General features: G+C 27.8%; 3 protein-coding genes across 3 annotated transcripts; 2 read left to right on the forward strand and 1 right to left on the reverse strand.

Annotated features, from left to right (window-relative positions):
• Positions 1 to 1,642: 1,642 nt before the first annotated feature.
• LOC123296519 (rhoGEF domain-containing protein gxcJ) lies at positions 1,643 to 210,948 on the reverse strand. The gene is made up of 7 exons (XM_044878020.1): positions 210,627 to 210,948; positions 26,377 to 27,808; positions 15,790 to 15,921; positions 11,281 to 11,468; positions 6,285 to 6,428; positions 5,519 to 5,643; positions 1,643 to 1,951 (listed from the first exon to the last, which is right to left on the reverse strand). Exons 1-7 carry the CDS (start codon positions 210,944 to 210,946, stop codon positions 1,860 to 1,862), a joined length of 2,433 nt encoding a protein of 810 aa, XP_044733955.1. The 5' UTR covers positions 210,947 to 210,948; the 3' UTR covers positions 1,643 to 1,859.
• LOC123296525 (4-coumarate--CoA ligase 2-like) lies at positions 100,235 to 103,890 on the forward strand. The gene is made up of 7 exons (XM_044878035.1): positions 100,235 to 100,412; positions 100,895 to 101,102; positions 101,511 to 101,811; positions 101,874 to 102,036; positions 102,578 to 102,865; positions 102,923 to 103,150; positions 103,488 to 103,890. Exons 1-7 carry the CDS (start codon positions 100,290 to 100,292, stop codon positions 103,668 to 103,670), a joined length of 1,494 nt encoding a protein of 497 aa, XP_044733970.1. The 5' UTR covers positions 100,235 to 100,289; the 3' UTR covers positions 103,671 to 103,890.
• Positions 140,365 to 141,864, forward strand: LOC123296528. The gene has a single exon (XM_044878039.1). The coding sequence runs from the start codon at positions 140,375 to 140,377 to the stop codon at positions 141,524 to 141,526; it is 1,152 nt and encodes a 383-aa protein (XP_044733974.1). The 5' UTR covers positions 140,365 to 140,374; the 3' UTR covers positions 141,527 to 141,864.
• Positions 210,949 to 288,358: the final 77,410 nt, after the last annotated feature.

Below are 288,358 nucleotides of genomic sequence, written 5' to 3' on the forward strand. Positions count from 1 at the left end.
AAAAAAAATTAAAATTAGGTTTTTTTTTAGGTTAATAAATTAATTTTCCATTTTAATAATAATAATTTATAAAAAATAAATTTTCGAATTAAATTTTTTTATTTTTTATTTTTTCAAAGTATTTTTATTATTATTTTTTATTAATATTTTAATACTCAGTCATTGTAATAAACTTCTTATTGTATAGAAAAAATAAAGCCAAAAAAATAGTTAATTCCGTTTTTTTTGAATTTTTATGAAGTATTTTCTTTATGAAGAGCGAAAAGGTTTTTAAATTTTGATTTACTTACATAAAACCTAGCTCGATTTCAGATTTGATGACGCAAATAAATCACTCTAACAGCGGGTAATTTTTAAATTATAAATGGTTCGGAACAACAAAATTGAATGAAAAAACTAAAACAAGGCACTCGGAAAATCTAACTAAATTTTTGTAAAATTTTCTGATTGTCGTTTAACAGCTTACGTAGGACTTTGTTACTCCGAGCACGTCCAATAATTTATGGTTTTACTGTAGAGATGACAAAATTTAAAAACCCTTTGATAAAGAAAATCCAGTTACATCCCTCTGTTGTTAAAGCCAATAATTTTTCTTTTTTACTTAAATGAAAATTGTTGTGCATACATTCAATGGACATTTTGAATTCCAGTATAGATTTTTGATACATTTAACTTCAAAAAGAATAATCTTAAAGATACACCGTGTTCTGTTATTGACTGCAGACCAGCTTACTAAAATAAGCTCATCAAGAGTAGCAAAAAAACTTTTCCAAATTTGGATCTGAGTCCTAATGTGCGAGACCTGGGTATGAACAAAATTGATAAATTTGTTCATTCACTGACTATCATTCGATAACCAGTAGCCAATGATAATCATTAGATATTAGTAAAAAGTGGGATAATTTGACCAAATCCAATTACTGCTTACTGGTTTTCGAATGATAGTCAGTGAATGAACAAATTTATCAATTTTTGCCATAAGCGTTTCTCTCAAATTAGGCCTCATATCCAAATTTGGAAACAAGTTTTTTTGTTGCTCTTGATGAGCTTATTTTGGTAAGCTGGATTTTTGCAGTCAATAACAGAACACGATTATATTTAAATTCTAAAAGGTTAAAAAAATCAAAAGCAGTTGGCATTATGACGAATAATCGTATTATTCAATTTTTTTTAGACGAAATTTATAGCAGGGATAGACTTTAACGTAGTTTTCGTATTATTATTACTTTCTCATATTATTATTCAGAGATTTTAGCACCTAAGGGTTATATTTTCATTCATAAAAACTTAATAAGATACATATTTTACTTCAATGACCCAGTTAATATAGGGTGAATCGTAATGACCGCATTCAAAAAATACTTTGATAAAAATTCTTTTCGGTAGTAAAGCCTTTAATTTTTTTTGCCGATTAGCAAGACAATTTTTGTTATTTTCTAGTTCGAGTCTAAATATTGTCCGAATGCGGTCATTACGAGACATCTTATATAATATAATTTTTATGTATGTACATTATATGTATATATATATGAAAATATGAAAATGCGATTGGAATACATAAAACGCCCATCAATATAACAACACTTTTTTTTTATCTAAATTTATCACACTTAATACTTTTAATTAACGTGGGATGAATAATTAGTACAGTCTTGATATAAAAAAAAATTACATTATTATTATATAACATTCACTGAAATGGGGGTAAGTTCACTCACAATAACGGGAAGTATCTTGATTGCAGTACCATATTTATGGTAACAATCTGTCGGTGAACAAATCCACTTTTTTCACACATCCATCATCTCTATATCTTACAGTTTTTTTTGTAGTATTTTTTGTTTAATGTTAATAATATTTTACATATTCGCTAAAGGACCTTTTGGTTTGATCATCATCATTGCTTTTTTCAATGTGTAATCCCATCCTCTCCATCTGAACCATACGATACCTGTAAAAATAATAAAATTAATGCATACGCACATTTTAATTTTTAGAGTTGGTTTTGTTATAAAAAATATCATATCTCGAAATTTAGTTATTGTGGAAGTATTTGGATAGTTTTTGTTCTTGGTACATTTCTAAGATCAAGTATTTAAAAGTTAAGTTATAATTAAAATGTAAAGGAGCATGAAATTGGTTTTTGGAAAATTTTGATAAAAAATTATCTCAAAACTTAAAACGACTTGAAAGCATTATTTTTAAGATTATTATTATATATTAAGAAAATAAAAAGCTTTGCTTAAAGAAAATAAGGAGCTAAGCTAATACATTAAAATTATTATTGTTTGATGGTACTGCATCGAGGTTTTCTACCAAATATAGCCTAGAGATTTTAAGTAATTAATTATGGCATAAATCTTGTAATAATTATCAGAAAATTATCAAAAAGGGCTGGAATATAATCATTCAATTATTTATTTTCAATTATTTTTTATTTGTAGCGGATTTTTGCCTAGAGATAAATATTTAAATCTATAAAGATAAATATTTCTAATTATAAATGTTGGTAAATTATCACTATATAAACACTTATGTAGGTAGATTACGTAAATTATATTAAAGAGAATTAATCGTCTAATATCGCCGGCACCCACACGACACCTAATTTAAATGTATTATACTGTAAATTGATTTTGATTTAGTAGGTAAATCTAGCACTTTTTAGATCATAAAACGAAGCAGTTTTAACACTAAGTTGTTAAAACGTTATGTTACCATCGCTTTTGTCAATCAATTTTTATAAAGTGATAAATAGGTGCTTCATCCTAAGTTTTCATTCAGTTAAAAATTGCAATTTACGAGTCTGGAGTTTGGGTAAATTTTTCGCAATTCATTGACAAAGACAGAAAGAGAGATTGTTGTCAAAATTGCTTCTACCAAAATAATATTCTCAAAAATTTTCAATGTATAATGTATATAAAATGATTTTTTTATTTGTTTCTTAATTTTATATTTTTAATTAAATATCGGTTCTCAATGACAATCACCACTTTTAAGGTTGTGGAGAATTATAACTTTTCTGAACTTCTTGAATAAGAATTTTCCGGCTGTAATGGTTTCCCCAAAGGAAAAATTATAAGCCATGATCTGAACAACTTAAGTTTCTGTTCTTGTTCAAATAAATTACCTACATTTACTGTGGCTCTAGACTTATGACATTATATGAAATGAATGATTAAGCTAGACTAAACCTGGCCGAAACAATTTTCAAGACAAAATTTAAAATATGTAAATAAAGACAAAAATAAAAATATACCTAGCAGAAAAATATGATAGCAAAAAAAAGGTTTTCAAGGCACGACCTCTAAGTGAGGAAGAAAGCTAATGAAATCGATTAAAAAGAATAATAATTTAAATGAAAAATAATCGAATAATAAAGGTAAAATGTTGGAAGTGTCGAATTTAATTAAATATGAGAAATTAAGGTATTAAGTGCAAAGTTTACTTGTTACTGCTTTAACACCATAAATAACAAAAATCAGATTAGTTTCAATGTTTTGTTATATGTCTATTTATATATAGTAATAATTCATTTATCTAAATAAGTTTTTAAAATTTCTAAAAGTTGCATTTGTAATTATTAATAAATAATTGCCACATACTTTAAAAAACTAACTATGATAATACGAGTATTATACTTCCTATTGTAATTGCTAATTGTGTTCATGGTTGAAATATTTTTGTTTTTATAAACACTGTAAATGATATTCTATTTTATTTTACTAACCCTTTAACGTAAACAAGTATTTAGTTGACATGCCTTCACCTAACACAAACTATAGTCTTACAACAAAGATTCTGTATGGATAAAATCGGGCCTGATATGAGCACTTTTTTCAACAACCATATACCGTAAAATCAAACTGCGTATAATTTTTGACAAGAGACAAGACCGAAAACCTTTAATGCTCAAAGCACTACTGGGGTGAGCAATGGTCACTAACTGTATATAAAACTCAAAGGGAAGAGGTATTCCTGCACAACAAATGCTTTATTTGATATTTTGTCTCTTCCGTATTTATTGATCTTTAGAAAGTTGACTTCATATTTAGATTCTAGAAAAAATATATTTAAAAGTGAAAAAATATATTTTTTTTATCGTATTCAGAATTGTTTTATATGTATGTGAAATTCACACGTTTTCGATTTTAGATTAGAAGTATAATTATGTAGTACCTAATTCAAAATCCAAGAAATTGAGACCACTTAAATTAAAATTGTACAGACCAATTTCGAAGAACTTAGGTTCACGAACCACATTATTTGCTAGAGTATGAAGATCATGGAATTTGATATGGCAAAATTAATGTTTGTATTATAGCCGGTAGACAAGGGTGAAAATTATGTTTCAGGTGGAAATTATGTATTCCAGAAAATGACAGGAGCTTATAGAATGACTGCATTTTCGGTCTTCATTGTAGATAGACGAATTTTGGGTTCTGGAACGAACCAATGACCACAAACCGCCAATAGTAGATTGTCTACCAGCTGCTTACACGTCTCAATTATCTAACTGCCGTAGACAACTACATTGAAGGTGTATTAAGCAGTTCTAAATCTTAATAATTCGATAATTCGAAGTATAGATTTAAAGAAAATTCGTTATTAAAGGGTAAAATAAAATGACAAGCAATTATTTATGTTTGTTTGATTCAATAAAAAATTAAAATTATAGATCTATGATGAAAAAATATGAAATAATATGCAAATTATTATTATTTTTAAAAATTTGAAACATTAAAAGATGAACAACATTTATAAATTTGATTTATTACTTGTTATAAACAAAGATACCATTATTATTAAATTACAAATATAAAAATATTAATAATAGTATTAGGTATTTATTATAATAATCAAATATGATTTTTACTTTTATTTACAAATAACAATAGATTGATAGCCTATGGTTGTCTAATTTCATTCCATTTTTTAAGATTGTCTTGCGTAATGTCTATAAATTGTTATATTTTTAAGTAAACGAACAATAATAGACCGGGAGATGGTGACAGAAAACGTTTTCCCTTTTTCTATTGCATGACTTTTTAAGAATTAATATTTAACCCTTAAATATGAAAGATCGAGAAGCTATTGGTAGCTACACGCTTGCATCATAAGGAAATTGGCTTTTCTTTTTGTCAAGAAATTTAGAGGTTTTTCGTGATATTATATTGCCTGCCTTTGTAACATAAGGTAGTGCAAACAAGTCAAGCTATAATAAATGATGGCATGCAATTCACAACGATTGAATGGTATCAAACGGTTACGTAAAAATGAGAAAAAAAATAGGACTTTTCCGTGTTTTCAAAATGCATGCCGATGTAAAACATTAAAGGTTCTATCCTAAAAACACATTGGCATGCATTCCTCGTATGATCAAGGGTGGAAAATTTTGGATAAATGTTGAATTATCACAACATTTTCCCAAAATTTTCCACCCTTGGCCATACGAGGGTCGCATGCCAATTTTTAATACACAATTGTAAATATAAAGATATTAAATATTTAATGTTACCTTGTCGTGCTGTAAGATCTTGTGGATCATTTAAATATAAACCATTTAGCCCTCGTCCACATGACTTCCACCACCAACCTCCTTTCAACATTGATGCACAATTTAGACTTGATCTGTCATTATCCCTAAAAATTCAAGATAAATAAATCAAAATAAATAATTTCATTGTGATGTAGATATTTTATTAGTATTATATTCAATTTCTAATTCTTGCTTTTGCGAGCATTAGTAGATTTTATTGAAATAAAAATAAAAAAAATTTTATTTCATGTTGTAAAAAGTCTAATTGTAACAGAACATTGATGCTATTTTGAAAAACATTTATTTTTGGTTATTTCGCCAACATCGAGTGGATTTTATACAAAATCTTTTAATCACTTGAGAATGAACGAAAGTTCGAAAAATATTGAGATAAAATAAAAAAACTTGTAGTTATACGCCAATAATAGAATATTTTTTTTATTATTTTAATAATTTTTTGTAATATAGTATGTACTACCAAAAACCTAATAAAAATTCAAATTATAAAAAATTTAAGATTAAAACACCCCGTAGATGATTAGAGGCTAGTATTAAAGACTTAAACTGATGTATTTTAAAAAAATCTTTCAAGATTTAGACAAAAACTTTACCTATAGATAATAAATAGCCTTTGATGTATAAATGCCTTATTTTATAACGTAAAAAGATGTACGTTGATATTCGGCTTTTTCTTCAATTTTTTAAATTAGAGTACTGAGAATCTGTGAAAAACACAATATCTTACCTATTATATGTTGAGAATGGACTATTATTACTTCCATACCAAGGATCATTTAGAGAATCACCAGCATTACCTTCGTAACCATCGATCTCTAGCTTATAATATTCACCTTCACTATATATTTTGAAATGTGAATATTGTGCGTATCTAAAAAAAAATGTAAATAATATGAATACAAATATTACAATGTCAGATTTTTTGGGTTCCAAATTTTTTTAAATTTTTTTTAGTTTCCTTTTACAGCTAATAGGGGGAGTTTCCTTTCTCATATTTGTTATACTTAAATCGAGCAACTCCTAGATTTTCCTGTGTATGCTTTAGTGGTGCCATTTGTCCAGTAGGAGACAACTATCCGTAGTTTTGAATTGGTATGTGCCAAAAATTGCATACAAGAGTGAAAAAAGTAGTTTTTGTTGAAGTTTTTATGTTGTTTTCTAAAACTCATGAGTTAAACTTTTGCAATATGCGGTATTTAAATACCAAACTAACCCCCCCCCCCCAGGCCAAATGGCGGCTAGTCAGCGTAATTCCTGTAACAAATTCTATGAAGGTGGTACTTGGTTTGCTCTGGAACAAGTTTTTTTGGTAGTTTTGTGTGTCCTTTCTTTATGTCTTCGTAAATCTACCTGGGGCTCTTGGACCAAATATTTCTCTTCCACTTCTCTTCTGTTTGTCACGCCTTTTTTTCTTGTGTTCGTAAATTTACCCAGTCTCACAGAAGCCCTTTGACTAAAACTTTCTCTTTTATACAAATAATAAGTTTTTTATTATTATCTGCCAGTGAAGAATGCACAGAGCTTGTAGCATTTGCTACTCGTGCTACATGAGTAATCCGTTCCTGAATAGGAGTGCGCTTTTTAAGTGTATTTATATTTATTTATTTTTCCATAAAAAAATTACGATTTTAATAATATAATCTCCTTGCCTAATACTTCTTATCAAATCTTATTTCTAAATTGCATGTCTCCAACAAATCTGATTTGATATTCGCTATCGTTTCAAGTGTTTTAATTATAATTACATAAAATGTAAAGGAAAAAAAACCACATTATAAAATTGATCTGAATGTCCGATAAAATGATTTCATGTTTTCTTAGAACACAATTTCTTAGAAATTATTTAGAATATATAATCAAATCTTTCAAGATATCACTTAAGTATGTGAATGAATTGGAATATAAACTACTTAATGATTATTTAAATCAGCATTGAAAAAAAAACTGATTCAAACAATAATAAACTAAATCACAGCATGAGATAAATTAATTTTAACTATATAACGCTTATAATGCAATAAATATTTTACAAATAAACACGCAAAATATGTACGATCTTCTCTATAACTATAACTACTTATCTGTAAATATCGAACGGGATAAACTGTAAAATTAAAACTAAAAGGTTGTTAAAAGAATCTTTTTCAATTAAATTGTATCCTCAAAGGCTATTCAAGTATACTGTATTAGTGAAAAAAGGCTTGTTATTGCTTAATAAGACTTCATGAAGTGGTACATAAGGATAAAAAAAGTGTCAATTTTTCAATACATTTAGAGCCGAAAAAGCGCACTTTTGCGGAGAAAAGATGTTGCCAAAACAGCTACTTAGAATATTTGGAAAATTTGGGCCATTGCAGAATATTATTAACTTCCCAGAAGAAATTAGTGTAGTGGGGCCGATTTTGAAAATCTCCAGTTTTACATATTTCCGCGGTTTCAAGGCCGCAATATCCAAATCAAACCTGTTCAAAGTGATGCCTGTGTGTGTGTGTGTGTGTGTGTACGTATGTGCGTATGTTCGTTTGGATTCTTTCGCCTTGATTATCTCGCGAACCAATTATGACATTAACACGTGACTGGGCTTATTCGACGCATAATCTTGTATTTAAGAACTGAAAGAGTTTACAGCAGAATTAGTTGAGCCATTTTTTAATGGTAATAAAAAAACTGGAAAAAACTGAATAAAAGGAATCTAAAAAGTGGATAAAACACATCATTTATCGATGGAGATAATGATCGTTCCAACATAAGCTGCAGTACATGTTCAAAGAATAATCTATGAAGGCTATCAAGACCTTTTTTTTTAATGTTTTTTCCCCCTCTGGGAAGTTAGTCGTGTGGACCACTGGGGTCGCACCCACACGACTTTAGTACCACACCGACCATGTACTGCCAATTTATTGTATTTGTAATAAAGTCAGTAAGACTAGAGAATTTTCTCGGAACGGGAAGATGACACACCTATAACTCTACTTGGTTTTAAATCATGGTGTATCCTAAACTCATTCTGAGTAATTTCCAATTTTTCTAAGCAGAAATTGGATCAATAATCACAAAAATGTCCTTTTCTTTCCAAAATAAACATCTTTAATCTAGAATAGTAATTAATTTAATATTATCTATACCATTTGGTTTCATTTGAATTGTTATAATTTGAACCACATGCTTAAATTTATCTGCGCCTGAATTCAATTTAAAAAAAATGGTGGAAGCACTCCTTGCACTTTCCTTGACTTATTTTCTTTCTGTCTTAAGCAAAAAACTTCACATTCAACGCTCGAAATTTTGATTTCAAGTGCCTGTTTTTTTAACGTTTTGATTGTATCCAATAATTTATTGACCATGATTAACAACCTTAACGTTATAAAACAAATATGTATGTTAATATTCATCTCTACACAAATAACAAAGATAAATATATGTGTGAGATTCCTGGCGAAATGTTTTTACGACTACGAATGTAGTAAGTTATATGCATACATACAAAGTATTTGCAGAGATATCATTTAAAACACAGCAAGTTATTAGTTAATGTGATATCATAACTTGTATTACGTGCTACTCACCTGTGTGCTCAACATTTTATTTTATTTAGTTAAAGATATATAGGGTGCTGGAATTATTGGCACAAAATTTTTGCTGTTAAAAGATCCAGCAAATAAAAAAAAAATAAATATTTCTTATATTATATAGCCAGGAACCTAGTAGCTCAGTTGGTTAAAACGTAACCAATTTCGTACATGGTATGCCTAAAGTAGAGAGTTCGATTCTCGTCGTCATAAAAAAAATTATTTAATTTCTGGATGTGATAGTGTGGTTTAGTGAGCTGGTATATGCATGAAAGAGATGCACTCAGCCTCTATAAATAATTGATATGCTAAAAAATGAAATTATCAGCGGAAAGAGTGGTGAAAAACATGAACGGATCATTTAGCCTATAACCTCAGTTGTTTAAGGCACTGTGATGGGCTGGTAGTGCATGGTATATGCATGAAGGAGGTACACTCAGCCTCTGAAATTGAGGAGCTGATAAACAATATTATCAGCGGAAAGGTGGTAAAACACATACATGATATCACAATGGGCTCTATAGCCTAAGTGTGGCCTTCGTGGACAGCCAATATAAAATAACCTAACCTAGCCTATAGCCTAAGTGCCTCTCTCGTGGCCAGCAAATACAACCTAACCTAATATTATATAAACTTTTCGTCAAATAACAGTTAAATAAATAATATTTCACGACGCTTCCACCAATTATTTATTTTTAAATTATTCAGGCATGGAGATATATATTTCACAACAAGCGAAAATTTCAAAATAGACACGTTGAAAGATTTAAAAATCTTTTTTCTAGACTATGTAATAGATTTTGGGGCTTCAAATATTCCCATATAGACATTCGGCAAATGAATTTTGAAAGACTTAATAGTTTTGAGGATAGACTCTGTACGGAAATAATATTAAAACAGCATTCTAGACTAAACAAGCTCAATATAAGACTTTGCCCCGTTAACAGAAATTCATACAGTACAATGTGTGAGTATTTCATCGATTTTTGCCTGAAAAATTTTGATACAGGTAACAAATGATGGGGATACAAATTACAGAAAATAATACCGATTTGGTATTAAAGTTGGAACTGTTTACATGGGTTTAATATACCTGATGACTACAAGTGGCACATTTTCCATCATAACTTACAAGTTTTATCGAACAGAATATGTAAAAAAGAAATAACTTTTTGGTAGAAAGTAAAAAAGATAAACAAAAAAAAATTTATAAATGTGTGTGTACATGTATACATACGATGTATAAGTATTATGTTTTGTTACACACCTGTTATCACAAATATTTTTATGAATTTGACCATAACGGACATACTTTAAGAAGTGAATAACTGTTTGGATAAAAGTATTGAGATCGTGGATTCATGAAATATTTACTAGCTATAAAAATTTAATTAAGCTCGTTTTGTTTTACCCAGTCATTTTTTTTTGCTGTTTACGTATTAAACATACCATCTATTTCATCGATCGATAAACTAAAGTTCAGTATATGATAAAAATTTGGCAGATAAGATACTTGGTTAATATAGATAAATGATTTCAATTTAATTGAAGCATCTTGTATATAATATTTATACTATATTATATTCATATTAAAAATATATTATGATAATTATATAATTGATATCTTTTATATAAATTCTTCTACTTTGAAATTTATTAATTTATTTCATATCTTAAAGAAGATTATATTTAAATTATAATCTTGTATCAAGTTATTTGTATCGCAGCAATGTAGATGAGTTTTAATTTGTTTCTAAAAGGCCATTTAGGGCTGTAGAAAGTTTGGATAGGGTTTTATAGTTAAATTATAAATTTCCACAGAATGCACTGCTTGAATAAGTGCTTTATAATGAGTTGAACTTTTGAATATCGTCAACAGCTAAAAATGCATTTGAATTGAAAATTCACAACATTACTTAGAATCGTAGTGAGAAGCAAAAGGAAGTTACTTTAAAGTTTTATTTTAAGCATTATTGGGTTAAGTTAAATTTTTGTCTCGTTTTTTAACCACCATTATGAGAAAATAAAAGAGGAAGGAATAGTTTTTCGTAGTAATGCCACGAAGTTTCTTAACGCAGCTTGCCATGGAATTTCGTTCCTAACGGAGGTTCAACGACCGCACAATTTTGACCTTGTAAAAATAAAATAATTTACCTTTTATTCCCTTCAAAATCTTCAAGCTCTACTCGTAAAATGTAATCTTCGTTATTCGTCAACATGTAAATATTTTCATTTCCAAGCCAAAACTCTTTAGCAGGATCTCCAAAACCATTTTTATAATCGGCCCAATCTCTGTTGAAATTTTCCCGTGGTTCGCCAAAATCGTCTCGTCTTTGAATTACCTAAAAATCATAGCATTTGTATATAAGTAAGAGATAAAAAACAGACAAAAACACTAAACAGACAAAATATTGATCTGGTTCTTTATTCCATATGTTAATTGTTTGTCATGATGAGTATTGATTTTCAGAAATGATATTTATACCAGGAAATAAAATAGCCTGAGACCCACCCATTATGTAAGCAGAATTATTATATTCGGAAGAACTGTCTTATATGGTTTGTATTACATTCGATACTGTCTAAATAGGGGAAAAGTATAACTTAAATGTTTTCATTATTTAAAAAGCAACTTAATGAATATCAAGAATCGTGATCAATGATCAATGGTTGCTAGATAAATAAATTAAACGTTGAACACTCAAATATTAAAAATATTTTTCAATTTTACAACATTTACAATTAAATAGAAAAAAAACGGGCAAAATTTATTTCGTTTTTTATCTTTAATCTTTTTGAATTCTATTAAAACCATTTTTGAAAGAAAAACAACTGTTGAACAGACAGACAAACAGACATATATTATATTTACCAAAATTTTGTTCGCAGCGTCAATATTTAAAAGCGTTTCAAATTTGGGACTAAACTTAGTATACCTTGATACATTTCATGTAAATGGTACAAAAAGAAACAAGTGACTATGAGAGAGACCGGGGATTAAAAAAATAAATTAATAAGAAGTTCAATCAAAATAAAAAATAAAATTTGATAGAATAAAAGCGGATAGATCTTGTTGAATTTCATTTCGCTTAGACCCGATTCATTTCTCTCTAGCTAGAGAAAAATTATTTGCATTTACATGTACTTTTCTACCAATATACCCTACATAAGGTATTACAAGAAATATTACTTTTAATAAATATAAATGTAAAGAAATATAATATTCCACAACAATTATTATTTTCTTTTTAACTTATAAACCAATTTACATTTCATATATTTATATATACCTAGATATGTATAATGTGAAATGAAATAAATGAATGTAGTTTATAGTATTTAGATGTAAGTAAGTATTTACAAATTTAAAATCATGATAATTACAAATATTATTATATAATATGGTATAATATTAAATGTAATACCCATATTAATTGTGCACTTTTAATAATAATAATAATAATAAGTCACCGACATATTTTTATACTTTCTAGTAAAGTAAGTTAAAAAAAAAATGACAGCAGCAAGTAAATTACTCTGTCTTTATCTATATTCGAGTTCTTTAAATGTAAATATTTTCTGTATATCGTAAATCTTTGAGAATTTTATAAAAACTCTAGTATGAGTAGTTTCTTGCTGTCTTGGTATTATGACATACTAGCTGTGAACTACCCGCTTTGCTGGGCAACATTCCCACTTTCACCCCTCCCCCATTCCATATCCTTTTCTAGGTTACTATCTATCACCTAACTAAATTTCATCAAAATCCGTTCAGCCGTTTAGGCATGATAGAGCAAAACTTCCAGCAAAAACCATAAGAAAATCACTAACTCAATTCAGTTTTCTGCCTACTTCCTACCCCCTAAGTACGATGACGTGATCATTTTGATCTTATATCTGTTTTTAGGGAACCATCTATTACCTTACTAAATTTCATCAAAATCTGTTCAGCCGTTTAGACGTGAAAGAGCAGAAGTTCCAACAAAAACGACTAAAAATCACTAACTCAATTTAGTTATCTGCCTACTGCCTACCCCCTAAGAACGATGGCGTGATTATTTATAGCCTATGACCATTTCTAGGTTATCATCTATCACCATACCAAATTTCATCAAAATCCGTTCAGCCGTTTAGGCGTGAAAGAGTAACAGACAGACAGACAGACAGAGTTACTTTCGCATTTATAATATTAGTATGGATATTAGTATGGATGTATAATTCATAACTTGTCCAAATTGAAAGAAATCGTTAATTCATAGTTTTATTGTCGATCAATTATCTACAAAACAAAATGAATTTCGAGTAAAGTCAGTTTTCTTTGCATTGGGTAACAATTTGTGTCGAAAAAATATTGCGTTAATTAATAATCATCTCTTATTAAATTTTGAATAAATTTGTCTAAAAAATGAAACCATTCCCTATCGCAAAGTGTATATGTTTACTTGCAATTGACTGATTTTTAACTCCTAAACTAAACCCTCCAAGGGGTGTTACAAGTTCGACCACTATATGTGTGTGTCTGTGTGTTTGTCTCTCTGTGCCATCGTAGCCCCTAAACGGATGAAACGATTTTAATTTTTTTGATTTCATTTGGAAAGTAATTTAATTCAGAGTGTTCCTAAATATGTTTCAATGCGAGTTTAGGGTTCTGTACCTGAAAAATTCGTCGGTTTTTTTTTAAAATTTTGTAAATTTCACTTGTAAAACACATATTTTAATTGAAATTGAAATATTTGAGTTGAATTTCTTCTTTGGAATTGTTGTTTTGAATTACCAAATTATTTTACCAATTCACTTTTCGAAATAAATTGAGCCATGTTTATTGACCATTCATTTCCATAGTAATTATTTATAAACTAAATTATATGTCATGCCTCTTCCAAACTGAATCGAATTTGAAGATCATCGCCAATTTTTTAGTTTTTTCAACTACAAAAACCTTAGCTCGCATAGTTTTACCACTCTCCGTTAAATTATCTTTCAAATGACACCAAAAAAATTAAAATCGGTTCATTCGTGTAGGCGCTAGGATGCCACAGACAGGCAAACATACACATAGCGTTCACTTATAACACCTTTTTTTTAGTTCGGGGATTAAAAATAAATAATAGTCCGCGAAAATAAGTATACGAAAATGAAGTTTATGTTAATTTACACTATTTGGGTAATCTTTTAATTCTGCTTTTACTATATAATTCGCGCAATTTATCAACGATCAAATAATATAATTATTTTATTTTGTATGTATAGTTTACTAATTATTGTCATTTAATTGCAATTACAAGACACGCTAAAACTGTTACAAACAACAATAAATTTACATGGTAATATGTTCAGTAAGCTACTAAGCTATAAACGTATACATGTTGACTTTACTTGAAAATTAATTTAATTGATTGTAGATAATGCTTAAAATTACTGCTAAGTAATTAAGATAAACTAAAATGTATTATTTAAAAATAACTCAAATGTTGTACTCTATCTTATTGTATGTATCTAAGAATTGGTGTGCTAGAAATGAATTAATTATATCACTAATATTTTAACTTAATTATTATATTTTTAATGTTTCCATTTTTTAGTAGCTGTTGCAATTAAGTGTCTTAGAGATATCCACTAAATTCTCAGCAAGGGCTAAGCCAATATTAAGAAAGTGCCCAAAGAAAACCCGTGCCATAATTGTTTAAATATATTTTATTTTAAACCAATAACTCTTGAATTATGTTACATATAGTAAAAAGCTTTGTCGCTCTAAAGTTAAAAAGATATAATTAAACTGTTAAAATTATTTTGGTTAAGGCTTTTCTTGTTAAGCTCTAGAAAATTATTGATTTGATAGTGTGTCTTCGGTCTAGGGTGGCCAACCGTCTTGAATTTTGTAGAAACCTCCCAAAATTCAGATAATTTTAAGGTATCTAGCGGAAAGGATGTATATAAATCATTTTGTTCCGCTTAGTTACTACTTGTTCCGCATAATTATAGATTTTTTGTCAAATTGTCGCGGAATGACTTTTTTCAAAGTTGGCAGCCATACTTTAATCCGCTAGTACCTATAGTTATTCTTTTGTTTAAACAAAATTTGCCCCAGTAAGAGATATTTCATGAAACAGTACTGATAGAGAAAAATAATTTCTCAATAAAGAAAGATAATTGTAAAAGAAATACCTAGATATTTAATGAAAATATTCCCATCTTATCAAAAGTTTTATGTTGATCAAGGAAATATCAATGAAAAATTATTATATCTTAATTAAAAGAACAAAGAATACCTCTTGAAGTAAGTCTTCCTAGTTCAAAAATTTATTTTTTTAGAGCAAATTCTTTTTTTAAACAATTGAGAGTTCTTCATAGAGTTCAGTAATTTAAAGCAAATAGAATCATTTACAGATTAATTATGATGTAATATCAGTTTCAGAATATAATGATTCCTTCTCTTATTAATTTAAATTTGTTTTCGTTTTTCTAGGAATTTTTAATGCTTATTTTATAAATGATTTCTTTTATAAATTTTTTAAAACAATTTTTGACTATATACACATTTTTAATGCAATTTATTTTCACTTTTATTTATTTATAGCACTTAAATGATGTTGTTTTATAAAATTAACATAATTATATTAAAAATATTAATAAATATATTAATGTTTATATAGGTATACTTACAGTCCAACCGCCTTCAGCAATCTCTTGTTCACAGTAGACTTTAAGGAACCAATAAGTTGTACCACGAATTTGTAAATAATATACACCAGATTGTCGCATTCCAGCATTTAATAAATCTATGCATGAGTAGCCCTGAAATTAAATGAAATTCATTTAAAATTGATATTATTTTATTATGCAATGTTAATAATTTTGGGGAACAAGTAATCTTACAAACTCTGAAAAAACACATATATAGTTTTAAATTTTTTTAAATACATAGAAATATAGAAAATAATAACTAACAGAATCAACTGTTTAAATATTCTACAAAATGATTAAATTTAGATTGAGAAATGCGTAATTTAGCCAAGAGAATTTTAAAGTATTGCATCGAAGTGCTACCTGCCCACATATTCGGCGGTAGTTATGGTTAGTAGTCGCATTTTGCGACTGTTTAAACTATTACCCGGCGAGTGCCTAACAAAGTAAGACAATTTTTAAGGTCATCAACAATTTAAGCTATCTGACTAGGGGGAGGGGTTAATTTAAAAAAGGGTGGTTCATAGACTAGATTTGTGCCACACCCAAAGTAGAAAATAAGAAATTTGGCACTACACGGAAAATTGAGCAGAAAGAGAAAACTAATACCCTATTTGTAAAACAAGTCTGTGGAACTCGTGCGGAAATGGTCTTATAAACGATAGAGCGAGTTAGTAAGCGATTGTAGAGAAGATTGAAACGATTATAAATGTGCCACCGTGAGAAATTGATAATTTTTGCTATAGTTAAATAACATACTGTTCCATAGATAACTGAATTTCGAAGTTTTGATTTCTGTAATTTAATATATATCTAGAAATTCGAGTCTAGTAAAAATTTGACCAGTTTCATTCCTTTTCCTTTTTTAAAGAAATCACTTTCAAAGATACTAATGCCTTGAAAAAACAGTTTTTTTGTTAGTAAATTACATAAAGATATGGGCTCAATCGACATATGTAATAAATACCATCTTATGTAATAAATTCGCGTATTAAGGAAATGTCAGATTCCATCAATATGAAATTTGTTCTGGTCATCTAATTAGAGTTAAAGTTGTGACTGAATTTAGTAGAATTAACAATAAACATACAGTTGGTTGACTTCTTAACATGTCATGTCAGTTTACATGGATATCTCTATATTTTCAATATTATTATTATTAATGTCTATTTGTATGCACTTTCATTGCGTACAACATAGCACTTATACAGATAATTGGTGAAGTGTATGTAATATAAAGGTAATAATAAACAAATAGGTATATAGAGTGTTTAATGTATAAATACCCCTTGACATAATATAATACCTACGTTAAAAAGTAAAAAATAGGAAAAAAGATGATAGCAGGTGTAAAGTATAGAGTATCTAATTTCTGATTTTGATTCTTCATTTTAAGTCAACTTTAACATTGACCGTTTCATTAAATTAATAATTTATTATTTATTAACATGGCTTACTAATGACATTTGACACCTAAAAAACACGCCCAACCAGGTACCAAAAGAAAGGGAGCGATATTACATTTTCTTTAATTAGTCGATTATTGATCTTTTACTATACTACAGGCTCACGCAATTAGAAAGTAATTGAATAAAAAACGATAAGTCAAAGCACAAAGCACGATAACTCAAAAACGAAAAGAGATATTAAGCTGAAGTTTGTAGAGGGTGTTCAAACCGCAAAACGTGAGTTCGTGAATGAGTCTCATACGAAAGAAAACATTTTTTTTGTAAACATCACTGTCTACCCGCTAGGGCGCAAATTAAGACAATACTTTGGTGTCCATTATCTCCAAAACTATAAAAGATAGGGAATTGAAAGAATCATGAAAACACTTAAAACCAAATAAATTGTGTAAGTTTTTTAAACTCCTATAATTTAGAAAAATATAATGCAAGCATTGACATTCAACCCTTTCTATATATGGTATTTCAACAATTTTCACAGCCAATTGCTTGCTTTCACTTGTTTATTATTGCAATTAACAAGAAAAAAGTTAAAATTGAAACATTCGCGTTTCATTTTACTTAGTTACCTTCATCATCTTGAAAAGAGAAAAGAGGCTACTTCAAACGACTGAAAAAAGGCTACAAGAAATTCATTGCCTTGGGACGCCGACGTGGTTAATCCACTCTTGTGTAGGATCTTAATAAAAATGAATTTTGAATATTCTCCAATGCGGATTCTGAACAAACTAATAGGCACTTTTAAATAAAACACCATGTACAACAATAAAAGTATATTATGCATGTACTTCATTACTTGTAGTTCATAATTACCGCCTTTTAGTGTGTAGTACCTACCAGTATATAAACTATATACAATATACCTACATACATGTATAAAAGAATATTGTTCTTGTGTGATTATGTTGTCGATAGCGGTCTCTGTGGTATCCGTCAAGATAATAACTGCTCAGTCATTATCTTTCGTTTGCATATGAAATGAACATAGCACGCACACATTACATTTTTATAAAATATTTTAATATTAAAATGTTCTTTTGTAGTGTAATGATTTGAAATGTTGATTGTTCTGAAAACATCTAATAAACATTTTTTTTTTTTTTGTTGAAAGTCGCGTTTTTTTTATCTTTTCAATGACCTGTATACATTTGAATACTGACTAGGTAGAGTTTTATCAAACCGAAGTGGCACTGAACAAGAGAGAGTGTAGATACGAGTGTACATACATACACATCATACACTCTCTCTTGCTCGGTGCCACTTCGGTTTGATAGAACTCTACATAATATTACTATGATAATTTGAACTTGTTTCATTAGGTGTCGGCCTATTAAATATAAGCTTTTGAAATATAATTTATTCTTATCAAAATAGACTCATCTTCGATTTTTTAACCGACTTCAAACAAAAACGGAGGAGGTTATCAATTCGACAGTATTTTTTTTTTTTATGTTTGTTACCTCAGAACTTTTGACTGGGTGAACCGATTTTGATGATTCTTTATCTGTTTGAAAGCTGATGCTTCCCGTTTCATTTGGGTCATGTTATGACAACGGAATCCATGAGAAAATCTTTAAAGTCTTAAGTTTGCATTAAGTATGCACGACAAGAGGACGAATAACTCAATATCACTTCGATGATTCTTTTTTTTTAGTGACAAATTAGTTTGTGTAGTGTACAAATTAGTTCAGATTCACTAAAAATCACAAAATAAAAAAACTTTTAACAAAAAGAAAACCGACTTCAAAAGAAAAACTTTTCCAAAATAAATTAAATTGCACTAAATAGTAAAAAACTAACGATAATATAATGTAGTTAAAATTATTGTTATTTTTGGAGTCGGTGTCAGCCAAGGAAACAACTCTGACAGAACAGTTTTCTACATTAGCTTGGCTGACACCGACTCCAAAAATAACAATAATTTTAACTACATTATATTATCGTTATTTTTTTACGTTTTAATGCATTTTAATTTATTTTGGAAAAGTTTTTCTTTTGAAGTCGCTTTTCTTTTTGTTAAAAGTTTTTTTTATTTTAAACTAGTTGAACGGACTCTTATTTTATCCCTAGCAAGAAAAATAATACAATTATTTGACATTAGAAATGTTTGAATTCGGAGTTAATTTGAAACAAAATAGGGCGGTATTTTAAATGCTGCAAATAGCACCGAAAGCTATTGATTATAGTCGCTTCCATCAACAATGTTTATCGTAAGACCGATTTTTATCTACTCGTTACTAAATTGACATTATGGATTCGGAACATATTTTTATGTCATGTATCTGAAATATACCAAGGTATACTAAGTTTAATTCCAAGTTTGTAACGGTAAAAAATATTGATACTATGAACAAAATTTTGGTATAGTTGTTCATAAAATCACCTAATTAGTCCATTTCCGGTTGTCTGTCTGTCTGTCCGTCTGTAATCACGATTACTCAAAAACGAAAAGAGATATCAAGCTGAAAATTTTATCGCGTGCACAGGTCAATTGGGTCGTGGGTCCGTAGGACCCATCTTATCACCTGTTAGAGATAGAACAAAAGTTTAAATATAAAAAATGTTCCTTATAAAAAAATAAACAACTTTTGTCTGAAACATTTTTCGTAAACATCACTGTTTACCCGTGAGAGCGCAAATTATGCGCAAATTGTATAGTATGTATTTTATGGCTATATCAGTTATATATGTGTGACATGTATGTATGTGTAATGTGATAGAGTAATCAACACTGTCTATACTTGGTATTTCAACAATTAACTCAGTCAATTGTTTGTGACTATTATTATTATATATTATCGCTCATTTTCCCGTTTTTTAAACTCAATTGATTTGGCTTAATCCAGTAGAAATTACATTAATTTTGAGATTTATTACCTATAAAGCTATTTAAAAATCTAAAGATTAAAAAAATACTCCAAATATTCTCTCCGCATAAAATTTAAAAACAATAAATTGCCATAAATTATTATAATATTGAACACTGACTGTAATTATAGAGATAGTATAAATCGCGTCATTAACTTTAAATAAAAGCGATATGTCAATTTAATTCAAATTAGGTATCAAATAAATAATAATAATAATATTTAATGCACAAATAAACAAGTATTAAATATTCTATTGATAAAATATTTATTAAAATTGAGATTAAAAATTTATATTTATTATTTATACTTGTATTAGACCACAAGCCGATGCTGAAATATTTCGGGTGCACTGGCTCGCCAGGAATCATATTGACAAAAATGTTTCTATATGTAACAGTAAGTTTAAGCTCGACGGCGTTAGTTTTGTTAGAATTTAAAATTAAATTCTTTAAAGAATCAAATAAATATTGTGTAATGTACCGAGGTACGAAAGGAATATAGTTCCTATTGGGTGTCCCACGATATCTCTCGTTCTTTTTCAAGTTTTGAGTGTATTAATATGACAATAATAACAGTTAATCTTGTGTGTTACAAATTTCAATATTTTCTTTACAAAAGAATGACTGAGTATAGCTAATTTATAACATTCAATAAGTAAGCATTTAAAACAAACAAGACAATATATCCACATAACAAACACTAGACCTATAATAATAAAAATAATACTTAGCTAAAAACTGATTTTAAAACTATTATTTATTATTATAAACAATTAATATTTAGAAAGTAGTTAGTTGTTAAATAATTAAAATGAAAAAAAAAATGTATACATTGTAATACTACATATAAAACATTTCTTTTATCAATTTAAGTCTATTAAGTTACTATGGTAAGTTCTTCAATTTGTGTCCGAAAATAGCGTCAAAAAGAATTAACTGAAATATAGTTACTTAAGATGTTTGTTAATGAGAATGTTGACAGATCAGTTCTAAGCAAAAAAGTACTTTTAAGATTTTTTCTTTGGATCCTTAGTTTTTAAAAGTCGCCCTATTAGTGCAGTTGGTTAAGGTGTAACCAATTCCGTCCGCGGTATGCTTAGGGTAGCGGGTTCGATTCCCACCGTTGCAACAAAATTGCATTAATTAATAGTTGTGATGGGCTGGTGTAGTGCATGGTATATGCATGAAGGAGATGCACTCAGCCTCTGAAATTGAGGAGCTGATAAATGAAATTATCAGCGCAAAGGTGGTAAAACACATATATGGTATCACAATGGGCTCTATACCCTAAGTGTGTCCTTCGTGGGCAGCCAATATAACCTAATCTAGTTTTTGAAATAATGGTTTAAAAACAAAAAATGTCAAAATAAATTCGCTTAGCAAATTGCAGAAAAAAAGTAAATATTGAAAACTATCAAATTATCAAGGGTTTCAAAATTTTTTAAAAGAGAAATAATTATTTTAATTTCGAGATTTAAACTTCAATATTTAAAATGACTTAATGTATTATGTCTCACTTTCTGAAGTCAATTTTTCAATTCGATTTCACACAAGTTTCTATTAAATTTACTCAAAAATATTATTAGTTCTGATGATATTTTAGTTCGATATGTCGTTTCTATTTTTAGTTTTCGTGATGACACAGAGGCAGACGGAAGACGATAATGGATTATTTTGGTGATTTATGAACATCTATATCAAAATTTTGTTTGAACATAGCATCAATATTTCTAAACGTTACAAAGTAGGAACTAAACTTGATATCTATACTCGGATATATTTCATAAAATCTCTTAAACTTTATTGGTATTTCCTTAACTGACAATTATTTGCTATAAGCATAAAGACTTAAGGAGAATTATTATATATGCTTAAATGCTGCTATTAATTTATTAAATTACAATATCTTAAAAGTGAGTATGATATAAAAATACTCTCTTTTAAATCAAGAAGTTTAAGTGATTGATCGTGAATCTATCAAACTTTAATTGTTTTGTTTATTTTTAGTTTCAAATTGTGGTATTTTTACCCTTGGGAGCTTCAATACATACATAGAGACCGTGTGCTCATAGTGAAGTGATATCTCGTATAAACCTGCGTTATCCACTTGAATTTAACACTCTTTGTTTTAACTTGGGTTTTTGATACGGAACATTTTAATGTCCTTTATGTTCTTGAGAACTTTTTGCGATGTATGATCCAACGCACTATACAGATTTGTAAGAATTTTACCTATTGAAAATATTATTTTGATCCAGAACGTGTTTTTCATTCTGTTTGTACTAGCATGTTCAATATTCTGTATCGGAAGATACTTTTTTCTGTAAAATAAAAAAACATCCCACACATGGTGTACTCCCAAGACACACCCACCACTATAAACATGGGTAATTAAAATTATTACGAATATTTAATATTGATTTATTTTTAACAATATTTTCTTTTTCTTGTATATTTTATTATCTCCAGCTGTTTAACTCTATAATTGTACAAATGCAATCACTAATTTTATTAAAAAATTATACCTTTTTTACGATTTTGGCATATCTTTGCGTTTAGTAAATAGTCGTTTCAGTTTCCTGATTTTTCATTCAAACGAAAAATTCAAAATGAACAAAGTAAATCGAATAATTTTTTTTGATCCTACAATTCTTGTGTTCCATTCAAATGTTAAAAGAAATTAATCGAATGATTTAAATCTAAAATGTTTTCTAAATTGAAATTTTGAAAAGAATCAAAATTGGAAATAAGATTCAGAAATATTTTTTTGAGACAAAGAGCTGGCAACTTTTAAGAATAAGTTGTTTTTAAGACGTTTTGTAGATATTTCTTTTCTTACGGAATGGGATAGAAGTGAAGTACTGGAATCAGAGAATGGATGTGTTAAATATGTTTACTAGTGCGCATTCGCGAAAAGTTGCGAGAGTAGCAATATAAATTATGTGAAATTTTTATTTGTCAGACAAAAATTAGGTGTCTTTGTCAGCTCTTTTACCAATTCAAATTAAGGCATTTTTTTCCCTTAATAAGCTAAGAAATAAGATGCATCTTTTAAGGAATATTGGATAAAAGGCTTGATTTTTTTAAATATGAATTTGGACTAAGTCTAAATCAATTCTGAAAATTTATGGAGAATGGGTTGTTTGATTATTTAAATAAATAACTGACTTCAAAAGTAGGCATATGTAACATTAGTCTTGTGGGAAAACGTTAAATGGATGATATGTTTTCATAGATTTCTTCAAAACTATTCGGTGGAAATTAAAAAAAACTATTGACCTTAATTAAAGTTAAAACCTTGATAAATTGAAAAAAAAAAAAAAAATCTTGTTGTGCCCGACTAATTAAGGATGTATGAGCACGGTAGTGGGGACACATATTAAAAAATATATTTTCAATTTTGATGGTGAATTATGCTATAACTTGATAATATAGGTGAGACGAAAAGTAAGAATAAAATTTTTCGATAGCTGGAGTAATTTTCAAAATATCGAAAATTGTAAATTTTGTTTGATTATTTAGCTTTTCTATATTTTGAAAACCAAGGCAGATATCGAAAATTTTTATTCTCATTTTTCGTCTACATTCATGAAGTTATAACAAAATTCTACATTAAAGTTAAAAATAAGGTACAAATATTTTCAACCACAAGCCTAAACTTGGCTTGGCGCTCGTGCTACCTTAAGAAACACTATTAAAAGAATGACATATATCCAATGCGCGACTTCAGGAATGAGTATAGTTTTTAAAATTCTTTATCAATTAAAATTTATGCAACATTAATATGTCTAAATAGTATACGCCATTTGTTTCATAAATATGAAAAACCCAAAATAATAAATTACTTTTTACATCTGATTTTACAATTAAAAAAAATTACTCTACATGATTTATATTTCTATCCTACTTTTCAATTTCCATTTAGTTCAATTTTATTCAGGAAGGTCGTGTGAAAAATTTTATATTTATTATTTATTATTAAAAAAAAAAAAATTAATTATCACTATTTATTAATGATACTACTCTAAATAATTTTTTTTTTATATTTTAATTAAAAATGACAATACATAATTAATTAAAATGTAATAATTATTATTATTTAATTATAAATAACTTTTTTTTTGTGTGTGTATAAACTGAGTGTATGCGTGCATTATTAATGAATGCTATAATAATTTATTACGTTTGGAATTTCTCTAACTAATAAGAAAAGACAATACATTTATTTTTTTATACATATGAACGGAGACTAGGTTAACAATTAATAGAATTTACTATTGTTATAAATATTATTGTTATTATTTTTATGTGATGAGATGTAAACCCGTTGATCAATCGTAAATCAACTATGCAGTTTTTTCATATTCGTTGTGTGCGCAGTCATGGTAGGGACAATAAAATCGATGCCAGCGTTATGACTAATTTGCAGTTCTTTACATTTTAATGTTATAGAAAATGTCAAATTAAAATTATTGAAAAACACTAGTTAATTAAAATTAATGCATTAAAAATTGTGAAAATAAGAAATCACATGCACAAATATTATTTTTCAAATATAAATTATCATAATTAATTATTTAAATTTGTGAGACAATAATATTAAATTTTCAATGTACCTAAGTCATAACTGCAATCCATACAATTATATTTGCAGCCATACAATTCTATAATTAAAGTAGTGTATCGTTGTCATGGAAACGAAACTCGCGCACGGTGCGAAAAAATTTGCAGAAATAGTTGAGCCGTTTTTTAATGAGATTAAAAAACTGGAAAAAACTGAATCTGACAAGTGGATAAAACATATCATTTATCTATAGAGATAATGATCGTTCTAGCATAAGCTGCAGTACATGTTCGAAGAATAATCTATGAAGGCTAACAAGACCATTTTTTAAATGTTTTTCTCCCTCTGGGAAGTAAGTCGTGTGGACTACAGGGGTCGCACTCACACGACTTCAGTACCACACCGACTATGTACTGCAAATTTATTAAATTTTTTTTTTGCCAAAAAGATTTTTACAGTTACCGTCTGACAGAGTATATTGAAGGCAATTATGCCATGGAATGTGTATGCGTGTATAAAGTGTATGTGTGAAGAGAATTTAAAAACTTTGTGGGTCATCTTTTTTATTTGATATTTCCACAATGTATGTAAGTTATAGTTGTTGGTTGAATAATAATAATAATAATAATAATAAATATTTTTATTGTCTAACATAATAAATCATTTTTCTTTAATTAAAGTATCCGTAAATCAATTATTATTGTTATTTGAAGTGATCCGAATCTAGTTTCAAATAAACAATGTGTAAGAAAGTGATTTATTTGATTATGAAAAATTATTATACTCATTGAAACATAAACCGCGCAGTTAGCGGACAAGCATATACTGAATGAACGTGCATAACGAAAATTAACTCAAAAAATTTTATACCATGTATATGACTTATGCAAGGTATAAGTTTAATCCCAAGTTAACGCTTAAAACTATTGATACTATGAACAAAATTTTGTTCATAAAATCACCCCACATTAGTCTATTTTCGATTATCTGCCCGTCTGTCTGTCTGTCAACACGATAACTCAAAAACGAAAAATGATATCAAGTTGAAATTTTTATAGCGTGCTTAGGACGTAAAAAGTGAGGTCAAGTTCGTAAATGAGCAACATAGGTCAATTGGGTCTTGTGTTCGTATGACCCATCTTGTAAATCGTTAGAGATAGGTACCTGTAAAATTTTTCCCTTTAAAAAGAAATAATTTTTGTTTTAAAACTTCGTAGACTCGATAGGGTTTAAGGAAAAGTTTTTGTCTAGTTGAAAAACTAAGTGGGGATTGGAAATTGGAAAGTTTGTCGATTACATCTTGCATCAGTTTCATTATACATGAAACGAAATTGACAAGCAATCGCTTCTAAGATTCCAACCTGTATCTTTATATCCTCAACTGATATTTTCAAACATTCCATGTTTTAGCTGGGACTTATACTTGGCTAAACCACGGACTCTTTACATTCCTGTTTTTAAATTAGTACAGTTATTCGATATTTTTTCGAATTTCTCAACGCATTAAAGTTGAAATATGCTTTCGTCTCAGTAGATCCAAATCCATTTTCTATGTATAGCATAGGACGTAGTTGTTAGTGTAAATTTATCTAAAGAGTTTGTACTAGGAGTCGGAAAAATGTTTTATTTTAACTTGAAAAATAGGATAAGTGTAATAAAAAACTTACTTTAACATCCTTGAAATTCACAGCAACATCTGTAGTAAACGTGGTATTCGCAGGTGACGGTTTATTCTTAACACTTGGGAATATAATACCACCTTTTCGTTTTTCAGAGCCACGTGTTGAAGAAGATCCACCTTGTTGTTCCGTTTGTTGTTGTTGACTTTGTGTTACTGCAGCTTTCTGTTGATTTAACGAAGATACAGTTGTAATTGTTGTACCTACTGTTGATGCCGTTGAGCTTGTACTAGTAATCGGTGGTATTGTTGTAAATGATTGTTGAATATTATTCGAATGTATTGGTAATGTGGTATCTGGTTGTACATTAGATGTAATATCTTCGACTAAACCAGTAGCATATCGACTTGGATCATATTCAACAAGACGATCTATGGTTGGATCTAAAAGTAATTCAGCTGGAACTGGTCGTTGGGCCAATGTAGCCACATCGTCTTCTTGTTTTTTCAAACGTTTCTCAACCATTCCAAGATTTTCTATAATTTTGTTGGTTTTTGTGCGTAGCACATCATGGATTTCTCCGATTGCACGTTCTTGTCTTTGAGTTTGGGTTAGTAATTCATCGGATTTAGGTACTAAATCATCCACAGAACTTTTTGTACCAACAACTACATCCCAAACTTCATCCATTTTTTCGGATACATTTATAATTGGTGTCATTTTTTGGACTAATGAATCCAATTTACTACTAACACTTTTGGGTGTAGTAATTGGAGCTGCAGTGGTTGTAGTTTGATTTCGTAAGTAAAATGGACCTGGTTGATCATCCTCAACAATTGCATTATGTACATCTGTCATCATATTTAATACTTTTCCTAAATTTTCCGAAACAATATTTATATGAAATTGTAATTTACGATCAACGCTAGTCGTTGCTGTCCGTAGCTGATCAATTTCCGCTGTGACATGTTTAATAACATCGTTATTTAATGATTTTGCAATATCTAATATGTTCATACTTATAGGTTTCTTTTCACTTGGTTCAGCGTTAAATGAGTCAGACGAATCGGGTGGTAAAAAATTATTATCTAATTGAATTTTTAATCCACTTAATTTTGAATCGATGTCACTGACTTTTTGATCTAAACTGACCAAACGCATATCAATACTATTACTATTATCATCATGAATCGTGTAAGAGGTGGTGCCAGAATGTTGTTGATCCGTGGATGCACCAGCTACAATATTTGCCGCTGGATTATTTTGTATAATTGGAGATGAATTAAATAATTTATTATCTAAGCGACGTAACTTTACAATAACTGATTCGGTTTTATCAATGTTATCGTTGACTCGTGAATCCATTGATTCAACACGACGCATTAAATGTTCAACTGCTTTATCCAAGTTATCGATACGTTGTAATTTTGATTCTAGTGTTGAGACAATCACTTCAAATACGTTGAACAAGTATTGTTCCCTGCAACAAAAACAGAAAAAAAGTTACTAATGTTTTAGGAAAATAATTTTCTAAAAGAGGCAACACAAAATTGCATAGTCCCACAAACGGCTTCACGAAACACCGATCTTCTCGTTTTGCTTTAGGAAGAAAAATTCATTGCTATTGATATAATTATATTTTATACGTTAGAAAATTTAAATTATTTTTGCTGACGTTATATTTGAAAGAAATAGGTTTTCAGTATCATTCAACTCTTTTCCCTATTCAAGAAATAACCGTTTTGAAGTCTCTATTTGATTAGTCTTAACTGTGCTTGATGCAAATTTTATAAGCAAATCGAAGATCAGCAGCTATTGTACTAGCTCTACAAATTGGAAAGCCCTGAAAATTTATATTACTTTAAAATATAATCTGCAGTCACGTAAAAAATTAAATTTTGACTTTAATATAATCGCTTCAGAAACCTAAGTTTTTTAAATTGAGTATTTTTTAAATCTATCTTTCATTTGAGACATGGACACTTTTTCTTTTTCAACTTTTTCAAAGGGATGAGTTTCAAAAAGAAGTTCCTTAGGCGTTGAATATGAGGCTTTTTAGCAGATATTGTTTAGTGAACTATCTTTCACAAATGTGGTCCTTTTCTAGAACATTTTTTGATTAAAATTCTAGTTTTACAATAATAGTAATATAAAATAAATAATCAAAAATTTTCGGTTTTCAAAAAATTGTTGAATGCTAAGAATCGCATTTTTCTAGCCTTTAAATAATGGTAAACAAAAATTGATTGATTATTTCACAAATTCCATGCATTTGAATTTAAAGAATTCTCTTTGAATATGTTGTATAGATTATAAAAATACAATAGATTTATAATTTACATTTTATTTATGCATTGCACTTTAAAAACAAATGAAGCAAATCAATTATTTCTATTTTATTATTATATTATACAATAAACACATTCTTAACAAACGTATAAAATGTATTAAAATAACTATTTGCTCCATTGAAATTAAATACAATCAAATATAAATATAAATACAAAACTATAATAATAAAGTACTTTATTTTATTTATATTTATATTTATTATATAATATTGTAAAATTAAATACTTTATATTATTTTATAAAATGAAATGTATATATAATAAATTTTTAACATATATAAATGATGAAAAGTAATATAATGAAATTATAATTTTAAAGTAATTTTATAAATAAAAATTATTCATAATTATCATAGTTCATTTTTAAATATATAATTATTTATTATTTATATATTAATATGTTTGTATATTTAGTATAGGACAGGGTGTTCAAGAAATAATTGTTTAACCCCTTAACTAAAAAAAAAGGGTGTTATATGTTTGACCGCTATGTGTGTGTCTGTGTGTTTGTTTGTCTGTGGCATCGTAGCGCCTAAACGGATGAATGGTTTCATTTGAAAGGAAATTTTACGAAGAGTGATCTGAGCTATATTTCAAGTGTGAGCTTAGGGTTTCATACCCGAAAAAACTAGGAATTTGGCGATGATCTTCAAAATCAATTCAGTTTGGAAAACCTGGCTCAATTCATTTCGAAAAGTGAAATGGTAAAATAATTAGGTAATTCAAAACAATAATTCAAAAGAACAAAGTCAGTTAAATTAAAATATTTATAAAAATTGGTCCCAAAAAGTGATATCTCTCTAAGTATCCTTTTCATCTCATCTGATGTCCCTGACCATCACTTTGATATTGATTTAAGAAGGAGTGTTATCAGTTTAATGTGTTTATCTGCGCGTCTATGTGTTTCTCAGTGGCATCGTAGCTCCTAAAGGGTAGAACCGATTTGATTGAGAACATTTTAGAACTTTAAGTCAAAAAATCGGTTTACAAGAATTAAATCGCTTTTGTCGGGGGTTTTTTAAATTTTGTAAATTTCACTTGATTTATTTTAAAGAATTCTTATAAAAAATAACACCGATAGCTACCAACTTTATCATAAAGAGCTAAACATTATTTTGTTATACTGTTACACTCTGTATGAAAAAATAATATGCAATAAAAGTGAATTTAATAATAGCGTATAAAACACGGATATAGAATAACTAATATAATAATAATACAAACATTTTTATTCTACAAAATATAAACATATTAAATACATTTTCTAAATATGCATTATTAATTATTTTAAATATGTTATGCTATTTCATGTGAAAAATTTCAGTTGAATATCAGTAGGTTATTTTTTACGATTATATAAAACAAGGGTATTACATATACACTGAAATATTTTTATATTTGTTTTTAGGAATTGATATATGTTTAAAATGCATCAAGAAATTCCAGCACGAATTGCATGTTGCAAATATCTTTTTCTTTTGGATAGTTTGTTTCGATCTATTTGTTGTGTGCGTGGTCATGGTAGGTATAAATTTTGGCGATAATGGAGGCTGTTATGACTAATTTGCAGTTCTTTAAATGTTAATCTTATAGAAAATGTCAAATTAAAATTATTGAAAAACACTTATTAATTAAATTTAATGCATTAAAAATTGTGAAAATAAGAAATTAAATTGCACAAATATTATTTTTAAAATGTAAATTATCATAATTATTTATTAAAATTTTTGAGACAATAATATTAAATTTTCAATGTAACTTTTGTTCTATCTCTAACGGTTTACAAGATGGATACTACGGACCCATATTTCCTGAGGACGCTGTTAAAATTTTAGCTTGATATCTTTTTTCGTTTTTGAGTTATCGTGTCCACAGACGGACGGACAGACGGACGGACAACCGGAAATGGACTAATTAGGTGATTTTATGAACATCTATACCAAAATTTTGTTCGTAGCATCAATATTTTTAAGCGTTACAAACTTGGGACTAAACTTAGTATATCTACCTTTCATATTACATATATGCATGGTATAAAAGTATGAAATTGAAGGGCGCTTCGCAACTAAATTTTGATAATCTTAATATATATATTTCTTGTGAGCGTGTGTATGTAATTGAACTCCTCCTAGACGGCTGGACCGATTTTGATGAAATTTTTTGTGTGTGTTCGTGAAGATTCGAGAATGGTTTAGATTTACAATTTGGTCCAGTACAACTGTTTTTGAGGGCTCCGTACCAAAAAAATGAAATTTCATTAAATGGTGGGAGCGCATATAAATCATATCACATTATGTATACTATGTGTACTATGTATTTTTAATAGTATTCAGGTATTGTCAATAGGCATTTATTAGAGCCATATGCGAGCGCAGCGAGCTCTACTATCAAAGGTCAGGCCAAAGGTCGAAGGTCAGGCCACTCCAATAAATAGGAGTTAAATTGGGGTTTAGCGGGATGGGTTTAGCGGACAGGCTAAACGTAGTATAGGTATTCATGAATTGGAGTTACGTTTTTACGGGACAACGTCCGTCGGGGCCGCTAGTTTATTTATATTTATTAAAATTTATATAATTTTTTGTAAACTTTAAAACGGTATAAGATTCTTGTTTTGCTTTATTATTTAATTTCCAAAAATGACGTAAATAATTTTCGCAATATTCTAATACTTTCTCTTGTACATTTTGAACAAGAAAATAACAGGTAAATAGGTGTAATGTGATACCATTTACAGTAAAAAAGAATTATATTTCCTTAACTTAACGTGTATATATTTATTATATTATATATTATATCGATTTAGTATAAAACGTTGATCTATAAAACTCAATATGGGCAATAAACTAATACATGTTGGTTGGTGTGGTTCTCGTATATTATCTGACAGATTATTATTCTAAATTTGGTATTTCCGTTTTTGATTTAATACTTTCTCATATAATTTTAATTTTATTAATCAGTAAGCCAAATCTCTCCAGAGTATTGAACCAAACAGAAAGAGAAAATTGTTTTTATTTTATTTTTTTATTGTCATTGTGTTTTGTAGGAATTAGAAGTTATTGTTTTTAATTTTCATCTAGATAATGGTCTACATATACGTAGAAAAAAAGAAATTTCTTCAATTGTCTCTTAAAATTTTAATTTCTTTTTCCTGAAAGCTATTATGGCCAAATTTTAAACAATCTTTGATTGGCATGAAACTTTTTAAGAAAAAATTTACAAAAAATAGCGGTTTTCCAGATAAGAATGGTTAAAGTTACAATTGAATTTCAATCATTGCGATTATATGTGTTATTCTATTTGAATATGTTAGGTATTCATATTCTACCTGCCCTAGGTATTTTTATTTTACGAAAATCCTGTTTATTGTCCCAATTTTCATTTTTCACTTAATACAGTGGAAAAAGAAAAATTTCTAAAGTGCCAGGGAAGGTAAACCTTTCCATTAAAATGTTGAAAGAAAAATTACCAAATTTTCCTTCGTTTGAGAGTACTACGCTCAAATGAAAGAAAATTTTGCAATTTTTCGTTCACCATTTTAATGAGACAGTATTTACTGTACGTTTAATTAATTGCGAGACATAAATTTTTTTCGGTGGAGAGTAGAGGAGGGACAATGAATTTTTAATCTTTTTGTGTCCATTTTCCATCAAGACATGCAGTCGCAAGCTCACTCTCGGTGCGCATGTGGCCAAGTGATTATTAGGTGTATTTGAAACTTGATAAAACTTGATAGTTGTGTTAAATATTTGATGTAATTAGAAACTTTTTTTTTTGCCTAGTTAAAAAATCTTATTGCCATACCAAGAATTAAATCATTTTTAACTGCCTGACGCAAAAGTTTGATTTCATTTGTTCCTCTCGAAGCAAAAAATGTTAAAAAGTAACAATATAGGGCTCCCAATTCCCATAATAATAAATATTAATTCAATTATTAGTTCCGGAAATTAAACATATACATATTATCCGATAAGTAATAGAAATACGTTTCCTTATTTAAAATACTATTATCGCGCTATGTTAATGTATGAGCTAGTAATTTACTAAATATCTTTCTCTCTCTATATACAGTGTGTCCCCGAAAAGAGGTAACTATACATGTAAATTTTCTTAATTTGCATTTTAAGAAAAAAAGTAATTCTTTATAAAAAATTTTGCTTATTATGAAAAGTAGGAATATTTAGAACTTCTAAATATTGTGCAGGGTAGCCAAAAATTTTTTATCCCTAATTTTTTTTGGGTAAATTACCCATCCTTTTTATAAGTTGACAAAATGTTACTAAGAAAAGTTACTCGAAATTGCAAATTATGCCTCAAGATTCAAATTCATGACTGAATTTCAAGAAGATCTTTCCAACTTTGACAATTCCATTGTTAGTAAATGTTTAGCCGAGAACATAAGTTTTCTTTTTAATTTTCTAAACTAGTCCACACAAAAATAACTCTCGAATAATACATGTAAATTGATTTATTATTATTTTCTTTGTTACTTTTTTTTGTAATTACAACTTTTGATCAAATAAAAAATGATGCTATAATTAAAGTATACGGATCTTTTTAATATTTTGTATAGAGTTAATAATGTTAATTGCGAGCAACTTTTTTGAATAACATTTTGTCAACTTATAAAAAGGAAGAGTAGTTTACCAAAAAGAAAAATAGTTATTTCAATTTTTTGGTTACTCTGTACATTATTTAGAAGTTTTAAATATACCTACATACTTTTGAGATCAAGCAAAATTTTTTATAAAAAATGAATTTTTTTCATATAATAAAAAATAAGAAAATTTACAAGTATAGTTACCTCTATCCGGGGACACACTATATATATATGTGTGACTAACTAAGTATAAAGAAATAGAATTGACATTAATGGAGAGAAACTTATTAATTGTTAATTACGATGTAATTTCAATCATGTTTGTTGTTAAATATTGATTTTGTATAGACAATAATTTATGTAAAAACGATGGTGATAATGAAAAATGCTTTTTAACTGATTTATAAGTAAAAGTTTTTTTTTTTTAAAGTAAAATGTCTTTAAGATATACATAATAAGAGATTTGTTTCGTGATTATATGTAATTATGATCTAAAGATTATTTAGTTATAAAAATGTGTATCATTGCTTGAATATAAATTTAGAATTTATAATTATGACAATGACCATTAAATGCCAATGGGCTTTTTAATGGATATTAATGATATTTAAATATAAGGAATGTATAAAAGTATCGTTGACACGAGAAAAGCTCATGCTTCTTTATTACTAGGAAGATTTATTGTGACATAATTCATTTTTCCATATTAGATTTACAAAGATTGGTTTTCAAGTTTGATGATATTGCTTTAAGATAAATATATTAGTCAATCGTAGACTTTTAGATTAATATTTCAACAATTTTGATAATATAAAAGTATTATTTGTATAACAACAGTAGCTGTACCCGCCATAATTCGCTCTGGGGCATTATGGTTGCATGGGAATAGATGAGAAGTATCTAGTAAATTTTATGAAATTTGATTAGCTCTCGATTAAAGAGTTCACAACTTTTAAACGACTGAACTGATTTTCATATAGCTTACAGTTGAATGTACACGTCATGCTCTTTTCTTTGCTACCATTTCGAACCACTTGGTATATTCGAGAATATTCGTTCATCCTAAATCGATTAAATCGATCGTTCTTAAAGAAAATACATTTTAGGAGTCATGATGAATTTACAAATGAAGTTTGAATAGTTAAGAAATGTTTTATAAAATTAAGACTTACTTATTCGTAGTATGAATTTATTGTAAAGAAAATTAAAGCAAACGTAGTAAAGAATGTGAAGTATTGAAAATCTAAAAATAAATTAAGAACAGAACATAAAATTCAAGGAAAATATGATTCTGTCTTAATTTTTCTAAATTCAACTCCTATTCGTTGTGTGCGTAGTCATGGTAGGGTCAATAAAATCGATCCCAGCGCTTCCAATGAAAAATTTTGGCGATAAAGGAGGCTGTTATGATCAATTTGCAATTCTTTGCATGTTAATGTTATAGGAAATGTCAAATTAAAATTATTGAAAAACGATAATTAATTAAGCTTAATGCATTGAAAATTGTGAAAATAAGAAATCAAATTTCACAAATATTTAAATTTGTGAGACAATAATATTACATTTTCAATATATGTCATAAATGCAATCCATACAATTATATATGCATCCAAACAATTCTATAATTGAAGCAGTGTATCGCTACCATGGAAACGCCTCCAATAAAACTCACACACGGTGCGAATAGGATGAAAGAAGTTCTTATTATAGTTTTGTTATAGAAATATTTGTCGCGGTGATTGCATAATTTTATCAAAATCATTTCAGTAGTTTTTAAGATAAAACTTAATGCGTGCACAGAAAAAACATCAGCCACGTATCTGGTCGGTGAAAATTTTTTTTCTTAATTTTTGGCTCTTCGTTTAGACCACTGTCCTCAGTTGCTTGGCTGATGTTCCAGCACTTTTTTGAATAACCTTGAATCTTTATTTCTGCAATAAAAAATTAACGAACTTTTCGCGAAAGAAAACTTGCATGTCCCTCTTGGGCCAGTACGAAAGTAGGATACTAAACAGTATAAAATAAATTTTTATAATAAAAAAAGTTATTAATAAACTTTAATAATATTCATTATTTTATTACAGTGAGTCGTCTTATTATGATTATTTCTTATATAAAATAAATCAATCAATATATATTATAACATAATAATATTTGTATTCAATATAAACTGTATTATATATTTTATAAATAATATAATAATATATATAACTAGTTTCAGATAAACAATATAATATCATAACATCAAACTGGTTTTCTTTTGCATCATTCGTATTAATTTAGATGAATGCAATAAAAATTCATTAAACATGTGAATTAACCATAACATTCCGGTTACGTAGAAAATTTTATAAATTTTGTAATAAATTCAGTGTATACTAGTCCGGAATTATCTACAATGTGGGGGCATTTAAGATGAAGACACCCTCATATTATTTTTGTTATTTATAAGTTTATTGACTTAAAATTTTGCACAATCATACGCTGTGATTGGTCACATTTTTAAGATACTTAACCGAAATTAATCATTTTGCCTAAAGTTAAGAGATGATTAGAGATATCGAAAAAAACTATTAGAATCTATAGCACACTAAGCATAAAAGTTTTTTTATAAATTTTGTAACTAGTGTGCTATGGAATGAAAAAACTGGACAAAAATAATAATTTAATAATTTTGTATTCAAATATATCTATTTTATCACGAAAATCGATATATGGGTATACAAAAATATTCTAAACAATTTTGTATAATAGAACACATAGCACATTTGTTATAAAAGTTTCTTTTATAATTTTATAATTAGTGTGCTATGGAATGTATAAACTGGACAAATTGATAATATAATAGTATTTTGTCGTCAAATATTTCAATAAACTTGTAATAATCATTAGAAGTTCTCAAAGCTTTTTTTTCGATATCTCTAACCATCTCTGACGCTAGGCAAAATATTAAGAATCGGCTCTATTTGTCAGTTTAAAGTTCAATCGCATCATCCTGAATGACTGTGCAAAATTTCAAATCGATTTATTCCTATAAATTCCAATAAATAATGAAAATATGAGGGTGTCTTCATCTTAAATGCAATACACTGTAGATAGAAATTTAGCAACTTGGAGTTGCTAACTCGAGTGTTCCTGTAAGAGAAGATGGAGTACTTTTTAAGAGTTCTCATAATAATATTATATATAATTGAATGGGACTTTCGTAAAATAATTTAAAGGTTCTCAAATATTGCCTACAATCTCAACATAATTGAAATTTTGTGTTTCACTTTCTTGATACCCTCCCTGCATTCATTGGTTACACATGTTTTTATTATTATTATCGTTACATTTTTAGCTTACACAATATATTGCGTGTATTTTGGACCCAAGTAATGCAGTGAATAATCATTTAAACACTTCTAAGAATTTGAATTGATTCAATTGAAAATTTTACAATAAATTTTATATTGAATTCTTTCCATTTCCGTTTGGCTTTGTACACGGTTAATGATCCCGGTTCTGACAACATAACTCCATATATTCATTAAGTTTCTTTCGTTTCTGATCTGCTAAAATATGATGCAAAACTACAATTAATAACAAGTGACGAAAATTAGTGTTGCTGAAAGAAAAAAAAGAAAAAAAACTTTTAACAAAAAGAAAACCGACTTCAAAAGAAAAACTTTTCCAAAACAAATTAAAATGCACTAAAAAGTAAAAAAATAACGATAATATAATGTAGTTAAAATTATTGTTACTTTTGGAGTCGGTGTCAGCCATGGAAACAACTCTGACAGAACAGTTTGCTACATTAGCTTGGCTAACACCGACTCCAAAAATAACAATAATTTTAACTATAATATATTATCGTTATTTTTTTACTTTTTAGTGCAATTTAATTTGTTTTGGAAAAGTTTTTCTTTTGAAGTTGGTTTTCTTTTTGTTAAAAGTTTTTTTTATTTTGTGATTTTTAGTGAACTTAAAGTGCACTAACTAATTTATCACTAAAAAAAGAATCATCGAAATCGGTTGGCGTGATTTTGAGTTATTCGTCCTCTTGTCGTGCATACTTAATGCAAAATTAAGACTTTTATGATTTTCTCAGGGATGTCGTTATCAGAACTCAATCAAAATGAAATGGTTCCACACGGGAAGCACTAGCTTTCAAATAAATAAAGAATTATCAAAATCGGTTCACCCAGTCGAAAGTTCTGAGGTAACAAACATAAAAAAAAAAAAAAACACTCGAATTGATAACCTCCTCCTTTTTTGTTTGAAGTCGGTTAAAAAGGCGCAATGTAATTGTTGTGAGTAGACAAAGGAGATTTTTTCAATCGAATACAGTTTAGTTGAGAAGGAATAATCTATAGTCTCGCATTAATAGATAATTATGTTCCAAAATCAGATAATAACATCTGATATTACAATTATATAAACTAAATTTGTCCCTAGATTTCTGCACGAGATGAGATTAAAAATTATAAAATTGAAAGTTGTGATATCTAGACGTCCATAAAACTAACTACTGTTATAAATTTTTTTTAATTTGGCGGATATCTGCTTTAGATGATTGAAAACCAATCTTATTTCTTGTTTTAAGAATGAAAGTTACATAATTAAATGTTAACTGTGTAAAACATAACTAACAACATCAATGCTTCCATTTCCGACGAAAAATATTTCAGGGAAGTAATCAATTATTATCTAAGAACAAGTAACACTTAAATTATATCTACTTATTATAAGTAACAGAAAGTAACAAGGGTAGTTAATGAAATTATTATTTCGTACGACGTATAACATATGCTGTTTTTAAAAAATGCTGGTGGGAATTTTATGAGGAATAGATAAAGGAAGCACTGGTAAATATTATAAGAGTTCTTTCCGCTTGTATTATCCGGATTTTAGAAATGTCAAAATTTCTTTAACATAAGAAAATTGTATGATTGATTGACTCAACATCATCAAATAATTTATAATTTTTACGCCGAATATCATAAATATTTAATATTAGTTTATACAGGCCATAAACTTTTCCAGAAGCTATCTGAAGATATTAGAAATGAAAACAAATTTAATCAATTTAAGATGAAATTGAGAAAGTAATTGGTCCTAAACAAATAAAATTATTATTTTATTATTATTATCGACACGATGTAAAGCAACTTTTTTGAGATGTTATTTGGATCCCTTAAGGAAATGTGCTTTATATTGCCCTCCGGCTGCCATTTGTATTGGGTATGGGGTATGGGTATGGAGGTTAGCGGGCCATGCTCAAGGATCGCGTTTCGAAGCAATGGTTCAGAGCACCAAGCCAAGTAAACCCTTGTACTCTATCCCCGCTACGCTTTTCAGTGGCTATTATAACCAACTGATGTACTGAAACCCAGGATTTGCCTAGCGCTGAGTTTCCTAATTTCTTCTGGTTCGACTATGGCCGGACCAAACCATTTCCTTCGCTGCTGTATGAGCGCCGGGCAGTAACAGAGAAAGTGGATCGATGTTTCTTCTGAGTTTTCTCCGCATCTGTCACACGCGGGAGATTGTCTTTGTCCAATCTGATGTTGGAACTTGTTCAGGTTATCATGCCCTGTGACTAACTATACGATGACTCTAATATCAGGTCTGTTTAGTTTCAAGATCGCCTCGGCTCTGTTACCGAGCGAGTTTCCTTCAAACAACAGGCTCTTGGCGATTCGCCCTCCCTCGTAGCTGGCCCATGCCTTTCATTGTTGGTTTTTCAGATTATCTCCTAATCTGTTAAGACCTTCTTGGTATGGCACCCTCGCAAGCTTTTCTTGAGTGGGAGCCATGGTTGCCATTTGTATTAGTTTTTAAAAATTTTGAAAATTTTCGAGTTATTTTCTAGAAAAGTTTTCTTTTTTTTTTCGTTATGCTTAAATTTTTTTTATATATCTGCCTAGTTGAAGCTACTTAAGTTTTCATCTTTTTGTCTTTTATATTCTTGGAAAAATGAACACCAAAGTGTTTTCGTAATTTTCCCCCTCACGAGAAAACGATGATGTTTACGAAAAATTGTTTCAGAAAACTTTCTTTAACATTTTTGGAAAATGGATGTTTACGAAAAATTGTTTCAAGCCTAAGTTTTACTTTTGTTCTTTCTCTAACGGTTTAACATAAGCCAAAATCAAAATTATAACATTTCTGAATACCATGTAAATTTTTCAAGCAGCTTTATTTCGCGGTTTGCGATTTGAATGTAGAAGTTGACTCATGTATATATTAAAATCGAGAAATAATTTAAAATTATTTAAGCACGAGTTTTTCCGTTTTTTCTGTTTGAACACCTCATTGACATAAAAACTTATCGTTCAATCAGAAACGAGACCAAATAAGAGAGAGTGTAGATGTAGATGTAAATGTTTAAGCATATATACACTCAAATATAGACTTTTTCTTTCCAATAATCTCATTTCAGATTAATCGACCTATACATTCATGTGTGAAATGCAAGTAAAAAATAATGAAGATTACTATGACAAGTCCAGCAAGTCCACAGTTTAGTTAATTAGAAAAGTAAGTTATTAGACATTTAAATAATTATATATTAATAAATAAATTTAAATTAAGTATTCATTATTAGAATATTTATCATCATTCATTAGTTTTACTACACGTACGCGTTGCAAAGCAAACCCGTTGAAAAATCATAAGTTTTTGGTACTTATCTAAATTGATCTAAGTTTTCGTATCGATTGAGATGAAGATAATCTTTATGAATGTAGTTTAAGATACCTAAATAGTGGTTTGACTTGCATGAGAATTGCAAATCGAAGAAACTGAATAAAACAATTACAGGAGAATAAGCACTAAGGACATGCTCGTTGTCACTTTTACTCACTTAAGAGTTCGAGTAAGTTGAGAAACAGGCTCGAATGAAAACCTGAATTGCGTGGGTATGAGGTGGAGATGATGAATATTAAGCACGAAAATTATTAATACCTCGTACCTTCCAAATGGCTCAAAGGATTTTAATATTTAAGGTATCATTATATTTATCTTGAAAACCCAAGTGTTCTGAGATAGGTGTTTGAAAAAACAAAACAAAATGGCGGATTTTTGGAGCGAAATAGTCATACGTTAATTAAAAAAAATAGCAACACCTATCGAGTAGGGTATTAAATTAAAGGAAATTAAGAGGGGACTACAAAATATATATTTAAGTTATGTTTATGTTATGTTTATTATGTTTAAATTTAATTAGGAATAATAAATTGTTTGAAATTTTTTTTATATGGTAGGTTTTTTTAATGCTACTAAGTCTAAAGTAAAATCTATATTCTAAGAAAGAAACAAGTCCAGTATTTTACATAGCAACTTCAACAGCCCTTCTTTAAAATCTAGATCGGCTCAAATCTTCTCAATAATGGGCCCTGACTGTTAAAATCGCTATATAAAATACTGCACCTGTTTCATTCTTTTTACAGTTTTTACAAATAAGTAGGATTCGAGTGAGGACAGTGTCTTTGATGTAAACAATGTCTCATCGTGTTTGATACATTTATGAACAGCGAACATTTAATATAATTAGATATAATAGTGGTTCCCATAATTGGTGACGGTGAATGATAATTGTTTATTATATAACTGCACCTGACCGTTCGAGCTCCAATCTACACACTATTATTGCTTATTACTTTGCACTGTTTGTCTGTCTGTAGTACGATATCGCCATATCAGCTCAGCTCAGCTTAACTCAGCGCACACAAGTTTTTCATCCTACACGCAAATAAATTTGATTTATTCATATTTATATTGTATGTAACTATACATCAGTTATTTCTTATGGTCAATTTGAATTTATTCTTGTATTCAAACAATTATTAACAACAGATCATAAACAACGACAAGAATATTATTGTTGTTGTTTTCATTTATACAATGTAGGTATGAATGTATACTTTATAATAACAGATTTATTTTGGGCTACTTACAGGGTGTCTGCCTGCTGATTGAGGCCGATGTATAATATGAAAAACAGATTGTATTCTTCATTACTTTCTATTAAGATAAAGAAGAATACTTGAAATTACAAAATTGTTTTTCATAACAAATTCTATAGCTTTTGTTTTAAATAAAAAGAACAAGAAAATCTACCCTAAATGCTCCTGAAAGTAACTTTTAATTGAAAAAATACTATGCTGGTGAATGTATCGGTAACAAAAGTCGTTGGCTTGGTGTTTTTTTGTAGTTACTGCTGAATCTCAAGTTATTTGGGACATCTTATATGTTTAAGTTCTCGCTCATTACTTTAAAAAAAATTAATTTAAACAAGTGAAAACAAACAAATGACTGACTTAATTGTTGAAATACCATGCATAGTCAGTGTTGATTTCTTTATCACATTATACATACAAACATGTGACACATACATAACTGATAAGTATAGTACATATTATAATATTTCCGCCTAATTGGCGCCCTCACGGGTAAACAGTGATGTTTACGAAAAAATGTTTCAAACAAAAGTTGTTTAATTTTTGATAAGGAACATTTTTTACATTTAAACTTTTGTTCTATCTCTAACGGCTTACAAGATGGGTTCTACTGACCCAAGACCCAATTGACCTATGATACTCATTTACGAACTTGACCTCACTTTTTACGTCCTGAGCACGCTGTAAAAATTTCAGCTCGATATCTTTTTTCTTTTTTTAGTTATCGTGTCCACAGACGGACGGACGGACGGACAACCGGAAATGGACTAATTAGGTGATTTTATGAACACCTATGACAAAATTTTTTTCCTAGGATCATTATTTTTAAGCGTTACAAACTTGGGACTAAACTTAATATACTATGTATATTTCATATATACATGGTATAAAATGTCAAAAACCGACACAAAAGAGTAAATTCGATTTATTGAAGGGATGTAGTAGGGATGATATTATCAACTAAAATTGAATACATTGGATGAAGCAAGCGACTTAATTGTCAGTTTACCTATTTTGCTGCTCTCCTTATGTTTTCGCTATTCGTCTTCTGTTTCTCGCCTGGGATATAAAAAAAATTTGTTATCTTTAATTTTTCGGGATATAATAAACCGACAGTTTTCTCGAGGAACTTTTCTCTTGAAGCAGCTTCATTGCCATTTCTCGAATTTTCTAGTTTTCAAATGCAAATGCTTTGAATGAAAACCTGACGGAATAGAAGTTCTTTATTATGTTGCTCAGTTTCACTGAGTAAAAATCTGTAAGAAGCCATTGAAAATTTTGTGAATTTTTTTAGTTTTTCTAGAACGGATCTCTGCAATGGATCAAACGTGCACTAATTTCTTTAAAAAAAGTACACTAATCTCCGTTTTTTCCGTTTTCAATAACCTGAATCAAGTTTGTCTTACAAGTGCTATAAGTACGTTCCTTTATTTTAAAATAGGCCATCTAACAGTGTTTCCATCAGGATAAGCTTGAAGCTTATTTTTATATTAACACTCTAAGCTTCTTCCTGCTTCTTGAAATTTCAAGCAAGTATTGGACGATAGATAAACTGTGTGATTTAATTTCATGTGTCTAATAAATTGATCAATTCGGGTATTTAGGAGTTGCCAAATTTTACGATACAAACACTACGCTTATGTTTGGAGATATAAATTATCAGTTTTTTATTTTTATATTTTCAAAATGGTCATTATTAAATTATTACTTACGCAACTGATACAATTTTTTATTTATTTCAATGATTCTAAGAATTTGCAGGCTTGTTGACATTGGTTATTTTTATTGTTTTATATGATATAAGTTTCGTAATTGTTTTTATTAGGGCATATCCATTTAAGTTATTTTATTCTCAAACTTTTGTAAAAAATAATTATTAATTTCTTGATTTATTAATATTACTTAGCCTTAATAACTCAAAACATAGTAATATTTGGTAAATTAGAGTGTAGTCTCATTCCAAGATATTTTTTATCTGAAATTTGGTGGTGAGGCTGATAAATATACTAATTGATTATCAAAAAAGTCAAACCCACTTAACCTTTTTTGACAACGCGTCCTTGGGAATGGGGGGGGGGTGTATGGGTATGGAGGTTAGCGGGCTATGCTCGAGGATCGCGCCTCGAAGCAATGGTTCAGAGCATCTAGCCAAGTAGACCCTTAAACTCTATCCCCGCTACGCTTTTCAGTGGCTATTATAACCAACTGATGTACTGAAACCCAGGATTTGCCTAGCGCTGAGTTTCCTAATTTCTTCTAGTTCGACTATGGCCGGACCAAACCATTTCCTTCGCTGCTGTATGAGCGCCGGGCAGTAACAGAAAAAGTACAACGCGTACTTACGTAGCCAAAAATCGCGTCTCTTTAATCTTTATATCTCGTCGTGTATATGCATTCTATAGAGAAAATTTTAGAGCTGTACTCGTTTTTCCATAAAATACATTCAAAGTAATGAATGCCATTTGTAATAAAAAATTTTGTTCTAGGAGTGATTTTTTTCTAAATCATTAGGCAATCAATATTTCAAAAACTGTGGTATATATCGAAACATTTTACTCTTAATTTTCGTCTAATTTTTTAAGTTCTAACAGTAGTAAAAGTATCCAACCTCTCAAATATTTTCATACAATCATTTTTCTTTGGAAACGTCTTTAATTCGAATATGGTATTATTATGAAGAGTTTGAAACTTTTCTATTCGGGAAGGTTTAAAAATCACTTAATTAAAATTTTTTAATATAGTGCAAAGAATAAATAATATCTAAAAGACAGAGAAAAGTGGTATCAAAATGAGGCACATACAATATTTTAGCAAGGTATTTGGAAATTATTTAATCACATAATACGGATAACAACGAGTGAGCTTCAATAAAAGTTAAAATTTTTTCTAATGGACTCAATGGAAGAACTTAAAACCCCTAAAAAAATTTCCTTTGAATTTATTTATTATAAAATTTTTGTGTTTTATTGTTTAAAACAATTTTTCTTTCTCGTGAAACAAAAAATTCAAATATTCTATAATAATAATTCAAATATTGCCTTTTAATTGATTACCCTGCTAATAGTGATAAATAAATTTTTATGAATAAGTCCATTGAAACGAATTTCTTATAGAAGGTGTAAGTTATCATTCATTTTAAATTGTCAATGAATTTTGTATTTCAACAAAGTGAACATTAAATATTTTTTAGATAATAATTTGTCATGTTAATGGAATATTACTGTTTTTAATAACAAATTTTCTGACAATAAACATCGATCAAAATCATTGTTACAATAATATATAATATTTATGTTTATAATTTAGGTGAACATTACAACAATTTTTATATTTTTTCATTTTATCTTAGATTACATTTTATGTAACATAAATTAACAAATGTTTATTGTATGTAAATATATTTGATTATTAGTTAACATGGTCCATAAGTATTTCAAGGCTAGTGGACTTTCAAGGCTAGTGGATTTTCATTACTTTGAAACCATCAAATAACTGTTATTTTTGTAAAACTTTGTGCTTTTTTATTTAAGTAATTAATTCATGCATTCATGGTTAATTTTCAAAAATTTCTCAAAAGAAGGATCTATCTTCGTCGGCAACTATAATATCATTCTTATGGTAACGTCGGTAAAAACTTGTCGTACAAAAATCCCATTTTTACCTATCTGTTTACCGAATGGAAGTTTTTTGTGAAATGTAAAATGTTTACAAGTATCCCTGTATTGGAATTCCATTTCCTAAAAAAATATGACTAAGAGTACTTTTAACCGACTTAAAAAAATGAGAAGGTTTTCAGCTCTATTTTTTTTAAATGTTGTAACCTCAGAACTTTCGACTTGGTGAACCGATTTTGATGATTCTCTTTCTTTATTTGAAACTTGGTGCTTCCCGTGTGGTCCTATTTCAATTTGGTCCAGTTCTGACAATAGCATCATATATCTTAAGTATGTGCACGACTAATGAACGAATAACTCAATATCACGCCAACCGATTTCGAGGATTAGTTAGTGTCAAATTATTAGTTTTTAGTAACAATTTAGTTAGTGTAGTCACATTCACTAAAAATCACAAAATAAAAAATCTTTTACAAAAAAAAAAAGACTTCAAAAAAAACTATTCCAAAAGAAATTAATATGCACTAAAAAGTAAAAAACGTAAAAAAGTAATAAATGTCACTACATTATGTTATGTAGTGACATTTATTGTCATTTTTGGAGTCGGTGTCAGCCAAGGAAACAATTGGCTGACAACGACTCCTGAAATAACCATAAATGCAACTACATTATATTACTTTTTAGTGTATTAATTTAGGAAACTCATTGCAGAGATATTTTTTAACATTTTATACTTCATAAAATATATTTTTTATTCGGACTATATCTTAGTATCTTGGACTATTGTCACGTGGTTAAAAATTCAACAAAAAAAGCTCTGGGGTTGTTTTTAAAAAATTCAGTTATATGGTTCCCGATGACGAAATCGATAGTCGATACACGCTCGATCTTGTTATTGAAATTATTGAAATGTTAAATATTTACACGTAAAAACCTTATTTGACAAAATATTTTTGCTACATTAGTATGTGTCAGACTATTACTAATCAACAATAATTGTGATAATTGTAACAGAAATAAGAATAGACTTGAGAACGGATAAACTTTTCCCAATAAATCAATCATTGAATTATCATTTACATATATTTCATTAACTTCTTATTATTTTTCAATCATTCGCATGTAATATGTGTACTAACCAAGCCTATATATTATAATAACATAATACATACTTATAACTTTTAAAGATCAACGCACCAGTGAAAGTTTTTTATATATTTAATAAAATAAAAATTTGTCAACCAAGTATATAATAAATCACGACATACACAAGCCCTCGATGTACCTACTGTCGTGAAAAATTATTCAAATTTCGGTGTAGTCAGTCTCAAATCGTTTAAATGGTAAGGAAAAAATAATACCTTAATTGATCAAAGTCAAAAGTCAACCCATGTTATAGGCTATGTTATTGGTAACTTGACATTATCTGTCGAAAAGTAAGAATGAAATTTTTCGATATCTGGAGAAATTTTCTAAATATCGAAAATTAAAAATTTTGTTCAAGTATTTAGTTTTCAATATTTCGAAAAACAAGGCAGATTTCAAAAAATTTTATTCTCATTTTTCATCTACATTCATGAAGTTATAACAAAATTCATCATTAAAGTTGAAAATAAGGTACAAATAAAAAAAATGTAACTTTAATTTGCCAACAACGCAACCGCTCTCAGATTCGAAACGCACTTCACCCCTACGATAGTTCAATAAAGAAAGAAATGTTGGAAATTCAGCTGTCAAAAATAAAGTCTCCAAAACTTTGACAATCCGCGTACAAGAAAACTGAATTCCCTTCTGAATGCGGTTGCGTATCTCTGAAACGAATCTAATAATAAATGAAGCTTCATTTAAAGAAAGAATTAAAATTCTATCACGTAGGTATCAAATGAATATAATTTGTTTTTTTTAATAACTTTACGCTTTAAGAGCAATTATCACTACATACATATAATTATATACCATTTATAAGATACCCACAAGGGGTAGTAAGAATACAATTTGATTTAATATTTAATTATAAGTGGTTTTTAATGATAGGTAAAACCAATTAGATTAGCACCATATCTTTATAGTGAGTGATAAACTAATAATTTAATTAATTGTGAATGTCTAATTTAGGCGGCATTTTATTGTCTATTAATTATGCATTTGATAAGAGAAAATATTCTTTTATCTTCGAATAAGTCAACATTAGTTATTTACGATACTAGTGGGATTCATTATTAACGTTCGCTTGCGAAATTTAAGTACGTTAATAATGCGTTATCACACGTACGTATATCGTACACAACTTTATCTGCGCCTCTGAAATGTGAAAATAAACTATAATTATTATTAAAAATTTGTCATGGCTTATTGAGAAAAATAGAAAATTAAATAAGTTCGCCCTAGTCCGGGAATGAATTCATTATCATACTAGGGCGATATTGAACTATTTTGTCCACGCATACTGAGTGAGAAAAGTACATCGTTTCTCTCGGGTGTAAATAAAAACTATTATTATGGGGGTTTTGATGATTTCAAAAGAATTTTCATTTCATAAGGACCAGGCGTGAAAGATACAATTTCCGATTCAAAAATATTATATTCGATGAAATTCAATTATCAATTTAAATCTGCGTTCAGAATCGGAAAAATGTTTCAAAATTAAAAATGACCTATCTTTAAATTGATATTTTATCAGAAATAAATTAATTTGTTTATTAGTAGAAAATCAATTTTACTTTTAAATTTATTTATTGCTTCTAAAATAAAAAGTTAGTTTAGTTTTTTTCTAAAATAAAAATACTTTTAAATAGTTAGCTCAACGTTAAAATATTTCTATTTCAATATCTACTTTTTAAGAATTACACTTTTTAATTAAAATCTACTAATAAATAATAATACTAACCAAGAAAAAACCTACTTTAATTTTCTACTCCAAAATATTAATACTTTCGAAGATTTAGACTTTGAAATGTATCTAATACTAGCCTGATACCCACCCGTTAAAAGTAAAAAACACCGCTTTATAGCCTCCACCTCTCTTGATGTGCACAGTTTTCAATTTTGTTAAATGTAAAATAGTCATAATTCATTGAGTATATCAGAAAAGTTGGCCATGAATGGTTTGGCATTTACTATTTTAAATTTTTACCGAATACTTTAATTTATGGTTAAGAATGATGATTATAGATCTGCTCCATCTATAGTGATCATTTTGAATCATAAATTATAGATTACTGTAAAAATTTAAAATAGTAAATGTCCGATTAAATTTTATTTTTTTAATTTTTGTTTCATATATCTTTATAAATTAAAGCTACATCTTTATAAATTATAGCTCATGTGTTATTCTAAAGTATGAGCTATTTTGCTGTTCAGTTTCATTAAAAACCATTCGCTAGTTTTATCGTGAAAGCGTAACAAACAAACAAACATCCTTACTTTCACATTTATAATATATAGAGATTAAATAATTACACTTTAAAAGTAATTAATTATTTGATTATCGTCCGTTTGTTTTCCTTTATGTAATTGAATAGCCCATGTTAGATATGGTATGCTTTGGTAAAATTTGCAATCTGAAAGATTATTTGAGATTGCTATCACTTACAAAATGGCAAAAAAAAAAAGAATTCAATCATTCATTTCAACGATCACAAAGGGAACTGGGATCAAAAAAGTACACTTCAAATTTTCCACAATAAGTAGGTACTTCGAATATGTTTAGCTGTTGTATATTGCATATTTTTAATAAAAATCAAACGAATTTAGAATTACGGAACCCTAATAATAATAAATTGAGAGAATATTTAAAATATGGCAGACCACACATATTACAAATCTGGATTTAAATACCCATTGGCAAAATAACTTATAATATTATTATTATCATTATTATTATTATTATGACCATCAGCTGTGAAGCTGAGAACAAAGTTTGTTTGTAACATTTATAATGCGTTGTCTTTTTGTACAAGAAGTCAATCCTCTGTTTTATTCACAATTCAAATTATCTACAGTATGAATAAAAAGTATTACTCAAATAGCCAGGCTGTATAGCAAAAATTTAAAAATAAAAAGCGTGAATGATTTGATGTGAAGAGTTCTTCTAGATACACGGTGACAAGCTCAGTGAGTACAAGTAGATTTCATAGCCCCAGGGATATAATAGGAAATTTGTAACGGTAGTAGTGTGAAAAATACAAAGAGATAATTAAGGATGTACGAGCACCAACACAATTTTAAATAAAAAGCTTGATTTTTTTAAAATATAAAGTTGGACTAAATCAAAATCAATTCTGAAAATTTTTAAATCATTTTTTGTTTTCGAAAAAATGATTCCTACATAAGTGATTGGTTTGATTTTTGTAATTTAGAGTTTTGCTGTATCTCTAACCGTTTAACTACATGAATCAGAAACTTTGCACATCGTTTCATGTTTAAGATCCATCTGTTGGAATTTTGAAATAATATTTCAAGGAGAAGTTGTTGGTATGTTAATGAGAAAAATTGTTGAAATTGAAAGTTTTGCTCTATCTCTAACGGTTTTCGTACATTTTGTCTTACAAAATGGTAGATCTCGAGCAAAAATTCTCTATCTTGAACAAACGATTAAAGATGCAAAAAAACTCTTATTAAATTTACATTTCTTATAAAAATATCAACAACTTTTGTTTGTAACATTTTTTCAAGAACAAAACTGATTGGACACAAATCTTTGAAAAAATAAAGTTTAAGTTCTTAAGGTATCTTCGATGGAGATCGTTTCCGGAAAAAAGTTTTTTATATCTAATTGCTTGTTTTAGCTTGTTTTACCCCATTAATCTTAACAGGACACTGTTGATTGAACTATCACGTTCACAATATGGGGATCTCTAATGATCCCACTTGTAGAGCCTATATGGAGGATGACGAAACTTGGATTCATCTATCCTGGAAGAGAAAACGACGGAGAAGCTGTGGCCTTTCCTTGTGGCGTCTAACCTCGACAGAATCCATTTGCTTCATCTGATTTCAATAGCGCCTCCTAACTGAAGACATTTCGTCTTCGGGTGGCAGGTCGTTCTCCAGGAGGGCACATAGGACTCTTGCTCTACGTGCTAGGGACCCACTTGGGGAACCTCTCTTTTGTTATTATTATTATTATTACCCTATTAATCCCTTGAAAATTGACCATTTGTTCTGATACACTCGGTATATTTTATTTTATATAAAATATTTTTTATTAATCTAAGGTTGCACACACTACATAATAACATTATCTATACATAACTTAGTATTTACAACAACAACAAAAACATTACTTAATTTATTCTGTATCAATTTCTTTGACCAATCTCTCAGACGTACATACATACAAACAAACAAATATGGATGGAGGTATAGATAGACAGACTTACAAATGAACGAACGCAACGATTCAGTCGATCAGCCGGTTTGTTCGTTTTAATATTATGTTGATCATGGTATTGAAATAATAATAACAAATCGATATATCGATACACTTTCACTTGTTTTAATTTTTATTTTTTGCTATCAAACTGTTCATCTGATATTATAAATAATTTTAATTCTTATAAAATGTAAATCGGATATATTTTACCTCCATATCTTATGTTTTTTCTCATCGTAAACGAGGATTATAAAAGATATAAGCTTAGTGGCATATGTGTTTCATGTCAGTTCTGCGACAAAATAAGGAAATTTCTGATTATTTGCTGGGTTTCAAAGGGAATGAAATTTAGGGTATTAAGCTAATTCTCATCTCTCGAAATGAGAATTGAAGTAAGCGAATTAGGGAGAGTGCATTAGTCAAAATAATCACATGAGCAGCAAAGATACTTGAAGACTAACTCACTCATAATTCGCGTGAGTTTATTAATTGTGCGTGAGTTTTTTAGGAGACGTTTCCATGGTAACGATACACTAATTTAATTATAGGATTGTATGGATTCATATATAATTGTATGGATGGCATTTATGACTTACATTGAACATTTAATATTATTGTCTCACAAGTTTAAATAAATAATTATGATAATTTACATTTGAAAAATAATATTTGTGAAATTTGATTTCTTATTTTCACAATTTTTAATGCATTAAGTTTAATTTGTCACTGTTTTTCAATAATTTTAATTTGACATTTTCTATAAGATTAACATGTAAAGAACTGTAAATTAGTCATAACAGTGTCCTTTATCGTCAAAATTTTTCACTGGAAGCGCTGGCATCGATTTTACTGTCCCTACCATGACTACACACACAACGAATACACCACTTTCCGTGGATATTTTGTATATAGAGGTCGTACGATGCTTAAACCTTATTTATTTTAAAACATTTTCAATACATATTTATATTAGTTAATCTTTTAGAGTGGTTTAAAATAGTAATCATGTTTTACAGATTATATTAAACCTATATCAGAGATGGGTCAAACGACTCAAAATCGTTATTTCATTTATTTAAAACTAATAATCAAATATTTCTGTATTTTAATAGGATTAAATATAATATTAGATTGATATACTGAGAAAAATTTTACTTCGAGCTCAAAAATTTAAAAAAGAAACATTTTTGTCTACCTTTAAAAATGAAATAAAAGCAGTTTTTGCCCTACAAATGTTTTCCGGAAAATGTTCAAAATGATATTAAACAGAAAAAAAAGGAAGATGAAACTTCTAAACCAATATAGAGTGTCCAATTAAGTCGACATCATATGGAAAACTTTTTTATTATTTGTTTCATAAAAAAAGTTATTCCTGTTAAAAAAAGTTATGCCTCAAATACAATGAATAAGCCGGAAACAAGTTTTGAAAGTGAAAAAGTGGGAAAACAGCATCGATTTCAATCAAAATTTTGGTAACGTGTTTATAGGACCCCAAAGAATGTTCAGGCAACTTAACCTAATCATGAGGGGGCATCGGTAGCCGAAAATATTGAATCATATTTTACTTAAAATTGTCATAGAGTAGGTATATTTGATCACGTATTCCAAAATTCACGTGCTATTTATGACCCGAAATTCCTTTTAATGGCACAGCAGAATATTAAGTATTTATCACAAGTGCCAGCATATGCTTGTAAATACGATTATGTCTCAATATCAATTTTTTTTTACATAATATTTAATAAATTGATTATCAATCAAACAATAAATTAATCTACATATCATGAAATATAAAAATTAATTGTCAAGATAGTTCACGTATGTAAACATTCAATTATTTCATTCATATGATAAGAAATACATTTGATTGATTATCTTACCCGTAAGCAAGTCCTACAATAATTTGCCGATATCTTAAGCCGGGTGTGCAAGCCACCACACCTGATTTCATTTCGAACAATTATACAACACATTTTCTGAAATATTTTGCTCAAAACGAAAGTTTTTTTAGAAAAACTTTGAAATGAATTGTTAACGGTGTCGTAAGGCCGTGAACATTGGTAACAATTTTTCATTTTTCAATTCATTGAAATTTACTTTTTAACCTCTGAATTATGTAACTGTTTGCAAAAGCCACTTTTGCTAAATTCTAATTGACGACAAGTCCATGCTGGAAGTTTGCCCATGATGAAATGACCCACCAGGAATCATCTTGAAAAAGAAGCTCCTATATGTAAAAGTAAGTTTAAGCACCATGTCACGCCTCTGGATGTCTAACCGCTGCACCATCAAATATGTACGGCGTTGCTGGATACTAACTCTGCATAAAAGCTAGCTTGTGTGAATTTTTTAAATCATAATTAATTATAATTTATTTGACATTGTCTTTGAAGTGATCGCTTCTTATTTAAAAATAACACTTATCAAAATTTTAATTTGTATAGAGGGATCAAACTGAATTTAAACATTCTTAATCTATATAAGTGAAAATGGATCGAAAAAGTGTATGTAAGCGCAAAACTTCCGATCAGCTGCAATAATTGGTCGCCTATATACCTGAAGTACCCTAGATTAATTTTGTCACAATATTCCTGCTCAGCGACCCCAAAAACTTCCGAGTATCGAGTTTGGACCGATTATATAACGAATTTTCCAAAAACTCGAAGAGATTTCTTGCCGCCGTTTACCCTGGGCACCTTGGAGGCCAATTTAGACGCGATATTCGTGTTTAACAACCCCAAAAGCCCTCGTGTACCAAGTTTTTAATCATTTTCATCACTATTAACCGAATAGCGAATTTAGTATATTTATACAGTAAATTTAAAATGCAATAATAAAATGCATATTATTTATGCAATTTGCATTTTTTAAATTTCTTATAAATCAATTTAGGTCACAAAGTTTCCTGACGCTATAAGGAATCGAAAGCCGAAAACCGCATTCAAATCCAACTTACTGTTTAAATTTCTAGAACTTCATTGCTTCGTTTCTGCGAGTCTAAGCCTTATTTACAAATGATTTTATGGCCAAATGGTCAAAATAGGTTGTATTCAGTCATACTACATACGTACATTACCAAATATACCACCACTTTGCCAGATTTTTCAAAACATTTCACAATATTTAAAAATATAATTTTTTTTTATTAACATAGACACTCGTTCGTATTTGTTTGTATTCATATTTACTATATTAACTCTATAAATAAGTATATTCATAATATTCTGAAGAAGATTCATTGACCTTATATGGTATGTTGTCTTATGAGGTAATTGATTACAGGTGATTCCTTCTTATATATAATATACATGTATGTGTTTATCTACTACGTAGGAGTGGAGCTTATATTACTCATAACAAATGTCTAGTATGTACAAAATTGAAAAAATAAGTCTTCAAGACCACAAAATTTTCTCTTATTCACTTACGGTCAACCCAGTCAATGTAGAGGGGCTATTTGCCGTAAGACTGTGAAAGTTTTCATAAAAAGAGCATGACACATTTGAGCACACGTATTTTTCTAGTAGTCAGATTGCTATGGTTACACTTACAGTTATAAAGTATATTAGATTGGCACATCTACAAACTCGCTTCTTTAAAAGTGGAGTTTGTAGTGGAAACAAAAAGTGGAGAGTTTTTCTATTGCCAGGTTTGTTCCATGAAGTAAATTAGCAGTTCATCCAAAATTTATGTATTCATAAGTTTAATTAATATCAGATAGGTAAATTTTCTGTCATTAGTATTATATATGCAGAAATGAATGATGAAATTAGTTTTGCAAAAATTAACATATTCATCAGTGAGGAACATATACAGTGTGCCCAGTAATCATTATTTGTTAAATTTTCATTTATTGAGGAAATAAGCCATACAAACTTTTTAATATAGGTTGTCCAAAATTTTACTGCCTGCATGTGTTTAAATTTTACTTTTATATTAAAAATTGTACACTTTTCAATAATGCGAGTTTTCGTAGTTTTTAGAAACTATAATTTAAATTAAATAATTATAATTGAGTTGTTGAATAAAATTATTTTTTTTTTGACCAAAATATATTATAACGTCGCATATAACTTTTATAAGAAAACTGTTTTTATTTTTTCATAATAAATTGAAAGTTAAAGACATGTTTAAAAAAAAACCTATGTATAATTGGCATTTTAATATTTCTACGTTTCGAATATAGAACACAATGCCTAAATAACGTTTGTAATCTAAAAATTCTTTTGTATATTTGAATTGGCTTATATTTCATTATACAAAGCTTTTAAAAAAATTTTCTGGGTGAAGCTTAATATTATTTATGAAAAATTGAAATAAAATACAGAAATTGAATAATTTTTTATTTAACAACCCAATTCTCCGTTTCAACAAAAAGGGCTTTCTTAGTTTCTCCTAAACTAATACTTTTTTTTCGGTATTTCAGCGTTCACGTTTAATAAATACATCCCTTCCCGTCCCCTCCACCATTAAAATTCCTGATTGATAACGTATTTTTGAGTTCCATTCTAATATATGGCATTTCATGTCATTAGTTCACATTTGCATTTTCTAAAGCCATTTAAAGTGATTTTTAAAAACAATATATAAATTTGTAAAAAGGACACGCTATACTAAAAGCACTTATGCAATTTACCTAGAGGCCCAAAAAAAATTTAACACGTGACTTATTATTAACATTGATATTATAATTACAATAAAAATAATAAATATGTATCTATCTGATAACAAGTACATTAAAGTGAGTTTTTTAACACAATGACTTCCTCAATATTATTAAAAATAAAAATATATTTACATTTTTATTAAAATACAACAGTAATTAGACAGTTATGATAATAATTGTTGGTTTGTTGTTGCATGATAATACAATCAAATTATGCACATTCATGTCTAGATTTTGATTTAAGTATAAAATTATTTAATAAATAAATTCACACTTTCTACCATATTCATACATACAAATATACGGGTTGAGGCATTGATTACTTCTTCATTCTTATGTAAAATAGTATAAAAGTTACGTAAAATTCTATGAATTAAAATTGTAATATAGTAAAGAAGATACAATAAATATTAATACAAATAATCACAATAATCATAGTTTATACGTATAGTTTGAATATTATAACGTAGACAAATTGATAGGAATTTATTCAAATGCAAGCAAGCATATTTGTTGCTAATTCGTGATATAATAGTTAAAAACACACTTTTTTTATACCTGAATATAATTTGATTATATCTCTGATTATTATATTATATATTTTATATATTGATGCTTCTCGAATAAAGAAATATATATTATTTAGTTGATCTTTTCTATTGAGCCAGTATAGATTTTTGGGGAATTGATATTGGACTCTTTCCATTTGGTCTAGATATCAAATTGCACAAACTTCTGAGCAATAAAGGAGAGTAGTGGTTACCGTACTTAAAAAAAGATGTTTCGTGAAATCTCATCCAGTTTTCGAGAGTATGCCAATCGTTTTTCCAGTGGCAATTCTACCCTTGGTACATAAATTCACAATTGCCTTGTAAAATAGACCTGATAAGCTGCATGTTATTCCAACATACTCGTGTTCTTTAACCGATTCAATTTCATGGTCATTACACTTAAAATTTCCGTTAAAACCGAATTGACCTTTATGAAATATTAATATTTTTATCTTATTGGTTTATGATTTGGTTATTTTCATGGCAATAGCTAGAGAGGGTATCAATTTATCTTTGGTTTTGATCGGGGGTGTTTGCTACCAGTACGAGGTCATCGGCGTATAGATGGTCAAGAAAGTCTATGGAACAATTTAAACTAATTACTGTAAGACCGTTATTCCGTAGGAAAGTACAAATGTCACTTTAAAATTCCTCATTCAATCTCTATGTATTATAAATACGAAAGTAAGCATGTTTGTTTGTTTGTTTGTTTGTTTGTTTGTTTGTTTGTTTGTTTGTTTGTTTGTTTGTTTGTTTGTTTGTTTGTTTGTTTATTTGTTTGTTACGCTTTCACGCTTAAATTAGCGAATGGTTTTTAATGAAACTGTACAGCAATATAGCTAATATATCAGAATAACACATGAGATATAATTTATAAAGATATATTAAAAAAAATAAATAAATAAATTTAATTTAATTTCACATTACCACAAATTACAGATTTCTGTAAAAGTAGTCATTTGAAATTACCATAAATTACAGATTTCTGTAAAAATAGTCAATATTAAATATTTAAAGGCCATCTTCTCTGATATACTCAATAAATAATCACTATTATACACTTAAAAAATAATACATTTTACCTGTGTAAAACAATCCCCACCATTATTTCGAGTGTTATCGAAAAGGGATAAGCGCGAGCAATCTTTATCAATCTTTACTTTTAAACTCAGCGAAGCGGGTGGGTATCACTCTAGTAAGATATAATTTAAATAAACAGCATACAAATTGTCCATGTTATATTGTTCTTCCATTTGTAAAGTAATAAATTTTAATAATTTTTAACCGCTTCATAATAATAATTAATAATAGTAATAATTGATATCTAAAAGTAAATATTTATTTATATGTTAATTGATGAATTAATTTTTTTTTTTTGTTAATATTTATAAACTGTTATTAATTATTTATACGTAATATCTAATTGTATAAGAAAATCCCATTATTAATACCATCATTAAATTAAGCAGGCATATATCTGCATGTAAATATTATACGTTTTTAATTAGTACTGGTTTTTAATTTTTTTAAATTAATTATAGATTCATTTTAATACAATTTTTGAATAAACTTTCTTATTAATAAAAATTAAAAGGATTTACAATTTTATTTTGTACGATCGATTAAGTAGGCGATAAAGCCCAACTCTCTCCAACTGTATAGTCATGGTAGGAACAATAAAATCGATGCCAGCGCTTCCATTTTGGCGATAAAGGAGGCTGTTATGACTAATTTGCATCTTTACATGTTAATGTTATAGAAAATGTCCAATTAAAATTATTGAAAAACACTAATTAATTAAAGACTGTTAAATTAAATTTAATGCATTAAAAATTGTGAAAATACGAAATCAAATTGCACAAATAATATTTTTCAAATGTAAATTATTATAATTATTTATTTAAATTTGTGAGACAATAATATTAAATTTTCAATGTAAGTCATAAATGCAATCCATACAATTATATATGCATCCATACAATTTTATAATTAAAGTAGTGTATCGTTACCATAGAAACGCTTCCAATAAAACTCACACACGGTGCGAATACAACAAGTTCCAGATGTCTATGCACCAAGTCAACAGTTTATGTAGGCGTAATTCTTGAGAAATCCAATAAAATTAAATATGTATGCTATTAAGATACCTGTGTTTTGTAAGTCCCGGAAAAAGTGTTAACTACGCCGTGATTTTGAATTTAGCTAGAATATCGCCTTGTTTGTTTATCCGAAAGAAAGTTGAATAAAAAGTGCTAACATTTCTTATTTGTCATCTAACAAAATAGTATTTTCGTTATCCGAAGTCGAAAAATTAGTTACGTATTCAATTCTTTAAAACTGTTAATACAAAAAATCATGTTAATCAATTTCAAGATCGTGAATGTTTTATAAATAGTAAAATAAAATAGATAACATAGTCATAGACTCATGGAGTCTTAGACAGGAGTGTCTTATGATTCCCGTGCTCCAGTACAAAGAAAGTAAATAAAACTTTAAGGAAATAATTTAATAAGTTTGCATTTTATTTAAATGCAAACATCTCTAGACCTTGAAGTTTTATCTTGAGTAAATGCTAAACTGGTACCTATTGAACTGCTACAGTTATCTGTAGTTTATCAATAAAAATGATAATTTTTTTTTATAAGAAATTGAAGGATCACTTCAAGTACATCGTTCTTGAATTGATATTAAATTCTATTCAAAATAACTGCATGCTTTACGTAGCATGGATTCGCCGAATTTATTTATGATATTTATTGTGATAATTTTTTTTTGGAACACAAATATATGATATTTGGTTTGTTTGAGGAGAACTGACATCATTGCAACAATTTTTTGAAAATCAAGTAAAGCCCCCTCCAAACTGAAGCGATTTTCTTGAAAAAGGGCTAAGAACACTCTTCATGATCTTTAAAAAAAAAAAAAAAAAACTCAAAATTGCTTCATCGCTTTAGGAGCTACGAAGCCACAAACAATACAGAATAAGAACGTAACACCTTTATTTATATTTATTCGAACAATGAGTGTTCTATTTGTTCGTTTTTCTACCTGTACTCTATAGAAATTAAATAAAAACAGAACTTCTTCTTGAAATCAAGACTGTGTCATTGTCACAAGAATAATAAATAAGAATTATAATAATAGTATAATAACAGTATTTAATTGTATAGAATTTCATAATTATTTATCTATAAATAATAATTACATTATCTTATGAAGAAAAAAAAAATTAATGCGGTTAAAGTCCTCTATTCTGTGAGTAAATTAAGTCACGCATATTATGATTAATTTTTTAGCGTTCAGTATTCATAAAACCAGGACTCAACACAAATTTAATTCACACAAATTTCACTCAACTTAAAGACGTAACAAATAATCGCTACGTTCTGGAAACTTATCACATTTCTAAACTTTTATACTCATTTTAAAGATTGAAGCCTTTAATTTAAGGACCATTTAGTACTCTTCCTTAAGAATTGAAATATAATTGTCAAAAGGTATATAAAAACAGAGTTGCAAAAACCGGATGGCGCCGGTAATCAACTGTTATTTAATCTTGTTATTTTTATATCGTTGATTTTAACGGCGATCCGGTTCAATTTACGAATAAAATAGTTGTTAAATGGTTTTTTTTCGGTTAAAAATATCCGATTAGACTATCATTGATATTTGTGCCTGAATAAAGACGTATTCTAGAATTGATCAAAGCAAATTATATTTTCCTATCTCGGACATCTATACTAATTATAAAGCTGAAGAGTTTGTTTGTTTGAACGCGCTAATCTCACGAACCGCTGGTCCGATTTGAAAAATTATTTCAGTATTGGATAGTACATTTTTCGAGGAAGGCTATAGTTATATTATATTTAAAAAAAAATTACGGATCATTACTAAAAATCCAATAATGTAACCAAAGGTGTAAAAATATTACCCGAAAAAATCCTTATCCTTACACGGCGTGCGCTGCGATGTTTTACATTTAATAAAAAGAGAGCCAGAAAGGTGAAGGCTAAAACACGGTGGTTTTTATCAGCATTTATTTTTATCAAGCTAGTAAAATAATGAAAGTAGTTTGAACTTCATAATTATGAAATTTTTTTTGTTTCATACTTAACTAATTTTAAAGCATCGATCTTAGCACATTGTTTTAACTTTATATTATTTATTAATTATCAATAAATATTTTTTCAATCAAATAATGCAATGTCCTTCAATTGTAACACAATTATAACAATTAAAAATTGAATTTGAATATCATATTCTTTATACTTAATTCATAAATTTTTTTATTGAAGATGGTTTGTAATATATTTCACAATATTATGTGTTATTTAGAACACAAAATAATAATACTCTTTTACAATTGAATGAATGGAGTTAAAATAGAATCAGTTGTTAATTGTTATTATTAAAAAATAAATAAAAATAATTAAGTAAGTAATAATAATAGTTAATTGTTAATTATAGTGTACTGGTTTTGAATATAATCTTATTGATTAAATCTATCGTCTCATTGTTTCCAATCATTATTTTAATTGGAATAATATAAATAGTTGCATTCAAGTATATCCTATTCAAAAATAACGAGTTTTTATTTTAAATTGCCAAAAATCAATGATTGACTCAAATACAATGCAATCAATGCTTGGTCTATCATAGACTGCTGCTATACAGGGTGTCCCGTAAGTACCGCACGCTTTTGTTGCATCAGGTATAAAATAAGATTCTAAGACGAAAAGTCCTCTTCCATTTTTTGATCCATTGTACGGATAGTTAGCTATTAATTAAAATAGGCAGCCAATCAGACGCATTGTAGCTAAAAATTAAAACCACTCGGCACTGACTGAGACTGACTAATTAATGATTTTTCATAGAAAATTATTAAATAATTAATATTATTGTCAGTTTCAGTCATTAATTAGCCAGTCAGAATCGAGTGGTTTAAATTTTTAGTTACAATGCGATTGATTGGCTGCCTGTTTTAATTTTCATCTTAGAATTTTATTTCTTACCTGATGCGAAAAAAGCGTGCGGTACTTACGGGATATCCTGTACATTCCCTTTTGTTCTAGGATATGTAGCAATCTTAGAAGTATATAAAGCTTTTCGAAATTTTTAACGTTTTTTTTGAGGTTTTTTAGTCATTTCTTTATAAGATTTATTTTGTTATCTCTGTAAGTGATAAAAAAATGAACAGTCAATTTTTATCTAACTTTAATTTTGTTAAGCTGATTTCATAGTAATCTTTCAAGTACATGGTGATCTTGAACCACACGTTTGAAATATCTCTTGCTATACTCTTGAAAATCGAGGGAAAGATAGCAAACTTTTAAGATAAAATTTTTGTTCTCTTTCTATTTACTTTACGCGCTTTTGAAACTCAATGTGCTGCCTGTATTAATCCATTTAATACTTTGGGCACCATGCAATTTTGGTCGGTCTTGATTTCATTTGTAAGACAGTCAGATTTTATAAGAAATTAATGAAAATATGCTGGAAAAAGACTTCAATTACACACAAAACTCTTTTATTTTCGAAGAGACGAAGATTTTGTTCAGCTATAATAAATTCATTTAAATACCACGAAAATCATAAATGAATCTTATCTTTTTATTGTTCATAAATAAGAGCGGACTGACCAGCCCTGTTTTAACGTTTAACTGATTGACTGTCATAACTGTAATCTATATGCAATCTAGAAGCTCTATAACAATTCACAGCTTTAGTAAATTCATTTTAGTACCACGTAAAACTTAATCGTTTCGATAGCATATAGCTGATCCTTGTTTTATCGTTCGCTTGACTGAACGCAGTATGTGTGTGTACACAACTACTATAACTAATCCTCAAATGATCAGTTTTAGTGAATATACAATGAATTTTGTTGAATTTTTTTTGGCCTGAATCTTTATCCATAAGCATATAGAAAGAAGCCTTGAAAGCATAGTAAAAAGTTTCGTTATTGTATAGTTTTAAATATTCAGTTATTCTTTTAATTAATTTTGGAAATTATTTTTAAGAAAAGTAAGTATCGTTTAGCGAAGAAAGTTTTGACAGCTATAGTTTCACCAACATGTATGGCCACGTTTTCCATGTTCGCCATGAATAAAAGACTTTATTAAAATTTCTTTATAAAATCTACATTTTTTACCATGTTTTTAAATGGAAAAAATAATATATTTAATATATTTTGATTACATAAAATAAATAAAATACTTGGCGTAGGTTACCATTAAAAATATAAAATGTATTGATAATCATTTAAAAGTTAAAAAGACATTAAACACTACACCACAGAGAGGTAGGTATTAGTGATGGGACGAATGTTGAATTTTGAACATTCGCAAATGCGAATGCGAATGTTTGTTTTCAATATTCGCGAATGAGAAATGGAAATGCGAACGTTAACTTGCAAAAGGAGCACTCAGAAATTCAAAATGTATTAATTCTCATTTAATCCTTATATATAATTGTTCCAGCATGTTTCATTCTGTCCATATATTATCTTTCTTATTCCTTTATCAAATTCCATGATTCATCTCTCATTTTCAAGCTTATTTTTTTGGCTTCTGACGAAAAATATATTCACGGACTAAAATTGTACTGCTTAGGAAAAAACAGACTAGATAAATAATAATTTTAACGAAAAAATCTATATTTTAAATGAGTTTATAATAAGTGTATCAGGCAAACATGATTCGAACGTCATCATATAAAAATATCTTTAAGAAGTAAATCAGTTACTGTAGAGATATTTCAAATGATACTATTTTTAAAACATATGTTCTCCTAATATTAATTTGATAACTTTTTTACAAAGTTTGTTGTTATTTTTAAGTCACTAGTAGGCATGGAAGCGTAATTCATCACGGGTCTAGCTAGTACATATAATTTCTTCATTGGCGTAAAAGAGTCCGTCGTATAATGTTCATTAAAAACAAACCATATAAGTCTATTAAAAGGAAAATTCCGTTTTTTTTAATTTTAGGTTAGGTTACTATATTTGCCCAACATTCAATTTTAACAGTGTTTAAAAAGTGATCTAAAACAAGTGAAAACAAACAATTGCTGAGTTAATTGTTGAAATACCATGTATAGACAGTGTTGATGAAGCAATCGTTTGTTTTTTGACGTCACGTTAATAAAACAAGATATCCACTTTTAAATAGCTACACACACACTGATATTCCCATATTAATGCATACTATAAAATTTGCACCTAATAAGCGCCCTCGTGGGTCAACAGTGAAGTTTACAAAAAAATTTTTCAAACAAAAGTTGTTTATTTTTTTATAAAGAACATTTTTTACATTTAAACTTTTGTTCTATCTCTAACGGTTTACAAGATGGGTCCTACGGACCCAAGACCCAATTGACCCATATTGCTCATTTACGAACTTGACCTCAGTTTTTAGGTCCTGAGTACGCTATAAAAATTTCATCTAGATATCTCTTTTCGTTTTTGAGTTATCGTGTCCACAGACGGACGGACAACCGGAAATGGACTAATTAGGTGATTTTATGAACACCTATACCAAAATTTTTTTCGTAGCACAAATATTTTTAAGCGTTACAAACTTTGGACTAAACTTAATATACTATGTATATTTCATATATACATGGTATAAATATAAGTACATATTAGTGAACTTTTGGGTTATTTTGCAATTTATTAACAAAATGATGATGTTTTTTTGTCAAAAACATTCGCTTCGTTCTTTGCGAATGCGAATGCGAATATTCGTTCCATCACTAATAGGTATTATTAAAAAGAAAGTACGTATTCGCTTTATCAACCATATTAAATGCCTCAAGTGGAACTTTATTAATTTTAACCTATGAACTTTCATTCAACTATTATTATTGTATGTTTATAAAGTTATTACTTAAATTTAATATATATTTTATTTTACACGCTTAAATAGAGAAATGGTCATAGATTGTTTTTTCATTAATAAAAACTATTTGTGATTTGTAGAAAGTTTATTTTTAGGTGGATAATGGAGGGTAATAGTATTCTTGACAGATATTTGATATCGATTTGTTTGATCAGGAAAGTATTAAAGCCTAAACTGGGTCCTAGGCAAATTATCAAATCAAATGTTTATTTCTTTCTGTATTTTAGGTTCTTTATGACATTTGTTTTTGTGATTATTATATGAAACTAGCAGATACCCGCCTACTTTGCTGGAAAATTCTCCTTTTTAAAACATAGACTATCACGTTATAGCCCTCACTTATCCTACCTTTTGTTCACAATTTTATGGATTTTAATTTTTCGGTGGGGACCTTTAACTTTTTTGAAAATGAAGTTTTCCCCATGATACTCGCTGACATTGTAACTATCTATAGGTCCAATCATTAAATTAATATCATTTTTATACCTTTTGGATCAAAATATACCCCATCCACTGAGTTTCATCAAATTCCAAAACAAAAATTTTTTTGTTTTTATCGAGTTTTTCAAAGGGGTGCGCCTGTTCATAAGATGATAGCACGATGACCTATTTTTAAGAGTTCATTCTTTTTGGTCCTGGCATGAAAGGTTAAAGATTAAATTAGAAGCATATGCCGATAAACTTGAGTATCCATTTTTCTTTAAAAGCTGATTTAATCTTAAAGGTCATTTAGGATTAATGAAAAACGAATCACCTTTAAGATATGGTGGTATATTCTTAATTGCATAGAGACCTAATGATGTGGAAGCGCTGAAAAGAGTAAAAACTTCAATTTCTGTCCTAAACTGAAATATGTGATGTCTTCTTGCATTGTGTTCGGTATTTTTCCCTAGAGGGTTCGTGAAAACCAAAAACTAACTAAAGATTTATTGTTTTCGTTAATTATACCATGCATATATGAAATATACATAGTATATTAAGTTTAGTCCCAAGTTTGTAACGCTTAAAAATAATGATGCTAGGAAAAAAATTTTGTCATAGGTGTTTATAAAATCACCTAATTAGTTCATTTCCGGTTGTCCGTCCGTCTGCCGTCCGTCTGTGGACACGATAACTCAAAAACGCAAAAAGATATGGAGCTGAATGGAAGAATTTTTACAGCGTACTCAGGACGTAAAAAGTGAGGTCAAGTTCGTAAATGAGCATCATAGGTCAATTAGGTCTTGGGTCCGTAGGACCCATCTTGTAAACCGTTAGAGATAGAACAAAAATTTAAATGTAAAAAATGTTCCTTAAGAAAAATTAAACTTTTGTTTGAAACATTTTTTCGTAAACATCACTGTTTACCCGTGAGGGCGCCAATTAGGCGGAAATTTTATAATATGTACTATACTTGATTATCAGTTATGTATATGGCACATGTTTGTATGTGTAATGTGATAAAGAAATAAACACTGACTATGCATGGTATTTCAACAATTAACGCCGTCAATTGTTTGTTTTCACTTGTTTAAACATAAATTTACACCTATTTATCTACTGATTTAAAAAACAAAGGAAGTAATTGAAAATAACATGGTAGAAAATCACCTCAACTATGAAAATTTTCTCTACTCCAAAGTTTTTTTATCTTCCGATTAAAATTCTAGGAAAACAAATTTGATTTGAATTACTCAAATGATGAGTTATGGTAAATATTAATTTTTATAATATTTTTTCTGTTTTCTGAGTTTCAGTTGGAGAAGGTCTCAAATTATTTACGAATAGACGAATAAATTGTACAAACATGGCAGATGGTTTTGGAAAGTTGTGGAAATTATTCATGTAATATCAAGTTCATGCCGGGTACTGTACCTAGTTAAAGTAGTATAATAACATACTGTTCATTATTTGTTACTGGACCATATGTCATCATTTACTTACGAAACCGCTAGAACAAATTTCTGAAAACATCCGTTGAAATATATAATTAATTAAAACCAATAATTTCAATCCATAACCATTAATTGGGAATATTTTTTTACTTTCAAAAATATTGGTTTAATTTAAATGGTAGGTATATAAACAATTTAAAAAAATTATATTAGAATGTTTCAATAAACATTTTTAGTAAATAAATCTATAAAAATTAATTATAATTTTGGTTTATTATAAATTGATAATCACTCATGCAATAAATTAAATTTTATCTTTTTAAGTTATTTAAGATTTATTATAAATACGCGAATCTTATCCAAATTTTAATATATTAAGCGCTCCATAAACGATCACAATTTCACTGATGAGAAGAAATCATGTGCGGCTTAAACAAAAACATCAAACTACATGAGTTTGGAAGCATTTTTGATTGACGGTATGATGACAAGCTTGTTTGATCATTTACACGAAATGTCTGTCGAATAATTGCCAACAAGTGTCAGCTCAGAGATATTCACCGCGTTTCCATTATTATTCTTTATCACAACAAGAGTACCTAATAATGTAAATGAAGTAAATATCTACTGTTTTTCTTCTTCAAATGATTCTACATTAAGTACAAATCGACTAGCTTGGTTTCCACGTTTATCCGTTCATGTGTCCAATCATTTTCAATAAATAAGTCAAGTTTTTCAATTTTTTGAGTCATTTACAGAGCATTTATATTTCTACAAATACTGAAACAAGTGAAATTTACAAAATTTAAAAAAACCCCCACAAATTTTTCGGGTAGGGAACCGTAAACTCGCACTAAAAACATAGCTAAGAACACTCTCCATTAAATTTCAAACGAAACCAAAAAAATCAAAATCGGTTGATTCGTTTAAGCACTACGATGCCTCAGACAGACAGAAACACACCCCATTTTTAGATCGGGGTTAAAAATTAAGACTTTTTGCGATCCAAGGGCAAATTAATAGAAGCAGTCTTATTTTTGAATCATATTAAGTATTTTTCATACTTAGAAGAATATCAAAAACACTGATGTTAAAACAATTAAATTTTATTATGAAAGCACTGGGAAATAAAAATGTTTTACTATTAGTAGAGCTTTGCAAGAAGTGACGGCCCTAAAGTGGTTGATAATGGTCCACAGGACAGCAATCTTTTTGTTAAATAGTTAATACATACTTGAAAATTCGTGATCGGCTTCCTTTTGGCGATTCTACCGAACTTACTATCTAAAATTTTTGTCGAAAGTGCGGTGTTTTCAAATGAGCATGATAACGTCATATTTAAGCTATCGGTCTGAAAAAATGCAGCAGAGAATTTGTCGTAGACTATGGTCACTTAATAACATTAATAATTTTTTTTTATCGTGTTTATTTAAAGTCGCTCTGACAACCCAGGTCCTTGGCGACTGCACTTAAATACAATGTTTGGACCAACTTAGTGGGTCTGTAGGTGTATTTTGGATTCGGATCCAGGGTTGAACTCCTCGGTAATTCTATTTCTTAACTTTATGAATTTGGTTTTGGACCCTCTATTTGGTAAGCATCATTGTTTTATATTGGGTTTTTTTTTTTTTTGGTTAAATGTTTTAATTATTTTTACTTCTTGAAATTAGTAGGTAGATGTGTATGCATATTTATATGAATACCAGGTTTCTTGGTAAACATTTGGTAAATTTGGTAATTTGCAATGCAATTTGCACACACACACAAAAATCATTTGGTCAATCAATTTTATGAATAAAAGAGAAAATATCTATTTTTTCTGTTTAAGTTAAAAATAAATAAAATAAGATCTGCAAATATAACACGGTAAAATTTTTTTTTCGGTTTTTATAATATAATAATATTGAGGCCTTATTAAAAATAAAATGGTTGAATTCAATGAATTACATTATACGTATAATAAATATTGATCTAAATAGTAAACAATTATTATTTTTATAAAAATTTCACAAAAAAAAAAGATAAATTATAACAATTACTTTCACTGTAAGTGCTAGACAGCTGATACAGGATACAAAACCTTTTTCTTATAAAAAAATCGAATAGTTTACATATATTATTTATTAATAGCTCAAGTTTGGCAACAACTTTGCTCTATGGTTTCAGATATTTTATAAAATTTGAAGCTATTTTTGCAGACTTATTTCTCCAGTATTGTAGTTGTTAATGAGACACAATAATAATGTATAAATATTATCAAAGATAATAAATGAGACCTCTAGGGTATTTCGAAATAAATTTTGAATTTTATCCCAATTTCCTAGATCAATTTTTTGTATTTTAAAAAGACGTATTTCGGCTACCAAGAAGACATCAGTATAAACAGTATAAATTAGCTAATCGTAATTACTCTTATTGTGAATGTTACTCGTTGCTAATTTGGTGGCGGACTGCACATTGATATTTTCGTGTACCTACAATTTATGTTTGTAGTTAAGTTTTATTATATTACTCATATTTGATATAAATAAAAAAAATTAAAAATGATATATATATAATAAAATCATATTTAATAATAAATAATTAAATTTATTTACTACATATTATAAATAAACTGTTTTATTTTAGTTTACTAACAAGATAATTTGATAAATAACAATAATAATATAATTATGATAATAAATAATAGGCATTCAATTCTATAACTATAATACTAATATTGAAATACTATGTATCTATTTAAAGGGGAAGGTGTAGTACCTAGAAACAAAATTTAAGTTATATGTTTTTTTAAAACCACGCTTTAAAATATCACAGTAGAAATTTTTTCTATTTATTGCACTGTCATTACTCATAACTATGAATTAAGAGAATTTAAAAATAATAAATCTCATGCATCCCTATAGTAAAACAAAATTTTCTACTTTGAAAAACTAAAAAATGTTATTTTATCTTTACTTAAGGTAGTACTATCGGTAATAGACTTTACATTCAGAATTTAATGAAAGTTGGCATAGTTGTCCATTATTATATCATAATTAACCGGTTAAATTTTTAGCGACCTTCAGAGAACTGAAAAAAAGATATTTTAAAGATATTTTAACATTGATTGGCCCCTAAAAATTTAACTGATTAATTATGATATAATAATGGACAACTATGCCAAGTTTCATTAAATTTTGAATGCAAAGTCTATTACCGCTAATGCTACCTCAAAAACAAAGATACATGAATGTTGTTGCTTTTAAGCTTCTAGTAGCTAAAGTTTGTCTTCATATAATTGCAGTCTCATAGACATCAATATCTATCGAGAAATTAGAGAATTAATCAAGGTATATTGTACTTTTGATAGGTACTATATCTTACCCAAGTAGTAAATAGTAAAAGTAATTGCTGTTAGTAAATTTGTTTATTGTTTTACTATATAATCCCTTAAGCAATATACTTAGTTGCTGCAATTTTTTTTATATTCTTTGCTTATATAAAAGAGTCACACGCAAGGTATGCAAATTAGCCTCTAGATAGTTAGTTAGAGGTTCATGGTTCGATATTTGTTAATTGTATCGACATGTTTTTACATTTTAGATGAATAAATTGGAAAGTCATTTATTTTTCTATAGTTTTTCTAAATTTCCCATTTATAAATAATATAAACAATATGTGTATCGAGTTCTAAAATCTTACTTATTGAAAAATCTTATAATTTATGCAAATCATCTTAACATTTCCATGATACCGCATCTTTGAAGAAAAATTTAAGATTTCATAATTACCTGTAACAAAAAAAAAGTTTACATTAATAAAACGTTAAAATAATGAATTTAACAAAAAGTTTTAATAATAATAGTTCTTATTTGTTAAAAATTGTTCTACTTTTTGAGCACAACGAATAAGCATAAAAAATTAATTACAGAAAATTAATGAAGAACGTGGTAATTTAGAATTTTTCCAATATTTAAATAAAATAAAATAAAAAATGAAAAAAATTGACGATTTTTTGTTTTAAAATTATTATTTTTCATCATTAAAACAGTTTAAAAATAATAAATTGTTACAAAATGTTAATTTTTCACTTTCTTAAAGTCAAAAATAACTTAAGTCGTGATTCGCGTACATTTAAGTATATTGTTTGACTGACTGACTGTCATAGCTGTTATCTATACGCAATAATAAAAGCTGTATAACAATTTTCAGTTTTAATAAATTCATTTAAATACCACGGAAATCATTAATGAATCTTATCTATTTATTGTTCATAAATAAGGGCTGACTGACCAGCCCTGTTCTAATGTTTAACTGACTGATGACTGTCAGAACTTATCTATATGAAATATACAAGCTCTATAACAATTTTTAGCTTTAGTAAATTCATTTAAGTACCACGAAAAACTTAACCGTTTCGATACCATATATCTCACTACTGTTCTATCGTTCGCTTAACTGGTCGCAGTATGTGTTTGTACACAAATACTATAACTAATGCTCAAATTATCAGTTTTAGTAAATTCAACGTAATTTTTTTTGGTCTGGCTCTTAATCTATAATGTTCATATTGTCCTAATGACTAAAAAACAAAAAATAAATCAGTGATTCTTCTTCGAAGGACTACCTTGTGAAATTTATGTTTCTCAAGGAGATGGGTGGCTTTGGGATTCAAATCCTGTATATGCCCCCTCCCTTGGCAAGCATAAATACGTTAACTTTCAAACTTAAATCATAATAATAATAGAATTATTACTAGTATTATTAATATTAATTTAATAATAACCTATTGTCAATAATAATTCACACTTTTTATGGTGTTTATGTTTATGTTTATGTATTATGTTAGTACATACATACATACATACGTACCTACACATGTAAGTAGTTACTGTACTCAAGTATAACAGTTGTCTATTATTATTATAACAGTATATATAAAAAGAGGTGTTTTCTGTCTCAAGGCCGCACAACAACCTCACAATGGTATTACTCATGTTTTTAGCTTTACCTAATATAGTAGTTAATATTCTAGAATATAGTCCAAGGGGATGATTTTTTTATACTAAAATATTATTTCCACTTTTCCAAATGTCCTTTTAGTTGAAGTATACAGTGGCCTTTATTGAAATGAATATGTACTAGCCGTTCTCATAGCTAATTACTGTCAAGTAGCTACCTAGCTATTTTTATACCGTGTATATATGAAATATACATAGTATATTAAGTTTAGTCCCAAGTTTGTAACGCTTAAAAATAATGATGCTAGGAAAAAAATTAACACAGTCTATACATGGTAGTTTAACAATTAACTCACTCAATTGTTTGTTTTCACTTGTTTTCATAAAATTTTACATTCCATTGAAAGCATCACGTATTGGCATTTTTAACATTTTAGACATAAAGTGATTTAAATTTACTAATTTATCAACTCAGAGACCAAAAACGACCCAGCGAAATAAGAGAAAGGGCAAAAGTTATTGAAACGTTAACTCACTGCAAGAAACTTAAATAGAAGTGGGCTGGTCACATCCCACGTCAGGATAAAGAGAGGAAAATTACTACATGGGTTGCCCCCCAGCTCCCGGAAAAAGGAAAATAGGTCGCCCCTTGGAAAGATGGGAAGAAGAACTCATAAAATTCGACGAATTCATAAAAACAATAATTGGATGAGAACAGCGCAAAATAGGAAAAAAGTGAAGTCAGATGTAGAAGGCATATACTCGTTGAGAGGTCTTTAGTTAAAATTATATAAAATATAAATTAAAAAAAAAAATTTATAAGATATTATTATCCACTGCATTGTTACTAATTATTTCTATTATTATTGCTGTATTACTACCAAGGATTTAAATAAATAAATTAATTTATTTTAAATTTATTTATTTAAAGAAAAATTAATTTATCAACAGTAATTTGAATCATATAAACATTTTAATATCCTGGAACCACTGAATATACGCCACAACGTTTTCTTAAGAAACCCAAACTTTAATAATATTTTCCCATCGCCTCCACTATAGATACATTTCTTTTTCTGAAGTATACGTTCGTATTTAACTGTTTCGTAGTGGTTAGGTAATTTTATTTCGATGTAAATGCAAATAATAAATTACTTGTTGATGATAAATCAAATTTTGATTATAAATTAAAAATGGAATGATTAAAAACAATTTAACGTTTATTAATCATTTGTATCTGATCATTATTCAATAAGTAATATCAATTACAATCAATATAAAGTAAATAATTGTACATTTTATTTTATAATAAAAGAAATGAAACTGATTATTAACTCTACTCAACAATAATAATTACAACCAAGTAATATATACCTGTTTATTACTAAATTATTATGAATTATTATCAATAATACAATCATATATACAGGTGATTTAAATATTTGACGTATCTGCAGATAGAAGTGAGGAAATCTCTCATCATGCGACTAAAGATTACCGAATGGTTGACACGCGTGCTTACAGGTTAACGAAGACGAATTTGACGAGTTTCGCCACTGAGCTTGCTACATATTTTTTTCTTAGTTATTAACTTCTTTATCAGTCTTATTTCAAATGGTAAAATGACAATAGTTACATTATTGATAATGAAAATATCGATTCGACCGAAAAAAATGTTTAACCTTTTTTTGAACAATTTAAAGGGACATATCGTAGAAACGATAACGTTTAAAAGAAATAGGAAATTTCCTTGGATAGTTCCAGATACGGGTCCTTAAAACTGTTGGGAATGATAATAAAATCGATTTTTCCATTTTTTACAACCTAAAAAGCCATTTGACTATTCGTTGTGTGCGTCATGGTAGGGACAATAAAATCGATGCTAGCGCTTCCAGTGAAAATTTTTGGCGATAAAGGACGCTGTTATGACTAATTTGCAGTTCTTTACATGTTAATGTTATAGAAAATGTCAAATTAAAATTATTGAAAAATACTTATTAATTAAACTTAATGCATTAAAAATTGTGAAAATAAGAAATCAAATTGCACAAATATTTTTTTAAAAATGTAAATTATCATAATTATTTATTTAAATTTGTGAGACAATAATATTAAATTTTCAATGTAAGTCATAAATGCAATCCATACAATTATATATGCATCCATTCAATTCTATAATTAAAGTAGTGTATCGTTACCATGGAAACGGGTATCATAGGTATCTATACAAAAACAATCAATTAATAAATTTTCTAAATTGTTAAAATCATTTCCATAAATGTTAATGAAATAAATTAAAAGAACACAAAACATATGTAAAATTTAAAAACTACAACATAAATTACTACAACTATTTCCAATTTTAGTGATGTGATAAAAAGAAACGATTGACGATTTATGTTTGATAAACAAATGATGATAATTATTTATGTGGTGAATTATTATTGGAAAAAAATTCACACACAATTGTCACCAAAAAAACAAATAAACAAATAAACAGGTAATCTTTACAATCTACAATTTAAAGTGAAAGTATATTTACCTACCGAAGACACGACGGCGGCTACCTAGCTAATTGTTAAGAACATAAATCACATATACCAAGAGCCAGGCCTACTTTGTTCATGGGTATCACATAGGTCTCTATTGATAAAGCAGAGGCAGGATATACTAACTTCACAGGAAATTACTGATCACAAATAGTGAATTTCCTTAACTTTTCGTTATATAAAAAGTTTCATTATTTCATTATTAAGAATCTATGAGCACGGTAGTGGGAGGCACAAATTAAAAAAAAATATATATTTTCAATTTTGATGATAAATTATATAATAACTTGACGATATAAGATGAAAAGTAAGAATAACATTTTTCGATAGTTTTTCGTAGGTTTTCAAAAGATCAAAAATTGAAAATTTTATTTTATTCTTCAGCTTTCGATATTTCGAAAACCAAGGCACATATCGAAAAATTGTATTGTTATTTTTCGTCTACATTGATGGAGTTATAACAAAATTCAATCATCAAAGTTGAAAATAAGATAAAAATAATTTCAACCTTTAATCTACCCTGCTCATATATCACTTATATGGACAGAGACATTTAGTTTTTTTTTCTTTTCTATGCCATTGTTTATATGTTTACTTTTTATTAAAAAGTTTTTTAAAATTTGTTTTCATTCATTCCAAGTGAAAATTATCAAAAACTTTCAAAATGTAGTTTTTTCAGATTCCTACATAAGAGCCAATATCGTTTTATATCGATTTTCAAACGGAATTGGTTACGCTTTCACCTACTAAGCTACTAGAATTGGCTACCTATTAGAATACGAATACAAGAATCCAGCGTACAACGAAATTTGGTAGGTTTGGCTCTTGTTTTATTATAAAAATATTTGTTTATTCATTAATTTTATGTTTTTGTGTTAAAACTTGTGTTGACTTAATTAACGTTAACGTACCTATATTTATAGTGATGAGCCGAATGCTGTATTAACTCCAACATTCGCCGATGTGGATGCAAAAGTAAATGTTAACTTTGAAATGAAGTGCTCGCAAATAGTTATATATTAACTAAACGCATATATTAAGTGTCCGTCGTATAAGACCTTTAAAAACAATCCGTATCAGTACTTTAAAAAACCCAGTGTATAAGTCAATAAAAGCAAACTTTAGTTTGTTTTGATTTGTCAAAAATATTCGCAAAATATTCTCATCGTTTTTTACGAATGTGAATGTGAATGCAAATGCGAATATTCGTCACATCACTACCTACATCCACTATTAATTTTAATGTAAATGATTAATTAAATTAGGAGTCATCTAGTCATCTTAAAGTTAAAATTAGTTACATATTGTTTATATAAAAAAACTGTTTATAATCGATTTCACTTAAAGTCAATGCGTTATAGTAAGGTATACAAGTTAATTATAAACTACGTTATACAGGGCTCGAGCATACTAGTGTAGGCGCTTAGTGGGTTTCGTGTGCATTAACAGGTCCTACCGAACAAGAAGTGTATTTTGACGTAGTTTGACCCGCTTATTTCGAATTTTCTATTTCACTGAATCCAAATTATTATTTTTTATTTTTTTCGTCCTGATAAGACCAATAGAGCCAGAGATATGGTTAAAACTGTAAACAAAAATGATAATACATAAGGTAGCGTACAGCGCTTGGTTTTAAACGTCCATAAATTGGCCAATAAATAATATTTTTGTACTTAAGATACTCATTTTAAAGGTATGAGTCTATATTTTAATGTTATGCCCATAAAAATATGTTTCATGCAATAATAACGAAGCTAGCATGATTGTAAGTATTAAGTTTTATCATTTTTCTGCCCCGCTTTTAGTTTATAAGTCGAAAGCGAGCTCTTAATGAAAGAAAAGCCAACATTATATAGGAGAAAATTGAAAAATTTGTTCTAGTTTAAGAATCTATTATATTTTTTCAAATATCTCTTTTAATACTTGAGTTATTGAGTTATTGCTTTAAGTTAACCAAAAATGCATGATTTTTCATTAGCTAAAAATTTAGTAGCAAGCAGTATCTGCTTTCAAGATATATTTTAATAGAAACGTTCTTAAAATGTTATCCAATTTTTCCTAAATTTTTTATGATACGTCTGTTTGGTTGTGTACCAGAACAACCACAAGCTTGGACACTTATGCATTAGCTCTTGGACACTTATGATAAAACTAATTAGTCGATTTATGAAAAATTGGATTTACAGTTTTAATCTTACATAGAGAAAATTTGTTAATTTTCGAGAAAATCTTAGGATATACTCTCTAGCTTCAATACCACCTTAATTGTACGTTCTAAATTATTCATTTAATTAAGTTTATAATGAACAAGAACAAGAAATGAAGAAGAAATTCATAAATTTTCAACAAGAAATAAATAATTTATTTTCTAATGTATAAAATCAATGAAATTAACAAAAATTAAGAGACAAAATGACACTTGAAACACAGCGGGAATATTTTTAGGTTTTTTTGTTTTTATATAGAAATTAATGAATGAATAATTTAATTTAACCATAAATAATTATATTTAAAAAAAAAAAAATAAAAAAATTTCACTGTTTGTGGTCACGTTCTGTGGGACATCACCAATAAAAAGGTTACAGACCTAGACCCTAAATTAAATTATTCTTACCAATAGATTATGAAAATTTTCTCTTTAAATATGCATTTACAGGTGCGAATATGACCTAGAGAGCGAAAGTATCATTAAGAGATTTTTTTACCAATATACTAAATGACATGAATAGTTTTTCCATAACGATCGCATCTTTAGTATGGAAATTAGCAATAGATGAAACGGGATTCAATAATCCGGAAATTTAATTAAAATATTATGTATAATTTCTAGTCTTCTATTCTATTTTATTATTCAGATCAAAAGTATTCAACATCTCAAATCTTTAAGATTAACAAAATTAGGAAATTTTAATTGGCTCTTTTTTATACACCAAATTTGAATGCGAGGTGTAACTTTTATGTTTTAAGCTTTTAACGTGCCTTCATGTTTTTATTATGCAAACATTTCAAAGAAAACTTTGTAAAGTTTTGGGAGGTAGTACTGCCGATAGTTCTTTAATTTCTAAAAAGTGCTGTAGGTAATAATTTCGAAAACAATTTTTTTATGGTACCTAAGTATTTTATTATGAATTTACGGGCAAAATTTGATTTAACTTTAGTTTACAGTAACACCAAATCTTTCAAAACATATTATTTGACTTTGGGTACCTAATTTCTTACCTATTATGATTAAAGTGCGTTTGTGTGTTTCTTTCATTAGTGTTGCCTTTGAGGCCTACACACATAAGGGTCAAATTAAGAACCAACTTATTTTTAATATTAGAAAAAAATAACTAGTTATCTTAATTTTTTAAGCAACAACTTATGTAATTCTTTGATTATTACTGATTTTAAATTTATTCTTTTATAAAATTATTGTTATATAAAAATCGTGGGTAGTTGTCTAGCCAATTATCATATGGTCAAACTTTATTGTGATTAATTGTATTGTACTAAAAAAATTTTAAAAAATATTCAGGTGTGTATAGGTCTAATAATGATACTTTTTTACAAATGTAAACAAAATAATTCAATTTAACAAGTTTGATAAAGTTTTTCACAAAAAAATGTTAATTTAAAACTAAAAGTAACATACTTTGGAATCATTTAATTTCCAAGAGTACACGGAGAATTCGTGCCATGAAAAGATCGAAAAGAAACAAATTACTACTCATTTCGGATATTTATGGACAAATTTGGAGATATAATATTTTAAAACTCTTCATTTTCATTCTGCATTTTAAATTTTGGACCAAATGAATTTGTATATTTTAAAGAAATTTCATTATTTCATTAATTAAAAGTACAAAAAAGGTCAGAGTGCTCTTTACTGACACTTTCATCATTAGTCGTCATTAGGATTATTTACAAGCTATATTCTTTTTCTTGGTCCATATATTAGATTGGACTCACGGCCTAAAACGACTTTGAACGCGGCAAACACATTTAATTTTAATTTTATGGAATTTATATCTAACGTTTCCATGAAAAATATGTTCGATTTTTGTTACTTTCATATCTACCTTACTAACCAGAAATGAATGAAATAAAAACTAATGAAATTACCATTATTTTTGGATATTGTTATGTTTGGAAAATGATATGTTAATGGTAATAACGAAATTTGAACTTTTAATCGTGGCTTAACAGTCGAATTTATGAAAATCGATTTTATTCTAAAAGAAAATTATTGGGCACAAGATACATGGGAATAATTGACTTAAAGTTTGGAAAAACTCCTAAATGTTTCTCTACTCTTCATTTTCAATTCTAGCAGGGACATGCAGACTTCCTATCACTTCCAAAATCGAAAAACTAAATTTCAATTTTCTTTAGTATCAAAATTTTTTTTATCAGTGCTCAAAAATTCAGACATAAAAAGAATGGAAATATCGCTTCATCACGGGCTCACAGTATACAAGAATAAAAAGGAATTAACAAAGAATCAATAAAATGTTGACCATCTGCTTAAATATAAAGAAAATATTATCAGCTCACTTTAAAATAAAAAATCAAGAATGGTATTTTTTTGTATAAACGCAGTTATGCGTAACGAATACCATTCAAACAAAATTGGGAAAGTATTTTGTGGGTTCCCTCTTTTTTAATTCCACTACATTCTTTGCAACATTCCAGTAAAAATAACCAAAAAAAAAAACACTAACATTGTATGCAAGCCATTTAAACAATCTGTTATTGTTTAAATTTTATCGACAATCTATTTTATCCAAGTGTCGACCTTTTCACTTTTAAAATGAATTCTTTGCTGTCAATTATATTCGTTTTTTTCCCATTTATACAACAGTGATGAAAGAGAAATGTCTGATGTATTTACTTGTAATAAGGTAGAGATTATTTATGTAAATATGAGAACAAAATTTCATTCAAACTTTTTTGCATGTTTATTGTGTTTTTGTATAATTTATTTTGAAATTTAGTGAATATGTTTTGGATTCTGATTTTGAATTTTAAATCAAGTGGTAATTAAATTTTCTAGATTTTTATAAAATTTGTATGTTATTTCAAATTATCTTTCTCCTTTTCTGAACAAATTCTGCTTCGGGTAAAAAAATTTTAGCTTACAATAACCAAAAAGACTATATTTTTGTGAGTTAATTACGAAAGTGTCAGTAAAGCGCACTCGGACCTTTTTTGTAATTTTACATATTTCATTACAATATACAAATTCAGCTGGTCCAAAATTTAGCAGAATGAAATTGAAGAGTTTGCGAATTATCATATCTCCAAATTTGTTCATAAATAACCGAAATGAGAGGTACTTTTTTTTCGATCTTTTCATGGGACAAATTCTCCGTGTGACTTTGGGAAACTAATTGATTCCAAAGTATGTTACTGTTAATTTTGAATTAACATTTTTTTAACAAAACTGGAACATACTTTTCATGGAAAAGTTAGATATAAATTCCATAAAATTAAAATTAAATGTGCTAGCCGCGTTCAAAGACGTTTCAGGTCGTGAGTCGACAACAATTTTCTTTAACAGTAAAATAAAGTAATTTAATTTTTTCTCAGATAATTGAATGCATTTTAAACTTTCTTTTAGTGTATGCGACGTAAATAGTTTAACGACATTTCAAAGTAAATAAAATGGTTATAAAAACTGTTATCGCTAGATTTATTTCTCCTTTGATTATCAATAAATTATGTTTCTGTTAATAAATACAGATTTAATCTGATTAACATTGTCATTTACATCTCTTTTGATATGTAAAATCGTTAAATTTTAATGTAATATCCGTAAGTAATTGAAAGCAATATAATTAGAAATGTACAGGTGGATTTGTTTTAAAGTTTCAAGCTAATTTTTTTTAATACGGATTGTAATAGCAAAAAAATTATAAAATACGGGTCTATAGGTATGTTTTTTCATCTTCCTGGTCAAACGATGGTTAACTTTGGTTTTTTAATTGTGACTTCCTATTTTTCGTAGCAGATTTTGATTCTTTGGCATAAAAAAATCAACTTTTGTTTGAAACATTGTCTTGTCTTAGACCTCCATTATTGATACAGATTTTACGGTTTTCTTAATTTTGTTTTGGAATTTGATAAAACTCGGTGGATGGGGTAATTTTGATCCAAAAAGTATAAAAATTGGGTTAATTGAATGATTGGATGCAGAGTTTCTAAGATATCGCAATATTTTTATCGATTTTAGTCCGTATCTCAAAAACTATTCGACCAGTCAACAAATGCACCCGATTTTTGTACTTTTTGGACAAAAATTACCTTATATACTGAGTTTTATCGAAATGGGAGATAAAAAAAATTTTCCGATTTTTTGCAATTTTTTTAAGGGGTACCCCTTTTAAAAAATCGAGCAAATCAGGGAAAAATTTTTGTTTTGGAATTTGATGAAACTCAGTGGATGGGGTAATTTTGATCCAAAAAGTATTAAAATCTGGTTAATTTAATGATTGGACCTATAACAAGTTATAATGTCAGTGAGTATCATGGACAAACCTTATTTTCAAAAAAGTTCTTCTCCGAAAAATTAAAATTCATAAAAATGTGAACAAAAGAAAGAAGGATAGTTGAGGGCTATAACGTGATAGTCTTTGTTTTAAAAAGGACTAGGTCCAGCAAAACAGGCGGGTATTTGCTAGTAAGATCCTATAAGAAACTCTACCGATAATAGCTTTTTGCATGTTTCTTCATTCAATTTCAACAAAAATGGTCTTTATAAAAAAGTTTTGTATAGAGTTTAGACATTAAAATAGAAAAAATTCTTTTTAATGGTATATTTAATATCTTTGCTTAGAGAATGTAACCTTATTTGCCCCCATTCAATTCTACGTAAAACAGGTGCCTAATGTATAGACGCATATCTTAATTTTATCTAAATATTTTGTCTGGATTATTGTGCAATCCTTTCACTTTATATTTTCTGCGTATATTTTAATAAAATAAGAACTGCAATTTTTTTGTTTGTTTAATAATATATGAAATGTATTATTAGAATATATGCATATATCAACGAAAAAAAAACTCGTATTTCATTAATTGCAAATTCTCCAGTCTGCACTTTTTGATTGATTACTGTTTGTAAATTCCACTAATACAATTTTTTATTATACTTATATATTCTAATCTGAATAGATTAATTCATTTTAATGCTATTATTATAAGTACTTAGTGTTGAAACCTGTTGAATCATCACTTACAATCTTACCGTTTTAGTTATGTGTACGCTCCTGTTATGATTAAATTCGTGGAGATCATCATGATCAAAACTAATTTTCGCCCTCACGGGTAAATAATGATGTTTTCGAAAAAATGTTTCAAACAAAACTTGTATATTTTTTTATAAGAAACATTTTTTTTATTTAAACTTTTGTTTAACTTTTTCTTTAACGATTTACACGGTGGGTACTACGAACCCAAAACTCAATTGCCCCATTTGCGAACTCGACCACAATTTTTTCGTCCTAAGCACACTATAAAAATTTCAACTTAATATCTCTTTTTGTTTTTGAGTAACCGTGTTTATGGACAGACAGACGGACAGATGGGAAACTAGAAATAGATTACTCGGGTGATTTTATGAACACCTATAACAAAATTTTGTTCGTAGCATCAATATTTTTAAGCGTTACAAACTTGAGACTAAACTTAGTATACCTTCATATATTTCAAATATACAAGGTATAAGAATACGTCATCAATTATATCAAAATCCAGAACCAATCCTTAGGCGGATATGCCAAATCATCTGTTCCATATTTCCATTTAGCAATATGGGTTCGCCCCAAGAGTACTATTTGGTTGATTTGTATTTTTAACCGACTTCAAACAAAAAGGAGGCGGTTCTCAATTAGTCTGTATTTTTTTTAATCTGTGTTCAACTCAACCTTCGACTGGGTGAATCGATTTTGATGATTCTCTCAATTCTATTTGAAAGCTGGTGCTTTGCGTGTAGTCCCATTTCAATTTTATCCATTTCTGACAATGGCATCCATGAGAAAACCATATAAGTCTTAAATTTGCATGAAATATGTGCGCGACAAATGGACGAATAACTCTCGTTGTCAGCCAAGCTAATGTAGCAAACTGTTCTGTCATAGTTGTTTCCTTGACTGACACCGGCTCCATAAATAACAATAATTTTAACTACGTTTTATAATCGTAATTTTTTTTACTTTTTAGTCCGAATTAGTTTGTTTTGGGAAAGTTTTTGCAATATGTTAATTACCTAAATTTAAAAGTTGAGATATTCGGACATACATGCTGATTTTATTCCAAGAATAAATATTACGATTATTATAAAATAGTACATTAACACCTTAATTAAAATAATTGTGTATTTTGTAATTATATTAAAATTTCTAAATAATCATCATAATATAGCCAACAGATATACATATTTCAGCTCATTAATTTTCATTTATACACATAATATTAATAATATATTGATTAGAAACAATTCTCTGAAATTATTATTAATTGAAACGATTTAATTTTTTTTTTTTGAATTTCTTTACTGACTTTTTAATTAATATTAATGGCCATTTAATGCATTAAATTCTCACCACAGGTAGGAGGTTTAAGACACCTACACAGATATACTTAATATTGTGAGAATTATTCGCATACCTTTCACGAAATTCATTTAAATAAATGTATTTCTAAATAAATCTAAAACAGAGCAAAAGAAAATAATGTGATGTGTTTGCTCCAAATTTTTTTACTGAATATTCCTGTATATAATGCTCTATCAGAAATTGTCCAACGATCTAGCCCGGCAAGAACCAGAGAAATGGCAATAGCCCGATATTTACAAAACTGTCTACGTAAGGAAATTAAAGAAACAATTCAATTTTGATACTTTGGAAACAAAAAATAACAAATATTGAAATTTGTTATAATCGAAAAATAATAGAGTTAGTCCATTAGTCATGGTAGGGACAATCAAATGGATAACAGCGCTTCCAATGGATAATTTTTGCGAAAAAGGTGACAGTTATGCCAACTTTTCAATTTTTTACATGTCAATTGTAAAGTTAATTTCAGATTAAAAAGTAAAAATTAATCAAACTTGTTGCATTAGAAATGGTGATAATAAGAATCCAAATTGTAATAAACCGTATATATAAACCATAGAATTATATATCCATTCATACAATTATATTAATAAAATAGTGTATCGTTGCTGTGGAAAACGCAACCAAGAACAACAGCTTGTTTATCGACGAGGTGGATTCTTATTAAAAACGCTAGATAGATTATCTCAGAAAATGCACGATTTAAAATCTATCTATTGACTATTTATAACTTAAATAGGTTTATAATTTTATTTTATTATTTATGTTTTGATATACTGAATTGTGTTCTTTGAAGTTATTAAATACACTGTTCTGTTTTACCTACATAAGTAACAGCGGAACAGATCAGCAATACACAGCATAATAAAAAATATAATATAATATATTTAAATAAAAAATTATAATTTACAAAATAAAAAACCACACACACAAGCCAAGTAGTGACTTGTGTGACTAGTGAGTGTTATATGCATGGTGACAGGTGACATATACTTGATTTGTCGTTACATTTTATTCACACAAAACTATCAAATAAATTGGTTTACTTTTATTAAAAATGATATTTGAGTCTGTTTTATCTTGATTTTTACACATTATGTGTGTAGAAATTTGTCGTCCCTAGTGCTTATATTCTTCACTATTACAAAACTACTTCACTGATTTTGATGAAAGGAGTGTGACATTCTAAAAATAGAGATATACAATTTGTTATTGCGGCAATTATTTCACTCCTACGAGAAGGTATAAAACTTAATATTTGGAGGTAGTAAATAATAGTTTTAGAAAATTTAATCAATAATTATTTTGTAGTAATTAACGGATTTTAAATGCAAGCCCAGGTCACATACAAAACAAGTTTGTGACGGTTAGAATTTTCAAATCCCAAAAACTAATTTTGACTGTGTCAAAACATAGATTAAATGAGACGAAGTCGAGTGAAATCAAAGTCATGCGGTATACATACTCATATAATTAACTTGCTAACCCAAGTTTGATTCTAATAACTAAGTAATTGTAAATTACATGAACATATCGTATCTTATTTCCCAAAACTTCCACCGTAATTTATTTTGTACTATTTGAAAGAAAACTTTTTCTTAGCATGAGACTTTGAAGTTGAAATTATCTATTTGAAATTTGGTCTTGAATATCTGTTTGGTCTTCGAATTTGAAATTTGAATGAAATGAAATCCGAATTCACAAAATTTTATCAAAAAGTATCCAAAAATAAAAGACTGGACAAAAAGGAATGCGCTATAGTTCCTTGAAGATATTTTGAAATTCAATTTACAGAAAATTGATGTACAATTATATATACAATTATACGTTATTGCAGAATTTTAATTTTCCAATTTGCTTTAAAGCTTTTTTCGTGAAACAGTTATTTATACCGTTTTCGACCTGACCTCTCCTCAACCTATGAGAAGAGATCGAGAAAAAGATAACCTAGGCTAGCCCGATAACCTACATTTCTATATGAGACGCTGCATATTACTGAAACTCAATGATAATTATTTATATAGCGATATAAATTAAAATTTTGTGTGTTAAATAAACAAAAAAAACAAAAACAAAAGGTGTCGTGGGACACTCGGTAGGAACTATATTCCTTTCTTACCTTGGTACATTATAAAAGCGCTTACTTTTTTTATTTACAAGATTATGAAAATTTAATGTATTAATCTTAGAAGTTTTAAATAATTTAATTTTATAGCTACTTTGAGTTTTTACTGTATGAAATAAATAATCGTAGTATTAGATTAACAAATACATACTTCTGAATTAGTAGTCAACCCAATATAAGCATACATTACGTTTGGTTTGATCAGGATATTTATTATGGCATAACATAAAAATTTCATTGTTCTTAATTTAAATTATCTCTGTAAGCGTTAACTTTTAAATGATAAAACATAAAAATAAATATTTTTGCATTGTCTCAAAATTCATGGAAAGCTGAATCGATTGAAAAAGCTATAGTTTCCTAGGTAACCTAGATATAAATGGTCGATTTTTTTGTCTTTTTTTTTTGGACTTGCTTTGGTTTTACCTCCCAACCACCAAGAAAATCAGAATGATAACGTGCGATAAGGAACATAGTTCCAAAATGAAGATACAAAGAGAAGATACAACATACAAAGATACAAAGATACAAGATACCACACTTATATTTACGAGAACGTTACAGATTCTGATAAATCTCGCCCCGAATTGCTTCTCGTGAGGCTCATTCCCTTCTCACGGTTATTGTCTCCACGTATGTATAGTAATTCATCAGAATCTGAGTTACTACACAAGAAAACAAACTTATATATATATATATTGCACAAAGATAATATGATAAAACAGATCAAATAATTTAAATTTATAAATTCATTTACAGTTATCGGTAATATAGGTACCTTTACAATAATATTTTAACGTAGATATAGGTACACATAAAATGAACAATATGAAATGCATTTAAATTGTGAAATACCAGAAATGAGAACGAATTTTATTTATAAAATATGTTTTTACTATATTATTATAAGTATTATTGCTATTACTTACTTACTTAGTTACTTATTTATTATTAAAGACATTTTGTGAAATAAAAGATTAATGACATATTGCTTATTTATAAAATATAAGTAACTATTTATATTTATATTTTTTATTTATTATATTTATTTTATTATGTAATTAATATAAAAACAGATCGAATTCTAGTGATATCATAAAAAGCAACATGTCAAATGCTATTTTAAATTGAATATAAGAGTGATACGAAAAAATTTAACTATTTTGATAATTTAAAATGTGCATCTAGCAAGTGTACAAATATAAGCAAGCACTAATTATAATAAATTAGACAATTTCCCTTTTAAAAACAAAGACTATGACGTTATAGCCCTCACTTATCTCCCCTTTTGTTCACAATTTTATGGATTTGAATTTTTTGGTGGAGACCTCTAGCTTTTTTGAAAATGAAGTTTTCCCCATGATACTCGCTGACATTGTAACTTTCTATGGGTCCGATCATTAAATTAACCTGATTTTTATACTTTTTGGATCAAAATTACCCCATCCACCAAGTTTCATCAAATTCCAAAACAACAATTTTTTTTCGAATTTCTCGATTTTTTCAAAAGGGTACTCCTTAAAAAATTTCAAAAAATCAAGAAAGTTTTGTTATCTCCAAATTCAATAAAACTCAGTATACAGTGTATAAGGTAATTTTGACCCAAAAAGTACAAAAATCGGGTGCATTTGATGACTGGTCTAAAAGTTTTTGAAATACGGACTAAAATCGAACCAAATATTGCGATATCTCAGAAAATCTGCACCCAATCATAAAATTAACTTAATTTTTTCACTTTTTGGATCAAAATTACACCATCCACCAAGTTTCATCAAATTCCAAAACAAAATGTTTTTTCGATTTTTTCATATGATTTTGTTAAGTACTCTCAGGCAAACATATTAAACTGGCTTTCATGAAAATGTACTGGTACGAAGTCGATTCCTGGGTCAAATACCTTGTTTCCTCGATTAAGAATATAATTTTAGTTACATGTTTTACATGATAATTAAACCATATAATTGCAAGTACCTACCTAATTATAATTTTATAATGATTAATTCTGAAGTAAAAAAGACAATTATATGTTTTTTTTTTTTTTTTTTTAATGTGGCTCTAATGCTCTTACATAATAATACGTGCTTTGATTTATTATAAAATATACATGTATGAATGCTAGCTGACTGGACTAACTGGCTGACTGGCTACAGACAGTTACAATTATACTATTCTTGTGCGGATAAAAAGATTAAAATAAGTACAAAAAAGAATAAAATATGAATGAAAAAAGTTTATTATTATTATTATTATTTTCTAATTATGGCGTAAACAATAAACATTAATTACTATTTTGTGTGTTAATAAATAATAAATTTAACAAGAAATTAAAATTGTTCTATATTTTTATTGTTTTTGTTTTGTTTTTTATATTATTTTGGATAAATATTTGAATAGAATTTGACCAATTTGTATTTATTGTGTAGTTCTTTTATTATTATGAGATCTTTTAATTGTAATTATTAATGGGTCCGTGGATTCATTCTGTAGTTTAATCAATAGCAGATCTCAAAAATTATGAAATAACTTGATTTTATTTGTGTCGCTGCATTAATTTATACAGGTCATTTATCTTTAGTTTATAAATATTGAAAGTTTCTGAGCGTCTTCGGAGAGACTTTGATTAGAACAAAAGGTTTCAGTTCTTGCTGACAATTAAAATGGGAAATCACAACATTCAATGTTGCCTATACTTGTGTTGAGTAGTAGTCGTTGGAAAGGACATTGACTTGCTGATCATCCTCACTGCGATTTGGAGAAGAGTCAAAGGATCAGATGTCATGTATTCCAACAACGTATCTTTAAAAATTGAAACCAGACCTTTTCCTCTTAGTCCAAAAGCTCTCATTTCGAAAACTATTGGGTCTTCAAAGACAATTCTATTTTCATATTATAGCGAATTTACTCCAATTTAACAACTTCCTAGAAAAGTGCTATAAAAAATTAGTCATTTAGGGTTATAGTAGCCAAAATTTGAAAAAAGCCAAAATTTTCACGTTTTTTTCCATTTCTGACAAAGTGGTGTTCGGCGTTTGAGATCACAAACTTGGATTATTCAATGGTCTAACTTCATATACAAGTATGCAAAAAATCGGAACTGTCGGCTTTGACGCAACCTCTGATGTATAAAGTTACTGAAATATTTTCAATATTCCATTCTGTATTCGATATGTATGGCATATGAAAACACGCCTATAAAGACGGCTTCGAGTACTATTTAATAAGCACTGAGCGTGTGAAAACTATTGAATAGAACTTGATGTTATTTGTTTCTTCTAATAATTATTAAATTATAAAACTTGTGGAAAACAATTAACCTTGATACGATTATCAATCAGGTGATAGAATAATAAATTATTTGGTGTCATTTCATACAAAATATAACAATTTTTTTTTACAATAATAACAGCTGTAATAATACGATGTCAATCTTGTTGTCTAGTTTTCTCTAGAATAAAACAAAGATAAATCAAATAAGACAACTACCAGTTGAAAAACCAACAATCATTCCTTCATGTTTGATCCTAGTCAAAGCTCTATATCGAAAAATGGATCTGTATTCTGACCTGGGTGTTTTTCACATCCAATTGCTAGTAATCATGAAAAATCTTATTTACAGATTAATTTCATTCGCGGTTACTTTGCTTTCCTCAAATGATACTAACGATCCTAAAAATTTCATCTTTCCTAAGTCTAAGGTGACAAAGATCTTGAACTACTAAGTCAAAAAGACCGTTTCGTTCGTGATATCTATGTAATTTTTCAATTAAAAATTTCAATAGGTTTCCATCATCCACCTGAGGTTTTCAATGGGAGGATTTCCTAATGGTTTATATGTCACTTTCCACGATAGCCAAAATCGAGTTTACATGGGCCGATAAAGAAAACTAGTATATCAATAAATATCAATGATATTAATAAAAAGTATAACAAATAAAAATAACCTTGTCCTTTATACAATAAAAATTAACATTTAATAATATTCAGAGTCAGTGCCCACAAAGTGTAGGTCTGTAAATAACATTCATTCTAAATTCAAGCATTTATATGCAATTGGAGTAAGAAGTAATGTAAATTTTATTAAAAACGCCTTATGAATTTTATAACAATACGATATTAAACACTCGTTGAAATTAATAGGTTGCTATATATAACCTGTCTATAATTTCTTTATAAAAAGACCTATTATAAATTTTTTGCCCCGACTATGGGGAGGGTTATGCGTTTGACAACTATGTGAGTATATGGGTATGTATGTGGGTATATATATTCTTATGTTCTCTCATAACTTCTATACTACCTATCGTAATTTGACAAACCAGGTAGAAAATGAAAGACGACAAATCAATGAAATCATAGTAGAATTAGACAAGGTATGCTCTTGCGCAGGTAGAGGCAGGGTGGGGACATTCTCTCACTCTTGATAATGTCTCTTGTGCGGTACCCAATCATCGACATATTGATTATTTGTTTACGTTCGAGCTGTCAAGTTGGTCAATATTTTATTTACATATTTGCAATGTCAAGTTGTCTTATAAAGAATTGAAATAAATTTCGATTTTTGCCCAAATTTCCTAGATCAGTTTTTGTATTTGATAAATACGTATTTCGACTACCAAGTAGTCATCATCAGTAGAAATTAGTTAGTCGTGATTACTCTTATTATGAATATTACTCTTTGCTAATTTAGTGGCGGACCTACAATTTATACTGTTCACAGTATCTGTCAAATTGTAGTATCGATATTCTACATCTATTCTACTATTCTTCTTCTATTCCTTCGATAATATTATAAAGAATTGCAAAAACCAGAGGCGAAAAACCAAAAATCAAGGATTGTTCACACAAACGTGTTCACGCATTTTACAACATATGAATCAGGAAGCGAAAACAAGCTAACTGAATCAAAACTCGTCATCCATCGAACATACCCTGTCTAATTCAACTATGATTGAAATCGTCTTGATCGCACATACCTAACCACAATCAACAATTCCACATACCTTATTTTTGCTCTTTTGAACCGAATGGAAGTATCCCAAAGTAATAAAAAATGTAAGGAATATTATTGATTGCATCTCTCTGGAATAATTGGGCATTGACTTTTGTACACAGAGAAAAAAATGTAACGTAAGAGCTACAAATGTTTTTCTCGAGCAAGGTATTATCTTCTTTGGTTCAAATAATCGGCGTTGTTGAATCTATGATGACTCTTTTTGTTAGCCTTTATTTTTTGATGGGTGATTTTTTACGAGGTTGATGTCGATCGTTGCATAGCGAGCAAAGTTATTATTCAGCAGCAAAATCTGTTTTTTCAAAGTGCATATTTCTTATTGTTTCTGAGAAATAAATAGACATCACACACCGGACAAACAACGAAATTTTATAAGCAATAAAATATCAACAAATTGCAAGAATATTAATAATAATAGTCTCAGTCATTCATCACATGTATAATAAACAAGGGCATCATCTCAACACTTAAATAAAACATTTGCATATAATTATAAGTGTTTTTAATTTATTGATGATGTAGGGGTACCTACTACAATCAGCCATTCACTCACACTTATTTAATAATTAAATTAACAAAATGTGTAACAATAATTGTCTATGAACAATGGAGAATGAAAACAAATTAGTACAGTTAAGTATTTCTTGAAAACAAAGCAAAATTGGTTCACATACATAGAAGCTGTATTTAAAATACTATTTTAATTTCTATTATAACTAAAATATCTTTCTTATAATGTGGATGTCCGCCTGGAGACTTTTCTATCCACCTTTTAATTTCTAATTTCGATAAAACTCAGTATTTAAAGTAATTTTGACCCAAAAAGCACAAAAATCGATCCAAATATTGGGATATCTCAGAAACTCTGCATCCAATCATTAAATTAACCTTATTTTTATACTTTTTGGACCAAAATAACCCCTTTCACCGAGTTTCATCAAATTCCATAACAAAATTTTTTTCCCGATTTTCTCGATTTTTTCAAAGGTCCCCTTAAAAAAATTGCAAAATTTCGAAAAAATTTTTGTATCTTCAATTTCGATAAAACTTAGTATATAAGGTAATTTTGACCCAAAAAGTACAAAAACCGGGTGCATTTGTTGACTGGTCGAATAGTTTTTGAGATACGGACTAAAATCGATCCAAATATTGCGATATCTCAGAAACTCTGCATCCAATCATTAAAATAACCTGATTTTTATTCTTTTTGGACCAAAATAACCCCATTCACCGAGTTTCATCAAATTCCATAACAAAATTTTTTTTCCCGTTTTTTTTTTTAGATACTGACTAAAATCGATCCAAATATCTTATTCAAATATCTATCTTCAGTGGTTTTGCTCTCAACTCTTCTTGCCGGTTTGAACTTTAAGTATATAGCTTCAAATATTTCGGGCAACGATTAAATATAGTTTCAGATTTTCGATTTATAATGAAGCATTCATATCATACCGCTTAGGAGAAGAATGATTATTTTTTTAATATTGTAAATATTGTATATTAAAAAAACCTTGGTAACATTATAACATACGTTGATCTATATTTGTCTATAAAATTATTAACATGCAGTTCCCGTATACAAAAGTCACATCCCTTTTTGAGTCCCTAAGGGAATGAATCTCCAAAAATCTTTTCTTAGTGCCTACTTAAGGAACGTGTGTACAAAATTTCAGGCTTCTAGACCTAGCAGTTTCAGCTGTGGGTTAATCGGTCAGCCAGCTTCCATTCTTATATTTAAAGATATAATATTTCTACGCACTCCTTGACTTCTAGATTACATAATTTCTGATGAATAATAACTGTTGAAATGTATTCTTCCAATTACGTACCTGAAACAAAACAAAATCTTATTATAGAAACTACTTTGTTGGTTTTTTTTATACTTACAAATTACAAGAAAACAACAAAATACAATTGAATTTTTGTGTTTGATTATATTATAAATAAAAAATTAATGTTGAAATAATATGATAATCATACGAAAGATAACTAACTGTATGATTTTAAAGAATATCTTTGTTCTTTTAACAAACAAAAAATACGGTATCTACCTGCACTGTTGTAGTAAACAGGTAAATAATGCAAAAATATGTCAAAGATTTTTAAATAGTGATAAATGCTAATTTTCTAATTGTTCATTGAATGAATTAAACAACAATAAATTACATAATAATATCTTTTTATTTATAAATAAATATTATTTAAAAAAAAAAGTAGTTACTTAGAGGTAGTTAAACAATATACTTATTAAGTAATAGGTTTCTGTGTTATGAATTCAATGTTAAAAAAAGATTTTTAAGAAAAAATATGTTAGACGCCATATTGTGAAAAAGTGTCTTCCTATGTGGCACACTAGAGACCAAACGCGATGACCGATTTTGATTATTCCAGCGTCAATCGATTTTTCTTAATCTTGCGAGTGCTACTGAAGATATGGCAGTAATGAAAATTCTATACGGCGACCACCAGACGCCGTATAGTGAAAAAGAATGTATATGTGTTCCTATGTGGCACACTAGAGACCAAACACGTTGGCCGATTTTGATGATTCTAACGCTAATCGATTGGTCTTAATTTTGAGAGTGCTACGGAAGATATAGCAGTAATGAAAATTCAATACGGCGACCAACAGACGCCATATTGTGAAAATAATGTTTATGTGTTCAAATAGTGCAATAGAGATCAAACGCGTGAGCCAATTTCAATCATTCTTACAGCAATCGATTTGTTTTAACCATGCAAGTGCTACTATACGAACATATGGCAATAATGAAATTCAATATGACGACTACCAGACGCCATATTGTGGAAAGCAAACAATGAAAATTGACTAACTATGTCAAGTGGGATATCAATGAATAGCTTTTAAACAGGCAAATCGATTAACGGTTATAATCATTGAAATCGGTTCACGCCTTTGGTCTCAATTGACCAAACATACATGCAAAGGCTGAAAAGAAAGTACTTTAAACATGGTCACTAGACTGACTTTGGAAGATGGCATTTTTCCAAACTGATACCTTCCTTCTCTCTTCCAAAACCAGTCGGGTGCACAATAGCTTTTAAACAGACAAATCAACTAACGGTTATAATCATTGAAATCGGTTCACGCCTTTGGTCTCAATTGACCAAACATACATACAAAGGCTGAAAAGAAAGTACTTTAAACATGGTCACTAGACTGACTTTGGAAGATGGCATTTTTCCAAAACCAGTCGGGTGCACAAATTTAGTCTTCAATGATAGAAAATTAAAAATTATGTTGGTTTTACCATATAAGTGGTAATATATCCTTTAACGCCCCTGTATTTATGGAATAAATTATATACAGAATGGATCAGTGGTTATTAAAGTTGAAGCGGATTGCTTCTATAAGTTGAATTCCAAATTTTCACCTTCCCGGTTTAAACGGCTCTTTAGAAACTGCCGGTCAGACCAATCTGACTTAAACTTCAAAGCAGTGTAGAATATAATTTTTCCAGACAGAAATTAAATTTACCTACTACTAGATAGAATCTTCTTGATATTTAAAAAAAAAAAAAAACATAATCGTTATAATCAAGATTTCAATCAATGTAAACATTACAAAAATTATATATTTCACATTAAATAATCGTGCTAATACAGTCGGATATTAACAAAGATTAAATACAATTGTTTTATGCTTAATAATTTATTTAAATGCATCTTTGTTATAAATATACGACATGGTACACATAGTATAAATGTTCATTTTAGCTGCAAGTTAAGTTTTGAATACTAGGTACTTTACTTAGGTACAAAAAAAATGTAATTACGATTACAATGCAATATTTTTATTATTTTGGTATTTTGGAATTCTTTCTCATGGTAGATATGTGCATCAGTATGGTAATGATACCTGTTTGGGTTGGTATTCAATAATTATTTTGGTATAAAAATGTTTTCGAAATACCATTATTCTTCAAATAATTGGAATAATTATTATTTGTAAATAATTGCTTTTTTGGTAAAAAAAATATTGTAATAAAATGTACTAAACGATTTCAAAATATGTATAGAAAAATGCAAATAATGATAAATGATGGTTGGGCTTGAGAATCAAATCGACTATTAGTAATCTCTTTTAAGTATAAAAACAAACTATAAAATTTGAATATTGTTCAATAGACTCGTAATCATGCTTTCCGGAGCTTGCCACATGCCATTTGATATGGATTACAACTGATTCGATGTAAATATATTGTACATATTTTTCTTCAAGGTTTAGTTACAGCGAACTCAGGACGTAAAGAGTGAGGTCAAGTTCTTAAATGAGCAACATTAGTCAGTTGGGTCATCTTGTAAACCGTTAGAGATAGAACAAAATTTTAAATGTAAAAAATGTTCCTTAAAAAAAAAAATAAACGGCTTTTGCTTGAAACATTTTTTCGTAAATATCACTGCTTTACCCGTGAGGGCACAAATTAGGCGCAAATTGTATAGTATTATAAGGGAATATCAGTTATATATGTGTAACATGTATGTACGTGTAATGTGATAGAGAAATCAACACTGTCTATACATGGTATTTCAACAATTGACTCAGCCAATTGTTTGTTTTCACTGTTTTGTTTAATATTGTGTGCTATGGCATGTTTCTTAAAAATTAATTTTACAGCAAGGTCACATTAGTTCATTGGTTAGATTGTTGGTAACTCTTAAAACCAATTAAGGAATATATATAATAATTAAATTAAAAATAATAATATAATTGCGAAATATCAATTAAACAGTAGGTACATTCATATTCATGTATAAAATTATGGACAACAACCTGGTATAGCGTTCACTTACAAGGAAATTTAATTAAAACCTTGAAAAGTGAACACAAAATCGTCATATTACAATTTTTGATTATAAAATACTTGCTATATTTTTACTTTGATTTAATTTAATTTTTTTTTTAAATAAATTTTAATTGATATATTATGTACGAAATAATGGATTTGTGTAGCAAAGTGTAAGTAATAAACGGTAATACGCTGCATATAGAGGAAAGGTATACAAAATAATTCATTGGAAGAAAGATGGGCAATAGGCAAATATTAAATTTAAATTTTAAGGGGCAAAGTTTATGTTAAAAACAGGCCTTTTTTCATGGGAAGAAATAAATATTTAAGGTTGCAATATTCAAAATTCTTAAAAATTTAAAGAAATATATGGTCGAATTCAACGAGTAAAAAAAACTGCTTTTCATTGCGATATCAATTCTTAACGAAGAAAAATTTGAAAACATGTTTCAATATCTTAAAAAATGTCTGTGATTGAATAATACTAGGGATTTCAATAAAACTTTATAAATACATTTTTTGATTAACAAAGTTTCCAAAAATCACAACAAATTCCTAGGTTTTTGGGGTTATTATTATTATTTTTTCGTTCAAAGTTGGCTGAAAAAATGATGTTATAAGTTATCCTTTTCAATTGGATATTTCCATATCAAAAAATCTAGAGAGTGTGATAAAGAACTATCTAAAATATTTAGACAATCTTGTAGCTTAGAATAATATCATAAAAATATAAGGTTGTAGATGATATAAAAACAAAATTTTAATTTAATTATGAGTTCATCGAAAATCCATCATTTGATGAACAGAGACGACTATAGTTAGAGTATTGATGATTGAAGAGCGATATCTATATTATCAAATTTATAAAAGCTCACTTGCATACAATATATTATAAATTTTTTTAGTTACGTGGTATTGTAACGCTGAAAATAACTCATTACTTGACTACAAAGCATGTATTTGCTTTATATGTATGTACCGTGTAATAAACTAAAACTTTTTTACAATATTGTATGTTTGCAATCACCTTAAGTATATATATTTGTTTAAAACAAAATTAGTTTAAATAATATCCTATCGGGCTACTCACAGGCAAGCTGCAATTATACGTTCAGAAGCATGTTTTAAATGGGATCCTGTACAAATTTAAAATAATCATGCTCAATGACGGTTTTTTCCGAGACTTATTACTTGAAATATGATGTAGGAATTATTTGACCTGATGGGAATCATTTACCCTACGTATGCTTGCATGTTTGTAAAAATTATTAAATAAATACTGTTATAAAATATTATTAACTGGGTTAATTGTAAATATGGACAAATTTGATTGAAAGTATATATTTATTAATAAATATAATACCACACAATCATATTTTTTAAACATTTAATAACTTGTACTTATCTACCAAACCGGTTAAGCGTTATTTCATGCATCAAGGGTTCTTCATTTATACGGAAACGCATTTTTTTTTATACCTCTACCTATATCAAAGTAATGAATCAAATATTATATGAAATGTTTATAATATTTCTTTTTGTAATATATTTAATTCAGAGTTATTTATTCATTGTCTAACTAATAGCTTTATGTTTCTTTACACAGATCTTAGAGGGATTTAGACGAAGAAATTATACGATTTAGCCTTAAGTAGTTTTTTTATTCTGATTAAATTTCGAATAAAGCATTTGTAGAAATGATCGATTTCATTCTCGAAATGTATTTACATGTTGCACAAAAAATTTGGTATCAAAAACTTTTCATTTTCGTAATGTCAGATGATGGAGTTTATGAAAAAACATTTTTAAAAGTATCTAAATACAAAGAAACTGATTTAAAAAAAATTCATTTATTTAATTCTCCCAGAATCCCATTAAACTTTTTTCACAATATTAAAGATGCACTGTGTATATTAAACTCATAAACACTGAACTATCAATAAAACCTGGTGTCAAAAAGCCACAAAACTTCCATATTCAAAAAAGGTCTCTATATTTTGTTTCCGAGTCAATCACTCTATGATTATTAATTTTTTTTTTTATATTTGTTGAAAACATACTTTTTAAATCCAGTAGAAAAATGAAAAAGGAAAAACAAGATTTTCTTTGTCAATTTTCACACTTTGAAAGAAAAATCTGAAGATTTATTAACAACACAATTTATACTTTAAGAAGGTACATAGAATGTCGTTAGTTCCTGAAGGTTTATAATATACGGAAATGTAGATCTCAAGTGCAAATCAATTGGTATTTTGCTTACATTAGTATTTTGGTAAAAATTGTTTATTTCATTTTGTTACTCCACACTTAAAATATATATACCAATAAAATACCTACACGGTAAGAAATTCATGGCGTTACAATGCGGGTTTAGTATAGAGACAGATACATATAGTATCTATGTTAACATAAGTAATATTGCAGTACTGAATAGGCCTATCTTCCAGAAGTATTGTGGGTATGACGCTCATATCGCATTGACTCGTCCGCCATAATTATTGCTAATGTTACTATTTCCTGAATACAGTATAAAGTATGGAATTCACTCCGATACTGACATAATGACATCAACAAAAAATTTCTTACCGTGTATTTTGTGAGGTATATCTGAAGGGTTGACTAAAATTAAAAAAAAATTGATTAATATCAATCTCCTAAAACCATGCCATCAGCTCCTTATACATTAACTTCATTTAAAGAAATAAAAAATGTTTTAAACGGAAGTAAATATATTAATTTTGTTATGGTACCCTAATTAATATTCTACAGTTACTTACTTAGTTAATATTACTTACCTACCAAGTAATATAAACTGTGTTAATAAGAATTAAGAAGTACTTTCATTTTCAGTAACACACGTTAAGTACTTACGTCATATTGCAGTCATAAAAGTAATATAAATATTATTATTATTATCATTAAATAAATACGTTATTTTGTTTTAATTATACAGAAGCATTATAATAATTTAGAATTTAATTTCTAATTGTTTTTGGGCAAAACATATTGCACAAGTTAACTTGCCAAACATTTAAACAAACTACCAGACCAGTGATGATGGATATTTTTTCATTTGGAGCAAATTCTTTAATTTAATTCTGGAAATTTTGACAAAACAAATTCTGTCCGCCTTCTACGAAGAATTCCCCTAGAGGAGGTTCAAATATTTTAATAGGTTAAGGCTGTATTTATAAGATGCAAGTACAATGCATCCATCCCCTCTTATATTCTAAAATGCATCCCTTTTGAGCTAGACTTATTAAAAAGATTTTCTTAAATTTTTTTAAATCACTTATTGATAATTATAAATATACACATCTAAATCGATGATAAAATATCTTAATAAACAATTTTGTTCGATTTTTATACGAGATATGAAGAAAAATGAAAAAAATTATGTTAAACCACTGCCAAAACATACAATGTGAGATCAAGTTAAAGTAAAAATATCAGATTGATGTTTTCTGGTGAGCTTTCACAATTCATTCTTTTGTTAACAAAAAAAACCGACTCCAAAAAAAAACTATTTCAAAACAAATTAATAGGCACTAAAAAGTAAAAAAATAACGAAAATATAATGTAGTAACAATTATTGTTATTTCACGAGCCGATGTCAGCCAAGTTACTGTAGCAAACTGTTCTGGCACACTTGTTTCCTTGACTGACACCGACTCCAAACATATAACAATAACTGTAACTACATTATATTTTCGTTATTGTTTTACTTTTGGTGCAAATTAATTTGTTTTGGAATAGTTTTTTTGTCGGTTGAATAGTCGGTTTTTTTTTTGTTAAAATTTTTTTTATTTTGTGATTTGTTAGTGTTCTTCAGATTAACTAATTTGTCACTAAAGAGAAGAATAATCGAAACCGGTTGGCGTGATATTGAGTTATTCATTCATTTGTCGTGCATACTTAATGCAAATTGAGGAATTTAAGAGAAATGGGACCACACGAGAAGCACCAGCTTTCAAATAAAAAAGAATCATCAAAATCGGTTCACCTAGTCAAAATTTCTGAAATAACAGAAATTAAAAAAATGCAGTCGAATTGAGAACCTCTTTCTTTTTGAAGCCTGTTAAAAATTAGGTTGAAGAAAATGATACTGAAATAAGCAACGCAACAATTTTTGTTGTAGAGGCTTAATATCCACCGCTTACAAATTTTCTACAATACAAAAATATTTCAAAAAATATTATTAAAATTTATCAAATAGTAACAAAATGAGCACATGTAGTAGTTTTTTTCACGTAACTCTGTTTCTATGAAGGATTTTTAATCTTTATTTACTATCAGAAAGAGTGGATGTTTTTATTGATAATACTAATTGATTTGAAACTATAATAAATAATCGTATGATGTGATTCAATTATTTTGCTGGAAATATACAAGAAAAAATTTAAATAAACAAATAGGTATTTATTCTGACGCACATATAGTTAGTAATTATTTCAAAGGAAGCCGATAAGACAATTTTTTCAAATATTGTTTACAACCAAGGTGGGAAATTGCATTTTATTGTGATAAAAATTGTTTATCTACATGCAAATTAGTGCAAGGTAAAGTTGATTTAACTATATAGCAGAAGTTAAAACAATTAATGTTTTTTATACCATGGATATGAAATATACATAGTATATTAAGTTTAGTCCCAAGTTTGTAACGGTTAAAAATAATGATAGTACGAAAAAATTTTGGTATAAATGTTCATAGAATCCTCTAATTAGTCCATTTCCGGTTGTCTGTCTGTCTGTCGTCTGTCGTCTGTCGTCTGTCTGCCCGTCAAAAACGAAAATAGATATCTAGCTGAAATTTTTATAGCGTGCTGAGGAAGTAAAAAGTGAGGTCGAGTTCGTAAATGAGCACCATAGGTCAATTGGGTCTTGGGTCTGTGGGACCCATCTTGTAAACCATTAGAGATAGAACAAAAGTTTAAATGTAAAAAACGTTCCTTATAAAAAAATAAACAACTTTTTTTTAAAACACTTTTTCGTTAACGTCACTGTTTACCCGTGGGATCGCAAATTATGCGCAAATTGTATACTATTATATGGGTTTATCAATTATATATGTGTAACATGTATGTACGTGTAATATGATAGAGTAATCAACACTGTCTATACATGGTATTTTAACAATTAACTCAATCAATTGTTTGCTTTCACTTGTTTTCTTTTCGATAATAATTAATCATTTATAATCTTCCATTCAATTTTAATTCCTTTGCTAGAAAAAATATTGTCTATTTTGCAAACTTTTTTTTAAATATCGCAGTCAAGTTTTCTGTTTTCAAGAGATTTGTAGTAGAAATTATAAACAGAGGTTGTTTTTAAAAATCGGGTGATCGAAAAAATTCGAAAGAGAAAGAAACGTAGGTGAGCGGAGCTTTTGAGAAAGCAATGATCTTTACGTTAAGCTTCAAATTAAGGCTTATTATATATTTTTTTAAATCTAGTTAGAAGATAAAAAATAATTGCTAAAATTTTTTGCCCTATACTTGATAAAATGACTGAAACTCTCTAAAACAAGGCAAAAGTTTTTTGTTATTTTCTTTTCATTTTTTTTTTACTAAATAGCTCCAAATTGTTACAATAATTCCAAAACTTTCGCTGGATACCTACCAAATAATCCCTAGAAGATTTTCTAGCAAGTTGGCTTTTATTTTCACCCATCTATTTGTTTATTTATGACAACTTAGACTCTTAATAGGAGCACCGATTACAAGTTTCGTTTTGGTATCTTATAAAAAATATATAGGTATAATAGTTTGCTCTAAAAGTTCCAAATGTTTTTCTTGAAAACTTTTTCTCTTTCTCTGTCGTCTAATAGTACCTCACTATTATGAAGTGTTTTTATTTAAATAATAATAATTTTTATTTTGATACTAACCATAAACTTGTCTATATTAAAAACTTTTTGTTGCTAATAGCGAAATTAATAATAAACTTTTTATCATAGTTTTATCTTAATTAATACTTTATATAAGTGATTTACAAACGTATATTACCTATATTTATGTATTATTAAATATCAATTTTAAAAATCATTTTAAACAAATAATAAAAATATTTATTAGTTATCTCTGTACTTTTAATAATATTAAATGTATGTCAAAACATTTAATTAAATTACAAAAATCATAGGGCTGGCGTTAGATCTTAATCAAAAAGGCAAATTATTTAATCAATATAGTATAAAATTAATTATTCATACCAAAAAATAAATAAAATATGGCATAGATATTATTATTTTTTTATAAAGGTTATAATTATATTTTAATATTAAATTAATAATTTGGCAATGAAGGTTATATCTAGCTAAATGAATAGATAACAACTTAGTTCTGAAATTACTGAACTCTTACTTAAAATGAATTAAAATTTTCGACATGTATAATTAAACATCCAGATTAAATAAATAATTGAAATTGAGAACTATTGCAATTGCTTCCCCAAGCATATTATGATAAAAATATTTAGAAAAGAAATGATTAAACTATCTCAGAAAAAATTTTGATAAATCCTTGAAGAAACTATTTTTTTCCTTACAAGGGGGCTCGACAAAAAAAAAAAACGATCGACACCTTTTTATAGTAGAAATGGGTTTCATAAAGCAAGACGTGATCCCACAACCATTTTTTTTTTTTAAATTGTGTAATTAATTTTGTGATTATAGTGTCGAATTCTAATGCTAAATTTTTCCACAGTTTAGGATGTTTTTTATAGATACTTTCGTATTTTAAAATCAATGCAACAATTAATATTCATTCATGCTTTTCCGAGTACGAATTCTCTTATATTTTTATTCCTGCATCATTTGAAAACTTATGACGACAGGAAAAACCTATTATGTCTAATATTCGTCAAATGACGGAGTGGAATTATTATATTTCGCAACATTAATTTGTTATCAATTTTATTTTACAAAAATATTTTGAATATATTATAAATGCAATCGATTTTTGAAATAAATTTTATTCATAAAACTGCGTTATTAAGTACTTAAATAATTGTTTAATAATTAAACACACTTGTTTAATTATATAAAGATAAATTATGTCATCGAGGGAAGATGATTTAATTGTGTACGGTAGTGGTTTGTTATGGGATCCACCGAAAGTTAATATTGCAAAATATATGCTTGATAGTATGAAAAAATATGGACCGCAAATAACACTGGTATGTATTATTTACTTCAATTTTTTTAAATTTTTCTTATGAATCCAGGAATTTGAAAACTTTATAATAAGAAATATCAGTTACATATACCATTTTAATCTATACACCGAAATATCTCGTTTTGTTGTAAACTAAAGATCAAAAATTAAGCTAAAGTTGCAGATTTTGATGGAGGGCATCACGTTCTGACATCAGATTTCACCTAGTTCTGCGGATCTCTTTAATAGCCAATTTAGATCCTAAACGGTAAGAGATAGAATAACACTCACAAAAGGGCTAACAATTTTAGTTTAAAACATTTTTTTGAGTGCGAAGCCGGAGTGCATAACGTAAGCAATTTCGCATGCATACGTTAATAATGCTTTTATCTCACTAGTATCGAAAATGTGTGTTGTGATAGTCTTTTAACGATCATTTAGGTTACCGATTATCTACATTCAGTTAAGGATTTCAAGATATTTGAAAAATTTGGTTTTTTTCAGATTAACGCTGATAATGGGTACAAACAAACTTTTGATGAGTTGCGTTTATTATCAGTACGAACTGCATTAGAATTGCGGACACGTGGTATAACCAAAGGAGATGTTGTAGCAGTTTATAGTAAAAATTACACTATTTCACAGTTACCATTTTTGGCAACATTATATTTAGGTGCCACAAGTCTTCTAATTCACAGTACATACTCCTTAAGTAAGTTATTATTATAAATTTTTGAGTCTACCTGATTTTTAAAAAAAAAACAAACCTGTGCAGTTAACCTGCACATGCTATACCTGTGTAGATTAGCCGGACAGATTCCCAAACACGGTCAGGTCTACTCGCCTATTCAGGGAGTAAGAATCGAAATTCGATTCTTCTCCGGTCGCCTTCTCCGATTGCACAGGTATGCATGCAGCGAATGGCACACACGCACCGAGTACCTTGTACAGGTAAACCTCTCCTGTGTACCGTAACGTGTATTAACGGCCTTATTTTGTTTAAATAGGTATGGTCAATATTCGTTCTTAACTTTTTTTTGATATTTTTTCGATAATGTTTAATCCTGAAACTTATAGTTACGATCGAAACTAAAAAAGTAACGAACGTTTTTGATTACAGATGAATTGAAAATATTTTTAAATAAAGGAACTCCAAAAATAATATTCTGTGATGACGATTTTGAAACAAAAGTAAAAAGTGTTATCAACGAATTAAATATGACAAATCAAATAGAAATTATTAATCTAGATAAAGAATTCCGTACCTTTACCGAAGAAAAATATGGCGAACATGATTTTGAAGTTGTGGATATTTCTGATAACGATATAGCTATTTTGGCTGGCACATCTGGTACTAATGGATTAATAAAAGCTGTACCTTTAACATATCGAACATATTTCATGTCAATTAATACGATGTTGTAAGAATCAGAAAATATATATAGATTTAAGTTCTGTTCGAATGTATTTTAAATAATTTTAGTGAGGAAATGAAAAAGGAAACATGCGAGGAGACACTTTTAAGCTATTCACCACTCTCTTGGAGTTCTGGATTTAAAATATTAGCACAAAGCATAATTTTGGGTGCAAGACGAATTGTAAAACCAAATTCAATTTCTGTAGTTAAAGTAATATCGGAATATAAGGTAGGTTCAAACAATTAAGTTTGTTGGTGATGGGACCATGAGCTGTTTAAAAAAATATTAGCCAAAAATATTGCTTAGAGAAAAAAAATCCTTGAAAAGACTTTTTCGGAATTTGACCGGATTTAACTCATTGGACAAAAAAAAGTTTTTACAAAAGTAATACAGCGAAAATAACAACAAGAGTAACAATTAAAACAATAACTCCAAATAAAATTAACCTAAGCAAAAATGATATCTAATCCAAGAAAAAATGAATATCGACTTTGGTTCAGTTAAGCTTTGTAAGGTAGGCTTTTTTACATTTGTTGTATAAAATGAATTAAAAACGGGCCATTTCCCATGGGATATTCTTTTTTAGATTTTTTTTACTGGGGTATTTTCAACGTTGATTGTTGCTGGCATCATCTGACATCGTATCGCTCTGTCAATTATAATTAAACTGATTAACTAACATTCTTAATATCATAAATAGTTAAACGTTGGCTCTTTATTTAACAGTTAAACGCAGTTTCAAAATATCTAATGATAAAAATTTTTCTAGGTAACCGCAATTTTAGCACCAGCAAGTCAAATTACATCAATGATTGGACATCCAGATTTCAAAAAATACAATATCAGTTCACAAATTAAGAAATTATTTTATAGCGGTTCACCAGCTACCGTCGAACAAGCAAAACTATTCCGTCAAACATTCCCTAATGCATGGTGTTTTAACGCTTATGGTTCAACAGAAATGTGTGCAACAAATGCATTTTTCCATGAGAATGACAAATTAAATGCTGAAAAGCTTAATTCAAATGGAAAATTGGTTAACAATACAAATGGAAAGGTAATAGATTTAAAAAAAGTCGATTGTTAGATTTAGGCTAAAACAAAAATACTTTAGATTATAGATATCGAGAATGGTAATATCTTAGGTCGTAATCAGATTGGTGAAATTTTGATACAAAATCCCTACATGATGAAAGGTTATTGGAAGGATCCGGAATCTACTAGGTATGCATTTGATGCAGATGGATGGTTCCATACGGGGGATCTTGGATATTTTGATGAAGATGATTGCTTGTATTGTACGGGTCGACTGAAGGAAACCTTCAAGTATAATGGTATACAGGTAACCAATGATTTATTACTAAAAGCCTTTTTGTTAATTATTAGCTCGACCTGTTGGTGTAAATTAAAAATTGTAACTCATCTAAGTAATGAAATTTTCTCAATAAATAATCATTTTTGTCTAGTAAATAATATGTAACTAATACATATTACTAGAGTTACTTAGCACACTGTCGTAATAAAGAGTGTTCCAAAATTAACGATAAATCTTATTTTTACGCCAAGTTTGTGGTCAAGTTTGGCATCTACACCACGAAGTTTTTATTCGTAATTTTTTGAAATTTTAATTGGTCAATAATTTTTACTGAAAATAATCTTAACATGTATGTATCGTTTAGGTAAACCCTTTAATAGTTGAGGATATAATTCAAGGATGTCCTGGAGTACAAAGTGTCTGCGTTGTTGGTAAAAAAGACCCTATCTGTAACAATGTCCCAGTTGCATTCATTATTAAAAGAAAAGGTTATGAAAATTTAACGGATAAAGAAGTTTTAAGTTTTACTGAAGGTAATTTTTTTTAACTATTTTTCCATGCAGTTCTACACAAATTTTTACTTCTATTATGAACAGAGATTGTTACAGTTCAGTGTAAGTAGTAGAAAAAGAGTACAATAAATGTATATAACTGATGATGTCCTATGCACGGGTATGCTATTAAAGAGTTACAAACAAACAAACATACATACAAGTGAAGTTATTATAAGCGTATTAAAAACCCCGCGCATTTCACATTGGATTTGACTTTAGATTTCAATTTATTGAGAATCTGGCTACAGGACAATATTGCCATTCTGATCAAAAGTGTAAAAAACTGCCTAAAACAATTTGTTTCCGAATTACAGGTCCTACAATATACCAAACCGGGTTTCGCATTTCTATATAGATTAATCATAATAGATTATTGTACTTCAATAAATGCAACTTCAGGCATTATGTTCAATAATAATGTATGTAAGAGCAAGAACCTTCTCAAACCATTGAATTATTTTCTGTTCTATAAATAATAAGTTTCATTTTCGAATTTTACTGTGTGGAACTACAAAATGGAATGTGGAATTTAGAAATGCATTCACTGAAATCTTTTTTTTTTTAAATTTATTTTCATTTTTAGATAAATTAGTTGATTCCCAAAAACTTCGAGGTGGTATCCGATTTGTAACATCATTTCCAATGACAGCTTCAGGAAAAGTTAAAAGATTTGAATTGCGGAAAGTTTTAGAAAATGAACAATAAAATAAAGTATTAATTTAATTAAGTCATTGTAGTAAGCGTATCTGTAAAATTAACGATAAATAAAAACAAACAAAATAGCAGTAAAATCTTTTTATAACAAGAGTAAACCTTTTTTTTTACCTACTTTTTTTTTTTTTTCAATATGGAAACTAGCTAACGTACTTGGTAACAAAAACAGAATTTGAAAGTTTTGAGCTATTTATTAAATTTGGTATTCTGAATTTCGTACTCGTAATAACGAGTGAAAAAAGAACGTGCAGCTTCTTAGGAATTTAAAGGTATTAAAATTAAAACAATTTGATCCACGAAGAAAAATAATAATTTATAAAAATTGTAAAAATATTATGAATGCTGAAATAAAAGATTGAGTTGCCATTACAAGCTTTCTTCATTGTCTTTTCTTCACTTCAGAATGTCTGAATATTTGAAAGACTTTTGACAAGGTCTTGCATGGATTTCCATATTGCGTGGAAAGACTAATGTTGACGAATTTTCATTGAAGGCGATACTTGAATGTTATTGGAAGTAATTGAATAAAACCACAAAAATTTATTTTGGCCGACTCTTAACAAAGCAGAAATTTTCTTATTTGATAAAGCTATTAGATACGACCTTGATAACAGTCTCTCAAACTGCCCTTATCCCTTAACTCTACAAACTTAACATTAATCCGTCTAAGTATAGCTATAAGTTTCAGTAAGTAAATAAAATTTTGATCACAAAAATATATCTGAAAATAATTACAATATTTAAAAATTTGGATAATCCCCATGTTGTTTTAATAAAGTTCGTTTACCTTCATTGATAATTTTTTTTTTTTTAAACAACAAAATACTTAAAATATTATAATCGATTAAATCCTGTAAATTACAATATTTTTAACCAACGTTTTTTTTGATTTCCTGATTTTTAAGTGACCTTGAATTATTATTTCATAAAACAAAAATGTAATAATTGTTAAATATGATCATGATAATTATTTTACTATCATTAAAGAAAGGAATGTATTAACCAGCATCAACGCTTTAAATTTTTGAAACATAGATTACCTGCTAATTCTTCAACCGGTGTGCTGTTGTATTTTCTTTTTTAGTCTTCGTAAATCTACCTGGAGCCCGTAACATTTGCTGCTCTTGTTACATGACTAATCCGTCACAGGCCAAAAAGCTATCAGAAATGATTTAAATGTAATTGTATAAAAATATGGAAAATACCTGATAATCAAAAACCTAATTTAAATGGATTAAAAAAAATTTCCAAAAACTTTGAAGTGTTTACACCTGCTATTTATATCTATAAACTATCCAATACAGACGTTCTACGATTATAATCTTCTAACTTTTTTTTAAAAATCAAATGACGGAGTGCAATTATTATTTTAAGGAACACTGATTTTGTTATCAATTTTTTTTTATCAAAACGTTTTATATATATTATAGAGACAAACGTTTTTTTAAAATTAGTTTTATTCATAAAACTTTCTTGTTAATACAAATTATTAACTAATTAAATAATTGTTAAGTATTTGTGAACTTAATTGCACAAAAAATGCCATCAAGAGAAGATGATTTAGTTGTGTACGGTAGTGGATTATTATGGGATCCACCAAAAGTTAATATTGGAAAATATATGCTTGCGTGTATGAAGAAGTATGGATCACAGATAACACTGGTATGTATCTTCAAATTTGAAAACTTTTATTTATAAAATACTAAATATCAATTAAATATAACGCGTTATAACTTCATAGATATTAATTTTAGAAAAATAAGTTTACAGTTAAAGTTTTAGGAAATTTGTAGATTTAAAAGTTACGTTATTATCATTTTCTTGTTTAAACAAATATTAGAAGACATATCGGTCAAATAGTCTATAAGTAAATCGTCATAGTCGTATAAATCATAAACGGTTAGTGATAAAAAAAATTATGTTACAAAAAAATAGGGAATTTAATTATCTACAATAAATGGTTATTACCATTTTTAGTCTAAAGTGCACGCTTATGGAGATATAGCCTGAAACGGTTTTCCTTAAAATGAAAGCACTTCCCCCGCCAATTTTTGTAAGGATTTTGTGCATTTACATTCAGTACGTGATACTGAACTTATTTAAATAATAAAATTACTCCTGTAATTTAGTGCATTATGGATAAGATTTCACTTCTATATGACTTGTAGTAGAAATTTCACTTTAAAATTTTCTTGCAATTTGTTTGCTAATCGCAGATGCAACAAAAACGTCATTAGGAACACAATAAGTAAAGCAATTATTCTTTATCAGTCCTTCAAAATGCAGATCGAAAGAAACATTGAGTTTTCATATCATTAGGGGCTTATTAGCCCTCGAAATAAAAAAAGGGGTGCTATAAGTTTGACCGTTATGAGTGTGTGTCTGTCTGTTTGCCTGTCTGTGATATCGTAGTGCCACAAACCGATATTCATTTTTTTTTGGTTCGTTTGAAAGGCAATTTAATGGAGAGCGTTCTAAGCTATGTTTCAAGCGCGAGCTTAGGGTTACATACCCAAAAAAACTAAAACATTGCCTATGATCTTCAAAATTGGCTCAGTTTGGAAAAGCCTTTAAGGAAAAAGGTAATTTAATGAAGAGTGTTCTTAGATATGATTCAAGAGCGAGTTTCTCCCCTCGAAGAATTTGTCAGGGGTTTTTTAATTTTGTTTATTTCACTTTTTTCTAATACGCTACCATATAAACATATTGTGCGGAAATGGTGTAAAAACTATATTAAAATTTAATCGTTCGATAAATTATTAAATCCTTAATTTTGAAATTAACAAATTGGTTCTCGAAAACGCTTAAGCTAAGCACTTCTCTTATAACTACTGTTAAAGTTTTATAATCACGTTCTCTTTAAATATACCTGTTAAGTGTTAAACAATTTAAGAAATCGAGTAAAGAACAACTTAACTATATTTTACAATGTTTATTCATATTTCCATGAATATAGTTTTTTTTAAACTATTATTTTTGTTACTGATTATCTACATTGGAATTTTATTATTTGAAAAATTTGGTTTTTTTTCAGATCAACGCAGATAATGGGTACAAACAAACCTTTGATGAGTTGCGTTTATTATCAGTACGAACTGCATTAGAAATGCGTGCACGTGGAATAAGAAAAGGCGATGTTGTAGCATTTTATAGTAAAAATTACACTATTTCACAGTTGCCATTTTTGGCAACATTATATTTAGGTGCCACAAGTCTTCCAATTCACAGTACATACTCCTTAAGTAAGTTATTATTTATTTTAAATATTTTCCTGAAAATGAATTTTTTCATATTCGTGAAAAAAGCAGTTTTATATCAGCTGTATTAATTGTTTTCGCCGAGTATAGATGTACTGAGAATTAAAGCACTTTAAAATTACCAATATTGAAGTATTTTATTATACCGGTAAATGTTTCAAAATTTTGGAATATTTCGTTTTTCTTACGCGTCAGGAAATGAGATGACAAAATAATATTCAATTATTAAATAAAATAAATAATATTTCCTTTCAACCCCCAGTATAAGCTTGAAAGGAACGATACCAAGTCTCCCTAATATCAACATTAAGGAAAAACAGGAGCATAAATGGGCGAGCATAATGTATATATAAACTATTTGATCCCAAATTTTTTAATATTATATTACATTTATGCTGGAAACTTAAAGTAACTATCAAAACTAGGACAATAACGAAAGTTTTTATATTACAGATGAATTGAAAATCATTTTAAATAAAGGAACTCCAAAAATGATATTCTGCGATGACGATTTTGAAACAAAAGTAAAAGGTGTTATCAACGAATTAAATATGACAAATCAAATAGAAATTATTAATCTAGATAAAGACTTCCGTAACTTTATCACAGAAAAATATGACGAAAATGATTTTGAAGTAGTGGATATTTCTGATAACGATGTAGCTGTTTTGGTTAGCACATCAGGCACTTTTGGATTAATCAAAGCTGTACCTTTAACATATCGAACATTTTTTGTCTCAATTAATACTATCTAGTAAGAATCAGATAATTAATGTAGTTAGTTGTAAGTTCTGTTCGATTGTATTTTAAATTATTTTAGTGAGGAAATTAAGAAGGAAACCTGTGAAGAGACACTTTTAACATATTCACCACTTTCCTGGAGTTCTGGATTTAAATTATTAGCCCAAAGTATAATTTTGGGTATGAGAAGATTAATTGTAAAACCAAATCCAATAACTATAATTAAAATAATATCGGAATATAAAGTAAGTAAAAACAATACATTTTTTTGTTGATGGGTCCACAAACTTCTCAAAATTATATCTGCGAAAAAAAATTCCTGATAATAAACAATGCGAAAATAAACACTTTTCGGTACATTTGTTTTCCTACTCTTCACCAAAGATTTTTCCCAATAATATTTACTATCTTCACAAGTTTTGTCGGTTCTATAAGTAATACTTGTCGGACAAACTATATCATTTACTAAAATAATCCAGCAAAAATAATGAAAGAGATAATAACCCAAAATAATCCTAAGCAATGAAAAATTGACCTGTCGCAAAACTTGTAACCAATTTTGTTAGATTGTTCAAATTTGAAAAGGTTTTCCCATTTTTTAATTTCCTATGGAATATTCTTTTTTGTGTTTTTTTTTCCAGAGTTATTTTTATCGTTTTTGTTGATGGGATCATCTGACAACGTATCGCTCTATCAACAATAAAAGGGCTGATTTACTTACTTTCTAAATATCATAAATAGTTATACGAAGCCTCTTTTTTAAACAGTTAAACACAGTTTCAAAATTTCTGATAACAAAATTTTTTCCAGGTAACCACAATTGTATCATCAGCTAGTCAAATTACGTCAATGATTGGACATCCAGATTTTAAAAAATACAATATTAGTTCACAAATTAAGCAATTATTTTATGGCGGTTCACCAGCTACCATCGAACAAACAAAACTATTCCGTGAAACATTCCCTAATGCATGGTGTTTCAACGGTTATGGTTCAACAGAAATGTGTGGATTACACGCATTTTTCCATGAAAATGACAAATTAAATGCTCAAAAGCATAATTCAAATGGAAAATTGTTTAACAATACAAATGGAAAGGTATTCATTTAAAAAAAGTTGATTGTTAGACTTAAGCTAAAATAAAAATACTTTAGATTATAGATATCGAGAATGGTAATATCTTAGGTCGTAATCAGATTGGTGAAATTTTGTTAAAAAGTCCCTACATGATGAAAGGTTATTGGAAGGATCCGGAATCTACTAGGGATGTAATTGATTCAGATGGATGGTTCCATACGGGAGATCTTGGATATTTTGATGAAGATGATTGCTTGTATTGTACGGGTCGACTGAAAGAAACTTTCAAGTATTATAGTTTACAGGTACTTAATGTTTTATAAGCACTAGATACTTAAAATTCTTTTTTAATACTTTTTCAATGCATCGAAAATATTATTAATTAATAAATATTATATATTCTTAAGGTTTATATTTTTTAGGTATCACCAACAGAAATTGAAAGTATAATTCAAGGATGCCCTGGAGTACAGAGTGTCTGTGTTGTTGGTAAAAAAGACCCTATCTGTAACAATGTCCCAGTTGCATTCATTATTAAAAGAAAAGGTTATGAAAATTTAACGGATAAAGATGTTTATAGTTTTACTGAAGGTAATGTCCACGAACTCCTTTTAAACATGCAGTTCTACACAAATTGCAACTAAATTTTTTCTTACACTCCAGTGCAAGTAGTTGAAAAACAAAGTAGTAGCTCGATACTTTCCTATAATTTCATACTTACATTGAATATCAGTCATGTAAAAGGATCCCACACATTTTACATTTGATTTGGCTTTAGGTTAAAATTATTAAAACTCTTGATTCAGGACGATATTGTTATCCTCTTATCAAGAGTTAAAGTAGCGGAAACGATAAAATTTTCACTTTTAAGGCACTATAGATACATGACTTGAAAAATAGAAATTTCTTTAACAAAAACCATTTTTTAAGTCTATTTTCATTTTTAGATAAATTAATTGATAGCCAAAAGCTTCGAGGTGGTATCCGATTTGTTACATCATTTCCAATGACAGCTTCAGGAAAAGTTAAAAGATTTGAATTGCGAAATATTTTAGAAAATGGACAATAAAATAAAGTGTTAATTTAATTAAGTTATCATAGTTAAATGTACCTGTAAAATAAACAATTGATAAACAAAATAACTGTAAAATTATCTTATATTAAAATAAATTTATATTTTTTATCTTTATTTTACCTACTATTTCAATACGAAAACGAACTGCGTACATTGTATCAAAGCAGAATTCATAAGCTTTGAGCCATTTATTTTATATGATATATAAAATACGTGTCTTCCGACCTTCGTACAAAAATAATTCTTTATACTTAATTATTTATGCATATAAAAATAAAGAGAAATAGAATACGTGAAGGTTACGAAAATTTTTAACTATGCTCGAAGTAAACAAAATTAAAAGCTTGTAATGTTGGTGTAATATAATCCCACAAATGATAAAGCATATTTCTTTAGGATCAAAATATTTTCAATAGAAAAATAAAATTTTGTCATGTTATTTTAATTTATTTAATTAATTTGGCATAACTGATAAAAAACTTTTACAATTATTGTTATTTAAAACTAAATATTTACCTCCTACCAGTAGGTAAAATTTAGAATAATAAATTAATTACAACAATAATAAACTACTTAATAAATCAATAAGACAATCGAACAATTTATTATCTTTATTGATCATTAAATAAATTAAACCGTATGTTCTATGAAATGGAAAGTGATTTTTTATTTATTAATAAAATGTACCGATATTTATTTAACCATAACACAGAAATAGAATAAACTAATGAATGAAATATATATGTAGCTTAATTTTAATATAAATAGTATTCCATTTTTCTTTATGAAATTCTTTAAAAAAATTACTTTTCTATAATATATCTTAGTGTTAGCAAAGCAATGTTACGATGCTGAAAACTCTAATAAGTTTTACGCAGATTTACTAACAAAAAAAGTTGAGTTCATACGCTGAAATGAAATTGAATCTGGACTGTCATATTTAATTAAAAGCACATGCCTCTTCACTGGTAAGAGATAGAAGGCAACTTTAAATCAGAAACTATTAACTTAATTTTTTTCGAAAATCGCAGAGAAAAAATATATAGTTAAATAATTCACTATATATTTTGACACGCCCGGCATTGCACGGGTACAATGTTGATAACAAATATACTACGGAATGTCTTTATATACAAAAATGTGTTTATTTTCGACATCATATTAGAAACCTCTAAACCTATCAGTGTTTCTCTACTATATTATGCCTGTATTTTACATATAAACCTTCCTCTTGAATCATTCTATCTATTAAAAAACCGCATCAAAATCAGTTGCGTAGTTTTAAAGATCTAAGCATGCATAGGGACAGCAGACAGCAGGAAGCGACTTTGTTTTATATTATGTAGTGACATAGTTATATAATTCATTATATATTTTGAGTTCAGAGTTTAAACAATGTGATATCATTAGAACAGAATGTCTTTAATATTAAATGTAAACTATAGTAGTTCATACGAAAATATTTAATTATATTTATTCAATTACATTAATTGCAAAAGCAATAAATATTATTCGAAAAGTGTTAAAAAAAGTCAGTTATATATTATTTGATTCTCTTAATTGTTTGTTATACTTCACAATTCAATAATTTTTTTAGCATTATTTGAAAGTTTCCATTATTCTAAACTAAAATTGAATTTTAAATAATCTAAACTTCATATATTTGCTTTTGTGATAACGCAGGGTAATCTTGTATTATTCGTGAGACAAAATGTAACGTACGGAATTCAGAAAGCCTTGGTGGAGGAAAATATCACATAGCAGCGACAAATAGAACCGGCATTCATTACCAACAAATAGCGGGGAATCAAACGGAAACAGAAATCCTCTTAGAATGATAACCTTCTTTCTTCATCGGAGTTTAACTCACTTTCATTTGCATGTTATAGTAAGGGTTTTGTTAGAATTAAAATTTTTACCCGTAACATAGGCCATTTCGTAAGTTTTATAGCTGTAGAGAATAAAGTCTGTTTTTAAGGATAATTTGGTAATTTTTAACCTTTACTCGTGATGCATGCCGTTTTAATGTTTTTGATCTGTATAAAAAAGATAATCAGAAATAGAGGCTGCAATAGATACATATATACATATGCAAATATATACATACGTTAATTTATTCGGAAACAAAACCACATTGACAACCAGTCTTCATCCTACCTGCATTTTGATAAAATACCCTCATTTCAGTTAAGTATGAATATCAGACGAGAAACTACAGAACGATTTAAGGTAACAATATACTCTAAAAAATTGCGAGTGTTTGTTTTTCTATTCCCACTTAGGTTAGGTTAGGTTATATTGGCTGTCCACGAAGGACACACTTAGTCTATAGAGCCCATTGTGATACCATATATGTGTTTTACCACCTTTCCGCTGATAATTTCATTTATCAGTTCCACAATTTTAGAGGCTGAGTGCACCTACTTCATGCATATACCATGCAGTACACCAGCCCATCACATTTATTAATTAAATTCATTTTGATGCGACGGCGGGAATCGAACCCGCTACCCTAAGCATACCGCGTACGGAATTGATTACGCCTTAACCAACTGAGCTAATAGGGCGACATTCCCACTTAAGAAATGATAAAAGTTTTCAGTTTCGAATTCCAATCAAAACTTTAAAGATTTCAATCAATAGGAAATTAATTATATAACCTATAAAAACGTCTACTATGTTATTTTTAACGGTAATACCTACTATAATAATAACAATAATAAAATAACATAATGAACTTACTTCTTCATCACTAACATCTTACTGTAAGTATATCAAGTTACATTATTACACTTTATAGTATACTTACATGTCCTTGGCATATAATACTAAATTATTTACGCTCCATGTAATTTTTAGTTCGAATTTCCTAGAGTGGAATTCTAAACTAAATCACGAACAAATCTCTATACTTACTATTTGTATATGGACTAAAATTATTATAATTCTTACAATAATAATTGTATTTATTGTTGTAATGATTTATTTAACAGTAATATATTGTGCTAAATTAAATATTTTAAATTAAACATTTATTTTAAATTAATTATGAATTATTATTATTTAATTTATTACTAATTACAATAATAATAATTTTTAATATTTTTTGTGAATGTTTTTTTAGTAATTTATTATTTTAATGTAAATGGATATAAAAATTGATTTTTAACCGACTTCAAATTCAAAAAGATGGAGGTTCTCAAGTCGACTGTATTTTTCTTTCGAATTTTCGAACTTTCGACTGGGTGAATTTTGATGATTTTTTTTTATTTGAAAGCTGGTGCTTCCCGTGTGGTCCCATTTCAATTTAGTCCAGTTCTGACAATGGCATCCATGAGAAAACCATATAAGTTTTATATTCCTGACTTTTTTCAAAAATACTTAAATATATACATACTCTATACTGAGCCTACTGAACGCTTGGCTTGGCCTTATATCAAAATACTTTCAAAAAAGCTGCTCGCTTATAGAAAAAATTTTTTTTAGAGAAAGGCTAAAATGTAACAGTTGCTGTTTAGAAGAAAACTAAACTCACCCCTCCTTTGTTCGAAAAATTATATTAAGACATTATTTTAGTTTAACTTTTAATTACTTATCATGCAGAAAACAAGTGATTAATGAATTGCTACTCCCTAGAAGGTATAAAAATCTGTTTATATGAAAACAATATAAGGACATTTCTCACGCAATTTTAAGAAAAAGTAATTTTGTTATCTCATTAAATAACAGAGACGTCAGTCAACTACAATACTAATAAAATAATGATAGTAAAAAACCTAATTACTACAACATAAATAAATGTTATCAATTAAAATGATAAAATTGCAATCAAGGCCTTTTTATTTCTTTAAAAAACAAATTTATCATTATCTTTTTATAAGCTTATGAATGAATCTGTTTTTAAAGGGTGTCCTAAAAAAGATTCTCGATTTAATTTTAAATTCACAGAGATAAGTTTTTGTTTTTATCACCGCAGGACTTTTACTGACTTCATATTATAATAAAATAAAGTTATTCGCAAGAAAGTGGAGAAAAGGTCGTGTTTAAAAAAAAATTCCAAAGTTATTATTTCAGTAACGTTTAAATCTTTGGCAACCGGTTACTAATTAGAATTCAAGATTTGCTGTGGTATTGCCGAGATTCTCTCTTAACTCTTAGGATCAAAATCAAATTGAACACGCTAATGACATAAAATTAATTTCCAATCCAATTGCAATCGTTAATATCATGAAGATCGATATTATTTGCATAAATTTATAAATTTATAGATTTCGATGTCCCCGACTTTTTGAAAACTGTATTTAGCTTTAAAATGTTTACAAAACAAACAAAATATATAATTTTTAAAGAAAATGCTATAATTTTTTCCACGTTTAAATTAAAAATTGGTTCTATCGAACGTAAAAGATCAACCTTTATATTTCAGGTACAAGCATTTTACCGGTGTTGTATTATTTGTAATTTATGCGAACAGATAAGAATAATATTATTTGTTTACCTTGACTTAAACTTCTTCATTAAATAGTAATTAGTTTGATAGTAATTAAAATAATAGTAATTAATAAATTTTATTTATACAGTATGTGTGTATAATAGTTTTGAAATAGATAGATATTTCTTTTATGAATATCTCTTAAAATCTTCAACATTCTTTAATTCTAGGAAATTTTGAACAAAAAATACGTATAAACAAGGTTGAGAATCATTCAAAGTTGCAATTAATGTAGATTGTAGATCTACAATCGCGTATATTTTCAATTTTGTGAGAGAATGTATTTTCATGATAAAATCTTTAAACTACGTCAAGAACAACGCAACCTGCTGTAACTTCAAGAACAAATTCGTATAAATTCGTACAATCAACTGTAAATAACCATGTGCTTTCATTATGAATCATTTGGGACTATTTTAAACTTTACACCCAGAAATATCTAAAAGTCGTGTTCTTACATTGTCCTGAGCATGAAACGTAGAGATATGGTGAAAATTTCAATTTTCGGTACCCTTTTCATTACAAGGAAGGGAGTATATAAAACTTAAGTGTTAAAAAGTTATATTTTATTTTTAGAAATCCTCAAATATGAAGCTGCAATTAGTTGTGATTCAACTAGTAAAACGGTATTCTTTGTAAACATAAATATATCCCTATAAAATAGACTGGTACTAATTTTACCTTATAGAACAAAAATATGTAGTTTTTTCTTTCATTTTATTTAAAAGGAGAAACAGGATATTTAATTAACGATGTCATTCCTATGTGTTAACTAATTTAATTAAGTTTCACAGCAAAAAAGTTATTTATAATTGTAATTAATTTAACTTTTTAATTTTATTTAAATTACTATTTAAATTTGTAATTAATTCAGATTATTCTATTTTTGCAATCTTATATTTGAACAGATATTTTAAATCAGAATTATGTGATTGATTCTTTAAAAAAAATCCTTAATTGAGATTGAATTTTAATCAACGTCCATGTCGTCCATGATAAATTTTTATTCTAGTTAAAGGAATAAAACCGATTTTCAGAGTAAAAAACAAAATTAAAAACTAAGAGATCTATCGATTATTCGTTCATTTGGTAATGTACATACTTTAAAACTTCAACCCATATTTTTCAAATATTTTCAAGGTCCTACTTTAAAATTAAATCGATCTGAACTTCTAAACCATAATTTAACTAAGATGTTATAATCTTAGATCATTAGTGAATTTAATATTTTGAAATCAAACAATATTTTGATAGATGTATTTATGATTTGTCCTAGATCTTCTTTATCTTTCTGGGATCATGTAGTTTTGTACGTCACGTTTGTAGAGGATACCTATCGCATTTTAAATGTGATAACGAAGATAATTTCAACAATTTCCATTTTCCATTAAGTTAATGATCTCTGATGACTAGTCTAATGGAAAAATTTCGTCGCATCCACGGGATATGTTGCGGGCACTAGAAACTTCTTGAATTTATAATGTGGTTTTTGAGAAATCTACATAAGTTTTTGAGAAAAATAGATACGTTTTTTGAGAAATCTATAAGGTTGATATATGTATATCAAAAGGTAGGTTTAAAAAAGATCAATCACGTGGGCTTTATTTATGAAAATTTAACTGTAGATACCGAAAATTTTAGAAAAAATCGGGGCATTTTCAAGTTTTGTTTTGAATGGAATTCAAAGCTCATAAAGCTCATAACATGCTTCCTTTTACTAGTCTATATTTTATATATTCCACTTTTATTTGAAATAAATAATAAGGCTTTTCCGTTTTCAGGAACAATCTGAAGTAAAAAAAAGAAAGAAATAGAAAGATAGAATAGGTTTCTGAGTAAACTAGAGATTAATTTTTCGAAGGGAAGATCTTTAGGTAAGATATATTAGGATGTAAGTGTACTTAATAAATGATCAATACAGTTTTTATCGATTATAGTTGTTTAATACCTATTTTAATTCTCAAAAAAAATATATAATGTGTGGAAGATATGAGTGTTACAAAGAGACATTGCTTAAGAAAAAAAATGTAATCCAAGGTATATGACACTTTCTTACATAATATAAAAAATTATACCCAGTTTCCTCGAATTATTAAATAAGTGCAAAATATTGTATTGATCATTATTGATCATATTAATCGCATCACACAAGAACATCAAACATAACTCTTGCTTATGAATAATCGATTTATCTATGATGGATACGTATGTATCGAAGTAAGTATACTCTAGAAGTCTAGAAGTTGATAATATTTATTATGTGTTATGCATATAATATTTATTGCATGGTCGAGTCTTGTACCTTGACTCACAATATACACTAACTAACAAAACCGGTTATATCTGATTATATCAACAGATCGTTTATGACTTAGAAATCGAAAAATCCTGACCAAATCCTATGACAACCTGACCTGATTAAGTGAGATATCAAGGGAACTGCAAAATTTCACTTGTAAGAATATTCCACTTCTCAGATCCAGTGTCTCAGATATCCTGGTATTAAATAAAATTAGCAGTACATAGCCGGTGTGGTACTGAAGTCGTGTGAGTGCGACCCCCTGTTGTCCACACGACTCACTTCCCAGAGGGGGGAAAAAACATTAAAAAAAAGGTCTTGTTAGCCTTCATAGATTATTCTTCGAACATCTACAGCAGCTTATGCTGGAACGATCAACATCTCCATAGATAAATGATGTGTTTTATCCACTTTTCAGATTCAGTTTTTTCAAGTTTTTTTTACTACCATTAAAAAACGGCCCAACTAATTCTACTGAAAACTCTTTCAGTTCTTAAACGCACATATGTACACATACACAGACATCACATTGAAAAAGTTTGATTCGGTTTTTTGCGGTCTTGAAACCGGGGAAATATGTGAAACTGTTGATTCAAAATCGGCCCATTTACAGTAACTTGCTCTGGGAAGTGAATAAACTGCTAGGTAATTAAGCATTAGTGTTTATTGTCTCTCTGGTACAACACTTTACCTCATATTCTTTAAAAAAAATTGTATAATAATAAATAATATCACATATTAATATAATATGTGTGTGTAACATATTTAATGCACGAACTACACTGGAGGCACCTGTCAACCTCTCTCAATTCATAACATAACGTCAACAATCACTTTATGTAAATGTTCTTTTTCATTTTTACACAAAAATATAATCAACCATAAACTACACGGTTGTCTTGTTGATTAATTATGTGATTATAAATAAATAAATAGATGTAAGTATGTATGTATATGTATGTATGTTTGATTTACCCTTCAAAAAAAATATAAACCTACAAATATTATTCTATTCATATAGTCAAGTAATTAGATTGCTCGATAATAAATTTAGTTTAAACTAAACAGTCATTTAAAACAGCTTTTTTAGTCCAGCAGCCAAGAGTGGTTTGCTTCATATTTTTTGTATCTTTTTCCACAAAAACGTTTTCTTAGTGTTTTAAAACGAGGATTTCAAACAATTGTTTATTCAAAGTATTCATTCACCTCCGAACTAAAAAAAGGAGTGTGAAAGTTTGACCGCTATGTGTGTGTGTCTGTGTGTTTGTCTGTCTGTGGCGTCGTAGCACCTGAACGGATTAACCAATTTTAATTTTTTTGTTTTCATTTGAAAATTAATTTAACGGATAGTGTTTGTTTTTTTTGACGTCATGTAAACAACAAAAGATATTCACTTTGATATTCCTATATTAATACATACTATAAAATTTGTACCTAATAAACGCCCTCGTGGGTAAACAGTGATGTTTACAAAAAAATGTTTCAAACAAAAGTTGTTTATTTTTGTAAGGAACATTTTTTACATTTAAACTTTTATTCTATCTCTAACGGTTTACAAGATGGGTACTACGGACCCATGACCCAATTGACCCATGTTGCTCATTTACGAACTTGACCTCACTTTTTACGTCCTAAGCACGCTGTAAAAATTTCAGCTTGATATCTCTTTTCGTTTTTGAGTAATCGTGACCACAGATGGACGGACGGCCGGACGGCCGGACGGACGGACAACCGGAAATGGATTAATTAGGTGATTTTATGAACACCTATACCAATTTTTTTTTTGTAGCATCAATATTTTTAGGCGTTACAAACTTGGGACTAAACTTATAATACTATGTATATTTCATATATACATGGTATAAAAGGGAAGTTTTTATGAAAGAATAGTTAAACTTACACAACACATTAAGTTTATATAACTTTTAAACTTCGTCAGTCAGTGAATATAATCCTTGAAATGCAATTTTCTGGTTACATACCTGAAACAAACAAAAATAATTCGATTATTAATAATATAATAATAATAATAATGGGGTTTAACCTCCGTTTCTCTGATATATACGCCCATAATAGAACCCACCCACATCATTATTTGTTAATCTTTATTTATTTACAAACATATTTACAATTACATTTTGATGTGGGTGGAGTCGATTACTTCGTTCTTATTCAAGCGACGACAATGTGATCAATTCTGCACTCCCATTAATTATTAATTGTTCACACTGCCGCCGCCTGGAGTCGAACCCGCAACCTAAGTCTAAATGGACAAACACACAAAGACAAACGCCTTAGACTGCTCGGCCATTTATTCTCAATTAGGCTAATTCGATTATTATAGAAACATTTTTGATAGCAATTAAAATAATAAATTTGAATTATTATTTTTGAAAATTAATTTTTAAGCCAAATCTCTCATAGCAAAATATATAAAAATTGATTACCTACAAATAAAACTTTATATTTTTATAATGCTTCCTTTATAATATGCTTCCCTACCTACAAATAAAACTTTATATTTTTTCTGGATTATTATCATATTTACTACAAAATGGTGGAAGCGCAAGGTAGAACTGTATGAATTCCTTTTTTTACGAACGAATCTACATCTTAGCAGAAAATTTTAATGCAGAGCAATATTGCAGCAATATGTTATCTGGAAGTTAACAAATTGCCTATTTGTTTCTACTTATTTAATAATCTATGAATATTAAATAATTATTTAACTTAATTAACTTAATTAGATTAATTAAATTTAATTGATAAAACAAATAAATCTGTTCTCCATTTCAAATATTGTCAAAAACTATTAACCTTGTCTTTTATCGTATATATCATGATAAAAGAAATTAAATCTTTTATCTGACATTTGAATCGAATTTGAATTTTTATTAAAATATATTTATCGAATAATTTAGATTGCAACTAGGTTATTTATTTCATGTTGTGAGTAGGTACTTTCATATTCAAAATGTTACATGATTTTTAGAATGATTCGGAAATGTTCGACCTTCATTTAAATAAAATATACCTACTAATTTATAAAAATTTAAATTTCTTAAATATTACAGAAAATGTATATTTGCTTAAATATTAATTAGTCTATTTAAAAACATAAACTTTGATTTTTAATTAATTATAAAATAGCTAATTGCAATATTAATTGAAATGAGTCATGTTAAATTAATGAGATCATAAATTTATGAAAATTGCAATTTTTTTTAATGAAAATTAATTTAATTTGTAATGAAAAATCCCACACAAAATGCAAATAAATATTGAATGTATATTCAAGGAATAATATATTTATAATTCAAAATAATGCTTTAATGATTTATGGATGGAAAATGCTTTTTTAAATACCATATTTTAAACACCGACGCAAAAAGAGGGGTTTTATAAGTTTGACTGCCATGTTTGTGTGTCTGTCTGTAGCTTCTAAAGAGAAGGAAAAATTGTAATTTTTTTTTTGAAATATAATTTGATAAAGAGTGTTCTATGTTTAAAGAAAATCGGTTCAGTTAAGAGAGAGTTACAAGGAAAAAATGGAATTTGATGAAACTCGGAAGATGGCGTTATATTGATCCAAAAAAATATAAAATCAGGTAAATTTAATGATTCAGAGTGATAATGGATGCAGAGTTTCTGAGATATCGCAATATTTGGATCGATTTTAGCCCGTATCTCAAAAACTATTCGACCAGCCAGCAAATGCACCCGATTTTTGTACTTTTTGGGTCAAAATTACCTTATATACTGAGTTTTATCGAAATTGGATATTAAAAAAATTTCTAGATTTTTTGCAATTTTTTATTAAGGGGTACCTACACCCCTGTAAAAAAATCGAGAAAAACGCAAAAAAAATTTTGTCTTGAAATTTGGTAAAACTTGGTGGATGGGGTAATTTTGATCCAAAAAGTACAAAAATCAGGTTCATTTAATGATCGGATACAGAATTTCTGAGATATCGCGATATTTGGATCGATTTGAATCCGTATAGCAAAAACTATTCGACCAGTCAACAAATGTACCCGATTTTTGTACTTTTTGGGTCAAAATTACCTTATATACTGATGTTCTTTTATCGAAATTGGAGATACAAAATATTTTTCGATTTTTTAAATTTTTTTAAGGGATACCCCTGTAATAAAATCGAAAAAAACGAGTTTCGATTTTCACACAACACAAAAAAAAAACACAACTAAACACAAAGTCTCTTACGCTTTCCATGTTAATTATCGGAACTTTAATTAAATTTATCTCGAGTTAAAGATGATCAATCGCCTTCAAATTTTAATGGTAAATGTATTATTTATTCTATTCTTAATAAGTATTAAAAATATTATATCGATATGTGCATACCGAGACAACAGCCTTAAATGTAAATATTTTAGAATGCGGCACAACGCTTTCCTACACAAAAATCTGAGGAAAGATAAAATATCAATAAAATCTGAAGCACATTGTACTTGTATATTATGCAATTTATAAAGGTATTTTGCATTTATTGAAGTATATAAAAAGAATATGATGATTATAAATAAAATATAAACGATTGTTCTAAATATTTTTATATAATTAGTACCCAAGTATCCATCCAGTTCTGATTAAATAAATCATTTATTATTCTATTCTGATATTAATCGTAATATATTATATCATATAATCGTGACTAGTTAGATAAATAATATGATTATTAATAATAATTTTAATTGAAAGATTCACCACACGGCTGAGAAAATATCTATATCATTCATTTTTATTATCCACTAGCCTGATACTCGCCTGTTTCACTGGGCTTAAAAGTAAAAAACACCGCTTAATAGCTTCCAGCTCTCTTGATGTGCACAGTTTTCAATTTTGTTTAATGTGAAATAGTCATAATTAATTGAGTATATCAGAAAAGTTTGCCATAAATGGTTTGACATTTACTATTTTAAATTTTTACAGAATACTTTAATGGTTCAAAATGATGCTTATAAATCTGTTCCATCTATATTCATCATTTTGAACCATAAATTACAGATTTCGGTAAAATTTAAAAATAGTAAATGTCAGATTAAATTTTATTTTTTTTATTTTTTTTAAATATATCTTTATAAATTATAGCTCATGTGTTATTATGAAGTATGAGCTATATTGCTGTACAGTTTCATTAAAAACCATTCCCTTGCGTGAAAGCGTAACAAACAAACAAACAAACATCCTTACTTTCGCATTTATAATTTATAGTGATTAAGTATATGTAATATTACCTACTTGAAAGTTAGTTTAACTCTATCATTTTATTCAATCTTCAGTAGAATCATTTTATGGTCATTTCTTTGATTGCATTAAATTAAAATTTTTTAGGTCTTATACGCATTAGCAGAAATATCAATGTGGTATCTAAATTAATTTTGTAATAATTTTTTTCATAATTTTGCAATAGTCAGTCATCTTATTAGAAATTGAAAGTATTTTTTCAAATCCCGACCATAAGGCAACCTGCAATCTATAACAAATACATCTTTAAAGGAGTTATATAATTTATAACTATAAAACTTTAATTTTGATGAAAACTGAGTGATTTCAGATCGAAATTGTGATAAATAAGTAGTGCAGTTTATCATTTCTTCATGATTTAGTGCCTATTATTTAATTTTAAATTGAATTATTGATTTTGACATTATTGTGAAACAAATATATTAATTTTGAGAAGCGGTGCTAAATATCTGCCAGGCAGATTAATTATGAAAATATATGTAAAGAGAACTATCAAATTTTACGTTACAATCAGTTCTTTAAATTAAAATTGACGATAATCGTCAAAATCGGCTCAGCTTGAAAAGGTTTTTAGGAGAAAAGGCAATTTAATAGAAAGTGTTCTTAGATATGTTTCAAATGCGAGTTATTATGTATTTTTTACACAAATTTAGAAATGAAAAAGGCATTTGGAAAATGGTTGGAACTAGGGCCTTTTAAACTATGACGGCAGTGAAAGTAAAAATAAATGTGTCACTTTTAACTGAAATATCGAATAAAATAATGTTTCAATTTTTTACATAGTTTTTTGAAAAGTTTTAGAAAAAATATTTTGTTCTTTTTAATCCATGGTCTAACAAAAGCGTGGCTTCATACAGCGTTTTGAAGAGTGATATTTGTAAAATCATTTATGAAATTTATATAAATTTTCATAATTTAAAACCGATACCATCTCTGTTAATTACATAACAAATAGTATAAAGATCGTATTTATATTATTTTTAAATATAAAACAATAATAATAAATAAAATATAATTTAAACTAATTATATAACAAATAGATAATAGTAAATTTAATAATATTATACAGGTTGATTCATTATAAAAGTTTTCGAAAATAATTTCACTTCTTCAATTTTTTTTACTAAATAGGTATCAAAATTTCCAGTTTCTTGTTGTTAACAGAAATACTTCTATTTTTCTCTCAAGGCCTCAATTTCTACAAAACCCCTTTGTCAGTCTTTTCATTTTGAAGTTATTACGCAACGATTCATGTAAAACCGACCTCGTTATCACTTTTTATTTCAAATGTCTACAAACGAAAAAACACACATACAGACACCAATCTAAAAATAGTGTTAAAACATTATCCTGGGTATGAAACGTACGTTTCGATTTGTATTTTTAGACCGATTACAAGAACTATCCTATACTATAAAGTAACAAAATTTTAAATTATTGGTCTCAAGATGACTCATACGATTCATAAGCAGCTTCTGGATCATTTTCACAAACTCAAAATATTCAATATTCAAATTTTTTTTTTTTTTTCATTTGCAACAATTTCTGTGTTGTAATAATATTTTGCTTATTAGTTACAATGAATCATCCTGTATTAACTTATAGTATGCTTATTAGAATATTAGTATTAACTGTCTCTTTAAAAATATACATACAATTATTATATTCTTATAATATTATCAATTAAATTCATTCACAAGATCTCTTTCATATATTATAATGCTGTTGTAATATTTTCTTTTCTTTTTTAATTAAATTAAAAAAAAAAAAAATACAAATTGAATTAAAACAAGTTTTGTAGTATGTTTGTCATTTAGTATACATGTTTTGTATAAATATAAATACAATAATGTGATATTAAAAATCATATTATAATGATTACAAATATCGTGAACTTTTTATTCGCATATAAGGTCAAGGTAATAAAAATTTCAATAAATATGTACAAGTAATATTAAAATTATAGAACTTATTATAATTATACAGGGTCATTGAAAATCTTGGTTGTTTGTTTATAAACAAGTGTTAGAAATTATATGATGTATGGTAAATAGAGTACATAGTTTATTGAATAAAAAAATGGTATTTTTTATTTTAAATCGTATGGTTTCCGGATGACATTTTCAAAGGATTGTTGTTCTACTGCTTATACAGGGTATATTTACATATAACTGTAAATTTACATATGCAATTACTTATAACTGTAAATTTACATATGCAATTACAAATAACTGCAAATTTTGCGTATGCAGTTACATATAATTTTTTATTAGCATACATAAGGTTGTTCAATAAGATATTTTCATTTAAATGGGAAAGACACATGATCGAAAAAGATGTTACGACTTAAATGAGGGTGACGTGTATTTAAAGAACATAAAATGAGAGTAATATATATATTAACTTCGAGTTGGGACATAGTTATTGAAATAAATACCACGATACTCGAAATAAAATTGTGTGTTAAGAAAGTTCATTTTGAAAATATAATTAAAAACATACGACAGGCATACATGTCACGAAATATCGATATTTCGATTGCAGGGCAACCATTGTCAGTAGCCAAATTTATTCAGATTACACATTGCAAGCATTTTTTTCAAAATAAAATGTAAATATGTAAAATACTATATATTTATTTCTTAAGAAGCATGGATACGTTGAGCTGTTAAATAAACATCTTCAACTGTCTGTATCTCAAGAGTAAATTATTTTCGGGCAAATTTTTATGAATTTTTCAGCTTATTTTGAAATAGTGTTGTGTAATTTTAAAATACACTATGTTTATAGCCTTGAAAGTGCATATAAGAAGATATGTAGAATCACTTAAAGAGAAAATCTGTATAAAAATTATATATCGAACTATCCTGGTCTTTCATACTTGATATTGTACCAAAATCAAAACTCGTAAGATAAGGTGTGTAAGATAAATGCAATACTCGTAAGATAAGGTTTGCAAGATAAAGATAGTCACATTTACTTTTTTTCTTGTTCTCGACCTTCATCAAATATGAGACCTTCATCGAATAAGATTGAGAGATGATTTCTGCCGTGTGGTAAATAAGCTCTTGAGTCGATGTGGAGCATTTTTTCTCATAGGACTTACATATACCAGGATGGTCATTTTTGGTAGAGACGGGAATCCAGAAATCTAGGAGAAAAGTGAACCCTGGCAGTCAGCATCCATTTTTTATAAACTGGGAAAAATAGTGACAGGTAAAACTTTTTGGCGGTTTTGGAGGGGTCGAGTTTGAAATAAAATGTAAGAGACGTCACAAAAATTTCTGTAAAACAGTATAAGGTAACTTCCATAATTACCGCACAATACTGGCAGACATCCGCATTCATCCCCATTCTATCTCGAAAATGGCCGTTGTGCCATATATGTTTATTATGTTCCATATATATTTATTAAGTATCCTATATATGATACACTGACTTTCTTATGTTAAGTTTTAATGCGTGAAAATGCAAGAATTAATAATTTTCGAAATACGGATATACAGAAGGAAATTTCTCAAACGTTTATTATTTTCAACGCGACCTAGTGACGAGTTAATTATCATTAAAAAAGACATCGTTGTATTTGATCTGCGAATTAGTTTTCTTACATTTTGTAAATTTCACTTGTTACATTATTGTATAAATATTCTCAGATTTATGCATTTAATTTAAGTAAAAGCATACATTTTAAGAAATACAATCACTTATACTGCACGACCTAATAAAAAGTGTGACCAATTTGAATTAAAATTTTGAAGTAAAAAAAAAAAACACACATTAAATCGTTGAATATTACTTATAAACAAAATAATAATATTTTTAATTATAGGAAACAAAAAATGTTGATTATATCAATATTTTTTTTATGAAAGAAGTAGATACTTTTAGCTTATTTGTTTTTGGTTTACATAATATTTAAAATGAATACGTATATGTGTAAATATTTTAATGGACTCGTTCACAAATGTTCCTTAAGGAAACATCAATATCACGTGTTCTTGGAAAGCTTAAAGTATTATGTCTTTTGGAATAATACAAAATAATTTTGGTTAATTTAGAGGCAAAATTAAAAACAGGATTATTTTCATATTATGTTAACTATTAAAACTTTTCAGGATGACGCTGAAAGTCATCCCTAATTTAAAAGCTAAGGATTGAAATTGCTACATCTTCATTTCTGTAATTTTTCTGAAAATATACAGAATCTGAAAAGTGGATGAAACTCATCATTTATCTATGGAGATAATGATCGTTCCAGCATAATCTGCAAAACATGTTCGAAACATGATCTATAAGTGTTAGCAAGACCTTTTTATAACTTTTTTTATCCTGAGAAGTGAGTCTTGAGTCTAAATTAATTTCTTAAATTTAACTTTCAAAAAATGTAAAAAAATTATTATTTCTTACATTTTAGGTAGAAATGTTCCTTAGTATCTTGGGATTTTTTTTAGGCTATTAATTTAAATGTTTTGCAAAAATAACAAATGCAAACCACAGCAAAATATTAAAAATTATTCTTTGCATGGAATTTCTTGTAAAGTATTTTTAACGTTCAATCATTGAAACTTAAATTAGTTTTTGATATGGCATGGCTTTTTTACCATGAATATAGATACGGCTTTTCTTTGTGAATATTTGATTAAAAAACAATTTTACGCATTATACAGCAATAAAAATTTACAGAACGAATCCATTGTAACATGAAATATGTTTATATGTCTGTTATAGAATTATCTTCGTTTATATGTATTATATGTATGATTATACGTGTATTCTGTTAAGTTGTAAAAATAATCAGGTTTTTTTTATGATTATTTATCTGTTGTAAGTAATTTTCTGAAACCAGTTTGGATACTGTGATTGTGTATTAATATAATAACGCACAAATTTTTCTTATAAATGTTTACGCTTTAAAGTAAATTGTACCAACATGCAATATTTATACATTTATAAATGATCCAAGAGACAACAGCATTAAATATTGACAACTTAACTAAAAGCTTTAGGGAATCGTAAAAGAAGGTTATTAGTACGTCCAGCCAGATTCAGGTCATCAGGATTGATTGAGAATCCAAAGTTATAAAATTTTTGGAAAAATCAAAACACTAAGGGTAGAGGTAAACAGTGAAATTATGTACATAAAACATTAAAGAGGATGCTGTATTAAGTACGCAAACGATGGGAATAAGTACGGCAGACTGGTTGCGAGTTGCTGAAAATTAAAAAAAAAATTAAAAACAAGGTGTTGCCAGACCGTTGGGTTGGCACCAAATGCCAGACCGTTGGGTTGGGTGCTGGGAGATTGGTTTAACTTCGTAAAAACAAAAACTTGACTCTTTTGTTAAAAGTATACAAAATCTACAGGCACATTACTATGTTATCCTTAGTTTTTTGGACTTTATCAGGGTTCATTCTTAAAGTAAAAATAAGTGAGCTGAAGAATGCGCTTCTTCAATTTTCTCAAAGACTCGAAGCGTTGTCATGGCAATCAGAAATTCAAGGACATTTGTAAAAGTTCAAAAATTCAATGTTTCTCCAAATAAAGGGTGATTATAATTATATTTTTGCCTTCGATTTGGTGTAGGTTTTAAAGCCGTACGACTTTTTGCTGTCATGATATGTCTCGAAATATCTCTGAAAATATTCAAATATTAAAAAATCAATCAATAATTTGAAGAGCTTAAAATTCATTAGAAAAATGATTCTTCCAAAAGAGGAAAAAAATTTTTATTTGTTTATGAATGGATAAGTTTTGAATATAATTTTCTATTAAAATTGAACGATTGCCGATTACATGCTCATACTTTAAGGACGAAAAATTTTACGGCTATGAAAAGCAAATAGAATAGGTAAGGAAAAATAGGGCGTTATCAGATAAGGAATAAATTTTCTTACATTTTTTAAAATATTGACAAAACTTCGATTCGTAGAGAATATTGAAGTAACACATCTTCAAGTTCACTTATTAACTCTTAAAATAATCATTGGTAATTTCAAAAAGACCAAAGATAGAAATGTTTCATGCCTGCAAATATTGTGTATTTTTAACGAAACAAAAAATTTTGCATCTTTATTTTTGTGAAGATTTTTATTTTTTTATTGCATTTTATTCTATTCTGATTTTGTTTTCCTATTATCGTGTTTTATATAAACTGCATCATTCTCTGACATCTGCTTTCTACACGATTTATAGTAAGATGACATCAACCTTACATCACGATTTTTATATGTTTACTTTATCATCAGCATTTATCTTATGTTACATTTGTAAAATAAACTATAAACGTAATGAAATAATTATTTACAATTATTGTTTATGGTAATAATAATGATTAAAATTATTATATAATGAAATATCATTATTATAACCTACTATCTGCTTCTGTTTTTATCTATTACGCAGACAAAATTAAAAGGTCAATAGCTTTCGAGTAAAACCATAATAAGTACAACATGCTCAATTATATTATCATAGACATAAAACATACACGTATATCAGATAAAAAAAGCTAGAGATGAAACGGATAGTGGTTTGGCAGGATACCGGATACCGAATATTCGGCTAGGAACGATGCCGGAACGCCGGATATACGGCTATCGGATATTCGAACCGGTAGTTTTTTTCACTTCTCGTCATGACTTTGTGTTTGATTTAAGTTTGATTGATTTAGTAGAAATGCCATCATCAATTTGGCAATATTTTGATTTAAACAGTGACGATAACGAGAACGGAGCATGTTTATTGTGTCAGACTATTTAGAAGTTCTTGAAACTGAAAAAAAACGACAAAAAATTATGGTTGAGTATATAAAAAACTCTTTCGACGAATCTTCTTCTGACAGAAACATATAACAGCCGCATTCATCACCTGCTAAACGAAAGGAGATGAAACTGAATCCAACTTCACACTTCAAACACATGACACTTTTTGGGACTGTTTCAATGAAGTGGTAAAGGATAATAGTAGTGATTGTCGCGGTCAAGAAAAACAAAATCCAATTGATTACGACATTGAATTTTTCTTAAAGACCCATTCATTTGGTGGTCAGTTAATTTGAATTAGTACCCGCAGTTACGCAGAATCTGTACCTGGCTTTCGTTTACAGCGAAAGACTACTTTCAGAAGCTGATCTGGTAAACGAATCCAAGCGGAATCAATGTTCCGAATACTGAAAAATGAAAAAATGTTCCGGTTCCTGACCGAAAATTCTTTGAAAAATTTATTTTCCAAAACGGACTATTATTTGGGGTGTATGATGATTTGGGGTGGCAGTGAACCGCTCATCTCATCAGTATATAAACAAGCGGTAGTTTATGCGTATGTAAATAATTCAAATTCCTTTTTTATGTAATAATATCCATAATATTTATGAACTCGCCATAAACACGATTCTTGAAGGAATTAAGTCATTATGTAAAATTTGTAATAAAAATATCGTGACTCTTACTACAGCAAAATGTGTGTGTGTGTTGATAAAATACAGTAAGTTTTGCATATTATAATAAAGCAAAGAAACAAAAAAATGTTGAAAGTTAAGTAAACTTTTAAATGGTAAAAAAAATTCATTTATCATACGTCTACTGTGAGAAAATAAGATTAATGAAATAATAATTGTTCTAAATGTTTATTATTACTTGTATATGCATGAAATAATTAATAAAATTTTTTTAAGAATATAATTTTTTTGTAAAATTACTATCTAAGTTTTATAGAATATTACTTAAGTCATTATGCATAACATTATATTACTTAATGGTTAATTATTATAATCGATATTCATAAATTGTACAGGAAAATGAAAGAAATTAAAAGTTATTAATAAAATAAACTAAGAGTTCAGCATAAAATTTACAGCATACAGGGTGGGACAGGAATGTTTGTGATTTTTAAAATACTGTTGTTCAAAAATCCAATAATTTTTTTGCCATCTTGAAAAAGATGAATAAATTGTGGTTTAAAGTAAATTATAGATTGAATTTATATTGGGTTTTTGGTAGTACATACTATATTATAATAAATAATTAGTATAATAAAAGATAATTTATTATAAATTATAAATTATATTTTAGATTATAAACTGTATATTTTAATTGAACTGTGATTTATTAAGTTGTATTTTTGTCAAATTAAATTTTTCAAGCGATACATCCGATGACAAGTATTTATTTAAGTGATAGCTAGCAAAACTGGCATCGCAGCTGAAAAGAATGACCAAAATTAGTGGGTTTCAAAAAAATTCCAATAAAATCGGATCAAATTTGCCTGTGTTATCAAAAAAATCGAATTTATTAACTTCATGACGTCATCAGAATCCAAAAAATTTAATTTGGCTCGCTCACATCCAAATTTTATCCAATTTTGATAAACGAAGTATGTAATCCTACTAAATTTGGGTCATAACTTTCAAATTTGTGCTCAAAAGTAACGTAGCTCTAATAGGTTTCTAGAAGATTGAGTCCTGGTCACGGAATTCAGCACAGAAGTGATAGATAGCGAAAAACAGACATTACAGCTAAAAAAAATGACCCAGAGTTAGTGGATTTCAAAGAAAAATCCAATCAAATCGGATAAAATTTGCCTGTGTTATACAAAAAATTGAATTTTTTAACTTTATGACGTCATCAGAATCCAAAAAAATCGAATTTTGCTCTATCACATCCAAATTTTATCCAATTTTGATAAACAAAGTATGTAATCCTACGAAATTTGGGTCATAATTTTCAAATTTGTAACGTAGCTCTAATAGTTTTCAAGAAGGTTGAATTCTGGTCACGGAATTAAGCACATAAATAATAGATAGCGAAAAACTGACGTCGCAGCTGAAAGAATGACCAAAAATTAGTGGGTTTCAATGAAAATTCCAATTAGATTGGATCAAATTTGCCTGTGCTATCAAAAAAAATGAATTTTTTAACTTTATGACTTTATATCAATTAATGAGAGCCTTTTACATGATTCTTTACTAACTTTTTGTTTTACGTATAACCCGCCGGTGACGAGTGCCTCCTTTGCCACGCGTTTTTTACGGACCTGTTGTTAATTGTTACAAAATAAGATAATAATAAGGGAAAATTACAAAAAAAAGGTCGTAAGTTGTTGTTTATAGTGCCTTATACTTTTAACCATGAAAATCAACCAACAAGTCAAAAAAAATTTCTTTCGTTACTTTCAACAACAAAAATTATTTATTTTAAATAGACATATTGTAATTTTATTCTTAATTTGCGTAGATAATAATTTAATTCAGTGTGAAAATATTTTGCATTTTTATAATAACAAAACTGCATAATAATAATGTGATTTTATATTATTAAATTAATCAATAATATTATTATATTTTTTTTACGTAGATAATTATTTCATATTTTTATTCAAATATTTTTGTCAATTATATTCATGTCTCAATTATTGTTTTATTGTTTGTAGAATATAATAATAATAAAAAAAATATTTCGTAAATTATATCATATAGAAAGTTTAATTAACTATATTTTATGCATATTAATTTATATAAAAAAAAAAATTGTCATTTTGTAAATGAGTTAATTATTTCATTTTATTATTAGTAATTATTAATATATCACTTGGAAACAAATGGAGAAAACTCTTTACGGCTCACTGTATAGGTAATATTCAAAATTTCATCAATATATTAACCACAAATGCGAAATATTAATTGAAATGAAACATAGGTAATTTTGAAACTATTTAGTTATTTTTAGAAAACTAATCTTTTAAATTAATTGCTTTAATTTTTTTATTTATCATTTTACATAATAAGAATTTTTTTTTTTTCGATTAAGAAAATTAAATTAGAGCAATTGAATTGAAAACGGTGTTAAAAAGGGTACTTCAGAGATTTCAATTCTGAAGAATTTAACCAGTCTTTGCGTCTTGAATTGTAACTTACTTAATTATAAGCTAAAAAAGTTATTTAAAAATATTTAAACCAAAATGTTTGCATAACTCGAAATCAACACGATCTAAGAAAATATTTTTCGGTCTCTTAGCTTATAGCAGTATACCCGTAGCTATACAGCTGACGTATTGTGTAACATTAGTGCTGCGTATATAACAAGTACATTGGAACTTGTACATAATACAAACAAATACAAATACTATTCACAAATTATATGATTGTAAGTATATTAATTGTTATTTCAATTGAATTGTATTTATATTTTGTCATAATCTTGTACAGCCCGTAATATATTTAAATAATAAAAAACCATATAAACATGCATATAATTGTTGCTCGGAGTGCCAATAGATGTGAAAACCAGATTGATGTTGATCATTTTAATTCAAATATTATGGAATTTCAAATTTTTATACTAAAAGGTCTAAGTTTTCACTTCTATCGGCAGTCCCTATGACTGCCAATTTTTTATTTTTTATTTTTAAACTATCTGAAAAAGATAAAACATTTAAATTCTACTACTTATTTTAATTTTAATTGGTATATAATTAAATGTTTAACAATTGATCAGTTATGGAAACACGAAAATACCACACCTTAAACTAACCGTATTATATTGTATACACACGAAATATTTCCCAATTATTAACAACATAATCTAATAAAAAAAATAGTAAATCGCGTATTTAATTTTAACACAATTGATATATCTATTGAAATAAAAAATTAAAACAATGCAAAAAAAGGTCGCAATACTTGTAATAATTACCCTTGAATTTACAAAAATTAAAAAAAAAAATGTAAATAAATAAACTTAAAAAATCGATGTTAACAATGATTATGTTTACACGAAATTTTGTGGGTAGCGCACGATGAAATTATTCGTGTAACATAATTCTTTTTTTATTCATTTTAAATAACAATATTTATATTAATATTTATATTTAACAAATAATAATATAATTGTTTTTATGTAATTTTTCATGTTCAGGTTTGTATTATGTTTTAGTACTTAATGTTAAGGTTAGGTTTATATCGCACGCGTAATGAAATCGTGTTGAGAATTATAACTTTATTTGTACAAAAAAATTATTTGTTATTAATTTAATTTTAATCTCTTGATAGAAAATTAAAGTATTCCCCGATAGTCAAAATGAAAATCTGTTTATTTTGAGGTGTCTGCGATAACTTTCGATTAAAAATATTTGATAATCGGCCAAAAATGAGTACAAAAATTCGATATTATTTTATTCGAATTAACATTATAATTAACAAATTTTTACACGATTTTCGATAAAGAACAGTGTTATCAGATTAACTCATCCAATTTCCCCTAAAACGGCTAAACGGCCAAATAAAATTCCCTCGATAAAAACAAAATACCCCAAATTAATTGCTTTGAAATTATCAGATGTCTGGAAACTTTTTGAATTCGTTTTTAAATAAATAAATAAAAATTGTCGGGTGAAAAATTAAACAAAACTAAAACTTAAATTTTTGAACAATTTCTTTTATATAGATTTATGTTTTAGTCCTTTCATTCTTTCCAAGTTAAATTTAAGGAAGTTTGCGAAATCCCTGAACAAATACCCATAAAAAAAGTTTCCCTTTTCACCAAAACTTTTCACCAATCCGTTTAAAATCCGCTAAATTAAGAAAAAAATACTCGAGCCTGGGGAAAAATCACTCTTTTCTAAATTTTTAAATTTTTTCTCAGAAAATGATTATCCTCTAAGGGTCATACCCAACATGACTTGTATCTACTCATACAAAGTAGAATTTTATTGTAATTCATTTATTTTTAAATAATAAATTATATTCATTTTGATAATTATTTTAATATTGCAATAAAATTAAAAGATAAAATTAATTTGTATTATTTATTTAGAAATTGTTGGTTATAGGTATTTAATTTTATTTCGGTTTAAATTACGTATCTTAGTCATCATTCGATGATTTGATAATTCGTCCTTAAGCAAATCTTTTATCACGTGTATCATTGACTTAAAATTTATTCCTCACGGGTTTATTAAGCGTATTATTATATTTGAAAAAATTGTGTTCATTGCAAGAACCTAATTAAATGAATAGAATAAACCAATAATTTTAAACTTTACATTTCCTATTAGTCAAGGAATTTATCGAAACATAATTTTTTGTACCTCAACAAAAATAACAAGGTACTAATTTTAAAATCAGTTTCGCGAAAGTAGAAGGTAACAGTAATTCATGTACAGATTGCAAACAAAATAAAAAAACTTTTAACAAAAAGAAAACGGACTTCAAAAAAAAAACTTTTCCAAAACAAATAAATAAGCACTAAAAAGTAAAAAAATAATCATAATCTAATGAAGTTAAAATTATTTTTTATTTTTGGAGTCGGTGTCAGCCAAGGAAACAAATATGATAGAACAGTTTGCTACATTAGCTTGGCTGACACCGACTCTAAAAATAACAATATGTAATTTTAACTATATTATATCACGTTATTTTTTTACTTTTTAGTGCATATTTATTTGTTTTGGAATTGTTTTTCTTTTGAAGTCGGTTTTCTATTTGTTAAAAGTTTTTTTTATGATTTTTAGTGAATCTGAAGTACACTTACACATTTGTCACTAACAAAAGAATCATCGAAATCGGTTGGCGTGATATTGTCGTACATACTTAATGCAAATGTAAGACTTTTATGGTTTGCTCATGGGTGCCGTTCTCTTTCAAATAGATAAAGAATCATCAAAATTGGTTCACCCAGTCGAAAGCTCTAAGGTAACACACATAAAAAAAATATAATCGAATTGATAGCCTCCTTTTGTGTTTGAAGTCGGTTAAAAAAAGCCGTTCATGTTAGTGTGACCCTTATGGCTTACACCGTTAGTACGAAAAGAAAAACTATACTTTATGTATAAAAAGTGCGTGCTTTTTATACATAAAGTACAGAGATCAATATGAAATTTTTTTTAATGTTATACAAGTTTGTTTAATGTTATAGAAAAAAATCAATTATCGTAAATATTTTTGTAAATATTAACACGTAATTTTTCTTTTTAATAAATCGTTCTTGCTCTATTCTTTTCAATTAATATTCAATGTGCTATACTTAGCCAAAAAGAACAAAAATTGTTGGTTGACATTATAATCGTTTACTGATAGTATGTCAGTAAATGCACGCAATGACAATTTTCATAGAAGGCTAAAATAATCAAATATCTAATTATTAAAACGAGGCTATATTTTTTATCTAAAAATATTTCCTATATTTTATTAAAAACTATATCATTGCAATTAAACTCGTTACCAACATAAATAAACATATTTTTTTATATCAAAATTATATGCAATTATTATAAAAATGATTACAAAACTTGATACACTTATTCTAATGAATAATATACCTATATAACTATATACTTTTCATATTATCTTAGTTAATATTTAATCAACATCCGGCGGAAATTGAATAGGTATTAACTTGTGTGATCATACATCATATAAAATCAAAACTATTATACAATAATAATAAAATATATATATTTTCTTTCATGTAGTATAAATATATAGAAGCAATTAATATAATATACTTTCTTGTGTACGGTTGGTTAATGATTTTAATCGCCTGAGGTTTATGTATCTATCTATGAAACTGCTATGGTAAATAATTAAGTATAAAAAATATGGTGTGAACAGTCACTTAACGTCCATACATGGAAAATGTCTGGAAATATACATGTACCAATTTTCAGCAAAATTTTTGAGTTACTTATAGTTTAAGTAAACTAAAAAACCATTTATTGTACAAATTTTGAGTTACTTATAACATGAATTATAGTTTAAGTAAACTAAAAAAACCTTTTATTGTACTAAAAATAGATAATTTTGCCCCTCACGTATTGAGCACCTCACGCTTTGGAATTTACATTATAATTAAAATAATTATCCACCTTTTTGGTACAATAGTTAACAGTAACTCGACTATTTTTAACCCCCGAATTAAAAAAAAGGGGTGTTATAAGTTTAACCGCTATGTGTGTGTGTCTATGTGTTTGTCTGTCTATGGCATCGTAGTGCCTGCCTAAAGGGATGAACCGATTTGTTTTTTGGTTTCATTTGAAAGGTAATTTAACGGACAGTGTTCTTTTTCTATGTTTCAAGTGCGCGCTTAAGGTTAAATATCCGAAAAAACTAAAAAATTAGCGATGATCTTCAAAATCAATTCAGTTTGGAAAAGGCATTACATATAATTTTGACATATAAATAATTACTATGGAAATGAATGGTCAAATAAACCTGGCTTAGTTCATTTCAAAAAGTGAAATGGTAAAATAATTAGGTAATTCAAAACAATAATTCAAAAGAACAAGGGCAACTCAAATATTTTAATTTTAATTAAAATATTTCCAAAAATTAGTCCCAAAAAATGATAGCTCACTAAATATCCTTTTCATCACATCTGATGTTCTTGACCATCACTTTGATATTGATTGAAGAAGGAATGTTATAAGTTTAAAGTGTTTATCTGTGTGTCTATGTGTTTCTTAGTGGCATCGTAGACCCTAAACGGCCGAACCGACTTGATTGAGAACATTTTATAGCTAAGTTTCCAAAAATCGGTTTACAAAGAATAAATCGCATTGGTCGGGGGTTTTTAAATTTTGTAAGTTTCACTTGTTATTAATTACTGAACAATCTTTACAATGCTGTTGTAACAGCAAATACGAGCCAATGTCCTGGAACAAGTGGTTGTAAAAGTAAAGCAGAAAATATTCTATTTAATACTTTTCTTTATATGGAAGTAAAAAAAAACTATTTTAAATGTAGAAATTATCATCTACGCACTGTAAATCTAATCTAGAACTATTCGTTACTACTTCATTTTTCAATAAATTTAACACTTTGAGTAACAAATGTATCGGTTATTAATTAGTTACCATGTTTTTTAAGTTAAAAGATTAATTAGTGACACCAAACAGTAACTTGTAAACAGATTTTAAATTATGTTAAATGTTAATTAGTGTGTGATTATATTTGTATTTTTTCCCAGCTTCTTGCAACAAAACCAGAAAGTAAAAAATTTACTTTCTTATGCTTAACTGTTGTAAATGTAGAAACCTCTTGAATTTTTTTCCATTTTAAATTATGAGCCTGTCAACGAAAAATTTAATTTAAAAATGTTGTTATTTATCATTCATGTTCTAATATGATTTTGCTGGTAAAATTTTCTAAAAATAAGATTGATTATGGGACTTTTATTGCTTGTTCTAAAGAAAGAATGAAAGTATATTCCATTCTTCGACATTTCGATAATTTATATGATTTGACTTTAACCAAGTTTCCATTTGAACATAGGGTAACCGGACTAGTACAATAGCAAGCATATTTAGTTTAAGAATCCTTAAAAAAACACTCGTCTCGTAAGAAACTCAGATTTTCGATTGAATCAAAAGACTGATAAAAATGGCTACTTCCATTGCAGGTGGTATATAGCCACTTTATCATCGAACAAAAGTCTTCTTCATTTCTTTTCTGTTCTTCATTTCTTAATAAAATGACAAAGTTGTAGAGCTTTACACTATACTTACAATATGTAAGTTGAAATTTTTTCAAACATGAGCGTACAAGAGTAAAACACATCCAATAAAATCATATGCCACATTCAACATATGACATTTTTAATAAAATATCCATATTTCACTGCAGGCTAATGAACAAACTCGCTTCATAAAAATCTTTATGACTTAAAAAACCATAATGTCTTAAAATATAAAATGTGTTATATGAGAAGCTTGATTTCGTATTTTACAATGTGGTCTTTAAAATGTTACCAATCAAAATAAATCAATGACAGAACTAGCATTGGAATTAATTAAGATACTAGTTTGTATTAATATTGTCTGATTTGATTCCGAGAATAATAATAATTTATACACATAAAAGAAGAAGCTGACTGATCGATCAATCCACAGCTAAAAACGATGGGTCTATAGAACTATGAAAATAGGAGGTGAAAGCAAAGCGGGTGGATTACTGCGACGTCTTTATAAACAAACAGCAAGAAACGGCGCTGTTTTAAAAAAAATTCAGATAGGCATTCAATTTTGAACCACTTTGTTATGGATTTAGTTTTTAGTGGATTCTTTTTCAGGAGTTAAATTTTTCAATTGTTCTTCCCAAGGATCTTTAGTCTTCTTACCAATTCCTCTGGATAACCTCGATGGCACTTTGTGGCTTGTTTCATTTTTGCTAATGTTATCTTGAAATTATAATTGATAGTATAATTTATAATTGCCAGAGAGTTTTACCGGTGCCAAAACCATGCCAGATATTAAACTGTTATTCACAGGAAGGCTTTTTTTCGAATTTTGTAAATTTTACTATCATTATTAATTGTCATGAAATGAGCAACAGTATGAAAATAAATATCAGCTTGCTTTTTTATATTAATATAATTTCTATTGAACCAACTTGTAGCCATAGTTTTTTAAATTGATTATTTCATAACAATTTTAATGATATACATTTAATGTTCTCCAATATAAAATTTCAGAGAACATTATTATTAAATTCATATTAAAGTCAATATTTATAATACGCGCGAACCGCATCGCAATTCGAGAACTTAAAATATATTGAAAAATCATGTTTTGTAATATTTAACTATATACTTTTAGAGTCTAGATAGTGTTTTATAAATTTGAAATCGTGCATTACTTAATTTTTTGAAAAGAAATAAAACGATCTTCTTTAAACATCAGCCAGCATCCGTAAGTAAATACTCAAAATAAATTGAAATCATGGTTTTGTTTATTTGTTGCATTATATTATATATAAAGATATCAAACTGAAATTTTTACAGCGCACTCAGGACATAAAAAGTGAGGTCTAGTTCGTAAATGAGCAACACACGTCAATTGGGTTTTGGATCCGTAGGACTTATCTTGTAAACCGTTAGAGATAGAACAAAAGTTTAAATGTAAAAAAAGTTTCTTATCAAAAAATAAACAACTTTTGTTTGAAACATTTTTATGTAAACATCGCTGTTTACTAACGAGGACACACATTAGATGCAGATTTTATAGTATGTATTAATATGGGATTATCAGTTATGTATATGTGACATGTATAGGTATATGTGTAATGTGATAGATTAATCAACACTGTCTATACATGGTGTTTCAACAATTAACTCAGTCAATTGTTTGTTTTCACTTGTTATTATTAAGAAATATTTGTTGTTTTAAAATATATAAATAAATAAATAAAATTAATTTATATGGGAAAATAAAATGATTAATCGTGCTTCTTGTTTCCTAAACACAGTAAATAGTAGTTATTCATGGTCGCTACTATTGTTTCAATAAATCAATAAAATATTTGCAATTTTGTAAATAACGATCTACTGAAAAAAAATTATTATTTTAATGAATTAAATACACAAGGTATTGTTTAGTTATTGACTTTGGGCATTAATGTATTAGATCATAGAATAATAATTAAAATAAAACATAAAAAAATGTGATTAACATGATCTTCACGGCAAAATAATATTCAGTTTTTAAATAGATGTAAATTATTATCACTTCCATAGTGATATAATTGTTTACTTTTGTTTCAATTGACATACCTGAACTAAAGATTTTTATAATTTATATTGTGTTAGAATCATAAACGTTTATTAGTGGACATTCTATTAAATAACGTTGTAATTTAATTTATTCCTTTCAGGTATGTTTTTGTTTGTAAATTTAGTGTAATTCCTTTATATAATTTGTCAATATATTCCTTTCAGGATTAAATACAATCTCGTTATTTATTCAATAAATTAATAACTTACAAATTAAATTACAATCATTTAAGATGGAAAAATTGTTTGTCCACTTAATAAGAAGAAGCGATGAATATTTTGAATTAGCTGGACTATCCGAAGATAAGCGGTTATGGTTTAGCTTACCAGATGAACATAAAAATTTATATGAACATAAGGTATTATCATCAAAAACCACCATTAAAAGTGCAATTGCTGCTATTAAACCGATTAATGGTTTCCGAAAAATTGGCATTAAATTAGATGAGGATTTGAAAAAAGAATATTTTGATGAAGATGGAAACCTTAGCTACAAAAACTATCCGTTACAGGAATCTGTAGTTTTTTTTGATGTGAGTGAAAAACTCCAAGAAGAAAATTTTTTAATTAAAAGAATCAAGGAATTAGAATTAAAATTAAATGACAAAGATGAGATAAAATTGCAAAATATAGAAAAGAAGTTTGTTCTTGATAAATATGACAAAACACAAAACCCTTCTGAGTGGTTTTCTAAATTTGAAAGTGAATGTGACCGAAATAAAATAAAAAGTGGTACCCAGATGATTGAAGCTTTACGATTTTTTGTCGCTGGATCGGCCAAACACTGGTATGAAGGAAATTTGAAAAAATTTGGTCTAACTAATTGGTCTGAATGGCGAAATTCATTTTTTTCCATTTTTATTGACAAAGGTTGGACAGCTGTCAGAAAAGCATATACCTATAAATACTTAGGCGGCTCATTGATCGATTACGCTTTAACAAAAGAAAATTTATGTTTAGAAGTAGAAAGTGATAGTACTATGAGTTCCAGAATAAACTTGATTGTAATGGGTTTACCATCTCAAGTTCAAGATGAGCTAGATCGCGAAGACATTAACACTATAAAAAAATTATACAATGAACTCCGAAAGCTAGATGGTCAATATAATAAACGTTCGAAAGAAAATAAACCATATGATAATCGGCATGAAAAAACAAAATTAGGAGAATCGACTAAAAAGAAACAAATTGATATACCCTTGAAAAAACCATGCTACATGTGTGAAGCTCTTGGTTGGAAAAATCGATTTCATCCCTCTAACGAATGCCGAAATAAAATACTGTACGCTCAGAAAAAAGAATCTAATTTAATTGAAACGAAATCTGATTCAGAAAATGAGGCTGAAATGATGAAAATAGAAATTGACCGAAATTCTTTAAACTAGAGAGCCCGGATAATTTGATTCCATTAATTCATGTAAACGTAATTATTGATGATAAAATGAAAATAAAAGCAGTGTATGACTCAGGATCTAACGTGAGTCTAATTAATCAAAGAGTTGTAGATGTATTAAAAACAAGTTTGTTAAAGCATAACACTGCATTCAAGACAATTAATGGTTTCAATTTTAGTTCGGCCCGGGCAAACATAAAGCTTAAAATTGGAAATATTACAAACAATTTGAATACTTTTGTAGTTAAAAATTCAGAATTTTCTTATGACCTGTTACTAGGTTTAGATGCTATTAAAAAATTTAAACTAATTCAAGACGAGAATTTAAACATATACCAAAAACCTAAAAATGATGAGATGCTCCAAATAAGAAGTAATCAAAATCAGAAGAAATCTTGTGAAATTTCTAACAAAATAATTACAAATGAAAATAAAGAAGATAAAGAAAATGTAAAGAAAGAAGATAATATAGATGTAAAGAAAGAAGATAATAAAGATGTCAATAAAGAAGATAATAGAGATGTAAAGAGAGAAGATAATAGAGATGTAAAGAAAGAAGACAATAAAGATGTTAAAAATTTTAATAAAGAAGGTAAAATCAATGAAAATGAAAAAGAAGAGAAAAACACTGAAAATATTAGAATTTACCATCAAGAAGAAACTAATGAAAATCAGTTCAAACCTAAATTAGATCACATAGATGGATATGAAAAAAAAGTAGAACTTTTAAATATTATTGAAAATCACAAGAAAATTTTTGCCAAAAATAAATTTGATGTCGGTAAAGTAAAGTCTAGAGAGGCCGAAATAAAGTTAATGAGAGATGAATATGTTACGGCCCGCCCTTATAAATGTTCTATACCAGATGAACGTGAAATCAAAGATCAAGTACAGAAGTTACTAGCATCCGATCTAATAGAGGAATCTGATTCACCGTTCGCATCACCGGTAACACTCGCATATAAAAAAGAAGATGGAAGAAAATCAAGGCTTTGCATCGATTTTAGAAACTTAAATAAAATAACTATCCCAGAGTGCTACCCATTTCCAACAATAAATGATATAACGGAAAAAGTTTCGAAATGTAAATACTTTACTGTTGTTGATATAAACTCCGCTTTTTGGTGTATTAGGTTAAAAGAAAAGGACCGTGAGAAAACTTCTTTCGTTACAAAGTACGGGAAATTTATGTTCAAAGTATTACCTTTTGGATTGAAAAATGCTCCTGCAATCTTTCAACGCATACTTTCAAATATTATAAGACGAAATAACCTAGATGAGTTTTGCGTCAACTACATGGATGACTGTCTTATTTTCTCACGCAATTGGAAAGATCACATGCAACATATCTCAAGATTTCTTGAAGTAATAGGAGAAGAAGGATTTAAATTAAAGCTCGAAAAGTGTAAATTTGCAGCCCAATCGGTTAAGTATCTTGGCCATTACATTGAAGAAAATAAAATATCACCAGCACAAGAAAATTTAAAGGCAATAAAAAATTTGAAAAGACCTACAGATAAATCTGGGGTTCGAAGTGTTCTAGGAACAATAAATTACTTTATAAAATATATCGATCATAGTGCTCAAAAATTTGAGCCCCTTCACAGATTGCTGAAAAAAAATACTGAATTTATTTGGACGGAAGAATGTGAACGCAGCTTCTCCATGATCAAAGAATATCTGTGTTCCCGTCCAATTTTATCAATTTATGATGTCGAAAAAGATGTTTACATTGACACAGACGCTAGTCAAAAAGGACTTGGAGCGACTTTGAGGCAACCACAGTCAGATGGTCTATTACACCCTGTAGCTTATTTTTCTAGAAAACTGTCAGAAAGAGAAAAGAAAATGGAAACGATTCATTTAGAATGCAAGGCGATAAAAGAAGCCATTAAATACTGGAAATACTATCTTATTGGACGAAAGTTTTTCGTTTGTAGTGACCATAAACCATTGGAAAATTTAAGAACAAAGTCACGAACTGATGAGATTCTTGGCGATCTGGTCCACTACTTGTCACAATTTAATTTCCAGATAATATATAAAAAAGGAAAAGAAAATATTATCGCTGATTTACTATCACGTCAACCAGTTTTAGAATATTTCGAAAATGAAGATGTCATTCAAGTGGTCAATTTAATAGAATTGTCTGAAATAAAGAGGGATCAATATGAAAATCAAAGAGAACTTACAACTGCAAAGGGAACTGAGCGTAGACACGATATTATATTTAAGATGTTAAAAGGAAGAAAGCGGATTTTTGTATCGGAAAAGTTAGGCCTTGAAATAATTAACAAGTTGCACAATCACTATGGTCACATTGGTGTTGCACAAATGAGAAACAAAATACGACAACACTACTATTTCAAAAATTTAGATAAACTTATCATTGACTTTTGTAAAGGCTGTGTGACATGTAGGCAAAGTAAAACTCGCCGAGGAAGATTGATTGGAAAATTGTCAAGAATTGGACCTGCAACAGAACCCTATGAAATATTGTCCATAGATACAGTGGGTGGTTTTGCCGGAAATAAGTCTATAAAGAAATTTATGCACATACTAGTGGATCATTTTAGCAGGTATGCTTGGATTTCTACTACAAAAAGCCAATGCGCAAAAGATTTTATAAATCTTATACATCCGATCGCTAAAAATAATAAAATAAAGTTGATTCTTGCCGATCAATATACTGGACTAAATTCCGTAGAACTCAAAAATTACCTAAATAGAAGAGGTATCCAACTTGTTTTTACAAGCATAGATTGTGCAAGTTCAAATGGTCTCAACGAACGTTTAAATCAAACTCTAGTTAATAGAATTAGGTGTAAAATTATTGATGGAGATAAACGAGCATGGCCTACGATTGCTGCTGAATGTGTTGAAAATTATAACTCAACGATTCATAGCTCTACTAACTATGAGCCACAATATCTGCTCCTAGGCAAGAAATCAAACATTTCGCCAATATATGAACCACCTAGTGATTTAGCTGAAGACCGCCAGCAAGCTTTCATTAATTCATCCAGAAGTTTTATGGAAAATAAAAAAAGAGTTGACAAAAATCGAACAACTTTTCAATTTGAAATTGGAGATCTTGTGTACGTAGAGAATGGGAACAAATTAAATCGCAATAAAATGGACAAAGTTCGCCTTGGGCCTTTTAAAATATTAAGCCGGATTTCATCTTCGTTTTATGAAGTTGATTGTGGCAAGAAAAGAAGTGAATCAAATTATTTTCATAGCAGTAAGCTGTCACCTTTTACTTCGCAAAAAATGACTTCGGGGGGGAAGGTGTAAATTATTATCACTTCCATAGTGATATAATTGTTTACTTTTGTTTCAATTGACATACCTGAACTAAAGATTTTTATAATTTATATTGTGTTAGAATCATAAACGTTTATTAGTGGACATTCTATTAAATAACGTTGTAATTTAATTTATTCCTTTCAGGTATGTTTTTGTTTGTAAATTTAGTGTAATTCCTTTATATAATTTTGTCAATATATTCCTTTCAGGATTAAATACAATCTCGTTATTTATTCAATAAATTAATAACTTACATAGATTTTTAGGTTGAATTTATTTGTACATTTTTATAACCTCTTTTAAAGTCATGTTGGAATGATAAAAAAATTATTTTTTTAAAATTTATATTATTGTGTTTAAAAAAAAAAACTTTATCTTCACGATTTAATAAATTAGCATTGATTATTAATTTATTAGGCTTTGTAAGGATGAATTCCAATAAAATCATGAGAATTTAATAAAATTTCGTAATTTTTTGTTAAACGAAATATTTTTTCTAAAATTTATGTTATTCAAAATAATTTATTCATAACTTTTAGATTATCAGTTTAGTCTTTTAGTCTTAACGGAAGGATGATTTAGCCGAGTACTAAGATAGAAATGTGAATGGTGGAGATGTTGGAAAGTAATACATTTATTTAGCCGAGAACTAAGATCACAGACTGTACTAAAATGTGAACTGAAAAGTGTTTCTTGGTCTTTTAAAATCAGAATTTTTAATTAATTTTTCTATTTTTATTAAAAGTAGGTAATTACAGTCGGAGAGCTGATGATGAATTTAGGAAAGATATTTTACGGTAGTTAGAAATATCGAAAAAACAGTGTTTTATCAATGTAGAAATTTAGAAACGTGAGTCCGTAAGAACGAATTTTCGGTTAGATACTCTAGGCAAGTTGATTTTCTAATTTCTTTGGCATTAATATAATCTAGAAGTAAGTAATCCCAAACTATATTGTTCGTTTCAAAGCATAATTTAGTTTTTCATTAAAATAACTTTCAAATGAAATATTCTTTTTTCGAGAGTTTATAGAAATGAAATGATACAGTGATTTGCGTTTACATAGTATAATTTAAAGCTTTGATGGTGATCAGACCTTCAAAATTTATTCTTATTGCAATCTCCAATTAACAAATTTCTAAGTACAATATATGAATACATATAAGAACCTTGTTAAACTTTCAGAATTAAATATAAATGATATGAATAGAATAATTTAAATAAAAGCAAAACATTTATAATATCTTTATTTTGTTTTTAAACATATAACAACACAAACAAAGGACGACATAATTAACTAACGAAAAATAAATAAACATATTGTAATAATTTGATTTTGTAATTTTAAATTATTTAATTATAAGGTGTTTTTTAACTTTTTAAATGTATTTTAATTATATACAATTTCAATACAAATTACATCATTAAAAAAATATAAAAATAAAGGTGTAAATGCACTGTTTGGATGTTAAACGAAAGTATTACTTATACAAAAAAAGGTAAGATTTTGCGCGAAGGTTCATTATATATGCACGCGCCGTTTTATGATGTACATTTTTAAGGTTTATTAAAAAATTAACATTAAAAAATCAGGGTGTCTCTGTTTAAAAGAAAATTAGGGTGTCTGTTTAAATCACTGTCGTATCGTTTCGTTTCTTTCTCACAGCCTCACTAGTAGAAAGCAAATAATGTACGAAAGTGTTTTTCAAGATTTCTGATTCTTCTTCTTCTGAATCGGTACCTTCATATCACATTGTCATTGGTTCTTTAACATTACTGCAAATTTTAAGATTATGCATGTCCGAAAGTAGATACAAAATATAGATCCACACAAGTAAAGCTACTAAAAGGCAAAATTTAAAATGTCACTACCCAACGTAATTATTTTGTATTATCTTAATCCAAAAGTTAAATTCATTAATAGTTATAAATAATCATTCATCTCTTAAAACCACCGTCTTTACTTCCATGTCTAAACATTAATTTTTAAAGCCTCAAAATAACTATTATGAATCAAACATATATTTGCAATAAAGAATTGCGATTTAAAAGACATATCATCATATCCAGTCTTTATTCTTGGTTCTCAAGTCGACGACCCGTATTTCCCACAGTTTAAACTACTATCTAAATAAAATCACATTCGCTAGTAATATTTTAATTTATTAATGAGATAAAAAAGTTTTATACTGCAATTATCAGATCTATGACCGCTTAATGAGTTGTTTTATTAAGATATTGAACCTTGTTTACATTAACTGATAATGTTCGCTGATATGACATCTAATAAAAACAAATTTAATCAAAGGTGAAATAACTAATAATCACCAAATATTCCAGTTTTTTATAATATTTTAATATAATTCCAATTTTTATGGATATGCAAATTACTTTGCCAATTTCTTAAAAATTACGTTAACATTTTATTTTTATAAATAAAATATATAATATTTAAAATATAATAATAAAAGAGTAGATAATTTTAAGAAACAATTTTTTTGTGTTAAATTTTTTTTTTTTTTTCGGAATAGATTAAACATCATACAATTTTCTTTATTGACAAAATTGAATAATTTTATAAAGATTCACGAGACATGTATCTCATTTAAAACCTTATAAGGCTTAACTGTCAATATTTAATAGCAAATTAATGCCATGAACAACAAGTAATTTCAACACAAAGGTGAATGCACACAGTAAAATCATTCTTCAGTTCAACATCATCTGTAAAATATTGTTGATTAATTCCTTATTACATTTTGAGAAATTTAAAATATGTTAGATATTATTTATTAGAAATTACTTTTAATAATAAAATAGCAATTAAAAAATCATCACATTTCTCTATATTTCTTATTAAAAAACAATTAGAAATTAAATTTTAATTTGATTTACAATTAAAAAGTTTTTAATCATAGGTATAATAATATAATGTCAAGTTTCAATCAAATGGATTTGTAATTTTAGCGGGTTGTAACTTGTTTCAAAATATTGCTTGAAAATTGTCCATAGCAATGTACAATGTTCTTAATATTCGCGTGAAATTTTTAAGAATTCCCTAAGTTTTGAAGAAAATGATAAAGCTAAACTTTTATCGCAGATATTGTCTAATTTAATGTACGAGCTAGTTTAATGTAATAAGTTAAATTTTGGTATTGAATAATTATTTGACACATCCACGAAGAGGGTAAACTTTGTAAGGTAATGTTGCCAATTTGTTTATAGTAAGGAAATTTTACTTCTATAGAGCGAAGTGGGATACCATTTTTTATAAAATCTAATGGATACACGATATAAAAAATGTACACCATCTGTTACTCCCTAATTAACCCAGAAAATGGAATATTTACATAAAATAGGACTTATCATTAGCGCGCATATACGCTACTTCTGAAAACAGACGACTTAAGTTAAGATGTCGTGTAAACAATGTCCCTATTCTAGCCCCTATTCTCTGTCAAATTTTAAATTGTTAAAATTTTGAAATATAATTGAGCCACTGTGTGTACTTTAGACTTTAGAAAAATTTACGACAATATTATCTTGATACCTCGAAAATTTACTACTCTTTGTCTCTTTATGAAGTAATTTATTCCTGGCATAAATAATGTATTTAATGTTAATAAAGTGATTCTCGAGTGGCTGAAGCCACTCTCCTTGTAAGTATAATCAGATTTTCATAAAATTTAAATATAATGAATGTATAATTTTAAATATGCATTTCTAGTAAGAATTCTGGTTTGTAATATTATAGTTAATAATCTTGAAAATGTAATATTTATGAAGCTTAAAGCTCAAAGTAATAAAAGTTGTGAATTAACTAATAATGACATATATATTCATTATTCACTATATATACAATATTATTACTAGAATTAATCAATTATTCCCATAAATATTCATTGTAATTAATATTTATAAAGTATATAATATTATATTAACGGTAATTAGGTAATACTTGACGAGAGGTTTAGCTTTATAGTATATTCATTAAGTCATAAACAGTTATCTTGTCTAGAACTTCAATGGTGTGTATAGTAACACAACGGGAAGATTTGAAAAATTAATATAATCATTCAGTAATTTTATGTTAACGTGAGATAATTTCTATATTTAAACTGGAATGAATATATTTAAAGACTTGGTAATCAATTATTTCCTAGGCATCCGTGGAAATTTTATTTCAAAAGTGGAAAAAAATTAATTTTAAGGTAGTATACTCATTACTGTCAAGTCGTTAAAATCATGCACATGATATGACATCAATATTGACTCTGTACTTAATACACGGTTAGAAATGCATGGCGTTTACTATAATGCTGGTATGGTATACTATAGTATGGTATAGAGACAGATACTATAGTATGGTATAGAGACAGATACCAGCATGGGCCTGACGATCATACTGCATTGACTGGCCCGCCATAACTATTGCTCATTTTACTATTCCCTCAATACAGTGTAAAATATGGCGTTAACACCGATACTGACATAGTGATATCCTTAAAAAATTTCTTAACGTGTACTAAGATATAGTACGATATATAAAATTTCCATTTAAGTTTTATTTTTCTATCCCAACTTCTGCATTCCGATTTTATCAGTTTTTTCAACATATCTTGATACTATTATGCAACGATTGTAGTGAAAATCCGAGATCGTTATTACCTTTCCTTCACGAAAAGTTATGAACGAAGAGATGCCTATAAACGAACGAAAAGATATTGCACATAGACATGCACATAGACATCAATCTGAAATTAAAACATTCATTGTACAGATTGTGAAACGTTAAGATTTGATGAAAATTTCGTTTCGGAATTTCGGACTGTGGAAAACTTATATAAAATGGGAAGTTATAGTAATGTTATTCTTGATTCTTGTTGTTCTTGGTACTAGGTAACATGTTTTTGTAGTACACTATATTTATGTTTAATACTGATTTTTTTTAAATGAATTAAAAAAAGAAAAAAATAATAATAATAATTTATTAAAATATTTATGCACATATAATTAAAAAACAAAATTGAAGATGACCTTTAAAAATATTATATGTGATGGCACTGACATTGTGAATTCTTTTTATAATATTATATTTAATTCACAACTGCAACATCATATATACTTTCAATCATACTGCACTGGTAATAGTTGAAATATTGAAGTATTATAAATATAAAAGTTTAATAGCGACGGACCTACATATACTAAAATGAATGTATGATTCAAATGTAATAAATTTATCAAAAGTATACATAATTTATGATCAGAGAAATTTTATAATTGGGGGACAGTACGGTATCAGGGATCAAGCAATATGAGGTCGAATTATTAAAAAAATAAAAATCACAAATGATACAAATGAAAAAATAATATCTTCTTAGAAGATGGAGAAAGAGCAAAGATTTTGACAGTGATTGCTTTTAGTTGATGAATGAACGTTCGATGAACTTTTCTTATGACTAACATGAATATAGATTGCTGGGTGAGGCAAATGGGATCTCATTATTTCTATGAGTATCATTGAGAAACAATTTGATTATGTAGTAACTATGGTCTGTGCTTATCATGAACCAAATTTTTATCGTAAAATGTTTTGAAAAATTATCCGTATGCAAATATTGTAAAACAAAATAATAATAGTCCACGGCACAGCACCCTTTTTCTTTAATTATTATCAATACATAGTCTAAACTTCGTAATTGACTTCCTTCTGGCGAGTTTACCAAACTTTCTCCCTACGACTTTTTTCAAAAGTGCTACGTTTTCAAATGGCCATGATAACGTCACATTTAAGAAAAATACTTAAAAACGGTATGTTCGAGGTGGTAAACAAGGTCATGCAGTATTTTTATCAGACAAAATATTTTATTGCTTAAATTTCTTGCTGCGTTTTTTTAGACCGATAGCTTAAATATATGGCATTAGCATGCACATTTGAAAACACATTACTTTCGAAAAAAGGCACAGAGAGTAAATTTGGTAGGCTCGCTAAAAAGAAGCCACTCACGAAATTTCAAGTATGTATGAATCATTTAACAAAAAAGGCGCTGTCCTGCGGACTATAATAGTAATAATAATAATAAATATACATTTTAACAACATGTAGAGTCAATTATTATTTGTTAACAACTAACTATCTATCAAAGATCAATCAGGTTAAATAGTATATTGGTAACTTTTAAACTATATAGATAAATAATATAAACACAGCACGTACCTTTACTATTTGTTATAAATTGTATTATACGTTTATATTATAGTCTGTGCCCAATAAATTTCATTCTTTTTTTCATATAAATTCTATAGAAATAGCTACTATTTTCATAGAAATAGTTACTATTTCCAATTTTAATTGATTCTGATAAACAATTTTCTGTGTAATACTAGCTTACCTGAAACAAAAGAAAAAAAAATTAGATTAAAAACTACTTTGATGACGATTTAACTTAAAAGTTAAACAAAAATGAATTAATTGCAAATGTTAGTCAAATTCTTAAACTTGCCGTAATTGTTTAAGCCAGGCCTTAAAACCGTAAAGTTGACTAATAAAAAAATTGAAATGTTAAAAAAGAAAAGATTACAAAATCCAATGCTAACATAGCTCTTCAAAGTTTCGAGATTAGTGCCTGTTGTGATATAATTTTTGATAAGATACTATAAACCTTTAAAAAAGGTGTTTCGTTGACAAATAAATAAAGCATTTCGAGGACATCTCATTTTGTAAATATTTTGCAAAGTTTGCTGAAAAAAAATCATTTTCGTCATTTTACGGCAGGTATATTATTCGGCAATATTCTGTTAAATTAAAGTATTTTTCTGACTCAGAATAATGTTAGCTGTTTAGATCACATGATACTCAGCTGCAAAGTTCGAGATTTCCCCATTCAAAGCATGTAAAACTCACTATCCTCTCATCTATTTTTTACGATATTAAAAAATTCTCTCGACAAAATTTAAAAAGAAGTTGGAGAGGTGAAAGGAATGTTTTTAGAATAAAATAAGAATAAAATTTTAGATAATAATTTGCATTTTATAATATAAATTTGGATGTAAATTAGTCAAAATTGGTCTAATTATCTGGTGCTTAAAACAGTCAAAATTTTTGAAACTTTTTGGCTTAATAATAGGCCCTATTATTACATATAAAGTTCCTAAATTTAATTTCTGGTAAATTCTGTCGAAAAAATATTTTACCATAGGTTTAGCATTGGAATTACAAATACCATGCTAGAAATACCTAAATGTGAATAAAAGAAGTGAAACCCCCAAATAAAACGTATCCGTTATTAATTAAATTAAAAGTAGCTGAATGTTGTGAAAAAATTATTATCTAAAAACTTTGAAAAAACGAATTTAACAACCACACCCTTTGTAATCGGACCGTAGTAATTACGTAATTAAATTATACTATTTAATTACAACATCCATATTATATTTCTTTAAACTACCACCCATATTACATATTATATTCATTTTAGTTGTAAACTACTAGATATGTGTGTAAAATTTAACTATTCAGTTGTCAGTCACGATTTCCGATAAATAGTTTGGCAATATCTATATATACATAAAACTATTATAAATAATACAATAAAAAGAATGAATTTTACTTTTATTTATTCAAATACTTAATAATGTTATTATTTTAAGTCTAGAAAAGATTGGCGCATCACAAAACATCAACATTTACCCCAAGTTTTTTATTTTTATTTTAAGATTTTTCCGAATCATTCTGAGAGTATGCAACAGTCCATTTCTTATAGATTACATGTCATTAGATTTTTATACCATGTATATATGAAATATACATAGTATATTAAGTTTAGTACCAAGTTTGTAACGCTTAAAAATATTGATACTACGAAAAAAATTTTGGTATTAATGTAATAAAATTGTGCATAATACTAGTAGATTGTAGAGTCACATTACTATGAAGTCTCGTTAAAGGATTTGTTAAAGAAAACTGTTTTGATTAGATTAGATTTGAGTCTGGGGTTAATCTAAAAAAAGCCTATCCCAAGTGGATGGTGCCTTTTGAAAAAGAAGCTTTCGCATTCACACAAAATGTTCACACAGAAGACAGCCTATTTTCAGCAGCTGCAAACGCCCTATAGGATTTTGCATGAAAAGTTTTTGGTTGGACTTGTGTACCATACTGAGTGAAAACTATACTTATTGGATCAAATGTGGATACTAAAATAGTCTACCATTAATAACTGTATAAATTATCTTATACAAAAATTTTGATTGGAATGCATTGTTCTTAAACACAAACCAAGATATCTTAGATTAATAATAATTTTTTTATTATTTAATAGAATATATCAGATAATTGAATCGTTCAACTGTATGGTTTATAAATAAAAATAATAACAATATACAAAAAAAAATATATATATATATAATATAACCTTGTACTCACAACAATGTGAGTGAATTGACCTGTACAATGACCTGGAAGTCATGAAATAGAATTTTTTAAATTTCAATTATTAAATTGCATTTGTATATATAAGTTTTTATTATTGAATCTATCTATAATTGATTTTATTAAATCTAATTGTTTTTATTACAGTAATTATTCTTTCTTTTTATTAAATTATTTTATTATTTGCAGTCTTTGTAAAAAACATTGTAAAAATATATGGCTACATTACAAATAAACTTGGTTTTAATATTAACTCGAAAAATTAGAACTCTGCAGTCATTTTGTATACAAATAATATTATGAGAAAGAGGCGAATAAAAGAGAGCAGATAAAAAATGATATGTTAAGCTGTAATTTATGAATTTTATAATGCCTTGACTTTGAAATTTCTTTAGTTTGGAATGAACTAAAATATATATTACAGTTTTTGCTATGACCATGTTAAACTAATAAATTTATTAATAAAACAAATAAAATGCCTCGAATACAAAAAACGGCCCATAAGTTATTTAACATAAATTTACCACAAAAAAAATATTTCTTGCAATACTAGGAAATCTTAACCTATTGTACCTACATATATTTGAAGTTTTTATTTTCATACGGCTGAAACAGATTTTATCAAACATAAGTAAAATCATTCCATCAAGCCACAGAAAATGGAACACTGACTTAAAATAAGAATAAACAGAAAAATAAGCAAAATAAATGCAATTAATTTAATGATGCAGGCATTGAGTGTTACATAGTTTGAGATAAAGCGATGTGTTCATTGCACTTATATGCGCTTCCACCAAAATATAAGAAAGTGAATATAACAACGAGCAGACTTACAAATTGTCCACGTATTGGGATATACAAAATTTTTCAATAAGAAGTTACCATGAAAATGGAAGGCATTTTGACCAAAAAGATGTCACCATTTAAATTGGCGTTTATTTTAAGAACGTTAAGAACGTAATATAAGAGAAATTTTCTAATTGTATAATAATTCCTTCATTCTAAAATATCTTTGGACAAAAAAATATCTTCCAATGAAATAATATAACATCTTATTGAACTTTGTTTTATTTTTTACTGGTAAAAGATTTTTTTTCTCCGATGTACATGGTAACATCTTATTGAACAACCCTACATATTTTATATAATAACAGATAGAATTTTTAAATTTTTGTTTTATACTTTACGCGTCTAAAAAAAATTGGGATCCATAGATCACGAACGGAAAATCTCTTTCAGCTATCTTTTTTTCGATTTTGAGCTTTTATGTTAATAGGCGGATCAGACCTATTAAAGCGATTTTTTGAATAAATTTTACAGGCAGATACACAAATGATTCATATTTATACCAATTCTCTGTTTTGACGATTGTAAAAACTTACGATTAATTATTTCGAGATTCGAAAACAGGCCGATATGTTTTTTTTTTTAATGTAGAGGTTTACAATACTGTATAATTTGTTTACTATGTGTATTGTTGTATGATTCAATCCTCAGGCAATTTTAACTGTAACGGATATTACAATATTTTACAATTAATACTTACAAATAAATCTCTGAATTCTACATTCTCTACAGTTTTTTTATGTAAACATACATATCAGATCAAAGACCGTTAAAAGTTATGTTTATTTATCAGGCATAGCTAGTCGAGCGGATACAACTGAAATATAACTGAACGGAAACGTTAAGTGAAACTATTTTTTGATGAGATAATTTGCAAGCGTATTTTGCTACCATATGTAACATAATATTTTTATTAACTTTGAGGTTTTATAGACGAAATTTTCTCAATACAAACATAATTGATATTTAGATGAATAATAATGTTTGAGGCTAAAGAAAGCAGAAAGCAGAGCAGAAAGCAGAGAAAGAACAATTGTGATAAATAAGAAGCTTTTGTGTGTCTGTCTGTAAAAATTTTGCAATCGTTTTAATTTATAACGCTGAAAAATATTGAATATAGAACCAAAAGTTTGATTCACTTGTTCAAAAAACCACTTTAATTGGTCCGCCCATCATAAAAGCTCTGAATATAGCTCAAAGATATTTTTCGTTCTTGATCTATTAAAACCAAAAAATATAACTTTTAGACCGTTAAACCAAAATTTAAAGAAGCTTAAAAGACAGTTTTTACTCTATTGTTTCACTAGGGTTGTCTGAAATAGAATAAATTGACGACCCAGAAACAAAAAAACAAAAAATGCATCAGAAACACATCGTAAAAAAGCCAAATAGAAAATGTTCTTAAACCAGCCAACTTTCAATCTCAGAACCGCTACAATATTCTACATTAATTTAAATTTCAAATATCCATTTTTTGTCTAAGCTCGTTGGATTGTGCGTATTCCTAATCATGAACAAAGTATGCATGTAGTAAGCTCATGATTAAATTTTTTAAAAATTTTTGCAATTTAATCAATGGAAGTTTGTATACCCTTTTAAAATAAGTATTAAAAACGGAATAAAAATAATAAATTTATTAGTATACTATTTTTAGAAGTTACATAATAATTTGACACTCACAATATGATTACCTATATTTAACTGTTGATCACATAATAAAACTACTTACAAATAATATACCTAATATAAACATTTGAACACACAGTGACATAAGATTGTGATGCTGCGGGGGCGATGTGATGTGATCAACTGAATCTATTGTGACTGCAGCCGGCAAGCAGTGTTTAATTGTATAAATCTCTTCAACTACATCTTTTGTCGCGACATTTATAATAATTATTATAATATGATCAGGTGTATTTTTATTCCGATGTAAACATTTCAAAATTATATGCAAATATAAGGTGACTCAAAAATTGAAATAGACACCGGTAAATCTGCCAGCTGTGGTCAAACTAGACTTTATCGTCTGTCGAACACACATTTGGAAGAAGAAAGGCTAAGAAAAGCAGAGGGATACAATTGTGATCAATCAGAAGCTTTTGTAACTGCCAGAAATATTATACAATTTTATTTTCCATCAATAAAATGCATGACTTTAAACTAAAATCAATCTCTTTCATAGAAGCCATGATTTTGTTTATTTAACTTCAGTGATTTTGTATCAATGAATTCTTATTTTAAATTCAATCCCATTCTATTGTAAATACAAATATCTAGCTGTACTTGTTCCAATCATTAGTCAATTGTTTGAAGTTCCAAATTCGGATGACAATACGTCGAGCTTAACGCACTTAAAATGTTAGGCCTTGAAAGAGAACAAAAAAAGATGAAGTTTAACAGCCTGTAAACATTGTGTATTTTTAACGATAGTAATATTATTTTGTTTGAAACACGGTAGCTACATTTATAACTATTACCTAGTTCTAAAAAATAATATATATGTGCAATAATCATCGTATAAAATATAAATTAACAAAAAAGTTGTTTTTTACATTTTAACGAGAATATAATTTATTGTTTATTGAAAGCAACTTTGTAGTAGGTACGATTAATATCGATTTATTTTATTTTTTATATAAATTCATTTTTTTTTAAATGAAATATATTTATTCTTAATCATTAGAACATGAAGAAATCAGCGGGCTAGCATCCATTTTGTTAAATAATTAATGCATACTTGAAACTTTGTGAGTGGCTTTCTTTTGGCGTCGATTCTACCAAACTTTCTCTATACGACTTTTTTGAAAGGATTACGTTTTCAAATGAACATGATAGCGTGGTATTAAAGCTATGGGTCTGAAAAAAAAGCAGCAAGGAATTTGTCAAAAACTATAACCACTTGATTAATAATAATTTTTAAAGAAAAATAATCAAACCGGAATCAAAATAATAGATAATATTTCTTAAAAAGTATACTTAGATACTAATTTACACAGAATCCCACGTTAAATATTCTTCTTAATGTGATCATTTTTTGAGATTCTTTAAAAAAATTGTTATCAAAATTATATTTTATAATTGTGAAAAGAAAAGTTCATTTCACATTAGCCCGGAAATATTACATTTTTGAAATATACCTCCAGGATATGCATGCTACATCAAATAAAATATCTATGTAAAATGTAAAACATACATATGTCCATATAGCTATTTCCCACGCCTTTATATTGACTTGTAAATACGTTGCAACGAATAAATTTGTACCTGTAGTCGGGTTTTTTGTTTTTGAAATTAATAGCTTGTTTAAAATATTAAACATGTTAATAATGTGTTTGAATGTCAAAAACAAAAGTAGAAAATAAAAATAATAATGAATTGATGATTAGAAAAAATAAAAATTTATACATATAAATGAATTTAATTTTCGTTTTGTATGTACATAATTTTTTTTATTTTAAATATGACATTAAAATTTCATGTTTTCAAATGTTATTATTTTTATTATTATGATTATTATGATTATTATTTTATTACTTTCTCTTTTGATAGGTAGTATAGGTTTAGGGTATTTAGTAAGCGATTTTTTTCTACCAAATTATAATTATTATAATTTTTTTTTTAAGTTAGTTAGATGTGTTTTGAATGATGTTTATAAGGTAGTAGGTAAATTCATCTATTTTTGTCTGTAATAATTTCCTTTTCCATTTTCAGTTCCATTTGCAAAGTGCAAATTGCTCCTCAAAGTGGATATCTTAAAAAAAGCCAATCTTAGATGGAGGGAGGAAAGTACTTGTGGTACTACAAGACAGATATGGTCAGAGTACAATCGTAGGGGTTACGAAGATCTTATATCACGTCCAAATGCCTCTATTAGCAAAGTTGTTGCGGCTATTGCAGGACACTGGTTGGGCGGCAGGCATTGGCTATTGCAGGTCTGGGCCCTAGCAGTGTACGACTACTGCAGGAGCTATGACAGAAGTCATATTTGAGACAATGTCTCATCTTCTCTATCACTGTCCAGCTCTTGTCATGAGAAGATGGACTTACTTGAGCCAGCCTCTTTTTGACGACCTCTCCGACCTAAAGCCCGTCGACGTCAAAACACTCGTGCTGTTTTTAACAGTTCCAAATGGTTCATGGAGTAGTGGCTGAGGATGGGCCCTATGGTCTAAGTATACTTTTTAAAATCCATTGAATTTACCTTCGACTTTTTTAATATTATTAAATATATTAAAATAAAATTTGAAAGAAATTTTTTCAGTATTTTAAATATATATTTATTTTATCACCTAAATATATTAAATACTATATAATTAAATAAATTATTTAGGTAATTATTATTTTAGAGAATTAAATATTATTTATTAACAACAACAAAAAAAGTCATATGATTTTGGTGTGATGAATAACGCTAATAACGGGTTATTAGCGATTTTTTATGCGTGGGCTGTATTTTCGCTCGATTGTTTGATTTATATTTTATTAATTGATTATTGTGACTAACAATATTTAGTGTAGGCTAAAATTTGAAAAAGTCAATTGAAATATAAATATCCAAAACCAAGACCTGTAAATATTTTGATGTGTGTTCAACCTTTTCCAACTACTTTTTCTTTTCAACCTTTTCCAACTTCGTTTTCGAGTTATCGTGATGACAGACGGACAGATAGACGACAGACTGACAACCGGAAATGGACTAATTAGCTGATTTTATCAACACCTATACCAAAGTTTTGTTCGTAGCATCAATATTTTTAAGCGTTACAAAATTGGGACTAAACTTAGTATACCTTGATATATATTACATATTTATACATGGTATAAATATGAGGCGATTTAAGGTAGTGGTTGTTCACATTTATCAATTTTAAGTTTAAAGAATGATATAAAAAAAATTAATAAATTGTGATTAGTTATGAAATTAAATCTGATTGAATAAATTAATTTTTTGCATTAACATTTTAAATAAGTTCTTAAAACTGTCTCACTTTTTTTTTTCTTAATATTCGTGTAAAAATAAAAAAATTTACATAAGATGTGTAACAAACAAGATACAAATTTTGAAGGTCACCCGGATATTAGCATTTTAATTTAATAAAAATATATTTAATTTTTTTTTAGTAGCTACAGATCATATATCGCGCGTCAAAAATAAAGTTATATAAAATCCGTATATACCTACCACAGGTGTTTTTTAATTTTATTTTTAATCATCTTGGTGTAGGTATAAAAAAACTTTTATTTATTTGTTTTATATTTATTAGACTCGGAGGTTCTTAATCAAAATCATTTTAAGGCGTGTGTACAAATGCGCATTAAGTACCTAATTATCATAAATAAAACACAACAGGAAAGGTATATTGCATGATTTTTATTAACAATTAATCAATTTTTGTCTAGTATTACTAGCGAATTTTCAAACAATTTCCTTATATTTTCATACCGAACTATTTTCCTAAGTGGTTCAAATCTTTTTAATTTCAATGAGGAAGATTTTTACATTCTGGAGACATTTGCGATTTGATTAAAAATTTTTGCTTTAAAATATAGTCACTATCATCACATGGTGAAAAACAATGATTTATCTACAATTTTGAAATTCAAAGTATAGACTAACCGCGATAATCTGGCGCCCCCTGTAATCCGTCATATCTGTATAGCAGTATTTAAAATGCAGATTTATAATAAATACATGAATGCTTAGTGCCTGAAGTTAGAAATGTATGTAATTTGACGAATTGAAAGGTAAAAAGTTCAGGAAGTCTGTGGCAGTACTTTATAGTCCGACAAATTCGATAATTCGACAATATGCAAAACAATATGTAATTTTCAGCTTGTAATTAGACAATCAAAAGAATCGAAGTTGTTTGTTTTTTTTTTTTAAACAATTTTATTTTTGATTTTTCAAAAATAAAACCACATTGACGACCAGTCCTCAGCCTACCTAAAATAAATATACAAAAGTATAAAAGATGTGTATTGAATTTAAATACTAAAAATTAAACTCATTTATTTTACTTCTCTTGAAATTTTTTTAAAATTTGGTTATTAAATTGATGACAACACTTCTCAATAATTCTTTCAGATGCTAGGCTAGTTAATACTGATCGGTGTTTGATCCCCACGAATTTGAAAGTGGAAGTAGGTACATTGTTCCGAATATTGAAATTATTCGGCAAGCAGCCCTTTTTAATTCAGCATACTTTGATTCCGGTACAAATTTTTATTCCGGTACAAGAGTGATACAAATTGTTGCCTTCAGAGCACACTGTCAAAAATAAAAGTTTACAAAATCGGTCAAAATTTATGAAAATTTACAAAATCGTTCTAGAGTCGGTCGAAAACGAACGATTACGCCACTATTTATGTTCGTTCTTGCAGTTTTATAGTCATTTAAAAGACTTTTTGAAACATATACGGAACGATAATAATTTTCAGTATAGAATAACACAAAAATGAAAAGAGAAGATTTATCGAGAGCAATAATTCATCTAAGCACCGCATGTGGAGCCGCAGATTGGCCACCCCTGCTATAAAACATATGATTATAGTTGGCACTTTATATGATTTTTGTTTACCGCAAAACCTACTAAACTACTGAAATTGGATAACTCAAATGACAATAAGTATAAATAAAGTGTAATAAATAATATGTAAATTAATAATTATTAAGTGTTAAATTTAGTGGTTTAATGTAAAATGACAGATAAATAAAATGAATAAAATAAGTAAATAAATAAAGTAAAATAAACAAATTATTTAATATTAAATATTTTGTAATGTCCATATATTGAAAAAATTAAAAATTATTATACTTTATCTTAATTTCCTGATATATTATTATTTGAAACATTATGTCATTTGAATTAAATAATAATAAAAATAAATTTCGAAAGTAGAAGTGTAGTGTGCTGTTTGTTGTTGTCTTATGAAATAAATGGACCACAGAATGGTTCGTCTAAACCTATGTATAAGTATTGCTGCTGCACTATACCATGGCAAATTGATCGTGAACAAAAGGTTCCGTAGGGGATTCAAAGATGTTGGTCTTTGACCTCAATTTGTCGACTAATGATTAATTACCATATTTAATATAATTTATTTTGCATAATATTGATAATTTTAATGCAAATATTTCGTTATTTCAATTTTATTTGTAGCGATCTAGTGATTCTTATTTCTCATTCCTCATATCCGACATTCTGTGTTCCTGCTCCGCCAAAAATGTTAGTGCTTGGTCGTCACTTTTTGTTGATTTTTAGATAAATTAAAAATAATATAGCCGATTGTGCTTTGAGCTTTGGGTAATGGAAACATGAGTTTATTGGAACCATAAATATCTAGTATTTAAGCCGTGGCAAAATAAGCAAAATCCGTAAGGTGAAAAAAGATATTTTCTTAAACTATAAATTTTGTTACCTTATTTGAAATCTCAACGATTATAAAATGTTCAAATATTTGCTCCAAACGCAGCATATGCTGCTCAGTATTCGAACAGCTAGCATTTTAGTTGTTATTTTTACTTATTTAAGTTTGTAATTTCTTATTTTAGAATGGAAATTCTCACAAAAAAATATATTATCTGGGAAATATTATCGTCTTATTTAAATATATTATTGTCTCACACTGAACTTGAACTAGGAAATAATTAAGAAAAGATAACCAGTCTCAATGATATAAAAAGCTGCATTCTTGAAATTTTTAATTCTATTTTCACACAGAATCAGTTTCTTAAGCTAATTAGACAGGATTTTTTTTAAATCATATAAATTTTTATGTTAATATTAATCGATGCACTTCCAGCTATAAATTTTCAGAAGCCACACCTGAAATGATGTCCTTATCACAATTTATCTGCAGTTGGGAGTTAATTTGTACTATGGACTTCGCCCCAATCAGAAGTATCAGCGATCAGAAATCATATTTCAGTATTTAATTTATTTTAATTTTTATCCATTCTAGGCTATGCTTATACTATCTCAATAAAATGTACCTAATCTTAAAAAAAAAAAAAAAAAGGAATTTCTTTGCCAACATGGATTCATGACCCAATTTAAAGACTGCTTAAGATCTGTGAATTTAATAGTAATATCGATCGTTTAAGGTTTTCTACTTATTATAGAGTAAAATAAAAGTTGTTGTTTTTTTAAAAATATTCCTTATCATAGATTTGTTTCAATTTCATATAGTCTTACTTTCCAATTTATTGATCGTTATTTCAGTTATAAAAGTGAAAAAGTTAATATTTTTACGCCTATGAAAAATAAATATAAATAATAATTTGAAATAAAAATTATTTTGACTTTTTTTCAAGTTTTATTACTTTTTTATTTCTAAATATTATTACTAAAAAATTTGTAACTTGATATGTAAGCAACACGCATTCTTAGAAAAATTTAATATTAACGCTATAAAACCTTAACTTTCGCTTCAAATCTTATCATATAAATCATAAAGATTATAAGAACATTAAAACAAATTTAATTATTATCGTATAAAAAGTGTCATATCAAGGAAGCTACTAAAATTCGTATAGTTGAATATAATTCAAACAAAATCTTTACTTAATCTCATTTTTCAATAATATATTAATATTTATAACATATAAATAATAAAAGAAAATAAATTTGTCATTGAAATATAAAATAGTAACGAGTTTTTAATAATTGCATTTACAATGGTTTTCCATACAAAAAGCATATCCAAGTGCATAATCGTGGTTTATTGGTAGTATCTACTTAATAAATGTGTAGATCAGGATACCATTGTATCAATTTTTGCAATATTTTTTTAAGGAGAAAAATAATATAATAATAACCCGATATATTTCTATTAATAGTAAGAAATTTGAAATTTTGATAGTTTGTAGAAAATCACTTAAACAATTATTAATCCTCTGATAATTTTTTCTGTAAAACGTAATTTGCTTCAGAAGTTGAATATGTGAACTCACATGAACAGCTTGTTGAGACTGAAAACTGAATCCAAGAGAAGTACCTACGTTTCACAATTTCAACGCTAATATGTGTCTTGCCGTAGTATTATCTTTGATAATATTTATATCTGACTTTTTATTACACTGTAAAACTGTATCGTAGACTATATTTATATTAAGAAACTTAATTCGAGCCCTTCATTTGATAAATAACTGGCTATGACACCGGAATTAAAAATGGAGGGGCATTTTGGAAAATTGGCGGAGAAAATTTTCGTCAAAAAGGACGATAATCCAATAAATAATTTGTATTCCCATTAGCATGACACTAATAATGACTATTGTTATTATAATTCCATGATCTACAAAATTATTCATTTTGTACAATTACATCCTGGTCTATAAAATAGTGTTATTTTTACAAGAATAATAATTATATAATAAGATGTTTTTTTTTATAATACAATTTTTTTAGCGTACAATTATTATTAATAGATGAAGGTTATCATAATATAATTAATAACAAAATTAATAAACTAACAGTACTTTATATATTTCTCACATAGCTAATTATTATTAATTAATTATTTACTTTCTACTTTTTAGGCTGGTCTTCTTGCAATGATAATGAATAATGATGATAGCATTGAAGATCATTAATTTTTTGTAATTATCATAATGCAATTTGTTACATAACCAGTGATATTGAGACAACTTACCACACCTGAAAACTTCCGTGACGTTACTGTTCATAATGTATACAGTTATAAAATTTTATCTATAAATAATTTTATCAAGATGGATTATCATTTTTAAAAGTGTTCTGTTCGGAAAGACCTTGTATTTATAAATTGGTAAGCAACGAAGAATATGTTAAAACGGTATAAAATATATGAGCTTTTATTAGACTAATAAATAAGCCTTAATTTTATCCTTTAAGCCACCCATAAATGACTAGATATAAAAGCATGCATTTAAGGTATTATGAGCGTCAAAGCAAGTTGAAACTTGTGGTTAAAATTATTTATACACTATTTTAAACTTTGATGATGAATTTTGTTATAACTTCATGAATGTAGACGAAAAATAAGAATAAAATTTTTCGTTATCTGCCTTGGTTTTCGAAATATTGAAAGTAGATAATTAAACAAAATTTTCAATTTTCGATATTTTGAAAATAACACCAGATATCGAAAAATTTGATTATCATTTTTCGTCTTATATTGTCAAGTTATAATATAATTCACCATTAAAATTGATAATGCATATTTTTTTTTTAGTATCCCCACTACCGTGCTCATGCATCCTTACTTAGTGGGGCAGAACGGGTTTTTTGGTTTTCAATAATTTATTAAGGTTTTTACTTTAATTTAAATAGTTTTTTTTTTAATTTCCATCGACTAGTTTAGGAAAAATCTATGAGAACATATCATCCATCTACCGTTTTCGCAAAAATGTGACTACTTTTGAAGTCGTTTATTTATTTAAATAATCGGGCATTATTTTATTTAATCTCTATAAGATTCGAGAAAACTTGACTATGAATTTACTGATTACAATGGCCTAATTTACTGATTTTAGTTCAAAAAAACATTTAAGTTGATTTTTCAGATATTTAAGCCCAAAAAAAACTTAACCGTAACACGTGTGTATCTCGTGATCTAAATGGAATGATTCTTTTCGAAAGTATGTATCCAAAAAGGATTCTATACCTTGTATATATGAAATATATCGCAGTAACGCTTAGAAATATTGATGCTACAAACTGTTGGTGTTACTATTCATAAATTCACGTAATTAGCCCATTCTCGTTTGTCCGTCCACCTGTCCTTCTATAAGGACGATAGCTTAAAGACGAAATTAAAGAGTTAATTTGGCCTCGAGGAATGATTGCAATTCAAGAAATGTCTGCAAATAATATCTGAACCAAATATATTAAAAAAATAAAATATGATCAACTATCGTAATAATTAATGATAAAAAATTTAAATACAGAGCTACTACATAATGTCTATAAAATAGAAACTTGATTTTATTAATAAAAAAAACGATATCATATATATTTAATATAATTTATTATTAGTTAAATATACACACAAAAGTAACAATTTTTTTCTCTCATATTGGATATCATTCTGGTATAGATAAAACACAATATTTTGAAGGACATTTTTAATAAATAAGGAGGGCACTCCTTTGCCAAAGGCATACAATTCATTTAAATAATTCTTTTTATTTTTTATTTTTGTTTGAACAACATCTATAACTGTAAAATAAGGCTGTTAGTGTTGTCAATATGTTTATTAAATACAATATTTTAATAAATTGTTTATTATGTATATCAAATTAATAAAACAATTGAATATAAATCACAAAAATAAAAATATATAAAAAAAAGTGATATAGTAAGGGTTCAGTACTTCTATATAGAGTGGCCATTAAATAGCTCGATTTAATTAGTTATTTTTGTGATAATATAATTATTTTTATCGTCGCCCTATTAGCTCAGTTGGTTAAGGCGTAACCAATTCCGTCCTCGGTATGCTTCGGGTAGCGGGTTCGATTTCCACCGTCGTAACAAAGTTAATTTAATTAATAGTCGTGATGGGCTGGTGTAGTGCATGGTATATGCATGAATGAAATTATCAGCGGAAAGGTGGTAAAACACATATCTGGTATCACAAAGGGCTCTATAACCTAAGTGTGTCCTTCGTAGGTAGTCAAGATAACCTAACCTAATCTAACCATTATTTTTATCTTTTTCAAAGGAAAAACATCGAAAAAAATTTTCTGGATAAAAATGTTTTCTACAAAATGGTATAAGATTTAACAATTTAACGTAGAAGTTCATTTTCTAATATTTCTTTGCTCATTAAAGTTATGGATTAATGGCACGTGAGTGGGGCATTACTGTATTTCCCAGTGCGCATTTCTCGAAAAAAGCTGTGGAAATTGCTGATTTTAGAAATAAGCAGATCAGATAATTTTCTAATAAATAAAAAAAAACGATTTCATATTATTTTAGTTTGCTTGTAATTTTAATATTATTTTACTTTTATAATTAAAGAATTTCAGCTCGATATCTTTTTTCGATTTTGAGTTATCGTGCCCACAGACGGACGGACGGACAGCCGGAAATGGACTAATTAGGTGATTCTATGAACACCTATACCAAAATTTTGTTGGTAGCATCAATATTTTTAAGCATTACAAGCTTGGGATTAAACGAACTTTTGTGGTCTTTGAATTTTTTTACTTATTGATTTCAAAAGATAAAATTTTGTTGATTTGCTGCATAAATCTATCCAAAAACCATTTATTTTATTTTCTTTTCTTTTGAAACTTGATATAATAGAAAAATTATTTTTTGTTAATTTATTTTCACAATACAATGACACCATGAAATAATTATAAATGCTTAAAATAATCTGTTAATACGAAACCCAATAGTTTATGCCATACACATTTACTCGACGAAGTACACATTTTTTATAAATATATTTAAGATAGAAACCAATGCGATTTACTTATTAAACAAAATCAAATTAACAGCTAACCTTGAGATGAATAAAAAAAAATTCCTTTTTTTTTATGTTTAAATAACCTTTTACTAAAACTTCCGAAATAGTTCCGTTTAATATATATAGGAAAGAAGCAGGTTTATCTTTTTGACGTAATACAGTTTTTTTTTTTTAAAGTGCCCTGCCCTATTTCTGATTTTGAAGTCTAAATAAAAAAAATGAATAATGATCTGGAATTCGAATTTTTTCTAAATATTAAGTTTATAACATTTCAAATTTTATTATATAAGATCCAGAACACATTAATCTTTAAAGACAGGATTATGTGAAAGGCGGAATTAGTTAAATTTATACAGAATATATTTGTTTAAAATGGGGTTGGCTAATATAAAGCAAAAGTAAAGTTTCAAAACCGCCCAATACCAAGGCTACAGACTCCATGTCTAGATTGTAGTCGAAATACGATTAAAACAAAGCTTGATCGAGTCATTGAGGCGGATGTGAAATTATTTAATACAACAAGAGCTGTACATACCTATATTTGTTTTTTTACAAGTTAATAATAAAGCTTCAGGTCAAGTTAATAAACGCTTTTAAACAACTATAAATAATTAATTATACATAAAAACAATTATCAATTTAATTGCATATAAAATGATTTTCATTGATTTGAATTTCAATAAAAAGTTTCAATAATTTTTAAGAGTATAAATGTAAATTACTTTGTATATTTAGGACCGTGTTGTACCTTGGATCCCAACTTTACATTAAAAGGTTTTTAAGGCCTTTTTTGTGCATTGTAATTAGTCTCAGCTAATATCAACTATTTATTTGATGAAATTTATTTGATGAAAATCCATTTAGAAAATGCAATGCCACAATAGAAATATTAAAAAGACAACGAGAAGTGCCGTGGGACGCCTGGTAGGAACCATGTTCAAAGAGAGCGAGAATTGTCGTGGTAGGAATCACGCCACTTTGTAGGAACCATTTTCCTTTCTATATAAATTAGTTAAATTACGTATTATTGAATATCAAGCGCAATGAACGGATGGTAATAAAAATGTATAAAAATCTGTTGACTAAAATGGATTTCGACCACCCACAGGAGCCGCGGAAATCAAAACTACAAGACCATATCCTCGTTGAGAGTATTATAAATATTTCTAAACAATATAAAATAAAGGAGTGGCGTTTTTTTTTTGGCTAGTCCTGGTCAAACGCGTTTTAAGGATAATAGTTCCAATATGCAGTCGTTTCTAAAAAAAAAGTCTTCTTTTTGTCAGGAAATTGTCAGGAGAACAATCATCTGAATTAATTGACAGTCTCGCTTAAGAGAAAATGTTAGAAATAAGGTACGATGTTTTGAAAATAATAGCGTGAATTCAATTCCATAATTGGATCGCTGTCGGTATATAGTCGGATAAAAATGAAATTTTTATCCTGACAAACTAAACTTTGATATTTTTCAAATTTGTTACTGATTATACCACCGTTGAGAATTTCTATAAATGATCTTATAAGTAAACTTTATTTTCATATGATGGCTATTTCGTGGACAATAATCTGTATATCAATTGAAGGTTAACCCAAGGTGAATTATCGAAAAGGTACAACACTTTACCCTGATTGTATGTAAATTTAAGTGTATAAAATAATAATTGTAAGATATAAAAATACTATATAAGTAATACATTGTAGTTCATATAATAAATCTGTCATATTTTCACAACCTACAATCATTTTAAAATTACATTTTATTTCAGTTTTACACAAGCAATAAGTGCAGTCTATCTAACATTAAATAGTAAACTATAATAATATTCTTTTAACTGGCTTTTAAAATAAAAGATAATCTATTTGTAGGTATTATTTTATTAAGTTGAATTTAACGTATATTTAAAAGAGAATATCAAAATCTATAAATGCCTTTTTATCAATTATAATTTGTAATATAGGCAGAAATATTCATTGGTGGTAACGATTTATAATAGTAATAATATCTGTTTGTAATTAAAGTTTGGCCTTCAAATTTTTGGCCACGTTTGGTTAATTTTTTAAACTATTTGATAAAATTTAATTTATTATTTTTTCCTGTCCGCAGGAAATCTTTCTTACTCCTCTATCAAATTCCATGAATTAACTTTCATGTTAAAGTTAATCTAGTTGTGCTTAATTTGTTTAATATAATTCAATTTTTAAACCCCCGAACTAAAAAAAAGGGGTGTTTGAAAAAAAAGTTTGACCGCTATGTGTGTGTGTTTGTCTGTAACATCGTAGAGCCTGAACGAGTGAACCGATTTTAATTTTTTTGGTTTTATTTGAAAGATAATTTAACGGAGAATGTTCTTCTTACCAAAATTTATTCCGATTGGAAAACGCATGACACATAATTTTAACATATAAATGATTACTATGGAAATGAATGGTCAAATAAACCTGATTCAATTCATTTCGAAAAGTGAAATGGTAAAATAATATAATTAGGTAATTTAAAACAATAATTCAAAAGAAAAAAGTCAACTTAAATATTTCAATTTCAATTAAAATATTTCCAAAAATTTGTCCCAAAAATTGATAGCTCTCTAAGTATCCATTTCATCTCATCTGAGGTCCTTAACCATCACTTTGATATTGAAGTAAGAAGGAGTGTTATAAGTTTAAAGTGTTTATCAGTGCGTAAGTGTGTTTCTCAGTGACATCCTATCCCATAAACAGTCGAACCGACTCGATTGAGAACATTTTATAGCAGATTTTCCAAAAATCGATTTGCTAGGAATAAATCGCATTTCTCGGGGTTTGTTTTTTAAATTTCACTTGTTTACTGAGGTGTTTTGTAAGCCAAATTTTATTTATTACAGTAAATTTTTCAAAATTTTATTTATTAAATATAACAATGTTTTATTCATATTTTAAGTAAGGAAGTATGATTCTTTAAAGATTGAAATGTGCAGCCATTATAAATTATACATTATTTTTACGTTATTTTGATTTGAGTCATCGTGCAGTATATTATAGTAATCCATGGAATTTAGTCCGAATTGAAAATTCATAAAACTAGATTTTATAATAAATACCACATTTAACAAAAATGACATAATATATAATTCTACTTTATTTAACATTATTAACATTCAGATAATAGCCTTTTAAAAATGTTCTTTTTACCCTAAAGGATATTATGAAATCTAATATAGTTACAAGCAACAAAAAAATGAAATTATATTACGACTAGCCACTACCAGTCTGCTTTGCTCAGGAATTTTAACCAGCTTTGCTAGGCAAAACATAACGCTAGGCAGTTTGAATTCGCTAGGCAAATTTAATCGAATATACTACACCAAATAATATCCTTTACAATGATTCCCCCGTTTCTCCATCTTCAGCAGTTTAAGATTGCCCTGTTTTCAGACTGGGGCCTTAGGAGCCCCATGATCAGATTATAGTATTGATATTTGAATATTGCATAAATATTTGGAAAATTGCATAGTTATTTGTATAGATTGGCACTGCTTTAATTATGGATTTTGTCATTTAAATGGGTGTTATTTTGTCAAAAAAAATGTTACCATTGAAATGGCATGAGAAATATTGTCCAAAAAGAGTTTACCACTTAAATGGAGGGAAAAGTGTATTTTAAAAACTTAATTTTAAATAAATTATTCTATCACTTATAAAAGTAATTTTATACAATGAAATATTACTCTGACATTATATTTTTAAATTACACGTCTACTCCATTCCAGTGGAAACATCTTTTTGAGCATAATTTCTTCCATTAAGTTGACTAAAACTTATTTAACAAACCTGTACATTCGATTCCCGTATTTGTATTAAAATATTTAGTTTTTACGCTATTAAAAATGAGCTTTTTAAAATTTCATAAGCTCGAAATACCCCCGAAGCTTTTAAGAGTTTCATCAAAGCCAACCAAGAATTGACAAGCAGAAAATGAGACCGGGTAATATTGCTTACAAAGCCTCCTTCCCAGGCCCAGGCTCAGGCTGTCTCTATCCCTATTATCAGATCTATCAGATCTAACTTCATATCTCTGATAGAAATTATTGGTTAATAATAAGTATGCAGTTGGGAGAAAATATGATTTTATTGATATATCTACGGTTTTCAACCCTAGTATCTAAGTTGGTTAAGGCGTAACCACTTCCGTTCGCGGTATGCTTAGGGCATTTGACTTGATTCCCGCCGTCATAACAAAAATTTTTTTTATAAATAGTTGTGAAGGGCTGGTATAGTGAATGGTATATGCATGAAGGAGATGCACTCAACCTCCGAAAATAGTTGAGCAGCTGAGAAATGAATGCGATAAATGATTATCAACGCAAAATTATCAGCGGAAAGGTGGTAAAACACATATGGTATCACAATGGACTCCTTAACCCAAGTGTGTTCTTCATGGACAGCCAATATAACCTAACCAAACCTATATCTACTGCTTCACTCTTTATAGCGCAAATTCATAGGCATTTCTCGAAAGGTTTTTAAACAAATATTAGTAAAATCAGCAATGTACCTAGTTTTGGCGCTATACTCGAACAAACTCACAAACAGACGGAAAACAATTTTACAATAGTAAGATTAATTCACTTTAAGTATAAAATATTAATTTATATTTATTCTATTTGTGCAAGCACACATAATCATTTAAGGTCATTACATTAACATAATTAGATATATTGTTTATTACATAATTTGTGGTGATTTTTTTTATTGATATTTACCTATATGTAATAATATTGATTATTACTTATTAAATGTTACTAACAACAGCTATTTATTTTATTTTATAGAAATAATGTGAAATAAAATTTTTTATTGTTTTGTTGATTTTATTACGCGTGTATTATAATTTATATCATTTGATTTGCACATTTTAAATTACATTAAAGTTTACATGAATTTTTTGTAATTGAATACTAATACGTAATTTCATTTCGCTGAGCTGTAAGTAGATTAATAGTCCAAGAAATAATGTTTGAATTCTGAGTGTCGCAATACTGCTTCTATATAATAAATTTTATAGCTCACTGTTTAAATTCGATATTAGAAAAAAAAGAACGATAGATATCGTGGGCCACGTAAGATCTATGTTCCTTTCGTTATAAATTTTGTAAATAAAATGCTAATATTTTGTTAACTTCCCAGAGCCCGCAATATCCGAATCAAACCTTTTCAATGTGATGTCTATCTGTGTTCGTTCGGATTCTTTCGCCTCGATTATCTCGCGAACCAGCTATGATATTAACACGTGACTGGGTTGATTCGACGCATAATCGAGTATTTAAGTAATGAAAGAGTTTTCAGTATAATTAGTTGAGCCGTTTTTAATGGTAGTAAAACAACTGGGAATAACGGAATCTGAAAAGTGGATAAAACACGTCATTTATCTATGAAGATAATGATCGTTCCAGCATAAGCTGCAAAACATGTTCGAAGAATAATCTATGAAGGCTAACAAGACCTTTTTTTAATTTATTTTCCCCCTCTGGGAAGTTAGTCGTGTGGACTACAGGGATCGCACTCTCACGACTTCAGTACCACACCGATTACGTACTGCCAATTTATTTGTAAATAATATTTTATCAGATGCTCCCAAATTTTAGTAATTCGTCAGATTCCTATACAATAAGAAAAAAACTGATTTTTTCCCAAGTTATTTATTAGATTTTTATGAGATATCATTAGATTCATTTACAACACCTGATTTCGAGGGTAATCTCGTTTGACAGAGTATACTCTAGCTTTGTCGGATAGCCTTTAAGATAAATACTGCCTGTATTGAATAAAAAAGAGCCTATTGTCTTGAACGTAATTGCGTGAACCTCTCTTTCTACGATTGTACATTAGCTTTCATATGTTTTATACTAAATTTTATATTTTTTTTGGCAATAAAACGAATTTTTCAAAATCGATCCAGTAGTTTCAGAAATATTCGCTTGTATACGAACGAAAACAGAATTTTATATTATGATAAGTTTAGTGTTCGTAATTAATATCACTCTTTATTAAGCCAGCTACGTAGGAAAACAGCAAAAATGTAGCAAAAATACGCAATACTATATTACGAGTCAAAAATTCGGCTACCAGATGTTAAAGATACAATTAAATATATAGACGAACATTTTCAAGTATATCTAGTTTTTTCAAAATAAAAAAATGTATATTTGCAAAAAAAAAAAAGCTAAAAAAATTATTTTATTAGTAAACAAATTTAAAATCAAAATAAACTGAAATAACTTGAAAATTTGAAGTTCAGGGTAATATTTATATGAAAACAATAATACTTGTTCAAATGTAACATTTTATGTGGGTATATTCTGACCTTTAAAAATTTTTCGAATATTGTTATTTCTTGAAGTATTACTGGAATTTTACCTGAAAAAAAAAAAATCATTAGTCATCAAATATATGTTTCTGGCTATGAAATAAAATGCTATAAAATGGATTTTTTTACTGATAAATTATCATAAATTTTCACAGCTAATCCAAATTAAGTATTCAAGGTTTTATACGGGGTGAACATAAAGTTAAGCAACATCGGGAATCTCCGAAATACAACTTCAACGAATTGGTAAATCAATAGTAAAGTTATTGTGTTTTTTAGAGTAAAAATAAGTGAAAACAAACAATTGACTGAGTTAACTGTAGAAATGCCATGTATAAACAATGTTGATGACTCAATGGCTTGTTTTTTGACTTCAAGTAAGTAAAGAAAGACACGCACCACTGTGGGTAGAAGAATACTCGTTTTTCGATTTTCGAAAAAGTATTTCATATAAAACATGTTAGTTTATTTATGAGGACCAACTCTTTATTCGTATAGTTATTCTATCTCTTACCATTTATAATCTAAATTGACTATTAAAGCAACCCAGAAAACTATGTCCAATCTGATGTCAGAACATGATGTCTCTCATCAAATTCTGCAACTTTTAAATAAGTTATTTTTTTATTGGTTTGCTACAAAACGAGTTATTGAACATAATAAATTTAAATGGACCACTCTGTATATGTTAATACAGACAAGACGCAAAAAAATAACTTAATTTAATTTTACGTTGCAGAGGAAACCATTTTTTCTCTCATATTTGGCTTCCGAGGTAAACTACCATACTAGAATTTATAATATTTAAATTCTGAATATATGTTATTTAAAGTGATTTTGGCAGCGATAGCGGATATCAAACTCCCTACTCGTTATGCACCGCTTACATATGGAAGTAAACGGTAAGAAAGGCATGTGCTTATTAGGAAAAAATGGACATCAAAGTTTTGCCCTAATTTGCTCCCACGATAAAACAATCATGTTTACGAAAAATTATTTCAAAAGTTGTTCATTTGTTATAAGGATTTTTTTTTACGTTTAAATTTTTGTTCTATCTCTTGTCGTTTAACATAAGCCAAACTCAAAATTTTAACATTTCTGAAAACCATGTAAATTTTTTAAGCATCATATCTCAAAAACTATTAGACATACGGAGCTGTTCAATTGTTTAAAATTAATATGCTTGTCTATAAATAATGTCAAAAGCTCATAGCTTTTGAATCAAAGCTTTTGAATTACGAAAACTGGAAAAAGTCCGAAAATTTTGCAGTTTTTCTCCCTTCTCTGAGGGGTCCAAATAACATACCAAAAACGTACCTTTAGATGGGGATTTTGGGATTTGTAGAATCGAATATAGAATTTGACTGACGTATAGTAAGTTGTAGGTTCAAGTCTATAACTTTTAACTTTTGTTTTAGGGAAACCGATCGCTTATAGCTGGGTTTTGCTATATTTTTAATTCGGTTCTCTCAATTGATATAAATTATCGATTTATAATTTTAATATTTCTAATAAAAAAACCAACAAATTTATAGCATAAACATGTTGAATAGGTACAATACTAGTTATATATCTTAATATATATATTTCTTGTGTGCGTGTGTATGTAATTGAACTCCTCCTAGACGGCTGGACCGATTTTGATGAAATTTTTTGTGTGTGTTCGTGGAGATTCGAGAATGGTTTAGATTTACTTGGTCCAGTACAACTGTTTTTGAGGGCTCCGTACCAAAAAAATGAAATTTCATTAAATGGTGGGAGCGCATATAAATCATATCACATTATGTATACTATGTGTACTATGTATTTTTAATAGTATTCAGGTATTGTCAATAGGCATTTATTAGAGCCATATGCGAGCGCAACGAGCTCTACTATCAAAGACCAGGCCAAAGGTCGAAGGTCAGGCCACTAAAATAAATAGGAGTTAAATTGGGGTTTAGCGGGATGGGTTTAGCGGACAGGCTAAACGTAGTATAGGTATTCATGAATTGGAGTTTTTACGGGACAACGTCCGTCGGGGCCGCTAGTATATATATATAGAACAAAAAGTTTTTAAATCATTTGTTGTTTTGAAAAAGAACACAGATTTTATGAAGGTTGTTAAAATTAGTAGAACTTGTATTTGAAAATAAAATAAGTGTTGGTGTATAAATTATGATATTTAGTGCATGTTTGTCGTTTTATTGAAAATTTATATCTTATGTAGAAGGTATTGCGAATTACGTTTTATTTACAACATTGCATTGGATAGATAGATATATTATTATGAATGCATTTCACTTCACTGCAATAAATGTAATGTTTGTTTGAGGTCTATCAATAAGTTTGTATTGCATATATTCAGTATGTTGCCAATGAAGTTGTGGTAAAATTTTGCCTTCGGTACGCTTTTTATCCGAATTCAAACAAAAAAAGAGGAGGTTATGAATTCGACTGTATTTTTTTTATGTGTGTTACCTCAGAACTTTCGACTGGATGAACCGATTTTGATGATTCTTTATCTATTTGAAAGCTGGTGCTTCCCGTGTGGTCCCATTTTATTTTGGTCCAGTTCTGGCATTCATGAGAAAACCGTAAAAGTCTTAAATTTGCATTAAGTATGCAAGACAAGAGGACGTACAACTCAACATCACGCCAACCGATTTCGATGATTTTTGTTTTAGTGGCAAACTAGTTAGTGTACTTCGGATTCACTAAAAATCACAAAATAAAAAAAACTTTTAACAAAAAGAAAACCGACTTCAAAAGAAAAACTTTTCAAAACAAATTAATATGCACTAAAAAGTAAAAAAAAATAACGATAATATAATGTAGTTAAAATTATTGTTATTTTTGGAGCCGGTGTCAGCCAAGCTAATGCAGCAAACTGTTCTGTCAGAGTTGTTTCCTTGTCTGACACTGAATCCAAAGATAACAATAATTTTAACTCCATTATATTATCGTTATTTTTTTACTTTTTAGTGCATATTAATTTGTTTTGGAAAAGTTTTTCTTTTGAAGTCGGTTTTCTTTTTGTTAAAAGTTTCTTTTATTAACACTGCACTTTTAGGTAAAGCTTTGAAAGTGCACATGGTTTTCAGAAACTATAATATAACACTATAATATAACAAGCCGTGTGGATCTGGTGCGAGCCTTGAGGCCAACACGAATAACTTCCCAGTATAATAAAGAGTTATAAAGAATTCTCAACCAAGCAGATCAACCAAGCCTTTTTTTCTTGGGCGCTATTGGTAAGGAATAAAATGACCAAGAATGAACACACACACACACACACACATACATATATAATTATTCTCAAAACTGTTGTTAATGCCTGGACCTGATCGTGAAACGTAAAGATAAGTTGAAAATTTTGTTTTCGAAAATTGGACCCATTACAATCCTATACTGTATGCAAATTCTTTTTCAGCGGAAATAAGCATATTAGCTTTTTTATCCAAATATCGCCAAATTAAAGAAAATGAATCAAATGACGATCTGATTATTGTCAGTCATTTTCACATACTTCGGGCATGGTGAGTCGAATAAAATCACACTAGCTTCGTTCAAACTTTTAGTTGGGTGCGGTCATTTGAGGCATGAAATCCACGTATTTTGATCATTCCGAGGCTCTTAATGATCGAAATATACTTTGTTAATATGCCACAAGTTGGATTTCAGATAAGTTCAATTTTTAAAAAAAGAATCTATATTCTGCAAAATGAGACTCGCATGCCAAACTTAAATCCAACTTACATATCAAATCACTTAATTTAGTTGAGTACTTAAATCCAACCAACAGCTTCTGTTAAAATGGAGACGATTTGACTGATTTAATAGTTTATGAATAGTCAGTTCACGATTTTCCTACAGACATCAAAATCAAAACCAATAATTTTTGCTGCTACTGAGTGCTCTGGCGGAAGCTTAACTATTAGCTAAGCTTGTCCAACTGTTTGCATATCAGTTAAAGTTTAACGCACATGCTAAGCCGGAAGAGCCTATCGTCACGGAACAACGTGAATCAACCTTAATTGACTAGCAGTCAATTATTTCAGTTATTAGTAAATGATATTATAAAAATTTAATGGTAAGTAAACAATTTTAAGTAAATGTAAATAAAGAAGAAAGGTGATATATAAATGCATAAGATGGTATTTTGCACGAAATTAGCAAAAAAAAAATGTGAATGTACACTTGTTTTATTAAATATTTGCACTAAAAAATCAGATATAAAAAATTTAATTTGTCATGCTATGGCAGTGGTTTATAAAATTAAATATTTATTCGTATTAAAACTTCCGCTTAATTATATTTAAACTAATATTTATTTATATATGTAAAGTTTAGCTATAATGTGCATAAAACTTGTTGATAATAATAATAAGTGTGAACCGCAGGCCGATTGGTCCGCGATCCACGATCGATATAAATTTTTTTAAGACACAAGGTAGACCACATTTGTTTTGTTTTTTTTTTTTTATAACAACTTTTATACTGAAGTAAATATAAGTAATACTTCTACTAACGACAGAATATAATACATCACACAACTTCGTTTTTTTCATATTTATGACAAAATGTCAAGAATTAAAATTAAAATCGGTTTTATTTAACTTCCAACCAATCTCAAAACCATCTCAGGATATTTTAAATAGGAGGAAACATAAATATTATCAAAGATAACAAGTGAGAACTCTAGGATATTTCGAATTAAATTTAAATTTTGACCCAAATTCCTGGAATAATTTTTGTATTTTATAAATACGTATATTCGACTCTAATAGTATAATTTGATGACGGTCTTCTTTTAATTTTTATTAGTGTAAAAATCTAGAGATAAAATACTCAAATATAAATAAGGAATTTCGATAACGATCACGCTCAATGGCCCAAATTCCTAGAATAATTTTTGTATTTTATAAATACGTATATTCGACTCTAATAGTATAATTTGATGACGGTCTTCTTTTAATTTTTATTAGTGTAAAAATCTAGAGATAAAATACTCAAATATAAATAAGGAATTTCGATAAGGATCACGCTCAATGGCCAAAAACTAATCACTTGATCGAAGCTGATTGGCCGGCGTCACAATTGTTAGATGCTTCGAAAAGTACTAATTGTGCACTCAACAAAACACCAGTACAATAGGCCAATAGGGGATCCCACTAAATTTTTTTTATCACTCAGATGAAGAATTTTCACTTAATTAAACGAACAGGAAGATGCCCACTGGTGACGTCATACGTAGGTATCACCATAAAGATTACATATAAAACTTTGTTTTGCTAAAGGGAGATGGGTTACCTTTGATTTCTTATTACTTCTTCATTTTTTTATCAATTTTAATTTCACTTTCCAATTTTGTCATAGTATCAAGTCTAGTTTTACATTTTTATGGGTAATAGGAATAATTCGACATCAGGACTATCCCTAATTTAATACTTTAAGATAACTGGCATGTAAAGCAGTGCAGGTCACCTGTGCGGGTGTACTAGCCGCCGCAGTGCAAACTGCACAGATATAGCAACCTGCACAGGCGATCCGAGACAAAAAAATTAAAATTCAATATATTCTTTCTTCGTATGCCTTTAGATCTGGGCGTTTGTGTGAGTAACTCCGGTATACATTTGCAGTTATTAATGGGGAGAAATAGAAGAAAATGGGGAGATATAGAATAGTAGAAAAGTTAAAGTGACAACTAACGCTTTTCCTTCTCTTGTATGACTGTATTCATTTCTCTTTGTCAGCCAATCCTTACAACAAGCTCATGACCATCAACAAACCACCAAAAGCGATCGTGTCTATTTTTGACTGCTCGCCATCTCTCAACTGAGTTAAATTCTTCAGGTTTTCCGTAGCGTTTATGGTCATGGTTTATGTGCTGTAACATGTACAGATTTGCCTAACAGGTATATCGGAACGTGTATACCGGGTCTTTAATCTAGTACTTAAACACTGCTTATATATTAATGGAAGTACGATTTGACTGGATATTTCCATTCTAGTCTCAAAGTGAATAGAAGTTAGTCCACATCATAACTCATAGCACTTATTATAATATTAATTACTGATTTTAAATTTTAACATTAAAATTGTATCAAGAAATAAATAATATAAAAGCAGTAACGGTAAGAACAAACGACCTTGACAAGGTAGCATGCAAATTTGTGTACATTCATATTATTTACCAATTATAATTTATATACAGACACTTACATTTTCTATTCCGTTATTACAGGATGGCGTTAAAGTTACTTTACATTAAATTCATTAAAAATACAGTTGACGAAGTTCGTTGATTTATTTTGTTTATGCCTTTTTTAGCTTAAAACGTTGGGGCAAACAACTGCGGAAAAAATTTTTAATAAAAAATACTTTTTAAGGGACAACTTTAACTGCCAATATAACGAAAAGGAATGTCCCCCTCCCAAGGACACAAAAATAGATTTGGAAAATATTTTGAGTTTAAAAGAATTCGGATGAAAATTTTAAATAGCAAATTACATCTTACTATGTCTTTGTTCCAATAAAAAAATTTCAAATACCATTTAAAATGGAAATATAATTGTCTGCAATATCTCAAAACTGAACGGCTAGGAATTTCTTAAGTTTATTAAAAATCACTCTATAAACAGTATAAAATTAATCTATAAACAGCATAACTTAGAGCAACAAAAAATTTAAATTTTTTGCCACATAATTTAACGCTTTTCTAATAAATAATATACTTAGTGACTTGAAAAGTAGGTAAAATAAGTTTTTATTACTTGTAAATACAATTTTTTTTATGCAATTATTTAAATATTTTTTAATTTTATTTTAATTGTGATCACATAAACTTTAAAATTGGAAAGGAAAATTATACATACATAAATTGTCAGGTTATATTTTTATAGATTTAAATCACTTGAATAATTCAGCGTCAAATAACTACTTTAATTAAATATATAATTAATTATATTTAATCTTAGATCAACTTCATAATCAATTTTTTATTTAAACTTATTATTGCTATTTCCAAAGTTTATAAAAAAAAAATATTGGAAAAATGAAACTTTTATTGGGCCATAAAAACTATTTATAACTTTTTTTTTTCTGGTAAACTACCCATCCTTTTTATAAGTTGACAAAATGTTACTAAGAAAAGTTGCTCAAAATTAACAATTATGATTCAAGATTCAAATTCATGACTGAATTTCAAGAAGATCTTTCTAACTTTGACAATTCCATTCTTAGTGAATGTTTATCCGAGAAAATAAGTTTTCTTTTTAATTTTCCAACCTAGTCCACAAAAAAAACTCTCGAATAGGACATGTTAATTGATTTATTATTATTTTCTTTGTTACGTTTTTTTGTAATTACAACTTTTGTTCAAAAATGATGCTATAATTAAAGTACACGGATCTTCTTGATATTTTGTATAGAGTCATAATTGTTAATTGCGAGCAACTTTTCTGCGTAACATTTTATCGCTTATATTAAGAGGGGTAGTTTACCGAAAAGAAAAAAAGCGATTTCAATTATTTGGCTACCCTATGCATTATTTAGAAGTTTTAAATATGCTTACATACTTTTCAGAAGAAGCAAAATTTTTTATAATGAATGACTTTTTTTCTTAAATCGAAAAATAAGAAAATTTACAAGTTACCTCTATCCAGGGACACACTATATTTATGGCAGACAAAAACTTACTTATCCTGATAAACAATTTATGTTCAGTGTTGAAAACGAAAGTTTAAAATTTTTACTAGGTTAATGATGGAAAAATACTTAAATATAGTTAGAAATGATTGTCAATGTTAATCAAAGTGTAAATACTTCTAACTGGACAATCAATGTGAAAAAAAATATATTATTTTTACTCTCTGTTTTATTGCAAACAATTGTATTGTTTGATTTCACTTAAACCAACAATAGCAAATTTTTTCTTTTAAAAAAATCCTATTTTTTTATTTAAAATAAAAAAAAATGATGAAAGTGAAATCGGATACTAATAAAATTTCATTATTTATAGGTTAGATTTTTTTATTAATTTACCTTATTTTTTAAAATTATAATTGATTTTAATCATATTTATGTAGTCATACATAAAAAAATTGATTTATTTGAGAAAAAATACAAAAATTTCAATTTAAAAAAAACTCTTTTATAATAATAATAAAAAAAATCTTTTGAAATTGCCAATTTGTAAAAATAGCGTAGGATTTTGAAAAGAATATGACATAGAAACTAGTCAGACAAGTAAATATGTGTACTACAGATTATTCAATCCATTTTAATATTTCTTATGAAATTAATTTTTCACAGTTCAAATCAGAAATAAGATTTCAAAAATAATTTTATACAAAAAACTTAATAGAAATAATCCTAATTTCTTCTCATTTTTGTTGATAAAAATAAAAAAACTATGCAGAATCAGGGAATCATAATTAAAAAATGTGATTGATTTTTTATTTATTTAAAAAGCATGAATTTTTCTTTGAAAGCTTAAAGCTTTGATAAACAAAGTTTTTCCACCTTTTTCATGTAAACTGTATTAACTATATTATAACAGTCCTTTTGCGTTAAATGTATTATTTATTTTCAATAAACTTTTTTTTTTAATAGAACAAATCAGAAAAAATTCCTTGCGCTTCCACCAATTTTTGAAGAAAAAATAATTATTTTGTCCGACTTTTAAAAAACGAAATTGAAAATAGATTATAAAAACACGATAAAACGTGCCTGCTCATTTTCAGGAGGGTGAATATTCGATATTCTTTTAGGAGGTGTGAACCTCAATCTAGGCCTCTAGGCCTCAATCTAGGATCAATAAATCCTCAATCCTCCAATTGACACCAAATTATTTATATTTAAAAATATTCGAACAAATGTTGCTTTTTCGTGGTAAAGAATAAGAAAATGTTACCAAAAATATATGAAATCCCGTTTAAGGTAATAAAGTTGGCTCACGAAAATGATCCCGTAAAAGAAAACTAAAACCTGTGTTTTCGTTACCCCAAAAATGAATTAATGTTTTTGCATTTTATATTCAATTCCAATCACGATTTTTAATTTCCATTTTCGAAATATAAGGAAGTTTTCACTAATCAAGTCTTCTTATCAATATTAATAAGAATTTTTATTTTTCAATTTTTAATACATACAACCATTTTAAATTTGATATACTTTTCTTTCACAGAGTGAAAATAAAATTGGTAACTTTGTTTTGAATTTGTTAAAATACAGTTCACAATTTAATACGTTCAAGTAAAAGGCCAATATGCGTTTTTAAACATAAATTTTTACAAAACAATTACGTAAAATATTATTTTTTGGTACAATTTATATGTCATAAAAATTTCTGTACGTCTCTAAAAATATTTGATTTATATACCTGTTCAAATTTAGTTTTTTTGTTTCTTTTCTAAACATGCAAATAGTTTTTTATTTTTATTTAAACAACAAATCAATGCTTAGTTTATAGTAATAAATTAATAATAATAATACCTATTAAATGAAGATGAATTTCAATTTTCGTCATCTAGCACGCCTACTTTTAGTTTTTATTTTATAAGTTGTCGGTTTGTATGCAATGAGAGGATATATACTTTTATTAACCACAGATTGATTATTTATTGACAACGGTTAGGTAAAAGTTTCCCAAAAATAAACGTACCTACTTAGTAATTAAAAAATATTTTTAAACGTTCTTATGAATATTTTATAAAAATCTTTTCAAAAAATAAAAAACCAAGTTTAAAAGAAAATTAAATTCGGGTATAGTTTGTAAATTAGATTTTATTGGAGATATTTAGTTTTTCTCAACTTTTTTTACACATGACTAAAAAGGAAGAATTTAAAATTGTCTCATAATAATTGCTCACAAATTTTTACCATTTTTAATGGTCAAATAAATTCTACTTTAATTTTTAGATAGAAATCAAATTTTATCCCAGCAATAAAGTCATTTGTGCTACATACGTTTATCAAAGAAAATTCTAATACGATATTTTTGCGTGCAGTCTATGTCAATCTCGATGTGAATGCAATACTCGACTACAAACCCAAGCTGAAATTTTTCGGGTGAAATGATCCACCAAGGATCATGTTGATATAGATGCTCCATTATGTAAAATTAATTTTAAGCACCATGGCGTGTTTTTTGCGCGGTACAGGTGAGAATATGAATGGCACACCCCTTGTTGTCTACCTCTGCACCACCAAATATGTACGGTGTTGCTGGATACTAACTCTGCATAAGTATTCGAAGCGAATTACATAATCTAGGTCTCTATATCATACCAGCATTGTAGTAACCCCATGCATTTCTTACCGTAAGTTAAAGAAAATTTTAATTTTATTTCAACTCAGGTTTGGAATTTATTTGAGAGTCTGCTTGTAAAAATACATAGGTTAGACATACTTTTTTTGAAGTCGCTTAAAAAGATGAAAAGTGATGATTAAGTTCACTCTCAAAATTGAACTCTAAATAAATAAAAATATGGGCTGAACTTATTTCAACCTTATCTAATTTTTAAGTGATTTTATTTTAGTAACATTTTTTATAATGCATTTTTTTAATTAAATTTCAATTAAATATGAAATAATTTTAAATTCACATAAGAAAAATTACATAACATTCTGTAAATGTATCAAATACTCAATTTACTTCCATATTTTTGGCATATCTGACTCGACAGACTATTTTACGTAATCGTATCTAGATTAGTGTCATAGTCGAGATAAATGAAATTGAGAAAAATTTGTTGACTGATAAAATTTTGAGTTACTTTAATGTTCTTCAGATTATTAGCACAACATTTCTACATGACTCACGTCAATAATAATCCAATGGATGATAAGTTTTCAAAGTTAATTTTAATATTTTAATAATAAGTTTTCTTTTTAATATTTGGATATTAAAAGATTTATTAGTGTTGATAATTGGTGTTGAGCTAGATTTAAAAAGTCAGTATTACTCCTGATATGATCTCCAAGGAGTTGAAACAGAAAGAGAATAATTGATGTAACCTTTGGTCAACAATTACACTTAGATTCAGTTTATTTATTAGCTCTGTCAAGGCAATTAAAATCAACGACAGCTTTAATATTTTATAATCTTGAGAGAAAACGTTTGAAGTTAATTGAGTTATTAAGACTAAATCACTGTATTTACTTCATTCACACGCATAGATATGGAAGTGTTAAAGAATTGATGTTTTGAATGCACATGATAATAATATAAGTTATACCGAACGCTATATTCAAAACTCATCATAAATTTATTAATGGTGTTAGATATTCATTTTTATTTTTGTAATAATCACTTTCATTTTACTTATACTTTTAATATTCATAATATACTAACGAAAAAAATCTTCCAATTGAATTACACAAGAGTTTATTTATGGCATAAAAGAATCACGACGGGATTTTGGATATTGATTTTCTTGTTAAAATTCGGCAGAGATCTAGCACGCCTGGTATCTGAAAGCAGTTGCATTTACTGCGTTTCTAGTACGTAGTATTCCCGACAAAGCTGCAAAAATTGCTGATTTTAAAATCGTTTTAAGACAATATAAAAAAAAAATTTAACCGCACCGGTGAGATAATAACTACTTTTCTCTCTCATTTTGCGTGCAAAAAATAGTTCACTATCGCACTCAGTGTGATTATCAACTCTAATTTTTTCATTACCACACTCATTTTCAACCAATCAAATTATCTTAAAAAGGAGTTATATCACTTTCAACCAATCAAATTAGCCAATCGCTTATCGTTTATTTTCACATACTAGGGGCAGAGAAAGTTTTTTACGATATACGTAAGATAACGCATTAATAACGAACTAATGCGACATCTCAACTTGTGCTACGTGCTCGTTCCACTCATTGTGAAAATTTCGCATGCGTACATTAATAATGCTCTTATCTCCCTTGTATCTTAAGTAACTATTTCATGTACGTTTGGAAGTATAAACTGTACTCGCCAGACAGTTTTGTCGTTGCTAACACCTCGCCAGATACTATTCGAATAATTAAAAAAAAAAATCAAATCATTTTAGTGTAGCTATAATTTTAATATGATGAAGTTTTATTGTTATTGAATATTAGTATAATTTGTCAGGCAGACATACATACATCCACCCACAGATTATTTAAATTTAGAAACCAAAAACTTCAAAAGAAGTGCCATTAGTGTCTTTTCTATGACTTTTAAAACTAAAAAATATTGTGCATATAAAAAATGATTCTTCTTTGTCACAACTTTCAAGTAATTTGACTAATTCAATTCAATTAAATTTATTCATTCTTTCTTTAAATAATACAAACATAGTACAGAACCTGCCAGAAAAAGGAGATAGGGAAAACAAAGAAAACAGAAGGTATGTAATTTAAATTATAAAGGTATTCCTCATAAAAAACAAACATTTAATATCCGAAACATTCTTTTGCAAATGGAATGCCTTTAAAATGATTTTGAAAATTGTCTTGTAAATTAGAGTTTTTGGCGCGGATGATCTTTATTGTGCTTCAAAACTCTAAGAATACAATAAGATATCCTCATTCAAGCTCAAAAATTTTTTCCTCCACAATTTAGTATACTTTTCCAAAAAATATTTTCATTTTTTACAGTTTACTTTACCGGAAAATCTTTTCTTTCACTTGAGATAGACTATTTGAGTTTTCTTTTGTTTCGACATACATTTTTCAGTACATTTAGGATGTTCAAACATATTTTTGAGTAATAAAGCTGATTGCTCAGTTAGAACAGTTTATTATCTGTCATTTTAACATAAAATAATAAAGTATATAAAACTATCAAGTATCGTTGTGTTGATTAATAATAAATAATAATTGAAGATGAGAAAGAACTTAAATTTTTAATTATTTCACAATTTTTTATATGTGTAGTAATGTATGGCGGCGCGGCGCGGTGGCTATTACTCACATAATAATAAATATTATTTTAAAAATTTTTTATTTAATAATATATTCACAGCGTGTACTAAGATTCTTGGTTTTATAATGTATACGCACGCACGTAAATAAAATAATATTTGATTTAGTAACAAATGAAATATTTGTTTACAATGATATAAAGTCATTGACTCTTAATATGGAGGATAATTAAAAGTTTATGCCTTTTTTTCTAGTTTCGTAGTAAATTTTGCAATGTGTATGTGAAAGCTAGAATAAATTACATACTTATGGTCACGATAATCAAAATATACCAAAGACTTGTACAAGAATGAACATTCCCGAACGCTGCTAACAATTTAGAATCATCCTGCATTTATAGCACCTGCTCAGTTAGTAAAGACCAAGACCAAGCCACCTTACCCTGACGTAGTCTACAGTAAAGTGTCCTCTATTTGAATGAGAAAACTTCCGTCTTATAATGGAGTTTCATTTGGGATGAAACTAAATTAAAGTTTTAAAACTAAATGTCAAATTCAGTTGTACATATTTTTCATCTGACTTTAAGCTTATCTCATATGAAAGCAAAGTTTATTCTAAATTGACTACATACTGGAATAAACATTCTTTGTGAATGCTAAAGTCTCTCTCTCTCTCTCTAAAACGCCATGAACTGATCTGCACTCAAATAAATTAAATTCGATATGTAATTTGTCACTAAAATAAGAATAATCCGAATCAATTGGTGTGATATTGAGTTATTCATCCTCTTGTCGTGCATACTTAATGCAAATTTAAGACTTTTATGGGTTTCTCATAGATTCCGTTGTCAGAACTGGACCAAAATAAAATAGGACTACACGGGAAACACCAGCTTTCAAATAGATAAATAATCATCAAAATCAGTTGATCCAGTCGAAAATTCTGAGGTAACACACATAAAAAACAAGTGAAAACAAGCAATTGACTGAGTTAATTGTTGAAATACCATGCATAAATAGTGTTTATTACTCTATCACATTGCACATACATATACAATTTATATAATACATACTATACAATTTACGCCTAATTTGCTCCTCACAAGATGGGTCATACACACAGACGTGCACACAGACGGACGGACAACCGGAAATGGACTAATTAGGTGATTTTATGAACACCTTTACCAAAATTTTGTTGGTAGCATCAATATTTTTAAGCGTTACAAACTTGGGACTAAACTTAGTATACCTTGCATGTTACATATATGCATGGTATAAAAATACAGTCGAATTGATAACCTCCTCCATTTTTTGAAGTCGACTAATAAATGGAATTGAAAATTAATTTTATTCATCCCATTAATACACTCTAAAATTAATTGTTCTATTTAAGATTATATGAGATAGTTAAATAGTATTTAGATTTAGAGTAGATTTTCTCAGTTCCTCTATAAAAGCAATTATACTCTATATTATATAAACAACGTTAAATATGAATATATAATAAAACACATAAATCATTAAAATTATTATGCTCCATTTTTGAATGCTGCATTAAGCAATCCATGAAGAAAAGATGATACCAATCATTTATTTATTTTAAAAAGATGAGAGTAAAACATCTCCTATAACTACTCATCATTTATAAGATTTAAAAAAAAAAAAGAAATAACCTTGTACAATGATGCATAACATAGCATACATTATACAATTCATTTATTTAAATTAGTTTTTATTTCATTTTTTTATATTTAAAAATGTTAATAATATGTTATTATCAGTTTGATGAACTCAATTACAAATATTTTTAAATAATAAATATTAAGTAAAAAAAAAAAAAGTATTACTGATTTTACACGAATTTTTTTTTTTCTGCAATTACAAAATAAATATGTTTGTAAGATTGTAAGATTTTAATTTTTTTTTTGTTGATATGTAAAAAAACCTGCATGTAAGTAAATAAATCAACATATACAGTGTTATTTAATTGTAAAGAGGGAATTTTACTGGATAATATATTCGATTCTCCCAAGCAACACATAATGGAAGGAAGCATTGTTGATGGAAGTGATACCTAAATCGACCGCAGCGCTGTTGGCTTACAAAATTTATAATAAATAAGACATTTTATTAACTTTCCAGAGGAAGTTAATGTAATGGGGCCGATTTTAAAATCTCCAGGTTTACTTTTTTCCGCGGTTTCAAAGCCGCAATATCCGAATCAAACCTTTTCAATGCGATGTCTGTGTGTGTGTGTATGTGTGTGTGTACGTATGTATGTATGTTCGTTGGTATTCTTTGGCTCGATTATCTCGCGAACTAGTTATGACATTAACACGTGATTGAGCTTATTCGTCGCGTAATCGCGTATTTATGACTTGAAAGAGTTGTCAGGAGAATTAGTTGAGGCGTTTTTTTAATGGTTATAAAAAAACTGGAAAAAACTGAACAAACAGAATCTGAAAAGTGGATAAATCACATCATTTATCTATGGAGATAATGATCGTTCCACTATAAGCTGCAGTACATGTTCGAAGAATAATCTATGAAAGCTAACAAGACCTTTTTTTAAATGTTTTTTTCCCCTCTGAGAAGTTAGTCGTGTGGACTACAGAGGTTGCACTCGCACGACTTTAGTACCACACAAACTATGTAGGTACTGCCAATTTCTAAGTAGACAAACCATTCCCGAACATTTTCCGAACAATAATAGAGAATATTTTGAAGATAATATTTAAGAAATTTAAATTAACTACTAAAATTGAAAATAGATCGGAAAATTCTCAGAAGCTTTTTTTCTCTGAAATTGTATTATCTTTCTACATATTTTTCTAATACAGTCAGTATTGAACACCCTATATAAATACTGACATTCACAAAATTATATTTAAAAATATTCAATTTAAAAAAAATCATATTTAATCTAAATATCAATGAATAATAAATAAAAAATAATTAATTTATAATTAATATTCTAAAAAATACACGAATGCATTTTTGACGTAAATATAAACTTTATTATTTTTAATATTATCATTTAATTGCATTTTGTAAATGCCCTTGAATGTCAACTTAAAAAAAGAAAAGAACATATTATTTAAATAGTTTTTTTTTTTTTTATCAAGTGTCACATACTCAATTTAATAACATTAATTATACCAAATTAGAACACTTTTTGCTTCAAATATTATAAAGGACAGCGACTATTCACATACAATTATTATTATTATTTTTATAAAAATATTAATGAGTTCTCTACTAACTACAAATTTCAGCCTATTTTAGCTGTAGGTAATAAATTTAAAAATGACATGCTACATTTTTGGTAGACTTTGAAATAGATAAATTGACAGAAAGGTGGAATTTTTATTTCTAAATCGCATTACAAAAACAAAAACAAATTAAATAATTATGTTTAATCACGGAGTCATAAAATCATGTCATTCGATCGGGAATGAACAGCCATTTTGTATCTACATAAATGTAAAGGGAATTCCAAATAAAAATTTTCAATTGAAGTGCACCTTTGAACTTTGTTTTTCGGTGAACCATTTAGAGATAAGAAACAAGAGATAATTTACGAAGCCTTATCTTGTTAAAAATACGCCGAATATTAAAATTGCAAAAACTATTTTCGATTGATATTCTATGTAGAATTACATGGATGTTTCCAAAATTTAATCTGTGGAACAAAATCTGTTGCTACTTGACGTGGAAATTTGCTAAAAACGTACTTGTATTCCAGGAAATAATTGTTTTTAGTAAATTATGTTCGAACTTTAATTTTTGTAAAATTATTTTTAAAATTTTTATCAAAATTGTTGTAATTTTGGTCTTTGTATGATGGCTTCACATAGACTACAAGCCCATGCTAAAATATTTCGGGTGATAAGACCCAACAGGAATCATGTTGAGAAAGATAGTCCTATATGTAAAAGTAAGTTTAAGCATCATGGCGTCAGTTTTGCGAGGTAAAGGTCAGAATATGTATATCACACTCGTTGGTGTCTCACCCCTACACCAGCAAATATGTAAAATATGTACGCCGTGGCTGGATAATAGCTCCGCATAAGTATTCAAAGCAAATTACATATAATCCGTACATAGAATAAGCACTTCAGGCATCAGAAATTAACGAGAGTGCAAAATTTTGTTTAACTTCCGGTAACAAAGTACCCGATTTATTTCTGTACGGCGTTTATGTAATTCATTTCGAATACTTGTAGAGTTAGTATCTTTCCACGCCGTACATATTTGCTGGTACAGGGGTGAGACACCAAAGGGTGCGACAATCATATTCGCACCTGTACTCACCTGTACTGACGATATGGTGCTTAAACTCACTTTTGCATATAGGAACGTCTTTTTCAACATGATTCCTGGCGAGTCATTTTACCCGAAAAATTGCAGCATTTGCTTACAGTCTTATAGCGAATTTAAACGAAATACCAAACTTCAAAATGAAATCGATTGCTAAAAAGTACTCGTTAACAATATTACACAACGCAATGTAAATACATAATGTACTAAAAGTAGGACCGATGGAATTTTTGAAATATATGATAAATATGGATTAAACAAATAAAAATAAAATAAATAATTACTATTATTGATATAGTTTTACTTGAATAAATGATGAAATAATATTTTATAACTTTAATGTCAAAATACTTGAACGTATCAAATTATTTATTTCTACAACTATAAAAATATTTTTTGATGTTATAGAACGTTTATAACATAAACCTAAAAAATATTATAACAAATTACTTAATTATTAGTGTATATCTAATCTAAATATAATTATTGTCTATGTACTGTACTTAAGTTTATGAAATTATAACATGTAATGACACTATTTTAACATATGTCTGAAGGTATGTTGGTTCGTTCTGTGTACAGGATGGCAAATCTTTAGCGAACAAATTAGCCTTGTTAAAAAAAAGTCGTTAGAAATTTGTAGGTAGGGAAGTAGTCGTTCGTTACTTATCGTTTAAAATTTAAAGACTTTCGCTGACATTGTAACTTTCCATAGGTCCAATTATTAAATTAACCTGATTTTTATACTTTTTGGATAAAAAAATCCCATCCACCAAGTTTTATCAAATTTCAAAACAATTTTTTTTGTTGCGATTTTCTCGATTTTATCAAAGGGATTCCCCTTAAAAAAGTTGTAAAAAAATCGAAAAGTATATAAGGTAATTTTGACCCAAAAATCGGGTGCATTTGACGATTGGTCGAATAGTTTTTGAGATACGGACGGAAATCGATCCAATCATTGCGATATCTCAGAAACTCTACCCACCCGCTTCAAATTTTTTTAGGACTTTCAACTAATTTTGACTGGACAACTACTAGTCATGACATATGATACACACTGTATAAATATTGTTACTTACATTAAAATTTAAATATTATACCTATTAGCAATATTATTGACAAAATAAAATCGTAATAAAATCGTGCAATATTAATTTTAAAAACAACGTGACGTTTATTAATATTAATTCGTAATCTATGATTGACATCAATATCAAATAACGACATTTGTTTTAAAAAGTTTTAAAAATCAATAGTTATAAAAATTAACTTTCATAATTTTCAATAAATTTCATCGTGAACATAACCTGTTGTAATAATGTTGATATCTCTGGAACTTAAGAATTAAAAGCTGTAGATTTTTTATTATTTGTTCTAGTATCGATTCCCAACAGTTTTCATTGATTAATACTCCACTAGAAATTCTGTAGTTGCTTATTTATATGAAAATTTTCGTAAGTGGAGCGAAATCTATTTTTATTATTCTAACAAAAAGTTAAAAATAACAAACTAATAAGAAATGGAGAAACTTTAACAGTTGAAAAAAATGTATACCCATTATCCTCCCACTTCGTCAAGTTAATTTGGTTATCCGAAAGTGCGAGGTATTTTATACCGTCGGATCTAATTTAGAGAGGAAACAAGGTCGAGGAGCTTATTCTGGAAATCCAGATTTACAGCTATGATTCTGGTTTCCGCATTGTGTATCAAGAGGAAGTGATCGGTACAAACGAGGTATGCGAATGGATAAGTCTAAACATTTTCCTGTGCAGCGATATTACTATCCTCACCGACAGCCCATCAGATCTTTATAAGCTCGGTCTGCCTAACCTCAAAGGTATCACAGGACTTTCGCACGATCTTAAAAGAGCTTGTGGGAAAAATGAATGTGAACCTGATATGGATACTGGGACACAGGAGCATTACAGAGAATTGTGAAGCCAGCAAGTTTGTGAGAAAAGACACAAAGTTGTCAGTCACAAGCATCAATAGGCATCCGGGAGTTCCGTTGTGAATTGCAAGTTCCTCCTTACAGAGGATATCATAAGAAAGACTAATCTTAGATGGTAGGAGCAACGCACTTGTGGTACTACAAGTCAGATATAGTCTGAGTACAATCGCAGGTTTCCGAAGATCTTAAATCGCTTTAAAAGGTCTCTTTAAGAAAAATCGTTACGGATATTACAGGTGGAAAGCACGCTGAACATCTGGGTCTATAAGAGCATCACGATTATTGCGGGACCTGCACGGTGGGGAATAAGAAGAAGCGATATTTCAATCACTGCCCAGCTCTTACCATAAGGAGATAGATATGAGTCGGTTTTTCCTTGTGACCTCTCCCACGTCATGAAAATAGTCTCCTGAAGTTATAAAAATCATAATAAAAAACATAATTTAGTGATAAGTAGTGCTTCTCGATCTTTTTTATCGATCTTTTTATGTTGATACTCGACCATTTTTAATATGGACTCAACTATTAATGTAAAAGAAAATGAATGTTTTGGTGTTTCAAATTGCGACAATCTCAATCGGTGCTTGGACTATACAGGATATTCAAAAATTAAAAATAATAATAATAATATATATTTTCAAATTAATTAATCAAAAACTCTCAATTTTTATAAAGAACCTGTCCGTGGGTAAAAAAAAAAATTGTTGTGGTTTATTCTTTAGCCTAAATTTTAATTTTATACACTTGCAAACAAATTAACATTCCAACTGTATGAACAAATCAAATCATATCATTATATATTATTTAGTGTTATTATTATATAAAGTAGATCAATAAATATAAATAATATTATTTTTTATCTAAATACATTATGGTTATAAATAATTATTTTACATAATAATTTCAATTAATTATATTTTTAATTTTATAAATAACAAAAATTATATACAAAAAAAATTTTATTTAAAGATTTTATCTGTTTTATGTGTATCGTATTTTGTTCTTATACATTCAGAATAAAAGCCTTGACGGAACAACATTCAAAAGCAAAGTGATTAAGTGAGAATCAAGCTCATGTAACTTATGTTCTACAAATGTAAAGCGTATCCTGGTTTTATTATACCATGTATATATGAAATATATCAAGGTATACTAAATTTAGTCCCAAGATTGTAAACAACGCTTAAAAATGTTGATGCTACGAATAAAATTTTGGTAGAGGTGTTCATAAAATCACCTAATTAGTCCATTTCCGGTTTTCCGTCTGTCTGTCCCTCTGCTACCACGATATCTCGAAAACGAAGAGATAACAAGATGAAATTAAAGAGTGAGATCGAGTTCGTAAATGAGCAACATACATGAATTGGGTCTTGGGTCCGTAGGATCCATCTTGTAAACCGTTAGAGACAGAGCAAAAGTTCAAATGTAAAAAACATTCCTTACATAAAAATAAACAACTTTTGTTTGAAATTTTTATTTTTATTTTTTCGATAACATCAGCAAATTTTTTAGTACTGGCTATGGGAATATCACTTTTATGTTATGTGTGACTATCTGAAAGGGGCTATCTTTTTTTACTTACATGACGTTAAAAAAAAGATTATGTTATCAATATTGTCTATACATGGTATCTCAACAATTAGCTCAGTCAATTGTTTTATTTCCACTTGTTTTTTGGTAATATCCTTATTGATATATAATTTATTTTGCAAAAAAATAAAAAGTTGTTTTTCCCTCCTTCGTATTATTAAGTGTGTCCAATTAAGGCGACAGCATATGGAAAATTTTTTTATTATTTGTTTTAAAAAAAAAAATTATTCTTGAAAAAAAAAATTACCTTAAAAGAAAAATTTTGAGAAAAATGTATCGAAAAAAAATATGTAGGTACTTAACCACCTCCTCTATAGCCGACAAGCTCAACCCAACCAACTTATAATTATAACAATACTCCGAGTCTATAAAATTTTCCTAGTTCTATTTTTTCCAACTAGCATTTTTCCCGATCGGTTGTTTCATTACCCGATAATTTCATTATCAGATCCATAATATAATATCGAGTAAGGAAGGTAAGTACTACATTTTATTTTAATTGTAGGTACTTAGTAGGGTCAACATGATAAGTGGATGGATGTAAAGTACGTTTTAAAACTTATGTACAATGCAAAACAATTAAGAAGTTTGCGGATCAAACTTATAAAAGGTTTAAAAAAATTTTCAGAACTGAATTTTAAACAAAACTGATCTTTTTTTGGAAACGGAATTCTAAATTTGTATTTGTATCAACATTAATAAATTCAATATGCAAACAGTCACTCAATTCAACAGCCTGTGTGATATCATTTTTTTTATATTTATTTTTTTTAATAATATTTTTGTAAATACAATATTATATATTTGGTACCTGTGAAAAAAGTAACAGGTGAATATTAATGTAGTCACTTCTTAATGTGATTATTATTTAAAACCTTTAATACGCCCAAATATTTTATTGTAGACAATGTATTCATATTTCTACTTCCATTGTGTGCATATATTTATAGATTTATTTTAAAAATATATACTTTGTATGAAAGAGAGAACTCAAGTCCTCGTCGAAATATTTGTTATTTTTGATATGAATTTTTATTTTTTTTATAATCTTTCAAGCAGTAAAATGTAGAAAAACAAAACAAACAAAAATTTTCTTTAAAGAAAAACAAAAGAAAACAAACAATTGACTGAGTTAATTGTTGATATACCATGTATAGAAAGTGTCAATTACTGTGTAACATTACACATACATGTTACACATATACAACTGATATACCCATATAATACATACTATACGATTTGCACATAATTTGCGCTTTCACGGGTAAACAGTGATGTTTACGAAAAAATATTCGAAACAAAAGTAGTTTATTTTTTTATAAAGAACATTTTTTACATTTAAACTTTTGTTTTTTCTCTAACGGTTTACAAAATGGGTTTTACGGAAACAAGACCTAATTGACCAATGTTGCTCATTTACGAACTCGACCTCACTTTTTACGTCCTAAGCACGCTATAAAAATTTCAGCTTGATATATTTTTTCGTTTTTGAGTAATCGTGATGACAGACGGACAGACGACAGGCAGACCACAGACAGACAGACACCTATACCAAAATTTTGTTCATAGCATCAATATTTTTAAGCGTTACAAACTTGCGACTAAACTTAGTATACCTTGGTATATTTCATATACATGGTATACAAATTTTTGATGGAAATACATTTTTAGAAACGCAAGATTAATTGGATTATAACGTTGAAGGTCAAGATCAAATTTAAAGCTTCCAGAAGATTTTACCATCGAGAAAGACAGCATTTTCTGTTTATAGACAGACATTTCTATACTTCGAAGTGTATAGAATAGCGTCTCTTAAAAGAAAAATAATAGTAGAATACTCTAATTTTTATATTTTTTTTAGAAAATTTTAAAATCTCCAAATGTTTGGATATTCCTCTATCCTTGATACTTCAATCTTAAACTTAATAATGGAAGTCATTTAGGAAGTAATTCATATTATTGATATATTCAAAATGATAATACATATATAGTTAACAAAAAAAAACCACAAAACATATTAACATTTACAAAAATGAATAAGTGATTTTTATTCAATTGGTTCTGCTTCTTATTTATATTATTTATTTTGAATAAGAGATGACATTCTGTCAAAAAAAATTAACATACATTTTATATTTTTATTTAAAAGAATATGTAATTATTATGTAAAAATTAATACAAAACAGATAGGATATAGATACGTAATATAAGCTAATGACGGTCGTAGGTAAATTAAGCACATTTGTTAAATAAACGAAACTTTTAGAGTAATCGATACCTATATATTTTTACATCAATGAATTGATGATATAAATACAATTGTATAAAATTTTCTTCGTTAATTTCTTAATTTCTATTATCCGATAAGACAATGATTTCTGCTCATTTGGAAGTTAGTCAATAGCTTTTCCAAGAACCAAAAAAAAGAAGATAATTGATTGAAAATATTGTCTTCGAAAAATATTTTCGAGTAACAGTTCTAAAAGTTTGCTAAAAATGTGTGTGTGTGTGTGTTTGGTTTGATTTTAGTCAGTATCTCAAAAATTATTCGACCAGTCGTCAAATGCACGCGAATTTTGTATTTTTTGGGTCACAATTAGGTACCTTATATACTGAGTTTTATCGAAATTGAAGATAAAAAGAAATTTCTCGATTTTTTTGCAATTTTTTTAATTTTGATCCAAAAAGTATAAAAATCGGGTTAATTTAATCATTGGATACAGAGTTTCTGAGGTATCGCAATATTTTTATCGATTTTTGACCGTATCTCAAAAACTATTCGACCAGTCAACAAATGCACACGATTTTTGTTTGGAGATACAAAAAATTTTTCGATTTTTTGCAATTTTTTTAAGGGGTACCCCTTTAAAAAAATCGAGAAAATGGCAAAAACGATTTTATTTTGAAATTTGATGAAACTCGGTGGATGGGGTAATTTTGACCCAGAAAGTATAAAAATCGGATTAATTTAATGATTGGATGCAGAGTTTCTGAGATATCGCAATATTTGTATCAATTTTCGACCGTATCTCAAAAACTATTCGACCAGTCAACAAATACACCCGATTTTTGTACTTTTTAGGCCAAAATTACCTTATATACTGAGTTTTATCGAAATTGGAGATACAAAAAATTTTTCGATTTTTTTGCAATTTTTTTAAAGGATTTCGCCAAAAAAAATTTGTTTTGGAATTTGATGAAACTCGGTGGATGGGGTAATTTTTATCCAAAAAGTGTAAAAATCAGGTTAATTTAATGATTGGACCATAGAAAGTTACAATGTAGCGAGTAGCATGAGCAAAACTTCATTTTCAAAAAGTTAAAATCCATAAAATTGTGAAGAAATGGGTCGATAAATGAGGGCTATAACGTGATAGTCTAAAGGGGAAATTGCCCAGCAAACCGGACGGGTATCTGCTAGTATTATAAATAGATAGGTATACAGGGTATAAAAAGTGCCAAGTTTACTCATAACCGCTCAGTTATATTTAATATAAATTAAGTAATAATAAATAAATTTATATAACACGAGGAATTCTTACTTAATAAGTTTAAAAACTATTCATTCATATTATAGGTTAGTATGTATTATATGTTATTGCATTTGTTAGATTTATTAACGTTTACGAAATCCTTCTAAAAAATCGTGTTTACACAAACACGTATAGCATAGAATAGCATAGATGACTGACTGATATTATTAAATATGAAATTATAATAATTCTTTTAAAGTTATTGTTGTAAGTTGAGTATCAGTTAACATGCAAAATACACTACTTTCTTAGAAAACTTATTATAGTGTAAAAGAACAAAAAAACTAAAAAACACTTTTTCTATACTAATTTTATGTAACCACAGATAATAATGTATGTTTTCACTTTTACAATTGAAATTATAACTAATAATAGACACGAAAATGTTTTAAGGTATTTTACAGTTTAGAATTTAACACATTTGTATGCGAATTTTATCAAGTTTGAATACTACCTGAAAACTGAAAGCTACCTCAAAAGTTTTGCGGAAGTTTTGAAAATGAATGATTTTATAGATTCTGGGATGTTATTTTCGAATTTCCACTTTGCTACGTCGTGTCCTTGCCGCTTGTTTCTAAATATTTCCTCATAAAATGACTCGAAAAGGAGATCTTGTCAAAAAAAACTGCTTTTCGATGCCATTTTTCCAATATAGTGTCACGAGCGGTAAAGATACAAGGTAGAAAAATGGAAATTAGAAAAGAGTACCTCAAAATCTATAAAATTACCCATTCTCAAAACTCACGGAAAACTTTCCAGGTAAAACTACCAGATGACTATACTAATAAGGGATCGGACTAAATTCACTTCAGATGAAGAATGCTTGCTAGTAGGCAAAATATTTACTAGTAGGCAAGATATGAACTAGTGACGTCATACGTGGGTATCAACATAGAGATTCATATAAAATTTTGTATTACTAGAAGGAGATGGGTAACCTTTGAATGCAATCTTTAATTGCTTATAACTTCCTCGTAATTTTATCAAGGTACCAAGTTTTACATTTTTATGGGTAATATGGCCAATTTGACATCAGGATTGCTTGAATTAATCTATCATCACCATTTTTCAATTGTTTCTAACCTTCAATAAGAGTTTTCTAATCTTTGAATGTAATTTTTTCAAAATTATCCTTCCGATTTTATTCGAAAATAAGTTATGTGACCTAAGTGTGGAAAATTTCAAATTTCTCTAAATGGTTTTCTTTTATACGACATATGAAAAAGTGTCTAAGATAATCATATATTTTCGTGTAGCCTATAAGTAGCCAGACAATACCGAGCGAGAGTGCTATTTAATTACTAAGCTATTTATCTGCCTCATCAAAACTCTGAATCAAAATCAAAACAGAGTATCAGATGTGAAAAAAATGTTGGTTACTTCATTCTAAATAAGAAAAACATTTCCAGATTCCCAGAATTTAAAAAAAAATATTTATTTGTTACTCTTGAGTATATATTTTCAGAAATGTCATCCATGCGTGTTTGTTTAAGTAGTTACTTTTACTCATCACAAATATTCCAGTATGATAATATTATGTATAGACAAACACTTTATTGAAATATTACTTAATATTTAAGAATTTTACGATAATATAAAATTGATTGAGTGCATTTATATTTTACAACATTAAATATATTATTTCATAAGCAGCAACAATCATTAAAATTGATAGAAGTATAAACAAAATGAATTGAATATATAGACGAAATATATATAATGTTACATATCAAGTTAATTTATTGTTTATTTTTGTGTTTCGTGTCATATTTAATTTTATATTTATTTATAACAACACGGAAAACTTGTTGAAAAACTAATAGTACCTACTTATCAATCAAATAGTACTTACTATACAATCATTCAAATTTTATATAATACTAGCTTATACCCAGCCCGCCTAGCTGGACAATTTCTCCTTTAAAAACAAAGACTCACGTTATAGCTCCCACTTATATTTCCTTTTGTTCACAATTTTATTGATTTTAATTTTTTTGAAAATGAAGTGTAGCTCATGATATTCGCTGACATTGTAACTTTCTATAGGTCCAATCATTAAAAAGCCTAATTTTTATACTTTTTGGATCAAAATTACTCCATCCACAGACTTTCATCAAATTACAAAACAAATTTCTTTTTGCAATTTCCTCGATTTTTACAAAGGGATAAAGGGGCCCTTAAAAAATTGCAAAAAACGATACATTTTTTTTATCACCAATTTCGATAAAGCTCAGTATAAAAATTAATTTTTACCCAAGAAGTACAAAAATCGGGTACATTTTACGACTGGTCGAATAGAATTTGAGATAAGGACTAAAATCAATCCATATACTGCGTTATCTCAGAAACTCTGTATCAAATCATTAAATTAAAATGATTTTTATACTTTTTGGATCAAAATTACCCCATCCACTGAGTTTCATCAAATTCCAAAACAAATTTTTTTTGCGATTTTCTGGATTTTTTCAAAGGGGTGTATCCTTTAAAAAAAATTGAAAAAATATTTTTTATCTCCAATTTCGATAAAACTCAGTATATAAGGTAATTTTGACCCAAAAAGTACAGGTGCATTTGGGTGCATGGATAACAGAGATTATTCAAGAAAGTAAAATATAGAATAATAGATAAGTAAATAATAAGAATATTAAAATAAGTAGTGTAGTTGTAGGTATAGAAAGGTATAATACAATTTAAGTTCAATTAGTCCTGAAGGTTGCAGTGCAATTGGTTGATATGTCGGTCACCTCGCTTAATCATAAATCACCAACCTTTAACGCAGTTAACTGTTTATATATATTATGGTTGTGTTAGTTGTTTATTTACAAAATATATACAATATTTACCAATATATCATGTTTCATTATTTATGTTACACATAGGTAAAACAGATCTATTTATTTACCTTTTCTATCTACCTACTCTTAAAACAATTGTATATTCAAGTAATTAATTATCAAAGGTATGGATTTAAATAAAGCATAACATTAATTAAATAGAATTGAAACAAGTGAAAACAAACAATTGACTGAGTTAATTGTTGAAATACCATGCATAGGCAGTGTTGATTTCTTTATCACATTACACATACAAACATGTGACACATACATAACTGATAATCAAGTATAGTACATATGTAAATGACTTTATAGTGTTCTGCATTACCGACCGACATTTAGTGTATAGTTTGTACACATATTATAAAATTTCCGCCTAATTAGCGCCCTCACGGGTAAACAGTGATGTTTACGAAAAAATGTTCATACAAAAGTTGTTTAATTTTTGATAAGGAACATTTTTTACATTTAAACTTTTGTTCTATCTCTAACGGTTTATAAGATGGGTCCTACGGACCCAAGACCCAATTGACCTATGATGCTCATTTACGAACTTGACCTCACTTTTTACGTCCTGAGTACGCTGTAAAAATTTCAGCTCGATATCTTTTTTCGTTTTTGAGTTATCGTGTCCACAGACGGACGGACGGACGGACGGACAACCGGAAATGGACTAATTAGGTGATTCTATGAACACCTATGACAAAATTTTTTTCCTAGCATCATTATTTTTAAGCGTTACAAACTTGGGACTAAACTTATAATACTATGTATATTTCATATATACATGGTATAAAAATAGACTCAAAGCATAACATGTTTGGCTTATTCCTGGAACACATTAAGGATGTATGAGCATGGTAGTGGGGGCACAAATTTAAAAATAGATATTTTCAATTTTGATGATAAATTTATATTATTACTTGACGATATAAGACGAAAAGTACGAATAAAATTTTTCGATATCTGGCTTAATTTTCAAAATATCGAAAATGGAAAATTTTGTTTAATTATTTAGTTTTCGATATTTCGAAAACCAAGACACATATCGAAAAATTTTATTCTTATTTTTCGTCTACATTCATGAAGTTATAACAAAATTCATCATCAAAGTTGAAAATAAGATAAAAATAATTTCAACCCTTAATCTACCCTGCTCTTACATCCCTTATATGAACGGTGACACTTAGTTTTTTCTTTTCTAATTCATTGCTAATATGTTTACTTTCTATTAAAAAGTTTTTTTTAAATTCGTTTTCATTCATTCCAAATGAAAATTATCAAAAACTTCCAAAATATGTCGTTTTTTGAGATTCCTCCATAAGAGCCAATGTATTTTATATCGATTTTTAATGACTTTTTTCTTAAAAATTTGCACGGTTACCTAAGCTGGAATTTTAACCACATATTCTTTGAGTAAAAGACTACCTACAAACAAATTTTGAGTCTTTAAATCAAACATTGTTGTCATGCTCATACATCCTTAAATAAAGCATAACATTAATTAAATAGAATTGAAAAAAATACACTCAAAGCATAACATGTTTGGCTTAATTCTGGTACACAATAAGAAACATAAGAGGAGCGTCATAACAAATAATTGAAGAGCAAGGCCAAAAAATATTCGTTGAATTTACTAAAGCTGATCATATGAGATTTGGTTATAGTAGTTGTGTACACACACAAACTGCGGTCAGTCAAGCGAACGATAGAACAGGGATCAGATATATGCTATTGAAACGGTTAAGTTTTATAACGTGGTACTAAAAAGAATTTACTAAAGCTGAAACTTATTAAGATATAAATAACAGCTATGATTGTCAGTCAGTTAAGTGTTAGAACAGGGCTGGTCAGTCGGCCCTTATTTATGAACAATAAATACATCAGATGCATTTATGATTTCCGTGGTGAAAATTGTTACACCGCTTGTATATTGCTGTATAATAATTTTCAGCTCTAATAAATTCATTTAAATATCCCGGAAATCATAAATGAATCTTATTTAGGTTAGGTTAAGAATAGATGGACGAGCAGTGTGATAACAAACTTAGTGTTTACACCTAAACTGAATGGGATCGTAGTTCAATAATGCGTTTTAATAAACGCGCTAAAAATCACAGCGGGAAAAACAATCATTGTGAAATCTGCAGTGTAGTATGAGACTCAACACCATACTGTCCAGTTGGACTTACTATTTACTAATGTGGTGCCAAAGTTTTTATGCAAAACAGTACTGTAGATAATAGTTATGGATATGAGAGTATTATCAGATACTTTTTGAATATCTGTCCTTATATGCCATAACGAGTTTCCGAAAAGAAAATGTATCTTGTTGGAGCAATAATGAACCCACGTTCAAAATTTCAAAGAAATGGTAATCAAATAATACGCACCATGTACTATAATTCGAGTAGAATTGGATAAAAAAACATAATTGTTAAATTAATTATTCACATTTATATTTTATATAGGTTATTAGAAACTTTAAACAATTATAAATTAAATGTATTTATTTAATTCCGTGTATACCTACCTACAACAGTATATAGTTGTAGTATAATAATAGTATGTTACTATATTATAAATATTTAATATAAAAAAATAAAAACCACAAAATATCCTAAATAACTAAAAACCTTCATTAAATATTTAAAATAAATAATATATAAAATAAAAACTCTAACTTATTAAATAATATTTCACACATTTACATATAATTAAAAGAAATTCATTCATTCATACAATTTTATTTTATAATTATTAATTCTTTCTATATATATATATATATATATATATATATATATATATATATATATATATATTCTGTATGTAAAATAAAATACTCAATCAATTTATTATTTATTTATTTTATTTTTTTATTTTCTTATATTTATTATTAGTTATATAACAAATATAATATGTGTATGAAATAAAGTATATTTATTTTTATTGATCTCATATCTTTTAATACAAAGTGGTTCTTTAAAAATGTTACATATTTATTGTCAAAATGATTTCAAATATTTTTAGAACATGGGGCATTTATTAGATTTGTAGAAAAAAAAGTCATTTCACCCGTTGAGAAAGGTTACCTATGAACATTTATTGCATTATAAATGCTTCCTTAATGATTTCAAGCACATATAAACTTGGCGAAAAAATTTTTTATTTTATCTTCAACGCATTACTTAGTTTAAATATGTATCTACCTATAAATTGGAAAAAGAATTAAGTAAACGTGTTTACTAGGCTGTTTATGTCCTTATAAGAAGTAAATACATTTTGAGTCAACGATCTCAATACTCAATTTAAGAAAATCAACATTTGACTACTAAAAAATTTACTACCTTACTTGTGTTTTGTACTATCGGCTCTTGTTTGTTGATAAATCAAGCAATTCTAGTCTAAATTACATTTCTAATACTATAGGTACAATACATTGGTAGATGCTTTTTTGACCACCCTTCAAGATTTTTTTACATTTTTTAGTTTTGGTTTTCGAAACGTGCTTATAAAATGTTGAGTGTTACAAACACAAACGTTCATGTATAAAATCAATCTGATTTTATTAGTAAAGACCCAGCATGATATTCAAATTAGAAAACTGTAGAATCCAGCAGAGAAGTTCTTGAACTACTAAACCTTGAAGTAATTGAGTTATATGAATATTTGTCTTAATTAATGTAGAACATTCATGTAAAATGAAATAAGCAGCTGATAAACCGTTAAACAATTCACAAAAATTATTATCAAAATTTTTAAATAATATTATTATTTTCTCGGAAATATAAGGAAAACTTATTAAATTTGCCGTTCGTAAAACACAATATACAGAGTATTGACTGGTAATTCTGACAGTCAGCAAAACCAATATCCAATTAAAAACTTCAAATAAATAAACCCATGGTCCACACGTTTGGGAAAAATTTAACAATCTTCAAGTTTTTGTTTACTTTTAATCATGTATACGATATTTATTTACATCATTGTCTCTCGATTATAATTGATGAGTTTTAATATGATACATACAGCGTAAACTAAATATTGACAAATATCTTGTCTAGTAATCTTAAATTAAGAGAATTGAAAAAATCGTCAAATGTTTCTTTATATCTTCATGAAACTTAACTAATATCCTGCCTTAACTAATAAACTACTGTGGCACAAGCGCAAATTTAATGGGCACTGTATTAAGAGAAACCAAAATATGAATTGCAAATTTACGCATCACTGGAAACATTAAGAAAATTTACAATCAATGTAACATATTTTCAGAAAAATCTTTGAGATTTATTTATATGAAAATATAACTGTAGTAATTTTGTAAGACCACTCAGTAAATAAATAACATGCATTCAATAATATTAAGAGTATTTTTTTAAATACGAAAAAGGTAAATGAATTGGAAAGCGTTTATGTATAATATTATATCATTTACTTATAATGTAAGCTAAGTGAGTCATGTTTTTAATTTGTCTTTGGTTACCATAATTTTTTTATAAGATGTTTGACAAGTTTGGCAGATTTCAATATTATTAATATTATTTTTATTAAGAGTAAAATTAAACGTTTAAAAATATCCAAAATTAAACATTATAAAATTTTATAAATGAATATCAAATTATTAATATTATATTGAAATAATAAGAATCCGTTGGGACATAAATAAAGAATAGATTAGAAAAAAATCCTTAGATAATTCTATTAAATCCATTAATAGAATATTCAATACCTTTTTTGAAGAAAGACATAAAAAAACAGAAAATTAAGCTCTTTTTTAGAATTGTCATAACCAAACCGGGAGAAAATCGAAGAGAAAAAAAAGGATTTATTATTTTACAAAAAATTTTAGAAACAGATCTGTTCAAAACTTTAAATAAACACTCATTAAAAATTTACACCCATAAAAAGTTTTTTTTACGTAGTTCTATTTTCAAATTATACAGACTTTTTAGAATAATAAAAAAAATTTGAATTTTAGTTTTCGGTTTAACTTTAAGTTTTGAACAGACTTTTTGCCTTAAAATTTTTTATAGGATAATAAATGATTATACTCCTTTCTTCAATTTGTGTGCGGTCCTTATTTGGGTCGGCAATTCGTAAAACGAGGAGCTCTAATTTTTTGCCTTTTCTAATTTTCTATAAACAAAATTTCTTGTAATTTTTTACAGTTGGTCTATGTAATTGCGAAAGTGTCTTGGGATATTTACAAAAAGCCTAATTGCTTTTCTACGTTAAAATTAACTAAAAGCTTAATATTCAAAATTGAAGAGTATTTAAAAAAAATATACCTATTTAACATTTTATGGAAATTTATTTAATATTCTTATGGATATTAAAAGTCTAATAATTTTTAATGAAAATTTATTGATTTACAACACTACAAGAATATAATTGATTGATTAGATTTATGAAATTCAAACAAAACTGAAACCGATTAAATTTTGACACTTACAATCGATTTTAGTTACTTTCACTATATGAAGTGTTAACTGCATGAATAAGTTTTTCGATCTATATATTATGTAATTTTAAAATATTTGTATAGAAAGCGTTGAATTTTTTTAACGAAACAAATTCGACGAACATTTAGGTAGGTAGATGTACTAAGATTATAGTGGATATTATTCTAACAAGAAATAGAAATTTGTATTTGAATCTGATGTATCATGTAATATTCAGTTCTGTTAATTATTGAGTTTAATATGGTAATTTATCGATTTGTATTAGTTAAATTGTATAAGCTAATGTTCCCAGTAGGCAAAATTTAAGTATGATTTTTTTTAACTTCCCAGAGGAAGTTAAAGTAATAGGGCCGATTTTGAAAATCTTCAGTTTTACATATTTCCGCGGTTTCAAGGGTGCAATATCCGAATCAAACCTTTTCATTATTCGGACTACAGGGGTCGCACTCACACGACATCAGTACCACACTGTTCCGTAATTTATGTCGGTTAGAGTACATACATTACGAACACAACATATTACATAAAATAATGGATCTATTTTCTTATGCGCAGTGATCGCTACGCGGAGGAATTTACTAACCTACTTGTTTGAGTATTGATTAGGAGTTCTCTTCGATTTGGGCTCTCGGACAGCAAGGATCGCAATGTAAAAACAGTAATGGATCCTACATTCAATGTACAATTTTAAATTATTTGCACGTGGCACACTTAAACAATATGTGAGCAAACAGTGATATTTTTATTAAATTATCTGGTATGTTTCGATTTATTACAATTATTGGGTTTTTGGAGATAGTTTGAAATGTTTTAATTTCAATATATTATGCATCCGTTTAAACCTTTGATATAAGTTTATTTAAGGTTTCTAGGTTTAAAATGACTTAGAATTTATTAATCGTTATTCGTAAAACACTTTAGAATATGTGTATTTATTAAATACTTGATTTATGTTATTCAGTAAACACTTAATGTGTTAAATTTCTATACTTTGTAAATTTTCATAATGACGCTTAACGCGTTAAATTTGTATTTGATTATGTTTATATAAAATATCTTTCAAGTTTAAAATTACCTTTGATATTGCATTTAACTCTTTCCTTTTGGACATTTTGTTTTGTAGATGTGAAATTCAAATCCATGCGGTAACTTTTGGAAAAGTAAAGAAATGAAGCCTTTACTTTGAACACTAAACATACCTTTCAGTTCTGATCTTAACCTCTGGACCTGTCAGTATTAAATATCAGGGTGGCTCTAAAAAGTACAATTATCCCGGAAAACTGCATGGGTTGGGCCCTCTAGCACACTTTTCAACTCGTAACTCCGTTAATCTTAACTAATAATTATATTCTCTTTCAGAAACCCCATCATGGGTTTTCTTTTAATTTTTTTTGCTTCAACACCGACTAGATACTGCCAATTTTTCAAGAAAGTAATTAAAGATCCAATATCGTGCATATAAAATTTACTTAGTATTGACATTTTCTATTGTAGTAATTGAGCGATAAAGACATCATTAATTGTTTATTACAATTCACTGTTAACTTAAATAATAATAAATGAATGAACGAATAAGTTACGAAAAATTAATTTTTATAAATGGTCACTTTAAACAGGTCAATAGATTTATCAAAATATTGTATTACTTTGGATACCAAACACAAGTTTTCAGTATCATTAAACTCTATAGGACTTGACTCTACGACTTATGGGTATTCATTAAATTTAGTTAAACTGAAATATTACTACTTTTGAAAGCTAATATTTTTAAGTTACATAAATGTTTTAAGTTGAAAAATCACAAATAAATTTAAACAAGTGAAAACAAACAATTGACTGAGTTAATTGTTGAAATACCGTGAGTAGACAGTATTGATTACTCTGTCACATTACACATACATTCATGTCACACACACCCATATAAAACATACTATACAATTTGCGCTCTAACGGGTAAACAGTGATGTTAACCTCGAACTCACTTTTTACGTCCTTAGCATGCTATAAAAATTTCAGCTAAATATCTCTTTTCGTTTTTGAGTAATCGTGATGACAGACGGATAGACGACAGACGACAGACAGACAGACAACCGGAAATGGACTAATTAGGTGATTTTATGAACACCTATACCAAAACTTTGTTCGTAGAATCCATATTTTTAAGCGTTACAAACTTGGGACTAAGCTAAGTATACTTTGATATATTTCATATACAGGGTATAAAACATAGAGTTTAATAAAATCGTTTAAAAAACTTTTACAACTTAATCACTAATTCTAGTCAATAAAAAAAAATTTAATATTAATTTGACAATTTCAAAAATTAATCATCTTGATAAAAAAAATTTCGAAAAGTTAAATTATTAAATTAACTTTTAATTAATTTTTAAAAAGCCCATAAAACAGATGTTTTTTTCTTATTTTATTTAAAAAAAATATGTATAGTATATATTTATGTATGTAATTTTATTGAAAAATAAATCTATCCTTGCAATAATTTCTTTAAAGCAGTCAAGGTTTTGTTAAAATTATAAATTTATGGTATATATGATCATATTAATTATTATACGCATTTAATTAATGTTTATATACAAAATAATTAATTGAAATAACACATTTTATAAAAAAAATATTTTAATACTTTTTTAATTTTTATTATAAAGAAAGTCTTTTTATTTATATATGAAGATTATTTATCTTTCACAAGACTTTTATAAGCATCGAGAGACAGACGTGACCCATCTTAATAGTAATTTATTTAATTTAATGAATAGGATTTTCCATTAAGAGTGTCCGAATTTTCAACTTTGTTAAAAAAAAGTTATAAAATACCAGCAAATGTCCACCGCAGTTTTTGAAATAAAAAAGGGGTGTTATATGTTTGACCGCTATATGTGTGTGTCTGTCTGTGGCATCGTAGTGCTTGAACGGATAAACCACTTTCAATTTTTTTGGCTTCATTTAAAAGGTAATTTAACGGAGAGTGTTCTTAGCTATGTTTCAAGTGCGAGTTTAGATTTCTGTACCCAAAAAAACTAAAAAATTGGCGATGATCTTCAAAATTGATTCAATTTGGAAAGACATGACATATAATTTTAATATATAAATAATTACTATGGAAATGAATGGTCAAATAAACCTGGCTCAATTAATTTCGAAAAGTAAAATGGTAAAATAATAAAGTCATTCAAAACAATAATTCAAAAAAACAAAGTCAATTCAAATATTTCAATTTCAATTAAAATATTTCCAAAAGTTTGTCCCAAAAAATGATAGCTCTCTATGTATCCTTTTCATCTCATCTGATGTCCTTGACCATCAATTTGATATTGATTTAAGAAGGAGTGTTACAAGTTTAAAGTGTTAATCTGTACGTCTGTGTGTTTCTCAGTGGAATCATAGCTCCTAAAATACCAAAAATCGGTTTACAAGGAATAAATCTTATTTGTCGGGGTTTTTAAATTTTGTTAATTTCACTTGTTACTTTTAAAGGCTCTTGATAAACGATGATTGCGAATTTCTTTTATATACCCATCACAAAAATTACCATAAAGTACTCTTTTGAAATTTTTTTTTTCTGTATATCACATCTGTTGTTAAGTCATTATTTTTGGTTAATATTTGGACAATCTCTTTGGAAAACGCTTTATAATAATTATAAGATAAATATTTACTATTTTATCTACATGAAAATTATAATATCAATAAAATTTAACATGTACTTAATTCAATTAAGAACACACAGAGTACATGTGTATTATTTAAAAAATAAAATAAATGTTCTGAATGCATTAATTCTTTATAGGATTTTTATAGATTTTCAATTTAAATAATTAGAGATTATTATAATAACCTTAGAAGTAAATAATAATAATTTTTAATGGAATCTCAAATCATTTTTGGTCTTGAATTTCGTGAAATTAAACGAAATACTAGACAAATTTCTCAATACTATGCTTAAATTTCGAGATATCGAAACCTGAAATAAATAATTCATAGCCAACTCAGCTTTATTCAATTTTTTTATTCAAGCTTTGATATCTCTAAAACAAGAGTTGAAATAAAAAATTTTAATTGCTTTTAAATTTCTTAATGAAAGCTAACAAAATGTATTCGCCCTGGGATTTTAACAATAAGTCTATTTCGAACTTGAATTATTCAGTTAAATATGTCTTCAAACTTCTTGTATAGATTTCCAAAAAAATTGATTATTTTTTAAAAACCATTTTGGTGCAAGAACATTATTGGCGCAAAAATTTAATAGGAATTTTTTAATGTATTCGCCCTGGGATTTTAACAATAAGTCTATTTTGAACTTGAATTATTCAGTTAAATATGTCTTCAAACTTCTTGTATAGATTTCCAAAAAATATTTTTTAAAAACCATTTTGGTGCAAGAACATTATTGGCGCAAAAATTTAGTAAGGGATTTTTTGAAATGACTCTGTAAATATAATTTGTGGATATCCTTAATAATTGTCGGAATATTTTTGAAATAGCTCTGTATGGGACGATTATTAAAATATATTCATCTTTGGAATACAAGCTCTGATTCTTTCAACATTTCGTATTCATTAATTTTGTTCATTTATTATTCAATTTGCTAATAACGCCATATTATTAAATAAAGCCCCAATGACCTTCGTGTATTTTTCTACAAAATAAAGCTAAAATTTAGAAAATGTCAAAGTACAATATCTTGGGACACATCTTATAACAAAAAAGCATTTGAGATGCATTTAATATTTTGAATTTGAATAATTATTAAAATAAGATAGAACTCCGGTAGCTTAAAAGTACGATGATATAAAAGCTTCATTGAGGTAAATATCATTCATCTCCCATAATTTAAAATGTAACATTTTTTTTAACTTAAACTTGATGAGGTTTCACTGTAATTGTCAACTGGTCAATAATTTTAAGTTCCTATTCCATTGTTTTACCTATTTACTTGAAAATAAACAAAGCTTCTTAAAAAAATACACGAAAAATACGCTTCTTACAAAAATGTTGAAAAGATATCAACGTTAGGCTATTTTGCAAACCCAGAAACATCAACGCTAGACTACAATATAAACCCATTATATAATAGCTGTATCAAACCTTATTCTATAAACATAACCAAATTATTACGTTACCTGTTACGAGCAGTATTCCTTGTCCCATATGGTGGTACAATCGTATTAATCGATGATGCAGTTGAACTAATTGTACCATTAAACACATTATTACTATGATTATTATTATTAGTCCGTGAATTCATTCGAGATGATAGCGTCGGAGCACTAGAACTACCATTTGATGCTGAACCACCATTATTATTGGCAGCCGCAGCCGCAGCCGCTGCACTAGTACGTGGTAAACGTGCAGCTACACCTAAAGTCAACGAAACAGTTTCCATCAACACAATTAACACTAAGATTAACGCCGAGGCGTAATTCATTTTAAATAATCTCATAAACACTGATATACAAGAATATTTTTTAAACACTTGTCACACTAAAAAAAAAAAAAAACTACAAAACCACCGCACGTAAATTTATTTTTCGATGATCCTTTTCAGTTTTCAAAATATTAAAAAACTTTAGTACTGTTCGAGTAAATATTTTGATTGAATGTTTTTTATTAATAAAAAAAAGTGTAGTAAGTAAGCTGTTTGGTTATGGTGTTTGATATGTTGATGTCCACACAAATCTGAATGAACAACGTTGTCTGTGCAGAGTTTGAAGTATGATTACTATGATGACTTAAAGAAGTAGGTAAAAATATAAAATATAAAAATGTATATTAACGAATAAAAACAGCGATGTAGATTTGTATATGTTTGTCGTGGTATATATTTTTTACCACCGTGCTTGCTTTGATCACTTCGCAGCTCGCTTTGCCGTCGTGTTGCTTGAGAGTGGATATTATTATGTCTACAGCAATAATACAGTGTACTTCTATCAAAAAATAAATTTTTAATATACATACGTCTTACTTGTGTGTTGAGTGTATTGTATAGTTTTTAAGAAGTGTACTTACTTTATTACTTACTTACTATATGGCTCAACTTTCACTTGATGGACTCATGCCGACCTACCTTACCATACTCAGTCGCAATCTTAGTCTCAGTCACACTATACACACCAGATCATGTGGATTATATTTATTTTAATTAATGTTTTTTTTTTTCAGTTGTGAGTGCATATTTTTTTATTACATATCTAAATAATATGTTATTTTATTCGGTAATTTTAATGAATTATTTCCGTTCAAAATGAACGGTACTTCTATTTCTTAAAGTATCTGAAATTAACAAAATCAAAATTTTAAAAGAGTATCAAAAATCTTAAGTTGACGTACATTTTTAATCTCCTAACTACCAGCTCTATTTACCATTTTTCTCATCGAATTTAAAATTGTTTAGGGTTTCTAAATTTTTTATATTCAATTAGAATATCAATATATGACTTTATTCTACACACTTATCCGAAAATTTTAAGCCAGTATCATAAAAATCATTATTCACAATAGAATTGCAACCTTCAATGCTTGCTACAGTACACAGAAAAATCAAATAAAACCATTTTTAACCACAAATTGGGGCAAATTTGTTTAATTCTGGAAAAATGCAATAAACAAACGTATTTGGTTTTTCATAAGTATTTTTACTGTTATCATTTTTATTATTTTTATTTTCAAATAAACTCTTTAAATACTTTGTAAATTTACGGTATTTGATTTGATATGTATTTAAATTGTGATTGTGTTAGTTTTCATTCAAAAACTCCAACGGAATTTAATTTGATATCTATTTATCATCACTTAACAAAAATTTTAAAAATTACAAAGTAAACCTTGATTTTTATATTTTGAAATATTTTTTAATATTTGCGGTTCCCTTTCAAAATAAATGAAGGTTCTGATTTTATAGTTTGTTACTTTATCTACACTCAGGAAAAATAAATATTTCAATTTATTTAAAGAGATTGAAACACAATAAAAAACACTTTTAGCTAAGACTCCAATCATTAGTTGAATAATTACTTTACCGATGCACAGATGTCAGATAAATATATATAAGTTAAATTAATTTTCTTAAAAAAATCCTTATAATGATACGTTATGAAAAATATTAATAATTTCTATTTTCTTTTTTAATTTCTGAAATATTAATAATACTTACAATATTTTTATATGTATGAATTTTTCATAAAAAGGAAAAAAACAAATAATTGTTGGACAAGGAAAGATGTATACATAGCTAACATATAAATTATAGAGACAGCTATTTAAATTCATGTATATAAGCTAGACGCTATATACAGTCAAGTCAGAGAGTAGTAACCAGTACCAAAAAAATCAACAACATGGAATAAAGGAAACTATATATACATCTTTCTTCGAACAACAAGGATATGAATAAACTTCATTTAATTTAACATTCAAATTCAAAATGTTCTGGTGAGATATTCAAAAAAAAACTTTAAATATTTTAATTTCATTTTGAACTTTATCTTACTTCTTTAATAAGTTTGATATTTGTTCTTTTAAATCAATCTAAGTGCTAAATGACAATCAATTAAGATTATTTTATTGAATTGTAAGCAATTTAGATAGAGGATATAAAAATGTTATTTTATATAGTATTGGAATGATTTATGTAACTTTTTTGGGAAGTTCATGTATTCTTGGTGTGTGATGAATTTAACACTCCAGAATATAGTTTAACATGAACCTTTTGTTGTTATATTATTTTTTCTAAATGAGAAATTTGTAACTAATTATTTTTTTTTTGTTGTTGCATAAATCATCCTTGCTAATTTTTTTTGAAACATTTTGTTTCTTTTAAATATGACTAACTCATTTTTTTTAGACTATGTCATTTATATATATTTATTTTTTTTAAAGTTTATTAAATAAACTTTGGATTCTTCTAATCCATTTAATATATGGTTAACTCTCTTTATAGAGACGATATCATTTTATATTATTTGACGATGTCATTAATATGTATTTATTTTTTTTTAAAGTTTATTAAATAAACTTTTTGGATTCTTCTAATCCATTTAATATATGGTTAACTCTCTTTATAGAGACGATATCATTTTGTATTTTTGACTATGTCATTAATATTTAATATTTTATAGAGTTTATTAAGTAAACTTAGGATTATTTTTTAATCCTTTTAAAATATGATTAACACTCCTTTATAGGGACTATATCATTTTGTATAAACTAAAACGGTCGCTTGGCTTGACAAATTGGGGTATGCATTCATTGTAATATTTTTTGTTTTTTTTTTACTTCATTATTTTTGAACTTGTTGAATGCGGTATGCAATTTGTCGAATCAAGTCACTTGTATATTTAATTCTGTTATTTGCTTTTGTATGGACTATTTTTTCTTGAATTATTGTGAAAGAATATTGGTTACGAAATTGAATTTAATCTCTTTTATTAGTGAAGAATAAAACTCGAATTTATTAAAAATTTAAATACTGATTTCATTATTTTCTCTTAATCAAATTTATATTTCAGATTAATTAATTTTCACGCTTCCACGTAAACATTTATGAATGAATTGAACTTGTTACATATATGAGATTGAGTACGGTTAACTCGTGGCTAGAATAATCTAGTTCGAGAGAATATCTCGGTTAACAACCATTCTTATTAGTACTAGTTCACTTCACCCTAATACAACGTTACAATATCAATTAACTATGAATTTCGTTACAATTTTTACAAATTTTCTCATTGTATCAATATTGGCAGCAATCGCTACGTTTCAATAATTAGATACCCCTTTTTCGTTTCAATATTGGCATCAGATCGTAACAACAACCTTTTTTTTTTTGTATCAATATTGGTAGCAGACAAAACAAGATTTACACCTCTGAAATTCGTAACATTTTCTTTCATAATTTTTCTTAAATCTTAACAGGGTATTTAGACTATTGTTCACAGATTTATGAACTCAGATTCAGATAATAGTGTTGAGGAATTTTATGGATTTTCTCCTGAAGAACAAAGGGACATTCATTATAGATTCAAACAACTATTTAAAATCACAATGGACAAAGAAACTTTGGATGAATTATGGACAAATTTAGGAGCACAATTGGAAGGAACCTCAAATTTGATCCAGGAAACCAATGTGGTATTAAATCAAATTTCCGAAGCAACACTGCATAACACCAATCAAATTTCGGAGCTAAGTACCAAAATTACTTTAAAAAATTCTATAGATGACAAATTTCAAAAAATTGACTTAAACATAATTACCAAAGACATACCAGTATTAAACTTATTCTACCCTGATAGTATAGTTAGCTTCACTCTTGAAACGGACAATCTAGCAAAATTAAATCTCGTTTCAGAACATTTTCTTTTAAAATTTTTATTTACTAAAATACATAAAAATGCAAAAGATTTTTGGGCAAATTATTTAGAACAAGCAAGAACTTGGAACTTTATAAAAAAAGATTTAATTGAAAACTATTTATCAGCTTCTCAATTAACAATAGCAAAAGATCGTTTTGTTAACAGACGACAAAAAGATGATGAAACCTTCTCATCATTTATTACTGATATTACAAAATACGCAAAACTTTTACAACCTGAATCTACTGATTCTAGTATAATTAATATAATCTTTGCACATGTAAACGCCCAAACATTTGAATTAATAAAATTAATGGATCCACCCGATTCAATAGTAAAGTTGAATGAGTTAGGAAGAAAAATTTCTGAAATCACAGCTAGATCGAAGTTTTATAAAAATCAAAAATCAAATTTACATAATTCTATTTCAAATCAACAAAACACACAAAAATCAAACACCAATAATGGTGATAAACTAAAGTATAAAAGTCAGTATAACTGTACTCACTGTAAAAAATCAGGGCATACAATTAAGTTTTGTTCTTTACTAAAAAATCAAAAAGTAAAAACTGAAAATACTAACCCTTTTGTAAATAATATCACTACCCAAGCTGATATTCACAATTCCGAATCTGACATTTCAAAAAACTAGTAAATCTCACCAAACATTTGCCTGTTATAAACATTAACATCGGTAACTTTAAATTTCATGCATTAGTAGACTCAGGTAGTTCAATTAATGCTATTACAAAAAAGGCCTACAATAAAATTAAAAAAATTTTCGCAATTAAAATTATAAATTCACCCTTAACAGCATCTTTGCCAGGATCTAATAGTTTAAAAATACATAATAAAATTAATTTATCTTTTAAAATTGATCATCTAACTTGGAAACAAGATTTTTACATCATTGATTCATTACCATATGATATTCTTTTGGGTATACCAACACTACATAAGTGTGGAATTTTATTGAATTTCAATAGTAATTCATTATCATTTCATCACTTTAGTTATCTTAATATTCCATTCATTGATACTGAACCTAAGATTACCTTTAATACAATATGCGAAATTCAAATAAATTTAGATAAATTAAATCAAGATAAATTAAATGCATTATTAAATAAATATAAAATAGTTTTAACAAAAACACCGGGACGTGCGCGTAATTTTGAATACACTATATTTATTAAAGACAATGAACCAATTCATAAGACTCCGTATTATCTACCACCTGATAAAGAAATATTACTTAAAAATCATATTAATGAACTGGTAAATCTAGATATTCTTAAACCAGCGCAATCTCCTTGGGCAAGTCCGGTATTTTTTGTAAAAAAAAAAACTAATAATGAATTTAGAATGGTATCCGACTATCGTTTCTTGAACAAAAAGATTGTTTTTGACCCAATAAGTAATGTATCAATTAATCATATATTTTCAAACTTAGGAAACGCCACAGTGTATAGTTTAATTGATATGTCAAATGCATTCTACCAAGTGCCATTGGATGATAGCAGCAAACCTTATACGGCTATCATAACACAATTTGGTCAATTTATCTTTAATGTTATTCCGTATGGTCTCAGTATTTCAAGTCAAGCCCTTTGTAGGCTCTTACTAAAAGAATTTGCGGACTTAATAAATAAAATTATGGTAATCTATTATGATGATATTATTATTTTTTCGGAGAATATTCAAGAACATCATAAACATTTACAAATAGTACTAGCGCGTTTTAAAAAACTTAATCTAACTATTAATCCTAATAAAGCAAAATTTTTTATGCAACGTTTGAAAATCTTAGGACACGTAATTTCTTCCGAAGGTAGGATACCTAATCCTGAAAAAGTAGAAGCAATTAGAACTATGCCTATTCCTAAAAACCTTAAGGAATTACAATCATTTCTTGGAATGGCAGCCTTCTTCGCTAGATATATACAGAATTTTAGTACTATAGTGGCACCTTTAAATGCCTTAAAAAAGAAAGATGCTAAATTCATTATAACGCAAACACATGTGGATGCTATTAATAAACTTAAAACAGTGCTCACTACGGCACCAATTTTACGATTTCCTATTTTTGATGACAAACATCCTTTCATAGTAACTACAGATGCAAGTTCTATAGGTGTAGGTGCTTGTCTAATGCAAAAATTTGAAAACAAACTACATCCAATTGAATACTGTTCGCGAAAACTTAATCCAGCAGAATCAAAATACCCAGTATACCAACTGGAATTATTGGCTGTTTTACATGCATTAAATACATTTAAAGACTACCTTTTAGATCGAAAATTTATATTACGTACTGATTGCAACGCTTTGGTGTATTTATTTAATACACCACAACGTTTTAATAAACTTTCCAGATGGTTATTAACTATCTCGAAATTTAATTTTACAACAGAACATATTAGAGGCACAGAAAATGTAGTAGCCGATTGTTTAAGTAGATTATTTTGTGAAAATGAAACAAATATTGAGGAAAATATTCAATCAAAAAACATAGAACCAATTACACTTCTTAATCAGATATTAACTGACCCCAAAGGTTTTTTATCTATAAAAAAGGAACAAAAAGCTTCTCCAGATTGTAGACACATTTACCAATTAATTAAATCAGGTTCAAATGTACAAAATTTTGCAATTCGCGATGGCTTATTAGTTCGTTTTGTTGGGCGCAATAGAAATAAACGTATTGTTCTCACAGATTCTTTATTGGACTATGTATTAGATTACTTTCATTCCTCAGTATTTGGATGTCATTCAGGCGTCACGAAAACATATCGTGAGATAGCCAAACGTTTTTCATATCCTGACTTATATAAAAAAACTGTAGATTATGTTAAAAAGTGTAGTGTTTGTGCTACCTGCAAACCAATTAACTATAAAATCTCAGCACCTGATGCATCAATTAGTGAAAAAAATGTGTACAATAAATTATACGTAGACTTTATTGGACCCCTAATACCTTCTGCAGATAATGGCTTCAAATATATTTTTGTTATTACAGATGCTTATAGCAAGTTTTGTTGGGCCTACCCCACTAGGAAAGCAACGTCAGCAGTGGTAATTAAAATTTTACATCAACTATTCATGGTATTTGGATTTCCAAAAGTTTTAATTAGCGATAATGCTAAAAGCTTCAAGTCTAATAAATATACACAATTTTTATTATTAAATGGAATTCGCATTGGATATACCTCGCCTTACCGTCCTCAAGGGAATATCACAGAAAGAATAAACAGGAATATAAAAATAAATTTAACCTGCGTAATCAAACAATACCAAATGAAACATAAGGACTGGAATAAAATATTGCCATTTATAATATTCAATTACAATTCGACATATCACTCAATTATTAAAGCTTCACCAGCAACAGTTTTTTTGGGGCGAACTTGGAATCAACCATTGGATTTATTACTTAATACCACCGATATTTTGGCTATGGAAAAACCTCCTAGTGTGGATATGGTCCAGCAGGCACTGCATAAAGCTACTGTAATGCGAAAAGCACGACAACATCATGCTCCAACTGATGTTAAATTCCACGTTAATCAACTTGTACGGGTTAGACTACCACCTACAGCATCAAACATCGACGAAGACAGAAAATTTTCACCTCGATTCAGCGATGTTAAAAGAATCATCCGTTTTACAACTCCAGTTAGTGTAGAATTAATTGATCCAAAAACTAACGAATTAACTAGAACACATGTCACACACTTGAAACGTGCTGAAGTGCTATAAGATGAACTTTTTTTAGAGGTGGTGAGTGAAACACAATAAAAAACACTTTTAGCTAAGACTCCAATCATTAGTTGAATAATTACTTTACCGATGCACAGATGTCAGATAAATATATATAAGTTAAATTAATTTTCTTAAAAAAATCCTTATAATGATACGTTATGAAAAATATTAATAATTTCTATTTTCTTTTTTAATTTCTGAAATATTAATAATACTTACAATATTTTTATATGTATGAATTTTTCATAAAAAGGAAAAAAACAAATAATTGTTGGACAAGGAAAGATGTATACATAGCTAACATATAAATTATAGAGACAGCTATTTAAATTCATGTATATAAGCTAGACGCTATATACAGTCAAGTCAGAGAGTAGTAACCAGTACCAAAAAAATCAACAACATGGAATAAAGGAAACTATATATACATCTTTCTTCGAACAACAAGGATATGAATAAACTTCATTTAATTTAACATTCAAATTCAAAATGTTCTGGTGAGATATTCAAAAAAAAACTTTAAATATTTTAATTTCATTTTGAACTTTATCTTACTTCTTTAATAAGTTTGATATTTGTTCTTTTAAATCAATCTAAGTGCTAAATGACAATCAATTAAGATTATTTTATTGAATTGTAAGCAATTTAGATAGAGGATATAAAAATGTTATTTTATATAGTATTGGAATGATTTATGTAACTTTTTTGGGAAGTTCATGTATTCTTGGTGTGTGATGAATTTAACACTCCAGAATATAGTTTAACATGAACCTTTTGTTGTTATATTATTTTTTCTAAATGAGAAATTTGTAACTAATTATTTTTTTTTGTTGTTGCATAAATCATCCTTGCTAATTTTTTTTGAAACATTTTGTTTCTTTTAAATATGACTAACTCATTTTTTTTAGACTATGTCATTTATATATATTTATTTTTTTTAAAGTTTATTAAATAAACTTTGGATTCTTCTAATCCATTTAATATATGGTTAACTCTCTTTATAGAGACGATATCATTTTATATTATTTGACGATGTCATTAATATGTATTTATTTTTTTTTAAAGTTTATTAAATAAACTTTTTGGATTCTTCTAATCCATTTAATATATGGTTAACTCTCTTTATAGAGACGATATCATTTTGTATTTTTGACTATGTCATTAATATTTAATATTTTATAGAGTTTATTAAGTAAACTTAGGATTATTTTTTAATCCTTTTAAAATATGATTAACACTCCTTTATAGGGACTATATCATTTTGTATAAACTAAAACGGTCGCTTGGCTTGACAAATTGGGGTATGCATTCATTGTAATATTTTTTGTTTTTTTTTTACTTCATTATTTTTGAACTTGTTGAATGCGGTATGCAATTTGTCGAATCAAGTCACTTGTATATTTAATTCTGTTATTTGCTTTTGTATGGACTATTTTTTCTTGAATTATTGTGAAAGAATATTGGTTACGAAATTGAATTTAATCTCTTTTATTAGTGAAGAATAAAACTCGAATTTATTAAAAATTTAAATACTGATTTCATTATTTTCTCTTAATCAAATTTATATTTCAGATTAATTAATTTTCACGCTTCCACGTAAACATTTATGAATGAATTGAACTTGTTACATATATGAGATTGAGTACGGTTAACTCGTGGCTAGAATAATCTAGTTCGAGAGAATATCTCGGTTAACAACCATTCTTATTAGTACTAGTTCACTTCACCCTAATACAACGTTACAATATCAATTAACTATGAATTTCGTTACAATTTTTACAAATTTTCTCATTGTATCAATATTGGCAGCAATCGCTACGTTTCAATAATTAGATACCCCTTTTTCGTTTCAATATTGGCATCAGATCGTAACAACAACCTTTTTTTTTTGTATCAAGATTCGTATTGATAATTTTCGGACAATACACAGCGTTATAAATACATTTTTAAGCGCTAAAATGATTTCTCGATCGGTTAATGATATAGTGCCAGTCCTTCTTTAATTTGAGAAAAATGTATTAATTAGCTCCTGTAATTTTAAAAGTAGATATATAATGTCCAAGAGTAATAGAAAGAGACGTTTTGTCTCGTTGTGTTCTCTCTCTGACTGCATTGTTTGAATATAATTATTGCAGATACCATAGGATGTTATACAGAGGAATTACAAGGAATTTTTAAGGAAATCTTTTTCTAAACCAAGCCATTGATTTAACATACTGACGCTTCTACTTTAATGCTGATTACACACCGTCTTTATCACGAAATTCTATAACGTAGCGTAATGTAGAATTCTAGTAAAATATGAGTAATTCTAGTACAATAGAATTCTAGTACAATAAGATTGTATTGTTGACAGAATTGCAAATATCTTAATGATACCACAATTGGTAGTGAATAAAACTTAATTTTAAGATTTGATAAACATACTACAAAAAAGAACCAAACCGAGGTAGTAAAGAATAAATTTTAAAAAAACTGATTTTCTCTCTCTAATAAGATTTTTTATGTATAGAATCTTCGATGCCGTTGTACAATACATGCTTTTCTGATTTTATTTAACCTTACAATTAAAACATTAATAATACCATTTTAGTATCATAAACTACCGGAAAATATTGACATAAATAAATTTTTGAAATAATACTGCTAGGTAACAAGGTTGAAGCTACACAACAATGCATCTACTTACAACAATTTATACGTAAATATTTAATACAAACTTCCTTTAATTAAATACATATTTACCTATTTAAATACATTCATTATAACTTAACCATTACTACAGACAATCTTCTTTTTATTTTCATTATTTTCTACCATAATATTCGAGATTACTTACAACTTTAAAAAATCGGCGTAAAATATTAACCATTATTAAAATATTACTATTAGCTTTGATTTTATTGTAACATTATACTTGAAAAATTGATTCTAAGTAAGATTAAACAGTAGAAATTTAAATCCGATATTGTTTTGTTTGCAATTATAGAATTGCATGAATCTTTTCTTCAATTACATATTTCAGCTATTTACCAACTTCTTTTTCGGAGTAACCTCACCGTTTTCGCGCTTTTTTCGAGATTTAAATACTTTACGCTTTTTTAACGCTTATATCTAGAAATAACTACGAAAACAGTGAGGTAATTTGAAAAATTAAAAGATAGAGAGTTGAAAAATATTTCAGTTTAGAAATGTTAATAATTTTTTGTGTTATTTATTTACATTAGACATTTATTGAATGAATTTGAAGTGTTTTTTATTTAATCCTGATTTGATCTAAGACTTGAGTAGACGTTTATCTTTATTCAAGTTTGTATATATTTTGATATAAAACTTTATTTACAACCAAACATAATTCCAAACAAGTGTACACACTGGATCTGTATCAACTTCCGACAGTTTATAGTCAATAATTTAGACATTATGCCAAAATTATTGTTATAATTACACAAAGTAATATTATATAAAATAGGTAAGTAACTAATTAACTGACATATAGTTCTCATGCAATTTGTCAATTAATCATACTAATTTTATTTTAAATGTTTTGAATAAAAATAAACACCAATTTGATACGATTTCACTTAAATATATATTATTTGTTTAATTTTAAATGCATTTTGCAGTAGGAAATTATTTGCAACTGTGTCAAACTGGAATGAATGGTAAATTAAGTGAATTATAACATTAAAAAAAATTAAAAATAGCGGTTAAAAATAGATTAAACTAATTTGTAATTAACGATTTACCTCTTTGATAAAAAAAAGGTTATAAATAAATAAAATATGCAAATTAACTCGATTTTTATACTTTTGGATCAAAATTACCTCACCCACCGAGTTTCATCAAATTCCAAAACAAATTTTTTTTTTGCTTTTTTCTTGATTTGTTCATATGTACCCCTTAAAAAAATTGCAAAAAATCGAAAAATTTATTGTATCTCCAATTTCGATAAAACTCAGTATATAAGGTAATTTTGACCTAAAAAGTACAAAAATCGGGTGTATTTGTTGACTGGTCTAATAGTTTTTGAGATAAGGCCTAAAATCGATACAAATATTGCAATATCTTAGAAACTCTGCATCCAATCTTTAAATTAACCTTATTTTTATACTTTTTGGATCAAAATTACCCCATCCACCAAGTTTTATCAAATTCCCAAACAAAATTTTTTTCGCGTTTTTCTCGATTTTTTTGAAGGGGTACGTACCCCTTAAAAAAATTGCGAAAAATCGAAAAATTTATTGTATCTCCAATTTCGATAAAACTCTGTATATAAGGTAATTTTGACCCAAAAAGTACAAAAATCGGGTGCATTTGTTGACTGGTCTAATAGTTTTTGAGATATGCCCTAAAATCGATACAAATATAGCGATATCACAGAAACTCTGCATCCAATGATAAAATTAACTTGATTTTTATACTTTTTGGATCAAAATTACCCCATCCACCAAGTTTCATCGATTTCCCAAACAAAATTTTTGTTTGCGTTACGAACAAAATAAATACCGAATATTCGTGATGTTTCCAAGATTAGTGACAACTAATATCAACTGATCAATAAACTGATCAATAAAGACGATTTAAAATATATCCTTTATAATAAATATTCTGGGGGAAAGGGAGAATTACCTATTTTTTAATAAAATACGGAATAATTTTGCAAACTTCCGTAACTATGTCAATATGTCATCACGTTTCCTGTTATACAAACGAACAAACATGTAAGTTAAATCATAACAACACGCTAACACTATCATCACATACAGGAAAATATATCAAAAAAACCTCTATATAAATGTTATGTAGAGTAAATCTGGAAAAACTTTCATATACAGAGCAGATATTTTTAAGTTTTTAACTTTCGTATAAAAGCCTGCAACGTACAATTTAAGTCAACTAGCAATGAACTTTTGGAACGGTAATAATCGAAAAAAATGGAGTTAAAATCTGATTTTCGGTAAATATTCATTTTAAAAATCTAGATTCTTCCTGAGATCTTACTGGGGGTTTCGATTTTCGGTAATGCAAATTTTTAATTCTCATAAAGGAGCTCGAAGCCTAAACTTTAAGCTTATAAAATGACTATCAATTTTGTGGTTATATAAAATACATATTTGTCTTCAAGTATCAATGTTTCTAAATAAACAAGTTTCTTTTACATCTTACCCTAAAATAAGCAATATATGATGATAATAAACATTGCATTTTACATAAAATTCGCTTGTAATATATATTAAATTAATGTACTTGCATGTAATTATGTAATAAAACATATAAATCGTGTGATATATTCTCTCAAACACTATACGGTATTGTACAGAATGATACAAACAGCTAAATTATACAAAATATTTCAACTTCGAGGCGACTATGAGATACACATTATTGCCAGCCGAGAATCAAATATATAGAGAATGAAAACAACATAAAAGTGTAATAAATAAATATTATTTTTCAAAATTAATTTACAAATATAATGTGAGATTCAAGATAAGACATAATGAACGTATTTCTAAAATGGCAAGAATGATCCTACTAGTTTGATACAAGGTGATCTTCTCATGGTATCAGTAAGCTTAATGCGATTGGAATCATAAATATTTCAAAATATTTGTTGTAATAAGCACTTAATTCAGCACCTATTAATATCGTTTTGTAGTTAACCAATAAGAAAAAATAACTCAAACAAAAGTTGCAGAGTGTATGACGTATGTCTTCTATTGCCCTTGACAACTTATAGCTTAGCATTTTCCGTAGTTAGAGTGTTTTCGATTAAATGCAATAATGACATTTTTTTCACAGCCCTTTTAATGACAGCCGCATTTCCTTCAAAAACTCATGTTTTTCGAAAAAATGTTTGAAACAAAAATCGTTAATTTTCATTTTTCTTTTAAAATAATTGTCTTACGAGAAAATAATTGGACCAAAAAACATTATTACCTTCACATATAAACAGGCGGATTAATTAAAAAAAAATTAAATTTAATAAGCACTTCAGATAATAGTTTTATATTCGACTAGCGGAAGAAATAACTATTATTATATTGCGAACATTTTTTTTCTGTCTCAAATATTGATTTACAATATTGACTTACACTAGCAGAAAATTATCTCATAAAATGTCTATTCTCAATAAAAAAAATAGTTCAATTTTTACATTACATTAGCACTTTACTATCTTAAAATCTGACACCTATCATCATAATAAACAACTTCATCTCTTTTAACTTATATAATTAATTCATCTGTATAGAATACTTTGCAACTGATCACTTCATTAAAAAAGTCAAGATTCATGAAAAGATCTTATGTAAAGATAACGTTTTAAAATTAAAAAAATATTTGTTGCGTGTTATATTATTTGATTGTTTACAAGAAATCAACACAAACGAATATGTGTATTAAAATTAACAAAGTGTCCGTTATTAGAGGGCCACATCGTTATTCTCTTAAGAAATATTTAATCTTTGAAATACTACTCTGTACGACTGTTGCGCAGTAATACATAGGGAAAGTATATCATCCCATGTACAAAATAGGGAGTAACATGTATCATTTTAGTCTTTTATTCTTAATATGCCGTTTCGATGTGAAGGGAATCGATCCAAATGGTTAACGCTAGTTAATCAGCGAAATTATTTTATTATAATGTTTCTTTTCTTAAGAAGAATAGTTCAACGTAAGTCAAGATACAGTTGAATGTAAAACTCTTTTACAGAAAACACACAAATCTCTAAATAAATCACTAACACCGATGATAAATACGATGTGAAAATAGTGGGGAATAGAAAGGTGTATCAGACCTGACCGCATTTTAAATATAGTGTATAAACATTTCAAAGAACTTAAAGATAATTCACGGAGAGATTCTATGTCTCAGGGCAAATTAATAAAACCCTGGAGTGGCAAAAATATGCAACCTTTAGGAACATCTTCTTGATGTGAATTGGTCAAAAGACATTAGCGATGATCCTCTAATCCCTATTGTCTATTTCGATTTTCAATCGAAGACGTCAAGCACAATTTAATGGTAAATGAGTCGAAGATCATTTCTCCACCAATGAAACATGATATAGTCTATCTTGGCAAGATATCAATTTTTCCATTATCTTAGTCGAATATTTCAGACTACCCAAATTGCATTTGGGTAAATTTAATGAGAATCCTTCGTTAAGCAGCCTGTACGAATCTGGGCTATTCTATTATATGTAGATCCAGTTACGCAACCTATTTCTTTACCCATTATTTGACCAAGTTTTAAACATATTTAAAAAAAGAATCCATGACTAGTCCAATGCATCGACGTACCTTGGACAATGAGACTTTTTAATTTTGAAAATGTAAAGAAAAAAAGCAGGATTTCAAGAATTTAAGAAATATAGGTAAAAAATACAACAAGATCAGACTCAAATTTGAATTCTTCAAAATTCACTAAAGTGAATGATGTTCACACATTTGTATTTTTTATGTTTGTTACCTCAGAACTTACACGACTAGGTGAACCGATTTTGATTATTCTTTTTTTATTTGAAGTTTGGTGCTTTTCGTGTGATTTCAATTTGGTCCAGTTCTAACAATGGCATCCATGAGAAAACCATTTAAATCGTAACTTGTATTACATATGTGCGCGGCAAATGGGCGAATAACTCAATACCACGCCAACCGATTTCGATGATTCTTTTTTTAGTGACAAATTAGTTAGTATACTTCAGATTCACTAAATTCACATAATAAAAAAAACTTTTAACAAAAAAAAAACCGACTTCAAAAAAAAATTATTCCAAAAGAGTTTATATGCACTAAAAAGTAAAATAATAACGATAATATGATGTTGTTACAATTATTGTTATTTTTGGAGCAAACTGTTCTATCACAGTCATTTTCTAGACTGACACCGACTCCAAAAATAACAATAATTGTAACTACATTATATTATCGTTATTTTTTACTTTTTAGTACATATTAATTTGTTTTCGAATAGTTTTCTTTTTCTTAAAAGTTGTTTTTTATATTCAAACATGTAGGTATGTTATATAGACGTGGTCCATTTATAATAGACACCATGTTCAATTTTTTCCAATCGGAAATACCATGTTAAAAGTCGTACTTATAATATATGTTTTCTATATTTAATTTATATTTATAATATGATATATTTTATTATATTGGAAATTATCTAAACATAAAATAATAATTTAAATAATAAGCATTTGTGTTTTAATGTTTATATTGGTATTATAATACTACTTATACAATCAATTTGATCTCTTTTTTTTTATCTGCTGCATGTATTGTAATAACTATAGAGAGAAAGGTTACTTCCGAGTGATTATAAATAATAATTGTTCAATATTATAACGTGTAAGTTTTTACTTCTTTTAAAATAAAGAGACAATATTATTTTACTTCAGTAAAACTAACCAATTTAAAAACTTGGAAACCATATCTATTTCTGTAGATTTATTAGTTTACATTTTGGCAGTTTTTTGGAGTGTATTAATGAATTCATCAAGAAACAACCGCGGTAATGGATTCATAACCGCACTAGTTGCGGTAATGAAATATGTTCCTCTCGTATACCGAGTGAGAAAAGTAGTTCTAATGGACGTAAATAAAGTAAGATACAGGCAATTTTACAAGTATATTCTTGTATTTAATGAATCACCATGTTTAGATAAGCGAAGTAGAAAAAATAACCTCATTCAACCCGAGTGGTTAAAAATGCCAGTTGAAGCTGTTGCTGAATGTCCAGAGTAGTGGATGCGTGTAAGAAAAAGGTTCATGGTTTTTCAATGTTTCAGTCAAATACATTCTATGACGCACTTTCCTATAGTGAACTGTAAGTTTGACATGTTGAAGACAATGACTTAGGAACCTGGATTCGGGGCTTGTGGTGATCCCAGATAAATTCGGGTCTGCTTTATAACACATTGTAATACTGTGGATACCATGGAGCACACACACTTCATGTACCATGGATCACACCCGTTTTTACCGATAGCTGTTCATTATTTTTAGGAATACATTACGTGTAGAAATAATAATAAAGAGTCTATTTCCGTGTATACATATACTGTAAAAAAGGGGTTTAAAAAACATGTAAATTATGATTCAAGGTACTACACCATCCCCTACATTGTCCCCATTCATACACAGAAAATTATAATATACAAATATGTAAATAATTTTAGTTTAATAAACAAAGACTCTATTATCTGTTCTCTGGCAAGGAATAATTATTTTATAGATTACCAAACTACCTTTTAGTAAAAGACGCATTTTAAAATATACATCCAATATAATATCGAGGGCCTAATGCCAGAAGAGCGTATCTGCAAAACACGAATATTATCACATGATTGAACTTTTATGCATACCAGTAAAGCAGTACCAGCTAAGCTGCGCCAAAGCAATCCGTTACCAAATTAGCAACGAGTAACATGACTACTTGGTAGTCGAAATGCGTATTTGTGTAATAAAAAAATCTAGGAAATTGGGGCAAAAATCGAAATTTATTTCGGAATTTCCGAGAGTTTATTTATTATCTTTGATAATATTTTTATTTTATATCATACTAAATTTTATACTTGAATCAATAAAAAATTAAAATCTTATGTTTTCTATCAATATTATTGGCAAAATATCTCAAAAACGGGAAAATTGCAGATACGCCCTTCTAGCATAAAGCCCTTAGTATATAAAGTATATATAGATAAATAGAATACCTCAAATGCTGTTTATAATATATATATTTATATATAAACAATTTAGAATTTCATTATTTACGTTATTTATATGTATAAAATATTGCCTATTAAAACAAAATAGCCATTTAGTTAATCGAATCAGTCTTGCTATTATTATGTAAGTCAAAACTCAATTGTGTGCAGTGATTATGTATGCGTTTTGTATCTATAATACGTAAGAAGGTAAATAATGCACTCTTTTAACTTTATACATTACAATCTGTATCAAATCCGGTAGTTCTGATTTTTAGCAGACTTAGGCAGTTTTCCCAATCAATAATCGAAGTTTGGAACCTCAAGCGATGAACGCAACTTTGTCAAAAATTGAAAGAAAACCGTGAAATTTTCAGCTTTTTTTCATATTTTGGAGATTATAACCTTAAAGGGATAGTTTTTGAGGTACTTTTTCAAAATGTTTTTAAAGTAGACTAAATTTGCTACAATATGAGACTAGAATCATACGTGAAGAAACAATAGTTTCCGAGAAAACTGATCAAAAATCATTTTTTTTAACAACGTAATTTTTGCAAATTTTCAGACGTCAATCGAACTACTCTAGCAGGATTCCACTTACCTCCGATGAAGTGTGCCTGTGTTTTTCAAGGTCAAAATTCATTCAAAACGACATAATATTGCAAATAATTGCGAAGTTAGAAACAGTAATAAACTTTGAAAGGATTTACCTCGGAAACTATTGGGTCTACAGAGATTTTAGTCTCGCATTGTAACAAATTTCGTCAAACATCTTGATAAGGTACTTAAAAAACTACCCGTTAAGGGTTTATCGCAACTATCAGAAAAAAGTCAAAATTTTCACAGGTTTTTTCGATTTTTGACAAAGTTAAGTTCGACACTCAAGGTCACAAACTTGGATTATTCATTGGGACAACATCTTGAACAAGTCTGCTAAAAATCTGAACTACTCCGAGTTACTCCGAAAAATTGGAACAACCGGATTTTATTCAGACTACCCCGTACTACGCCTAACGACAAGGCTACTGTATTATTAGTAAGAAGTGCTAAATTTACTTACTGCCAAAATCATTTTATATTATATAGAATATAGATATATATTTAATGCGGTAATAATATAATAATAATACAATAGTGCTATTATTTTAACATGTTTAGTTTTTTTTTTTTAATAAAATTTATTTTATTGAAATATTTTCTATTTAATATGTTTATTTATTACTGTTATACATACTTGCAGATTAAGAATTGTATGGTATTCTATGTGACTTTCGAATAATAGATTTCTTTATCTATACAGTGGTGTTGTAAATATCACCTGTTTCGAAGCTATTGTACTGAATAAGTCGCTATTTGACAAAAAACTATAAAATAATAATATAATAGATCATCAACCTGAGACTTTATTACTCTAACTAAAAAACAAGCGTGTGATAAAACAATCGAAAACTTCATGTGGATCTATCTGTTTGTTAAGATTTTGAGACACTGACAGTCCGAAAAAGAATTCAAACTTAAAACAACTCTTTTCCTCTGTGAATTAGCTAAAACACTCCATACAAAAGCCTAAACATTCAGTTTTGAAATCACTTCGAATATCTGCAGGCCATTACTTCAGTAGTTAAGTGTTCATTAATTATAATGGACGTAAAGATGGAGACGAATTTTGCTCGTGATCTGTAGTCCTTCCGATGTTTTTGTCATTAGATAAAGGAAGTATGGTCTCTTTCGGTAATGGCGGATATAATCATTGATGTGGAGGTGTAGGATACTAGGGTGAAAGTGTTTACGTAATCTAAGAAGTGAAAATTGGAGTGGGCGGGTGACTAGGTCTTGCCTAAGGAGTAACAAAAAAATTAAAAAAATTATATTTTTTGTTTTCTCATTTCATAAAACGGAGTAAAGGAGATACAATTTATGGACATCTGGTAATAACAATGTAATGCACGTTTAGTTTGGAGTTTTTATTAAATAATTTATACATTAAGCAATATAATTTGTTATAAACAAATCCTTACTTCTCCATACTATTATTATAAATGCGAAAATAATTCTGTCCGTCTGTGTGTTACGCCATCACGCTTAAACTACTGAACTGATTTTCATGAAATTTAGTACAGATATAGTCTAGAGTCTGAGAAAGGACTCTGAGTCTAAAAGGAAGGAGAAATTTTAAAATACTCCCGATTTTATTTTAAAAGGTACCGAGATCATTGCATTGTAAGGATTGAAACCTTGATGGCACTTTATGATAGATAACAGCCTATAAACAAAATATCTTGGCGCTTATAAACAAATAAAATAAATTGTATTCTCATATGCATGTCCGTAAACAATGATTTTGGATATAATGTATCATCGTCCAAATTATATAACACATACTTTAAATATATATCAGTGGGAGTTTTACAAATTAATATTCTTGTTCAAATATGTCTAGGTCGTAGGCAAAAAACAAACTTCAGTATTCATTCTAGTGAATAAAAAAAAAATTTCAGAGTGTTCAAAATGCCTTAGTGACAGAGAAAATCCCCAAAACATATTATCGTTGATACTTCTTATTTGCAATACAAAAATTTTTTTTCTTCTAAGAAAGCATGAACTTATTCAGATATTTAGAATTTCTTTGAATTGCAAAAAAAAAAATCCGTATAATTTATTAGAATTAAATTTCTATTTTTTACCCAATTTTTTAGGTCAGTTTTTGAATTATATAGGTAATAAAGTAGTTCGACTATTATGTAGTCATCATCAGCTCGTAGTGTTTTCAGCTCGATGGTAACTTGGTGACTGTCGGACGATGCGGATCTAGGAAATTGATAATATTTTTAATAATAGGTTTAAATAATATTTGTCAAAAATAAAAACAGTGGCGTTTTGAATTATTAGTTTGGATCTTGACAGAAAAATATTACCTATTTACACTAAAAAAGTGAAATTGATATTATTAAATGATTAAAAATTTTTATATTCTTCAGAGTTTTGGACCTTACACAGCTTGGTCGAATACAGACTTATCGATTTATCAAACAGTGTTATATTATTGCTTGATTAAAATGAAAATTTAATAAATGCATGCCACTGGCAATCAAACAATAAATTTCAAAATCATGTCAAAAAATAATTGAAAAATAAAAAATAATATATATGTATTCATATTAATAATTAAAGTAAAGAAAACATAAAGCCGCTATAAGAGTCAATTGACACTGCCATTAAAATATTCTGTTTCAATTAATAAATTAAAATATTTACTTGTCATTTCAAAAACAAAAAAAATTTTTATCATATACATATATTATTTAATTAAATCAAAGAGAAATTTTACTTTAATTTTGGGTGTTGAAAATTTCCAATATACAAATATTTTACAATAATTAAAATAATCATTTCTAATACATCCTTCCAAAAATTAATTCAACAAAAGTTGCAGAGTTTGATGGGGGACATGATGTTCTGACATCAAATTGGACTTGGCTGTCGAGGTTGCTTTAATAGTCAATTTTGATCCTAAAAAGGAAGAGATAGAGCAGTGGCGTAGCTCGCCTTGGAGGGTCCCTGTATCAAAATTACTTGTGGGACCCAAATGATGGCTAAAGATTTCTCTCAAAAGAAACCAAAATGCTTGCATTAAATTCAAATAAATATTTATTGATTATCACCCTCCTAGATATTGAACCAGCCAAACAATTAAAATTAAATATACACTATTATTGCCTTTTTTCGGCAAATTAGTTTATTAAAACGTCTATAGCTGAAGACTTCAATTTTTCTTAAATTTCTGCCTCTATAGACAACAGTGACAAGTTGGTTAGTTTTTTCTAATTTTTCGGGGGGCCCCGAATCATTGATACGGCTGATACGGCGTTAACTACGCCCCTGAGATACACTTTAAATTAGAAAGTTGATCTTCATAAAAAAAAACTAAAATTTTTTATTTGTAAATATTTTTTCGAAAATTGTTACTATTCGGATGAAATGCGACTTGAAAATATGTCATTAATGCATTTAATCGAAAGAAAATACTAACTGTAGACAAATTTTTTAGACAAAACTTATCAGAACAATCACAGTCATTCGTCTGTGGTAATAATTTTTAAGTCCAGGTAAATTTTCAAGATCATTTAAAGATCAAGATCAAATGATCTTGAAATTAGAATTTCAGATCAAAGTTACAGACACAGTCAAAGTTATTTTTTGATTGATTAACTACCAAACAAGCTATTAGCCATAATAAATTGCGGTCCACCCTATATAGATTTTTCTCCGTCCAGCATAGATTCCTCTGTTTTCCATATGTTATTGGGTTATTTACTCTCCTTCTGGTAAATTAACGTAGTCTCACACCATAAAACTATCTTGGCCTTGTTTGTTTTCTATAAAAGTTCAAATTTAAGTATACCGGGTTGTTGGCTGTTTAATGTCATTATCCTACCAAAATTTTTGTTTGTTTTGTTAATTTTAAAAGTATATAACCTGTTCATAAATTTTTAATAGTTAAGAAAGGGCAAAGTTGATTGTAACATAATTTATTAGTCATGAGACAAGCTATTTATTTATATTTTTTTCTATATCAATAAGCCGCCATACTAGTTTTGACAATCTACCATTAAAAACAAACTTTTATATAATCATCTGGATATAGTGTTTATAATCATATAGATCTGATTAAAATTAAAAGAAACGTGTTTAATGAAAAATTAAATTAATGCATTTACACAAATCAATAGAAATTTCAAAAATATTAACTGAGATTAGAAAAGTTACACCAATAGAACAGAATGGATTCCGTAGATCTATAAAGACGGCAACTTATGCTATAAGTAAAAAAGTGGCATACGAACATAATATGAAACGCAAAGTATGTAAAGCTACTAACGTAAACTTAAAACCTTATCGTATATAATATTATTAAAGATAAAAAACCCTTCTAATCTTAGGATGACTGGCAGTGATTTTTCACTTTCGGTCATTTCATACCGAGCTATGAACCTTGTACATTGAATCCTATATTTATGACCCTCGTAAATTTTGTTCTCAGAGCAATTCATATGTGTTTATATCACCTGCAATCAATTCAATCTAATTTTAAATCTTTTGCTGCATTAATTATCACCCGTTGATTTAAACTTGAATTAACTAAAAATACTAATTTCAATAGCTACTGGTATGCTTATTTTAAAATTTTCCAGAAAGAAGATAATACGATGAAACACTTGATATCCTAATTACGGGTGTAACTCAACCTGAAACCCTGCTTAAATAAAAAAAGAGGATGTTTAAAAGGAGATTATAACTGCCCTTTTTTCAGTTTAAGAATACTTCTATTAAATATCAATTTAGTCTTTATACAATAAATAATTGAAAATAGTAAGAAATAGTTGTATGATGTATGACTACAAGTTTTTTATTACCTCAAAATTTTTCGAACTTTTCGTTCATTATCAAGAGATTAAATTTGTCTCAATATCTCATCACAAGTTACATTGTTTTTAATAAGAAAGTACCCTTAAAGTGATTGCGCTGTTAATAGGAACTATAATTTCCAATTATATACCGATAGTATTTTTTTAAACTAGTTTCTTTTTTATTCTTTTGAAATAAATTACTCAGATAAACATTAGACCTCGTTATCATTGAGTATATTTACATGTTTTTCTAATCGATATCGTTAATACCACATATATTCTACATAATATCTAAGACAGATAAAACGTTACTTTTTTCAATAATTATTTTGTTAATGTCTATTAAATCACTTAGAAAGCCTATTGGTTTAAAATTATTGACACGATAAATACGAAAAACATATTTGAATATACGTTAACGAACAACAAGCCTTTAATATTAGGCTAAGAGCAAAAGGTTATCTGAATTAAGACCTAAACGTAATCTGAATTAAACTTCGTCGTTTTTTATGAAAATAAAAAAGTGTACCATTTTTGCCCGGCTCGATTGGTGGCAGTTTATGAACTATCTCTTAGCCAACAGTTTAGATAAAGGAACGGTAAAAAAATAGTCACTTACTTTTCTAGGAAAACTTTTCTAAGAAATAAAAAAACTTCCTGCAATTTTTTTTAGTGTCCGATGCTTTTTCTTCATTTGTTTTCGTTACACAAAGATTTTTTACAAATATTACGAAAGAAATAAATAATAAAAACAATTTAGAATTCAGACGCTAAACAGTTACAGATATTTGATTTGTGGAAGCTGAAGAACATTGATTTTAGTACTTAATATTTTTCTATCGTCAGCTCTCGGTCTATATTTACATAATAATTCTTTACGTTCCTATCACGTAAACATTACAGTCAAGTGTATTCGTTATATAGTTGTTAGGATGATAAAATATTTTTATTCTCATGTTTTAATAAAAATTTGTTCGATTAGAAAATAAATTTATCTTTTAAATAAATTAATTAAAATACTCCTGTACTTTTTATGTATGAGAATTAAATTAAATTATAATAAAAATTAAATTCTTTCCAACTATTAAATATTTCTGGTATAACAATTATTATTACAAAGCATGTAGCGATATTTGAGATGTTATAGTTCATTAAAACTGGCACAAAAAAGTGAAATAAATCTAAAAATTAAACGCATAGTGCTATGAAAAAATGTTTCAAACAAAACACAATTGACCCATGTTCCTAATTTTCGAACTCGACCTCACTTTTTATATCCTGAACACGGTATAAAAATTTCAGCTTGATATTTCTTTCGTTTTTGATTTATCCTGTCAACAGATAGACGAACAGACAGACAACCGAAAATGGACCGAATGAACCGAAAATGGATGTACACCTACCCATACCAAAATTTTGTTGGTAGCATCAATATTTTTAAACGTTACAAACTTGGGACTAAACTTAGTATACCTTGCTATATTTCATATATACATGGTATAAAAACCGTATCTCGATTCATCTTAGTAAAAACGTTTGATTGTGTTAAATTTCCTCGTCTAAAAGTAAAGAAAGAGGAATTATGAAACTTTTATAAATCTTCATTATTAATTATATTATCTTATGAACTTCGACATGATTTTAAAATTAATTTATATTTACGTTTAAAAGAAACAGTGTAATTAATTCTAATATCAATATAATTTATTAATGTTTCACTTAGTTGTATAATAAATTAGGTTTAATAAAAACGATCTGTGTTTTTAAATAATAAAAGTGAGTTTGTATAAATAATTTTAATAAAAAAACCAACCCCAGAAAACTTCTTTAAGGAGTTATTCTAGGGATTCTTTGGAAATTCTAGCTGGATATAACTCCTTAATGAAACTGAAGTTTAATGTGGTTTCATTTCTAGTTTTAATAGTGCTTTGAAATCTACCGTTTACATTAGGTTAGGTTAGGTTATATTGGAGAACACACTTAGGCTATAGAGCCCATTGTGATACCATTTATGTGTTTTACCACCTTTCCGCTGTTAATTTCATTTATCAGCTCCTCAATTTCCGAAGGTGAGTGCACCTCCTTCATGCATATACCATGCACTACACCAGCTCATCACAACTATTAATTAAATTAATTTTGTTGCAACGGCGGAAATCGAACCCGCTACCCTAAGCATACCGCGGACGGAATTGGTTACGCCTAAACAAACTGAGCTAATAGGACGATTTCTGCACCTTCAATATCATAATTTTCAAAATAATTACAAATAATTGAGTAAATTCTTTCATTTTCGCCGCACCAATACGTCTAACGAAAAAACATTAAAGAGCTCACTTTAATGAGAATTTTTAATTTTTTTTAATATGGGAGCTAATGTTAAATTAATAATTAATCCAAAATACATTGCGTAAGAATTAGCCCGAATTAATTACTTGTTTTCTCAAATATTTCATACATTTTTCCCGTATAAAAATTATTTGTTCTAAGCTTACTAATTTAAATCATTACTTTATATATGTGATACGTAGATAAATAATGTAAAATAATATAGGAGAATATTATGGAACTTGTACGGAAGTGGATTCTTGTCTGGTAAAACAAGCATACGGTAACAAACCATACTCTTATATATACCTTATTTACCTCACCAAAGCAACACCATAAATAAACAAACATTTGTAGTATGTATATTGATTATTGTAACGAATAATAAATCGATCTTATTGATTTAATTAAATTTATTAATTTAATATTAAGATAATTGTTGTTTGAAATAAACACGCCTCTTATAAAATTGTTTTTTTATCTACTCTTTGATCATGAATAATTATCAAAATAAAATTTGTCTAAAATTAAGCTCTGGTTCCTAAAAACAGTATTAAAAAAATTGAAATTTTAACCAGTAGAATTCTAATAACTACTTCCATAATATAGTAGAATCTGAACTGCCTAAATGACGAAAAACACTACACTAAAAACACATTTTGATTGTAAAGTAAATAAACGCTAACCACTCTACAGGATTACAGAAAATTGTATCGTACAGGGTCCTTCAATGAATGTGAGAAAATTTAGTAGAAGATAACTAAAATAATTATATAACAAGATATTACTAATATTTTACTGTTTTAGTCATGGGGCTATGAGCATCACCAAAGCCAAAATCTAGATTGAATTTGCCAAATTTTGTCTAACACACACATTAATCATTAATTTTGGTCCCGCGAACCCTCACTAAAAGTAAAAATTAATATTATCCAGACTCTAAAGTTTTCCATGTTGAACTTATTAAGCTTGTATTGCAATCGATTCTACGGTAATTATTCCCTTTACTTATATAGGGATTGAAAAAATTGCTTTATTTCTTACCCTTCTTTCAAAAATAATGTTCTTTAAGACAATAAAAACCAGTATAGCGATTTTTTTCTTAATAAAAGTGAGCCGCAACCAGAAAGATATTATAAAAAAATCAAGCCTCATAAGGAGAAGAAGAAACAAAAACTATCCTGTGATAATAATTTCAGTAATAATCCCTTGAAAAGTTTTTACAAAAATGTTTGAAATTAGTTGATATTCTTGAACTTTACAGGTGTTTGGAAAATCGAAAATGGAAATATTGCCTTTTTGCTCATTTTATAGATAGATTCGATAAGCAAATTTTCGAATCTTCTTAAAAAGGGCTTATTTTTTATAGACATCATATACGGACATAACAAGAAAATTTGTGGGGGCTAACGAATGCTATATACTATATTTTGTAAAGCAATAAAGTTCTTATCTTATATCTTCCAGACTGTCACCACAATTCCAACAATACTAATTATTAAAATCAGTTCATTTAAGTGTATTTTTTTTTTATTAAAATTTATTACCCAACCTATATACATGGGAAAAGCCGCGAACAACTTCTAGTCTAAAATCATTCGATTTTATTTAATGCATTTAAAACTTTTCATCTAGATTATATAATTTTTGTTAACTATATAATTTTCACTTAAAGTAATTAGTTAAAACAATTTAAAAGAAAAATATATTATAGTTGATAATTATTATAATTATGTTATATGTCTGATTCATATTTAGTTATATAAATTAAATAACATACATACATATCTTAATATATATATTTCTTGTGTGCGTGTGTATGTAATTGAACTCCTCCTAAACGCTGGACCGATTTTGATGAAATTTTTTGTGTGTGTTCGTGGAGATTCGAGAATGGTTTAGATTTACAATTTGGTCCAGTACAACTGTTTTTGAGGGCTCCGTACCAAAAAAATGAAATTTCATTAAATGGTGGGAGCGCATATAAATCATATCACATTATGTATACTATGTGTACTATGTATTTTTAATAGTATTCAGGTATTGTCAATAGGCATTTATTAGAGCCATATGCGAGCGCAGCGAGCTCTACTATCAAAGGTCAGGCCACTCCAATAAATAGGAGTTAAATTGGGGTTTAGCGGGATGGGTTTAGCGGGATGGGTTTAGCGGACAGGCTAAACGTAGTATAGGTATTCATGAATTGGAATTACGTTTTTACGGGACAACGTCCGTCGGGGCCGCTAGTATACATATAAATATACAAATGCATACAATTCGTATCTGATATGTATTAAAAATTTAACGCGAACAGTCCTAGAGCCTCTATATGCAAGTATAAAGTTGCAGGCTTATATCATTGTGTTTGCAATGGTACCTTATAACAGCTGGTGAGTAGAAAAGTGATGCTTTTTCGGTCGCATAATTGAAATTTCTAATTTATGAAACAGAAATCTAGTCCAATTTTTATTATGTTTCTTATAACCGATTTTATCGAGAAAAACCAATTGGACTAATTTTATTAAATTTTTCACAATCTTTTCAATTCTCTGATATGTAACGTACCAATCTCAGAAATGTAACGTACCACTGTTCTTATTCAAAGGTAATAAGAACAATTGTACGTTACATATCAGGGCATCAATTCCATCCCGTTCCAAAAAGACAGGAATGATTGTTGAGATACATAAATGGATTTTCTTTTTACGTTGATTAGGATGTTTTTCAAGATTGGGTGAATAATTATTATGAGCAAAGACACTACATAACATCTTTTTAAACAAATTAACATAATTTTTGGATAATTATTTAATTTACTGAACGAATTTTGTTTTAATAAGATGAGAAAACATAAGTTTCGGACGATAATGTTAAAAAGAGAGTGTACTTAGAGCTACAGGTAAGACTTGGCTCGATGGGACTACAAATTGGAGGAATTTTTTGAATTACATTTCTTTGTCAAAATCATTAACACGAAATTTATTCAAATTTTTACACATTCTTTTAAAGGTTGGTACTTTCCAACAATCTGGAGTTGCTGCCTAGAGCTTCTATATATAGAGGTGAATTATATATAAAACGTACGACAACGACAACGAACGATAGTAATACAAGCACAACAAGAAAATGAACAAAAACAACATTTACCAACAAACATTGAATGTGTTGTTTTGTGTACTGGTACAATGATTAATGAATGCGAAAGATGCGAATATAGAAACATTATTTTACAACAAGTCATAGTCATAGTCACCCAAGTCACTTCACTAACAACTATAACTAGATATACCTAGAATATAATAATATTATAACAACTGCAGCAAACTTAACGATTAAAATTAATAAAAATACTTAAGGTATTTCCAGCATGGTATTTGCAGTTTCTATGTTAAAGCAATGGTACAATTTTTTTTTCGACAGAATTTAACGAAAAATTAAATTTAAGAATTTAATAATGCTTACTATTAATTCCCAAAGTTTCAGAAATTTTGACCGTTTAAAATGGGAAATAATTATGCCAACGTCCCAATTTCGATCAATTTACGTCAAAATTAATATCTCGAAAGTGAAAATTAATTTCTAAATTTTTTTTTTAGAATTTTATTGTATAAACATTTTTTTCTACTTTTTCTTCAATATATAATAATATCATAAAAAATAGTTGGAGAGACCGGACATTTTACATGCTTTAAATGGGACATGACCCTCAAAATCGCGAACTTTGTCTTTAAATATCTCGCGATCTAAACGGTCAAAAATTATGAAATTTTAGGAATTCATAAATAAAGCTATTATAAACCCGAGAAAAAAAATTCGGCCAAATCTGTCGAAAAGTGATTTCATGCTGGTACTACCTTAAATAACATATTGTTTTTGTTTGTATACTAAATCTTGTATACAATAAAATATTTAAATATTCATCTTTCGAATAATAAAAATTGGTATCATACAATAGGGTACGCTATAAATTCCCGATTTTTCTCACCAAATTACGTCGAAATAGCTTTATTAACCACCGAACTAAAGAGAGCAGTTTTTTAAGTTTGACCGCTATGTGTGTGTGTCTATGTGTTTGTCTGTCTGTGGCATCGTAGCGCCTAAACAGATGAACCGATTTCAATTATTTTGGTTTCCATTGAAAGGTAATTTAACAGAGAATGTTCTTAGCTATGTTTCATGTGCGAGCTTGGCGAAAAATTGGCGATGATCTTCAAAATCGATTCAGTTTGGAAAAGGCATGATATATAATTTTAACATATAAATAATTACTATGGAAATGAAAGGTCAAATAAACATGGCTCAATTCATTTCGAAAAGTGAAATGATAATTCAAAAGAACCAGGTCAACTCAAATTTGTCCCAAAAAATGATAGCTCTCTAAGTATCCTTTTCATTTCATCTGATGTCCTTGACCATCACTTTGATATTGATTTAAGAAGGAGTGTTATAAGTTTAATGTGATTATCTGTGCGTCCGTGTGTTTTCAGTAACATCGTAGCCCTTAAACAGGCGAACCGACTTGATTACGACCATTTTATAGGTAAGTTTCCAAAAATCGGTTTACAAAGAATAAATCGCATTTGTCGGGGTTTTTTTAAATTTTGTAAATTTCACTTGTCGTCGACATTGTATACAGTATAGTCAACATAGAGCAAACAAACGATGTAAGCTACAAAAATGGCCCTGTAAAAGATTTTGTTGCGTAATAAAATAATTTTATAAGTACTTTTATTGACCATCACTAATTGTCCACACTTTAACAGATAATTTACTGCATCACAATCTTTACGCAAATATATTAGTTATTAATTCTTTCAGTGTATCTCATTATGACGTTTGCAGTATGTTTTAAATTAAAAATAAATAAAATACAAACCATATATTTTAAAGAGAAGAAAGAAGTAATAATAAGTATATAAAAGATTGGTACATAAATACGTTCGTAAGTACTCCCACTCAACTCCTAACTGGAAGCACCTGTTCTTATTATATATAGGTATTTATTAATTCGTGATGTCCGTCCTCTCTTCCTTGTATATAAACTTATTTTATTCGTCATTTAAAGGTATCACACATAAGATTTAATCATATAAATGGGGAGCGCCTTTTAAAAGAAAGCATCTCTTTTTATAATCTCTATCTCTATATGATATAAATGCGAGAGTAAGCATGTTTGTTTGTTTGTTAAACTTTGACGCTTAAACTAGCGAATGGTTTTAAATGAAACTGTACAGCAATATAGCTCATACTTCAGAAAAACACATGAGATATAATTTATAAAGATATATTAATAAACAAAAAAATTGTAATTTAATTTAATTTGACATTACCATAAATTACAGATTTCTGTAAAAGAAGTCATTTGACATTACCATAAATTACAGATTTCTGTAAAATTAGTCAATATAAAATATTTCACGGCCATCTTTTCTAATATGCTCAATGAATAATTACGACTATTATACATTTAAAAAAAATAGAAAACCATACATATATTTTACCTGTGTAAAACAATCTTTTCCATGTTAAAGCGAATTGAAAAAATTCGCTTATTCGATTATTTCGAGTGTTATAGAAAGGGGATAAGCGAGAGCAATCTTTATCAATCTTTACTTTTAAATCCACCGAAGCGGGTGGGTATCACTCTAGTAAGTGATATTATAGAGGTTTATGTATATATGCGTTTGTTTATTACTTTAACTTAAACATAAGAAATCTCATTTCTCTTTTTTTGTTCGTTTCTTTTTATGTTTCAATAGAATTAATGTTTCGTTAATAAATCAATTTATAAATTATATTTATTTTATTAGGTATTATTGTGGTTTTAGTATTTAAATTAACATTATTTCAAATAAATATACTCAGTTAAAAGAGAGAGATAATTAAAATTAATTATAGAAGATTTAATAACAAACAATTTAATTTTTTGTTGTATTATACTTAACAAAGAAAATATGTAGCAACAACATTCACTCAAATTTTAGTCAAATTGTCATTTCATTTGACAGGCAAGACTTTTTTTCTCTTTCGTGATTTATTTACCTTCTTTGTGAAATATGTTTTTGCCAATAATTTTGCGGAAAGAAAATTTTGTTCATAGGTTTCTAAGAAAAACTTATTTGAAAAACCATAATAAATTTCAAAATTCAACTAGTTACTGGTTCCGTACACAAAACAACTAAAAAATAAAAGTAAACTTAATCGATCCCCAAATTTCATTTGATATTTATTGTAAAACTCAACATCTGTTGTCATTTTCCAGTATCAATGAAGAATATATGTCCACCTGGACTCCTACCACAAACGACAAATAGCAAATGCGATGCTAGAACAGGCGGTAAATCTGTCCTGCATGTATGTTATAGACCCTTAATAAAATACAAAATATTACAAAACTACCCTGACCATTAATTTTTTACCCTGATTTTATACTAAAAGCTCAACCAGGACCAGTATCAGGAAGTATTAAAACTATAAGCGCACAAATGTTAAGCTGGCAGACTGGGAGACCTTGTCCTTTATAATATGTCTAATACTAATTATATAAAGAGAAATGATTTGATTTTTTGTATGTCTGTGTGTTTGTAATGGTCAAAAACTACTCAGTTTGATATTAAAAATTCGTTCACCTATTTAAAGCTTCATTATCTGGTAGTAGAATCGTGGATGTAGAATTCGTGGAAGTTTCGAATCAAAATTTAAAATCCATGAAAATTGGAACAAAAAGGGAGTAAATTAGAGAACGGAAAGTAAAAATTCTTTCTTTTTAAAGTAGGAATTGAAAATTATACTGCTAGGAATTAATATGGGCGCTTCAATATTTATATATATTGATATCAAATGGTAATAATATATCTTTTTTGAGTCCATGTCTTATTGCATGAATAAATTTCAAGTATGACATAGAACAAAATTTATCTTCTTGATTTTGAAAATGGTTCTATAGTTAGTTGTAAAATTCTATGAAGATTATGTAAACAAAATGTTTTAGCATGGTAAGAGATAGATTGTATATTAAGACAAATTTTTTTTTATTATTATAATTACACATAATAATCTTAAATATTGCGTATAATAAATATAATCGCGTAAGAAAATAATTAAATGAATTCTTCATGTGTGTTGTAATTATAATCTATTATCATCTATAAGAGATTATTTTATACTTTAAACCTTACATTTGTTGAATCTCGTTGAACATTAACTAAATATCCAACAATGTATCCTCAAAAGGTCTGTGAAACGCTCTACCACATATAGTACAGCTCAAAATAAGTCAAAAATGTTTTTTGCGCGGGGTTTTTAGATTTCAAACCCACCGTATTTATACACTCATGGAGGAACAATATTTGTTATGAAAAAGCAAGATTTCGAATTTTGAATGATAAGAATATGATAGCCGTTTAAATTAAATGATCCGAGAAAAATACTGGTTCGAGAAACTTAATAGTTTTTTTGGGGATGTTAAGCAAAATATTGCTTAGATATTTATGGTATCTATTTTACCATGGCTAAAGTTTATTTTTTATTTAAATGTGTACATTTTGACTTAATATATTTGTGTCATTCTCAAAGTTTTTTATTATTCTCAAAAATCTTTAAATCAAAAGAAACTTTTATTTGAAATTAAATAAAAATGCATAACTTTATTTTGGAAAGCTCATATAATATGCTGAAAAACAAAGAGCCACGTCATTGATAGTTTTTGAGATATAATCACAATAGCAGAAAGAAAAATAGAAAGATTTTGAGGTCTATAATATGAGATCTTACATATTTTAAGCTATGCAGGCAATTTTATGCCTAGAATTCCTTACAAATTGATTCCAACGTATTGTAGTGAGACAAAATTTGAACTAGCATTAACGCGTATAATTTTCTTTTGTGAAAATCTTTATTTTTGAAAAAAAAATCCCGCATTAATATTAAAGAAATTGGATCTTTGCCCAATTATCTCGTAATTTGGAAATTTGATCAAAAGTCTCAATAAGCACGATGATCCAATTATAAAGATTTTTGAGTTGCTGTGCAAAGGCATGTTTGAGTTTTTTAAAAATAGATTTAAAATTTAAATAAAATTTGTGTACCTAGTTATTTTCACACTTGCGCATTGAGACTTTTGATCAGGCACCCAAGATCTACAAAATATTGTAATATGAGCAAATTTAACTGGCATTACATTCCCAAAAGATGAGTGTAGAGTCCTTTCATTGTAGTAAATCTTAGCCTACGAGATGTTTTCGACCCTAGAGTACAAGACATTGTACACTCAACAAATAAATAATATAATGTGTGTATCTTACTCTATGTAAGTAGTAAACATACTAATTTAAAAAAAAATTAATTAATAGTAAATATTTTTTTATTTAAAAACTGGTTGTAATTTTTTAATATAATTTTATTAAACTACATTAAAAGATTTCGAAGAATGTAGTTAGTAAATTATTAAATATAGTGTTATTTTTGTAATTTTAACGTACGTATGGCACATGCTTTTTTTAAAAATATGTTGTAGGGTTTATAAATTGTTTAAAAAAGAATTTTATTTTTATTATTTGCAATGTAATAAGCGTTTAAATATACTTTTCTCTATGATTATATGATATAATCAACAAACTTGAAGCAAACAGCATTCTTTAAGCGTATAAACATAAAACGAAGCGTCCAAACATACCCCTTAGAGCACAGTTTGGATGATAAATAATTAGTTTACAGTTTCTGTGCCAAAAAATGGCACAATTTTCTTTAATAAATCCATATCGAGTAATTTCACCTCGAATTCGTATTCGTCTTCCAAAATTCCTACTTCATGACAATTTTAATCCAAAATAAGCATTTCAAAAAAAGTTTTGTAATGCTTCTGTTGGAGACCTTTGCTTTCCTATGACTAGGTTAAGTTGGCTGAATATTTTTTGGGAGACTGTAAACACGTTACAAAAAGTTTCATTTAAATCGATGCTGTTTCCCAACTTTTCCAAGGCATCCCGACATATTAACTTTACTAATAATTTATACTAATTTATAATTCTTATATAATCACTTAACTACATTTAGACAGTTTTATCTTTAGACAGAAGAAAGGAATAAAAGTATACCATGTGTGTTTGTACCATCTAGGCATAAACATATCTGTAGTATGACGGAATACATCCGTTTAGTAATGCATCTAAGCGAGAGGTACATGTATTGAACATTAGTTGGAAGATGCTTGGAGAGTGGGAGTTTTATTTGTTAATATTTGTATGCACAAAACTCCCACTCTCTGCATGCATACAACAGAAGATCTGTCGTATCGTATCTGTAGTAGTCTTACAATACATGTATATAATACCTCTCGCTTAGATGCATTACTAAACGGATGTATTCTGTCATACTACAGATATGTATATGCCTAGATGGTACAAACACACATGATATATTGTCAAGTTACGTGATACATACTAATGATCATTAATGATATTTTTGTTACTATCGTTAAATAACCTATGAATAAAATTTAAATTATAGGTTTTCCTGGCCTAGAGTGCTGCATTTCTCATATTCCAACACTTTTAAAACTGATCAAACATGCAATCTGATATTTTTATTAACATTATCAAGAAACTATAATGCACATGACATCTTTATACATTTATTTAATCGTATACAGAGTGAAAGATAAATAGATATACAATTAATAGCCGAATACCATACTTGGTAAGCAGCTGTCTTTTTTCTCAACTTTTTGTATTTAAAAAAGGGTGGTGAAAAGTTAAAAAAAATCAATTTTTCCTATACATTTCCATAATAAGAGATCAAGCAAGTAAGCTGTATTATTTCTGTAACACTATAATACGTGTATTGTATGAGTTTCCGTCTTACAGTACATAATTTTTAAATCAGTAAAAGTGTAAGCATATTACAAGTACCTACATAATAATATAAAACACGTAATTTCCATTATACACACACGTTAACTATGTTATTTTTTCAATCGACTTCAAAAAAGGAATGATATGTAGACTATAAGAAAGTGTATGATTTTCTTGCTGGCCCCTTAGAGGAAAAGAAAAATTATTTCACCGTGGAAGTGTTAGAAAATGTCACATTTCAAACGTTTGAAAAAATTAATTTTCCACTTTTCTACATCTACATATACATTCGTCGATATCGACTACACTGAACCTAGCCGAAAAAAAAGAAACAAATACAAGGCTTGCAAATGACAATAGGATTGAAACGAGAGACATGATTCTACAAGATGGCAATTTGTGGTGCTTTAGAAGTTTCTGCAAGAAGCCAAGTTAGATTAAGAGAATTTTGTATATGCTTTCCTCGCGACTCTCGCTTTCCCGTGATTATAAATTAGGTGCCATTCATTAATTACGTAAGCATGATTTTGACGATTTTTGATAACCCTTTCCCCCAACATAAGCATACATAAGATTTATAGCTTTATGCTTCTAAGTCTAATTTTCGATTAAAACTTGAACGCTCTCCTTGTCTACGAGAATGAACAGCAAAAGTTTGAAAAATGAGTTTTAAGGAAGCAAAATTTACATCATTATTTTTATCTATATCATTTTAAAAATTGATACATATTATTGAAATAATAAATAAAAGTTAGGTATCAACCTTAACACGAGTATTAAATTTATGGAAATCGAGTTTTTCGACGTTTGTTTTTTGTCTGCTTTGTACGTTAAAAGAAAGTTTGTGGCTTAGTAATTTGCTCGCTTCCAGTTAGCTGCTTTTTCTTCACTTATTGGATTGCCAATTTACGTAAACAGGAAAAAACAATCTTTATAAAACTGGAGTCACAGATAAAACCCTCAAACTTACCATAATCAATATTCAAATAGGCAGAGAGGCACGGTTCATGAAGTCAGTGTAATTTTTTTATTAAAAAGTTTTATTTATTTACTTAATACCAATAAGAAACACAAATTTAAAGTATATCAAGAATTATCATTTTATCAGGTGTTCGACAATAATAATCTTAATAATAATAAAAATATATTCTTTTCAATGAAAGTGAAGTGATTGTTGACCCACCGCAGCTCAGTACAGAATACCATAAACATAAACATATAATAATAATGTTACATGCCTTTCGATTCGTTATTATAATATATGTCCGCTCTGCGCTGTATTCAATTAATTGTACTTTATTAAATAAGCTATATTTAATGTGTATTTATAAACAATCTGAAGATCGGATTTTAAAAGAATATTCGAAAACAAAAAGTGGATATATACCCCATTACTATTGTTTGAAAAAGACCAAGGTTTTATTTTTGTTTTATGCGTTCTGGAGGAGCGGGGAAATAGTACATTTTTAAATTATCAATATCAAAAATCCAAATTTGAAAATTTTTTAAATGCTTCGGCTTTTTTATTATACGTCAGATACACAAAAAGGAAAAGAGTGAATGGATACAAATAGAATATAATAATTGATGTATCTGGAGCTGAACCTGGAGCTGATTTCATCAATTAGCACATATCAGAGACTAAAATATTTTTGTCATAAATTTAATAAATATACAGATCTTGTTTCTACATATTTTAACTGAAAGAAATAAAAAATACTGTAACAGTACTTAAAAAGTGTCAGATGTTGTTTTTTTGTTTGTTAAATAATTATTAATCAAATTAATTATAATCAAATTTCTTCCGTTTCAATTAAAATATATAATTTTTAATTTTTTTTTTTTTATTAATTAGTATACATTAACATACTTTAAAACGACAGGGTATCCCACCAGACACTCTGGATTTTAAAATTAAACATAGAAATTTCAATTGAGAATTTTCATTAAAAAAAAAAAAATTGTGTCAATTCGTTTAATAAAATTACTAGTATCTAGATGCCGTATGGACTATCTCTATGATAGTTTATACGGCTCCGGGACCAGGACTCCACATTCTTATAACCAATTAGAACTAGGTTAATTTTGATCACAAATTTGAAAAGTATGACCCAAATTTTGTAGGATTACATACTTGGTTTATCAAAATTAGATAAAATTAGGATGTCATAGAGCAAAATTAAGTTTTTTGGATTCTGATGACGTCATTAAGTAAAAAAATTCGATTTTTTTGATAACATAGGCAAATTTGAGCCAATCTCATTGGAATTTTTTTGAAACCCACTAATTTTGGGCCATTCTTTTCAGCTGTGATGTCAATTTTGCGCTAGCTATCACTTATGTGTTGAATTTCCGAACCAGGATTCCACATTTTGGAAACCTATTAAGGGCTAGGTGAATTTTGATCACAAATTTGAAAAGTATGACCCAAATTTAATAGGATTTCATACTTGATTTATCCAAATTGGATTAAATTTGGATGTGATAGAGCAAAATTAATTTTTTTGGATTCTGATGACGTCATTAAGTTTAAAAATTCGATTTTTTTGATAATATAAGCAAATTTGGGCCGATCTAATTGGAATTTTTATTGAAACCCAATAAATTTGGGTCATTCTTTTCAGCTGTGATGTCAATTTTTCGCTACCTATCACTTATGTGCTGAATTCCGGAACTACTACTCTAAATTCTTGAATCCTATTAGACCTAGGTTAATTTTGATCACAAATTTGAAAAGTATGACTCAAATTTAGTAGTTTACGTACTTGGTTTATCAAAATTGGATAAAATTTAAATGTGACAGAGCAAAATTAAATTTTTTAGATTCTGATGACGTCATAAATAATAATTAGTATGTATGTGTAATGTGACAGAGTAATCAACACTGTCTGTACATGGTATTTCATCAATTAACTCAGCCAATTGTTTGTTTTCACTTATTTTTATATAAAATTTGGAATATCCGATGAGACACCCTTTATTTAAAAAGAAATATACAATAAAATAATAAATACAATACATTATTTGTTTATAATAATAATAATTATTATTATGTAGTGAAATTTCACAAAATCAATCAAACAAATCCAAAATTATTTTATTATGCACATATAATTATTATCGTATGGTACCTACATACATTCCTTTTACTAAGTTGGCAACTTTTGTGTTCATCAAGTGTGTATGACTTGTGTGCATGGGTGCATACAATCGAATGGTAGATATACTTTTTTTTTGCAATTATAGTAATGGCCCAGGATACGACATTTGAAAAATTTACATTTGCTTTTCTCTGGTTAGTTTGAAATAGCTTCCGTGATAGAAGATTATCATAATCGCTAGTGTAAGTTTTTGCTAGAATTATGTATAACTAGTAAGCCGTGGGGTGTGTGTGGTGCGATCCTTGAGGTCCACATGAATAACTTCCCAGTATAATCAAGAGTTAATAAATTTTTCATATCTCTTTTCGAAAGTTTGTCGAAAACGATTTTTATGAAATTCTGCTCAGTACATGGTGCTGAATTCGCATTTAGCTCGTTTTCTTTGCGCATTCCTTCGAGCATATCATATATTTTTTATTTAGGTACAAAATTAGTCGCTACCAATTATATAAATAAAAGTAATCGTTAAGGTATTTCCAGCATGGTATTTGCAGTTTCTATGTTAAAGCAATGGTACAATTTTTTTTTTCGACAGAATTTAACGAAAAATTAAATTTAAGAATTTAATAATGCTTACTATTAATTCCCAAAGTTTCAGAAATTTTGACCGTTTAAAATGGGAAATAATTATGCCAACGTCCCAATTTCGATCAATTTACGTCAAAATTAATATCTCGAAAGTGAAAATTAATTTCTAAATTTTTTTTTTAGAATTTTATTGTATAAACATTTTTTTCTACTTTTTCTTCAATATATAATAATATCATAAAAAATAGTTGGAGAGACCGGACATTTTACATGCTTTAAATGGGACATGACCCTCAAAATCGCGAATTTTGTCTTTAAATATCTCGCGATCTAAACGGTCAAAAATTATGAAATTTTAGGAATTCATAAATAAAGCTATTATAAACCCGAGAAAAAAAATTCGGCCAAATCTGTCGAAAAGTGATTTCATGCTGGTACTACCTTAAAGGGATATTCACGAAAAAATTTTTTTTAGGTAAGTGACTTTATGTCCTACACTGTAAGCGACCTACCCTATTCCTTCGAGATTTCATAAAAAACACTTAAAGAAAAATATCTCAAGGTCTTATTTTCCAAAGTTGAAGCACTGTTAACACTGAATAATTATAATTCGTTAGACGAAATCTATTTGGGAGATTATAGACATTATAAACTCTTGGCACGTGTTTCTTGGAATGTCGAAGAGGGAAACTGGTGGAATTAGAAATAAATAAACAAAAATTACTATTTCACCATTTTATTAACCATGGAGTAGTAATATATTTATAATACATAAAAAGTTCCAAATAACACTTAACACATTATAAACACTTCTAACGAAGATTGGTATCTCGCGTCCATGACATACCTATATCTTTCAACTATTTCCCATTACATTACAATGGTCATAAAATTCATCAACTATAAAATATTGTAAATTAAAAGAAATTACAAAGATAAAAATTGTTCTTAATTAGGTAATAAAATTTATCTACAAATCTAGAACATACATACAATCTGAATCATTTTATACTTAAAAAATTATTTAGATTTCTTGAAAATGCCATATTATTTGTAGATATATATGCATACAGCTTATAAACTCTGTAGTAAATTTTATATAAACACTAGCTGTTACCCGCCCGCTTTGCTGGGCAACATCCCCACTTGCACCCCTCCCTCCACATTTCCTTGCGTTGGATAACATTTTTGTAATGTACACGTCATGCTCTTTTATTTGATACCCCACTTAGGTATATTTGTAAATATTCGATATTTCCTTCCCACTTTCTCGCTACACCTTTCTACCCTCCGAAGGTTAAACAAATTTCTAAATGTAATTTAAAACATTCTGACCAAGTTTTGAACTATTAAAAGCCATAATTGAAAAATATGAATTTTTATTCATGAACACCCCCACAACCCCCCTTGTGGGTGGAATTTCGTAAAATCCGTTCTTAGCTGACCTCTACTTGGCAAAAGGAATATTCCTGCCAAATTTCAAGTCTCTAGGTCTTATAGTTCCAGAGATATCGTGATGAGTGACTATCTATCTATCTATCTATCTATCTATCTATATCTATAGAAAGTCTCCTATATATTTATAGATAAACATTTAGAAGGGTGTAGGTTACTTTGACACTTTTGACACCACAAGCTACAGTCGAGGGAAAGTTAATCGCAGCTTAGTGAGGCGATTTGAGTATCTATAAAACCTGAAGTTTCTAGATAATTTCTACAAAAGGAGGCTTATAAAAATCAGAAGAAATTTTAAGCAAAAATTGGCAGTACATAGTCGGTGTGGTACTGAAGTCTTGTTAGTGCGACCCCTGTAGTCCACACAACTAACTTCTCAGAGGGGTAAACAACAATAAAAAAAAGGTCTTGTTAGCCTTCATAGATTTTTCTTCGAACTTGTAGATAAATGATGTGTTTTATCTACTTTTCAGATTGTATTTATTCAGTTTTTCCTGTTTTTCATTACCATTAAAAAACGGCTCAACTAATTCTGCTAAAAGCTCTTTCAGTTCTTAAATGAACAATTACGCGTCGAATAAGCCAGTCACGTATTAATGTCATAACAAGTTTGCGAGATAATCGAGGCGAAAGAATCCGAACAAACACACACAGACATCACATTGAAAAGGTTTGATTCGGATATTGTGGCCTTGAAACCGCGGAAATATGTAAAACTGGAAATTTTCAAAATCGGCCCCATTACATTAACTTCCTCTAAGAAATTAAAAATATTAACCTTTCCGATTTTTTTGTTTGTTCTAATTTTATTTCCATCAAGTCATAAATTTTTCGTTTCCTTTTGCTATGCGCTTCTAAAGATAGTTTAGGTTCGCATTAAGATACAAATAACTGAATTTTTTTAGAAAATTTACTAATACTTATTGTTATTGATAGTCAGGATTAGGGTTGAAAATATTTGAACCTTATTTTCAATTTTGATGTTGAAAACAAGAATAATCTGTCTTTTTCGATATCTGTCTCGGTTTTCGAAATATCGAAAGCTAAATATGCCTACTTTTGAAGTCATTTATTTATTGAAATATTCAAGCAAACCCCCCTCTCCCAATTTCTCAGAATTGATTTAGACTTAGTCTAAAGTCTTAGATTAAGGTACATCCTTAATTGAGAGTTTTTCCAATATTTTATTTTGTGAAAATAATAAATAGCGCCCAGTTTATATGCACCATTAAAAAAAATCATAAATATAAATATTCATCTATTTTTTTAATAAATTTTTATGTGTGTGATCAATGCAAAAACCAAAAACAAAACTAAATCAGTTGACACACCTTAGATGTTATCAACATTAACACAAGTCATTTATAAAAATGGTATTATAAATAAATACGTAAATGTTTATTATGTATTTCGTCTGTACAACTAGGTACTGTATTTGGACAATGAGGTTTTTGAATTTAATTGAAAACAAATTAATATTTAATGATCCATACACGGTTACACCCATTTTTGATAATTTTCTTTTGAATATATTAAAAAAGTGCAAGATCCCGGCATGAGTCGACCTACGCTCGTTGAGCTCAGTAATGAAATAAAGATGTTATACAAGGTAATGTATAAGAAAACATTTTTTGTTCGAAACATTTTTTCGTAAACCATACAGTTTAGCATCGGCGTCCCAGGTTGGGGCAAGTAGGAGAGATCCCTCTAAAGATTCACAACAAGCGAAATTTACAAAATTTAAAAAACCTACGACAAATGCTATTTTTTCTATATGCTATAAAATGTGCTCAATCAAGTCGGTTGTAGACACACAGACGTACAGATAAACACTTTATACTTATAACACTCCTTCTTAAATCAATATCAAAGTGATGGTCAAGGACATCAGATGAGATTGAAAAGGATACTTAGAGACCTATCATTTTTTGGGACAAATTTTTTGCAATATTTTAATTGATATTGATATATTTGAGTTGTTAACTTGCGTATATTTTTAGTTAAACGCATAAATATAGGAACTGATTATTTTAAACAAATGAACTGAATCGCTTACAATGCAAAACGTATTTGACCACAAATGTTTTAACGTCATACTTGAACGAATATTTCCTTAGGTCTTTGAACTCTAAGCAACTGAATATCGTAAAATTCTCAACCTTGTACAATTACATTGATTTAATGTTACGTAAAATAATTACAAACAACATTAATGCAGTTATTAAATTTACTAATACAAAAACAAATTATATGTATTACTTATTATGCCGCCTGCAGATCAGAAAAAAAACCATCTTATATCTGATGCAATGAATAATAAAAGATTATCAAAATTTTATAATTAGATTTGGAAATTGTTTCTTAACGGAAGTAAAATCAACGAAATTCTTTTTTAAAACCTGAATACTAAACTCGATTTTTCTTAATTCGAAATTCGAAAAACAATTCAAATTCCAAAACTTTATCAATCCCCAAAAAGGTAGACAAAAAGAATAAAAAAAGTTTCGGGTCATTATGGGCTCACGAACTTTTAGTTTTTATGTGTACCAGCTTTCTTCGGTACCAAACAAACATCGTCGTCTGCACCTACAACGTAGCTCCAATTTTAATTAAATGGAACCACATTATAAGTTTATTATCATCATATCGTAATTTGTCTGAAAAGGCAAAAACTGGATTAAAAATTTTGTTCCGAGGTATTTTCTCGTTACTTTTTCAAAAAGTCAATATCAAACTGATAAAAGTGTGGAAAAGTTGTTCTTATCATAAATTTCTGTGAAGCTTTTTCAAACCACCCTCAAAATGTTCTTTGGATTGTTCTGATCATAACCTCTTACAGACAAAAAATTGTTAATAGGAAGTTTTCGAGTTATATAGGCCGTAGCTCTAAAACTACTCGTTAATAGTTTTGCGGCCGCAAGAGTTTTTGATCCGAACGATCTGAAAAAACTTTTTAGGAGTGGTTAGAAAAAGTTTCACAGAAACTAGTCATACACTAAAACTATAATATATTCGTAGCTTTGATGGCCTGAGCTCGAAAACTACTTTTAATAAGAAAAGTTTCACTGAAAGCCATTTTCCTATCAATTCTTGCTATCTAATTGGAAGCACTCCCAATTTAAATTTTCGGACTCATTACAATAACTTCCCTATACAAGAGAGTTCACTTATTATTTACTCACCTTTTTTTTTTGGAATGTTAATAGAAAAATAGTGGATCATTATGTAAAACAAAAAAACAAAAAAATTCATTAAAATCGCTAAGAAATTTGTTTATTTTAAAAATAATATTGAGAACAAAATAATCAATCAATTTTTTTTGAACCATTAATTTTATAACTTAATTAACTTTAAAAATAAATTTATCATTTATGAAATTATGAACGTTATGTTAGGTACCTAATTATTAATTTAAAAGAATTTGTTTTTTTTACAAATAAACACTTTCTTTCTAAAATTAGATAATTTTCATAACATAAATATGCACATATGTTTTTTTATTAAAACACATACAGTCTGCCTCTATAATTTAGATTAAAATAGATTTACCTTTCTTAAATATTTGTTTTTTTTTAGGCGAATGTTGTACCTTGGATCAACCCGCAATAGTAGAGTAAAAATTACAAAATTTTATTTCACTGTCACATCACAACATGGATAGCTTCGCTGGGTAGCTCGAATTTAAATAATACATATACAAAAACTTCAATCAATTCTGTTAAAGAATGTTTATACAAAATTTGAAATAAATTGGACAAAGGAATCACCTTGTCCCATTCAAAACTTGTCCCCGTCTTCACCCCCTTTAAGAGTAGAATTTCTTATCGGATGCCTACGTTATACAAAAAATACACCCTCCAAGTTTCAGGTCTCTACGATCAGCAGCTTAGACTGTGCATTGGTCCGCCATTCAGTCAGTCATTCAGGGCAAAGCATTTTCCGGTATAGAAGATTAGAATAATTGTCCTTGAGTCTATGAAATAAACAGATGAAGTAAAAACTAGAGGCTTAGGACAGAGGAAGGCTGTTTGAGGAACTTGTCTCTTATTTGAAGGCTTTTCAATGTTTTTATTAGATGCATCATATGAATAGCCTAGATTGAACTGCAAAGATTAAGTAAATCTTGAAGGGAACGACCCCTAGTTCTAGTAGGTAAGGATAATTCCGATAATCCAAGGTACACTGTGTGGTTTACTTCACCCATTGCTGTAAAAATTATCAAAAAAAAAAAAACAAGTAAAACAAAAAATTGACTGAGTTAATTGTTTAAATACCATGCATATACATGTCACCCTTACATACCTGATATTCCCATATAATACATACTGTCCAATTTGCACCTAATTTGCGCCCTCAGGGGTTTGTTTGTGAAAAAATGTTTTATACAAAGTTGTTTATTGTTTTATAAGGAACATTTTTTACGCTTAAACTTTTGTTCTATCTCTAACGGTTTACAAGATCCAAGACCCAATTGACCTATGTTGCTCATTTATGTACTCGACCTCAACTTTTAAGTCCTATGCACGCAATAAAAAATTTCAACTTTATATCTCTTTTCTTTTTTGACTTATCGTGATGACAGACGGACAACCGGAAATGGACTAATGCAGTGATTTTATAAACACCTATAGCAAAATTTTGTTCTTAATATTTAAAGCGTTACAAACTTGGGACTAAACTTAGTATACCTTGATATATATTACATACAAACATGGTATATAAATACATAGTGTGTAGGAATTATGGCAAAGAAAAGACTATTTCTTTTTTATATTTTTTTTAAATGGCTTGAAAAAACCAATCGTTGCTAAACGTATTCCAAGGTACAACGCTCTCAAATTTTATAATAATATAGGAAAAATTAATTAAAAACTAGAACATTAATACTCTAATAATACATAATACATATTATGCTTCTTTTAAATTAATAATCGTTAAATAATAATAAATAACATTTTATATTTATAAACATAGCAGAAAATAGCTACTAGACTTTAGCTGCTTCTATAGGAGCATTAGAAAAAATCAGGAATCCTTTTTAGAAAAATTCATATCTCAGAAAAGTCAGGAAAAGTTGATATAAATTTTTATAATATATGTATTGTCGAAGAATTCAATCATTCTAAAAATTTTCATAATTTCCGTATATTGAGCAGATCTCACTGGGTTTCGAGCTCTTAACTTTATGTTTCGTACAGGTCTTCACATCTTTACCTTGAAGTTAAGAGCAAACGTCTGATAACACGAAAGTTTAATGTCGAAGGGTGTATTTAATCAACAACACCGGATATAAACATAATCGCGTATAGAATATGTATATTTGATTAACCTTTGCATGTAACTAATTAGCAATAAAAAATTGGCCGGGTCAACTAATTCATGGACAAAACTATTCGTGTTACATACATAAATACTCCAGCCTTAACCTATAAGATCGCCTTATACTATTTTGAAAATTAAATTATCAAATAAGATAGCGTAAAAATGTATTAAAGCATGAAAATATTATGAAATTCTCAAAATATCAAATAACGGAATAATTTTGAAAAATAATTTATAAGCCTTGGATTACCATTTTTGTAAAATTACTTGAATATCCGATGTAAAATACATATTCACTTAAGAAAAATCTAATGTTTTCAAAAAACTTTCAAAATTGACTAAAATATTAAGATATTTGTAAAATCTCCATATATTTCTAAATATGGGCATCATTTAGCTAAAAACTTTCCAATAACTTGATTAAGCTTGGAATTTTTAACTAAAATGCATGTTTTTTGAGTGGATATTACTCGCTTGGTAATAATTTGTTATAATTTTACACATTTTGCATGTTTCTATTTGAAAATATGTATGTTTCCATTTGATGCATTTAACGCTACTATACCATGAAAATTTTAAACATCGCGGCATGTTCTTAAACATCGCGACTCTGGTTGTCATAATTACTTTAGTTTAAATATTCAGAAAAAATCTAAGACTCGATTGAGCAACAGATCCTTTTTTGTATTTGCGTACATTTTGTACTTTAATCAATATTTCAATAAAATTTACATATCATTATCATTGATATCTTAAAAGTTATTTTAAAAATAAATTTAAAAAAAAAAAACTCAGAAAATTGCTCTTGCTTAAATTCAACAAGTTTTTTTCGCATATAATATTCATATGGAATCATATTTTGACAATACGCATAAAACTTTACATTTAGAGAAATATCTCTTAAAGAATTTCTCAAATTTATTGTGAAATATGAAATATAAATACAAAAATTCAACTCTGGTATATAATTAATATAATAATTGTACGTCTATTGTTCTATACTAATCATTTATTATTATTATATTATCTATACGATAGATAAATAATATAAATATATATTCAAATTCAATACATTTATTGTTTAAATAATAATTAATTTAATTTGAACAAATAATGTGTTTTTTATTGTAATAATATGTACACTGATTTTATTATATGAAAGTGTTGAACAGAACATTACATAAATAATTGTATTTAATAAAAAAAATATTGTTATTAACTGGACGAAGCAAAAAACAATATAGAATAAATACCACAGCACCTCTATATACAAGAAAGTAAGAAAGTATCTGCATACAGGAATACTCATTTTAATCTTCAATTCAATGCTTCCACATTTTTTACAAATAATCAAGAGAAGCAGAAAAATAAATAGTTTGAAATTATTACATTTTCTATAATTATAGCAATATTTCACATTTCTAAAACTTCAAAAAATTCGTAGCGATTGAAAAAATATCACATTTTTTCAAAAATAGAATATTGCTGGATTTTGATCCGTATCTTTAAAACTATTCGGCCAGTCAACAAATACACCCGATTTTTGTACTTTTCGGGTCAAAACTACCTTATATACTGAGTTTTAGCGAAATTGGAGACAAACAGTTTTTTTGCAATTTTTAAAGCGTACCTACCTAACCCTTTGAAAAAATCGAGAAAATCGGAAAAAAATTTAGGTGTGGAATATGATGAAACTCGATGGATGGAGTAATTTTGATCCAAAAAGTATAAAAATCAGGTTAAATTTATAATTGGATGCAGAGTTTCTGAGATATCGCAAAATTTGGATCGATTTTAGTCCGTATCTCAAAAACTATTCGACCAGTCAACAAATGCACCCAATTTTTGCACTTTTTGGGTCAAAATAACCTTATATACTGAGTTTTATCAAAATTGGAAATAAAAAAAATTTTTCGATTTTTGCAATTTTTTTAAAGGGTACCCCTTTGAAAAAGTCGAGAAAATCGGAAAAATAATTTTGTTTTGGAATTTGATGAAACTCGGTGGATGGGGTAATTTTGATCCATTTTCTAATCTCTTCATTTTCAAAAAAAGTTACAGTTTCCCATCGAAAAATTAAAATCCATAAAATTGTGAACAAAGTAAAGATAAGTGAGAGTTATAACGTGGTAGTCTTTGTTTTAAAAAGAAGAAGTTGCTTAGCAAAGCGGGCGAATATCTGCTAGTTTAAATATAATTTTATATAGAGGTTAAAAATTGAAATGTAAAAATATGAGATGTAATTACCATTTAAATTATTTATGAAGCCTTTTTGTTTGAATATTTGAGTTTTTTTGGTTGGTTAAAACTAATTTTAAATATTTTATGTTAAAAAAACTGAAAAAAAAAATTCTTTTTTTTTTAATAATTTTTAGATTTATCAGTTAATAAAAAAAATGAATTATTAATCAAATTTTTAGTTTTTATTTTAGAGCATTGAACTTTAATTTATTATAAGAAAAAACCATATTTCTTTAATTTTTATATCCGTATTTGATACGAGGTATAGTATATGGTTTAGAGTTTGTTAACGTTTAAAATTGAAAACACATGTTTTCACATACAGTAAGTTAATTCGTTAAATGCTTGACACAGAGCTTAGTAATTTATTAGACAGTGTTTTGGAAAATTATTCTCCAAAATTTAATTTAAGATGAATTAGCCCTGTAGTCAATATGAATTGATTTAGACATGGATCGTTTACAAAACAAAGTTAAGAAAACAGTTTATAATAAATTAATTATATTATTATAGTAGGTATTTACAAATATGGTATAACTGATATATTTTTTTTTAATAATAAAACTATTCTTATTATAGAATAAAATAATAATTTTTCTGATATATTATAAACAATTAAAATTTAAGGAAATAATGACTATCATATCCATATTTCAATAATAATTGATTTAAAAAAATATTGTCATATAAATTGTCTTGTTTTTATATAGGTACGAGACCTCTATATTATAAAACTGGAATAGTATACTACTGAAAATTATGCTTCAAAGAATAATTTACTTCAGTATTGCCGTTTTCTTTTATTTAAAATCAATCAAATCGAACCCACCTACAAATTTGCAACCTTTTATATTTTCTAGTTTCAGAAAAAATTACTGAAAACTTGAATTTTGAACAGTCATTTCCTGACGATTTTACTTGTGCTGATTTCATTATCCTTTTCTGTGTAATAATGAAAATAGAAAACTAAGTAAAAAAAACTATTAACCAAAAAAAAACCGACTTCAAAAGGAAAACTTTTCCAAATTAAATTAATATGCACTAAAAATTAAAAAAAATAACGATAATATAATGTAACTCCAAAAATATCAATCAAGTTTTTTCTTTTTGTTAAAACATTTTTTTTTTTATTTTGTACACTAATTTGTCACTAAAAAAAGAATCATCGAAATCGGTTGGCGTGATATTGAGTTATTCGTGCTCTTGTCGTGCATACTTAATGTAAATTTAAGACTTTTATGGTTTTCTCATCGATGCCGTTGTCAGAACTGGGCCAAAATGAAATGCAACCACACGGGAGGCACCAGCTTTCAAACAGATATAAAATCAGTCCACCCAGTAGAAAGTTCTGAAGTAACACACATAAAAAAAAATACAGTCGAATTGATAACCTCTTCTTTTTTTGTTTGAAGTGGGTTAAAAATGTATTTTACTGTTTCATATTCATTTGAAAGTTTCAGAATCTGTTGGAGTCAAATTTCAATATTTGTTTCTGTAAGTAAATCTTTATATCATAATGATTTTCGTCTTTGAATATCTGATTCTGATCAAAAATTAATTTTCGGCAAAATTAAAAGAGGTTACCAGGGTTGTTTGGATTACTCGATTTGTACGGATTACTGGGATTGTTTTGAAAAATTCGAGTATATGCATATACATCATTTTTTTAAGTGTTTATACTCTCATATGTGTAGAAAACGATGTAGAAAGGGTGGACAAATAACATTACGGATTATCAAATGTTCGGATTGTCCAAACTTTACTGTATTTAAGCAATTTTTCTAGTTTGACATGTGGATGGAGGTTAAATGAACGTTCGTTAGAAATTAAGTTTTATTTTTGTAAACGGTCCACGTCTACGTTTCTGATATTGAGTATAAGAATAAAAAACAAAAATCAATTCACTTGATATAAAGTGCTATAGTTATTTAGTCCATAAACGGCTATCCGTTATACCTATAGCTATAATAGATACATAATACAACTATTTTCTAGTTAATAAGAAATTGAAACGATTACATTATATAGATAAAAACTTCCTACAAATTTGTTAAAAAATAAATGTCATAATTTATAATGAGATAATTATTTAAAGTTATCCATAAACGTTAACACTTCAATTATCTATCGAAAAATACTCTATCGAAAGAAATACAGAGATCACATATAAAAATAACGTATTCAGATACTTTCTTCAGAGATAGCGGTTGCATCGCATTTTTCTTAGAATGAATAACATCAATTGTGGTTGCAAACTTCTTATTTTTGGAGGTCTTGCTATTTACAAATGCAGTAAAAATGAGAGGATAGCAGTACAAGAATAAAAGCATTTCTCTAAAAATTGGCATATGGGGATTGTGTATGCATTAACTTCCCGGAAAAATCGGCATTGTCATTTATTCATACCCTTGGCAGAAATGCAATTCTATTTGACCTTTTATGTTCAACTAAACGGGCAAACAAAAACAAAACTGAAACTCCAATCGAAAAAATAAAAAAAAAACTACAACTTTTTACAAACATTTTGGAGACTTGCAATGTAATGGCTATTTTTGTTTTGATTTTGTTTTTGTTGCAGTTTAAGTTTTGTTTTTGTTTGTCCGTTTAGTGGAAAACCGGCATTAGAGTTACAAGGCCATGTCCCACTAGATTCAATTCAATTCAATTCAATTTATTCATTCTTTTTTAAAACAATATAATATTGTACAGAACATGTCATTCAAAGGGATAGGGAAAATGAAAGGAAGGGAAAGGTATGCAGCTATGGCTGACTTATTAACGGCAAGAATGGTTTTTCTGGTTAGTTAATTCATTCGTAATTATCCTTTGCCAGTTTTAAGAGTTTGCATGTACTACTAATCAACGTATTTTTTCTACATGTTTAGCAACGCTTCAACGATTTTCACGAAATTTAGTATGAAGCGAGTTTTTGAAGCGAAAAATTGATCTAGCTAGATTTCATTTTTAGAAAACTTAGTTTTATCTTGGAAACTTTCATCTCGATTACGGCCTCACCGATTTTCATGAAATTTAGTATGCAGGGAGTTTCGAAGGCTACAAATCGATCTGGCTAGATTTTAATTTACCAAAAAAAAAGAAAGAAAATCCAGGTACTAAGACAAACACGGTCAAAATACAATCGGAGTTATTATATAATAAAATTTACTGATAACCCGTGAATTTTTGGATTCTTTATGTCTTGATGTGTATCGTCAGTCACACAAAAATTTCGTTATTGGATTGATTGGAGGGATTGGAAAATTTTTTATTGAGTTCCCAAGATTCAAACTTAAATATGTCCTTTTTTTGGGGGGGGAGGGGGTATTACCTATATCAGAAAGCAAATGAAAACCATTTATCCTTACCTCCAATATAAGAAAGCGACACACTACAATTTTCGGGGGTGTCCAAGTCAACGTACACCTCATTTTATTGAAAAACTACATTAATGATCCCGTGTATTTTCTATTAATTAACATAACATCCAGATTAAATAATATTACTCCCGATCTAAAATAAGATTAGAACGAATATATGAGCACCCTTATGCAATAAGAATAATGGATGTAATAAAAAGAGATAAATACAAAATATATATTATTTTTATAGTCTCTTTTCTCTATACGATTATATATATTTTCCTTTTTATATTTTATTTTTACAATCAATATGATGAAAACTAGTTTCTTATTAAAGTCAAAACAAAGTAAATAAACAGCCGACAACTTCTAACTACATAAGTAGGAATATAATATAATCTACCATGAATGAATGATGAGAATTAACTAACTCCAACTACAAAATGATCAAAACGCAATTGAAATATTACTTAGAATACAAATATAAATAATATATTATTAATGATGGTAGAAGAAGATGCATCCATCTTCAAGAAATTTTATATTATATTTCTGAATACATTTTGTAATAGAAAAATGTATAAAAAATTATATATAGTATTCGAAATTTAATGTTTTTTAATTTTATAAATAGAATGGTCGAAAAAAATCTTAATTTTCACGCGCTATCGCAAAAAAATTGAGTTGGAAAACCATGGAACTACAGCTGCATTAAAGTGAGCTTTGGTTCAAATATTTTTCTTCGGTAGCTTTAATGACTGGACATTTCAACTAAACCATTATTTTAGTAATTAATATCTTTTTAATTACTACAAATTCAGTGAGGGCATTTAAAAATTTCTAAAACGAAAATTCAAATTTGTATACGGACGTGACATCATAGTACGGGCTTGTCAAATTTGTTGACATACTGTATGATATTAACTATACTTACATTTTATATGGTATTTCATTAAATTATACTATTCTACGGCTTTTTATTGGAAAACCTAATAAAAACGAGTGTAAATTCTGTGTTTTAAATTCATTTTTTTAAAGTGTAAATTATACATTGAACTGTCACCAATTGATAGATCACGTACTTATACGTCATCAACAGAGAGCGCCAAAAAACCGCGTTTAAATATCTCAAAGATATAATGTATTTTAAATATTTTTTTACACTTAAATACAGCATTTTTAAGCAGTATTTATATTTTTTACTTTGTTATAACGGTGTAAACAATGAATTAAAAATATTTAAAAAAAATACATGAATATTCCCTATTATAAGCGTCGCGGTCGTCGTCCATATTATTTTTTTTATTTTTACAGTTATAGGCAGATAAATAAATATAAAATGAAAAGAAAGTACTAATTTAATTTGTTGCAACTTATTATAATAACAATAATGAATGTTTTAAAATAAAATAAAATAATGATTATTGTTATTATGATGTAAATTTACAATGTAAATCAAGTCTAAATTTATCATTAGTAATTGTAATATGACAGTAATTATGATTGAACAAGATCAGTACATACATTTATACATTACTTACGTATCATATACCAATGTTATTTATACAATAATGTATTGGAAAACCAGTTGATAAGAAGCTAACGGTATCCTTATTTTACTTTAAACTTTATACATTTTGTGAAACAAGTGTAATTTACAAAATTTAAAAAACCCCCGACAAATGCGATTTATTCCATGTAAACCGATTTTTGAAAACTTTGCTATAAAATGTTCTCAATCAAGACGGTTCGACCGTTTAGGGGCTACCATGCTACTGAGAAACACACAGACGCACAGATAAACACTTTAAACTTATAACACTCCTTCTTAAATCATTATCAAAGTGATGGTCTAGGACATCAGATGAGATGAAAAGGATACTTAGAAAACTATCATTTTTTGGGACAAATTTTTAGAAATATTTTAATTGAAATTGAAATATTTGAGTAGAGTTTGTTCTTTTGAATTATTGTTTTGAATTACCTAATTATTTTATCATTTCCCTTTTCAAAATGAATTGAGTCAGGTTAATTTGATCATTCATTTCCATAATAATTATTTATTTGTTAAAATTATACGAATTTGATAGGTTTGTGAATTCATAAATCATTCTATTTTTCCCATAGCCACATCTCCCGAATCAGGCCTCATATCGAAACTTGGTAAAGAGCTTTTCCATTTGTCTTGATAAGCTTAATTTACTGGTATCATTTTCTGCTATCAATAACAAAACGCCCTGTATATCAATGTCATTCAGGCATTGTCACGGTTTACATGAAATATTAAGATGGATATTGCACTTCGGACATACATTAAAATTACTTAAATAATGTATGTATGTATGTTATATATGATTGCGCACTTGCTCCTTATACAAATGAAATTTAAATATTAAAAAAAATGTCAACTTTCTAGGTTATTATCGTATGTATAGATATTTATGCATATTATTAGTATTATTATACACGAAAGTATGATACTTTTTGATGATACAATAATAACAATTCATAGAATTACTTTATAGAATCATCATATGTTATTATTACTTACCTAATAAAAAGACCCATACAATCAGCTATTGCCGTACTGTAACTGTGCTTTTTTAGGGATATTATTAGTTGACATAATTCAATATTGCGTCTGGTGGTTGCCATATTAAATTTTCATTATGTCCATAACTTCAGTACAACTCGCAGCGTTGAAAAAGATTGATTGGCGTAAGAATCATCGAAATCGGCCCATGCGTTTGGTCTCTATTGCGCCATATAGGAACTCATATACATTTTTTTCACAATATGGTGTCTGGTGGTCGCCATATTGAATTTTCATTACTGCCATATCTTTAGTAGCACTCTCAAGGTTAAGACAAATCGATTAACGTCAGAATCATCAAAATTGCTAGAAGCGTTTGGTCTCTAATGTGCCACATAATAACACACATACATTCTCCTTCACAATATGGTGTCTAGTGTTCGCCATATTGAATTTTCATTACTGCCATATCTTCAGTAGCACTCACAAGGTTAAGACAAATCTATTGACGTCTTAATCATCAAAATCGGTCCTCTTTTTGCATTGCTCAGTCGGATAAAAACAAGTAAGCAAGGCAAATCGTTTATTAATAAGTGTGAAGAAAAGTTAAAAATAAAAAAAGCGAACAAAAATTGGTATATAATAAAAAAAAAAGAGGAGCAGGTTATGCGAACACTATCTTGTGTTTTACGTGAGTCTCACGTGAACATAATTGGAAGTAGATGATTAGCCTGAACAGAATATTCGTCGTCTGTCCAAGTTTTTTGAGATTTTCTCCGATTTTCTGAAGAAACAAACACACAATTACAACACAAAATATATCTCAGTCGAACTTGAAAGTAAATCAACTTTTATTAAAGCACAGCAGGCATAGTTAACTCTTCCTAGAAAAAGTGTGTGTACCTTTTCAATCAACTGACGCCACTAGCATCCATACTATAATTTCACGTTCTTTTCGTCACGCTGTTTTTTTCTAAATTAATGTATAGGTATTAACAGAGACATAATCTAAACTTTCTTTACAATTATCACATTCATCTATCAATAGTTAAAAATAAATATTAGTTAAAATTTACAAAATTATGGTGTTTTTACTACAATTGGTAATAATTTCCTTATATGTACGACATTGTTAATTTTTAGAAATATAATAAAGATGGGTGAAGTTCGGGTGTGAGCAATTAATTAATAGTTTGAACACGGCAAATCTTCATTCTTTTATACTTTTTATACCATGTATATATAAAATATACATAGTATATTAAGTTTAGTCCCAAGTTTGTAACGTTTAAAAATAATGTTGCTAGGAAAAATATTTTGTCATAGGTGTTCATAAAATCACCTAATTAGTCCATTTCCGGTTGTCCGTCCGTCCGTCCGTCCGTCTGCGGACACGATAACTCAAGTTGAAATTTTTACAGCGTACTCAGGACAAGTTCAAAAAGTGAGGTCAAGTTCGTAAATGAGCATCATAGGGCAATTGGGTCTTGGATCTGTAGGACCCATCTTGTAAACCGTTAGAGATAGAACAAAAGTTTAAACGTAAAAAATGTTCCTTATCAAAAATAAAACAACTTTTGTTTGAAACATTTTTTCGTAAACATCACTGTTTACCCGTGAGGGCGCCAATTAGGCGGAAATTTTATAATATTATGTACTATACTTGATTAACAGTTATGTATGTGTCACATGTTTGTATGTGTTATGTGATAAAGAAATCAACACTGACTATGCATGGTATTTCAACAATTAACTCAGTCAATTGTTTGTTTTCACTTGTTATATTTACACTACACTATAATATTTCAAGTGACACACAAATTTATTATTATATTGTAAAAAAAAAGTATGCCAAATATAGATTATTTTAAAAGATAATTTTGCATTCTTTTTATTTCGTATCGAATTAATACTTATGACGATCATTCTTTATTTGTTTCGCTCACGTGGCTAGTTCACAGTGGGTTTGAAAGGGATATGGCCAGCCAAAAGGAATCGTTAGATCTAAGGAAATAATATATTCCATGATAATAATAAAACCAGGTAAGTGCGGCAGCAGTGCTACTATTTCCAACATGAGGTATACTTATATCATGCTTGTTAAATGCGCATCAATACTTATGAGAATCGAATCACCGTTTATGGGCCTAACCTTGATTGAGCACATTGAGATCTGACAACCCATGCCCTGTTAATAATTGTGAATTAGCTATTAATCAAATTCTAGACATTCTCGTCTGGGTGCATTCTCTCTCCAGTGTTCCCTAAAACAGACGATGTGTTGAAGTCATTATACCTACCCTGCGTTCATGTAATATAAGAGTCGGTTATAAAATTTGATCTGAGCCAACACTAGGAAATAATGAGAATAGAGGCAATTTATTTTTAAGATTATCCTTCTATACGCGAACACAATGACTCAAAAACGAATTGAAATCTAAAAATGACAAAAATTATGCAATTTAAGTCCATTTTGACCAATTTATAAAGAAATCGTAGAAAAAATCATTCTATGCTAAAAAAGATGGTTCTTTATAGCTTTTCTTTCAGTTTGATTTAGATACAGAAAAATGTATCGAAACATACAAGAGAATTTGTTTTAATAAAAATTTCAAAGTTAGAAATATTACAAAAAGAATAGTTTAAAAAAATTAAAAAACACGCTTTTGTAACTAGCGGAACTAAAAGATAGGAAATAATTTCTTTAAATTCAAAAAAAAACATTTTATCGTTAAAAAACGTGGGGTGAAAAATTTCAATCATTGTAAATATTGGTAAAAGTGAAGTCATTATCTATAAAATATCTTAAAAATCACCCCAAAATTTAATTTTTTTTAAATTAAAGAAATTATTTTCTACCTTTTAGTTCAGCTAGTTACAAAAGCCTGTTTTTTTAGTTTTTTTAAACTATTATTTATTTGGTGTTTTTTAGACTATTATTTATTTGTCAAAAATTCATTAAAAAAATGGTGGGAGCGCAAGTAAATGTATATATTTTCAGATATGGAAATCGTTAAACCAGAAAATCCTAACCAGGATAATTAAATGAACTTATTAAATTGTTGTATTATCATCAGTCTTTGTCAAGTATGCCAAATTATGAGTTGATCCGACGTTTTGAATGGGGTGAAAATCATGTTCAAAGTTTCCGTTACATGCTAACATAACAACATACTAACATACAAACATACGTATGAATCTAATAAAAGCATCTACAGTGTTTAAAAGCATTTGCAATGTTTGTAACTTACAATTAATCAAAATTTGTAGAAATAATGCCTTCATAGGCATCTGAAAAACTTATTTGTGTACAAAAAGATGGATTGAGTTCTTACGTGGGCAAAAACTTAAAGAAACATTTTGCCGATAGTATTGACTTACACAATAGAGGCTATAGGAAGGATTTTACATGTTTTTCACAACATATACATCAGAAAAATACATCAAAAAATTGTATTTATTGTTTTCACTTTTATTAATTTATATGTCATTATTAAATTAATTATTTAAATTCATGAGAAAAAATATTATAAAATACACAAAATAAATAAAAAAACAGGTATTATAAGCATATATACCTTTCTGATGACTTTCATGCGAATTTTTCAATATGATTTATTAATTTTTTATTTGGGTATTATATTTGAGTAAAACATATTTTCTCTTATTGTGAAACTGATGAATTTGACTAATACAATTGTATAACAATAAGAAAAATTAGAAACAAAAGGAATGGTTTAGGTATTATTTATTATTTATTTACTATTACATAAAAATTGTTAATTACTATTTAATGAAATGAAATTACAAAGTATTTTTTTATGTTGATCACTTTATGTTGAATCGAATGGAAACAAACTTGAGGCCTAAATATTTTCAAGCAGCTAATAATACATAAATTATATTCCATCTTCTATGTAGTCTTCGCTGGATTTAATTTTTATACCATGTATATTAAATATACCAAGGTATACTAAGTTTAGTCCCAAGTTTGTAACGCTTAAAAACATTGATACAATGAACAAAATTTTGGTATAGGTGTTCATAAAATCACCTAATTAGTCCATTTCCAGTTGTGTGTCTGTCTGTCGTCTGTACGTCTGTCATCACGATTACTCAAAAACGAAAAGAGATATCAATCTGAAATTTTTAGAGCGTGCTTAAAACATAAAAGGTGAGGTCAAGTTCGTAAATGAGCAACGTAGGTCAATTGGATTTTGGGCCCGTAGGACCCATCTTGTAAACCGTTAGAGATAGAACAAAAGTTAAAATGTAAAACATGTTTCTTATCAAAAAATAAACAACTTTTGTTTGAAACATTTTTTCGTAAACGTTACTGTTTATCCGTGAGAGCGCAAAATATGCGCAAATTGTATAGTATGTATAATATGGGAATATCAGTTATATATGTGTGACATGTATAGGGATATGTGTAATGTGATAGAGTAATCAACACTGTCTATACATGGTATTTCAACAGTTAACTCAGTCAATTGTTTGTTTTCTCTTGTTTTAATCGTAGTTGAATAGAGAAATTTTGCCCTGTTCAATGATGTTTTACAAGGTAGAGGAAGCGCCATTAGAAATAAGTTCATGTAACTGAGGATGAAGGAATGAAACCAAAAATTCTCTAGGTTAGATTTTCGAACTTATCACTCGATACCTAAATCGTTTTCACTCAAAACAATAATCATATCAGGTCAAGAGTTATGAAGGGTCGATAATTACACTATATTTTTCAAAAAGAAATTTTTTTGCTATTATTTTGTAAGATTTAACGAAAAATTATTATACAAAAAATGTTAATTATTTATAATTAAAATTTAATTATGTGACCTTACTGGTTCATTTCATTTTATTTATTTATTTTTTTTATATAAATTATTATTAAAACTGTATTAATATTTTGAAAGATCTTGTTAATTATGTAACCAACCAACTATACGTTATTAATAAAATATTTTTGTTTATAATAATAAACTATTTTTGATAGAAATGGTCCAATACAACAACAACAACAGTGGTCAAATTATTTATTTCTAGATTTTACAGAGTGATTCAGTGAACATTAAACAATGTTTTTACTAATGTTTTTATCAGAAATTAAATTTTATGTAGCAGTGCTCCATCACTAATATAAATAAACATAATTATATATAGAAGTCCAAGATAATTTTGAAATAAACGTTAAAAGATAAAAAAAATTTAACTATTTTAGTTTTTTAACAATAATTTAAATAGAATATCTCTGGTTGCTATTTTGATTTACAAAAAATATCGGGAAAGAGGGATCTAGTCCTGAAAAACCATTGATATTTGGAAGCGTACATATGCTCAAAGTATTTGAATAGGCAGCGATGATAAAATATTCTCTATTCTCTAAAGAGGGGTTAAGTCTTCATCTTAATCTATCATTGGTTTCGAGCTCAAATTTTATTAATAGCTAGCAGATACTCGCCCGCTTTGCTGGGCTTTTTCTCTTTTAAAAATAAAGACTATCTCGTTATAGCCCTCACTTATCCTCCCTTTTGTTCACAATTTTATAGATTTTAATTTTTTGGTGGGAAACTCTAACTTTTTTGAAAATGATTTTTATACCATGATACTTCCTATAGGTCCAATCATTCAATTAACTTGATTTTTATACTTTTTGGATTAAAATTGACCCATCCACTTAGTTTCATCAAATTCCAAAACAAACATTTTTTGCGATTATCTCGATTTCTTCAAAGAGGTATCCCTTAAAAAAATTGCAAAAAATCGAGACATGTTTTTAATCTCCAATTTCGATAAAACTTAGTATATAAGATAATTTTGACCCAAAAAGTACAAAAATCGGGTGCATTTGATGACTGGTCGAACAGTTTTTGAGATACAGGTCGATCAGTCAGATTCCATTCTTATATATATAGATTTAATCTACTGTCCATTATTAATGAATTATCCTGTATACAATATAAAATATAGTAATGTCCAGTCCAAACACAAGACAACATTATAAGCTAAATCGCCACATCATAGTTTAACTCATTCCATTCACAAACTCTAATTTATTTTAATATATTAGGTCTACAATATAAATTTGTTATAAATAAATTTATTAATAAATTAAAAAATTCTTATATGAGAAAGTAAAAGCAAAAACCAAATATTATTTAATAAATAACGAGTTGGTAGCAACTATATTACATCACGCGACTTCCTTTATATTTTATATATAGATATAGTACGTATAAATCATGCGTATATTATAATAATATAAAGTCATTGCTAACTGCATCTTAGTGTGTTATACTTGTACCACACACAACCATCTGTGACACTTCAAACGTACATTTCATAGCCTACGGATACAAAATTTTAATCTCACTTTTGTGGCTGAAAATTAATCAGTTATCAATTTATTGTACGGCGAGTTTTTTTCTAATACTAAAGAACATACCATACTCTTAATATTAACTTTAGCGAAAATTATTTGAAAAAATTTGTCAAAATGGATTCAGAAATAATACAAATTGATATTTTTAGGTTTAAGATTTTTGTTCAATTTTTCTCCCACGAAACTGTTTGCATATCTGTGCATTGGTAATTCTGAAAATTTAATGTATTTAAATAAGAAGTCAAATACTTAATTGTTTTATTGTTTAAAGAATTAAATATTAAAGCTACTTTAACTCTATACTTTATGAATTAATGGTAATATTAGTTTAAAAAAGACTTACTTATAATTTAGTAGCCACCGCAATATATGCATACATTACCCACAATTTGTTTGATCAGGATATTTAATATTACATAACATAAAACTTTTTTGTACTTTAAATTATCTCTATTATGTTTAGCTTCCTCTAATAACTCACCACTCATTTTTTTGAATGAAAAACATTTATTCTTTCACAGAAAATTTAAATTGACAGATTGTAAATTACTTTCAAAATATTCTCAAAATTAATGGCAAGCTGAATTGATTAAAAAAGTTTTAGTTTGCTAAGTAACACATCGTCGGGGGAAGATATTGCATAATTTTGAAACGGAAGTAAGATTTATGATTTTTAAAATACATTTAGAAATATTAATTTTTTTTATTGGTCGCTTGTTATACATTCAAAGGAACGTAATGTGTTCATTAACTATGTAAAATATGTGAATAAGTTTGATGTACTTAAAAAGTTTTTAAACAGTTCAAAAATAATAAAGAATATAAAATTATTATATAGACAGTAATGTGATTCTTATCTGATAATTTAGATATAAGAGAAATATTCTCATGGACATTACATGTAGAATTTCTTCATTAACATCTTTGAATATGATAAAAAGGTGATAATTTAAAATCTATTAAATACAGGTAACTTTTACCTTTCGTCCAAAACCATTCGTTTTATTTAATCAATAGAACAAATTATAATATAAACTTATTTAACATAGCAAATGAGAAAGACAAATTTTCGATACTTTTGAATCTATTTTGACCCAACTAGTTAAAATAAAATTAATATGATATACAGAGGCTATACATCAAATTTTTAAAAGACGTACAATTTAATTTATTTAAAAAATCTGAATAATTTTCAAAATCAAATAGATATTCAATTTTTAGTCGGCAGCCCCAGAAAAAATTATTTTTCATAAAAAAAAAACTGAATGCGAAAAATTTTATTACAGGGCTTTTTGGAACAATATATATATTTTTTTTAATTTTATCCTGTTAACGTATTATAATAAAATTTTTTTTTGATAAATTCAATTTGATGCAAGCGTTGAGTGTGCCAATTTTGTAACAAGTATTTATGATGAGTATCAATATGAGAAATATTTCCCAAGAAGTAAAAGATATTGAAAATAGAACTTCTTTATAAATCAACGAAGCTTTCAGGATAAATATTATTGATTGCAATTAATGTAGCTTAATATTGCTTAATTTCGGTAATGAATTCACATCACTTCCGACAGTGATGAGACAGTGGCTGCTGTCACAGCGAGAGTTAGAAACATATTTTTATAATTCTTTTAAGACAAGGTAGGCCACAATGAAACAATCGTAATGTTGTACCTTATTCTAATTAAAATTACCCAGACTTATTAAGTTATTAGGACTTAATAATTTTGCATAATTTCATCTGTGTTCTATTATGTCCATGTTCCACTGTACCCACCTCCCCCTAGATTCTATAAGTTTCATTTAGCTCAAATAAATTCTTTAATCCAGTTAGCTAGGGTTAACTGTTTAAAATTATCACGTTTATATTGGCTCTTATTAAGCTTTTTAGTCATGAGATTAATTAAGTTTTGATAAAAACTATCATAGCAAGTTAAAACTGATTTTCATCAATCATAAACCAATACCCTTTTGGATCAAATAAATGTATTCCCTATTTCCCAATTTATTTTAAGACATCTTTAGAACAGCACTCTGAGTGTATGAAAAAAACTAGCAAATGATAGTGCTATTACAGTGCTATTATGAGACTACCTTTTACTACTTAGGTACACTTATTTAAAGAAATTTTTAGAATTGCGCAGAAAATAATTGAAAACAGCACAAACCTAAAGTGGAACCGTACAATTTGAGTAGCAATACACGTTAAAAAGATCTTCATCAGGCAGATTTAATTTCCACAAAAAGGAATTTTAAAGAAACCTTACCAATAGTTATAAATCAATAATTTTTTAATTATTGAATAATTTTCCATAAATCACTTTTGCCTAAAGAATAGTAATAATTGTTAATAATTACTGATTAATTACAGCTATTAGTTAAGTATATCCGCATTGCTTTCTTTGTACCATCAATTAAATGGATTAATTTATTATTCTCTTGATAAAAATGTACATTATTTTTCTATATTATATCTTTGTAAATTTAAAGTTTATAAACAATAAAATTCATAGTTTTAAAATTCCAATTAAAAAAAAAAAAAAAAAAAAAAAAAAAACCATGAGAAATAAAAAAGTATGGCATGAATCATTTTTAAGATGGTGTTAGGTCTGTACTATTTGAAATATATTATAAGAACCAATTTATCGCAAAAAAAAAAGGTTGAATTTCAATTAGCAGCCATTTTCATGGTAAAAATGTATTAAAACGGCAGCTTTATATACTTTTAAGCCCTAAATCTAAATAATTTTCATTATTTTCCAACATGAATTCAATAACCCCCGACTAACAAAGAGAGGTGTTATAAGTTCAGCATGCTTGTGTATCTGTGTATTTGTGTGTCTGTCTGTGGCATCATAGCTCATAAAAAGATGAGTCAGTTTTGAAGTTATTTTTAAAGATAATATTTAATCGAGAATGTTCTTGGCTTTGTTTAAGTTTCAAATTTAAACTTCCTTACCCGATAGCAACTAAAAAAGAGATTATATGTACTTCAAACGCCTGAGCAAATTTTATTGGAAACATAGTCAAGAACAGTCTCAATCAAACTACCTATCAGACCTTTTTTGTGTCAGGAGTTTCTTTAAATTATTAATTTACGGGTTACTTTAACAGCATGTTTTTAAACTAGTAAAGAATTCAAAAAAATTTACTACATCCAACTAAGATGAAATATTTTTCTCCATGTATGATTTTGGTAATAAAAACCAAGAAATCCAAAATATTAGGATTCAAGAATATTGAGTTTGCAAATATTCCAAAATAATGGATACATTTTTAATTCTAGTATTTGCATAATACAACTTCGATCGATTATTTCTGTTTAACTAATTATTAACTGAGAAATTTTAAAATTTTTGATTAAACTTTCGTCTAAGGACTCTTTATGGGAATGAGCGTATGTCAAAATTTGGTCTGAAATTTATTGAGAATGATTTCTCACAGACCAATTTCTGTCTACCTTTTTTTTAGAATATGTCAACATTTTTTGGTAAATTATTGCATTCAAACGTCAAACATTTAACTAACCACTCTCTGAAGATATTCGCACATACATTTTTTAAACGATAGTAATCCATTGACGAAACCTCAAAATTTAAACAGCAGTTCTCAGTTAAAATTTCGAAAACCATATATGGATCTCTGTAATCTCGTATAATAATCAAGGATAAAATTATAATAAGTCGTTAATCTCGAATAGTAATCATGGTTAAAAATTATCTCTTATACACTTTCATTTGCTCCAGTAAACACCGATTCGTAAATCTGATAAGGTAATTTGTGTAATGCATAAGGTATATTATAAGTGTACAGCCAAAGTATAAAAAATATATTAAATATAAAACTCTATACTTTGTACTGACAACACGAAATGTGCTTTGAAGATAATTTGTAAACTTATATATATTTTTTCTCTATCCTATTCATTTTCACTCATTTTCAAGCTTAGAGAAATAATTTTAACATTTAATTTTGAAGATATATTATTTAATTAATATTTTTATAATAACAACGGCGATTCTCCCGTGAATTACTAACAATCGAGAGAAACTTTAGTTTGTCAAATGACTAGCGTATACTCTGTCTTGTTATCTCTTCCTTTTTAAAGTATATCATTTGGGATAATTTAATTTCGATTCACACAAGACTTGAATTTTTGCCCTTTTACGTGCTAAAGCGTTGGCAATGAAAAAGGAAAGGCAAAATAACAAATGGCTGTTTTGGGCTCTGAAGGCATTTTCGCCGATGGGCAAGTATAAACTATGGTTGATAATGTGGAAAGATAAATCTTAAAAATTCAGAGAGAAAAAACCGTAATAGAGCCCAAATCATGGGATTAAAAACATTATTACAATTTCTTTCTATGAAGTTTTTTTGTAGTCTGATTTTTCTAACAACAAGTCCGTATCTGTGAAAAAATTACAAAAGTTAAAATCGAGACATAGTCTCTCAACTAACGTTTTAGCCACTAGATCACAGTTTTATGTGCAAATTAGTGCAGTTAATGAACTTAAAATACGCATACTTTGTAATTTATTAACAAGCCCAAAAAAAATAATTGGCCTGATAACTTATTTTTTCTTGAAAAAGTTGATTGAAAGCTATAATTTCACATGATCCGATTGCCCGTGGGCCAAGTTCGAACCCTAATTTTACATTAAAAACTTTGCACAGTCCATTGTTTTAGTGGGGTTTGATTGCAGCTTTAAGTTCGAACCGGTTGCTGAAGAGACAAGTGATTTTGCGATTCGCTCCCATGCCATAGTTGAATACATTTTTCTTTACTTAGTACCTATAATAATATGAATATGTACATTTACTGTACTTACTATAAGTAAGTTTGTATGTACGTACATAGGTCATTGTATCTTTGTAAGACAGTTTATATTTACAAGAAATAGTGACCCAGTAAAAGAGAGTAAATTAAATCGTAGTCTATAATAGTCTAAATAGTAATAATAACTGAAACTTGTTCATTTAATTATTACCTGTCAGCCAAATAAAAAAAAAAGTTTTTAGTGTGTGGTAATCCTTGAAAATTTTCTGTAAAAGTAAAACTGGTGCATATTGCAATATCATTAATATATCAAAAAAATAAAATATTATTATACCACTGGCTAAATTATGTACCCAAGAGGATAAAACACCCGAAAGATTTAAATATTGCTTATTCGATACAATTTCGCTTCATAATCTACTTAAGTTTCTTTCAAAAAGCAAGTTAAAAAATAAAATTTAATTTCAAGAAGCTTTACAAAAACATTTTTCTAATTAACTTACTCACCCATTAGTTAAATTACCGCCGAAGATTGAATTTTTCCGTGAATTTTCCACATTAAACTGTAAAGTGTAAAATTATATAATCGATATAATTTCATTTTTACACCCTGTATATATGAAATATATATCAAGGTATACTAATTTTAGTCCCAAGTTTGTAGCGCTTAGAAATATTTAGAATACCTACTAGTATTTTCCGTATGTCCGTCTGTATATCAATCCGCCCGTCTGTCACCACGATCACTCAAAAATGAAAAGAGATATAAGGTTCAAATTTATTATAGCATGTTCAGGACATAAAAAGTGAGTTTGAGCTTGTAAAAGAGCAACATAGGTCAATTGGGTCTTGGGTCCGTAGGACTCATCTTGCAAACCGTTAGAGATAGAACGAAAGTTTAAATGTAAAAAATATTCCTTATAAGAAAATAAACAACTTTTATATGAAACATGTTTCCGTAAGCTTGTTTAAAAGGACAAACTTTGGTGTTCATTTTTCCAAAACTATAAAAGATAGGGAGTTGAAAATTTGCAGGTTGCATCACATAATGGTTTCAGGAAAGATTCTCGAAAAACAAAGAAAAGATCTAGAAAATACTTTCTTAAATTTGCATTTCGAAAACCAAAACAAATAGTGGCCATAATTGTATTGTCGTGAAAGGCCGCCTTAATTGTGTTGGTTTTTTAAACTTTTCTAATTTATTGAAAATAATGCAAGCACTGACTTTCAACACTTTCTATACAGGATATTTCAACAATTAACTCAGTCAACTGTTAGTTTTAACTTATTTTAATGGAAATTAAATAAGAGTGGGTAATTTTTTGAGGCTATACTCAGCAACGATACTAGTCACAATGATTATTGATACTGAAATTTTCTTTTTTTCTAATCATAGCTCCATAACAATTGATCACGAAAACGAGATATGGGAAACATATACGGAATGTGAAGTCAAAATAAATAAGTTTTTAAATTTTTATCGCGCAGAACCCTGTAAGTGTAAACATTGTTGTATGTTTAATTCATATTACCGATTTTTATTTCTGAAGGAAAGTTATTGTTTTCAACTCGAAAATTCAAACATTTTTTTTAGGAATCTAAAATTTCGTTTATATAATTATTTCGCTGATCAATTCTCTTATATTTTTCTTGAACTCCTTTGCATTTAATCGGCTTAGCCTTCATTGAAATCTTTCAGTCATAGGGCTCCCTTAACTTGCATAAAAAGTATTCGGTTTGCTAAACATAATACAAACAAATTTTTTCCCACAACTTAAAAAATTGGGTTTGCCATTTAACATTTTGAAGTTAACCTTCTGTTTTGCTGTTTTGTATCTATTCTAAAAGAATGGGAGGAATAGTCACTCAAAGAATTGTAAATGGTTTCTTGAAATTCGAGTATCACCTTTAATCAAAATAATCATTTTTGAGCAAAATAAATATCTGGTCTATAAAGGTGATACTCACCACGACTTTTTAAATTTTTTAAGTACAAAACCAACGACCATTCTCTAATTTCCTTATAAGTGAAAAATGTTGTGGTACTAGAAATTTATTGGTACTATTTCATATATGGTAAAAAAAATGTTGTTTGATTTTAAAACGGATAATAATAGTAATGTATAGGATAATGTGTAATACCTCAGATCGTTTGTATCGCACAGCAACTATCGGGAGTTTGTTTTCAAGTAAAATATAAATACAATTATTTAGTGTCAAAAATTAAATAATTTAATGACAATGCAGGAAAATGAAAAAAGAAAATGAGGAGAGAAAGATTTCTAATTCACCTTGAGTCAATACTCCATAAAAACATCAGTTGGATGCTGTTACTGGACACTCAGAAAAGATAAATATTACATATTGAAGAGAACACTTTCAGGTATAATTGTTGGGCGCAATCCTAGGTACATTAGGATATGATTCGATCCATGTTACATTATGATCTTGTACCATCGACTACAAATAAATAAAACGTATACACTCAGCAACATCAAATTTGAATCCCTGGTTCTACACTCTCCCGTACTAGTAAAAAATAAATCAATTATTATTATTTTAATCACATAATATTTATAAACAATTTTTATAATAATTATATTATTATTTAATTTTTAATTAATTTTTTATTAATCAAATTCAAAATAAAAATGATTGCGTGGAGATTTGTTGTTTTTTTTTTTTTTTTTTAATTACAAAAACGTTATGGATTGTTTGGACAATTTTATGGGAAACAGATAAATTTTTATTTCAATCGTGACATGTTATTTTCATATACCCCAGAGTCAATTCAATTATAATTTGTTAATGTTTATTTAATTGTAATCAACTTTATTTGAATTGTTACTTGTCCTCGAAAATTAAGTACAATGTTTACAGAATTATTCATCTAAAAAGTACCAAGCTACATTTGTTTTTTGGTTTCAACTTAACAACCCGGCATACATGTTTTATATTACATATAACTACTCGGTCTTAATTTAAACACACAAGTGGAATTTACAAAATTTAAAAAAACCCCCGACAAATGCGATTTATTCCTTGTAAACCGATTATTGAAAGCTTAGCTATAAAATGTTCTCAATCAATTCAGTTCGACCGCGACCGTTTAGGGGATACGATGCCACTGAGAAACACACAGACGCACAGATAAACACTTTAAACTTATAACACTTCTTAAATCAATATTAAAGTGGTGGTCAAGGACATCAGATGCGATGAAAAGGATACTTAGATAGAATTATTTTAATTGAAATATTTGAGTTGACTTTGTTCTTTTGAATTATTGTGTTGAATTACCTAATTATTTTACCATTTCACTTTTCGAAATGAATTGAACCAGGTTTATTTGACCATTCATTTCTATAGTAATAAGTTATATGTTAAAATTATATGTATTATTTTCCTAATTAAATTATATTTCTTTTGATACCATTTTCGATTGATTAACAGATCCATCATATCAATATTTTAGTTGTTTAAAATTTATTTGACTTTCCCTAGTTAGCGTAAGGATCAACATATTAATGGAAGCGCAGTTAAATACAATAAACATATTCGTTTGTGGACAAAATTGAATGTACCCGACGCTCCCACCATATTTATAGTGTAACAATTTGACTCATAACCACCAAATCATTTTTCACTCTTTACTATTTAAAATTAGTGAAGCACATGAGAGCACACCCGCCGAAACAAAATTCGGATTAGACTTTTTTCATAGAAAGGATAAATATCTCCGCCTTACAACTGTTTATTAATAGCAATTATAGCACCTTTTTTAATCGATAATTACTCTTCACGATTTAATTAAAGGAACCCCAAAGATCATTTAATTTTTAATATTTTAGAAACTTTGGACAAAAATTAAAATTTGACAATTGAAAAAAAAGAAAAGTAATTTTTTAAAAATTGGCCCTGATTTTCGCTAGGAAAACTCTTGATCCTTATTTGGGAACTTCGTTAGAACGAGAATATGCAAAAAATCGAATGGGCTCCTTTATGGGCTCTACTAAATAAACTCTCAATTGACTTATTAAAATTTCAAAATTTCAAAACTTCAATAAACTCATCATAAATTCAACTTATTCATATATATATTTTTTATTGAAGGTTTTTAAAATCATTTTTTATTTTTAATAGTTTCGAATAAAAACTTTTACTCTCATTTTGACTTACAATTAACTGATTATATTACACATATACATTATGAGTAAATATTATGAATTGTAAATAATGAATGATTGTTAGATTTTACAGAGTAATAACTTTTATATAAATAATGGTAATTATTTATTGCTTAAAATATTTAATATAATTTTTTGTTTAATGTGATTCGAATCATATTCTCTCTGAAGTCAAATATAACAAAAACTAGTCGTAATTAAGTATGTCAGAACCTCCTATTGGAAAAATAAAGAAGATTTTCTTTCAAATCAGAAATAACTACTCCAAAAATATAGAATGATATCCAAATTTTTAATATTTTCTACGAACTATACTGTCAATTTGTTTTTAACCGACTTCAAACAAAAAAGGAAGAGGTTATGAATTTGACTGAATTTTTATTTTTATGCGTGTTACCTCAGAACTTTCGACTGGGTGAACCGATTTTGAGTAATCTTTATCTATTTGAAAGATGGTGCTTCTCGTGTGGTCCAATTTCGTTTTGGTCCAGTTCTGACAACAGAATCCATGAGAAAACCATAAAAGTCTTAATTTGTAATAATTATGCACGACAAGAGGACGAATAACTCAATATCGAGCCAACCGATTTCGATGATTTTTTTAGTGACAAATTACTTAGTGTACTTTAGAAAAATCACAAAATAAAATAAAAACTTTTAACAAAAAGAAAACCGACTTCAAAAGTATAAAACGTATAAAAGAAAAACTTTTCAAAAACAAATTAAAATGCACTAAAAAGTAAAAAAATAACGATAATATAATATAGTTAAAATTATTGTTGTTTTTGGAGTCGGTGTCAGCCAAGCTAATGTAGCAAACTGTTCTGTCAGAGTTGTTTCCTTGGCTGACACCGACTCCAAAAATAACAATAATTGTAACTACATTATATTTTCGTTATTTTTTTTTTTACTTTTTAGTGCATATGAATTTGCTTTTGAATTGTTTTTTTTTTTTTCTTTTTTTTATGTACACTCAAACACGACCAGTGTTATATTGTAAACTACAAAATTCGTATTTAAATAAGTTATCTTAATTTTACTATATTACCGTGTGGTTAATTATAATCGCACGACTTTAATTATATATAAAACATAAATAAAAGTAACTTTATGTTTGTAAGTAAAATGTACTTGATAAAATATAAATTGTAATTTATTTTTTACACATTAACAGTAGTGAATTTAGTAGGTAATTTTATAATGAAAATTTATTAATAATAGATCAGACGATTTAAAAAAAATATATATGCATGTATATAGAATGGCAGAATACAGTCTGCCCTTTTGAATACTTTAGCAAGAAATAATTCTTAGTGTAGAATGCGAAATTTTATACGATTGTAGGTTTTAAATAATGGATGGAGGCTACGAAATAACTTATATTCGTAGCTGATAAAAGATAAAAGAAAATTTATGATAGAACCAAGTGCTTTGTGAAGTAACAAACAACTTTTATTCATAACCTTTTTCCGTTCTACTAAAATCTAAAAATCTAAAAATCTAATTTTTTACACATTCGATTTCCGTTGAATTTATGGATAAAGTTTCTAATAGACATTGCTTATTATTTTATCAATAAATAAAGATTGTTCTAATATAAATTTTTGTCTATATTTAATCAGTGACGAACATGGGCCATTTCTCAACAGCTTTCCAGCGTTATGCAACACCTACAACCGCGTAAACTTTACAATTCTGCATTGAGGACTTTCACTCAGAAAGAAAAGGATTTCTTTACAGAAGAAATTTTTACATACAACAAGAATATTTTTCTTGACCTCCACACTGAAAAGAAAGAAAAAAATTTTCTTGGTTTAAGTAAATTTACTTGCCTAAAGAAAATTGTCGTTTTTTTTTTAATAATATTCTTGAGCCAACTATAAAACGGTTATTTCCGTGTATTTTGAGTATTCAAAGATCATGTTTTCTGCAATTCTATTATTTCTGTTACAATCTCCCGGTCTATTGTTCTAGTCTAATGATTTTTAGACTAGATTTACAATTCTATAAATTTAATTTAGTTTTATATTTTGATCATTGCGATATTGCATGCAGTAGGTACTGTTAGAAGTAGGCATTACATAAAAATATATCAAAATTGAATTATTAATATTAAATTAACTTAAACGTTTATTACTATTTATTTTAATAAAATCAAATTATAACTTTCTTTTAATTGCTCATAGTTACGATTTACTATCTATCATATGGAACTGTTTTCGATTTATTCCAATCCATAAAGCACATTTGTAAATTATCACGACTTAGTGTCAAACATAAATTTTATTGAATAGGAATCGCATTCTTAAATTGGTTCCAGACTGATCCATGACTTTTGATTCACAGAAGAAAATAACTTTGTAAAAAAATGTTTTTAATGTGTTATATGAATAAATTTAGCTACTGACGATGGTTGTGTTGTAATCTAAATATCGATATTTAGCGAAATGTAGGTCTGTTGTAGGTTTTTAATTATATTTTTTAAATAAAATTTCGTTATATACAAATTATATGTCTCAACTCGAAGTCAACAGAAATTCATCCTTATACTTATAGCCAGTTTTCAGAGTCCTTAAAAATTTTAAGCACAAAACCTCTATTTTTTGTACTACATAGCATTCATAAAAAATCTAATGCTCTAACAGCCGGTACGTGGTGTTAAACAGTCTCTGTATTAAATACAAATCGGCCTAACTATGTAAATATATGAAATTTATTACAAAAAGAACGTTTTTTTTTGAGTGCTCATATTATGTGCAGTATTATTATTATTATTTTTATTGATTTGTCCTTGTTACGTAATAATTTACATGCATATTATAGTTGTTTTAGCTTAAGTAGTAGTAGTTGATAGTTATTTGAACTGAATTAGGATTTAATTGACATGAAAGAAAGACATACTCCACCTTATTGAGTTTTAGTAGATAATAAACATAAACAAGCTGCGGATGTGAACTTTGCAGAGTGGACCAATAACTTTTTAATTTAACCAATAATATTTATAAAAGTTTGTGACTTGAATCATTCAAATTGTAAACCAATAACACTAATATACAGGGCATAAGTACCAAGTTAGTTTCGGAGTACCTTGTCGAGACAGAATCTAACAGTGAGTTAGAAACCTTCGAACATAAAATAAATCAATAAGAGCTTTTTCATTATGGTATAAGACCTAAAAAAGTCACGAAAACTTAATTTTAAGACGACTGGATTCACATGCGTATATTTGAAAATATTCGATTATTTATCCCCATTTTCTCGCTCCATCTTTCCGCCCCCTGAAGGTTAACAAATAGATAAAAACAATCCTTGAAGCTGGTTGTATATCTTGTCAATTTTTTAGCTTAATCGATACACAAATTTTCAAGTTTTTGAAGCATATCCCTTTCAACCCCTATTTCAACCCCTTATTCTACTATATTATATATGTATTATACATAAAAACCTTCCTCGTAAATCACTTTATTTATTAGTAGCATCAAAATCCGTTGCGTGGTTTTAAAAATCTAAGCATACAGAGGGACATGATATGTATAGACAGCGGGAAACGACTTTGTTTTATACTATGTACTGAAGAATGTGCTTGTAAATTAACTAGTAAACACAACGGCTCTCAGGTGCAAGACGTGCTTCATTGCTATCTGGGTTCAATAAGAAAAGAAGTATCCGAAAACTTTCTCATTTTTGAACTGAGAAGATTAATAACCCAACGTAAGATAAGTCTCGAACAGGAACAGAGTAATTTCGTGTAGTACACGCACGTCAAAACGCTAAGTTATCATAAATTGTTGTATTATCTCTTTCGGGACGAATAGAATAAAGTTTCTTTCAGATAATTATCATGTACAAACACATTGTTAATTACCTAAATATATTTAGTACAATATTCACACTTGTTTTCAATATATTAATAATTATGATTACTAAATAATAATAATTAGTGTTAATTTTCAATTGATACTTTATTTTTACAAATTTTAATTATATCTTAAAATATTTGTAGAATTATAATTATTATTTCATATCTACATTATATACCTGCATGTTGTACATAACTAACTGTATGAGCTAATTTTAGTTATTGACAAATATCAAGTTATGGAACATTTGACAATTGACATATTATAGTCAATCATTATATTATATCTATATCATAAGTAAATTTTAGTTTAATTAAGAGGAACGCATGCTGACGGCTTTTAATCTTATTTATTTGTTAAAGTTATGCACATTTCAAAATAGTATTTTAATTGCAATAACTAGAGTTCTGAATTATTGCCGATTATTACTATTAATAATATTAAATAAAAATTTAAAGAAACCTCCGGCATAAAATCAGGTGTTATCAATTTGTTTATTGAATCGTAGCTCCTTAAACCTAAACAGATGATCCAATTTAGATTTTTTTTTTTTTGAAACGAAGTTCCTTAACGCGGTTTGCCATGGTTATCAAACTGGCAAAAACCATAACGTAACAAAATTAGATATGCTTTGTGTGTGAGTGTGCGTGTACCATAACCATGGTAACCACGATATGTTAGCCTAATTTGTATTATTTTTAACACGCTTTTATTGGCTTCATACGTATGTTAGTATATTTGTATGCTAGTATGTTTGTATGTTAGTATGTAAGTATGTTAGTATGTTACGGAAACTTTGAACATTATTTTGATCCCCTTTAAAACGTCGAATTAACTCGAAATCTGGCAAACTTATCAAGGACCGATGATAATACAATAATTTAATAACTTTATTTAATTATCCTGATCAGGATTTACAGGGTTAACGATTTCCATATCTGAAAATATAGCTAACTAACCGAACTAAAAGGTAGAAAATAATTTTTTTCCATTCAAAAAAATCATTGAAGATATTTTATATTGTCTTTACTCTTAGCAATATCTGCCTATAAAATATTTACAATAATTGAAATATAGCACCTCTCGAAGAAATCAGTTCTTACCTTTTAGCTCAGCTAGTTACAAAAGCGTGTTTTTAGATTTTTACTATTATTTTTATTTTGCATTTTTGTACTATTTATATCCAAAACTAGTTATGGATACATGCATACATATGGATACATGCATAACTAGTTTTGGATGTAAATAGTACAAACATGGCAAAATTCGTCTTATATAATTATGTGCGTCTTAGAACTTTGCCTACTTGACACTACAGATCAAACAGATTACCTATATGTATTTATTTAACGTTTACATCTGTTTCTGTACAGCTTCGTAAGGAACTTCGTTCCTAACGGGGGTCCTACGACCGAAATTATATTTTTTTTTTTTTTTTTTTGATCGGTAATTTGATCGAGAATTTTTTAGCTATGTTTTTAAAAAATCATCACCTCTTTTTTAGTTGTTATCCATTACGGAGCCCAAAGCTCTCAGTTTATACCTACAATATCTGGATGACCGAGCTTTGCTCGGTTATTCGCCAATAGATGTCAGCAAGAGTCATATTTTTCACTTTAGACTACTCAAACGCCTCCTTTTTGTTATGTTTTAATTTGCATTGTATTTCATTAACTAAGTTATACACCAATAGATGTCTGATGAATTTTTCATGAAAAGCTGATAAAACGACATTTCTGATAAATGAAACCTAGCTAGATCGACTTATCACCCCAAAAAACCCCTACATAATCATTTTCATGAAAATCGTTGGAGCCATTTCCAAGATCGTTGATATATATATATATATATATATATATATATATATATATATATATATATATATATATATATATATATATATATATATATATATATATACAAGAATTGCTCGTTTAAATATATAAGATAAGTAAAAATTCGTTTAAGAACTACGATGCCACAAAATCAGGTATGATCAATTCGTTTTCGGCATCGTAAATCCTAAACGAAAGAAGCGATTTTGTTTTTTTGTTTTTGAACTAAAAAAACATAAAAAAAATTCATTAAGTTTCAATTTCATTTGCTGTTCAAATTCATCATAATTTAATTAACTAGATTAAGTTTATGAACCAAGAAATATATTTTTTTATATTACTTGAGCAACTAGGAAGTTTCTGAAAGTATTACACATTTATAAGATTTATGCCAATAGATACAAATTTTAAATTAATTTTAAACTAAAGACTTTAGTAAATTTTTGGTGAATCAAATTGTTAATTTTTTTTTATAATTAAAATTAAATGACGTAACTGCATTAAGATTACATTACTCTTGTAATTTACATGCATAGAACATATTAAAATTATATTATTTAAAAAAAATATATATATATATATTAATTTTTAATATACTTATAGATAGTTGCATATTTTATTTATATTGATTATTATTTATTTTCTTTTTATTTATCAGAAATTAATTAAAAAATAATTTTTTTATTACATAAATTTATTAATTTTTATTGCATATATATTTAATATTTTTATTTATATTTGTTTAATAAAATTATTACAGTAAGAAACAGTGCGTACAATTCAATCAACTTATTATTTATTACTGATTTCTGATTCATTTATTAGTGTGATGGTACAGTTAACATACCATAATTGTTTTCAGTTTATTGTTACAGTTACAGTTAATCAAAATTTTCAAATCAAAAATTACCTGAAGAAAATGAAAATTTAATTCATGGATCCTTTTTATACCATGTAGGTATATGAAATATATCAAGGTATACTAAGTTTAGTCCCAAGTTTGTAACGCTTAAAAATATTGATACTATGAACAAAATTTTGGTAAACGTATTCATAAAATCACCTAATTAGTCTTTGTCCGGTTGTCTGTCTGTCTGTCGTCTGTCGTCTGTCCGTCTGTCATCACGATTACTCAAAAACGAAAAGAGATATTAAGCTGAAATTTTTATAGTGTGCTGAGGACGTAAAAAGTGAGGTCGAGTTCGTAAATGAGCAACATAGGTCAATTGGGTTTTGGGTCCGTAGGATCCATCTTGTAAACCGTTAGAGATAGAACAAAAGTTTAAATGTAAAAAATGTTTTTAATCAAAAAATAAACAACTTTTCTTTGAAACATTTTTTCGTAAACATCACTTTTTACCCGTGAGAGCGCATATACGCAAATTGTAGTATTATATGTGTGTGACATGTATATATGTGTAATGTGACAAAGTAATCAACACTCTCTATACATGGTATTTCAACAAATAACTCAGTCAGTTGTTTGTTTTTACTTGTTAACATTAAGGATGTATAAGCAAGACAAAATTACCGTGCTACTAATGTCTTTTTTGGAATTTGATTAAACTCAGTTGATGAGGTAATTTTGATCCAAAAAGTATACAAATCAGGTTAATTTAATGATTGGATTCAGAGTTTCTGAGATATCGCAATATTTGGATCGATTTTGGTTCGTATCTCAAAAACTATTCGACCAGTCAACAAATGCACCCGATTTTTGTACTTTTTGGGTCAAAATTACCTTATAAACTGAGTTTTATCTAAATTGGAGATAAACAAAATTTTTCGATTTTTTTGCAAGTTTACCTTTTACTGACAGTAAGGTGCTGTAAAGTTAGCCTCGTAGTATTTATACTACTCAGGCTAATAAACTTTTTCATTTTAAAACATATATTATTATATTTTTGTATGCATAGTAATTAATAATACATATTTTTTTAAATTATTAACAACTGATTAATTATTATTATTCCTCATATGCAATTATTCGTTGTGTGCGTAGTCATGGTAGGGATAATAAAATCGATGCCAGCGCTTTAAGTGAAAAATTTTGGAGATAAAGTGGGCTGTTATGACTAATTTGCAATTATTTACATGTTAATGATATAGAAACTGTCAAATTAAAATGATTGAAAAACACTAATTAATTAAACTTAATGCATTAAAAATTGTGAAAATAAGAAATCAAATTGTACAAATATTATTTTTCAAATGTTAATTATCGTAATTATTTATTTAAATTTGTGAAACAAGAATATTAAATTTTAAATGTAAGTTTTCAATGCAATCCACACAATTATATATGCATCCATTAATTCTATAATTAAAGTAGTGTATCGTTGTCATGGAAACGAAATTCACGCTCGGAGCGAATAGTAACTATATCAGTTGAAAAAAATATATAAATACTACTTCATATAACTATAAATAGTTTAAATAATAATTCTCACTGTTTATTTAATTTTTATATTATATAATAATATTAATTAAAAATTCTTATTTAAGAAAATATTTCATATGTAAATTATTATCACTTCCATAGTGATATAATTGTTTACTTTTGTTTCAATTGACATACCTGAACTAAAGATTTTTATAATTTATATTGTGTTAGAATCATAAACGTTTATTAGTGGACATTCTATTAAATAACGTTGTAATTTAATTTATTCCTTTCAGGTATGTTTTTGTTTGTAAATTTAGTGTAATTCTTTTATATAATTTTGTCAATATATTCCTTTCAGGATTAAATACAATCTCGTTATTTATTCAATAAATTAATAACTTACAAATT

Source organism: Chrysoperla carnea, chromosome 3, assembly GCF_905475395.1.
Source record: "Chrysoperla carnea chromosome 3, inChrCarn1.1, whole genome shotgun sequence".
Classification (NCBI taxonomy): Eukaryota; Metazoa; Arthropoda; class Insecta; order Neuroptera; family Chrysopidae; genus Chrysoperla; species Chrysoperla carnea.

Excerpts from the sequence above, each read along its gene's own strand:
- LOC123296525 (XM_044878035.1), top strand. The coding sequence starts at position 100,290 with ATGTCATCGAGGGAAGATGATTTAATTGTGTACGGTAGTGGTTTGTTA. Across the intron at positions 101,812-101,873 it reads ATGTCAATTAATACGATGTT|TGAGGAAATGAAAAAGGAAA; the intron begins GTAAGAATCAGA and ends AAATAATTTTAG. Across the intron at positions 102,866-102,922 it reads TTAACAATACAAATGGAAAG|ATTATAGATATCGAGAATGG; the intron begins GTAATAGATTTA and ends AAAATACTTTAG.
- LOC123296528 (XM_044878039.1), top strand. The coding sequence starts at position 140,375 with ATGGAAAAATTGTTTGTCCACTTAATAAGAAGAAGCGATGAATATTTT.
- LOC123296519 (XM_044878020.1), bottom strand. The coding sequence starts at position 210,946 with ATGAGATTATTTAAAATGAATTACGCCTCGGCGTTAATCTTAGTGTTA. Across the intron at positions 27,809-210,626 it reads AGGAATACTGCTCGTAACAG|GGAACAATACTTGTTCAACG; the intron begins GTAACGTAATAA and ends TTTTTGTTGCAG. Across the intron at positions 6,429-11,280 it reads GATTTTGAAGGGAATAAAAG|ATACGCACAATATTCACATT; the intron begins GTAAATTATTTT and ends ATTTTTTTTTAG.